The sequence below is a fragment of the Erythranthe guttata genome, chromosome 7 (genome assembly GCF_056151865.1).
Source record: "Erythranthe guttata isolate IM_541 chromosome 7, IM_541, whole genome shotgun sequence".
Classification (NCBI taxonomy): domain Eukaryota; kingdom Viridiplantae; phylum Streptophyta; class Magnoliopsida; order Lamiales; family Phrymaceae; genus Erythranthe; species Erythranthe guttata.
In genome coordinates this window covers 282289-554847 of record NC_142539.1, presented here as the reverse complement: position 1 = coordinate 554847, position 272559 = coordinate 282289, and the positions used below count along the sequence as shown (strand labels likewise).

Genomic DNA, 272559 nt, shown 5'->3' with positions numbered 1-272559 from the left:
ATGCCTTGTCGGGCCGCTTCGAGAGCAAGCTGTTTATGGGCCAGAGTGCACACATCTTTTGGGCCCAAATTAGAGTACGGCTGTCTTGGGCCGTCGAACATTCCCAAACGCATCTGGACCGTCAATAAATTGGCCAATGCTCGATCGACATCTGTCTCGCTTAATTTGCCACTCTGGATTGCTCCCTCTGTGTGGATTGCTAGGAAGGGCCCACAGTCCAAATCCAAACCTACACGTGGAAAAAGAAAAAAGAAAAGAAAAACATATTTTGATCATATAATTCAAAATTGATTTTCTTCATTTAAATAATTGTTTACCTTTTATATATAAATGATTAAAAAATAATTATTTTTTTATTTTAATTTATTAAGTGAATTTGTTTATTAGTACTAAACCTGCTTTAATTGAAGCAGCTGCTGCATCTTCCGGTGTGGCGGTATAATGCTGATTATTATAAAAAACGTCAACCGAGTCGCAATCTGAGACAATGTATCTGTTTTTCGATCCCCGTATGAGAAAAAATTAGAAAAAAATAATGTTTATCGATTTCTTTCGAAAGTGCTAATTATGATTCGATTTACTAACCCATTTAGGCGCCATTGGCCACGAATAGTGTCGCGGAGGAGACTCGGGTCAGCGCAAGTGGGTATGCCGTTGACCTGATTGTATGAGCACATTACACTCGCTACTTTCCCTTTAAATACACACGCCTTAAAAGGCACGTTGTATGTTTCCTCCAAATCCTGCTTGCTTACCTGCACGCGAAATTACAATATTACCCTTATTATTTTTTGTAATTAATCTTTTTTAGAATGTTATTCGAATGAAATTTAAGGGCAAATTACGGCCACCCTGATGTAATGTTAAATTACGAAAATACCCCTCAAATTTTAAGTAATTACAACCACCATCACCTATGTATTGTCTTACAGTGTCAAATTTACCTACTGAAAGAAGAGTTTTTTTCGTAATTTGACCTTACCTCAGAGGGTTGACCATAATTTTCGATAAATATAATTGGAGGAATTGTACCTTGGCGTTGAAATGGAAGCGGTCCATGCCATTCCAAAAATCAAGATCATAGGCAGTGTAGTGTTTGCAGCAGGCAGCAACTTTCAACCTGTTTCCGGCGGCGGCATTGCCCTGCAGCCCCGCCACGTAGCTGGCGGCGTAACTGGCGGCCAAAGTGGGGTCCTCGCCGGGAGTCTCTTGGCCCCGGCCCCACCGTGGGTCCCGGAAAATGTTCACATTTGGGCTCCAATATGTCAGCCCTGCTACCCCTCCATTGTACATTGCTCTTGCTTCATCTGATACCACCTAATTAAATTCATTTACCAAACATGCAACTTAATTAGTATATAAATATAATTTTATTTTATTTTTTAATTTCATTATCTTCACGCCATGATTTTATATAGAAGTGGTCCTAAATATGTAGTTGAATTTAATTAATATGCTACAAGAAGACCGAAAGGAAATGCTCTTGTTCCCTATGTCTATTTTAGAGTTTATTATTACATTGGACACCCCTATATTTATCATAATTACAAAAAAGCCCACCGTGTTATTTTTATTAGCAAAAAATCATCGCAATTGAAAAATCAAAGGCAAATCAACCCCTAAAGTCCCATCAATTCAAAATATATAGGGATTTATAGTAATAAAAAATGAGGATTTTTTTGTCAATTCAAAATCACATAGGCCGTTTAGTCGAGCCAAGAGAAATATCGTCCAATTAGTCGGACAAAACTCGAATATTTGAACTAAATCTAACATTTTTTTTTTCTTCTAGTATATAGTTATTTAATCTTAATAATTAATTAAAAGCATTGTCACCTCCAAAAAAGGACCATCATTCACCCACCCCACCCAATGCTATATATATATATTTGAGTATGCAGAAGTGTTCTTTAGGTATGGGCAAAAAAGATAGGCTTATGCGCAAGTTGCAAATAATTGTATCTATCTATGTATATATGTGTATATATGTATGTATATATGTATATATATATGCATCCCAATATGGATTAATTTCCTCTTATATTATGTTGCTTTTCTTCTGCACGCTTTCTTTTTTTACAAGATAATATGTCACTATGTATGTATATGTGCACTGGATAAAAATCAATCTCGTCAAATAACACACGCAATGTGTAAATCGCACTAGAAAAAAAAATCGCTTCGATTTCACTTTCTATATTATTATAGCATTAGTCACATGCAACTTCAATCTGACCAAAAGATGTCTGTCTTCATTACAAGAAAGAAACATAGTGCACCCTTTGTCATATTCTTGCACAAGCATCTTATTATAAAAAAATAAATTATTTTCTTTATGTAAGAAAATATTTATTTAATTATCATAAGACTTACCAACCTTATTTTTATTTATTATTATTATCATTATTAAATTATGTTCTGACTACTAGCTGACCAGTAGTAATTAACCAGAGCCAAAATCTTAAATCTAACACGTGAATTTCAGAATTTGTAATGTTTTTGCTCCTAATTAATTTTGTCTACACCGTCACCAACAAAAAAGAATTTATTTAATATTTTAAAAAAGAAATTAAATACTTTATATATTTTGCTATATATATTATCTGACCTGGCCAATTGATTCCCACAAGGAGGAGTTAAAGGAAGCGGCGGTGGTGATAACTTGGGGGAAGCTGGTGGCGCCGGGGAACTCGCCGCCGAATTTAACTCCGGGGCCGGTGTTGGAAACGCCGTGAAGTGCCTCCGACCACCACTCGTAACCGTTGATGCCGAGTCTGTCGACGGGAGCAGCATTGTTGACAAGTGACCGGATTTTCTCTTGTAGAGTTAACCGGCCGATCAGGTCACCGACCCGGTCTCTTATGTGCAGTGACACTCTGCAGAACGGCATGTTTTTCGAGACGCCGTTGCTCGGGTCGCATGCGAATGGGGCCCGCGATTCGCAGGTGAATGCGAGGAGGAGGAGGAGAAGGAGTGGGATGTGGATGTATGATGAGTTTTTTTTGAGTGGATTGTGATCCATGTTAGTTAATGTGGGTTACACACACTAGTGTGTGTTTTTAGTGTTTTTTTTTGTTTTGGTGTGTGTGTGTGTGTTTTTTTTTTGGGGGGAATGCGGGGTTAAGTGTAGATATATATAGAGGGAGATTGTGTGTTCAAGTAACTTCAAATGGTGGGTATATTGTTCATGATTGAATTTCCACGTCCTTCATGTAGTGTGTGTGTGTGTGTGAGAGAGAGAGAGAGAGAGAGAGAGAGAGAGAGAGAGAGAGAGAGAGAGAGAGATTATTTTGTAAGTATAGGTTGAATATGAATAATAATTCATGGTAAATGTATCATGTTCATAATGTTTTTTAATTTGCAAAAGTTAGTTGAATTATTTTTAATTTAGGATGTAGGGTCTTCCTATATGTTTGGTCAATAACCTAACAAGGAGTAGTATGGAATAGCTAGCTTTTGAAGGTTCAACAAAGCAATATCAATAATATGTGGATTATTACACAAATAATTGTTACAATCTTTTAGCTTCCTATAACATTAATTAGTGAAACTAATTGTTTTGACTACATGATCAAATATATAATTAATTGTCTCAAATTATACTTTACCCTTGAACACCTTATCCTGAAAATAAATTCTACTAAAATGAGTTGCGTTAATTGATCAAAGTTTTAATCTCATTGATACGATTAATTAGTCTAGTATAGTTTACGTCTCTATTATGATTTGAAAGCTACTGTACGTACAGAAGCGTAGATTTACTCAATTCACAAAAGAAACAAATATATAAATCACAAAACAACACAAAATCCGATGTAGTAATAAATTTTATACAGAAAAAAAAAAGGTGATGTATCAAGAGCTCTTGATAAATCTCACGTGAACTAGTAAAAACGTGAATATTGTTGTCTTATTACAAGGTACAATATTCCAAGCCCTAAAAAACATAAAATTCTTTTTTTTTTTTTTTTATATATTTTTTTATTGAAGATTACTTCTTCATAAATAAATAAATTAATTAATTAATAAAAAAAAATCATGAGTTGTTGATGATCTTGCACGAAACATTCATGAAACAGATTTAACGGAAGAGTTTTGTCTTTGAGTATATTCTGTTTCAACTGATCTTATTGGATCATCCAACTCTCTTTGAGTGTCAAATTTTCTCCAACTATTTTTTCTTTAATTCTAACAAAAATGACCAATCACAAAATAAATTCAGCCCGAATATGATTTTTATAGCTATTAAATAAATTATAAAAAAATAATATTTTAATTTGGTGACGTGGCAAATGAGCAATTGTATATCCAAACTGTCCTAAACTGGATAATTGATGATAGAAAGGCCCTACTCTTTAATGTGAAGGTGGTCAAGATGAAAATGAGAACTACTTTAGGATTTGATGAATTAGATATATAAATTCATAATTTTCTTTGTGGGTTTATTGATTGGATATAAATTAAATATTCTTATCCCTTTTTCAAGAAAATATTATCTTTATGTCGAGGTGGATAATATTGCCAACAAATGTTATCCCTTTGCATTCACTATTTCATGGGGCATAATATTTTCTTGTTTGGATTCTCCACTCATAAAATTTATATATGAATGAATGAATGGTATGGGGCAATTGGCAGTTCATTCTGTTGGGCAATCCACTATACATCTTTGATAAAAATGTGCTTTGCAATGGCGTGTGATAAACGTCGTTTCAATTTTAATAATACTGTTTTAGCTTCAAACGTGATTTTGATCCTCTTTTAGTTTGATTTTGGGAAAATTTGAAGCGCGAATATGTAGTCATTTGAGTTACTAATAATTCAACTTGAATCAGGGGGACTGAATGTCGGGTGACAAAATTATGCATGAATTAGTTACATTTTAAATTTTAGATAACTGAAAATATCAAAGTTGTGGACAGTATTCATTGATTCATACATGTCTTTTTTCGTGCAACTTCCAATCTCGATGATTCAATTTGGATTAGGAAGCCAACTCAAAGAACTACAAATTCCGTATTTTGGATTTTCCTAAATTCAAACTAAAAAATGGTGAAAATCACTTTTAAAGTTGAAACGATAATATTAAAACTCAAACGACATTTATCACGTCCGAGAAAATAAAACATATCACATCCTCAACTTGCAAAGATGGATTCAATAAAACTTAACACGAACACGGTCCCATTAACATTAAATAGAGGGTTTAACACAAGATATTACAATGGTACAATATATATTAATGCATGTTACACTCTATAAAATTCATCTACACACACCCACATGTATGCGTGCGTGTTTTTTATAGCCTACTCATCTTAACGGGCCCCAATTCCTTCGCTTTCTCCCTCAACAAATTCTTCTGTATCTTCCCGGTAGCAGTTTTAGGCAACGGACCAAAAACCACCGATTTCGGTACCCAATAAGCCGGCATTTTCGACCGACTAAACCTCATTATATCTTCGGCCACACGGGACCCACTAGACTCATCAATACCCGCCTTCAAAGTCACAAACGCGCAAGGCGATTCACCCCATTTCTCGTCCGCCCTAGCCACAACCGAAACTTCGAATATAGCAGGGTGCTGGTAGAGAATATTCTCCACCTCAACGCTACTTATATTCTCACCACCGGATATAATAATATCCTTCGATCTATCCTTGATCTCGATGTAGCCATCTTCATGCTTCACGCCAAGATCACCCGAATGAAACCATCCGTTCGCAAAAGCTTCCTTATTCGCTTTAGGGTTTTTTAAATACCCCTTCATTACGGCATTTCCTCTGAACACAATTTCTCCGACCGTTTTTCCGTCCGAAGGGACAGGTGTCATGTTTTGGGGATTTACAACTTCCAAGCCCTCGAGGGCTGTGTAGCGGACACCTTGTCGGGCATTTAAACGGGCTTGGGTTTCGGGCGGGAGTCGGTCCCACTCGGGCTTCCATGCACAAATAGTCGAGGGTCCGAAAGTTTCGGAGAGGCCGTAGGTGTGTGTGACTCGGAAGCCTTGTTTGGACATGGCGGAGAGTACTGAAGGGGGCGGAGCGGCGCCAGCTGTCATTACGTGGACTGTGCGAGGGAGGGGTAGAATGGTCTCATTTTTGGGGGCATTTACTATTGTGTTGAGGACGATTGGTGCCGCGCAGAAATGGGTTACTTCTTGATTGGCTATTGCTGAGTAAACAGCTTTAGCTGTGACCTGAAAAAATGGAATGAGTTAAAAGTACATAATGGATTAAGAAACCAACTATAATTGTGCCTGGAAATTGGACGGATTAGAGATAAGGATTAGGAGTTTCCGAATAAAAATCAATTTTTTTTTCGGGAGTGAGAAACTAATTCCAGATCCGTTCCAAAACAAATCGAGAAAATCAGGAATTCTCTAAAATTGGTGTGAAAAACTTGTTCCGCAATCGGAAATTTTTCGGATTTTCCAATTTTTACAACCTATAATATAAAATACATAATTATACTGATATTATAAGTGTAATTTCCAGAAACAAGTTGAATTTTGTTGAAAATATTTCCGGAAATTAAAATGAATCGAAAATCATAATCTAATATGTATTCCAATTTTGTTCCAAAGAGATCGAAAAAAATCGGAAATCGGAACTTTCGGGATTCGGAATGAAAAATGTTGTTCCAAAATTGAAAATGTTCAAATCGGAACCAGTGGAATTCAGAATTTCGTTCCAATTAAAAGGCAAATTCCAATTTGTTTAAAAGAAAACGTAAATCTTACCTGTCTAAGGCATATGCTGGTACCACAAAGTGCTGCAAGAGTCCAAGTGAAACACCAGCCATTACAATGGAACATAGGCAAAGTCCAAAGATAAACAGCTCCTTCTTTCATTCCCCATACTACAGCATTACTCAGAGCCATTAAATAAGCCCCCCGATGGTGCAAAACCACCCCCTTAGGGCTAGCTGTCGTACCGGAAGTATAACCCAAAGTAATGCTATGCCACTCATCTTGTGGCGGCTTCCATTCGAAATCCGGGTCACCACTTTCTAGAAACTTCTCATATTCAACGGCCCCTCTCTGCAGTGCGTATTGAAGTGATTTTGGATCGCAGATTTCATCTGCAATCACGATTAAAATCGGAGGGTTGAATTTCTCTTTGCTGTTTTCCGACATAATCTTGAGAGATTCCTCTGCCAAAGTGTAGAACTCTTGGTCAACCATAATCACTGCAGATTGTGAGTGTCCTAAAAGAAAAGCAATTGTCTGCGCGTTGAGACGAACATTGACGGCGTTTAGTACAGCACCGGACATCGGAACACCGAAATGAGCCTCGTACATGGCTGGAATGTTTGGTGCAATGACTGCCACCTGTTGTTACAGAGGTAATTGTTATAGCTTCGTGTATACATTTTACATACACGCAGAATGGATTATGTGTACAAGACTCAGTGTAAGTTCATATCGCGAGTTGCTAGTGGCACTCGAATTAGTTGTAGCTATAGTTTTTTTTACTAACATACATACACGAGTTGAACAGTAAACTCGTAGAGAAAGAAACCAAGTAACAATTTCAGTTCTTCATTTTTAAAATTGTCATTCACACTGTAAAATAAACACTCGATAAAGAACGAAGTCTCAAAGCGATTTTTGTACATATACATGTTTTGACTCGTTGAATTCAACTTCTACAAGGTGCATCGTTTTGATAGTAAAGTACAGATTTAACTCCTAAGAGTTTTCCTTTTTATCCTTTTATTTCGACAGAGAACCGATCTATTACATAATCATTACCGATTCCAAAGATTATAATCAAGATTGATTGAATAACAGCACATAGCAAGGATTTACTGATTCCTAAAATTTTCGATTAACCATCGCACAAATTACTTCAAAGGAGCTGATAATAATAATTACTAAATGTTCCCCTGCTTGGTAAAAATACTGCTAATTCGAAAACCGAAGATTCCGAGTTCAATCGAACGATATACGCCACTCAATCATCTTCCCTTTCATCTGATTCTCTAGATTATTAACCTCCATTTCCATCCAAAACAAAATTATTAATAGCTAATCGGTTTCGATACCAAAATCCACAATACACAAACGTGCATATATCAAGCAATTTCAATGGAAACACACAAACAAACAAACAATCTAAGTAAAATGAATAAGGTCACCAATTTCAAATCCAAAAAACAAGCAACAAAAATAACACCGCATTAATTCGAGAAATAAAAAAAAAAAAAAAAAAAAAAATTGAAAACGCCACTCACGGTGCTGCCAAAGGTGACGCCCCGCCTAGTGAGAGCGGAAGCAAGCTGGCGGCAACGGCGGTAAGTCTGCTGCCACGTGTAAGCGACGGAGCCATGGACCACGGATTTCCGGGTCGGGTGAATCAGCGCGGCCCGCTCCAGGAAACCGAGCGGCGTGAGCGCCGTGTAGTTCGCCGGATTCTTCGGCAGATCGTCTATATCTCTCTCTACAACACCCATGTGTGATGATGATTGATGAAGAAGAAGGTGGCTCTTCTGTGTGTGTATGATGGTGTGCTTGTGTGTGTGGATTACTTCTCCATAGTTGACAAAAACAGAACGGAATCAAAGGCGTGAATAAAATAATATTTATTTATTTGAATTCTCTCTTTCAATCTCTCTCTCTCTCTCTCTCTATATATATATATATATATATTAATAAAATAATAAAATGGATTGGAGAAATCAATCCTCCGTGGATGGACCGGAAACGATAATGATTATTGACCTGAATTTTGTTGTGATTTTTTTTTGAAAATTTGGCACAATAAATTTTAGTAAGGCAATAAATTATTTTTATTTACATGTAATGCATGGGATATTCATCGTGAAAGTAAATATTATTTGATAATAAAAAAAGTTTTCGAAATAGTGAAAATGAACATATAGTGTACGACGTACAAAATCGAAAAGTACAAAATCAAAATAAATTGGTTGGAATATTCGATTAAAAGAATTTGTTTTAAGGAAATAAATGAATGAAAGGACGAAAAATAGTCCATTCAATTTTGGGCTGATTGATAGCCCAATCATTGATTAGCTTGTCCTCTAAAAATGGACCCAAAAAAGATGAAAATTTGCCTTCAAATTTGATAGCCCAACCACTTTGCTTAATTGATAAATTAGTCAAAATAATCGCGTAAGCGATGATTTAACGGTTGAAACAAGTAATTATGAGTCACTTGATCAAGGTTCGAATCACCTCGTCAACAGTCGTTAGGTTAAACTTATCACACATAGTTAGTCTGGTATACCGTTCTAGTGTGATTTGTAAACTATGATACGAGAGTGTAGTTTTATCCCGTCAGAATATGTGGTTGACAAGGCTTTCTTCTTTAAAAAATGAAAATAAAAAGTCAAAAATAAAAATATGTCTCACTTTATTGGTCATCTCAATTAATTAAAGACTTTAATGAATTGGACCTTACTTTTGACCTGTCCGATTTTATCCTTTCATTTTTTATTAATTCAATAATGCCTATAAGAATCTTTTGTTATAAACTAACTGATTAAATTCTAATTGATGAGTGTTAGCAGATAGTGACAATGAAACTGATAAAGATAATCAAATTATAATCCTATTTTTTCTTATAATAATAAAATAAATTCGCAGCCAACCATATAGCTGTACCCGATAAACCTACACTCTCGTATAATAACTTACAAATTATACGAGAGGCGTAAACTACACTAAGCTAATCATAAGTGACAAGCTCGACCGCCGACACGAGTTTCATTATTACTGAAAAAATAGGGTAAATTCCACTTTCCCCCCTTGTATTTTGGTTGGATATCACTTTACCCCCTTGTACTCTCAATTGCATCGATTTGCCACTTTGTAATTTGGTTCGATATCACTTTACCCATTATACTCTCAATTCATCGATTTGTCCCCTTGTACTTTGGTTCGATATCACTTTACCCCATTCTACTCTCAATTCATCGATTTGCCCCCTTGTACTTTGGCTCGATATCATTTTACTTTTTTCTACTCTCAATTGCATCGATTTGCACCCATGTACTTGAAAAATTGTCTCAATGTGGCCCTCGCCGTTAGTTTTCAGACATTTGACCTTAACACCGTTTGATCTAAGTTTGAAAATTACAAAATAGTCACCACTCCCAGTTTAAATAGTTATTAATAAAATAAAATAATTAAAAAAATTGTGGCTGGCGTCGTGGACTCTGTTTTCTCGATGTCTTGATTTTTTTATTATTTTATTTTTTGTTTATATATATATATATATATCTCTTTTTTTTCCAATAAAAAAAAGACAAATGAATGTATATAAGACAATTGAAAAACACAAAAACGTAAAATTTGCAATTATACAGCTGAAAAGGTACGGACACATTTCCAATCGCTGCTCGCCATTGATCGGTCACTCTCAAAAGCAGCGAGCCCCACTGTTTTGACTCACCCTTGTTCATCTTTGTTTCTGTTCTCACTTTACGTTTTTCCGCCGGATTAATATATAAACGGCAAAAAAGAAAAAAAGAAATACGAACGGTTTACCTGATTGTTGATTAGCTGCATGAGATTGAGTACAATCGGTTTAATCAGGAATTTACAGTGTTTTTTGTGTCGAATGATCGATTGATGGAGATTAACACTCTACCGGGTCGACTCGTTGGGTCGGAGATTCATGGATTCCGCACCATGGAAGGTACTTTTTGGCTTGGAAGAATTTTTTTGTGAATTTTAGTTTTTAAATATTGCGTGAAATTTTGGTAGTTCGTTGTTTAGTTGTTGTCGGTTGGTCAACAGGTGGAATTTTAGGGTTTTTTTTGCTCTTTAGAACATGTTAATTTCCTTTTTTGGGGTTAATTATTGATGTTTGGTTTGATTGTCTGGATTAGGAATGAAGTGAATGGATAATTTGCAGTGGGAAATACTTTTCCAATTTGTGATATAACTTTTTGATTATTTAGGCTTTTTTTGTTTTTTTGTCAATATATACCGATTTTGCTTGCAGGTTTCTGTGTGTGACTTTGTATTGTTGTGCTTCTTAATAAGAAATCATCATTGCAAGCAGAGTGTGTATGTGTATGTGTTTATGTTTCTTTCTAATGTTTCGCAAAAACGTAAAACGGACCTTGTCGCATGGACAGATTTGGAAGTTGTCGCTATGTTGGAGGAAGCTAAGTCAAGATGGCTCAGACCAAACGAGATTCACGCCGTACTCTGTAACCACAAGCATTTCACTGTCCATGTCAAACCTAAGAACTTGCCAAAAAGTAATACATGTGTATGTTTACACGGTTCTTCAACATTTGTAATTTGCTGAAATTCAGATTTAAAAATGGAATTCTTCCATCTACACGTTTAAATGTGAGATGAAATGGCTTCTGGAAGAATATTGTGGTCTTACGAACTAATTTGGATTATATAATGGTGAAACAGGTGGTACAATTGTGTTGTTTGACCGTAAGATGCTCCGGAATTTCCGGAAAGATGGCCACAACTGGAAGAAGAAAAAAGATGGAAAAACTGTTAAAGAAGCTCACGAACACTTAAAAGTACGTTCACAATTTGCATTGACATGTCATAGACAGCATAAATTGGCTATCTTATTTGTGGTTTGTGCTGAAATTTGAGTGCAAGTCTTTATGCATGTATCTCCTGCGGAGCATTTCACATCATTGCCCTTTTATGTATTCCCTTTTTTATTGTCTGTGATGATTGATTCTTCTGCAACTAGAGGATTGGTGCGCGGCTTGATATTTAGAATTTGCCACTTATTTAGGTTGTGTAATGACGTGCAAGAATTCTATTGTTTGTAATATAGGTTGGCAACGAGGAAAGAATTCATGTATACTATGCACATGGGGAAGACAGCCCAACTTTTGTTCGGAGATGTTACTGGCTACTTGATAAGTACGTATTAAACCCTGTATGACTCTAGATGTCCACCTAACCCTCTTGGTTCTTATTAGTTATTTCTTTGGGCATTGAGTTGATGGTGTCTTCTATGAATATGAATTTCATTAGTTCCTACATCTATTGCAGGTCCCTGGAACATATTGTCCTTGTGCACTATCGTGAAACTCAAGAGGTTTGTTTTTTTCCTCATTCCCCTCGTCTTATTTATATACTAACATCTGTATTCTTGCGAAATATGTATGGTAGTGCATTTTGAAGGTAACATATTTCTGCAGTTGACTTTTGTTGACTTTTTCTGCAGTTGCAGGGCTCCCCAGCCACACCGGTAAATTCTAACTCCAGTCCCGCTGTCTCTGACCCGTCTGCTTCTTGGCCTTTGTCAGAAGAATCTGATTCTGCAGGACACCAAGTAAATTATGGCAGCAGCATGTCACCTTTAGGTAATTAGAAGTTTTGCTGAGTTAATTTGGTTTACAAGTTAGATAGGTTTAATTAGTCCACTTGAAGATTACATTAAATTAAAAAAATTTAGCCAAAGGATTTGATGTGAATTTCCTGGTGGCGTGGCTAATACTCAAGTCCTCTCTTCTCTATGATTTTCCAGAGCGTAATGACAGTATGACCATTAAAAATCACCAACAGACACTTCATGAAATAAATACGCTTGAATGGGATGAACTTGTGGTGCCAGATGATCTCGACAAGCTGAATTCACCAGAAGAAGGTAGAACCCTTGTGTTTATGTTCTCAAGAAATTGACCATTTTAAATCTTTCGATGCGTGCAATTTTTTGTTGCAGTACAATTTGCAGGATTTGAATTGGCAAATCAATATCAGACGAGCAATAACAGAACTAATGTAAGTTGACCTGGTTGTTAACTATCTCTTTGGAACTATGAACTTAAATTACTGCCTTGTATTCTTGTTCATCTTTTTTTCAGTTGCATGTCTCAAACGAAGGGTCTAGCCCTTTTATTTGTTTATACTTGATAAGGATAGTACTCCGTTGTACTTGCAGATTCCATTTTTAAAGAAGAAAAAAGAAAATGATTCACAGGATTCATATTATTACATGTTTGGTCTAAGTATGTGCAGATGATGACATTCATTCAGTCAATATGAGAACTGAATATGTGAACTTTGTATGTATGGATAGGCATGAATGCATGATACATAATAGCTCCCTTTGCAAAATGACGTATAACAATGTGAATGCTTTTTTGCTTTTGCACAAGCATGTCGTAATTATGTAGGGATTTTCATCATTTTCTCCAGTTTTACATGTCTTTTCTTGCTTGAATTGATCTTTAGGGGTTTTGGTTTAGTGGAGATGTCTCCTTCTCCACCCACACTTCACTAAACATAATTCAAATTTTCCCTATTAGATTGGTATTGCAGCTCAAAATGCAAATAAATTAAGACATAATGACATAGGTGTTGCTTAGCTACTCTCCTTTTTTTTGGAATGAACTGCTTGATCTCTGCTTTTGTTGATTAAGAATTACTAATAACCTTTTTGATTACAGGATGATGCTGTATCAACTAGTAAGGTAACACCGCAAAGTTCCGGGAACAGTTTCTATGAACAAGTTGCCAAGAGTAATTCGACGAACCATAAAAATTCCAACAACTTATCATACCAGACCGTGGGACATGAGATGAATGTACATTCGGAAACTATGATTTCTGGACTTGGTACATTAAGAGGAGCTAGTTCTTCATATAGTTCGGCCAAAGATGGTTTGCAAGCACAGGATAGTTTTGGAAGGTGGGCGACATATGAGATTGACAATTCTCTGGAATCATTGGTTGATCAAGAACTGGAATCATCAGTTTTAAATGGACATCAGTCTTTCTCATATCAGACAATTGATAATCATCAACCATCTCCACCCGGGCAGATATTCAACATAACAGATATCTCTCCTGCATCGGCTCTTTCAACGGAAGAAACTAAGGTTCTTTTCTTCGTATACTTGCAATAATTCATATATGAAAATTCGAACTGGTTTACATGCTAGTCTTCGATAATGAAGTGGGACAGTTCTCCAATAATTTAGATGCAGGGCAGAAAGGAAAGTAGCTGTTTTGGAGCGTGGCAATTACGGCACTAAATAAACATTGGGGAAAATGTTAAAAAATGAAAATATATTACATTAGTTATTTCCAGCATGGAAGTCTGCCAGTAATAGAAATGCCTTCTGCCTTCTTCAGATCAGATTAATGAGCTTACTCTCCTTGTTACACTAAAAGGAAACAGAAAAAAGAGTCTTGTTTAGCACTTGGCATATTTTTTTTTTGACCTTTTGAACTTATATTTCTGCTAAAAAATTAAGAAATTATGCAATATCATTAATCCACTTGGATGTGAAATTGGGATGGGTGGGTTAATAGACAATTGTTTTAGATAACAACTTATTGACTTGTGATTGGTATGCAGATCTTGGTAATTGGGTTTTTTAGTGAAGGACAGCTACCTCGGACAGACTCCAAATTGTATCTTGCATGTGGAGATTCTATTTTTCCACTAGAAATTGTCCAAGGAGGAGTATTTCGCTGTCTAATTCCGCCTCAAACTCCTGGATCAGTGAATCTCTATATGACATTTGATGGGCATAAACCAATCAGCCAAGTCCTAACTTTTGAATTCCGTGCTCCTGTGCAGCCCAATCGTATGGTTTCTTTTGAAAATAAGACTGATTGGAAAGAATTTCAACTTCAGCTGAGGCTTGCTCATTTATTGTTTTCATCAGCAAAGGGGCTGAGTATTTATAACACTAAAATATCCCAAACTGCTTTGAAGGAAGCCAAAGCTTTTGCTCAAAAAACTTCACACATCTCTAATGGTTGGGTGTTTTTGAGCAAAATGATCGAAGAACGGCAAATGTCTTTTCCCCAGGCAAAAGATCAATTGTTTGAACTAACTTTACATAATAGGCTACTGGAATGGTTGCTAGAAAAAGTGGCAGCGGGGTTTAAAATTTCTGAGCGCGATGAACAAGGTCAAGGTGTAATTCATTTGTGTGCCATCCTAGGTTATACATGGGCGGTTTACCCGTTTTCATGGTCTGGCTTATCATTGGATTATCGAGACAAACATGGATGGACAGCTCTACATTGGGCTGCGTATTATGGAAGGTACAGAATGCTGCTTATATATATTGGGGTTTATGTCAACTTGATTTTTTGGATTTGCTGATTTGCCGCGTTACATAATATAAGAACAATAAGTAGAAGTATCAACATTTCTAGCATAAACATTTTTTTATCACTAACTTGAACGAGTCAAATATTTATGCTGTTATAAAGTTCTCAATATTTCAGGGAGAAAATGGTGGCGACACTTTTATCTGCTGGGGCAAAGCCAAACTTAGTCACAGATCCAACCTCACAGAACCCTGGTGGATGCAATGCTGCCGATCTTGCTTCTACAAACGGTTACGATGGGTTGGCAGCTTATCTTGCCGAGAAGGCTTTAGTCGAACAATTCAAAGAAATGACAGTGGCTGGAAATGTTAGTGGGTCCCTCCAAACTTCCTCGAACGAGCCCATAAATCCTGAAAATTTCACTGAGGAAGAGTTGTACCTTAAAGACACTCTTATAGCTTATAGAACAGCTGCTGATGCAGCTGCACGTATAAACGCTGCATTCAGGGAGCACTCATTCAAAATACGCAAACAAGCCGTTGAGTCATCTAATCCGGAGATTGAAGCACGTAATATTGTTGCAGCGATGAAGATCCAGCATGCTTTTCGCAAATACGAGACACATAAAAAGTTGGCTGCTGCTGCTAGAATCCAATATAGATTCCGTACGTGGAAGATTCGCAAGGATTTCCTGAACATGCGTCGTCAGGCCATCAAAATTCAAGTAAGTGGATTATTTTCTATTATTATTGTTCGAATTGAAGAGTAAAAATCCATGGTTAGAGAGACAGAGTAGAGTACATTATCGATCAAATCCATGGTATATGGATTCAATGCAATACCGATAAATATCAATTAAAATTTGATTTTTCTGCAGGCTCATTTTAGAGGTTTTCAAGTGAGGAGGCATTATCGGCAAATCGTTTGGTCAGTCGGGGTACTCGAGAAAGCAGTACTTCGGTGGCGTCTGAAGAGGAAAGGCTTCCGCGGGCTTCAGGTCCAACCCGAGACAGCTGTCATTGATCCAAATCAAGAGGTTGAAGTTGTGGAAGAAGAATTCTTCAGAGCTAGCAGAAAACAAGCTGAGGATCGTGTTGAGAGATCTGTTGTGAGGGTGCAGGCTATGTTTCGTTCGAAGCAGGCGCAGGAAGAGTATAGAAGGATGAAATTAGAACACAGTAAAGCAAAGGTTTGATATTTCTTCAATTTATCTTCGTTATTTCTGTTTCTTTTGTCGGTAATTTAAAAAAATGTCCGATAGTGATTAGGTGTTGTTTCTTTGCAGCTGGAGTATGACGAACTTCTCCATCCGGACGATGAAATGGGGTAAGAAATGCAAGATCGAGCGATAACGAAACCATTAGGATAGAAGCATATGAATTGTAAATCTTGGTATCTAAGGTGGTGTTTGCAAATGATTATTTAAAAGCAGAAGTTAGTGATTGTGAGTTAAGTCAGTTTTAAGTGTTTATTTCTAAAAGTTGGGGATATTTGTAATTATTCCGGAAAATGAACTTAAATAGAAAAAGTAGGGTTAGGTGTGCTTTTAAAAAAATAGCTTAAAGCAGATTATTTTTAGAGAAGTAAAAGCAAAAGTTGATTTTACAAATACCTGAAAACAGATTATGAGCAAAAAAAATCTCATAATCACTTTTAAAAAGCTTTCGCAAACACCACCTAAATAGGTCTTTTTGTTGATAGATTGATGATGCGTTTGTGCATGGCAAACATCTTAATCTGGTTTACACTAGAATCTTGTGCACTTGATTTTATTGAATATATTTGAAGTTTGTGGAACCAAACTCAACACAATTAAAAATTAAAGTAGAGCAGTTATCACACAAAGCGCAAAATTACGAATAAACTCTTATGCCAGACTTAAAATACACATATATTCAAACTAAAAACAGTTTCGTAAATAAAATTATCCATGTCTTTTGTCGCAATTCGAGCATTTTTCAATCCATAACTGTAAGACAAGGCGCTTGCTACTTAATGTACTGAGACACCCATCTAAAGCCATCTCCATATCCCATTTTTCTAACAATGCTGCACATGAAAACCTCAATCGGACGAACATTCGTATCCGCTAGGTTAACCTTACCTTTCCCCGTGGTGACACCTGTCAGTCCCATGTGATAACGGAGCTCGTCCTCTGAAGCCGCGTAATGCAGATCAATCTTGTTACCGAGTATTAGAAACGGGGCATTTCTTAACGACTCGTCCGATAAAAGTGCGTTCAGTTCTCTCTTCGACTCCGCAAAACGCTCTTTGTCGCTAGCATCGACTAGATACAGTACAGCATCGACCTAAAACCATACAACCGAAGAAAAAAAAGAGACGTATTTATAAATTCAATCTACTAGCAAAGCAACTAAATACAGTTGAACCTCTATAAATTAATGCAGTCGGGACTAGGGAAATTCTATTAATTTAGCGAATTATTAAATTATGAGTTAATAATTTAACATAATTTATTTTAATATTAATTTATCGAGGTTCTACTGTAACGTACTAAAATATATAAAATTTATGTTGAATCGATAAAGAAAAACGAGAACCTGAGCATAATAGTCGCACCAGACTCTTCGAGCAATACGATGGCCGCCTAAATCGAAAGCTTTGAAATTGATATTCCCAATACTTAGTTCCTCTGATGTTGGATGTTGTGTTGGTTGATGTTGCACAAGCTTCTGCATCCAGTAAATAAAAATAAAATAACAATTATCAAATTTTAATTCAAATTAATACAAAGTATTAAAAAGGAAATAAAATAATGTTGCTTGAGTGTGACCTCATCTCTCAACATATGAAGCAATGTGGTTTTTCCAGCGTTATCAAGACCTAGGAACAAAATCTTTGCCTCCTTTCGGTATAGCCCCAACGACCATAATAATCCATAAAACCAATCGAAATTAAACATTTTTTTTTAATTATTATTATTATTTTTTATTTTTTATTTTTATAGAATTCAATACCAAAAAAAAGAAAATCAAGAATTTGGCTATGTATGGGTTTGTGTTGTACTAGGTTGTATTTATAGAGAAGAGCTGATTACTGGTTGTACCGGTGACCAATTGCAGCTGGGTGGTGACGTGGAGAGGTGGGAGAACCGGGGATACACGGTTCTAACGGGTGTGGTGACGTGGAGGGCTGTGATTGGACAAGGTGCATCAACCAGCGGTCATGGATCAATTACAACACTGTCCCACGGTTCCTTCGATGCTACACCCGGTGAAAAACACCGGGTGGGTCTTCTGCTGCCACGTGTTCTTTTTTTATTTTTCTAAAACCCCTAAAGGTAAACCCTAACGGGGAATCTATTATAAAATACAAAAAAAGAGACACGTGGCAGCAGAAGACCCACCCGGTGTTTTTCACCGGGTGTAGCATCGAACAAATCCTGTCCCACTTGTGGTCAAACTACAACAGTCAACGTAGTATATAGCAATTTAATTTTCTTGGATTGTTAAATAAATAAAAATAATTTTAATTAAATTGTTGTAAATTCGTACAGTCTGACACGTCCTAACAAAATTATATTAATTTAGTGAAATATTAAATTATATAATTATTAATTTTATACATTTTGATCGAATTGGGACTAATTATTTATTTATTTAGTGTTTAGGACCCAAATTGCAATTTGAAATATGGATTTCAAATTGGACAAATTTTGCAAAGAATGTATAATATTCAATATATAAAAAATAAATAAAATATATTATTTTAATACTAGATTTGTAATAACATTAATTGAAAAAAAAATTAAGTGGGTCAATAATTGGGCTTTAAAGATATATTGCAGGGCTAGATCCGATACAATAACCCAAATTCGAACTGGCCCACAATATGAGGATATTTTCGTCATTTCCAATTATCCTAGGGTTTCAGAACTTCAATAAAACAACTCAAAACCCCATCACTCTCCCTCCGCCACAGCCACCACCACCTCCTCCAGGTAAAAACTCTACGGCGAACAACCGCCGCGCCGGAATACATCAATTACCACATCTCAATCGCACTGTTTTAATCGATTTTGTTTCTCTCTCTCTCCAGGAATCAGATCTGAGAAGAAATGGCGAAGTCGAAGAATCACACGGCGCACAACCAGTCGCACAAGGCACACAGGAACGGCATCAAGAAGCCGAAGCGCAACCGCAACATCTCCACCAAAGGGGTAAACTGTTGATTCTGTTTTCGAATTAATGGTGAATTTTTCATTTTTCATTTTTGGAATTTTTATTTTTAATAATTTGCAGATGGATCCCAAGTTTTTGAGGAACCAGAGGTATGCAAGGAAGCACAACAACAAAATCGCTGATGGCGCCAGCGGCGAAGAATAGATTTCAAGTTACGTATTTATTTATTACCCAATTCCGATTATGCGAAATGAATCATACAATCAATTTTGATTTTTTTTTACTATTTTTGAGTTAGGTTTGGGATTTTTATCGTTTGATTTTGATTCGAATTATATTGGGTACTACAGCATTTGACTGATTTTTGAGCTGAAACTATGAGTACTGAAATTTAGGTGAAAATTCGGAGCTTTCTTATATTCGTATTGTGGTTGTTCATATTATCCTTGTGCAGCGTAATCGTATTTTTCGTGTATAGTTTGAGATAATGTCGGTTGATTATCGTTTGAATCCAATCTGATAAGCTTTACTGATAATTGATTGATCATTTGCAATATATTGGATTATCGATCATTTGAATGCTTTTTGAGCTGACTTTATGAATTCCGAATTGTGGGAACTTCCGTGGATTCTTCTCATGCAGCTTAGTTGTGTTCTTTTGACGTTTGGGCTCGTATATTATTTGAAATCCCTTCCGATCGGCATTGAATTGTTAGTTGAATGATATTAGAGGTGCGTAGCTCGGTTTTCGTCGTTATGGTATTGGTATTGAAGTACGTGATCACATAATCACAATTATGTGATGCAATGTTCAAGTTTAGGTTTATATGTGGGATGTTCTTGCACACTTGTCCCTTGTATTTTTGCCAGTTTAAATCAAATTTTGGAATATATATCGGAGCGGGGCACCTGTTCGACTCCCCAGCCACAGGGGATCCCTAACCGGTTCCGTGTAGGTGGAAGAAGAGGCGGCGCTGATTTCCGCCGACGTTGAATTGCCCGAGCCCCTCTTGTGGCGTGTTGGCGGCGGCTGTGCAGGACTCGTCGGAGAGAGAGATGTGAGGGGACATGTTGTCCGAGTGGGGAGAAGAAAGAGTTGTTGATGGTTAATATTATCACCCTACTCATTATACCACAACAGTAACCGTAAAATGTAGTTAATTTTTATTTTTCTCAAAGGACTAAAGAGCTATATTTTCAATTTCCTTTATAATTCAAACTAAGAAACAGTAGAAGGCATACACATATTCATATCAAAACTTCAAAAGTTCCTCTCCAATCAAAATAACCAACATGCGTGAGAGAAAAAAATATTAAAATCTAAGCAGAAAAAATCCCCAGAATTGCCTGCAAATTTCAATCCAACAAAAACGAAATCTTTTTGTGCTGACAGGAGGGGGAGAAGGGCTGAAATATGATTTTAAGAAAGCAAAAAAAAAAAAAAAGAAAAGGAGAAATTTTAGCCAACCTCGGTCGATCGAAGTCCGAAATATGGAACGAAGCGTAGCTCACTTAGAAACCCCCATGCCTATATTTTTGCCGGAAACAACAAACTCAGAATACCCAAAAAAAATATTCTTTTACCAGAAAATTGGTAGACAGAGAACGGTGCAAAGAATTGTATGCGGAGAGAAGGAGGTGGCGGATTTAGGTAGAAGGAGACGCAATTAAGAATTGTGGGCGGCGGAGACAGAGACTAGGGAGGACGAAGAAGCAGGAGAAGAGAAGGAAAATTGAGAATAAAATAAAATTGAAAATAAAACAAAGCAGGTGTATGAAGCACCTCTCGGAAGAAAGACGCCGTTCCGTCATTAAGATTGGAGGAGATGGTCACCAACTGTAGGCGCCGACGAGAAATAAAAGAAAAGGAAAAAAAGAAGCAGAGAGGTCGATCGTGCATTTTGCGAAAGAAAAAGAAAAGAAAGGAGGGTTGTGATTGGTGGATTCATAAGAAACGTCGTCGTTTCAGATTAAAACTGAACAAAAATAAATCGTGAAAAATAGGGGGGGCGGGATTTGGGGATATATATATATATATATATATATATATATATATATATGTGTGTGTGTGTGTGTGTGTGTGTGTTTATTTATTTTTATTAATTTTTTTGTGTGTACAATCTGAGGTAGAAAATAATGAAAAAGAAAATCCAAATTGCAAATGTGTACTTGCATCGTATCATACAATGAATTAAACAATATTAATTACTAAACTGTTAATCAAGAGGAAGCGCATGATACATTTCTTCGTTTTTTATTGAGTTTTAAAATGTGTTCGAGTTTCGTTTGATTAGCAATGAAGTCGACTTGGACAAGCTTTAATCGAGCCGAACACTAATCAAATTCAAATAGTTTAATTTTCTTTACATATAATTAATCATATCTAAAGTTTGCTTCGATAAGTTCAAACTGACTTTTAACTATATCATACTGAGTACTTCACTAGGTCAATTTGATTTTCAGCCATACTTAATTAGTGCTAACTCTTTTTATCGAGTTTTATGCAAACAAATTTTGGAAAAATACAATTTTCGTCCCTCAAGTTTGCACCAATTTCACTTTTGGTCCCCATGTTCATAAAAAATAGATTTGGTCCCTCGTATTCCAATAATTTGACACTTTTGGTCCTTGCCGTCAATTTTCTGTTAGTAATAACGTAATCTAGTGTGTACACATTACTGCCTTAATTGACGTACTAATGGTAACTTGACGAAAATGATCACAAGTATCAAATTATTGAAACATGAGGGACCCAATATGTTTTTTGTAAATAAGGGGGGCCAAATATGAAATCAATACAAACTTGAGGAATGAAAACTGTAAATTTTCCTTAACAAATTTTGTAATAATTTTACCAAAAAAAAAAAAGTAATTCTTGTATTTGGAAAACCAAAACCACAATAATGCCACGCTGTTGCTTGTGGCCAAAGAAAAATCGCTCTTGACGGTTATTTTCCCCGTAGCTAGCCGTTGGGCAGAGGGGCAAAATAAAAAAAAATAAAAAATTAACGGGGTTAATTTTATTTTTAACGCGTGTAAAAATATGGTAATAAGCATTTAATTAGTCGAAAGTAAATATGGAAATTGAAATCTTAGTGCTTCAGCACAAATATGGCAACACAATCTTTGATTCTTCCTTCCTTATATATATACATACACACCATTCCTCCCTCTATATATACACATAGTTCCATCTGTTATTACAGATACTTTCTTCGTTTGAGTTGCAGAAAATTTCTGAGTTTAATCACCAAACTAATAAGGTATAGTTCCTTTAACTATTTCTTTCTGTTTTCCTATTTTCTCTCTCCTTTCTCTCCATTGATTTGTAAGAGAGAGAAAAGGCAGTAAACTGATTTTTTTTTTAAAGATGGGGCGAGGAAAACTGCGTATGGAGCTGATAAAGAACGAAAAAGTACGTAACGCGGCGTTCGAGAAGAGAAAGAAGGGAATTGTGAAGTCTGCTAATGAACTCTCGACTCTCTGCGGGGTCCAAATAGGCATGATAATCAACGAGCCTGGACAAAACAACAACGAACCCACAATTTGGCCTGCGAACCGCGAAGTGATTACGAAACTGATCGATTCGTACAAGTCGAAATCTGCAGGCAACGACTGCAGATACGGGACCTATAATTTGCCGGCCTTCTTCAAGAACCAGACCGAGAAAATCGAGGACGAGGTTAATAAATTGAGGAAGAGGACGAGGGAGGTGAAGTACCCGAAGTGGGATGAAAGGTTGGACACTTGTTCGGAAGATGAGTTGAAAGATTTTGCTGGTAAATTAACGGCCAAGATTGAATCTGCTAGGGTGAGGATTAATTCGATCAAGGTCTCAAGAAGCACCGTGTTTGTGAATCCCTCGGCCGAACAATTTCAACAGCAGCAGTACTATGATGGCAGATTCAATATGGGAAATCAAAGGATGATGATTATGAATAACGGTAATTATGCGTATAATAATATGCAAGATAATCGGATGCCGGACTGGAATGTTGGTAATTATGGGTTTGGTTTTGACGAAAGTCGGGTTCCGAACGGTGGTTTTGATCCGAATTTCGGTAATTATGGGATGATGAGGGTGAATGGTGGTGCGGGCAATGGCGAGTCACGAATGTCTTTTACAGTGCCGAATGTGGGGCCCATTATGCCTTACACTAATGCGCCGACGTTTGAGCAGTTGATGCCGTTTTACACGCCGAACGAGGGACAGATGGCAAGTGTTTTTCCTCAGATGCAGGCTGCTCAAGAGGGAGATTACCTCCAGAGGCATGGTTTCTAGTCTAGAAAATCTGAATTAACCAAGGCATATATATATCTTTTGTATAGATAGGCTTATTACGGTTTTTATTTTATTTTTTTTTCGGTTAGATTTGAGGTTGTTTAAGGGGATTTTGAGGTTAAAACTTCGAATGGTCATTCTGATTTATTTTGTTTATAATAGTTCTTACCGATAAATTGTTGTTCTTCGAATATATATACGCAGATTTTCTTGAACTGTTGATATTGAGTTTGATGATCCAAGAAATCTCTCCTGTACGCACAACTGAACGATATATATAACATAACCAAATAAAAAAAAAATTGATTAGATGCATTGGCTTCGTGTTATGATTTATGAACATTCCACTAATAATAAATTATATAGAAGACGAACCTAATGAATGATGTTAAAAATTGTCCAATGACTCATGAACTAACTCTCGATTATTAGGTATAAAAAAAAATTCAATACTGTTTTACTAACCGTTTGATATCGAACCTTACTACTGGTTCAAAAGCTCACTTCTACACAGAAACTGGTTCGCTAACCGATTTAGAAACATGGGGGTTTACCTGCAACATGGAAGTCCAGAAAACGAAGAGTTTTTAGATGTGATTTATTTATTTTTCTTGAAATAATCAGATTTGTGGATGACTGCATGGGATGTTTTGAAAATTTGGCTGTGTCGTGTTATGAAGATTACCTTTGCTGATTTATATAGCTCGTCGAGAACTTCAGACAAGGTTGGATGTGCATGGACAGCAAACTTAATGTCCTGTGAGTTATTATAGTGTAAAAAACATAAGCGATACATCGAATAATGTCTGTGCAGTAAGTTAAATATTCACAAACCTGAACTCGTGTGCCTAATGCTATAGCGTTCGACGCTTCGTGTATGAGGTCTGCAGCGTGCATCCCAAGAATGTGGACCCCGAGAATTTCGCCAGTGTCAGGTCTGTATATCAACTGCAAGAAACAAGATCCAAAAAATTCAGAAATTCTTCGAATGCTAAAAAATTGAAAGAGCAAGAAGATAGATCGAACCTTTGCGAGTCCTTCCCCTTCGTTTTCAGCTAGGGCCTTGGTGTTGGCCTTAAAACTTGTTTTCGCAATACTTATCTCAAATCCCTCCTTTTCAGCTTTTTCCCTTGCTTGTGGCTGGACGACAAAGCCCCGAAAAGAGTAAAAAACAGCTTACTATACAAACAATTAGTAATATAACAGTTTTTTTTCGTGTAAGATCTCTACTGAATTCTATGTAGGTTAAGTGTACCTCAGTCAACCCAACCATACTGATTTCAGGATGAGTGAAACAAGCTGCTGGTATGCTTAAATGATTAAGCACATAATCTTTTCCGGTAAGTTGTTCAATGACTGTAAGAAGGCAAATGAAAAGGACATGTAATAAGATAAGACAGGTTCAATTAGGACAGAGAGTTCACTTACTGATTTTCGTAAGGTATTAAATCACAAACCAGAAATTCCTTGTGCGCTTGCTGTATGGGCGAGCATCAGTTTACCATTCGCGTCACCTATGCAATATACATGTGGGACCTGAAGACAAAAAACCACCATGTAAGAACATTTTGGAAGTTTGTCACAAACAATTGCAGTGGGGAGGGCATGGGCAATGTACCAGATTTCCATCTGCATCAATTACTCTCATGCGATCGTCAACAGGAACAAAACCCCGTTGAGTCTCTACATTAATCTGCAAACAAATCAAAAAGCAAATCAATTAAGTTCGAGTTTATCACAATGATTGGGAATGCAAAGAGATCCAAGGACTTCTCCTTGCTTCTTCTTGTGTTCAAGATTTTATAGGGGTTAAATTTATAATTCATCAAAAGTTTACAAAATGCTTACATTATTCAGCCCTAGGCCTTTGGTAAATGGAGCCCTTCCTGTTGCAATTAGTGCTGCATCGACCTGAGCAAAAACAAGATCCGAGATTGCTTTATGGAACAACAAATGGAAGGAAATGAATTAATCAGAATGGACCATCTCTCATGCTATTAAATTAAAACGTGTAAAGTTTTATTTATATAATGCTAATTTTTGTTGGGAAAGCACATATTATACCTCCAATGTGTCTTTCGCTTCTTTTGTATTGGCATCAATAAGCTCGATAGTCACCGGTTTTCCATCTTTTGCTGGAGTTATCTTTAAAAAATATCAGAAAAGTCATCACTGTACAAAGGAAGTATATATGCATACACAATAATAAATAATTCGATACCTTGGTTGCAAATACTCCAGTATAATAATCAATTTTCCGTGGATTTATTAGAACTCTTTGAGCTAACTTGCCTATCTCAGGATCAAACCCAGGCATTAGTTGATCCATAGCTTCAATAAAGGTAACCTACACAAAAGTAATGACTAATTAGTTGCTTCCCAAAGCATTAATTAAAAGGAAAATAAAGGAGCTTGTCAGCATCACCTCACTACCAAGAGCAGTATAAACATCGCTAAACTCGAGACCAATATAACCACTTCCTACTATGGCAATCCAATCTGGAACAAATTCCAATTTAAGAGCGTGATCACTAGTGATTACAGTCTTCCCTGCAGGTTACAGATAACAAGATACATCAGAATATGCAAGAAACCCAAAAGCAGCAAGATCAAGATTAGTTAAGACTTGATTGAAATAAGCAATATAATTTTCATAAATATAGTTTGTAATGAGGGATCTGTACACTGTGATTATGTGATTAAAAATTTGCATTCAGGTCACATCATAATAGTTGAAGAAGAACTAGACAATGAGAAACCAAGGTAGCATACGAGTTTCATAAAATATATCATTATAACACCAATACGATATTTATAGCGGCAAAATTGTCAAAACTATCTATTACAGTAGTACCTAAGGAGAGAACTCCTACCGTCAATTTCAATTCCTTTCGGGACAAAAGGAACTGAACCCGTGGCAATAATTATGTCTTTTGCAGTAACCACATTCTCAGAAAACCCAACCTTTCCATATTTGACCTTTTGAGGACCCTGAAATTATTTCAACTGACTGCGATAAGAATGAAATGCATAAATTTTATGACCAATCCGTAATACTTTTTTAAAAAGTAGTCTACATTAAGTTACGGAATTCTGTAAAAAAAAAATATGATGCGTGTTGCCGTCTGATTTAAAATATTTTCACGTGAGTTCACATTTAACATACCACTATGGTGCCAAATCCTGTTAGAATGTCTACTCCAATTGCCTTCAACGAATTAGTCAGATTACCACGAATCTTTGAAGCAAGATTATTCGCATGGTCAGCCACTGCCTGCCTGTCGTATCCAGCAGCTGCTACCTACCATTGATGTTAGGAAACAAATATCAAGTTCGATAACAATTTCAAGGAACAGAAAACACGAGAAAATAGACATTTAGTTGTAAATGGTGGATGTCGAAATGATCCAAAGAATTGCACCAGAATACGAAATTAAGCTCTATACTACGTAATGTAACAAAAGTGTCCAATTCATAAATTCCATGATCGGATTAAGGTAGAGTAGAAGTGAAAAACCTGCAAACCCAAAGCTTTCATGTGATGCTCGTCTTGAAGTTCACGCATCCTACCACTTACTGCAAGTAGGGCTTTAGAAGGAACGCATCCCCTGTTTACACAAGTTCCTCCCATCACATCGCCCTCGATAATAGCTGTTTTAAGACCCTGAAAAATGATCATGTAATTCCTGAGCTTCGGTGGATTCAAAACAAACCACTTTGACATAATTAGCTATCAATGTCAAAACCACGAAAACCTTTTATATTTCCACATAATTCGGTCCGGTTTCAGTTTGCTTCAACACTAAATCTTATGCCGAATCATCATATACTAATGATGCAAAACTAATGTCCCAAAATTCCGAACTTTGACATAATTTCAGTAATTCCTAACCTACATAACCTGGTTGAATTTTTCAGCTCATATATCACATATCCACTGATCAAAACTACCAATTCAATAAAAAGAAAAGAAATTAAAAAAATCAAAGCTCTTACTTTCTCAACAGCATGCAATGCAGCTCCATGACCGCCAACACCGGCTCCAATAATAACTAGATCATAATCAAACGACGTCGCACGGCGGCTTCCATTGTCAGCTGCAGCTGAAGCCGAAAAAACCGTCAGCTTCCCCGAGCGCGGCTTCGTCGAAACAATTCCGATCCTGCGAGACTCGCCATTCCGGAATTGCGAGATCGATTGAAACCCCAACGCCTCTCGCCGGAGACCGCAAAATTGGATATCTGAATTTGATCGGAAAATGGTGTGTGGGGGATGGGGTGTGTAGAGAGACGAAACAGAAGCCTGCATTTCAAAGTTTTCTAGTGTGTGTGTGTGTGATGCGAGAGAACGATTAGTGTGTGTGTGTGTGAGAGAGAGAGAGAGAATAATTAGTGTGTGCAGTGTGTGAGAGAGAGTGTGTGTATGGAAGTGTATCTATCTATGCCTGAGGTTTTTTGTGTTCAGCCGGGACAGTTTGAGAAGGGGATGTATGGAAGAACCGCGGATAAAACCCCCTTGAGGCTGACGTGGCGAGTTACTATTGGTCCACTTGTTTACTATACACGCCGAGTTGTATTATTGATTTATTTCACATATACACAAAAGTAGAATTTTAATTTATTAGTGTTTTAGCTCGTAAATCTACTGTTTAGTATATGAAATTAGCCAAAAATATTTTACGAACTAATACCCATAAAATTGATACAAGTTTATTTGTGAATTTTTACCTAAATGAAGGTTGAAAAATATATTAATTTAATTAAATGTACAATGAATGGACGGAAAAAAATATAAATCTAGAGTCGAATTATTTTGATATGATTTAGTATCAATTTACTTGCGTAAATTAAATAGGAACACGATAATAAATCACTACACACGAGGAGGTGATATACGTAGAATCTTTCGTTACTTGAAGAGTTGTAAAACGTCGAACTCTCGATTTTGTGAGAAAGTACACGTAAACTAAGTAGGGTTACCACATAACTTGAATATATGAGTTGTTTATAAGTAGCTTAAGGAATCCTAATTATAAATTAAATCTCTAATTAAAATTAGTTTATAATGGGCCGAAACCCTTAATTTAGAAGGTATGTGCTATTATACTAATTCATTTACAAGTATGCTTATGTTTTGGGTCTTTAAATATCGACCCAATATATAAAGTAATTGGTAGGCTTATTGGGCAGCCCAATTATGTATATCATTATCTTATTTAATAAAACAATATTTTTAAAATGCTAAAAATAACATAAAACATTTTAGAAAATCGAAGCCATGAATTGCCAAACGTTTGGCATTGCTCGTATATCCATTGGCCCGACTCTGGTTCTAGACAAATATGACGTGTTAATTACTTATTATTATTATTATTATTATTATTATAACGAATAATGCCCATTGGATACACGTCGATAACTTTCCCTTGAAGATATGACCGAATGAGTTGCATTGCTCGCATGCCCATTGGTCCGGCTCCGTTTCTAGACAAATATGACGTGTTAATTAGTAATTAGTTATTATTATCGCTATAACGAATATCACACATTGGACGTAAATCGATAACTTTCTCTTGAACATAATATAAGATGTGAATAATATACAATCTGATTACGATTTGGCGTATCGTCAATAAAGGTAAAAACTTATATGAAATGAAATTGATATTATTAAACTACGTTCTCATAATTAATTTTTTTTTTTTAATGTGCTGGAACTATCGTCACAACATGTCAAAAAATAAGTAATAGTTAAAAATATTATCACATTATATATATGTAAAAAAATGGAAAATAACCATATTTTATATAATAGCTCATCATTAACTTGAATTTTGTTATAAGATTTTAAGTGATAGCAAAAATCAATAAATGGATTTTATTTGAAGAAATATTATAGAAACCAAAATTGAAGTGAGATGACTAGTGAGAAAAAAGGCGATTGGACTTTGACCAAAAGGAAAGCGCGTCAAGCAACCACAAAAGCAGGCAGCAATCGTAAAATGGCGGGGTGGCAGGAGCCGTAATTACAGTGCCTCAACAAGGGTAGTAACGTCATTCAGCTCACTGTTCTTACTTCTTACTGCGGTTTGAAAGGTCGAGCGGAATAACTAAATAAGAAAACATAAAGAAAAGAAGAAGAAAATATAAAGAAGGGAGGAGAGAGAGAGAGAGAGAGGATAGAGAGAGAGAGACAGGGTGGAGTTACTGCTCGCCTCTGATATCAATGGCGGTTAGGGGTTTTCAACTGATTGGAATACAGTAACCCGACCCGTACAAGTTATCAGTTTCGACGTTCTCTTTGTCGATTTTTTTTCACCCATTCGTCTCTTTTCTAAACCCTAATTTTGCATTTTGAGGTTTTCGTTATTGAGTTCAGCATATTCGAAGACGTGCGGTTGGTGCGGTGAATTTATTGAACTTCGCGACGGGGCTTAGTTCTTTGGTGTATCCCATGGGTTCACAGGACAAATCACCGAATTCCAACAATTCCATGCAGGTCAGTGTAGATTTTTTTTACATCAGAATCGATTAAGGAAGTGTTGTATCCCAGAACCATGACTGAATTCGACCCCTTTAACTATTTCATTTTTGTTTTGTAGTCTTTAATTTTAATTTTAATTTTTAATTTTTTTTTTTAATTTTTTTGAGGGTCAAGCTTGTTTCAAGTGCTCATGTTTAGATTCTTTAGTGTTTAATCGTTTTATATAAATTTTAATTTTGGCTATCAACATATGGTTTCAGTTCGGTGAACAGTATTTCTCGCGTCCTCTGAAACTATTCAGTTGGCAAATTAGGGGTGCAACCATTAGTCCTAGGGGCTTGTATTGTAATTTCAACACTCTGTTGGTGGATTCTTGACAATCAAGTAAAATCGAGCGTCTAGATGTTTCTGAATCATTAATCTAAGTATGCCCGCCTTTTCATTAGTTCTTTGGAAATTACCACTAGAAGTTATATCATATAAGCGTAATATTGCATATTCATGTCCAGTATTCCACATTACACCGTCAGCCTTCCAGAACTAGGTTTCAGCTTTCTTTTCCCTCCTCCTCCAATAAATTTGAAGTGTACTCAAAGGATCTTCAGCTTTGGACTCTCTCTTTGAGTGCTTGTAATAGAAACTGAAATTTGCAGGAGATCGGATAATATTGGGATTTTCAGGTAAGTTGGTAATAACAGTATAGTTTTGAAGCTCCTAAAATCTTCTTGAATGAAAGAAGTACATGGAAGTGCTAGTTACGAAATACTTCCTCTATTTATTGGACTATGGTGAAGCTATTCAGGAGGAACGCTGCATGGAACTATGTTTATATGGTCCTACAGTCACTAAAATAACAGTAGGGCAAAGTTTAAATTGAGAGAGCAAAGAGTAAATAAGAGAATAAGTAGACTAGCATATAATGAATAGTCAGTCTTGTATCTATCAACATTTTGGTACTAGAAGTTGCAAACATTCACAAAAGTGCTTTAACTATCGAAGGAGCTATCTTTCATATGTTTTGACCTGCCACACTTACTCTCTCTCTGTCTCTTTATCTGATTTCCATACCGTTCTTTTTAAGGCAACAGGTGCCAGTTCCTTCTTTTTCTCAAGGCATTTAATCTTGGTTGATGGTTATTCTCTTGATTTAGCTTTACTTTTGCATAATTCTCAATCGCTAAACTTGTTTTAGGCATTAAAGAAATATAGTTGTATGCATGTCAATTTAGTTCAATGTTTCATTTTTTATTCCTGACTCATTCGCTTTCCCTCTATATGCTGAGATGGTTGTTCTGTAATTTATCTTGTTATCCTTGTCATAGTTCTCACACGTTTTAATCCTGATTTCAGCGTGTTAAAGTATATCGTTTGAATGAGGATGGGAAATGGGATGATCAAGGAACTGGCCATGTCACTGTTGATTATTTGGAGGTTTGACTCTGCCTTGTTTCCTTTAGTGGACAGTTAAGTATCATTTTGTATTTGTGGTATGAGATTGAACATTGTAACTTTGTGGTACAGGGATCAGAAGAACTTGGATTGTTTGTTATCGATGAGGAGGACAATGAAACATTGCTGTTGCATCGCATCAGCTCAGAAGATATCTACCGCAAGCAAGAAGGTGCCCTTTTCTAACTCATGCTTTCTCCTTCACATATTTACATAAGACTCCATTTGTTCCATTTCCCGTTGTTTATATTTAATTGTACATCTTCAGATACAATTATTTCATGGAGGGATCCTGAGTTTTCTACTGAATTGGCTCTTAGCTTCCAAGAGACAACCGGTTGCTCATACATATGGCTAGTATCAAATATTTTCTTTTGTTTATTCAAATCGAAGTTTTCATCATTCTCTACTACTATTTTAATTATACTAAGCGTGTATATATTTTTTTTCCCATTTCCGGTCCATGCAGGGATCATATATGTAGTCTGCAAAGGAATATGCACTTCAGCTCACTGGCCAGTAAGTTCTTAAAGGATTCATATGTAGCTGTACTTGTCTGCATATCTATTTTTGGATCCGTAATTCTGAACATTTTTTCCATATTATGGGGTCCTTTTGGTTATTTTCTGGAAATTCTGTAGAGAAGCATGTTTCATGTGAAAAGATTAGAAATCAGTTCACCTCTTCTGAATTTTGTGAGAATTGGGCTTGCACTTATTTCTTCATCTTCAAAATAATTAAATTGATCATGGGGTTATTTTTATGTTGCTATTAATTTTTGTATACTCCATTTATTGTCAAAATATGTATGTTTTATCATTTCCATAGATTTACTTTTTAGATACTATAATTGTTGTCATTCTTTTGCTATCTTAGATAGTGATGAATTATATGCGTAACTGTGTCAGAGTTAATATTGGTATACTATCATGAATTCCCAAACAGAATTAATGGATGATGCTGATAATTTTTCCTTTTCCTTTTCTTTATTTGGATTTTGACCCATTGGTGTTCTTATTGGGCTCCATAGCAATTTATTTAGTTATCAGTTTCTTAAGTTTACTGTTTTATTCGTGGACAACATCAACTCTAGTGTCTAGATGGTGAACGCAAATTTTTATAGGCCGGGATCTTGCATAGAGCTGCCTTATGTAGAAAAGTTTACTTTCATTTTACTCTACAGAGAATCTACACTAGCTGATGTTTCCCTATTCTAAATCCTTCAGATGAGACGTTCAACAACGTCAATAGTGAGCTGAGGGAGTTGCCTCCTGTTGAGCTCTCTACTCTCCCTTTGATACTTAAGGTACCAGCTGACTTGCACCAGCTTCCTCCCCCATATTTCCCAATTATAAAAAACCTGAAGTTGCTTTATATTTACTTTGTTGTTCTTGTGATTAATGGGAACAATGTTATGGTCCATTGTGCTATGAAGTTTTTGTCAGTTTCCTGTCTCTTTGATGGCTCCTTAGTCCTTTCTTATCATTCTTTCCTTATGTATCAAAGACAAAAAATGTGTCGTTTCTTGTTTTGCAGATTGTTGAAAGTGGCATTGCGGATCAGTTGCGAGTGACTGAACTTATAATGCATGATGTAGGTGACAGTAATGATCTATATATTTTGCATTATGCACACACCTTATTTAGGAACATGCTTCAGCATGGTGATCGTGAAAGTCCGAACGTATGTGCATGTGTATCTGTTCTGTTGCCTGTTTTAGTTGCAATACTTTTTTTGCTCATTCACAATGGTGGGCCTCTATTACTTGTATAGATCCTGTTATTTTTTCATTACCATTATTAGTGCAAGTATATTATTGCTTTTACCTTTACGAATATAATTTCTGCAAATTTTGTGTTTTTTGGGAAAGTTATTGCCATCCCATGGATAAGCCTGTAAATTATGGGAAATTTGTTACGCAAATCAGTTCCTTTAGCCTGTAATTTCTGGATAAGCTATGGATATCTCGTGCATATCCCTTATTAGCTCATTTTATTGTTCCCATTTTTCTTTCAAATTGGTTAAACTTTACTTTGTTCCTGGGCAGTGTTTAGCTTTCTGCCCCTTCTTTTAGTTATTGGTTCTCTTAGTATTTGCCGTCTCATTCTCTTGCTTCAGTTCGGTGGTATTGATTGGTGCTAACTTAAGTGAGGCTTATTGGTAATGCAGCAAGGTTTTTTCCCGAAGCTAATGGAACTGTTTAGGATATGTGAAGATTTGGATGATGTTGATGGTCTGAAGTTAATTTTCAAAATTGTTAGGGGAATCAGTAAGCCAACTTACCATTTTACTTAGCTGTGTTATTTTCTTATCTTTGGCATAATTTAAACATTCTTTATATATGCTTAATTGCAGTTTTACTAAACAGTTCTCAGATCTTTGAGAAAATATTCGGGGATGAGTTGATTATGGATATAATGGGTTGCCTAGAATGTAAGTCTCTCTCTCTTTCTCTCTCAACTATTAGCTGAAAGTAGGAAAATGAACCTCTCCCTTACTCTTGTTGACATAAAATCATTTAGTTTGTTCTCTTAAAAGTTGTGTTGTTAATTTCCAGCATTTCATTAGCCAAAATATACAAACAATACTTAGCTGTTCATGAATCAGTAGCCGCATATCGGTCAAGGTAGCGCTCATGGTAGTGCATTATTACTTGCAATGTCCACTGCATCTCTCTGATTAACTTCTGTGTTGGTGATGGAACTGTTCTAATGTGGTTTGCAGATGATCCTGAGGTATCTCGTACTGATCATCGCAACATTTTGAAAGAGCACGTGGTCTATAAGGAGGTAAAATATCCCAACGTGTTCAATATCAATTCCTTTATTCCACCCCCAAAATGGGATAGTGAAATTTCTGCTTTGGAACATGTTGCTGTTGAGGAGTTCAAGGAATTACTGGTTAGTGATCATCTTTATATTTTTATTGCTAATTATGTTTGTCTTGGTTTTGTTCCAGGCCATAACTATTAAAGACCCTGTAGTTCTTTCAAAGATTCATCAAACTTACAGAATTGGTTATCTGAAGGTATTGCTTTTTATTTCTTACTGCAGATCATGTTTTTCTTTTATCTTTATGAAGAAATGAATTTATGCTTTTATTGTTTTATGCCAGGATGTTATTTTGCCTAGAGCGCTGGATGAGGCAATAGTCGGAAACTTCAATACTATTATTCAGTCGAATAATGCTGTTGTAAGATCCATATCCAATTGGTTCAACTCTTCTTATTGTGTTTCATTTCTAAACTAATTAAATTGTTGTGTTGCAGGTCGTTTCTTTGCTAAAAGATGATAACACCTTTATCAAGGAATTATTTGCTAGGCTGAAATCTCCTACGACTTCGATAGAATCAAAGCTAACTTTGGTACTACATTGTTCTCAATTTTATAATTTTTTTTTTGCATTAGATACGTGGGTACATACTCCTATTTCCATGAACTTTTGTTCTTTGAAATTGATATTTCTTTGACCTATTGTTATGCAGCTTCCTTGAATTATTTCAGCTTGTAGTAATACTTAATAAAAGTATATATTGTTTCGACTTATGAGGTTATATTACTGCTGACTCATCTTACGCTAGTGATAATGTAATTTATAATCCTAGAAGATAGGTAGAACTGTAGACATAACAGGATATTAGTTTATGGTTAACGCCATGTGAAATATATATCCTAAGAATCCTAATGCAAAATTTTATTGTCGACAATTGAATTTTATGGGTCAGAATGCTATTGAAACATAAGATTTGAAAGTTATCTGTTAAATTAGTTTTAAATTGATATCTCCACCAAGGGTCTTAGGAGAAGTAAGCAATATATAGTTGTTATTGGAACTTTGTCTGTAAGAGCTAATGAACGTTCACTTCTCATTCTCGTATGTACTGAATAATCTTATGTAGCCTTCTCTAGATGTCTGTAGCTAACAGAACTTACTAGTTGACATGAGTTTCCTCTTAAAGACTTTGTGTTCCGTATGGTGTAAATATTAGTTATTTGATGTCCATAGAGGATTGTGGTAGACATGCTTGCCCCTTTTCTTTTAGGTATATATTCTTGCTTAATTAAGACTGTTGTGCGCACAATGTTGACTCCTGGATTTTGCCATACATAGTTTTCCATGGTCTTATGTATGTGAATGCCTGTTAAAGAAAGTTTATTTCATTGCAGACACATATATGCCTGTGGTGGTCGTTTGGTTCATTTTCTCTACTTTTGTCTCATCGTTCCATTACATGAGACATCGGGTTAATCATTTAGGGTTAGGTATAATGTAATATGATGCTTGAGGTGTCTTTTTGTTTTTTATTAATATTTGGAATTCTGAACAGGCAATAAAGTTTCTTTTCAGAAACTAACATTAATTGTGCATGTAAAATAGGTACACTTCTTGCATGAGTTTTGTACCTTAAGCAAGAGTTTGCAGATAACGCATCAGCACAAGCTCTTTAGGTATATGCCGCATTTGTATTCTTTTCTCTGCTTTACATGTTGTACTCTGTTGTTTCATCTTTCCACTTCAGAGGAATTGACATTAACTTATAATAATCCATGCTCAAACTCTCCGGCGGTTACAAATTGTTCTGTCTGACGATATTTTTTCCGCATGCAGGGATCTTGTCAATGAAGGTATTTTTGAAATCATAGAAGATGTTTTGCAAAATGAAGACACTAAGCTTGTTTTGACTGGGTAATGAAACAAATCATAAAGGACTTGCAAGACAAGCCTAACTGTGCATGAGAATCTATAGTTGTCGTTCAGTTTATGTCTGATCACTGCTTGATAATTTTGTTGTAATGACTGCAGGACAGATATCCTGATTCTTTTCCAGCATCTAGATCCAAGTATTTTGCGCTCTTACGTATCTCAGCAGGAAGGTGTTCTTTTGGGACTTGTGGTGAGTAATGCCGAATTCTGTATTTCTATTATTTTACTGCAGCCTTTTGGTGCATATAGTGTAGTGGTGAGGTCAGTTGTCTTTAGATTGTGTGTATAGAAGGTGAGACATATGTGTGGTGTTAAGAATACTCTCTTTGTGAGGTTGCTCTGAAAAGGTCATGGGCAAATGACCCAAAGTTCCAAGATTTGCTTATAATAGACTCTCCTATCTTCTAGATCTTTCTTTCCGAAGGAAAGATATCTGTCCTTGTGAGTGAAATCTCATTATGCATGTGATTTCTTGTGATTTTTTTTTCCTTTCTTGGGGATGGGAAGCAAATTGGAGTACAAGTTTTATTGAAGATAGTAATGGCTGGAGACACTCTTTAGTGTCTTCGACTTTCTTGATGAAGTAGGTCCATGGTTCAAACTCTAACCTGGCGCTAAACAGCCTTTAATTACCCTTTTCCAAGAATAGCGAAGGCTAGTTAGACCCTTCAACTAAAAGGTTTGTCTTTAATTTGTAGGTAAAAAACATGCTTAGAGATTTTGGAGATGATATGCACTGCCAATTTTTTGAAATTCTTCGCAGTCTTCTGGACTCATCAACTCCAGGATCTCAGGTACATGACTTGTGCCATGGTTATTAACTTTCTATTCTTTTGTATGCATTTATTTTTGCTACTGTTCTAATTAATTAAGGATATCTCATTTTATTTTTGTATTTCTAATGAAGTTGAGTGGATGGCAAATCATGTCGGAGCATAACCTATTTAGAACTAAGACTGAGACAATAATGCTTTTTAGACTTTAGTTGCATGTATAAGCTGTATGTACTAAACTACTAATACATTTCAGTGCACTTGAAGCCATATTTCACTCACTCTCACATTTTCAAAATTTTCTGTTCTGATTTTTTTCTGCACAAGAGGCAGTATCTCCTCGTCTCTCTTTCTCTGTCATGTGTATGGCTATCTTTTTTTTGCTATTCACTTCTTTTGCCACCATTGCTTCTAAAAATACAGGCATCTCTCAATTTTATTGCAGAAGGAAAATATAGTGGACATTTTCTATGAGAAGCACTTTGGTCAATTAATTGATGCCATAACACTCTCTTGCCCACCAAATAGTGATGGTCAAAATGACGAGAAGTCTGGGAGCTCAGATGGAGGGTCCAGGAACCAAAGTAGCGTGAAGTCTGAGATTTTAGCAAATATATGTGATCTGCTGTGCTTCTGTGTTTTGCAACACCCTTATAGGATAGAGTAATTTCTTTGTTCCTTGTGACTGCTAATTTACTTATTAAGTGAATTCACGATTCATTTTTGTCTTCATCTTTGTCCTGCAGATACAGTTTTCTTCTTAACAATGTGATTGCTAAGGTTTTGTATCTGATTAGAAGAAGAGAAAAGTATCTTGTAGTTGCAGCTATTCGATTTGTGAGGACACTTATTACTCGCAGTGTAAGTTGATTGTGTTGCTTTTTTAGACACTAGGAAGAGGTTACTGAGATGGTTTGTTTTGCATTTTAGTTGGCTTGAGAAATGTGTGTTATGTTTACTGTTTTGCTTATATGCAATTTTTTTTATTGCATCATAAGCCTACACTTGTTGCTACTTGCTTCTTTCAACTGATTGTAAACAATTTGCACTTTTTTTTTTCTAGTTCCTGTAATTTTTTTTGTGCGCACTTTGATTACTCATACGAGTCTGATACCCTGATTAATTGATTGAAGAAGCACACTTACCAAAAACAGGTTTTCTATCGTGAAGAATCTTAGTATTCATTTTAATCTGACCGTTCTTAATGTTTTGTAATTATCTGTTTGACCTCTTCCCTTGAATATTTGTTGTTTTTGTGAAACATTATTGCGAATCCGTTTGTTTATAGCCCAGCCCACCTCTATGAGGGCATGTATAACCTTAACTTCTGTTTCTTTGGTTTTTTGTCAATTATTTGTTAATGAATTTGCAGGATGAGCACCTGATGAGTCATTTAGTAAGGAACAATCTTTTCAAACCAATTATAGATGTATTTGTTGCCAATGGGGATCGTTACAATCTTCTCAATTCTACTGTTCTCGAACTCTTCGAATATATCCGAAAGGTGTTTATTCCTTTTATTTTCTTTTAGCTTGCATCTTCTACTGTTTTTCTGTTTTCTGAAACACGCCTTCCTACAGGAGAACTTGAAAGTACTACTCCGGTATCTAGTTGATACTTTCTGGGACCAGTTATCCAAATTTGAAAGTCTATCTTCTATTCATGCCCTAAAAGTTAAATATGAACAGGTATTAATTATTATGTGTTCTTTTAAGGTATTTATAATATAATTACCTCATTATTTGTTTTGCTACTCGTGACAATTACACTCTCTTTGCAGTCACTAGAAAGCGTGGGGACAACAAGCACTGGCGGTTTGTTAGACGAAAGGAAAAGGCTTGACGAGCGTGCTCTGGAGAAGGAAGAGGAGGAATACTTTAACGAGGACAGGTTTGTGCCTTTTATTCGCTGCTACGATTGCATTTAGTTAGTGTCCAAATTCAAAAGAACTAAGAAATTATTATGCAAATTGTTACTTACTGAATTTTGTTTGCTTGGTGGTTTGCTCTACTAATGTTGGATCCACCAGTGATGAAGAAGATTCAGGGTCTGCTCGTACAGTCAGCAGCACTAAGAAAGCCCAATCTCAACATCCTGTATTAGTTAATGGTCCTTCACCTAACCACACATCAGCCAGGTATTATTATACTGCCAAGACTTGCTCATAAATTTCTTGTCACTGTAGTAGTATTTGAACTCAATATTACGTGCATAATTGAAGGTCTGGTGGGCTTGTTGACTACGATGATGATGAAGATGATGAGGATTACAAACCCCCTCCTAAAAAAACGGTCGTTGGATCTGATGAAGAAGAAGGGCTCCGATTAAAAAGGAAATTAGTTTCGCAAGAAGAGCCTGAGCCAAAAAAGTTACGAAGGTCCACAAAAGACTTAACGCCTCGAGATGGTGTTTTTGCTGCCTTGTGCTCTACTGTGCTACCAAGTAAGAAAGTAGAAAGTGTAAACCAAAACTCTGTTGAACCGAATCATCAAGAAAAGGGTTCTACAGGCTCGTCAGATTGCGGCCAAAACGATGGAACCGAGAATCATTCTGACAAGGAAGAAGTTTCTTCAAGAAGCTTTACGGAAGAGTTGAACGATTCTGTTGATAATACAAAAAAGGGTGGGGATGAAAGTCCTGTTTTACCACCAAAGTCTTCTCCAGAGATGACCGTGAATGGATCTTGAGTAATTGTTGTAGAGAACTCAACCGAAAATAACGGTGATATGACAACAAAAAACGAAAAAAGCCCGTCAATACTGGGAGAGGATACTGTACAGTACTTTAGGATTTCATTGCAATTTCAGCTGACTAATTAATTGTCAGTTATCAAGACTTGCATCATCTCTATATAGTTTTTTTCTTTACGCTAATAACTACATCTTGGTTGATTTTTTGTTCTAGTTACTTTTATCTTACATTGATATTAGTCTGAGTTGTATGGTATACTGAAGGAAGGCAGCAAAAATCTGTCTTGCATGTTGTTGTTACTTTTTTTTCTCAGGCAGTTGTCGGTGTTAGTGTAAAGAAATGTACATTTTATTTCGAGGAAAACTATTTTATTTCTCGAGTCTTTTCCGATGTAGATGTAGGTTGGATAGGAGTTAGGACTGAGTTTTTAGTTTACTTGTTGCTGTTTTCTGAGAAAATATGTTAACACTTAACAGCAGGCTAACGGTAACATTTTCAAATTTCATTATCTTTTTGCATGAGTTATTACCTTCTTTAATTATGTTCTTGTTTTAGTCTTGTAGCACTGTTACAATCTCTTTTTCGGGTTTTTCTTTTGACAAATTTTGATGAACTTGAATGATAAACGACTGTCGAACAGATAAAATACACGTTTACAATTTAAATATTTATTTTATGAAAATACATATATATACATACGTACGTGATAAGAGTGTGGAACGTTTAAAAAACTTTTTCACGATCAAAATCACAATAACTGTATAATATAGTACACAGATTTTTCGGTAAAGTTGGTGGAACGTCCAAAAAACTATTTCACGATCAAAATCACCAAAAATTGTATGCTATGGTACAAATATTTTGGATAAAATTGGTGGAACGCCCAAAATTTTTTTTCACGATCAAAATCACCAAAGAAACTGTACAATACACAAATTTTAGTTAAAATTGGTGGAAAGTCCAAAAAAATATTTCACGATCAAAATCACCAAAAATGGTATACTATAAATACATAGATTAAGGGTAAAATTGGTGTAACGTCCAAAAAACTATTTCACGGTCAAAGTCACCATAAACTGTATGCTATATAGTACACAATTTTTTTATAAAACTGGTGGATCGTCCCAAAAACTTTCACGATCAAAATCACCAAAAACTGTATGCTATAGTACATAAATTTTGGGTAAAATTGGTGAAACGTCCGAAAAAAAATTTCACGATCAAAATCGTCAAAAACTATACGCTATAGTACACAGATTTTGGATAAAATTGGTGGAATGTCCAAAAAAAAATTTTACGATCAAAATCACCAAAAACTGTATACTATATATAGTACACAGGTTTTCGGTAAAATTGGTGGAAAGTCCAAAAAAATATTTCACGATCAAAATCACCTAAAACTATATACTATAGTACACGGACTTTGGGTAAAATTGTTGGAAAGTCCCAAAAAAAAAATTCACGATCAAAATAACAAAAAACTATATGCTATACTACACAAATTTTTGATAAAATTGGTGGATCGTCCAAAAATAATTTCACGATCAAAATCACCAAAAAATGTATACTAATATACAATTTTGGGTAAAATTGGTGGAACGTCCCAAAAACTTTTTCACAATCAAAATCCCAAAAAACTGTATACTATATAGTACACAAATTTTTGATAAAATTGGTGGAATATCCAAAAAACTTTATCACGATCAAAATCACCAAAAAATATGTATACTATAGTACACAAATTTTGGGTAAAATTGGTGGAAACATCCCAAAAATTATTTCACAACCAAAATCACAAAAAACAGTATGCTACTATAGTACACAAATTTTGGGAAAAAATGGTGGAACGGTCGAAAAACTTTTTCGCGATCAAAATCACCAAAAACTGTATACTATCGTACACAAATTTTGGGTAAAATTGGTGGAAACATCCAAAAAACTATTTCACGATCAAAATCACCAAAAACTATATGCTATAGTACATAAATTTTGGGTAAAATTGGTGAAACGTTTGAAAAACTTTTTCACGATCAAAATCACCAAAAACTGTTCGCTATAGTACACAAATTTTGGGTAAAATTGGTGGAAACATCCAAAAAATTATTTCACGGTCAAAATCACAAAAAACTGTATGCTATAGTACATAAATTTTGGGTAAAATTGGTGAAACGTCCGAAAAACTTTTTCACGATCAAAATCGTCAAAAACTATACGCTATAGTACACAAATTTTGGGTAAAATTGGTGGAAACATCAAAAAAACTATTTCACGATCAAAATCACAAAAACCTGTATGCTATAGTACATTAATTTTGGGTAAAATTGGTGAAACGTCCGAAAAAAAAATTTCACGATAAAAATCACAAAAAACTGTATGCATAGTACACAGATTTAAGGTAAAATTGGTGGAACGTGCAAAAAACTATTTCACGATAAAAAAACATCAAAAAATGTATTGTATAGTACAAGATTTAGAATAAAATTGGTGGTACGTCCAAAAAACTTTTTCACGATCAAAATCACCTGAAATTGTACGCTATAGTACATCGATTTTGGGTAAAATTGGTGGAACGTCCAAAACCTTTTTCACGATCAAAATCACCAAAAACTGTATACTATAGTACACATATTTTGGGTAAATTTGGTGAAACATCCAAAAAACAATTTCACGATCATAATCACCTAAAACTATACACGGACTTTGGGTAAAATTGTTGGAAAGTCCCAAAAAAAAATTCACGATCAAAATAACAAAAACCTATATGCTATACTACACAAATTTTTGATAAAATTAGTGGATCGTCCAAAAAAAATTTCACTATCAAAATAACCAAAAACTGTATACTAGTATACAATTTTGGGTAAAATTGGTGGAACGTCCCAAAAACTTTTTCACGCTCAAAATCACAAAAAACTTTATACTATAGTACACAAATTTTTGATAAAATTGGTGGAATGTCCAAAAAACTTTCTCACGATCAAAATCACCAAAAGCTGTATACTATAGTGCACAATTTTAGATAAAATTGGTGGAAACATCCAAAAAATTATTTCACAATCAAAATCACCAAAAACTGTATGCTATATAGTTCATAAATTTTGGGAAACAATGGTGGAACGTCCGAAAAAAAAATTCACGATCAAAATCACCAAAAACTGTATACTATAGTACACAAATTTAGGGTAAAATTGGTGGAAACATGCAAAAAACTATTTCACGATCAAAATCAACAAAAACTGTATGCTATAGTACATAAATTTTGGGTAAAATTGGTGAAACATGCGAAAAACCTTTTCACGATCAAAATCACAAAAAACTGTACACTATAGTACACAAATTTTGGGTAATATTGGTGGAAACATCCAGAAAACTATTTAACGTTCAAAATCACCAAAAACTGTATGCTATATAGAACATAAAATATGGGTAAAATTGGTGAAACGTCCGAAAAACTTTTCACGATCAAAATCACAAAAAACTGTACGCTATAGTACACAAAATTTGGGTAAAATTGGTGGAAACATCCAAAAAACTATTTCACGATCAAAATCACCAAAAACTGTATGTTATAGTACATAAATTTTGGGTAAAATTGGTGAAACGTTCGAAAAACTTTTTTACGATCAAAATCACCAAAAACTGTGCTATTGTACACAAATTTAAGGTAAAATTTGTGGAACGTCCAATAATCTATTTCACAATAAAAAACACCAAAAAATGTATGATTTAGTACACAAATTTTGGATAAAATTGGTGGTACGTCCAAAAAACTTTTTCACGATCAAAATCACCTAAAATTGTACATTATAGTACATCGATTTTGGGTAAAATTGGTGGAACGTCCAAAGAACTTTTTCACGATCAAAATCACCAAAAATTGTATACTATAGTACACAGATTTTGGGTAAAATTGGTGGAAGGTCCAAAAAACTATTTCACGTTCAAAGTCACCAAAAACTGTATACTATAAAACACAGGTTTTGGGTAAAATTGGTGGAACGTCCAAAAAACTATTTCACGATCAAAATCACCAAAAACTATATATTATAGCATACGAACTTTGGGGTAAAATTGTTGGAAAGTACCAAAAAAAAAAAATTCACGATCAAAATAACAAAAAACTGTATGCTATACTACACAACTTTTTGATAAAATTGGTGGATCGTCCAAAAACAATTTCACGATCAAAATCACCAAAAACTGTATACGCTAGTACACAAATTTTTGATAAAATTGGTGGAATATCCAAAAACATTATTTCACAACCAAAATCACCAAAAAATGTATGCTATAGTACATAAACTTTGGGTAAAATTGGTGAAATGTGCGAAAAACTTTTTTACGATCAAAATCACAAAAAACTGTACGTTATAGTACACAAATTTTGAGTTAAATTGGTGGAAACATCCAAAAAACTATTTCACGATAAAAATCACCAAAAACTGTATGCTTATAGTACATAAATTTTGGGTAAAATTGGTGAAACGTGCGAAAAACTTTTTCACGATCAAAATCACCAAAAATTGTACGCTATAGTACACAAATTTTGGGTAAAATTGGTGGAAATATCCAAAAAACTATTTCACGATCAAAATCACCAAAAACTGATGCTATAGTACATAAATTTTGGGTAAAATTGGTGAAACGTCCGAAAAACTTTTTCACGATCAAAATCACCAAAAACAATACGCTTTTAGTACACAAATTTTGGGTAAAATTGGTGGAAACATCCAAAAAACTATTTCACGATCAAAATCACCAAAAACTGTATGCTATTATAGTACATAAATTTTGGGTAAAATTGGTGAGACGTCCAAAAACCTATTTCACGATCAAAATCCCAAAAAACTGTACGTTATAGTGCACAGATTTAAGGTAAAACTGGTGGAACGTCCAAAAAACTATTTCACGATAAAAAAACACAAAAAAATGTTTGCTATATAGTACACAGATATTGGATAAAATTGGTGGTACGTCCAAAAAACTTTTTCACGATCAAAATGACCAGCTAAAATTGTACGCTATAGTACATCGATTTTGGGTAAAATTGGTGGAACGTCCAAAAAAAATTTCACGATCAAAATTCGTATACTATAGTATATAAATTGTATACTATAGTATATAAATTTTGGGTAAAATTCGTGGAACGTCCAAAAAACTATTTCATTATTAAAGTCACCAAAAACTGTAGACTATAGTACATAGGTTTTAGGTAAAATTGGTGGCACGTCCAAAAAACTATTTCATGATCAAAATCACTTAAAATTCTATACTATAATAGTACACGGACTTTGGGTGAAATTGTTGGAAAGTCTCAAAAAAACATTCACGATCAAAATAACGAAAAATTGTATGCTATACTTCACAAATTTTTGATAAAATTGGTGGATCGTGCAAAAACAATTTCACGATCAAAATCACGAAAAACTGCATACCAGTATACAATTTTGGGTAAAATTGGTGGAACGTCCCAAAAAAATTTTCACGATCGAAATCACAAAAAACTTTATACTATAGTACACAATCTTTTGATAAAATTGGTGGAATGTCCAAAAAACTTTCTCACGACCAAAATCACCTAAAACTATATACTATATAGTACACAAATCTTGGGTAAAATTGGTGGAAGCATCCAAAAAATTATTTCACAATTAAAAGTCACCAAAAATTGTATGCTATAGTACACAAATTTTGGGAAAAAATGGTGGAACGTCCGAAAAAAAATTTCACGATAAAAATCACCAAAAACTGTGTACTATAGTACACAAAATTTGGGTAAAATTGGTGGAAACATCGAAAAAACTATTACACGATCAAAATCACCAAAAACTATATGCTATAATACATAAATTTTGGGTAAAATTGGTGAAACGTGCGAAAAACTTTTTCACGATCAAAATCACCAAAAACTGTACGCTATATAGTACACAAACTTTGGGTAAAATTGGTGGAAACATCTAAAAAACTATTTCACGGTCAAAATCTCCAAAAAATGTATGCTATAGTACATAAATTTTGGGTAAAATTGGTGAAACGTCCAAAAAACTTCTTCACGATCAAAATCACCAAAAGCAGTACGCTAGTACACAAATTTTGGGTAAAATTGGTAGAAACATCCAAAAAACTATTTCACGATCGAAATCACCAAAAAACTGTATGCTATATAGTACATAAATTTTGGGTAAAATTGGTGAACCGTCCGAAAAACTTTTTCACCATCAAAATCACCAAAAACTGTGCGTTATAGTACACAGATTTAAGGTAAAATTGGTGGAACGTCCAAAAAACTATTTCACGAGAAAAAACTCCAAAAAATATATGCTATAGTACACAAATTTTGGATAAAATTGGTGGTACGTCCAAAAATTTTTTTCACGATCAAAATCACCTAAAATTGTATGCTATAGTACATCGATTTCGTGTAAAATTGGTGGAACGTCCAAAAAACTTTTTCACGATTAAAATCACCAAAAACTGTATACTATAGTACACAAAATTTGGGTAAAATTGGTGGAACGTCCAAAAAACTATTTCACGATCAAAGTCACAAAAAACTGTATACTATAGAACACAGGTATTGGGTAAAATTGGTGGAACGCCCAAAAAACTATTTTACGATCAAAATTACCTAAAACTATATAATATAGTACACGGACTTTGGGTAAAATTTTTGGAAAGTCCCAAAAAAAATTCACGATCAAAATAACGAAAAACTGTATGTTATACTACGCAAATATTTGATAAAATTGGTGGATCGTGCAAAAACAATTTCACGATCAAAATCACCAAAAACTGCATACTAGTATACAATTATGGGTAAAATTGGTGGAACGTCCCAAAAACTTTTTCACGATCAAAATCACAAAAAACTTTATACTATAGTACACAAAATTTTGATAAAATTGGTGGAATGTCCAAAAAACTTTCTCACGATCAAAATCACCCAAAACTGTATACTATAGTACACAAATTTTGGGTAAAATTGGTGGAAACATCCAAAAAATTATTTCACAATCGAAATCACCAAAAAATGTATACTATAGTACATAATGTTTGGGAAAAAAATGGTGGAACGTCCGAAAAACTTTTTCACGATCAAAATCACAAAAAACTGTATACTATAGTACACAAAGTTTGGGTAAAATTGGTGGAAACATCGAAAAAACTATTTCACGATCAAAATCACCAAAACCTGAGCGTTATAGTACACATATTTAAGGTAAAATTTGTGGAACGTCCAAAAAATTATTTCACGATAAAAAACTCCAAAAAATATATGCTATAGTACCATATTTTGGATAAAATTGGTGGTACGTCAGAAAAAAAATTTCCCGATCAAAATCACTTAAAATTGTACGCTATAATACATCAATTTCGGGTAAAATTGGTGGAACGTCCAAAAAAAAATTTCACGATTAAAATCATCAAAATTTGTATACTATATAGTACACAAAATTTGGGTAAAATTGGTGGAACGTCCAAAAAAAGTATTTCACGATCAAAGTCACCAAAAACTGTATATATAGTACACAGGTTTTGGGTAAAATTGGTGGAACGTCCAAAAAACTATTTCACGATCAAAATCACCTAAAACTATATACTATATAGTACACGGACTTTGGGTAAAATTTTTGGAAAGTCCCAAAAAAAAATTCACGATCAATATAACGAAAAACTGTATGCTATACTACACAACTTTTTGATAAAATTGGTGGATCGTCCAAAAACAATTTTCGATCAAAATCACCAAAAACTGTATACTAGTATACAATTTTGTGTAAAAATGGTGGAACGTCCCAAAAACTTTTTCACGATCAAAATCACAAAAAACTGTATACTATAGTACACAAATTTTTGATAAAATTGGTGGAATGTCCAAAAAAATTTCTCATGATCAACATCACCAAAAACTGTATACTATAGTACACAAATTTTGGGTAAAATTGGTGGAAACATCCAAAAAAATATTTCACAATCAAAATCACCAAAAAATGTATGCTATATAGTACATAAATTTTGGGTAAAATTGGTGAAACGTGCGAATTTTTTTTTTACGATCAAAATCACAAAAAACTGTACGATATAGTACACAAATTTTGGGTTAAATTGGTGGAAACATCCAAAAAACTATTTCACGATTTAAATCACAAAAAACTGTATATTATAATACATATATTTTGGGTAAAATTGGTGAAACGTCCGAACTATAAAAATCACCAAAAACTGTACGCTATAGTACACAGATTTAAGGTAAAATTGCTGGAAGGTCCGAAAAACTATTTCACGATAAAAAACACCAAAAAATCTATACATAGATTTTGGATAAATTTGGTGGTATGTCCAAAAACCTTTTTCACGATCAAAATCACCTAAAATTGTACGCTATAGTACATCAATTTTGGGTAAAATTAGTGGAATGTCCAAAAACAAAATTCACGATCAAAATCACCAAAATACACAGATTTTGGGTAAAATTGGTGGAACGTCCAAAAAACTATTTCACGATCAAAGTCACCAGAAACTGTATATTATAAGTACACTGGTTTTGGGTAAAATTGGCGGAACGTCCAAAAACCTATTTCACGACCCAAATCACCTAAAACTATATACTATATAGTACACGGACTTTGGGTAAAATTGTTGGAAAGTCCCAAAAAAAAAATTCACGATCAAAATAACGAATAACTGTATGCTATACTACACAAATTTAGATAAAATTGGTGGATCGTCAAAAAACAATTTCACGATCAAAATCACCAAAAAATGTATACTAGTATACAATTTTGGGTAAAATTGGTGGAAGGTCCCAAAAACTTTTTCACGATCAAAATCACAAAAAACTGTATACTATAGTACGCAATTTTTTGATAAAATTGGTGGAATGCCCAAAAAACTTTCTCACGATCAAAATCACCAAAAACTGTATACTATATAGTACACAAATTTTGGGTAAAATGGGTGGAAACATCCAAAAAATTATTTTACAATCAAAATCATCAAAAACTGTACGCTATAGTACATAAAATTTGGGTAAAATTGGTGAAACGTCCGAAAAACTTTTTCACCATCAAAATCACCAAAAACTGTGCGTTATAGTACACAGATTTAAGGTAAAATTGGTGGAACGTCCAAAAAACTATTTCACGAGAAAAAACTCCAAAAAATATATGCTATAGTACAAAGATTTTGGATAAAATTGGTGGTACGTCCAAAAAACATTTTCACGATCAAAATCATCTAAAATTGTATGCTATAGTACACAGATTTAAGGCAAAATTTGTGGAATGTCCAAACAACTTTTTCACGATCAAAATCACCAAAAAATGTATTCTATAGTATACATATTCTATAGTATACATATGTTAGATAAAATTGGTGGTACGTCCAAAAAACTTTTTCACGGTCAAATTCACCTAAAATTGTACGCTATAGTACATCGATTTTGGGTAAAATTGGTGGAACGTCCAAAAAAAATTTTCACGATCAAAATCTCCAAAAATTGTACGCTGTTACACCGGTTTTGGGTAAAATTGGTGGAACGTCCAAAAAACTATTTCACGATCAAAATCACAAAAAACTATGTACTAGTATACAAATTTTGAGTAAAATTGGTGAAACGTCCAAAAAACTATTTCACGATCAAAATCACCAAAAACTTTACATTATAATAGTACACAGATTTTGGGTAAAATTGGTGGAACGTCCAAAAAACTATTTCACGATCAAAATCACCAAAAAACAGTATGCTATATAGTACACAGTTTTCTAATAAAATTGGTGGAATGTATAAAAAAATTCACGATCAAAACCACCTAAATATGTACGCTATAGTACACAAATTTTGGATTATAGTGCAAAATTAGTCGTTGTTTTTCATAAAATGTAACTATTTTACCCAATAGTAGCTAATAAATACACTTTAGGATAAATGACAACTACCTCCCAAAAGTAAAGTGTAGTTATAAAAAAGACTTTTTTTTTATAGAAATTACATTCAGCCCCTGCAATTCATAATTTTCTTACATCCGCCCTCTACAAAATGGTGGTTGTAATTTACACTAAACTTAATACACGACGAAAATCAAAGATCAAAGTAATTGTTGAATGAAAAGAAAATTCGGACACGTTGCCATTAGTTGAGTTCTATTAGACCGCCACGAAGTTTGCATCCAACTGACACGTGTCATCCTCCCACTTCCTTTCGGCGTCCTCTTGAAACAAATTTACAGTATATCATATATCACTCAGCTGAAAAGATGAAATTATCTTATCTGGGAAAAAAAGGAAAAGGAAAAGGATTAATTAAAGAGAAAATGAGTGGGAGTAATCTGGAAACTCGATCATTGCTGGATGAATTGAAGAATTTCGAAAAGGGTTTGTTCTTTGATCTTGGCCACCCTTTGCTCAACCGCGTTGCTGAAACCTTTGTTAGAGCTGCTGGGGTAACATCAATTCATTCTTCTTTGCAAATTTATTATACATGTTGTAAGGCCTCGTTTGGTTGGTTGGGAGATTAGCCATTATTAGATTATTTAATCTTATCTTGACAACCAAACGAAGCCTAATTGTAAACGTATGACAAGATTTAATTTTTCTTTTGATGGTTTGTTTATTTGCAGATTGGTGCCGTTCATGCTGTATCAAGGGAAGCTTATTTAACTGCTGGGGAAAGTGAGTGACATTAAATTTCTGTTTCACTTATGTTGCATTTATTTAGTTTTTCTTTTTTTTTTTTAATTTTTTTATTTCAAATTGTTTTTGGTGATGTATAACTTGTTTTATTATAATTAGGTGTGAGTGGAGATGCAACAGGTGGACTTCCACGGGAGATTGGCGCCCCGAAGAAACGCCACGTGTTTCCCGACCTCAGAGGTACTACTACTACTACTACTACTACTAATACTACAAGTTTTTATGAAGCTAATTGAATTCTTATAACATATTACATTTAATTTCTTGGTGAGGAATGAGATTCTGTATTAGTGGATTCCAATGATTTTTAAGACAGTATTTTTTATGTCAAATCTATCGAATTTATGATTGTGGATTAATGTAACGATTTGCGTATTTTTCTAGGCTTATATACTATTTATTGAATTTGGGATTGTGAATGTCATGACATTGCTTTTAAACATGGTTTCTTCAATCGATAATCGTCTCGTTTTTTCACGCGACTATGTGCAGGGGAAAACAATCGGAAGTCGGTTGAGGCCTTAGTAAGTCGAAATATATGGTGTAATAAAACTTTTAGATAATTCGCATTAATTCATTTTGTCGTGACTATTATGATTCTAATGCCTTTGTTTGTATTAATGGTCTAGGTGAAGAGCACTGGGAAAGAATCTCTCCAATGGGGTAAAGAATATTATAATCTTTCGAAACAGTTGAGGGTATTTTCGTCCTTCCATCCCGTTTGGTAGTAATAATCTGGTAATGCAGGTGTGGCGGCTGGGATGTATTCGGGTCTTACTTACGGGTTGAAAGAAGCTAGGGGTGTCCATGATTGGGTACATATATACACAATACATATATAAAAATATTCTTTTAGTTGGTTTTTATTACTATTTTCTGATTTCTTTTAAAAAAAATTTAATTTGTTCTGCCGGAGCAGAAAAGTAGTGCATTGGCCGGAGCGGTGACGGGAGCAGCAATGGCGCTGACACTAGACAACCACTCGCACGAGCAGGTGGTGCAATGTGCTATTACGGGAGCTGCTGTATCCACCGCCGCAAATCTTCTTACCGGAATATTCTAGTTAGTTATATAATGCTTCGTTTTTAAATCGAAATCTTGCTCCCTCGTGTTTGCTTTAATTTCTTTACACAGTGATTTAATATTTCTTTTGTTGTTTTTTATTAATCTTGTTTATTATGCATTGATGACCATGTTCATAATTCAGCTTAAAGCAAAGATTTTTTGCTTTGAATACATGTGCAGTGTGAACTGACAAAACTTTCAAAGGTCAAACCATAGCATGCAATGAACTCTAGATGTAAGATCTCTTTATATTATTAAATATGTAGGTCTCCGGGCAGGACCATATTTAGGTGGTGGTTGTAAAAAAATATTTATAATAGCTTGTTATATAAGAGACACAAAATCACACCATAATTATGTGTAATAAGCTCGATCTAGTGACTGTTGGCACAAAGATTCAAACTTGAGTTAATTGATATAAGCTCACTTGCTCCAACCACTAACGTCACTTGCAAGATTCCACCTTGGATCAATCGACATAAGTTCGGTAGGTTTCCTACCACTGAACTGTCACTTGCAAGATTCAAACTTGGGTCAATCGACATAAGTTCACTTGCTCGCTCCAACCACTGAACCGTTACTTACAGATTCGAACTTGGATCAATCTGACATAAGTCATTTGTTCTTGCTCCAACCACTAAACCATCACTTACAAGATTCAAACTTGCGTCAATCGACATAAGCTCACTTGCAAAATTCAAACTTAGATCAATCGACATAAGTTCACTTGCTCTTGCTCCAACCACTAAACCGTCGCTTGCAAGATTTAAACTTGGGTTAATCACATAAGTTCACTAGCTCCAACTACTGAACCATCAATTGCAAGATTCAAATTTGGATCAATGACGTAAGCTCACATGCGCCATCCCCTAAACCATCGTTGCAAGATTCAAATTTGGGTCAATTGACATAAATTCACTTGCTTCAACCAACAAACCATCGCTCGCAAGACAAAGAAGGAAATACTTTCTTCTTTATTAGCTGCAATCATGCAACTAGATGGATATGACTTTTGTGGGCAAAATAAGTTGATTATCAACCCATTGACTAAAGGCAAAAAAAAAAAAAAAAAAACATGTCTTAAATTTATTGCTTTGTTGAATATGAAGTGGGGGGCTCATACAACATTATAATGCAGGTGTGTTGGATTTATTGCTTTATATGACTTTTTCCAAGTTTGTTTTTCTAGAACATACACTTATTTCAACTCAGTGCTATTATATATGTATATGTGTCTCTCTTTTTTTTAGTTTTATTTTATTTTTATTTAAATTAGAATGTCTTTTGATTAGTTGTGGATAGGCCCACCCCACCATCACCCATGCACCCACCCACCCACCAAAATAGTTAATGGTGGCTCAATATTCACTTTTCCATTGAATACTTTTGAGTTTTGAGTGTCATTTACGAGTATAGACAAATAACATGATTGCAAGTGTAATGTAATAACAATCTTATATTTATTTATTTAATTATGTAGATAAAACAAATTTGCAGGTGTCACCAGTTGCATCACAAGTAAATCTCTCTGATACACAATCTTATATTTGTATTATTTAATATTATTTATCGCATCATACGCAGATTTTGCTTTGAACTAACACCAACTCCAATTAATAAAATAATAATAATACATGTGAACTAAGTGACAAAATTTTCAAAGGTCAAACTTAGCATACACTATACACTTGTATAGTTGACTTGTGAAAAAAATATATATATATACACTTGTACAGTTGTCTATACAAGTAGGATTTATTTTTTATAGCGTAAATTACGGCCAGGACCAAAATTCCAAAAAACTCCTTGGCTATTTACAATTATACTTCTAAACTATATGTGTTTTTACACGTCCAGCCTATGGTGATAAAATTTAATGTAATCTTTTAGATTTCATAATATTCTCTAGTTTGTACTCGTTTTGTAAAAAAATGCAGTTTTTGATGCATTATAATCTGATATTTACAAGCCAAGAGACATGATGATCTTGTTTCCAAATATGGAGCTCAAATGAGATAAATAAGTACAAACTGGAGAATATTTCATATAATAAAATTCTATTAAATCTGACAATGCAATGATGTACGTGTAAAAAGATTCAATAAGATTTTTCGTAATTTGATTTATCTCATGTGACCGTAATTTACCGCTTTTTTATATAAATTAAAAATGTCAAAAGTATCTTCCACATAGACAAAAATTTCCACGCCTAACTAAATTATACAGTTGCAAAAGTACTGAAAAAATAAATAAATAGAATAAATATATAAAAAGAAAAATCAGTACTAAAGTCAGACAAAGACAAGTCAAACTTACTCTTTTAGCATCTCACTATAAAATGCTCAAAAAACACTTCACACTTTCTCACACTAAAAAGAAATGGAATCTCCACCATTCATCACCACCCTCCTCCTCTTCCTCCTCCCAATCCTCGCCGTACTCCGCCACTCCGCCGCCGCCGCAACACCCTACCCGAAAGAAGCCCTCCCCACGAAATCCGGCTACTTGAAAGTCAACTCCACCTCAAGCTCAGCCATTTTCTACACATACTACGAATCTCAAACCTCTCACAAAAACTCAGAAACCCCAATTCTGATATGGTTACAAGGCGGGCCGGGCTGTTCATCAATGCTGGCCAATTTATTCGAGCTCGGCCCGTATCTAGTGAACCAAGACCTCTCTCTCAAACCAAATCCAAATTCATGGAACAAAATTTTCGGCCTGCTTTTCCTCGACAATCCAATCGGCACCGGCTTCAGCATCGCCGCCTCGCCGGAGGAAATACCTAGAAACCAAAACGACGCCGCGAAGCACCTCTACGCAGCGATCAACAAATTCATCTCCCTCGATAAGTCGTTCAAAACCCGGCCGATCTACCTCACCGGAGAAAGCTACGCCGGAAAATACCTCCCGGCGCTGGGCTACTACATTCTGAAGAGGAACGCACTTTTGCCGGTCAATAGCCGGATGAATTTCGCCGGAGTTGCCATCGGAAACGGATTGACCGATCCGGAGATCCAAGTCTCCACCCATGCATCGAACGCCTACAATTTGGGGCTGATCAACGAGGAGCAAATGGTCCAATTGGAGAAGATCCAATCCGAGACCGTTGGATTCGTGACACGTGGCAAATGGAACGAGGCCACGAATTCGAGAAACAGAGTGTTGGCTACACTAACTAACATGACTGGATTAGCCACTCTGTATGATTTCAGGAGACTAACTCCCTACCCAAACAAGGTGGTTGTCAAGTTCCTGAACAATGTGGAAGTGAAAAGAGCCCTAGGGGTAAAAGAGTCAAAAGTTTTCGAGCTGTGCAGTAGTGCCGTTGGCGAGGCGTTGCACGACGACGTCATGAAGAGCGTGCGGTACTTGGTCGATTTCTTGGTTAAGAAGACTCGGGTTTTGCTCTATCAAGGGCAGTGCGATTTGAGGGACGGTGTTTTTTCGACGCTTTCGTGGGTGAAGAAGCTGAATTGGGAAGGTACCGACGATTTTTTGAAGGCGGAGAGGAAGATTTGGAGAGTCGACGGAAATTTGGCGGGATACGTGCAGAAATGGGAGGGTTTCAGCCATGCTGTAGTGTTGAATGCAGGGCATCTTGTGCCTACTGATCAGGGTTTGAATTCTCAAGTTATGATCCAAGATTGGGTTTTGGAGAGAGGGTTGTTTTCTGATGAGAAAACCCATTAATTTAATATCTTATCTTGGCAACCAAACGAGGGCCTTATTTGTTGCAATAATATGATAAATTTGTATTCGTTTAGAATCAAAGTATCTAATGTTTCTACTCTTCATGCTCAGTTTATTCGTAAGTAGTTAAGAAATAGTTCGTCTGAAAGTTGTTTCAATACTCTTTGGATCGTCGAGCAAAATCTCAAAAAACTGTATACTATATATACTATATATATAGCACACGCGTTTTTGTTAAAAATCGATGAAATAATCAAATCTTTTTTCGAGAATTTTTAACATTCAAATATATAATATAGAATATGTGTATCCATAAATAGTCAGGAAACAGTTCATCTAGAAATTATTTCATTGATTTTTGAATCGTCAAGAAAATCGGAAAAAAAAAAAGGTATACTATAGCACACGTTTTCTATTAAAATCGCTAAAATGCCAAAAAAATAATAATTATTTTTGAACATTCAAATTTGTAGTATAGAATATGTGTATCCATAAGTGGTCAAGAAATAGTTCATAAAAAAAAAAATACTGATTTTTGAATCGTAAACAAAAATCTCAAAAAATTGTATACTATAGCATACATTTTTTGGTGATTTTGATCGTGAAATAGTTTTTCGGACGTTTCACTAATTTTACCCAAAATCTGTGTATTATAGTGTACAATTTTTGGTGATTTTGATCGTGAATAGTTTTTTGGACGTCCCACAAATTTTAACTAAAATCTTTGTACTACAGTATATAGTTTTTGGTGATTTTGATCGTGAAATTTTTTTTGGACGTCGCACCAATTTTAACTAAAATTTGTGTACTATACTATACTATTTTTGGTGATTTTGATCGTGAAAAAGTTATTACACACACTACACCGAAAACACACACTAAAAAGAATACACACACTACACCGAAAACACACACAAAAAACAATTACACACACTACACCGAAAACACACACTAAAAAAATACACTCACTACACCGAAAACACACACTAAAAAAACAACACACACACTACACCGAAAACACAAAGTAAAAAAAACACACACGACACCGTAAAAACACTAGAAAAAAGTAAACACGCTACACGGAAAACACACACTAAAAAAATATGCACACAATACACCGAAAACACACACTAAAAAAATACACATACTACACCGAAGACACACACTAAAAAAAATTACACACACTACACCGAAAACACACACTAAAAAATATACACACTGATTTGTACAAATATGTTGATGGGTCCTTCACACCAGAATATGCTGAGAGGGCTCTCCTGGATTCTATAAAAACACAGGATATAAAGAAAACCGGGCGGAGGCCGGGGTTAGCACTCCGACGGTCAAATCAGTATATTGTTGGTTTTTGAAGATATTGAAGAACAAAACTGTATATTTCTCTTTTTGTTGTATATATCAGGGATGATGCTCAAATGAATTAATCTCTTACTATTTATAGAAAAAACTTCTCAGAGCGGATTCCAAATACGGATTTCACTTCTATTTTAGTTGTCATCTCCAACATTACCTGTCTTCTCAATGAACAGTACTATGAACAGTGTTGTGGGCTGCTTATTCCCTAGGCTGCATATTCTCTGACATCTTTGACATTAGAGAGAGGCATTAAATACAGGTTGATTGGCCCTCGCCTTCCCGCGACTGGAGCGACCTACCTCTCGCTCCTGTGCTCTCCTCTCAGTTAGGTACCCTAGATCATTGATTTACCAGATCACCTAGCCTGTATATTCTCTGCTATTCCTGACATTTGAGATGACGTGTAATAAATGTGAGTCGGCGTCATTGATCTTCTTCATAAACCATATCTACTCTCTCGATGATTTCCCTCTCGCCAGGGAGCTCCTCCTTTCCTCTCGACAGCAAAAAAGGGTTCCCGCGAGATCTCGATCATTGGGCCCTTACTGGGCTTTCCTTTAATGGGCCAGAATTTCTACCGGATCAACTAGCCCCCTGCTCGCGGAGACAGATCGATAGTCTCTCGCGAGTATATTTATTCGTTACCGCTGTTATCATTTATTTATTTAATATATATATATATATATATATATATATATATATATATATATATATTTTTTTTTTTATTATTATTATTATTATTATTATTATTTTTTTTTTTTTTGTGTGCCAGTTACACTTCCCGAAATTGCGGCCCTTCACCCGAGGAGACACCCGTCTCTTCGACTTAAACGTGACGGCTGCACTGCCCTGGGTAACCGTGCAGCCGTCGTTTCACATTATTACTTCTTCTGCTATAAATACCCCCTTCTTCCTCATTTCTTCCCTCTTATTTCCTTTGCCATTTCTTCTATTTTTCCGGCGTCTGTTTTTTCCCCTTTTTTTTCTTTTTTCGGCGTTTGTTTCCTCCTCCTCCGGCGACTATTCCAGTTCTCCTTTTCTCCAGGTACATCTACTCCTCTTTTTCTTTTTGTTTTCCTTTTATTCACCTTTCCCTTCAAATTCCTATGGCCTCCTCTTCTTCTTCGTCTGGGGAGGCTCCTCCTCCTCCTTCCACGGTTGGCTCCTCACGCGCCGCCGTGCCCAAAAAGAAAAAGAAAACAGTAATCTCCAAAATGCGAGGTAAGCCCTCCTCTCGCAAAGCCGGCGAGGTTGGTGGTCCGGCTCCTCCTCCACCCCAAGGTCGCGGAATCGTCCGCGAGCCTAAAACGAGAGAACCTACTTTATATATCCCCTCTGTCCCAGTTAAATCCATACTCACGGCCGACGACATAGCCGACCTCCTCATCCGCCAGGGTTTGGATGTGTCTTACGACATAGCCCTCCCGGACCCTTCCCAGGATTCCTTACATCCTCCTCTCGGCTTCAGTACCTGGTACTTGGATCAATTTCTTGCGGGTTTATCCCTGCCTATTCATCCTTATTTTTTTGCTGTAGCGAACAAATATAGAGTCCCCCTTAACCAATTTCTTCCTAACTCTATAAAATTTATGTCCGCCTTTTTTATGATTTGTCTCGAAGCGGGCATTAACCCAACCGGCGAACTCTTCCATTCAGCGTTTGTCATAAATCACTCTCCCTCAGGCTTTTTCCATCTAACCTCTCGCCCTAGATTGGGCCTTTTCAGCGGGTTGTCCAACAAAGTTCAAAATTGGCCTCAAAGGTTCTTCTTTGTTCGCCCCCATTTTCCCGAAGTTTTTCCGACCTCCTTTCTGTTAGATTCCCCGACCCCTGTGGCCGCGACAGAGGGGTGTAAGCCGTTTCTTGCTCATTTGGCCTCTCGCGCCCCTGCTGAGCGATGGGACGTTGAGAAATTGATTGCCACCCCCTTCTTTTTGCCCGCTCCGGCCTTTGGGCCATGTCTTGCCCCGACTCTCGCTCTCTTGGTACTTTTATTTCCCTTTTATTTACTTAAATGACAATTCCGTTCGTCTATCTGATTGTTTTCTTTACGCAGGCGAAATGATGCGAGAGGCTATGAAGGCGGCCTTGGCCAAATAGCGTGCACAGTCTTCCTCTCGCCAGATCTCGGAATCCACGAGTCATGCTCCCTCCACCCGCCAGCCTTCTCCGGACAGGGCCGTGACGAGTGCGGCTCTCGGCGCTTCCTCAGTCCCTCCGTGGGTTGCGACATGGGAGCCCATCATCGAACTTGGCAGCGAGAACACTGCCCAGGGAGTACCTGACCTATCGATTTATGCCGAGAGGACTCCGTCGGGCGTGGGGGGTCCGAAATGTCTGTGCATCCTGGAGAATGAAGGAACTTCGCTCGCCTCCAAGCGCTCTCGAATCCGGGAGGGTGGTTTCCTGTCTTCTTATCACCCTGACATTCCCATGGAAGACCTGTTCCTACATTTCGATCAGTTGAGGTGTGCGGAGGATGCCCAAGCTCTTGAACGGCTGTCTCCTGAGCAAAAGCAAGCTCGCCTATTATTTCATGCTTCTCAGGTAGAACCACAGCTTTCTTTATAGTTTTATCGAGACGACTTGCCACCTTGGAATATTATTCTCGCATGTTTTTACCCCTAAAGACATGTTTTTAACTTCTTAGATGAACGTGCTTTTGGCCCATGGCTTTGGTGCGGACGAGACCTCTCGCCAAGCTGAAATCGCCCGTCTTAAGAAAGAGATCAGCGAAAAATCCTTGGAAGTGATCCAATTGCGAGATTATGTTTGCCAGCTGAAACAAGCCAAGGAGATCTCAGACGAGAAGGTTCAGACGGAGGTCCATAAATATAGAGAGATGAAGGCCTCCCTAGAGAGCAAAATCAGGAGGCTAGAGGCAGAGAAAGAACAGACGATGGTCGTGGCTCGCGAGACCACGAAAAATATGGAGATAGAATGCATCCGCGCAGTGGCGCACGAGAGGGCCAAAGGGTTGTACGATACTCTCTGCTCGCCGAGCGGGCAACATTTTCTGTCCAAGTATCGTGAGGCCTTGATCAATAATTATCCCCTGTCGATGCATTTTGCCTCGAAAGCGGCCTCCATCGGAGTTGGTTATTTCGAACGCGGGATTCGCCTGTACGCAGAGAGGAACGGTTATCCTGATCCTACTGAAGTCATAGGCTACTTGCTCGATCAGCTCGGTGATGAGATTCCCGGATGGGAGGGCAACCCCGAAGAACCGCTCGACCATGATTGGTGGTCGAGGATCCTTGAAGAGATGCTCGCTTCCCTTAACCGTTATGCTTCTCACGCTCCTTCGACAGTGGCTCAAATGGACTCAGGTCACCCGTTCGTCTCCGATCCTCCTTCTGGCTCAGCCCACGTTCTCGCGGCCGAAGCATCAACAATGATTGCCGAGCCCCCGACTGTCGCCGATACACACGCTCCCGCTCCTTGAAGTCCCTTGGAAAAATATTTCTATTGCTTTTTTTTTTTTTTTTTTTTTTTTTTTTTTTAATCAGAACACTTGCAGTATTTTATTTTATTTTGCTTAAAAGTGTTCTTTCTATATTCAGTCTTTAAATTCTTTCGAGGATCCTTTTCGAAACTGGATCATTATTATGTTCATGTTTCTCGAATTCTATCGAGGATCTCATGAAGCTTATGCTCTCGTAATTTCTATCTTCCTCGAATTCTATCGAGGAATTCTCTGAGCTCGTGCTCTTTTTATTTTCATGGCTCTCGACTTCCGTCGAGGGCTATTTCTATGGACTTAGGTCCTGATGTATGTTTCAAATTATGCAAGTATATCAAAAAGAGGCCTTTTCATATTGTGTTGTTACGAGGAAAACTGTTCGTCCATCCGGGACAAACTACAATACGAGCCCTATATCTACAAAATACAAGTTCCAAAATACGAGATGTTCTACCATGTTTCCCGTTTTACACGTAATATTTTTTTAAGTGGCAAACATTCCAAGCACGCGCCACCTGTTTTCCTGTCATATCCTTTAGCATATACGCTCCTCCTGTAAGAACTTTTTCCACTTTATATGGCCCCTCCCATTTCTCTATCAGCTTACCCACCTGTTTTAATGCATCAGCTTGCCTAAGGACCAAGTCTCCGACCTGGAACGATCTCATTTTTACCTTTCTGTCGTACACAGCTTTGATCCTCGCTTTATTTATCTCCATTCTGAGCTTCGCGTCCTCTCGCTTTTCCAATATTAAGTCTAAGTTTTCTCGCAAGCGCTGATTATTAGCCGTTTGTTGAAAGTTCATGATCCTACTTGATGGCATTCCTATCTCGACCGGGACCACTGCCTCTGACCCATATACTAGCGAGAACGGGTTGTCCCCCGTTGACTCCTTTCGTGATATTCGGTACGCCCATAGGACAGCGTGTAATTCCTCCACCCAATTTCCTTTGGCGCCTTCTAACCGCTTTTTAATTCCTTCGAGTATTATTCGGTTTATCACCTCTACTTGGCCATTCGCCTGCGGGTGTGCTACAGCAGCAAACCGCTGGGTTATCCCTAAACCTTCGCACCATTCGCGTATCTTTTTTGAGTTGAACTGTGTGCCGTTGTCCGAGATGATATTTTTTGGTAGCCCATAACGACAACAGATATTCTGCCATAAGAATTTCATAATTTATGTATCTGTGATTTTCGCCACTGCCGCGGCCTCAACCCGTTTGCTGAAATAGTCTACTGCGACTACCAAGAACTTTATTTGACCACTAGCGAGCGGTAGTGGTCCGACAATATCGATCCCCCACTGTGCGAATGGGTGTGGTGCGGTAATGACCGTCATATCCTCTCCCGGAACGTGTATTAATGGCCCATGTTTTTGGCATTTATCGCATCTTTGGACAAACTGCATCGCGTCCTTCCTCAGGGCCGGCTCAACCACTAGGCCAATTAGGCAATTGCCTAGGGCCCCACATTAAGTGGGGGCCCACCTGTACAATTTTTTTTTTTTTTTTTTTTTTTTTTTTTTTACTAATACTTATTATGTATTATATAAAAAATTTGTATACATTAGACATTAATTTTTTATATTATAAACTTTATATTTATTGTAGACCCCTCAATTAATTAATATAATAGACAATTAATAATAAATATTTATTTAATTATGTGGGTCCTCGGTTACTTTAACCTAAATATTATCACTCAATCATTATCACCATTTCTTTCCACCTGATTTCAATAGGTGAAAATGTGTTGTGTTATAACTTTTTCCTTATTTTTTGCCTTTCATTGATTTTTATACTATTTTTTTTGGTAGACACATTTGATTTTTATTTTATTTTTCACTTTTCTTTTATAATTTATAAAAAAAATTATACAAAATAAAACATATGTATATAATATTAGGGCCCAAGTTTTGCTTCGGCCAACCCCCAATATCCTAAGATCGACCTTAATGTGATGAAAAAAATCAAACTACTAAAACTAAACATTTTTTTGTTAGTTAATTACTTAATTATACTATAAACACCCTAAAATTTTTACTTGTTACTAAAATTTCACTCGTTTTTCTAATATTGAATTAAAATTTATCAATTTCAATTTTTTTATTTGTTCTATTATTTAAAAAAAATATTGTTGATGAATTTGAATTTGTTTATGTAAATATTTTTACAAAAACAGCAACCTTGTGAATTTACTTGTGCGCTAATACATAATTTTCTGGTCCTACAATAAAGAATATTTTCATTTACTATTTTAGTTTGGTAAAAAAATTTTTGTTTTATATTATTCTTTTTGCATTAATTAATGCATTGCATCAATAAAAAAATAAAAAAACTATATTTTAATTATAGGGGCCCAATATTTTCGCTTCGCCTAGGGCCCCCAGCATGCTAGAGCCGGCCCTGTCCTTCCTCATGGTTGGCCAGAAATACCCGCTTCTCAAAACCCGTGTGATCAAAGCCCTTCCCCCAGCATGGTCGCCACAACAGCCTTCGTGGATTTCTCGCAGTACGTACTGGCCTTCTTGTAAGCTGAGACATCGTAGATGCGGCCTTGTGTATCCTCTTTTATACAGAATGTCTCCATCGAGACAAAAATGCTTTGCTCGTTGACTCACTCTGGCTATCTTTCGCGAACTCCCTTGCTTCTTATCCAAAAGATAATTCTTTATTTCTGTGCGCCAATCCTGTACCTCCATCACTCCCCATATTTCGCGACCGACATTCAAAGATGGCTCCCCTATTATTATCTGCACCGTTCGCGACTCGCAGCCTACATCCATACTTCCTACTTTGGCCAAGAAATCGGCTCTCGCGTTCTCCTCTCTCGGAATCCGTCTCAGGTCTACCCCTTCAAATTCCTCCATAAGGGCTCGCGCTTTCTCGCAATAACTATTCATCCTGTTGTCTTTGGCCTCGAATTCTCCTTTTATCTGCTGGACTATTAACTGAGAATCTGAAAACAAGGTCATTCTTCTCGCACCTACTATCGCGGCCAATTTTAGACCGTGTATCACTGCCTCATATTCTGCTTCATTATTGGAAGCTCGGAAAGGCAGCTTGATCGCGTATTCTGCTTCCTGTTCCTCGCCTACTTTATGCAAAATGACTCCTGCTCCACTTCCCATTGAATTAGAAGCACCATCCACAAAAATCCTCCATTCCGCCATCTCATTGGTCCTTGTAGTTTCTTGTAAAAAATCCGCCAGAGCCTGGCCTTTGATTGCTACGCGGGACTCATATTCTATGTCGAACTGCCCGAGCTCAACCGGCCATTTTACCATCCTTCCCGAGATATCAATCCTTCCTAGCACCGTTCGCATCGGATGGTTGGTTCGGACGACTATTGTATGTGACAGGAAATAAGGTCGGAGCTTTCTAGCTGTGGTTACTAATGCTAGACCATTTTTTTCAATTTCGGTGTACCGCTCTTCCGGCCCCCGCAGAAGCCTACTCGCATAATATACTGGACTTTGTTTTCCTTCTTCCTCTCGAATCAGCACCGAGCTCACTGAATATTCGCCTACGGACAGATATACGTATAATTTTTCTCCCGCCTTTGGTTTGGTTAATAATGGCAACTGTGCGAGCATTGCTTTTAATTGTGCAAAGGCGACCTCCGATTCCTCTGTCCACCTAAACTCGGAACCTTTTCTTAATATTTTGAAGAAAGGGTAACTCGCCTCACCGGATCTAGATATAAATCTACTCAAAGCTGTGATCCTTCCCGCTAGCGTCTGGACCTCCTTAATGTTCCTTGGCGCCCTCATGTTGATGACTTCTTGCACCTTTTCTGGGTTCACCTCTACTCCCCTTTCGGTGACCATATAACCGAGGAACTTGCCTGTTCGAACACCGAAAGCACATTTATCTGGATTGAGCTTCATTCCGTACTGTCGCAAAGTATGGAAAGTTTCTTCAATGTCCTCCAAATGCGTTTTTGCTTCTTTGCTTTTCACGAGCATGCCATCCACATATAATTCCATGTTTCTTCCCAACTGTGTTCCGAACATCCGATCCATCAATCGCTGATAAGTTGCTCCCGCATTTTTTAGGCCAAAGGGCATCACTGTGTAACAGTAGGTGCCCGTTGATGTGATAAAACTTACCTTGGCCTGATCCTCCCGATCCAGGGGTATCTGATGATACCCCTGAGATGCGTCCATCATACTCAGCATCTCGCACCCGGCCGTTGAGTCTACCAACTGGTCGATCCGAGGGAGCGGATAATAATCTTTTGGGCACGCCTTGTTGAGATCGCGGAAGTCAATACACATTCTCCATTTGCCAGTTCCTTTCTTTACTAGGACGGCATTGGACAACCAGGTGGGAAATCTTATTTCCCGGATTTGGCCTGCCGCTAGCAACTTTTGTACTTCCTCTTGAATTATTTTGTCTTTTTCTGCTCCAAAATGTCTTCTCTTCTGTTTGACCGGCCTGACCCCTGTTTTGACATTCAACTTATGAACAGCCAATCGACTGTCGATTCACACCAAATCCTTTGCTGAGAATGCGAACACGTCTTGGTTATTACGCATAAATTCCGTTAATCGTTCCGTCATCGCGGCATCCATATCTCTCCCGATTCTGGTTGTGCGAGTGGCATCTTCAGCACATAGTTGCACAGTCATTAATTCCTCCATAGGTCGTACATGGCTGTCCTCCTTGTCGGGGTCGATTCTAGGACGAGGCTCGTCTTCTTTCATCATGTCAGCTCGCCCACTGTGAATGGCGTCTATCCTCCCAGTTCGCCGTAATGCATCGTAATAACATCTTCTCGCAGTCTCCTGGTCTCCTCGCACCTCCCCGATCTGATCTCCCACGGGGAACTTTAATTTCATGTGGTAAGTAGACACCACAGCTCGGAATAGATTCATGGACGGTCGGCCGAGTATCATGTTGTAGGTGGAAGGAACATCCAGTACCAGAAAGTTTATTGACCGGGTGGCTCGCACGGGATCCATACCTAGCGAGATGGGAAGGCAGACTTCTCCCAGGGCCTGAACCGTCTCGCCTGAGAATCCCATCAAACTGGTCTCCACATATTTTAACTCGAAATTCATATTCATCTGTTTGAAACAGCTATAAAAGATGACATCCGCAGAGCTTCCCGTGTCTACTAATATTCGTGCGATATCAAAGTTGGCCACCATAGCTGTGATCACCAGGGCATCTGTATGAGGTTGCCGTATCCCCTCCTCATCCACCCTTCCAAACATGATGGGAGGAACTTGCGATACTCTCTGCACCTCGGCGAGCTGTGATTCCATCTCGTAAAGCATTTGTAAATTTGCACGACTTGCCAGATCGGCCGCTTCCACTTCCCCAAAGAGCTCTTCCGTTTCCCTCAATTGCCTTAGATGGGCCCTCCGGGCCCTGTTTGAATCACCCCCCGACGGTCCTCCGTGTATCATATGGATGAATCCTCCTGTCGTGGGATGTTCCTTTCTCTCGCCAGCCTTCTCTCGCGTATTTTCGGGTCGGTTAACACCGGGCCTATCATGCGGGACCACCATGTTCGCCGAGGGTTGTCCGGTTTTGACAAACTCGGGTAGGTTTTTTGCTCGGATCAACCTTTCTATTTCGTCCCTAAGATGTTGGCATTCGTTCGTGGTATGCCCGTAATCATTATGAAATCGACAGAAACTCCCCGCGACGGGATTTTTCTTAGGAACTTCAGAGTAAGTGCGAGGCCACTTCAATTTGGGATGATTCTCGATGGCCATCAAAATTTCGGCCGGAGGTGCGACCAGCGAGACGTAATTTTCAAATCGAGGGCCCACTCTTCTTTCCGCTAATCCCTCCTTTTTGGCTAAGATAGGTCTTTGCATCTTCTCTTCCTTCCTTTCTTTCCTTTTGTCCACCCCTTTATCGACAGCCTTGCCCTGCTCGGCCTCCTCCGCGTTCATATATCGCTCCGCCTTTCTTAATAAGTCGTTAAATGACAGAGGGGGCTTTTTGGATATGGAGGTAAAGAAATCTCCCAGTCTTAGTCCCTGGGCTAGGGCGTTGATTAAGACCTCCTCCGAAGTTATTGGCACTTCTAACGTCGCTGTTATGAAACGCTTGACGAAGCTTCGTAGGTGTTCTCCCTCCCGCTGTTTGACCGCGAAGAGGGTCAAAGTACTTATCTTCTGCTTTTTGGAGCTCGCAAAATGATCAAGGAAAACAGAGGCAAGTTGATCAAAACTGTCTATTGTCGAGGGTCGCAGCTGGCTAAACCACGCTTGAGCCGGTCCCGCCAGAGTGGTAGTGAACACTCTGCATTTTACCCCTTCCGAAAAACGATGCAGGTCCGAAGTGTTGTTAAACCTACACAGGTGCTCATTTGGGTCCGTGGTTCCCAGATACTCGTACATGACTGGTCGAAAAGATCCCGGGAGTTCGTCATCTAGTATTCGTGTTGTGAACGGACTCCTCTTAGTATGCCCCTGCTCTCTCTGCTCCATTACCATGGTGGTTGGGTTGAGCAACTCTCGCTCCATAGGCGGCTCCTCTTCTGCTCTGTCCGTGTACCTCAAGCGTCTTTTCGTAGGTGGCAATCCCTCCTGCTCTCTTCTTTCACTCGGCGACCCACCTTGAACCGCGGCCGCAAGGAGGGCCTGGAGTGATTCCATGGTTAGGGTTACCGTGGGGCCAGCCGTCGCTGAGTCCGGAGTATGTATGACTTCTACTTGCTGGACGGGAGTACCTCCTATGTAAGCTTTTTGAACATCCGGACCAAGTACTGGGCTGACTTCTGCTTCTGCTGGATCAGACTGACTAGCCCTCTCGACTGGAGTATCCATCTTCTTTCTTGTTTTTGTTTATATTTTTATTTTGAAATAGGGAAGGAAACGATGATTTTGGAAAGGCTTTTGGCTGATTTTGTTTAAACGCTTCCCACAGACGGCGCCATTTGATTTGTACAAATATGTTGATGGGTCCTTCACACCAGAATATCCTGAGGGCTCTCCTGGATTCTATAAAAACACATGATAAAAAGAAAACCGGGCGGAGGCCGGGGTTAGCACTCCGACTGTCAAATCAGTATATTGTTGGTTTTTGAAGATATTGAAGAACAAAACTGTATATTTCTCTTTTTGTTGTATATATCAGGGATGATGCTCAAATGAATTAATCTCTTACTATTTATAGAAAAAACTTCTCCGAGCGGATTCCAAATACGGATTTCACTTCTATTTTAGTTGTCATCTCCAACATTACCTGTCTTCTCAATGAACAGTACTATGAACAGTGTTGTGGGCTGCTTATTCCCTAGGCTGCATATTCTCTGACATCTTTGACATTAGAGAGAGGCATTAAATACAGGTTGATTGGCCCTCGCCTTCCCGCGACTGGAGCGACCTACCTCTCGCTCCTGTGCTCTCCTCTCAGTTAGGTACCCTAGATCATTGATTTACCAGATCACCTAGCCTGTATATTCTCTGCTATTCCTGACATTTGAGATGACGTGTAATAAATGTGAGTCGGCGTCATTGATCTTCTTCATAAACCATATCTACTCTCTCGATGATTTCCCTCTCGCCAGGGAGCTCCTCCTTTCCTCTCGACAGCAAAAAAGGGTTCCCGCGAGATCTCGATCATTGGGCCCTTACTGGGCTTTCCTTTAATGGGCCAGAATTTCTACCGGATCACACACAATACACCGAAAGCTAGCACACACTACACTCAAAACACAGATTTTGTGTAAAATTGGTGGAACGTCCAAAAAACTATTTCACGATCAAAATCACTAAAAATTGTATACTATATAGTACACAGATTTTTGGTAAAACTGGAGGAAAGTCTAAAAAACTATTTCACGATCAAAATCCCCAAAAACAGTATGCTATAGTACACAAATTTTGGGTAAAATAAGTGGAACGTCCAAACAACTTTTTCACGATCAAAATCACCAAAAACATTATACTATATTGTAAACAGTTTTTGAGTAAAATTGGTGAAACGTCCAAAATATTTAACGATCAAAATCACCAAAATATGTATAGTATATAAGTTTTAGTTAAAATTGGTGCAACGTCCAAATAACTATTTCTCGATCAAAATCACCAAAAACTATAAACTATAATACACAGATTTTGGATAAAATTTGTGGAATGTCCAAAAAACTATTTCACAATCAAAATAGCAAAAAACTGTATACTAGTACACAGATTTGAAGTGAAATTGGTGGAACGTCCACAAAACTTTTTCACGATCAAAATCACCAAAAATTGTATGCTACAGTACACATATTTTAGTTAAAGTTGGTGCAACGTCCAAAAAATATTTCACGATCAAAATAATCAAAAAATGTATACTATATAGTACACAAATTTTAGTTAAAATTGGTGGAACGTCCAAAAAACTATTTTACGATCAAAATCACCAAAAAACGTACACAGATTATGGGTAAAATAGGTGTAACGTCCAAAAAACTCTTTCACGATTAAAATTACCAAAAACTATATGCTATAGTACATAGATTTTGGATAAAATTGGTGGATAATCCAAAAAAAAAAATCACGATAAAAATCACTAAAAACATAATACTATAGTACACAGATTTTGGGTAAAATTAATGGAACGTCCGAAAAAACTCTTTCACGATGAAAATTACAAAAAACTGTATGCTATATAGTACACAGATTTTGGATAAAATTGATGGAACGTCAAAAAAAAAATCACGATCAAAATCACCAGAAACTGTATACTATAGTACACAAATTTTGGGTAAAATTGGTAAACAGTTCAAAAAACTCTTTCACGATCAAAATTACCAAAAACTGTATGCTATAGTACACAGATTTTGGATAAAATTGGTGGAACATCCAAAAAAATTTTTTACGATCAAAATCACCAAAAACTGTATACTATATAGTACATAGATTTTGAGTAAAATTGGTGGAACGTCCAAAAAACTCTTTCACGATAAAAATTATCAAAAAACTGTATACTATAGTACACAGATTTTGGATAAAATTGGTGGAACAGCCAAAAAACTTTTTCACGATAAAAATCACAAAAAACTGTAACTAGTACACATTTTTTTGGTAAAATTGGTGGAACGTCAAAAAAACTCTTTCACAATCAAAATTACCTAAAACTATATGCTATAGTACACAGATTTTGGGTAAAATTGGTGGAACGTCCAAAAAACTCACAATCAAAATTACCAGAAACTGTATGCTATATGGTACACAGATTTCGGAAAAAAAATGATGGAACATCCAAAAAACTTTTGCACGATAAAAATCACCAAAAACTGTATACTATAGTACTTAGATTTTGGGTAAAATTGGTGGAACGTCCAAAAAACTCTTTCACGATCAAAATTACCAAAAACTGTATTCTATAATACAAAGATTTTGGATAACATTGATAGAACGTCCAAAAAACTTTTTCAACATCAAAATAACCAAAAATTGTATACTATAGTACACATATTTTGGGTAAAATTGGTGGAACGTCCAAAAAATATTTTACGATAAAAATTACCAATAACTGTATGCTATAATACAAAGATTTTGGATAAAATTGGTGGAACATCCAAAAAAAAAAATCACGATCAAAATCACCAAAATCTGTATTCAATAAAGTACACTGATTTTGGGTAAAATTGGTTGAACGTCGAAATAACTCTTTCACGGTCAAAATTACCAAAAACAGTATGCTATATAGTACACAAATTTTGGATAAGATTGATGGAACGTCCAAAAAACTTTTTCACGATCAAAATCACCAAAAAATGTATGTTATAGTTCACAAATTTCTGGTAAAATTGGGGGAACGTCCAAAAAACTCTTTCACGATAAAAATTACCAAAAACTTTATTCGTTTAGTACACCTATTTTGGAGAAAATTGGTGGAACATCCAAAAAAAAATTTCACGATAAAAATCACTAAAAACTGTTTACTATAATACAAAGATTTTGGGTAAAATTGGTGGACCGTCCAAAAAACTCTTTCACGATCAAAATTACCAAAAACAGTGTGCTAGTACACAGATTTTTGATAAAATTGGTGGAACATCCCAAAAACTATTTCACAATAAAAATCACCAAAAACTGTATACTATATAGTACACAGAGTTTGGGTAAAATTGGTGGAACGTCCAAAAAACTCTTTCACGATCAAAATTACCAAAAAGTGTATGCTATACTTAGATTTTGGATAAAATTGGTGTAACGTCCAAAAAACTCTTTCACGATCAAACTTACCAAAACCTGTATGCTATATAATTCACAGATTTTGGACAAAATTGATAGAATGTCCAAAAAACTTATTCACGATCAAAATCACCAAAAAATGTATATTATATTTTGGGTAAAATTGGTGGAGCGTCCAAAAAACTCTTTCACGATCAAAATTACCAAAAGTTGTATGCTATAGTACACAGATTTTGGATAAAATTGGTGGAACATCGAAAAAACTTTTTCACGATCAAAATCACCAAAAGTTGTATACTAGTACACAGATTTTGGGTAAAATTGGCGGAACGTCCAAAAAAATCTTTCACGATCAAAATTACCAAAAACTGTATGCTATATAGTACACAGATTTTGGAAAAAGTTGATGGAACGTCCAAAAAACTTTTTCATTCTAAAAATCACCAAAAACTGTATACTATAGTACACAGATCTTGGGTAAAATTGGTGGAACTTCCAAAAAACTCTTTCACGATCAAAATTACCAAAAACTGTATGCTATAGTACACATATTTTGGATAAAATTGATGGAACGTGGAAACACCTTTTACACGATCTAAATCACCATAAACTGTATACTATAGTACACAGATTTTGGGTAAAATTGGTGGAACGTCCAAAAAAATCTTTCACGATCAAAATTACAAAAAACTGTATGCGATATAGACAGATTTTGGATAAAATTGGTGGAACAGCCAAAAAACTTTTTCACGATCAAAATCACCAAAAACTGTATACTAGTACATAGATTTTGGGTAAAATTGGTGTAACGTCCAAATAACTCTTTCACGATCAAAATTACTAAAAACAGTATGTTATATAGTACACAAATTTTGGATAAAATTGATGGAATGTCCTAAAAACTGTATGTTAATGTCCGAAAACATTTTTCACGATCAAAATCACCAAAAACCTGAATATTATAGTACAAAGATTTTGGCTAAAATTGGTGGAACGTCCAAAACACTCTTTCACGATCAAAATTACGAAAACATGTATGTTATAGTACACAAATTTTGAATAAAATTGGTGCAACATCCAAAAAATCTTTTCACGATAAAAATCACCAAAAATTGTATACTATTATAGTACATAGATTATGTGTAAAATTGGTGTAACATCCAAAAAACACTTTCACGATCAAAATTACCAAAAACTGTATGCTATAGTACATAGATTATGGATAAAATTGGTGGATAATCAAAAACAAAAATTCACGATCAGAATCACCAAAAACAGTATACTATAGTACACAGATTTTGGAAAAAAATGATGGAATGTCCAAAAAACTTTTTCACGGTCAAAATCACCAAAAACTGAATATTATAGTACAAAGATTTTGGGTAAAATTGGTGGAACGTCCAAAAAACTCTTTCACGATCAAAATTACCAAAAACTATATGCTATAGTACACATATTTTGGACAAAATTGGTGTAACATCCAAAAAACCTTTTTCACGATCAAAATCACCAAAAATTGTATACTATTATAGTACACAGATTATGTGTAAAATTGGTGTAACATCCAAAAAACACTTTCACGACCAAAATTACCAAAAATTATATGCTATATAGTACATAGATTTTGGATAAAATTGGTGGATAATCCAAAAAAAAAAATCACGATCAGAATCACCAAAAACTATGTCCTATAGTACACAGATTTTGGCTAAAATTGATGGAACTTCCAACAAAACCCTTTCACGATCAAAATTACCAAAAACTGTATGCTATATAGTTCATAGATTTTGGACAACATTGATAGAACGTCAAAAAAACTTTTTCACGATCAAAATCACCAAAAATGGTATACCATAATACACAAATTCTGGATAAAATTGGTGGAACGTCCAAAAAACTCTTTCACGATCTAAATTACCAAAAGTTGTATACCATAGTACACAGATTTTGGATAAAATTGGTGGAACATCCAAAAAACTTTTTCACGATAAAAATCAACAAAAATTATATACTATAGTACACAAATTTTGGGTAAAATTGGTAGAACGTCCAAAAAACTCTTTCACAAAATTACAAAAAACAGTATGCTATGAAGTACACAAGTTTTGGGTAAAATTGGTGGAACGTCCAAATAACACTTTCACGATCAAAATAAATAAAAAGTGTATATTATATAGTACACAGATTTTGGAAAAAAAAATGATGGAATGTCCAAAAAACAGAATATTATAGTACAAATATTTTGGGTAAAATTGGTGGAACGTCCAAAAAACTCTTTCACGATCAAAATTACCAAAATGTTTATGCTATAGTACATATATTTTGGATAAAATTGGTGGAATATCGAAAAAACCTTTTCACGATAAAAATCACCAAAAATTGTATACTATTATAGTACACAGATTATGTGTTAAATTGGTGTAACATCCAAAAAACACTTTCACGATCAAAATTACCAAAAATTGTATGCTAGAGTACATAGATTTTGGATAAAATTGGTGGATAACCAAAAAAAAAAAAATTCACGATCAGAATCACCAAAAACTGTGTCCAATAGTACACGGATTTTGGGTAAAATTGGTGGAATGCCAACAAAACCATTTCACGATCAAAATTACAAAAAACTGTATGCTATATAGTTTATAGATTTTGGAAAAAAATCATAGAACGTCCAAAAAAAAATTTCACGATCAAAATCACCAAAAATGGTATACTATAATACACAGATTTTGGATAAAATTTGTGGAACGTCCAAAAAACTCTTTCACGATCAAAATTACCAAAAGTTGTATGCCATAGTACACAGATTTTGGATAAAATTGGTGGAACATCCAAAAAACTTTTTCACGATAAAAATCAACAAAAACTGTATACTATAATACACAAATTTTGGGTTACATTGGTGGAACGTCCAAGTAACTCTTTCACGATCAAAATTACAAAAAACAGTATGCTATGAAGTACACAAATTTTGGATAAAATTGATGGAACGTCCAAAAAACCTTTTCACGATCAAAATCACCTAAAACTGTATATACTATATTACAAAGATTTTGGGTAAATTGGTTGAACGTCCAAAAAACTCTTTCACGATCAAAATTACCAAAAACTGTATGCTATAGTACATAGATTTTGGATAAAATTTGTGGAAAATAAAAAAATTATTTTCACGATCCAAATCACCAAAAACTGTATACTAGTACACATATTTTGGGTAAAATTGGTGGAACATCCAAACAACTCTTTCACGATCAAAATTACCAAAAACTGTATGCTATATAGTACACAGATATTGGATAAAATTTATGGAACGTCCAAAAACAAATTTCACGGTCAAAATCACCAAAAACTGTATACTATTACACAGATTTTGGGTAAAATTGGTGGAACGTACAAAAATCACTTTCACAATCAAAATAACCAAAATATATTTGCTATATAGAACACAGATTTTGGAAAAAGATGATGGAACACCAAAAAACATTTTCACGATAAAAATCACCAAAAACTGTATACTATAGTGCACAAATTTTGGGTAAAATTGGTGGAACATCCAAAAAACTCTTTCACGATCAAAATTACCAAATATTGTATGCTATAGTACACAAATTTTGGATAAAAATGGTAGAACATCCAAAACAAAATTTCACAATCAAAATCACAAAAAACTGTATACTATATAGTACACAGATTTTGGGTAAAATTGGTGGAACGTCCAACAAACTCTTTTACGATCAAAATTACCAAAAACTGAATATTATAGTACAAAGATTTAGGGTAAAATTGGTGGGACGTACAAAAAACTCTTTCACGGTCAAAATTACGAAAACCTGTATTCTATAGTACACATATTTTGGATAAAATTGATGGAACGTCGAACCACCTTTTTCACAATCTAAATCACCATAAAGTGTATACTATAGTAAACATATTTTGGATAAAATTGGTGGAACATCCAAAAAACTTTTTCACGATAAAATTCACCAAAAACTATATACTATAGTACACATATTTTGGGTAAAATTGGTGGAACAGCCAAAAAACTTTTTCACGATCAAAAGACCAAAAACTGTATACTATAGTACACAGATTTTGGGTAAAATTGGTGGGACGTCCAAATAACACTTTCACGATCAAAATTACTAAAATGAGTATATTGTAAAGTACACAGATTTTGGAAAAAAATGATGGAATGTCCAAAAAACTTTTTCACGATCAAAATCACCGAAAACTGAATATTATAGTACAAAGATTTTGGGTAAAATTGGTGAAACGTCCAAAAAACTCTTTCACGATCAAAATAACCAAAAACTGTATACTATAGTACACATATTTTGGACAAAATTGGTGGAACATCCAAAAAACCTTTTTACGATCAAAATCATCAAAAATTGGTGGAACGTCCAAAAAACTCTTTCACGATCTAAATCACCATAAAGTGTATACTATAGTACACATATTTTGGGTAAAATTGGAGGAACGTCCAAAAAACTCTTTCACGATCAAAATTACCAAAAACTGTATGCTATAGTACACAGATTTTGGATAAAATTAGTGGAACAGCCATAAAACCTTTTCACAATCAAAAGACCAAAAACTGTATACTATAGTACATAGATTTTGGGTAAAATTTGTGGAACGTCCAAATAACACTTTCACGATCAAAATTACTAAAAAGTGTATATTATATAGTACACATATTTTGGGAAAAAATGATGGAATGTCCAAAAAAAAATTTCACGATCAAAATCACCAAAAACTGAATATTGTAGTACAAAGATTTTGGGTAAAATTTGTGGAACGTCCAAAAAACTCTTTCACGATCAAAATTACGAAAACCTGTATGCTATAGTACACATATTTTGGATAAAATTGATGGAACGTCTAAACACCTTTTTTCACGATCTAAATCACCATAAAGTGTATACTATAGTACATAGATTTTGGATAAAATTGGTGGAACGTCCAATTAACACTTTCACGATCAAAATTACTAAAAAGTGTATATTATATAGTACACAGATTTTGGAAAAAATGATGGAATGTCCAAAAAACCTTTTCACGATCAAAATCACCAAAAACTGAATATTATAGTTCAAAGATTTTGGGTAAAATTTGTGGAACGTCCAAAAAATTGTTTCACGATCAAAATTACCAAAAACTGTATGCTATAGTACACATATTTTGGATAAAATTGGTGGAACATCCAAAAAACATTTTCACGATAAAAATCACCAAAAATTGTATAGTATTATATAGTACAGAGATTATGTGTAAAATTGGTGTAACTTCCAAAAAACACTTTCACGATCAAAATTACCAAAAATTGTATGCTATAGTACATAGATTTTTGATAAAATTTGTGGATAATTCAAAAAAAAAAAAAGTCACGATCAGAATCACCAAAAACTGTCCTATAGTACAAAGATTTTGGGTAAAATTGGTGGAACGTCCAACAAAACCCTTTCACGATATAAATTACCAAAAACTGTATGCTATATAGTTCATAGATTTTGGACAAAATTGAAAGAACGTCCAAAAAACTTTTTCACTATCAAAATCACCAAAAATGGTATACTATAATACAGAGATTTTGGATAAAATTGGTGGAACGTCCAAAAAAGTCTTTCACGATCAAAATTACTAAAAGTTGTATGCCATAGTACAAAGATTTTGGATAAAATTGGTGGAACATCCAAAAAACTTTTTCACGACAAAAATCACCAAAAACTGTATGCTATATAGTACACACATTTTGGATAAAATTTATGAACGTCCAAAAAACTTTTTCACGATCAAAATCACTAAAAACTGTATACTATATATAGTACACAGATTTTGGGTAAAATTGGTTGAACGTCCAAAAATCACTTTCACGATCAAAATAACCAAAATCTATATGCTATATGGAACACAGATTTTGGAAAAAAATGATGGAACATCCAAAAAACTTTTTCACGAAAAAAATCACCAAAACTGTATACTATATAGTACACAGATTGGGTAAAATTGGTGGAACATCCAAAAAACTCGTTCACGGTAAAAAATACCAAATATTGTATGCTATATATTGTACACAGATTTTGGATAAAAATGACAGAACGTCCAAAAAAGTTTTTCACGATCAAAATCACCACAATTTGTGTACTATAGTACACAGATTTTGGGTAAAATTGGTGGAACGTCCAAAAAACTGTTTTACGATCAAAATTACCAAAAACTGTATGCTATAATACAAAGATTTTGGATAAAATTTGTGGAACAGCCAAAAAAAATTTCACAATCAAAATCACCAAAGCTGTATTCTATATAGTACACTGATTTCGGCTAAAATTGGTGGAACGTCCAAATAACTCTTTCACGATCAAAATTACCAAAACTTGTTTGCTATATAGTACACAGATTTTGAATAAAATTGATGGAACGTCCAAAAAACTTTTTCACGATCAAAATCACCAAAAACTGTATATTATAGAACACAGATTTTGGATAAAATTGGTTGAACGTCCAAAAAACTCTTTCACGATAAAAAATTAACAAAATTTTTATGTTTTAGTACACATATTTTGGATAAAATTGGTGGAACATCCAAAAAAAAATTTTACGATAAAACTCACAATAAATTGTATACTATAGTACACAGAGTTTGGGTAAAATTGGTGGATCGTCCAAAAAACTCTTTCATGATCAAAATTACCAAAAACTATATGCTATAATACACAGATTTTGGATAAAATTGGTCGAACATCCAAAAAAAAAATTCACGATAAAAATCACCAAAAACTGTATACTATAGTAAAAACATTTGGGTAAAATTTGTGGAACGTCCAAAAAACTCTTTCACGATCAAAATTATCAACAATAGTATGCTATATAGTACACAGATTTTGAATAAAATTGATGGAACGTCCAAAAAAAATTTCACGATCTAAATCACCAAAAACTGTATATTATAGTACACGGATTTTGGGTAAAATTGGTGGAACGTCCAAAAAACTCTTTCCCGATCAAAATTACCAAATACAGTATGTTTTAGTACACATATTTTGGATAAAACTGGTGGGACATCCAACAAACTCTTTCACAATCAAGGTCACCAAAAAGTGTATGCTATAAGTACACAGATTTTGGATAAAATTGGTGGAACATCCAAAAAACTTTTTCACGATCAAAATCACCAAAAACTGTATACTACACAGATTTTGGATAAAATTGGTGGAACGTCCAAAAAACTCTTTCACGATCAAAATTACCAAAAACTGTATGTTATGGTACACATATTTTGGATAAAATTGGTGGAACATCCAAAAAAACCTTTCAGAATAAAAATCTCCAAAAATTGTATACTATTATAGTACACGAATTATGTGTAAAATTGGTGTAACATCCAAAAAACACTTTCACAATCAAAATTACCAAAAACTGTATGTTATAGTATATAAATTTTGGATAAAATTGGTGGATAATCAAAAAAAAATCACGGTCAGAATCACCAAAAACTGTGTCCTATAGTACACAGATTTTGGGTAAAATTGGTGGAACGTCCAACAAAACCCTTTCACGATAAAAATCACCAAAACCTGTATACTATAGTACACAGATTTTGAGCAAAATTGGTGGAACGTTCAAAAAACTCTTCCACGATCAAAATTACCAAAAACTGCATGCTATAGTACATAGATTTCGGATAAAATTAGTGAAACATCGAAAAAATCTTTTCACGATAAAAATCACCTAGAAGTGTATACTAGAGTACACAGATTTTGGGTAACATTGGTGTAACGTCCAAAAATCTCTTTCACAATCAAAATTACCAAAAACATTATGCTATATATATAGTTCACAGATTTTGGACAAAATTGATAGAATGTCCAAAAAACTTTTTCACGGTCAAAATCACAAAAAATTAATATTATAATACACAGATGTTGGGTAAAATTGGTGGAACATTCAAAAAACTCTTTCACGATCAAAATTACCAAAAGTTGTATGCTATATATATAGTACACAAATTTTGGATAAAATTGATGGAACGTCCAAAAAACATTTTCACGATCAAAATCACCGAAAGCTGTATATTATAGTACACACATTTTGGGCAAAATTGGTGGAACGTCCTAAACATTCTTTCTCGATCAAAATTACCAAAAACTATATGCTATATAGTACACAGATTCTGGAAAAAAATGATGGAATATCCAAAAAACTTATTCACGATCAAAATCACCAAAACATGTATACTATAGTACACGGATTTTGGGTAAAATCAGTGGAACGTCCAAAAAACTCTTTCACCATCAAAATTACCCAAAATTGTATGCTATAGTACACAGATTTTGGATAAAATTGGTAGAACGTCCAAAAATATTTTTCACGATCAAAATCACAAAAAAATGTATACTATATAGTACATAGATTTTAGATAAAAACATTTATGGAACGTCCAAAAAACTCTTTTACGATCAAAATTACCAAAAATTGTATGCTATTATACAAAGATTTTGGATAAAATTTGTGGAACAGCCAAAAAACTTTTTCACGATCAAAATCACCAAAACTTGTATACTATATAGTACACAAATTTAGGGTAAAATTTTTTGAACGTCCAAAAAACTCTTTTAAGATCAAAATTACCAAAAACTGTATGCTATAATACTCAGATTTTGGATAAAATTGGTGGAACAGCCAAAAAACTTTTTCACGATCAAAATCACCAAATACTGTATAAATAGTACACTGATTTTGGGTAAAATTTGAGGAACGTCCAAATAACTCTTTCACGATCAAAATTACCAAAAACAATATGCCATAAAGTACTCAGATTTTGGATAAAATTGATGGAACGTCAAATAAACTTTTTCACGATCAAAATCACCAAAAACTGTATGCTATATAGTACACAGATTTTTGATAAAATTTGTGGAACATCCAAAAAAAAATTTCACGATCAAAATCACCAAAAACTGTATACTATAGTACATAGATTTTGGGTAAAACTGGTGGAATGTCCAAAAAACTCTTTCACGATCAAAATTACCACAAATTGTATGATATATAGTACACATATTTTGGATAAAATTGATGGAACGTCCAAAAAAAAATTCATGATCAAAATCACCAAAATCTGTATACTATATAGTACACAGATTTTTGGTAAAATTGGTGGAACGTCCAATAAACTCTTTCACGATCAAAATTCCTAAAACCTATATGCTATAGTACACGGATTTTGGATAAAATTGGTGGAACATCTAAAAAACTTTTTCACGATCAAAATCACCAAAAACTGTATACTATAGTACACAGATTTTGGGTAAAATTGGTGAACGTCCAAAAAACTCTTTCACGATCAAAATTACCAAAAATTGTAAGCTATAGTGCACATATTTTGGATAAAATTGGTGGAACATCCAAAAAAAAATTCACGAACAAAATTAACAAAACCTGTATGCTATAGTACACAGATTTTGGATGTTCCACCTATTCTTTCCAAACTCTATGTATAGCATACAGTTTTTGGCAATTTTGATCGTGAAAGAGTTTTTTTGTGGAACAGCCAAAAAACTTTTTCATGATAAAAATCACCAAAAACTGTATACTGTAATACACTGATTTTGGGTAAAATTGGTGGATCGTGCAAAAAACTCTTTCATGATCAAAATTACCAAAAACTGTATACTATATAGTACACAGATTTTGGATAAAATTGATGGAACGTCCAAAAATCCTTTTCACGGTGAAAATCACCAAAAAATGTATAGTATAATACACAAATTTTGGGTAAAATATGTGGAACGTCCAAAAAACTCTTTCACGGTCAGAATTACCTGAATATGTATGCTATAGTACATAGATTTTGGATAAAATTGGTGGAACATCCAAAAAACTTTTTCACGATCAAAATCACCAAAATCTATATACTATAAAACACAGATTTTGGGTAAAATTTGTGGAACGTCCAAAAAACTCTTTCACGATCAAAATTACCAAAAACTGTATACATTATAATAAACAGATTTTGGATAAAATTGAAGGAACGTCCAAAAAAGTTTTTCAGGATCAAAATCACCAAAAACTGTATACTATAGAATACAGATTTTGGGTAAAATTGGAGGAACTTCTAAAAAAATCTTTCACGATCAAAATTACCAAAAACTATATGCATTAGTACACAGATTTTGGATAAAATTTGTGGAACATCCAAAAAACTTTTTCACAATAAAAATACCAAAAATTGTATACTCTAGTACACAAATTTTGGGTAAAATTTGTGGAAAGTCCAAAAAACTCTTTCACGATCTAAATTAGCAAAAACTGTATGCTATATAATAAACATATTTTGGATAAAATTGAAAGAACGTCCAAAAAACTTTTTCAGGATCAAAACTACCAAAAACTGTATAATATAGAATACTGATTTTGGGTAAACTTGGTAGAACGTCCAAAAAACTCTTTTACGATAAAAATTACCGAAACTTGTATGCTATAGTACACAGATTTTGGATAAAATTGGTGAAACATCCAAAAAACTTTTTCAAGATAAAAATCACCAAAAACTGTATACTATATAGTACACATATTTTGGGTAAAATTGGTGGAACGTCAAAAAAACTGTTTCACGATCAAAATTACCTAAAACTATATGCGGTACACTGATTTTGATAAAATTGGTGGAACATCCAAAAAACTTTTTCACGATCAAAATCACAAAAAACTGTATACTATATAGTACACAGATTTTTGGTAAAATTGGTGGAACGTCCAAAAAACTCTTTCACGGTCAAAATTACCAAAAGCAGTATGCTATATACTACACAGATTTTGGATAAAACTGGTGGAACGTCCAAAAAACTTTTTCACGATCAAAATCACCAAAAATTGTATACTATAGTACACAGATTTTAGGTCTAATTTGTGGAACGTCCAAAAAACTCTTTCACGATAAAAATTACTCAAAACTATATGATATAGTACACAGATTTTAGATAAAAAGTGTGGAACATCCAAAAAAAAAATCACGATAAAAATCACAAAAAACTATATACTGTGGTGCACAGATTTTGGTTAAAATTGGTGGAACGTCCATAAAACTCTTTCACGATCAAAATTACCAAAAACTGTATGCTATATAGTACACAAATTTTGGATAAAATTGAAGCAACATCCAAAAAACTTTTTCACGATAAAAACCACCAAAACCTGTATACTATAGTACACAGATTTTAGATAAAATTAGTGGAACGTGCAAAGAACTCTTACACGATCAAAATTACCAAAAACTGTATGCTATATAGTACATAGATTTTGGATAAAATTGATGGAACGTCCAAAAAACTTTTTCACGATCAAAATCACCAAAAATTGTATATAGTACACAGATTTTGGGTAAAATTGGTGGAACGTCCAAAAAACTCCTTCACGATCAAAATTACCTAAATATGTATGCTATATTACACAGATTTTAGATAAAACTGGTGGAACGTCCAAAAAAAAATCACGATCAAAATCACCAAAACCTATATACTATAGTACAGATATTTGGGTAAAATTGGTGAAACGTCCAAAAAACTCTCTCACGTTCAAAATTACCAAAAATTGTATGATATATAGTACACAGATTTCGGATAAAATTGATGGAACGTCCAAAAAACTTTTTCATGATCAAAATCACCAAAAACTATATACTATAGAATATAGATTTTGGGTAAAATTGGAGGAACGTCCAATAAAATCTTTCACAATCAAAATTACCAAAAACTCTATGATATGTAGTACACAGATTTTGGATAAAATTGATGAAACGTCCAAAAAACTTTTTCACGGTCAAAATCACCAAAAATTTTATACTATAGAATACAGATTTTGGTTAAAATTGGAGGAACTTCCAAAAAAATCTTTCACGATCAAAATTCCCAAAAACTGTATGTTGTAGTATATTAGATTTTGGATAAAATTTGTGGAACATCTAAAAAACTTTTTCACGATAAAAATCACCAAAAACTGTATACTATATAGTACACAGATTTTGGGTAAAATTAATGTAACGTCCAAAAAACTGTTTCACGATCAAAATTACCTAAAACTGTATGCGGTACACTGATTTAGGATAAAATTGGTGGAACATCCAAAAAACTTTTTCACGATCAAAATCACCAAAAAATGTATGCTATAGTACACAGATTTTGGGTAAAATTGGTAGAAAGTCCAAAAAATTCTTTCACGATCAAAATTACCAAAAATTGTACCTATATAGTACACAAGTTCTGGATACAATTGATGGAACGTCCAAAAAACCTTATCACGATAAAAATCACCAACATTGTATACTATAGTACACAGATTTTGGGTAAAATTGGTGGACCGTCCAAAAAATTCTTTCACGATCAAAATTACAAAAAACTGTATGCTATAGTACACAGATTTTGGATAAAATTGGTGGAGCATCCAAAAAACTTTTTCACGATAAAAATTACCAAAAATTGTATACTATAGTACACAGATTTTGGGTAAAATTGGTGGAACGTCCAAAAAACTCTTTCACGGTCAAAATTAACAAAAACATTATGCTATATATATAGTTCATAGATTTTGGACAAAATTGATAGAATGTCCAAAAAACTTTTTCACGGTCAAAATCACCAAAAATTAATATTATAATACACAGATGTTGGGTAAAATTGGTGGAACATTCAAAAAACTCTTTCACGATCAAAATTACCAAAAGTTGTATGCTATATATATAGTACACAAATTTTGGATAAAATTGATGGAACGTCCAAAAAACATTTTCACGATCAAAATCACCGAAAGCTGTATATTATAGTACACACATTTTGGGCAAAATTGGTGGAACGTCCTAAACACTCTTTCTCGATCAAAATTACCAAAAACTATATGCTATATAGTACACAGATTCTGGAAAAAAATGATGGAATATCCAAAAAACTTATGCACGATCAAAATCACCAAAACCTATATACTATAGTACACGAATTTTGGGTAAAATCAGTGTAACGTCCAAAAAACTATTTCACCATCAAAATTACCCAAAATTGTATGCTATAGTACACAGATTTTGGATAAAATTGGTAGAACGTCCAAAAATATTTTTCACGATCAAAATCACAAAAAATTGTATACTATATAGTACATAGATTTTAGATAAAAAATTTATGGAACGTCCAAAAAACACTTTTACGATCAAAATTACCAAAAATTGTATGCTATTATACAAAGATTTTGGATAAAATTTGTGGAACAGCCAAAAAACTTTTTCACGATCAAAATCACCACAACTTGTATACGTACACAGATTTAGGGTAAAATTTGTTGAACGTCCAAAAAACTCTTATACGATCAAAATTACCAAAAACTGTATGCTATAATACTCAGATTTTGGATAAAATTGGTGGAACAGCCAAAAAACTTTTTCACGATCAAAATCACCAAAAACTGTATAAATAGTACACTGATTTTGGGTAAAATTTGTGGAACGTCCAAATAACTCTTTCACGATCAAAATTACCAAAAACAATATGCCATAAAGTACTCAGATTTTGGATAAAATTGATGGAACGTCCAAAAAAAAATTCATGATCAAAATCACCAAAATTTGTATACTGTACACAAATTTTTGGTAAAATTGGTAGAACGTCAAAAAAACTCTTTCACGATCAAAATTCCTAATACTTATATGCTATATAGTACACGGATTTTGGATAAAATTGGTGGAACATCTAAAAAACTTTTTCACGATCAAAATCACCAAAAACTGTATACTATAGTACACAGATTTTGGGTAAAATTGGTGAACGTCCAAAAAACTCTTTCACGATCAAAATTACCAAAAATTGTATGCTATAGTGCACATATTTTGGATAAAGTTGGTGGAACATCCAAAAAAAAATTCACGATCAAAATTAACAAAACCTATATGCTATATTACACAGATTTTGGATGTTCCACCTATTCTTTCCAAACTCTATGTATAGCATACAGTTTTTGGCAATTTTGATCGTGAAAGAGTTTTTTTGTGGAACAGCCAAAAAACTTTTTCATGATAAAAATCACAAAAAACTGTATACTCTAATACACTGATTTTGGGTAAAATTGGTGGAACGTGCAAAAAACTCTTTCATGATCAAAATTACCAAAAATTGTATGCTATATAGTACACAGATTTTGGATAAAATTGATGGAACGTCCAAAAAACCTTTTCACGGTAAAAATAACCAAAAAATGTATACTGTAGTACACAAATTTTGGGTAAAATATGTGGAACGTCCAAAAAACTCTTTCACGGTCAGAATTACCTGAATATGTATGCTATAGTACATAGATTTTGGATAAAATTGGTGGAACATCCAAAAAACTTTTTCACGATCAAAATCACCAAAATCTATATACTATAAACACACAAATTTTGGTTAAAATTTGTGGAACGTCCAAAAAACTCTTTCACGATCAAAATTACCAAAAATTGTATACATTATAATAAACAGATTTTGGATAAAATTGAAGGAACGTCCAAAAAAGTTTTTCTGGATCAAAATCACCAAAAACTGTATACTATAGAATACAGATTTTGGGTAAAATTGGAGGAACTTCTAAAAAAATCTTTCACGATCAAAATTACCAAAAACTATATGCATTAGTACACAGATTTTGGATAAAATTTGTAGAACATCCAAAAAACTTTTTCACAATAAAAATACCAAAAATTGTATACTCTAGTACATAGATTTTGGGTAAAATTTGTGGAAAGTCCAAGAAACTCTTTCACGATCTAAATTAGCAAAAACCGTATGCTATATAATAAACAGATTTTGGATAAAATTGAAGGAACGTCCAAAAAATTTTTTCAGGATCAAAACCACCAAAAACTGTATAATATAGAATACAGATTTTGGGTAAACTTGGTAGAACGTCCAAAAAACTATTTTACGATAAAAATTACCGAACACACACACACACACACTAATGTTTGTTTACTTGTAAGTTTAGAGGAGCTTTTGCTTAGAGACATACGAGAAGATCCTGCTTGACCTTGCTTTGTTGGTCGTCTCGGAACTTTAGCTGGCACATTCTCTCTGCAATCAAAATAGCAAGACGAGACACAAGTTCACGTAAATAATTCACGTAAAGTATATATATATATATATATATATATATCACTAAGAGTGTACTCCAGTTATCTCTAAGAATGCAAAATCTTACTTTTCAGTTATCTCTGCAGATGGCTTCACTTTCTCCGGGAAAAGAGTGTACTCCACAATACTTTCTCCGGGAAAAGAGCACAAAACCTTATCAAGCAATCAAACGGAGTAGACCAGTGTTTAAATTCAAAAGACGGGGGGGGATGACAAGTGAAAATTCAAAAAATTGTAACCTGTTCCATAAGTTCTCTAACACCCCCACAATCCTTATTGTGGGGGGTGGATGACAAGTGATAATTGTTTGATTAATATAAATTTCTTTAAATTGTGAACTTTCAGTGTCCTGTCCCACCATTTGGACTTTCTGAGCACTTGTCCAATTTATTATGGATCCACAAACAGAAGTTCGTAATGGTAATGTTTCTGGACGAATACAAGTTTTTATTAACCTTGCTGAAGGTAAAAGCTATATATTAAAATATCCGTACATTTTTCCAAAATTAGTTAGATCACACGATATATATTATATCCTGTGAACTAACTAATTTTGGAAAAATGTACGGAAATTTAATAGATTGCTTTTGCTGAAGGTAAAAGCTATCTATTAAAATTTCCGTACATTTTTCCAAAATTAGTTAGTTCACAGCAAAAACAATCTATTAAATTTCCGTACATTTTTCCAAAATTAGTTAGTTCACAGGATATAATATATATCCTGTGAACTAACTAATTTTGGAAAAATGTACGGAAATTTTAATAGATAGCTTTTACCTTCAGCAAAAGCAATCTACTAAATTTCCGTACATTTTTTCAAAATTAGTTAGTTCACAGGATATAAGCAATCTATTAAATTTCCGTACATTTTTCCAAAATTAGTTAGTTCACAGGATATAATATATCCTGTGAACTAACTAATTTTGGAAAAATGTACGGAAATTTAATAGATTGCTTTTGCTGAAGGTAAAACCTATCTATTAAAATTTCCGTACATTTTTCCAAAATTAGTTAGTTCACAGGATATAATATATATCCTGTGAACTAACTAATTTTCGAAAAATGTACGGAAATTTTAATAGATAGCTTTTACCTTCAGCAAGACCATTAAAAGCTTGTATTCGTCCAGAAACATTACCATTACGAACTTCTTCGAACTTCTGTTTCTGGATCCATAATAAATTGGGCAAGTGCTTAGAAAGTCCAAATGGTGGGACAGGGCACTGAAAGTTCATAATTAAAGAAAATTTAAATTAATTAAACAATTATCACAGATTCATACTGCACAAAGTGAAAGTGAAAGTTCAGAAGCAAAAAAATCATCAACTGAGCACTTGAATATGAAATTTGTTTGATTAATATAAATTTCTTTGAATTGTGAACTTTCAGTGCCCTGTCCCACCATTTGGACTTTCTGAGCGCTTGCCCAATTTATTATGGATCCACAAACAGAAGTTCGTAATGGTAATGTTTCTGGACGAATATAAGTTTTTATTGGCCTTGCTGAAGGTAAAAGCTATCTATTAAAATATCCGTACATTTTTCCAAAATTAGTTAGTTCACAGGATATATATTATATCGTGTGAACTAACTAATTTTGGAAAAATGTACGGAAATTTAATAGATAGCTTTTGCAGAAGGTAAACGCTATCTATTAAAATTTCCGTAAATATTTCCAAAATTAGTTAGTTCACAGTATATCACACAAGTTCTGGATAAAATTGATGGAACGTCCAAAAAACTTTTTCACGATAAAAATCACCAACATTGTATACTATAGTACACAAATTTTGGGTAAAATTGGTGGACCGTCCAAAAAATTCTTTCACGATCAAAATTACAAAAAACTGTATGCTATAGTACACAGATTTTGGATAAAATTGGTGGAGCATCCAAAAAACTTTTTCACGATAAAAATTACCAAAAATTGTATACTATAGTACACAGATTTTGGGTAAAATTGGTGGAACGTCCAAAAAACTCTTTCACGGTCAAAATTAACAAAAACATTATGCTATATATATAGTTCATAGATTTTGGACAAAATTGATAGAATGTCCAAAAAACTTTTTCACGGTCAAAATCACCAAAAATTAATATTATAATACACAGATGTTGGGTAAAATTGGTGGAGCATTCAAAAAACTTTTTCACGATCAAAATCACCAAAATCTATATACTATAAAACACAGATTTTGGGTAAAATTTGTGGAACGTCCAAAAAACTCTTTCACGATCAAAATTACCAAAAACTGTATACATTATAATAAACAGATTTTGGATAAAATTGAAGGAACGTCTAAAAAAGTTTTTCTGGATCAAAATCACCAAAAACTGTATACTATAGAATACAGATTTTGGGTAAAATTGGAGGAACTTCTAAAAAAATCTTTCACGATCAAAATTACCAAAAACTATATGCATTAGTACACAGATTTTGGATAAAATTAGTGGAACATCCAAAAAACTTTTTCACAATAAAAATACCAAAAATTGTATACTCTAGTACACAGATTTTGGGTAAAATTTTTGGAAAGTCCAAGAAACTCTTTCACGATCTAAATTAGCAATAACTGTATGCTATATAATAAACAGATTTTGGATAAAATTGAAGGAACGTCCAAAAAACTTTTTCAGGATCAAAACCACCAAAAACTGTATAATATAGAATACAGATTTTGGGTAAACTTGGTAGAACGTCCAAAAAACTATTTTACGATAAAAATTACCGAACACACACACACACACACTAATGTTTGTTTACTTGTAAGTTTAGAGGAGCTTTTGCTTAGAGACATACGAGAAGATCCTGCTTGACCTTGCTTTGTTGGTCGTCTCGGAACTTTAGCTGGCACATTCTCTCTGCAATCAAAATAGCAAGACGAGACACAAGTTCACGTAAATAATTCACGTAAAGTATATATATATATATATATATATATATATATATATATATATATATATATATATCACTAAGAGTGTACTCCAGTTATCTCTAAGAATGCAAAATCTTACTTTTCAGTTATGTCTGCAGATGGCTTCACTTTCTCCGGGAAAAGAGTGTACTCCACAATACTTTCTCCGGGAAAAGAGCACAAAACCTTATCAAGCAATCAAACGGAGTAGACCAGTGTTTAAATTCAAAAGACGGGGGGGGATGACAAGTGAAAATTCAAAAAATTGTAACCTGTTCCATAAGTTCTCTAACACCCCCACAATCCTTATTGTGGGGGGTGGATGACAAGTGATAATTGTTTGATTAATATAAATTTCTTTAAATTGTGAACTTTCAGTGTCCTGTCCCACCATTTGGACTTTCTGAGCACTTGTCCAATTTATTATGGATCCACAAACAGAAGTTCGTAATGGTAATGTTTCTGGACGAATACAAGTTTTTATTAACCTTGCTGAAGGTAAAAGCTATATATTAAAATATCCGTACATTTTTCCAAAATTAGTTAGATCACACGATATATATTATATCCTGTGAACTAACTAATTTTGGAAAAATGTACGGAAATTTAATAGATTGCTTTTGCTGAAGGTAAAAGCTATCTATTAAAATTTCCGTACATTTTTCCAAAATTAGTTAGTTCACAGCAAAAACAATCTATTAAATTTCCGTACATTTTTCCAAAATTAGTTAGTTCACAGGATATAATATATATCCTGTGAACTAACTAATTTTGGAAAAATGTACGGAAATTTTAATAGATAGCTTTTACCTTCAGCAAAAGCAATCTACTAAATTTCCGTACATTTTTTCAAAATTAGTTAGTTCACAGGATATAAGCAATCTATTAAATTTCCGTACATTTTTCCAAAATTAGTTAGTTCACAGGATATAATATATCCTGTGAACTAACTAATTTTGGAAAAATGTACGGAAATTTAATAGATTGCTTTTGCTGAAGGTAAAACCTATCTATTAAAATTTCCGTACATTTTTCCAAAATTAGTTAGTTCACAGGATATAATATATATCCTGTGAACTAACTAATTTTCGAAAAATGTACGGAAATTTTAATAGATAGCTTTTACCTTCAGCAAGACCATTAAAAGCTTGTATTCGTCCAGAAACATTACCATTACGAACTTCTTCGAACTTCTGTTTCTGGATCCATAATAAATTGGGCAAGTGCTTAGAAAGTCCAAATGGTGGGACAGGGCACTGAAAGTTCATAATTAAAGAAAATTTAAATTAATTAAACAATTATCACAGATTCATACTGCACAAAGTGAAAGTGAAAGTTCAGAAGCAAAAAAATCATCAACTGAGCACTTGAATATGAAATTTGTTTGATTAATATAAATTTCTTTGAATTGTGAACTTTCAGTGCCCTGTCCCACCATTTGGACTTTCTGAGCGCTTGCCCAATTTATTATGGATCCACAAACAGAAGTTCGTAATGGTAATGTTTCTGGACGAATATAAGTTTTTATTGGCCTTGCTGAAGGTAAAAGCTATCTATTAAAATATCCGTACATTTTTCCAAAATTAGTTAGTTCACAGGATATATATTATATCGTGTGAACTAACTAATTTTGGAAAAATGTACGGAAATTTAATAGATAGCTTTTGCAGAAGGTAAACGCTATCTATTAAAATTTCCGTAAATATTTCCAAAATTAGTTAGTTCACAGTATATCACACAAGTTCTGGATAAAATTGATGGAACGTCCAAAAAACTTTTTCACGATAAAAATCACCAACATTGTATACTATAGTACACAAATTTTGGGTAAAATTGGTGGACCGTCCAAAAAATTCTTTCACGATCAAAATTACAAAAAACTGTATGCTATAGTACACAGATTTTGGATAAAATTGGTGGAGCATCCAAAAAACTTTTTCACGATAAAAATTACCAAAAATTGTATACTATAGTACACAGATTTTGGGTAAAATTGGTGGAACGTCCAAAAAACTCTTTCACGGTCAAAATTAACAAAAACATTATGCTATATATATAGTTCATAGATTTTGGACAAAATTGATAGAATGTCCAAAAAACTTTTTCACGGTCAAAATCACCAAAAATTAATATTATAATACACAGATGTTGGGTAAAATTGGTGGAGCATTCAAAAAACTTTTTCACGATCAAAATCACCAAAATCTATATACTATAAAACACAGATTTTGGGTAAAATTTGTGGAACGTCCAAAAAACTCTTTCACGATCAAAATTACCAAAAACTGTATACATTATAATAAACAGATTTTGGATAAAATTGAAGGAACGTCTAAAAAAGTTTTTCTGGATCAAAATCACCAAAAACTGTATACTATAGAATACAGATTTTGGGTAAAATTGGAGGAACTTCTAAAAAAATCTTTCACGATCAAAATTACCAAAAACTATATGCATTAGTACACAGATTTTGGATAAAATTAGTGGAACATCCAAAAAACTTTTTCACAATAAAAATACCAAAAATTGTATACTCTAGTACACAGATTTTGGGTAAAATTTTTGGAAAGTCCAAGAAACTCTTTCACGATCTAAATTAGCAATAACTGTATGCTATATAATAAACAGATTTTGGATAAAATTGAAGGAACGTCCAAAAAACTTTTTCAGGATCAAAACCACCAAAAACTGTATAATATAGAATACAGATTTTGGGTAAACTTGGTAGAACGTCCAAAAAACTATTTTACGATAAAAATTACCGAACACACACACACACACACTAATGTTTGTTTACTTGTAAGTTTAGAGGAGCTTTTGCTTAGAGACATACGAGAAGATCCTGCTTGACCTTGCTTTGTTGGTCGTCTCGGAACTTTAGCTGGCACATTCTCTCTGCAATCAAAATAGCAAGACGAGACACAAGTTCACGTAAATAATTCACGTAAAGTATATATATATATATATATATATATATATATATATATATATATATATATATAAGAGTGTACTCCAGTTATCTCTAAGAATGCAAAATCTTACTTTTCAGTTATCTCTGCAGATGGCTTCACTTTCTCCGGGAAAAGAGTGTACTCCACAATACTTTCTCCGGGAAAAGAGCACAAAACCTTATCAAGCAATCAAACGGAGTAGACCAGTGTTTAAATTCAAAAGACGGGGGTGGATGACAAGTGAAAATTCAAAAAATTGTAACCTGTTCCATAAGTTCTCTAACACCCCCACAATCCTTATTGTGTGGGGGGTGGTTGACAAGTGATAATTGTTTGATAAATATAAATTTCTTTAAATTGTGAACTTTCAGTGCCCTGTCCCACCATTTGGACTTTCTGAGCACTTGTCCAATTTATTATGGATCCACAAACAGAAGTTTGTAATGGTAATGTTTCTGGACGAATACAAGTTTTTATTGGCCTTGCTGAAGGTAAAAGCTATCTATTAAAATATCCGTACATTTTTCCAAAATTAGTTAGTTCACACGATATATATTATATCCTGTGAACTAACTAATTTTGGAAAAATTAGCGGAAATTTAATAGATTGCTTTTGCAGAAGGTAAAAGCTATCTATTAAAATTTCCGTACATTTTTCCAAAATTAGTTAGTTCACAGCAAAAACAATCTATTAAATTTCCGTACATTTTTCCAAAATTAGTTAGTTCACAGGATATAATATATATCCTGTGAACTAACTAATTTTGGAAAAATGTACGGAAATTTTAATAGATAGCTTTTACCTTCAGCAAAAGCAATCTATTAAATTTCCGTACATTTTTCCAAAATTAGTTAGTTCACAGGATATAAGCAATCTATTAAATTTCCGTACATTTTTCCAAAATTAGTTAGTTCACAAGATATAATATATCCTGTGAACTAACTAATTTTGGAAAAATGTACGGAAATTTAATAGATTGCTTTTGCTGAAGGTAAAAGCTATCTATTAAAATTTCCGTACATTTTTCCAAAATTAGTTAGTTCACAGGATATATATTATATCCTATGAACTAACTAATTTTGGAAAAATGTACGGAAATTTTAATAGATAGCTTTTACCTTCAGCAAGACCATTAAAAGCTTGTATTCGTCCAGAAACATTACCATTACGAACTTCTTCGAACTTCTGTTTGTGGATCCATAATAAATTGGACAAGTGCTCAGAAAGTCCAAATGGTGGGACAGGGCACTGAAAGTTCACAATTTAAAGAAATTTATATTAATCAAACAATTATCACAGATTCATACTACACAAAGTGAAAGTGAAAGTTCAGAAACAAAAAAAAAATCATCAACAGAGCACTTGAATATGCAATTTGTTTGATTAATATAAATTTCTTTGTATTGTTAACTTTCAGTGCCCTGTCCCACCATTTGGACTTTCTGAGCACTTGCCCAATTTATTATGGATCTACAAACAGAAGTTCGTAATGGTAATGTTTCTGGACGAATACAAGCTTTTAATGGTAATATATATATATATATATATATATATATATATATATATATATATATATATATATATATATATATATATATATATATATATATATATATATATTTATAATATCACTAACATGTGGGACCGGCTACTTCTTTCATTTAAAGCAGTAGCGCCTACGGCTCGATTCATTAAGCCAACATTCATGAGCTCTAATTATTCATCACTGGTTGAGTTCACCGGATGCAATCTAGCATCAGGCACAACCAACCCATTCGGTTGTCAAGTGCTACATATCCCAAGTGTGTGCAAGTCAAAGGAAACAATGATTTTTAATTTTGACCAAGAAAACGGAAGTAAATAATTAAATCGCGTCTAGATAAAATAACTTTTCTAAACAAGTGTTCGTTAAAAACGAGTTCAGAAATAAACTTCGAAAGGATATCTCTTCTGATAATTGTCGTTGTAGAGTAAGTCGCGCACTTGTTCGTTGTATGTTTCTATCATTTGTACGCTAACTTCATATGCAAATGAGTTGTTTCTTTTCTGATAGATACTGAAGAGATAGTTCAGAGCTCTATAGTTGACCCCCCAATCTACAACTGATGATGAATTTGGTCCATTCTGGATAAAAATATTTTAATAACATGAGAATAATGAACATAAATGGCGAACAAAACTTTTTTAACTAATTTGAAAACATGATCTTAACATTGTGTAAGTTTTTCCTGAACCGGTTTGACCAAAAGCAAATATGCAAACATTGTAACCGTCAAGGACATACCTAATTAACGGTTGTGTGTCCCGAAACACATCCTCTGCAACAGACAACAAGGAGTCAAGAAACAACGGATTGAATAATGCATATAAATATGAGTAGATATAAAGATGAATTTTAATATATATATATATATATATATATATATATATATATATATATATATATATATATATATATATATATATATATATATATATATATATATATATATATATATATATATATATATCCTGTGAACTAACTAATTTTGGAAAAATGTACGGAAATTTTAATAGATAGCTTTTACCTTCAGCAAGACCATTAAAAGCTTGTATTCGTCCAGAAACATTACCATTACGAACTTCTTCGAACTTCTGTTTGTGGATCCATAATAAATTGGGCAAGTGCTTAGAAAGTCCAAATGGTGGGACAGGGCACTGAAAGTTCACAATTAAAGAAAATTTAAATTAATTAAACAATTATCACAGATTCATACTGCACAAAGTGAAAGTGAAAGTTCAGAAGCAAAAAAATCATCAACTGAGCACTTGAATATGCAATTTGTTTGATTAATATAAATTTCTTTGAATTGTGAACTTTCACTGCCCTGTCCCACCATTTGGACTTTCTGAGCGCTTGCCCAATTTATTATGGATCCACAAACAGAAGTTCGTAATGGTAATGTTTCTGGACGAATACAAGTTTTTATTGGCCTTGCTGAAGGTAAAAGCTATCTATTAAAATATCCGTACATTTTTCCAAAATTAGTTAGTTCACAGGATATATATTATATCGTGTGAACTAACTAATTTTGGAAAAATGTACGGAAATTTAATAGATAGCTTTTGCAGAAGGTAAACGCTATCTATTAAAATTTCCGTAAATTTTTCCAAAATTATTTAGTTCACAGTATATCACACAAGTTCTGGATAAAATTGATGGAACGTCCAAAAAACTTTTTCATGATAAAAATCACCAACATTATATACTATAGTACACAGATTTTGGGTAAAATCGGTGGACCGTCCAAAAAATTCTTTCACGATCAAAATTACAAAAAACTGTATGCTAATAGTACACAGATTTTGGATAAAATTGGTGGAGCATCCAAAAAACTTTTTCACGATAAAAATTACCAAAAATTGTATACTATAGTACACAGATTTTGGGTAAAATTGGTGGAACGTCCAAAAAACTCTTTCACGGTCAAAATTAACAAAAACATTATGCTATATATATAGTTCATAGATTTTGGACAAAATTGATAGAATGTCCAAAAAACTTTTTCACGGTCAAAATCACCAAAAATTAATATTATAATACACAGATGTTGGGTAAAATTGGTGGAACATTCAAAAAACTTTTTCACGATCAAAATCACCAAAATCTATATACTATAAAACACAGATTTTGGGTAAAATTTGTGGAACGTCCAAAAAACTCTTTCACGATCAAAATTACCAAAAACTGTATACATTATAATAAACAGATTTTGGATAAAATTGAAGGAACGTCCAAAAAAGTTTTTCTGGATCAAAATCACCAAAAACTGTATACTATAGAATACAGATTTTGGGTAAAATTGGAGGAACTTACAAAAAAATCTTTCACGATCAAAATTACCAAAAACTATATGCGTTAGTACACAGATTTTGGATAAAATTTGTGGAACATCCAAAAAACTTTTTCACAATAAAAATACCAAAAATTGTATACTCTAGTACACAGATTTTGGGTAAAATTTTTGGAAAGTCCAAGAAACTCTTTCACGATCTAAATTAGCAAAAACCGTATGCTATATAATAAACAGATTTTGGATAAAATTGAAGGAACGTCCAAAAAACTTTTTCAGGATCAAAACCACCAAAAACTGTATAATATAGAATACAGATTTTGGGTAAACTTGGTAGAACGTCCAAAAAACTCTTTTACGATAAAAATTACCGAACACACACACACACACACTAATGTTTGTTTACTTGTAAGTTTAGAGGAGCTTTTGCTTAGAGACATACGAGAAGATCCTGCTTGACCTTGCTTTGTTGGTCGTCTCAGAACTTTAGTTGGCACATTCTCTCTGCAATCAAAATAGCAAGACGAGACACAAGTTCACGTAAATAATTCACGTAAAGTATATATATATATATATATATATATATATATATATATATATATATATATATATATATATATATATATATATATATCACTAAGAGTGTACTCCAGTTATCTCTAAGAATGCAAAATCTTACTTTTCAGTTATCTCTGCAGATGGCTTCACTTTTTCCGGGAAAAGAGTGTACTCCACAATACTTTCTCCGGGAAAAGAGCACAAAACCTTATCAAGCAATCAAACGGAGTAGACCAGTGTTTAAATTCAAAAGACGGGGGGATGACAAGTGAAAATTCAAAAAATTGTAACCTGTTCCAATAAGTTCTCTAACACCCCCACAATCTTTATTGTGGGGGGTGGATGACAAGTGATAATTGTTTGATTAATATAAATTTCTTTAAATTGTGAACTTTCAGTGCCCTGTCCCACCATTTGGACTTTCTGAGCACTTGTCCAATTTATTATGGATCCACAAACAGAAGTTCGTAATGGTAATGTTTCTGGACGAATACAAGTTTTTATTGGCCTTGCTGAAGGTAAAAGCTATCTATTAAAATATCCGTACATTTTTCCAAAATTAGTTAGTTCACACGATATATATTATATCCTGTGAACTAACTAATTTTGGAAAAATGTACGGAAATTTAATAGATTGCTTTTGCTGAAGGTAAAAGCTATCTATTAAAATTTCCGTACATTTTTCCAAAATTAGTTAGTTCACATCAAAAACAATCTATTAAATTTCCGTACATTTTTCCAAAATTAGTTAGTTCACAGGATATAATATATATTCTGTGAACTAACTAATTTTGGAAAAATGTACGGAAATTTTAATAGATTTTGGATAAATTTTGTGAAATATCCAAAAAACTTTTTCACGATCAAATTTTGGGTAAAATTGGTGGAACGTCCAAAAAACTCTTTCACGATCAAAATTACCAAAAATTGTATGCTATATAGTACATAGATTTTGGATAAATTTTGTGAAATATCCAAAAAACTTTTTCACGATCAAATTTTGGGTAAAATTGGTGGAACGTCCAAAAAACTCTTTCACGATCAAAATTACCAAAAACTGTATGTTATAGTACACATATTTTGGATAAAATTGGTGGAACATCCAAAAAAACCTCTCAGAATAAAAATCTCCAAAAATTGTATACTATTATAGTACACGGATTATGTGTAAAATTGGTGTAACATCCAAAAAACACTTTCACGATCAAAATTACCAAAAACTGTATGTTATAGTATATAAATTTTGGATAAAATTGGTGGATAATCAAAAAAAAAATCACGGTCATAATCACCAAAAACTGTGTCCTATAGTACACAAATTTTGGGTAAAATTGGTGGAACGTCCAACAAAACCCTTTCACGATAAAAATCACCAAAACCTGTATACTATATAGTACACATATTTTGAGTAAAATTGGTGGAACGTTCAAAAAACTCTTCCACGATCAAAATTACCAAAAACTGCATGCATAGTACATAGATTTCGGATAAAATTGGTGAAACATCGAAAAAACCTTTTCACGATAAAAATCACCTAGAAAAAACTTTCAAAAAACTATTTTCACAATCAAAACTACCACCAAAAGGCAAAAACTGTATAATATAGTACACAGTTTTTGGGTAAAATTAGTGAAACGTACAAAAACTTTTTTAATATCAAAATCACCAAAATTTGTATATGTTATAACACACGTTTTCCAATAAAATCGCTGAAAGTTAAAAAAATTATTATTATTTATTAACATTCAGATTTATAGTATAGAATATGTGTATCCATATGTTGTCAAAAAATAGTTCATCAAAAAAATATTTTACTAATTTTTTAATCATCAATAAAAGTCTCAAAAAATCGTATACTATATAACATACATTTTCTATTAAAAATCGTTGAAATGTCAAAAAAATAAAAATAAAAAGACTATACACAAAGAAAATCTCTGCCGGCGATTTGCTGCAGTACTCTGGTTAGTTATTTGTAATCCTGTACCTCCATTCTGTAAAAAGATTCCTTTAAAGGTTTCCTGAATTTAGCAGCTACTCTCTATGGTTAAAAATATAAATTAATACTTTGAAAGAGAAAAGAAAATTATATACAATATAACAGGAGAGCTCCAAGGCTAATTTCTACAAAACTGTGTTTCGGTAAAAACTACAAGGACGAAAACGTCTTTCTGAACCATTCTGACAAGCGTTTAATTTTTACGGAAAGCTCTGCGTTTTTTCCAAAGAATGATTCGGCATTTGATAGCATCACTCTAACATCATGCTTCATTGACTCTAACCTTCTGTAGTAGTTCTTCTCTAACCTGGACTGTATTACTTCGAGCGACAATGGAACAGGGAATCTGTAAAAACGATAGTAGTTAAAAACTTGTTCACATGGATCAATGAAAAGAACATTACAAATAAGATATATATATATATATATATATATATATATATATATATATATATATCAGTCCTAAGTATATACATACATGATATACTCCTGTTTCAGATCAATTGTCTCTCATTTTTACCATTGTTACTCTTTAGTCTTTACTAGTCGAGAGAAATTAGTGGAAAGAGAATTAATGGGAACGGTATTTTAGCCGTATTCTATATATTTCCTAGAATCGACGCATATTTTACTAGATTCCTTTAGGAAATTGATAACTCTCAAGACGACGTGGAGGTAAGATACGTACCTGTTAATAAAATTTGTCTTCTGCGAAACTTGTCTCAATTTGTTAACCCCATAATAATCCTGCAACGAAAAACCATGATTACACCTAATATCCAACTCAATTCGTAACGGCCAAGAAAAAAAAAGAAGGAAAAAGAGCAGTCTGTTTACCTGGACTTTCTCTCCAGATAGCTCCAACTTGGCAAATTCACGAGTGAGCTTCTCTCTTATATCACCATCAATACGAGGCTGCTCCCACTGAGTACCACGAGTACCAGTGTCATAAAGTTCCCACGGACTGTGATAATGAGTTTCAGTCGGATCACTTTTGTACTTCACAACATATCTTTCCCATGGACTATCCGGAAATTCAACAGATTTAGGCTTCACATTTAAAATCCGACCCTCCCACCAATCACCATCCTCGTCACCATCATCCCACCAAACTTTGCACTTATCTCGACAAGTCCAATTTCTCGCCAAAGACGCATCGTACCTACTTTTCTCCACAAGAAAATCCGGAAAATCGCTCACCTTCGGCAGATTCAACTTGAATGATTTACCCACTGCATCAGAAGTTGGATCTACAAATTTAAGTGTCATTTTACAGCAGCTCTCACCAGAGCCTGGATGTGTTGAATACTCTAGTTCTTCAACCCTACAGAACTCAACAGCTCTGATGTTTCGCTTAACAGTTTCCCACGGAACTTGATTCCTCGAGGTAGTGCAATTTGTTATGTACTCTCCGTGACCCTGAAGAGTATATAAACCCAATAAGACGATGATTAAACCACGAAGGAACAATACTTGGAAAAAGAATAAACGAGCTACAAAGAACATATGCATTATATACCTGTCTCAAATACACAACTTCATCACCTAGTTGGGGTATATACCGGGATGAAACTTCCTCGTGCGCTGACAACATTAACCAGGATTTTTTCCCAGTTTGGTTTGATTTTGATTTGGTTGGGGGGGGACTAGTATTATCGCGAGTATAATTACTACCTTTCTTGCTTCTTGTGGATCTTAATCGAATAGAGTTCTTCAATACTGATCCTCGTTCTCCATCTATGCTCGGAGAAGCCTCGTCAGCATCAATTGAAGTATCTTCCGAATGAATATGGGGTTCATTAAATTTGAAGTTGCTTTCTAACTTGAGATCACGGGTACTTGACCTGAATCTAATAGACCTGGCCCTACGAATCCCTTCTGGTGGAATCTCAATTTCCCCATCTGGATTATTCTTCTCAACGTTGGAAGTGCTAGTGCTTGCTTCCATGGTACTACATTCACCTTCTTGATTACTTCTACCTCTTGAAGGCTTCGACCTTCTATAAACAGCAGTAAACATCCTTTTATTTGAATCTAGTTTCAACGAGTCTTCCAACACAGACCTGGATGAAGCTCCATTCACAAGACCCTCTGTTTCCGGCACTCGATGAAGATCTTTGGTTTCCGAGCATGAGGTTCCAATGCCATCGTCATGCACAGGAACTTGAAAATCTAAATTATTTTCTGCCTGGGGGTTTTCACATATTGTTTCACATTTTACTCTATCCAATGCTGGATGAGCAAAAGCTGCTTTTTTGGGGCTATCATAGTCCTTCAAAATAGAAGCAGATTTTATTCGCAACTTTGTCGGGATTCGGACACCATTTTCTTTCCCTTTAAATTGGTTTTCTGTCCCATTAGCGCTAACAGAAGGCATGGTTGTACCATTGCATACCTCATTATACTTATTCGAGGATTCATCTTCATCCTTGCCCACATCCAATCCCAATTCTCTCTCAACATTTTTTACTCCAGAGCTTTCAGGCATATTGATCGTAGATGGATTTTCTCTCTCATCAACGATTTCTTCCAAATTGTGTTCCTGATTTTGGATTCTGGAACTTGGGGGCTCTGTTTCGTGCTCCTCTGCTGCAGTCGAATGGCCATTGGCAATATTTTCTGCTTTAGGATGCTGGTCAAGAACTGAACCAGATCCCGCAAGTAAACCTGCTGACAAGGATTCTTCCATCTTCAACCTTTTATAGGTGCGAGTTTTGACCCCTCCCCATGAATTTTTGCATCCTTTTAGAAGATCTACATGATGTTCAACCGTATTTTGCTGCCCCGTATTGCTTCTACCATTGACATCACCATCATCAGAACCAACACAGCTTTGCTCCTCATCTAAATAAATCTTACTTGATTCATTTACTTTCTGAGGAGTTCTAGATGATGTGCCTGCTACAGCAGATTGTCTTTCATTGATGTTTGACGTAGAGTTTTGTTGAGACGCAAACTTACTTGAATCAGGATTTGGCAATTTTAGAATTAATCTCCCTTTTGTCACAGCATTTGAATGAGATTCAGGATGTGGATGCGCTTGATTTACGCCCACATGGTGATCCAATGATATTTCTTTTCCCTTGGAACTTTCAGACCATTCCTTTTGCAGAGATACATCTGATTCTTCACTTGCGAAACTCGAGTCTTGCAGTGTCGACCCACTTTCTAGTGAATCACCATCAGAGCCATTTATATCTCCATCTGTAGATGTTCCTGTGATTCGAGAGAACAGATGAAGTGCATTTCTAGCCGCAGCTCTTTGAGGCCTCGACTTCGACGAGGACTTCTTTTTTGAGGCTTTTCTGCCATTTCCTGATTTTCTAGAACGGTTGTTCCTAATTAAAGTGCCATCACACTCATCCAAATTCTTCCTCTTCACACGCCTGCCCGAAGATGTCATTATCTCCACCTACAAAATTGGGGGAAAAAATACAAATTTAAATAAATGTAAAAAAAAAGATCACCTCTACCTTTGGCATAACATTCAGCATATACAGAGAAGACTAACAGAAAAAATACCTCTACCTTCTGCTTCTTTCTCCTTGATCTACGTAAGCGATCTCTGTGTGAGTCCTCAATCTCACTGTTCCCAGAACTCGACTCTGCCTCGTCAGAATCAGAACTTAAACTGGCTTGCTCACCTCCAGATGAGTAATCCTCTGCTATGTGATACTCTGAATCATTATCATCACTATGTATCTCAACTTCTGGTTCCCAATCCATTGCATCAACAAACTCAGGTAGTGGATCAATTAATGTATCCAAATCAACTATGGGAAGCATATGATAATCTGGGTCCAGACTGAAATCTACACCAACAGCAAATCTCAGAGATGAAGGGCGCCACTCAAGACCAAGAGCTCCTAGCCGCCTTTGCTGGTACATACTTTGATAAGGCTCAGGATATGGAAGCATCCCTACCAATAGCCAAACAAAAAAGACCCATATTGGAAAAAAAAATCATATTAGTAAATAGTAACAGAAAGATAAATAAATTGAGAAAGAAGAAAATCAAAATGTACCAGAATCACAGAGGAGATCTTGCATATTCCTACGATAAGGAGCAAGTTGTGTTTCCTGTATTAATAATACAAGCATCACTCCCCATGGTCAGATTATAGAAGCCCTCCAAAATGTATTGGACTTAAAAAAATGATGTTCATAACCAATAGATTACATCAAGTAAGTAAATTTTACGATTGCTTGTATCATTAGCAAGATCGAAACACACAGAAAGAAGACATGTTGCCTGTTAAAGGAAAGAGAAGCCAACCTGGTCAAGGACATTTCCATGTGTATCTTGAATGAGAGGGCGGTAGTCCCCTAAAAAGAACTGTTAAAAAAGAGAATAAAATCAGCATTTATTAAACAGAGTATCAAATAAACTAAAAATTGTTAGTATAATAAAGTACCTGATCATATTTAGCATCTCTCTGGGATTCACCTTGCCCAGTGCTCAATATATATAATTGACCAACATCATCAGAAAGAATAATAGATGTTCCATCTCTGCATGATCAAGAACACATTTGAATCAACATTTGGAAAATAAACTGCATCATTGTCATTTCCATTGAAACTATTTGAGTTGTCAAACGACAGAATCACATTCTTCATGTCACAGAAATTAATTACGCTTCACAAGATATCTACATATTTGAGCGAAATTTATATAGGAGTCACACTTCACAACTTCACCTATAATGGACTTTATGAAGAATGAGCAAATAAGTGATAATCTTTTCATTATTTTGATAATGAAGTTTTCATAGAATAATTGTCAGAGATCTAACATAAACTTGGAAGGAAAAAGGTTTTGGAGTTCAGAAGTACTTGTATATGAACAAAGGAGAGAAACAAAGAAAAAAGAAATTTTCTTATAAGCAGATCAACTCACGGTGAGAACTTCCCATCAACCAGCTTAAATGGACCAATTGGGTATGTCCGGATTATTGTACCTTCCCATATCTGGAAAAAACGGAAAAGAATCAAAGAAAGTGAATGTGTGAGGGGTAATGAAATAAAAGAAGCTCTTTTAGAAGATTATACGAAAGATTAGAAACTCACATCCCACACTATTGTTTTCCCATCATATCCAGCACTCATTGCTATGCGAGGATTAAAAGGATGCACATCCAGTACATAAGTCTACAAGGCATAAGATTTTGGCAAGATAAGGTATAGGCACAAAATAAGGTATAGACAGATAATGTACTCTACCAAAAAAAATAGTATAGCGTTAAATGCACATATGTCTCTCAGAGGAAATATCAAATTATCATTTGTTGAAAACACAGTACAACTTGTTGTCTTAGTAAATACTACAACTAATTACGCAATTTCAATTTATCATGCCATAGCAAAAAACTTACAGAATCAGTATGACCAGTCAGACAATGAACTAAGCTACCATCAACAGCATTCCACACACATATTCTGCAATCTGCAAATGGATGAAAACATAGTATGAATATGGTATAACACATTTACATAGAAGTATCAATCTAGTTTTGCACATGAAAGCAGCTCGCTAAAGGAAACTTCCCTTACGATACATCCTAATCCGCAAGAACTACCCAACACAAAAAAAAAAAAATCGTTCTCTTCTGAATCAATCATTAAATATTCCACAAAGTGATAAGCTCTAACCAACTCCGTGAACAAGAGCAAATATTTAGAGGGATTGGAAAAATAGTAGTTAACAAATATATACAAATCCATTACATTGAGAATCTTAGCAATTTAAGTCTCATAATAGTGAAAAGTTAAATCCATTTGAAGGTTCTTGCAGAAAAGAGTTTGAATATGCCCAATCTAAAATTAAAATTGCCTGAAGGGTTATTTGATTTCACCACATCAATTACATACACACATCACATGAGCAACATACCCATGATAGCTGCAAGAACATAACGATTGTCTAAACTCCATGCAATCATATTAACACCACGAGGGGTAGGTAGAATTCTTTGGCGTGGACCTCCTCGAGGGGGTTGAGGTGGCATCGGAGGTGGTGGAACTTTCAGGTGATACGCTCGAATCCACCGCCCAGTTTTTCCCTAGGAAAAAACAAGGTTCCAAGAACAACATTTAAACCAAATCAGCTAGACATACAGATAAGCACAATGAAACAAATGTTTTGTTATAGTTCATTACTATGCATAAAGTTTGAAAAGAGGATACAAACTCACATGTGATCTACGTGATCTTGGTATCCAAATGATTGCGCTACCATCACGAGAGCATGTAACAATATTATCGTGATTGAACCTGATCATCAACAAACATAACGAAATTATTTATTTTGGACAAGAATTCATATGAAAACAAGAAAACATGCAATAAATATCCAACACAAAGCAATACAAGATTTTATGACAACAGGCACACCATGTATTCTTGAATCTTGGTAACGCATCTTCTTTTGAGGCATCAGAAGGGAAAAATCTGGAAGCTGCCGCACAGCCACTGCATTACGGCACAGGAAACTATATGACTACATCAAACTTTATAAATTCAGACAAAGACATATCAACTTATACAAACCTGAACTGCACATAATTTACATCATTCTCATGACCAGCTAAAACATCTATCTCGTGATTAGGTTGCTCTGAATCATCTACACTGGATTTACAAGCATTCCAAACCTGTAATGATCAGCAGCCCACGAGATTGAAGATATCAAACTATGAAAAGAGTAGCAGAAATATGAAGTCTTCTTCTCTTATCATATATGTATATCAATTTACAAACTATCGTTGAATTTGATTAAATTGATAAAGCTGCAAGACAGATAATATTTTATTTTTCTTTGAGAAAACACGAGAATGGCAAGTCCACAACATAATTTAATTTTATACCCTCGCAAAAGTGTCAGAGCTGCCTGTGACAAAAACAGTTCCGCTAGCATTGAACGCACAACAGAAAATCTGGCATGTCTGCTGAGCAGTGCTGGATGAGGGAACACTATTTCTCCCTACAGAACTCAAATTAGTTGAATAACTTGGCAAAGAAAAAAACGAACTTAATAGAAAGCAGCAACCAACCAGCTGTAGGATCAGGTGGTCTTGGTACATATATGCGTGGAGTGAACTGGGAATATCTAGCATCCCAAATTCGACAAGTTCCATCATCAGAGGACCTAGGAGTGAAAATCCAAAAACCATTAGTTTTTTTAAACCAAATGCAAAAATGAACATGCTTACGCAATTTCACAGTTCATTGTGAATAAATGAAATAAGTGAATCTAGAAATATACAAAACCAAAATATTTTTTTTCAAAACAACTATAAAACATAAACATACTAAACAGATTGTTTAAATAGATAACTCCCTACCCAATAGAGGCACACAAAGTGAAATTAACTGTGACAGAAGACTATGTTGCATAGACACGGGGACGCAGACACAGTGAAATATGGAAAGGGATACGGGGAAACAGCAAAAGTAGGACACAGGAACAGGGGGAAACAGCAAAAGTAGGACACAGGAACAGGGGGAAACATGTAAATATTTAAAATACAGGGGTATATTTCAAAATTATAATGTGGGTGTGTCCATTTTTATTTATCTACAAATTATATTTTTAATGTATTTTCATACAAATATGTTCAAATAAATATTTACACATGCAAATAAGACGTGTCAAAATCAACAATCATGTCAGAATTCAAGTAGAAGGTCAACTGAGCAACATGGTGACTAAAGAATAAAACTCACGATAAAAGCTGATATAAAGCGCCTGGTCTAGGACTGAACGCAATAGCAGTAACTGCTCCTGTGTGACCCCGCAGTACAGAGATCGGTAACCCATCAGGCAGGCGCCACTGTCATTAGTAAAACTAAGTTAATATAGCCAAACATGCAGCTAAAAAGAAAAGCTAAAGCGAGAACTTACAACTCGGATTACACAGTCATTTGAAGCAGAAGCGACAAGAGTATTGTTGAAGTTCACCGCCAGGTCAGTGATGTCACCCTTGAAGCAAAAGATTGACAAATGAGGCCAAATAAAACCAAAGGAGGAGTGAGGTGTGTGTGTTGGGGGGGTGGGTGCAGGTGTTGCATCAAAACGATTTTATAATACTTATACTTACTTCATGTCCTCGGGAGCTGGCTAAGCAATATGCAGTTTCCATTGACCATACTTTAACAAGACGGTCATCAGAACCAGTAATAACATACCTCCCAGACCGGTCAGATATGGCTGCAGGCAAGCAAATATTTTAGATGGATATCTGACATCATTGCATATATATTACGCTTTGACGTATGAACCAACAATCCAGAACTATCCAATCAAGACCAGAATAGCATGTGAATATGTTTCTGAGAACATGATACTAAAACGCCATGAAGAACCATCTACTAATGAAAATTGATTTTCACTTTCAATCCTAGAGAAGAACATAACTGTAAAAGCTTACCACAATAAACAGCATTACGATGTCCCCTAACCCTTTTTTGGTTCTCCATCTTTTGCACCATTGTGGATGGTTTTGCGATGGCATAGCAAGCAGCACGAGTAGATGGCGCACGGTGATGCCTAGAAAAACCACCATTAATTTCCCTCAAACATAACCCACGCACTTGATCTGCCAGTCTGTGGGGCCAGCGCATGTAGCTTGGGGGACGTCTATCTTTGTTGTCCCGTTCATTGTGATCACCTTAAAGCAAGAGAGAGCAAATGAAAAACTTCCAAAGAACTAAATAGAACAAGGCTAAAACAAGTGCTGATGGTCCCCATTCAATCTGTTCTTAAGTTGCATAATCTATACTGATTTTTTGTTAACAAAGGCATCTTTTGTGAAAGTGATCAATCTAATCAACTAAAATTTATGTTAAAAAAAATGAAATGCAGGTAATACACACGTTATAATAAACACGTAAATAATGTTCCATCCAAATATTGTACATACTGGCCAGAAGTGAGAAAGATCCAGTTCCCAGGATAGTAGGTACTGTAGCTGCATTCACTATATTTCCACCAATCAAGTCTCGTGAAGGAGCAACTGCACCTACAATTAATTGCTTCAGAAGCTTTACCAAGTGATCTTTTTCGACATGTGGATGCCTAAGAACACAAGTTAAATTGTATTAATGAGTATAGTCCAAATCAAAGAAGAAAATGAAAAGACAAGAGATAAGAACTCCTTTCTGCACTCTCTCCATAAAGAAACGGTAAAGTGTCGTAAGGACCGACCCAGAACAAAATTTCCTTCGGTTAAGACAAGGTGGAATGGATAGAAATAAGCAATTACAGCATTTACCTTTCTACCAAATTAGCGTAACTCAGGGGAAAAGATATGCCATCATCATTTTCATCTCCACTCTGCATGCCACCACGTGAGTAAAATGCATGATATCTTCTAGGGAGAAGTTGGTGCTCCAAGAGTTCATTCCAAAACTGCCCATAAGTCCTGTGGCATGGTCCAGTGGAGAGGAAATGCATGATCAGAAAATATATCTCTCTAAGATCAATATCCACATCAGCTTCAGTAGGTCGCCTCTGCAAATCTGTCTCCTTGGCTTTCCCATTGTCCTTATTCGAGAAAGTCAAAGATTTAATATTGACAGGAGTCGAATTACCAGCGGGAACATATTTCCGGAGAGCCATATAGCCTGAAAAATTATAAACCGTCTCAGCCTTTCAGGCACACAAAACAGTTGACGAAAATAGCATATACTCTTTCTTCACTTTATGTGGTTTAGCCTTTCCGCAGACCTCTTAGCTAACACAACATTTTCTAGCACAATCATTGCCAATATCTCTAAGCATGGATCACAATTCTTGACCTCTCCAACAATGCAATGAAAATGTAAAGAAAAATAAAAACCAAAAAACCTTACTAATAATTTCCCATCAGTGGCTCACTGACCACATGCATGATTAAATTTTATAAAGGCTCTCGAACAAACGAAAGAAATTTGCAATAATCCATCCATGTGCAGCAAACATATATACACTTACAATCAAGGTAAATGTAACTGCTAAACCATTTGATCCGGCATTTCGAACCAAATTTTCAAATGAATAACTCACATTATTCAAAAGAATTATAGATATATCATAATAAAACATTATAAACCTAAACTTTATTATTTAAACATAACCCAAACATAGAAATCGATAACAATAATCGGTACCTTGCGAATTCTCTCGACAGGCTAACCCAGAACTTCAAATTCCAAAACCCTGACCAAACATCTCCCATGCGCATCACACTGTGGCATTGAAAAACAAAACCCTAGAATTTTAGTCCTCCACACTTCAAACTGCCGCATAGCAATAAAATAAACAATTGAACAACAATAAAACCCCGCCAATTTAGATCTGTATATACAGTATGCAAAAACGCCCCACAAAAAAATTGTACACCAGGAACGTAAAATACTGGAGTTCCCCCCTTTTTTCTTAGGGTTCTAAACACAATTGTAATTACCTGTGACGCAGTGCTACCAGAGAAGGAACAATGGAGTTCGCAAGTGAGGATAATAACAAAATGGGGATCGAATGTAACAATTTTTTGAGAAAAAAAATTATAATTTAGATATCTTGTTTCGAAGGAGAATTAAAAGGGATAAATAATTGAAAAATTATGGAGAATTGAGGTTGAATTTATTTTTCTTGTTAATTATTTTGTATATTGGAGGGAGCTCTGTGTTTCTTGCATACACCACTGTAGTTTGGTTCTTGTAAGAGGAGAGAGAGAGAGAGAATTGGGAGAGAAAAAATGTAGAGAGAGAGAGACGAAACGATTTTTCGTTTATATATCTTTACGCCCACTCTTGTTGAGTAGATGACCGAGTTTGGAAATATATGAAGGTATGGGTTTTGCAATTTAGTCCTTATTTGTTTGAAAATTATAATTCTAGACCCTCGTATTTTTTGGCATACATCAAACGACTTCTTTTTTCTTTCTTTTTTGGGAACAAAGTGACACTAAATTAGTATTTGATCCTCTTCCATTTTCTGTAAAGTTGACTTTCCCCAATAATTTTCACTTCTTGAAAATAGTTAGGGGTGAGAAAAAATTTGAGAAACCGAAAAACCGAACCAAAAACCGAAAAAACCGAGCCGATGTATACCGTCCCGACTTAAAACCGCAAATACGGTAAAAAAAATTTGAAAAACCGAAAACATCGGTTTGTGTATGGAGAATAAAAAAATTACCGAACCGAACCGATTTATACAAAATTATGTTTTTTTTATATATAGTATAGATACGTACCCAAGCGTGCTTCTATCTTTCGAGGGCCTCCATATGACATGTTTTTCTATTAATTAATTTTGGTTGTGACGTGTTTATTATTAGTTAATTTTCGGTTGTTATTTGTTAATTTTCCAAATAAATATAATGAAAGTCCAAATATATCGATTTTATGCCGAACCGATTCGAACAAATAGACGAAATCTAAACCGAAAATAAACCGAATTGATACCGAACCGTTAACCAAAAAACCGATTAACACCGAACCGAAAAAAACCGACATATTCGATTTAAAAAATATGAAAAACCGATATTATCGGAACGTGTTTGGTTTATTGGAAAAGCCGAGCCGTACTGACCCGTGCACATCCCTAAAAATAGTGTTGTCCTAGCAAGTTTTTCACCACATTGGTTGGCTTTTTTATTTTGTATGTTCCAAATTTTCAATATTTTGTTCCATCTTGTTCGTTGTTTTTTGGTCGTTATATGAATGTTAAATTATAGTCACTCTTTAAAATAAGATTAAATTACGGAAAACTCATCTTGTTTGAATAATTACAATCAATCCCTTCAACTATGTATTGTCTTACACGTTCACTTTTACACTGTCAAATTTACCTACTGAATGACAGGTTTTTTCGTAAGACAATACATAGTTAGAGGGGTAATTGTAATTACCCAAATAAAAAAGGGTTTTCTCATAATTTGACTTTCCGCAAGAGATGGTTGTAATCTGTTCTTATATTAAAGTCAAATTTATTTGTAATTTTATTTAACATCAACCTTTACGTATACATTAAAAAGAAATCATTTTAGATGGAAAATTCAATGAGTCCTACCAAAACAAAAAAGCATTAATTTTCGTATTTTTTATATTAAAAAAATCGTATGTTATTTAATTTTGAGGAAATGGGCCTTTTATTCTCTCTCTAAAACTAAAATGGGCTTTTACATCATAACGATACTTTGGAAACTAATAAAATTATGGTGTAAGCCTACAATTAGTCCAGAAACATTTTCTAACCCGAACCTAATTTTATATCCGACCCGGAAAAGTACTCCAATATAAGAGCAGGCGATACGGCGTCGTATCTTATTCTGTCACAGTTTATTCAATCTCCCAAATTATAATTCTGAAATCGACGAAACCCAGAAAAATCAGACAGCTCGATTACTTCAATGGGATCGAATGTGATAACGCCAGATGACGTACTGGAGACTCTCATGAACGATGGCACAATCGATGCAATCCGGTTGAAAATTATTAATCAGCTCAAAGCGAACGTGAGATTTTTGTATTCACCTTTTTTTTTTTTTGTGTGTGTGTGTGTGTGTGTGAATAGTTTGCAAGTATGCTGTTTTATTTGAGGAATTATGCTTTGAACGTGAATTTTTATATGAATATTCATCGCGTAATATACTCCATGGCTGCATTTTTGGCTGTCAGATTTTTTTTTTATGGAATTATTTATTCTTCTATGATTTTTGTGATTATTGAGTGTTTGGAATTGGTTGAGCACATTGGCAAAAATAATTTTGAGAGTATGTTTGTTCGGTGTTGAACGAAGATTCGTGTTTTCGAAGTTCGGGGAGTTGAGATGGAGTTTGAATAGTATGTAAAATTGTGTGGCTTCTTTATATAACTGCGAATTTAATTCAGACGTGGTTTTGGAATTAGAGTTTCGATTGCAATTTTTCCAGCTCGAATTGATGGGTAATGTCCAGTTGGAATTGGTCTTTATAGATTTATGATTACAATGTGCTGATAGTTCATTGACGGAATACGGATGCTTGACAAACACATCAAATATGTCAATCATCGACATGCATCGTACTTCGCTGCATTGTTCAGTTTTTGTGTTACTTTATTTTTTTCGTAGTCAAATTGGAAATTTAGAGTTTTGTGTGTTTTGTTATTTCTTCTGTAGAAGCTGTCATATCTTCCGTTTCATTCTTTGCCTTGGTTCTTTTTCTCCAAATGGAATTAAATCTTTGGAAATATGACATTTTTTTCTTAATGTTCGTATCATGCAAATTGTTTTTGATTTGAGCAAGAGAAGGGATGGCATTTCATCGGTTTGGTATATACTGTGAAATACTAGGGTTGTAATGAAGGAGTTAATAAGCGAATGAGAAAGAAGACAGATAAAGCATTGTTTGGCCACTAGGGGGTAAAGTTCAGGGGTGGTATGTGGTTGTTACATCCCTGAACAAACATGCCCTAAGGGCTAGAGCATCTAAGTCTCCCTTAATTTTGCATTATTACTAATATACCAGTGATGATTTGACAGTTATAACTAATTATAGGATAGTGACGAAAGCAAATTCGACATTAATTCCACATAATCGTCCAAAATCTCGTAATTAAGTCATCCTAGTTTGTTTGTCCTAGGTTCTAAACATCTATACTCAGTGAACTCGTTTCGGAACTGTTTCATTCACCTATTTTAATGCTAGTAGTTGTCAAGAAAGTGGGCGTTCGTTCCTTTGTTTCATGAACATAGAAAAAACAATTGTTTTTTTTTTGTTAAATGTTGTTCTATAAAGTAAGTTTCAGTAGAAGAGGAAACGACAAAGGCTTTGTGTGTGTTGCAGGAGGATCTGAAGAGCAACACGATAAAAATGGTGGAACAGAGTAAGGTCCTCAATACCCCCGGTGCTGAGAAACAGACTAAACGAGAGTTATTTGATGCACTTCGACAAGAGCTTGAGTAAGTGTTACGTTAAATTTTGTTAGTCCACTCGTTTTTTGCTATTTTCTTGATCTGATATAAGATCGTAATGGTTCTTTTATGATACCGGTCAACCCATTGACCAATGAATCTTTATCTGCAAATCCATTTTGTTGTCATATTACAAATTCGAGTTTAGCTTTTTTACGTCGTTTGTTGGCGATTGAATGCAGAACCCCAGTACTCGAGAAGGCGTCTAGATCGGTGTGGGACTTAATTTTGGACCAGAATGGTTTGGGGAAAGAGATTAGTGATACCGTTGAGAGAGTTTTTTGTCAACTAAGTGGCCACGAGCCACCGTTATTTCCTACGGTAATCAGTGAAGCAGCACAGCCAGAGAAAGGAAAGGACATTATTACCCCTTCAACTTCATCCAAGAAACGGAGTTTTAGTCACATAAGTAAAGAAGAAGCAGATGCAGCTGCACAAGATTCGGCCAAGGGATCAGATGAAGCTGCAGCATTATCGCCCAATTCAAGAAAATAGAATGTGTGTTTACGATTCTGCCCCTTGCATGACCTGGCACGAACCGGAGCATAATTCTTAAAGTAAGGAATATCGCGATCTGATTCTTCTCGAGAAAAAGCGATAACTCGATAACTCCTTTCACTAGTTACTCTCTTGTAGTAGTAACAAGTAAGTTCACATGTGTTGAATTTTGTCTCTTGTCTGTATATCTTTGTTTGCTGTAGTTCTTGGATTAGTAGTTTAGTACAGTTTTATAAAATGGTACCAATTTATTTATTTCGACTTGGTGGGTCCTACTTGTCTGCCATCAAATTTGGTTAACTTAATGAAAAGTAATTAGGATTTAATTAAATTAAACAGCATTTAAAAAACTCAGATCACCTTTAGTAGGTTTTTCACGTGGCTACTCGGCCATCTCTTTTGAACACTTTGACTTTTCAACATCCAATAACATGATAGAGATAAAATTTGGCTATCCTAACTTTTTTTTTTTCTTTTCTAATTTATTTAAAAACCTTATCCATATTCGAAAGTCCGTATTCCAATTGATTACTTTAAAATAAGCTTATACATTAATATAATCACAATCTGTCAAATTCTATTAATTTAGTAAAATAATAAAAAAAAAAAATTAGCATGTTGTCTTCTGGTTTAGATTGAAAAAATATATTATTTAAACGAAATTATTAATTTTTATATATACTGTGCGCTATCATTATCCACATGTATCCATTAATTCTTAGCAAATGTAAGCTATTTGAAGAATCCTTCTACTTTTAGAACTCCCAAAAAATTTCATTATATATACTCAAATGGATAACCCTCAAAAACCTTCACATTTTCTTCCCAATTGCATTTCAATTAATCCCATTTAATTAATTTAATCCCATTTTCTTTACCCCTCTTCATACATTCATCATTAATCTGTAATATCCAAAAACAAAGAGAAATATCCGAAAATTCGATCGTATCGGAGTTTGTTTTTATCTATTTCTTTTCAAGAAAATGTCGTCAAGAAAGATCAACAACATAACAAGTTCATCAGAAGACGACGGAAACAGGTCTACGGCAATCACAGACGAGAAGAAGATGAAGAGGATGAAATCGAACCGCGAATCCGCGAGGCGTTCGAGGATGAAAAGGGAGCAGCACATTAAGGATTTGAACAATCAAGTCACGTATTTCAAAACTAGAAGCAGCGAAATCGCGCGAAAGATTAGCGAAATCGAGGCGCGTTTTACGGCCGTTGGATCGGAGAATAGAATCTTGAGGATGAAAGGCGAGGATTTGAAGAAGAGGCTCGAATTGCTCGAAGAAATGCTGGCTTCTGATCATCAAGTTAATGATGATTGTTTGTTAATGGATATTTTGCAAGATCCTTTGATTAAACCATGGATGCAGCATACTTTTGATTCTCAAACTATTGATGGGATTTACCAGTTTTAATTAATCATATATGTAAAAACACACACACATACACACGTGTTCATGGGCAGAATTGCATGTAGTAACATTTTTACTATATCTAATGCTAGTTTATTGTAAATAGTGTAGAATCAAGAATGTGCTGTAAATTGATTGAATTTTTTTTTTTTTAATTTTTTAATTTTTTTTTTTTTTTTGTGAATCGAAAATAAGTTTAACCAATAAGAAAAGTTTTATGAGATAGCTAAAGCACTTAATACTAGTTATAACTTATAAGCATATTGAAATGAATGAGGTGATGATCATTAGGGCAAATTATGGCCACTCCCTGAGGTATGGCTAAATTACGAAAAACCCCTATTGTTTGGGTGATTACAGTCAGCCCCCTTTAAATACTTTTATATAAAATTTATATAATTCGGTTATTTATCGAACCAAATCGTATATTTAGTTTGGTAAAACGGTATGAAATATTGGAGTACCGAAATTTCGGTTCGGTTTTACCGAATTAACAACCCTAAATTTACCTCTAGAGGGGTCTTTTCGTAAGATAATACATAGTTAAGGGGGTGTCGTAACTACCCAAATAGGAGGGGTGTTTTCGTAATTTGACAATAACTCAAGGAGTGGCCGTAATTTGCCCCGATCATTAATACTAACATTGGGAAAGAAAAATACTAAATGAAATATCACTAAGTAGTACATTTCAACTTCCATGCAGAAAGCGAACTAATCGGCGTCCCCTTCCACCCGATAATCAAGCTTTTACCGTCGAAATTGAACGTAAACGAATCTCCAAACGCAAAATTCTTGAGGACGAGATTTGCTTGATAAATCGAAGAATCGCTCAATTCGATTTCCTCGAAACCGAACCTCTCAAAAAATGCCCTCCAAACACTAACACTCACATGCCTTATCTTCCTCTCTCCCCCCTCGGTCGCAATAATATTCCTTATCGAAGAACCAAAACACGTCCCTTCTGCAATAAACCTATGCTTCTCATCGTTCTTCATACAATCCCCCATTAACTCGAAAGAAGCCCCGTAGAAAAATAAAGCCTCCACAAATCTATCCACAAAAATCGGAGAATTACAATTCGCCTCGACTTCGGTTACCACCATCACGCATGGATTAAGGGCTTTGATTAATTTCATCAAATGCTCGAGCCTATCCGACTGTCCGATCATATTCGTTAAAGCGAACTCCGCGTACACAATTATAGCTTCGTTTTCTTCTATCTTGAATTGACTTTTATCAAGATCCGATATATCGTCCACAATAACAACATTGAAAGAAAAGCGAAACCCTAATGAGTTCGAAAAGCTCGTTAGTTGTGTACCTGTCTTTTCCATACTAGCTCTAGATGTTTTCGTCCCGACAGAAGTGATTTTGAGATGCTCTACACAGTTTTCACTAAGTGCTTGCATTAAAATTGTGCATTGTATACCTTTACGAATTTCAAATATGATGAAGTGGATTTTTTTCGCGTCGCCTATATTATCGACTACCGATTGAATGCCCGCAAATTTAGTGATTTGTGAGAGAGGTACCTCTTTGTGAAAAGCAATCATTGTTTCTTCACTGCTTTTCAATGCCTCTAACGGGTCCTCGGTTTTTTTCGACAACCCTTTTCGTGTTATATTTCCCGTTTCTCCATCGATTTTTTCGTATAGAGCTTCGGTGAAATAAAACACCAATCTTTGAATAGGAGTCCCTTTTGGAGAACTCATCCTATCGCACTCGAGCAAGATTTTTTTCGCTCGTTCGTATTGTTTTGCGTTGACTTTTTCGGCGCATAAGAGTAGATTTTGGACAAGTTCAACTGCTTGGGAATCTTCTTTGGAGTGGCACAAAATTGAACTTGGATATGGGTGGCTTAATATAGACACTTCATTGCTTATTTGGGAAGTGGAATACTCGATGAAATTTTCGGAAGCTACTCGAATGATTTGCTCGATCGAAAGGCGAAAAGTACTCGGTTCATTTGCTTCGGTTCCATATTTTTGGAGATTTTTATTTTCGCCGTTGAATCTTCTGCATCTGCTTCCGTACTTGTTGAGAATCTCGAAGGACGACGAAGACGAATGGAAACGATCGAACCCCGTTTTTCCGGGCTCGATTATTTTCTTGAATTCATCACCACACGATGAAGTATGCGGTGTACTCTGCGCAAATAAACTTGTACCACAAGTAAAGAAATCCATGTCAATTGATTCCGAGCCTCCCCATTCTTGATCACCTTCATAGAAGCCACTTTCTTTAGCTAATTTCTCTAAGCTGTATTCATCTGAAGCAACAGAGGTGGAGAATTGCTCTGTTTGGGAGATATTGTTCAACATTTTAGTAATAATGTAATAATTAACAAAATAATTATTTTAGTATTTGATCACCTCAAAGGTTGTTATATATGTAATAAATTCAATAATTATATGTGTTGATAAATATTAAATAATAATTCTTGTTGTTGATGGAATATATTTTGTCTATATTATGGAAAGGCATTAGTTTGAATATAAATATTTTATTTGGCCGGAGATATAACAAGGACATAGAAAGAGACAACATATATTTCATAAGAAAAAACTACAATGAATGATCGACAGTGTAGCACGGACACGGAAACGGCGATACGGGGAAATGGGAAAAAAATAGGGAAATGTGTAAATATTAAAAGTATAGGAGTATATTTATAAGGGTAAATTACAACCACCTCCCTGAGGTAAAGTGTAATTACAGAAAAAACCCTGATTTTTTAGAAATTACATCAGCCCTGCATTTTGTAAACTTCTTACATTTAACCCCCTACAAAAGGTGTTAATGTATGAAATCTATAAATTGCAGGGATGTGGATGTAATTATGAAAAAATGATGGGTTTTTTTAGTAAATAAATCTTACCGCAGGGGTGTGGTTGTAATTTACCCTAATATATAAGTTTTTATTTATATATAATTATTTTTATATATATTATATACAAACATATTCAAAATAATTTTTTTTAGCAACAATCAATTTGCAATCGATCATTAAATTATGTAGATAATTTGGGAAAGGACAAAAATATTTAAAAATTTGTTATTCAAACATGTTTTTAGCTTTTCAGGTGTTCGGTAGGTGTCTTCGAATTTCCAACACAAAACTTATCCGAAATGCAGAAACGTGAAGAAGTTAACTTGTTAACTTGTTAAGTTAACTTGTTAAGTCTAGGCGTACCGTAGACCGCATTGCACGGTCTACTATCCTCCTCCCTGCAGTGCCGTTGACTTGTTAAGTCAAGGAAAAGATCGAATACAAACGCGTCTTTAGCTCAAACCGTAAATTGCCCGGAATAAATAAACCGCAGAAGAACGAAGCAAACAGCCAATAAACATGCACCACGTCAGCAGATATTTCATCGAAATGACGTGTCACATATATTAAATATTTCCTACCTCTTCTTCAACCAACACGCGCACACACACACACTCTCTCTCTCTCTCTCTCTCTCTATCCTGGTAAATTTACATTTTGCGAGTTCTTATCGTCTTCGTTTGGCGCGGTCCGATCTACCTCGAGAGGCAAAAATGGCGGAAGACAAGTACAATCGGAAGAACCCAGCCGTGAAGAGGATTCTGCAGGAGGTGAAAGAGATGCAATCGAATCCTTCTGACGATTTCATGAGCCTACCGCTCGAGGTATCTTTTTTTAATTTTTGGTACAATTATTTTGTAATTTGATGTTAATTCGTGATTTTCCCCAATTTTTGCTGTTTTTTTATATACTGGAAATGGTTGTTATTTTTATATAATTTTAGGAAAGTAATTTGAGATTAATGACCGTCTGCTTTAGCACGATAGCTCCAGATTTTACGATTTGTTACGTGATTTTGTTCCTTGGGTTTTTCTTCCAGCTAATTAATTGTCTGGAAAAATGAGGTTTCCCAAAATTAAGAGAAATGATCAGATCAGTGTGACCTTTTTCAGAAATTGTTCTAATGAATCCCTTAGCGTTGCCGAATTTACCTTTTGTTTTGTTGCTTTCAAGGATGGATCTGGATTGAGGTGTTCATTTGAAGATAATTGTTGCTTGATATGCTGTAATTACTTTTGGAATATGTGGTTTTGCTACCATTAATGATTTTACCTTTTTAAATTGATGATTTAGAGTTTTTACCAAGGCTTGTTCATTGGGCAACTCGAACTTTGTAACTGAATTAATTTGATTTTTATATGATTAAGTATAATGGACTTGGGAAATCAGAAGTATCCGGCTTAATTTATTGCTCCCGTGGTTTTTGTTTGTCCCCATTCTGATTCTGCGACGCACAGGTTTTAGTTTACCTATTGAAAACACTGATTTCATGAGATTTGACCTGTTATCAACTAATAAGGATAAATGAACTCTTTCTTTTTGTGATCATGCATCCACGTTTTCCCCCCTTCTTTTATAACATTTGTTTTGTGTATTACGGCTTGATTTAAAGTTCGAGATCCTCTTTTTTTTTTTCTTCTTTTTTTTTTTTTCATTTTTTACCTTTTCTGTCCATTTTGATTTCATACAAGATGCTGCATACGAGAAAAAAACATAATGATCTTTCTTTCTCTCAATTCTTGTACATCAAACCAGTTTCATTGTCTCTGTAATGGAACATCTTTTTTCTCCCAGGAGAATATATTCGAATGGCAGTTTGCAATTAGGGGGCCAAGAGACTCTGAATTTGAGGGAGGAATATATCATGGAAGAATTCAGTTGCCTGCTGAATATCCTTTTAAGCCGCCTTCATTTATGTTGTTGACGGTATTGCATCATTTTTCTTAAGCAGCTCACCAGTATTCGTTGAATAATTTAAACACGAGGTTCACAAACTTTATGTTGGATTTCTCTGATTTTGTTTATTATCTTTTACAGCCCAACGGTCGGTTTGAAACCCAAACAAAGATATGCTTGAGCATTTCAAATCACCACCCTGAGCACTGGCAACCATCCTGGAGTGGTATGTTCTTGTTTGAGACATTTTTTGTTTTTCTAAGTACATTGAACTTTAACCCCACCCAACTATTCCGTTAGCTTAAGCAAGTATGTAGTCATGCATGATTACATGATGGAGGATGTTTTGGATGTGCTGTAGAAACTAGTTGATATTAATACATATGGTTTATGTAACGTTTATCCATAGGTGCATTGATCAATTTCTTTTATCAATTTACATGTTTCTGTTTTGGGATATCTCAACATGTGATTGGTGGCAATCTTACTTTAGTCAGCAGATATTTAATCAGTGTTCTTTTGTATACATATTTTATTGGTTTTATATGTGTATGAGAATCACATTTGGGGGTCGTTTTGCAGTGCGCACTGCTTTGGTAGCATTAATCGCATTCATGCCTACCAGCCCAAACGGTGCACTGGGATCCTTAGATTATCCAAAAGATGAGAGGCGAGCTCTTGCAACTAAATCTCGCAATACAGCTCCCACATTTGGATCTTCCGAACGCCAAAAGCTGATTGACGAGGTTTGTTTTGCCCTAATCTATAAAAATATTTAAAAATTAAAATCATAGTTTCCATCATCTTAAGCTAATACCCGGCACTCTTATTGTTAGATCCATGAATATATGCTCACCAAAGCGCTTCCAACTTCTCAAGGCGAGCAATCCTCTGAGGCAAACACTGGTAGTGAAGAAAGCCCACAGGGTCCTCAAACTGACATAGAGACAACTACTGAAGCTATTCTCACTCCAGCTGAAGATGACGGAATAGTCGAAGAAGAAGAAGAAGAAGAAGAAGCACTTCCCAATCTAACTGAAAACGGTGGGATTATTGAAGAACCAAACGAAACACACACAGTGCTCACAAATCCACAGCAAGCTATGCGTAGGCCAGAATCAAGAGTTGCCAAACCTACCGATGACCGCCTCTTCACATGGGCAATTTACGGACTTACCTTTGCTATAATTCTTCTTCTGTTGAAGAAGTTCTTGAAAGCTAATGGCTACGGTGCTGTCTTTATGAATGAGTCCTAAGTATTTTGGTAAATATTTCTTACTAGTATTATGTAGTCGATGACCGAAGTAAAAGATTCTATCGCGCTGCGGATGAAGATTATGGTGCTGTGTCTTTATGCACGCATCTTATATGTAAATCTTTTTTTGTTTTTCAATTTAGCGGACTGTTGTATAGGTTATATTATGATATGATTATGCATAAAACTTATGAACTTTGTAAAGAGCTGAACTAGTTTACCGGAAGGTAATTGCTCTCTTGAGTTGGATCTTATAATATTACTTGCGTTTACGAGCATGATTCGGGGTGAATTCTGTTTTGTTTCATTGGTTATTTCAGTAGAATCTCGATAATTTCTTTTGGTCTCGACTCGGTTAATTAATTACATCACTTGAATAATAATTTCTTTTGGTCTTGACTCTGTAAAAAACGTTGTAAATTATTAGTTCGATAATTTAATATTTTGCTAAATTAATAGAATTTTGTTAGTTAATTTATAGTGGTTTGACTTTATAACTATGAAATATAAAAGTAAATTCACTAAAATATATCACCTCTCTTCATTTTGATAAAACAGGGGTGCTGCTAAATGCAATTTGATAAAACAGGGGTGCTAAATGCAATTTAACAAAACTAAGGGTGCTAAATGCAATAAAGTCGATTGGGTTTTTCATAGTAAAGAAAAGTTGTTAAAGCCTTAAAGGTGAAGCCTATCCATTTGCACGGCCATGTTGTCTCCTTCATCGTTGAGCTTCGCGGCGGTATTACCGGCAGTCAACGATGGCGGCGATAGTTTAGGGTTTTAGGGTTTAACCAAACTCCGATCAGCTCATCAGATACTGAAACCACTATGATTCCCAAACTACCAGACGAATTGATTATTGAAATTCTCGCAAGGCTCCCGGTAAGATCCCTCTTGAGATTCAAATGCGTTTCAAAATCATGGCTTTCCCTAATTTCCAGCCAACAATTCGTCGAAACCCACCTCTTTAACTCAAAGAAAAACCCTAATTTCACACACCACAGTGTTATTCTAACCTGCGAGGGGAAGCTTGAGCGATCTTCAATTCCCTCCCTGTTGTCAAACGACGCCGTTTTTTATGTACTACACTCGGAATTCGCGTATGGTTCCGGAGAAAATCTAGCTTTCGTTGTCGGTTCTTGTGACGGATTGATTCTCCTTTCCTGTAACGACAAAGATTTGTTCTCCTTCAACCCATCCACAAGAATCCACAAAAAGCTGCCCCGTTTCGGCGAGAAGATAAAGCGCGGCCGTCGTTGCAGCCACGGGCTTGGTTTCGATAAATCGACCGGCGATTACAAGGTTGTGGGGTTGTATTATACTGATAAGGACTTGTCTGAGGTGAAGGTCAAAGTCTACAGCTCGAAGAACAATCGGTGGAAGAGCGACCGATGGAAGACGAAGACTACGGTCAACCGTTCGAACATGCGTCGGGTGAGGGGTGAGCTAGGTGCATTTGCTCACGGGAAGCTGCACTGGATTTGTCATTCTTCGCCGGGGTCGGGGCGTGAATCGGAATGGAGCGTTGTTTATCTTGATTTAGAGACGGAAGAGTATGGAGAATTGCAGATGCCGAATTACGAAGTGAACGAATTAAAATGTGGAGGCCCGGTGTTGGGAGCATCCGAAGGAAACCTTTTCGTGCTCGTCGTTTATCCGAGTAGTGCGGATATGTGGATTATGGTTGGCGGTTACGAAGGATCGGGAAACGAGTCTTGGACTAAGGTGGTTACTCTTCCTTATGATGGTGGCTTGGTTTATCCTCCTTATGTTGATGGCTTGGTTGAACTTCCTTATGCTGATGATTTTTCCGAGAATGCTAATAGATCGCCTCTGTATATGCTGTTGCTTTGGTGTTCGTCGATTGTGGTTTTCGATGGAAAGGGTTTCACTGCCAGGAGTCGTCAGATTCGAACCGATAGCCGATATTATCAAGCCGACACTTATTTGGAAAGTTTAGTCTCCCCATTAGGGTGATAATCTTCTGTGTTATTTTAATATCTGGGAATTATAATGTTTAAGCACATGTACCAGTCTTTTTATCGTCCTTTTTTTTTTTTTTTTTTCTTTTTTCGAACTGGCGATTAGCCTTTGATGTATTAGATGCAGAATTTCCAATCGATCTGTCGAATAATATAGGTTGCGTGGTTGGATCTTGTGACGGATTGATTTGTTTAGCCGTCGGTGTAAAAGATTTGATCTTGTGGAACCCGTGCACAAGAACTCGCAAAACCCTGCCCGATTTCGGTGTGGAAATAATCCGCGGCAGTTATTTCATTTACGGATTTGGTTTCGATAAATCGAGTAATGATTACAACGTTGTGGGGTTTTTCAATAGCGACAACGACTTGTTTTTCAGTAGTCACGTGGTGGTCAAAGTTTATAGCTTGAAGAACGATTGATGGAGAACGATCGAGGGTTTCAAGGGTCGTTGGTCGATCGACGATGCACTGGACTGCGTATTGCGAATCGGAGAAGGAATCTGAATGGAATATTATTTATCTCGATTTAGAGACTGAAGAGTACGGAGTGTTAGAGGTGCCGAATTGTGTGAATGAAAAAGGTTGTTCTTGTTCGATGCTGGACGAATCCGAAGGATGTCTTTATGCTCTGTGCGATTATCGAGATAGTGCGGATGTGTGGATTGTCGGTGATTGTGATGGATTGGGAAACGCTACTTGGACTAAGGTGGTCAGCGTTTCGTACGTCGATCGTTTCTTGAAGTCGACCTGTAAAACGGCGTTTCGTGTGTTGAAGAAATACGGCAAAGTGCTGTTGCTTTGTGGTTCGACGGTTGTGGTTTTCGATGTAGAGGATTGCACTATCAGGTATCCCGAGATTAGAAACCATAATCAATTTAGTACAGCCATCACTTATTTTGAAACGTTGGTTTCACCGTTAGATTTAACATACGTGGATTCAAATGTTTAAGCATATGTACGAGTCCTTTTGTTATCGATTTTTTTCGTTTTCGTGAACTGGCTATTGGCTTTTGATTATCTGAGTTTTTGCGGAGAAGAAATTTTCGGCTATTTTTACGATTAACTTCTCGCTTCTATGAACCATATAAGCCTTTGAAATCCAATTTGTAGGCTGATATCAGAACATATAGTTGATGGTGAACAACGATGAGTAAAAACGAGAGCGATAAATAAATTACGAAATTCGTTTGTTCGGTTTCGAGTAGTTATTCTCGTTAGTTGCTTTGATGCAGTCTATGTTGTTCTTTACCATGATGCAATAACTAAAACATAGTAACAAAATATGTTCTGAAATATTCATGTAATAAATCATAGCATTAGCATCTATATAGATAGGTATGCTGTAAATAACTGAAATTTACATATTATATATAACATCAAAAACAAAATATTATCATTCTGAATATAAAAACAAATGGGTTTAAGGGGGGTGTTTTCACATGAGAAATTAAGATCAACCCAAGAGGGATATAATAGCAAGACAATTGCTAGTCACATTAGTCAAGTTTTCGGCCAAGCCCGAGAAAACGGACGTCTCCCCGATGCTCGAGAACCCGTCCTCGCAATCTCCGACATTGGTGATAACAGCACTCAGCATGCTGTTCATCGTACCTATATCCTTTTCGTGCAAAGCGTCGACGGCGTTTTGGTAATTGTACGCGGCGGTGTCGTAGCTATCCTTGCAGTCCTTGATTACGGAGAGCACCTGGGGCGGCATTCCGGGCTTTTCGGACATGGTCTTCGCGAGCGAGAGGGCATAGTCGGACAATTTCGACCCCACCCCTATGGAAACTTCTAGAACCGAGGGGACGTCGTCTTTGCCCTTGAGGAGCGGAGCGATGGTTGTTAGGCATAGGGAGGAGTGGTCGGTGGAGTCGCAGATTTTCTTGACTTTCGGATCGACGTCGTCGGTCGGTGCTGACGTGTCGAGGATTGAGCTGAGGTCGAATGATGGTGCGGCGAGGGAATCGAGTTTTGCGGGGCCCGCACCGTCGTTCGACGACGTGGAGAATGAGTCGAGTTTCGCGGCGCCCGGACCATCGTCGTCGTTCGATGACGTGGAGAATGAGTCGAGTTTCGCGGCGCCCGGACCATCGTCGTCGTTCGATGACGTGGAGAATGAGTTGAGTTTGGCAGGTGCCCCACCGTCGTCGTCGTCGTTCGATGACTCGTCGGGTGATTCGGGTTTGGCTGGAGCCTCGTCGTCATCGTCGTCTTCTGAGTCATCTGAGTCCGATGACTCGTCGGGGGATTCGGGTTTGGCTGGAGCCTCGTATTCCCCGTCGGGTGATTCGGGTTTGGCGGGGGCCTCGTCGTCGTTGTCGAATGATGTGGAGGTGATCAATGTCGCGGCGGCGGCCGGGGGGTCAGCGGCGCTGGGGGAGATGGATGTTGATGGGGGGTCGGAGATTGTCGATGGAGGGAAAGAGCCGTAGCTCGGCGAAGGAGACGGTGAGGTACCGTCGTCCGTGGGGCCCGCTGACGAGGCACGCGGCGATTGTGCGGTGGGGGAAGCGGCGGGAGAGAGCTCGGGTTGTGCGGAATGGGAGGCGATGAGGAGAGAGAAGGAGAGAATGAGGAGAGAGAGAGTGTTGTGGATTGCCATTTTCTTGATTTTTTTTTTTTTTTGGAATGATGGAAGGCAATGAAGTTGGAATGAATAGGAAATGGTGGGGATATAGGATGGTGTTTTGAGGTGGGGAAGTTGGTTTGATTACCGGTAAATAGAATGGGCAGTTGTGAGTGAAAATAGGAACATCAAATAGTTTGCTTATTTTTAGCAGTGGTCTTAATTTTGTTGTCAAGGATAGTCCTACATTTGGATATAAGAATATGGTGTCATTGTTCAACAACTTTATGAGCCATTGATTTATAATTTCGACAAGTTATTGTACGAGAGTTGATGTTTATCCATTACATTTAGGGTAAATTACGGTCATCTTTAAGGTAAGGTAAAATTACGAAAACTCCCTACTGTTTGGGACTTTGGGTAGTTACAGCTATCCCTTAACTATGAATCTTCTTACATATGCATTCTTGCGGTGCCAAATTTAGTGGAATCTTCTAGATTATGTGCAATATTCTCCAGTTTGTACCCATTTTACCCCATTCGAGCTCCAAATTTTGAAACAAGGTGATCATAAGACGTATTTTTTGGCTTGTATATATCAGATTGTGGTGCATCAGAAACTGCATTTTTGCATAAAACGAGTACAAACTAGAGAACATTACACATAGTCTAGAACAATACGTTGGAGATTGACGCTACTAAAACTCTGAATAGGGGTCGTTTTCTCCGCAGCCCGTCGGGATCAAAATCTTGGGTCTCGTTTACTTAGGAACGACTACCCAACTTTAAGCGATGCCCACTTCGATATGAAGACGGCTAGCAATTAGAAAGAAATTTATCTTATTTTTCTTGATTTAATTTATTGGGAGATTGTGTATTGAACTAGCCACAACTTAACCATAAGCATATGTAAAACAAATGAATATATTTTCCAATTGTCATTTTATTGAATTGCCCAATGTTGCAAATGGCTAAAATTCAGCTTACAACAGGATGCACACAAACACAACTAAAAAGAACTTCCAACATTCAATTACAGGCAACATAAATTATTACCAATTAGAGCACTAAAAAAAACAGAGTTTCGAAAACAACACAAATAATAAACTCCACAAGAAAATCACTCGACCGCATTTTAGTCGTGGCTCTTCACAACGGTAACCGGACATGTAGCATTGTTCACCACAAAGTTGCTAACACTCCCCATAATAGCCCTGCAATAATATCGTACACAAATAAATCAATCTATCTTCGTTTAATTTTCCGAATCATCGAATAAAGTCAACCGTGACATCATTTTTATTCGTCTAAAGCTACATCTGCGAAAAATTCAACATATCAATTTTTAGTCAAACCTTTTGATTTTGCCGAGGCCTCTGTTTCCGATGACAAGGGAGTCGAGTGGAACGTTGTCGATGGATTCACATAGCTTCTCTCGAGCATCGCCCCAGTAGATTTTCATAAGCACAGTGATCTGCATTTCAATTTTCGTAAGCCATCAAAAGATAAATAGATCAATTATTATAATTGATAAATCTTTTTTATAAAAAAGTTAACAAATTATTTTTTACCTCTTTCTGACTTGCTGCGGTGGAGACCATATCCAATGTTTCGGGATCGGGGGTCAGCCCGTATTTCTTCATGATGTGTGCGTTCGTCAAATCGCTCAGAGGAATCAACGCTAACAAAATTACAATAATCAATTTGTGAGAAAACAAAAAAAAATGTCTAGAACAGGTAAAACCTAAGACAATCCAAATAAAAAATAAAAAATTATACATATATATATAATTATGTATATACATAGTTCATGTGACTTCAACAAGATCACACATTTAATAGCCGGAGCTAAGATTTCATACATTCAATATTTGGATATAAATTTAAATTAATTATCAGATTAACTATAAAATAAAACTCTTAAAACACCATTTATTGATCCACATAACATGAATTAATTATGAACAAAAATCAAAATAAATAGCAAGATCAATTATTTAATCTCCACACTTTCTACCAGCACATGATAAAAATCACCAATTATTTACTAAAATGCCCTTCAATAAACCAAAAAAGTCAAATCCTTATGGTCAACAATCGGATCAAACACTGATCTACACAATACACACAAAATTAACAGGAAAAAAAAAATCTTACTTTTACCAGATCAAAAAACATTAAGTCACATGCAGTTCTAACAAACAAAAAAATTAGAGAGAGAAAAAGATAGGGTGAGATGCGGTGCATACGAGAACCGGTGGCCTCCCAGAGCTGCATCTCGCCGGACTCATAGTAGCCTTCGGGGCGCACGGTGACGAGAATCAGGTGATCGCCGCTCCGGGTGAGGTTATCAACAGCCCACTTCAGAGCTTTTCTGCTGCACGGTGAGAAATCCACTGCCACGCCTACTCTCCTGCAATCTCCCATATTTCTTCTTTTTTTTTCTCTCTCTCTAGAATTTATGTGCTTTCTCTCTCTAAGATTTGTGATGCAGAGAAATGTCTGTCTGCCTGCTTTTTTTTTAGTCCGACACGACGCAATACGAATGAATACAAGGTGCTGAGATCACCATTAAATATTAATTTCTTCTGTGTGTGTTTTTTGTGTGTGAGAGAGAGAGGAGCAAAAAAGTCGTGTTCAGAATTATTGAGCGTCTTTTGTTTTCCACCGTTAGATTTGTGGAGAAGATAATCATAATAAATTAAAAGTTGTTAATAATTTATTATTTGAAATATTTATTGAGTATGTTTTAGAAAAGTCTAGCTAATAATTTTTTTCCTAATTTTGCCCATTCGTGAGTTGTCATACAACTTACAATGGGTAATCAAAAATTGTATTCGAAAGTTTTGAGGAAATTGAATGATAATATGGTCCTTAATTAAATAAAAGTATAAAAATTAGTGTATTACTTTAGGATAATAATGCCCTACCACATGGCAACTTGCGAAATAGAAATAATGGGTAAATTAGCGTCTGCCCCTAAGACAAAGTTAGATTACGAAAAAACCCTCTTCTAGATTATGTCACATTTTGAAAAAAACTAATTATAAGATATTTCTTTTGACTTGTAAAAATATCAGATTGTTGTGCATCAGAACTGTATTTTTAAACAAAACAAGTACAAACTAGAGAATATTCCAGTGAATCTAGAAAATTCGGTTGAAATTTAACACCATAAGGGTGGACGTGTAAAAATTCATAATTAATGGGTAGTTATAATTACTTAAATAAGAAGATTTTTTTATAATTTGACCTCATATCAAAGGTGATTTTTTTTTTTTATAATTTAACCTTATATCAGAGGTGTATGGATTTTTTATAATTTGACGTTATATCAAGGATGGCCGTAATTTATCCAAGAAATAATTATCTTATAACACAAAAAGACAAAAGACCACATTTTGAAAAAAAAAATAGTCGATGTGCAATATTGGATCAATGAATTGTGATGACAAAATAAATAAATAAAAAATATTAATGCGTTGACAACTAAGTTCCATCACAATTTTTTTATATAAAAAATATCAATTTGTAATTTTTTTTATATTATTTTATTTGTAAATAATATCAATTTGGAGTATTATACTTGGTCTTCTCAAAATAAGCGGTGTTCTGCACGCGCGTGTAAATTTGCTTCTTTTTAGCAGTATTTGGGAAAATTATATTTTAGTCCCTCAAGTTTAATTTAATTCTACAACCGGTCCTTCTTATTCACAAAAAATAGATTTAGCCCATAATGTTTCAACAATCTAGCAGTTTTGGTCATTTCCGTCAATTTTCTGTTATTGCCAGCAGAATCAAACGTGTTTCCATCAATGTATTAACTGACGAGTTAACGTTAAATTGACGAAACTGACAAACAATATTAAACTGGTGAACCCTGATGAACTAAATCTATTCTTTTGTGAACAAGGGGACCAAATATGGAATTAGTGCAAACTTGAGGGCAAAAAGTATATTTATCCCACCTTTATTTAATTTTATTTCTACTTTAAAAGTATGAATATTTATATTTCTTATACTTTTTGGTAATAGATATTAGGCATCTATGCATCAAAGGTTGTTTAATAATGTAACATAAATATCAGAAAATTAGAAAGCACACAAAAAAATTCTTCAACCACACAACATAACTGGAAAAAATGCCAACTAAAATAATTAAAATAGCTATAAAAAAAAGTTATTCATTTAATCTCCTACTGAAAACGGTGAAGGAGAAAATAAACTGTTGAGAAGAATACTCCAGTAAACAGAAAAACCAGAATCAACATAGCCAAACTTAATCCTGCAACCCCCAAACGAGTCCTGTGATAAACATGCCTTATAATCCCACACAATCCTATCCTCCTTGATTGATAACCATTTATCTCTTCACAAAGTCCATTATAGTAAAACTCCTTCACATTTAAATCCACATGCAGCTTCTGAAAAAGAAACACAATCTCACCTTCTCTCTCGTGACCATCGATAATAATCTCCTTATTACGAAAAAACCTCACATCCCGATTGGATTGTATTAGCCTTTCCATTAGGGTTACGTAGGAAATCACGTGTTTCGAACATGCGGGGTAGTGATTTTCCATTGCGATTAGATTTCTGAACAAGATTTCGGTGTAGCTGTGGATTTCGAGAGACGGGATTTTTAATTCTCCGTCGTAAAAACTCACGTTTAACGGACTTTCCGAAATTGCCCTTTTGACTCGTATCCCGAGGGAATCAAGATTTGTTGCATGAGGAATATTCCTTTGAGTATTACTACTTGAAAGAATTTTTGGAGATGTAGGAAGAAAATGTTGTCGAATTAGGTCTAATAAATGTAGTGTTTGAGGCGGGCTAAAGATTTTCCGAGGAAAATGTGCATGATTTTCGGGGATTAATTTCCGGAAGAAACACAATGAAAGCTCGACGAGTGACATGGTACACTCTTTAGGAATCGGGACTAAGTGGAAGAGTTTTTCAAGAACGAAAAACGGGACTTGGTTTTCGAATAATATTAAATCACATCTCAACTTGAAAATCACATCGTTCGTGCCGAAGCAAACATCGTCCCTACGCCTTAAACTCTTGAAGGCAAACTCGAGAAAGAGCTCGATTATGAAACAACCATCGATTAACATCATTTCTACGAAATTATCGCTCACCATTTCGATTTTTTCGCCGTAGAAGTTTCTAGATTTTTGCTCCATTCGTTTAAGTGCCCTTATGCATGTGTCTAGAGCTGCGTCTGAGTACGGCTTTCGATTTAGTAACGTGTTTAAATATCGCCATTTTTTATCTTGCATGAGTTTGTGAGTTTCGTTGCCGTTGTGTAAGGGGCCGATTGAGACTAAGGAGGGGAAATAATTACTTTCGTTACCTCTGAAAAGTTGTTCGTGAACTTTGTAGATGCAATGTGACAGAGAAATGGACTCCATTTTTTCTTTGATTGAGGACTGAAGCGTAATATTGTCGTTCGCGATTTCGATCGAGACATGGTCTCGTTCCGTAGCTTCTATTTCGAGCGATTTGCTTCTTGCTCTCGTCTTTTCCCTGAAATCCATATTTTCTCTGTCCTGCAAAATCTTGAAAAAAAAAAACTATGGAGTAAAATAATAAGCTGTTAAAATTAATTATTGATGACAAACAAGTAGAAAAACTTGCCTAAAAATCGTATGTCGACCGAGAAATTAAACGAAGAACTTTAGCTTATATTTTCATAGTGAATTATGAGGAATGTACTGCATGGATTTTGTGAATGTTTTAAAGACACAAAAAATGCTGGCTGGAATCAAAGGTTGCTTGAAGCAGAGGATGATTATTACAAAAGTTAAAGCATAAAAGAATCAAGGAATTAATTAATGACTAAAACTGAACTGGAAAGAATTTTATATATATTAACTTGCATGATCATAAAGAATTGTGTGGCTTTGCACCAAAGTTATTCCATAATTACATCCTAGTCCTACTTACTTTATATGGTGTATTGGTGTTGGATGGTTGAGATTGCTCTCCATTCATGCCCATCTAATCCGTGTCATTATATATATTTTTATTAATTATATATTGTGATTATATTTGATACGGGCTCAATTGTCCAAAAGCCTGTATTAAAAGAAAAGCTCTACTCGAAGTCCAAAGATGACCCATGCCTAAAACCGTCTGATCTACTACAAGTTGTTAAAACAATCAAATAGTCGTGAACATGGCATGTGTAAGCAGCAGATGTGACCACATTTAGCCCAACATTAGAGACGTAGGTGGAAAACCTGCACCAGAACGTGGATTAAAAAGAGGTCCACCAACCAACAATGAGCTCGCTTGAGACAATTAAGAGCAACCACAAAACTACACATGTCACAACATGAGGAAACACTCTGCATTCAGTAGGTAAAAATAGCTTGCAACAAGTAAAAGTGGGGTGTGGTTGGGGGGGGGGGGGGGGGGGGGTATTATATTCAGTATAGAATTCTTTGAAAGATATACCGTTTTATACTTTACTCGATTGACTTAACCGTCAAAGTACTGATGTCGGAAAAATCTTCTTAACACTCCTTCAGTGCAAGCCCCCTAAGGCTGTTGGGCTCCTCTTTGGATGGGTTCTCTCTCACATTGGGCTTCTCTTCATTCTCAAGGCCCATTCTATATTTATTATTATTATTATTATTATTATTATTATTATTATTATTATTATTATTATTATTATTATTATTATTATTATTACGGCCAGCCTAGGCCGCCTCATTAATTATTTATCAAGTATTTTCCGCCTAAAATAAATGAAAATAAATAAGTGCAATAGAGACTTCAAATATATGTATCTATATATCACAGTACAGCGCACAGTCAGCACTAAGCACTAGACTGAAGGAGCTGCATTTTTAATTTTTTTTTTCATTTTTTCTTCAGCTCGTGAGTTGCGCTTTCGATTCGATTGAAATTCGTCGATTGAGTCCGCCTGTAACCTCTTTCTAGGGTTTAATCAGAACGTTCTCGAATCTGATCCAATCTGGTGTAAACGATGGCGTTTTGGTGGCCGCTGGTGGTTATCGGCTTCGCCGTCGGGATCTGCAAACTCCTCTTCATGCTCATTCCCTACAATGTACCGTCGATCGATGTTGACGCCTCCGATAGTACGTATTTCACGCTCACCTTTATTTTTTGAACCTATGCAGACATTCGCCTGTATTTATGTATGTATGTATTTCTGTGTTTGTATGTATCTGTATCATGCTTACATATTATATATGCGGCGATTCTCTTGGATCAGTTCTCGTTCGTTATTTTTTGTATCTTCGCTCAGTGAGCTGAGGCGCTGCTTTGTGCTTAGCTCAGTTTAAGCTCAGTTAGGTGTGTATTCATGGATAATCGAACCAAAATAATTTCAAGTTAGGCAAAATTCGATTAGGTTTAAGTCTCTGGTCACAGATACAATAAGGTGTAAATAGTTTTGGTTGATTTTGCTTTGGATTTTGTATTTATTTCGATTCGACTCGCCAAATGCACAGGCTGGTGGAGTGCTTCTCTTTTGTACTCTGTTTTGCTAGAAAATAGTTATGATGTTTCTGTTGTATTTCTAGCTAGATTCAATTTGATGAAATTTTATGATGGCAGTATTGGATGATGGGAACCAGGCGAAGGAGAACAGCTTCATTTATGTAAGATTTACGTATATTGCTCTCTGTCTTCGGTAATTTTTTTTGTTCGTATTTATTCAACTGTATATTTCCTTGTTTGCTTTTTTTTTTTCTGAAGTAATTTTACTTTCCTTTTGGCTTTCTCACTGTCATGGAAATTCATACTTCCGGAATATTTGGGAAACAAAAAATAAGTCGACAGATAATAAAAGTTAATGTAGAAGTTTGTGACAGTAGAATTGGCTAAAATGTCTGCACAACCGACAGATTATAGCCTCAAAACTGTAAGCAAGGCTCCGAAATTCCACTTCTACAGCCTACAGTTCTTCTCAAGCATTACCTAAAACGTCCCTCAGAAATATATCCTTCGATGTTATACTGGTGAAAAATAAAAGACAGAGATGTATTTATTGCTGCTAATGAATTTATTTCACTTCAAATCCTAGCATGTTGTGATTTCAATTTGAATCAGGGTGTGTTGCCAGACCTTTATGGTGTCGAACTTTTATACTTCTATTTTAAGTATGCTATACTGTTTTGTTTGTGCGCATTCTGTTAATTAAGTTTGAGTGCTTCTGCAATGTGATGTTATATACATTCATACATTATGTTTCTCATATTGGAGTTGGGAATTTCTTGAAGATACCTTCGAGAAGGCAGACAGATAAAGTCCAATGCTATGAGCCTGCAACAATGAAATATCTGGGGTACTTCCCTGCATTGAAACCTGATGAGGTTAGTACTTTTGCTGGATAGTGTTGATCATATAGATTTTAACGTGCGATTCAGTCACCTCCCGGTTACATGTTTCTATTACATTCGAAGTGTTGGGTATATTATGTATTCTATCAAAAAGTGTTAAATGAAACTGCTGGACGAAATTGGTTCTGTTATTAGTATCCTACTTTGGCTGATGTTAAGAAGTAAACTAACCAACTGTTTTTAGTTTTTAGTAAAATAAATTACCAATTAAACTTGTAGTGTTTTACCTGAAATACTCATAATATGAACTTTACCATTGCCTGTTATCCTAATTGTACCAAAGGGCAAAGAAATTCAGCTTGACGAGTGAAATACTGGATTCCATTCGTCTTCATTACATGCATAAAACCTTTGCAAATACATTGTTAGCATAATGCTTTTTTCACTGGAAATGACAATGTCAAGAATTATGCTAGGTTAAGGAGCGTGTAGTACAGGCGAGGAAGGCTCAAAAGGTATGGGCAAAAACTAGCTTCAAACAAAGACGCCAATTTCTAAGGATACTATTGAAGTACATCGTTGAACATCAGAAGCTTATATGCGAGTAAGGATTCATTCCTGTCATTATCTACAGAGAATGATAGAAAATGACTGAAAAAAAATGTTTGCTGAAAAGTAAGTTGACTTTACTTTACTGTAAAACAAATTATCATGTATTAATGTTTCTCATTAAGAGGCCAAAAAAATATTTTGTTATATTTGAAAATATAGTGATTAGTCAAATGTCGGCGGGGCCTGTTTCCTAAGTAAAGCACTACCTCCATTGAATGTAAAGGTAATTTATTTTACGAAGAATTTCCTGTAACTCGTTCAAGGTGACCACATCCTAAAAATGACTAAGAAGTTCTGAAGTTGGAAGTCTAAGGCCTTAGTATGTCAAGTTTTTCATAGTGTATGTGTGTCAGTGCATTACTGAGATTAGTATGGGGGTGTTGAGGTAAATTATTCCAGTCATATTGTAGACATCGAAATTTTGAAAATTTCGATGTCTACACATATATATAAGTTGCATTTTAGTATTGTGATTCATGAAGGACGTGATGCTGTGACCTTGTTTGGCCCAGAGCACGATACTTTTATTGTTCTATTTTCACCTGTTCTCTCATGCAACTCAGAATTTCGATAGTGTAATATAAAATTTTCCTTATTTTCTGTTTCTATGTCAAATTGGATATAGTTTATCTCTTACTCATGTGCCACTTTAACTAGAGTTTCTTCACGTGATACTGGAAAGACCATGGTTGATGCTTCTTTGGGAGAAATTATGACAACATGTGAGAAAATCCATTGGCTTCTTTCGGAGGGTGAGAAGTGGCTAAAACCTGAATACAGGTATATATTTTTTTGTAACATGTCTTACTTTATTGGTCATAATATGTTAGCCAAACTCTTCTTTAACCACTGAATAGTTCGTATATGAGTAAAGCATCTAACTGCTTTATGGTGATCTTGTTTTCTTGCTTGACGATGTAACATTTCTACAATTCATGATACTTGCGGTACATTGGAAAATTTATTATTATGCATCCACTACATAATAACATTCTATGAGTCCGGATTCAGATCTTACATGAGCATAATTTGAGGTCCTAGACACTTAAGCTGCAGTCATGAATTAAAATCTCCTTTGCACAGGCTTGTAACGTAAGCTGCATGCTTATAACTCAGTTCCACCTTTTTTAAGACATCAAACTCTCATATAATTGCCACATTTACCAAATTGCAGTTAAGCAACCACTCTTATGAATGATTTGACATCTTGTTTGCATGTGTACTAAACGTTTGCCTAGAAACTACTTCTGGTTGAATGTTCACCAAACGTTTGCCTAGAAACTATCAATTATATTGATCATTGTTACCTTATATGCAGGTCATGTGGAAGATCAATGATTCACAAGACAGCCAAAGTGGAATTTCACCCCCTTGGTGTTGTTGGGGCCATTGTTTCATGGAACTATCCATTTCACAACATATTCAATCCAATGTTGGCAGCAGTATTCTCAGGGAACAGCATTGTGATTAAGGTATGTAGCTTTCTGGAAGATGAAATATTACCATATCGCAAATTTTCAATATCTCGGGTATTTATTCATCTTCTGACTGGTATTTGCAATTTGGCATGCATATATTAAGATTCACACTTTTTTCTGTTAGAGCTTATTACCTTGATACCACCCAGGAAACTACTACATTTGTTAACTAGGTCACATGGTAACATTTCTTGTATATAATTGGCTTCAATTTTCCAAATGGATGGATTTTTCACTTTCCTGGGTTTTGGGGTAACAGAGTTTAATTTAAATGGGGTTGACTGCTATAATCATATTTGTGCTCAGTCCATTGAAGTTCAAATTCAGAAACGCCTTCTACAGTTAATGGGTTTTCTCTATAATATGTATTCTTATACTTCATTGAGTTGTTTAAATTCATAATGTGTTCACCCTGTAATAGCTGCTGATTTTCTTGATGCCAAACCTTTAATCTAATGCTTTCCTAATTAGCTGCACAAAAGTTTAATTTATGCAATATGAAATATCCTTATCTAAGGCTTTGTCGCACAGAGCTACTTGCAAGATTGATGATATGAAATATCCTTATCTGAGGCTTTGTCACAAGGATCAGTGTTCTTTCTGCTGCAGGTTTCAGAAAACGCAAGTTGGTCAGGATGTTTCTATTTGCGTATAATTCAAGCTGCTCTTTCAGCTGTAGGAGCTCCAGAAAATCTGGTTGAAGTTATAACAGGGTATGCTTTGATGCCTTAGTTTCTACCACAAGCTTGTCTTGGTTAATTTTATATGGATTTCAATTTCCTGTCAGGTTTGCGGAGACAGGAGAGGCCTTAGTGTCTTCAGTTGACAAAATGATATTTGTCGGATCACCTGGTGTTGGCAAAATGGTCAGGTTTTTCACTTGAGCTATATTTTTTTTTTAATGAAGAAAATGAACTCTATTCATCTAGACAGATAATCCTGCAGAAAACTACTGGATGTAACTTTCTTTGGCACCACTGTCATTTGATATTGCAGATAATGAGGAAGGCTGCGGACACATTGATACCAGTTACGCTTGAGCTTGGCGGAAAAGATGCTTTTATTGTCTGTGAAGATATTGATGTGTCACATGTAAGGAAAAAAAAGTTAGGATTGGCCTAGATCAAAATGTTTAATGTTCACATTAATTTAAATTCCTTAAACATCTGTTGTAGTTTGCAGGTGTCTAATGAGTTAATCTTTCGTAGGTTGCTCAAATTGCTGCAAGGGGTGCTCTCCAGTCAAGTGGGCAGAATTGTGCTGGGGCAGAGAGGTTTTATGTTCACAAAGACATTTACTCCTCATTTGTTGCTGAAGTTGTCAGAATTGTGAAATCTGTTACTGCCGTAAGTTCTACATATTTTAAACAGAAACCTATGATGTCTTGGTCGTTGTCGTTAAACTAGTTTTGAAACCAAATAGTGCATATTTCTTGGGGAGGTGGGGGTGTATATGCAACTGAAGTGGCAATATGCAAATATGCAATAAGATATACTGACATAGTCGGAGTTTCTTGACCTTGCATTTTGGCTTCCACCATTAAGGTGGAGTATCAATATATGGCTTTTAATTTCACTACTTAAAGTAATTAGACGTGTATTCCTAATGGACTAACATCTGCAGGGTCCTCCGCTTGTTGGCAAATACGACATGGGAGCAATATGCATGCAAGAGCATTCTGAAAGGCTTCAGAGTCTGGTCAACGACGCACTTGACAAAGGAGCTGAAATTGTTGGTCGAGGTAGTGTCGGGAATATAGGTGAAGGAGCCGTCGATCAGTACTTCCCTCCTACTATAATTGTAAATGTCAACCACACTATGAAACTGATGCAAGAGGAGGTATTTTACTATTTTACTGTATTTTCATACTAGTTTAGTGCTTAAACTTTATTGAATAGATGTCTGTTGTTGCATTTTATAATCTTAATTCACATACAGGCTTTTGGACCAATCATGCCAATAATGAAGTTTAGTACTGATGAAGAGGCGATCACACTCGCAAATGACTCTAACTATGGGCTAGGATGTGCTGTGTTTTCTGGCAGCCAGCGACGGGCCAGAGAAATAGCTTCTCAGCTACACTGTGGAGTTGCTGCAATTAATGACTTTGCATCAAACTACATGTGTCAGGTAATAATCCAACACTGTATATGTGATTACTTTTGAAGTTATAAATTAGGATCAGCAAACATAATCCCCATCGGTACTTTTCCTCTTTTTTTCTTGCATTAGTAAGTGACATCAATTACATTTTACTTTATTAAGCATAATTAATGTATATTTTAACTTAGTAATGGGGTATAAATAATAGGTATTACAAAAAAGTTATAGAACATAAAACATTAATGCTTTTAATGTGTTACAGTCTCTTCCGTTTGGTGGGGTAAAGGATAGTGGGTTTGGAAGATTTGGTGGTGTGGAAGGATTACGAGCTTGCTGTCTTGTTAAATCTGTAGTGGAGGACAGATTTTGGCCACTCATCAAAACTAAGATACCAAAGCCTATTCAGGTTAGTTTCACATCCCCTGCTTATTGAAATTTTTATGTATGTATGTATGTATGTATGTATGTATGTATGTGTGTGTGTGTGTGTGTGTGTGTGTGTGTGTATATATATATATATATATATATATATATATATATATATATATATATAAAATCTCATGTTGATGACATCATTGTCTGCCAATATACACAGTATCCCATTTCGGAGAGTGGATTCGAGTTTCAGGAGTCACTTGTGGAAGCACTGTATGGATTAAATGTGTTGGACCGTTTACGGGCATTGGTGGATGTTCTGAAAACCCTTTCAGAACCAAACACTTCCAAGAACAGTAAAAGAACGGACTAATAATTTGACATTCGGCTGCGCGTAAGAATGAAGAGGTGGTATCCGGTAAGCTTCATGGTTCTCGGAAAGCTATTTTATCCAGTGCATTTCTTGTAATGTCATTCGCTCTTAATGTGAAACCGTTTTTGTTCACTTGGTTTCTAGTCCACACGTAAATTCAGGCACAAATTAAAAATGCTTTCTGAAGTCCGTGTACTAGTTCATTTACTAATGCAGAACTCTAATGAAATGGTTAATAGAGCAGTAGATGAGAATCTTGAAGTGATTTTTCTTTCAACAATTCCCGTGGGAGATAACAGTTCAATTCTTGATCTAGATGTTTTAAATATCGTCGTTGTGAGGTAATTTTCCATTAACTAATAATAACAATTATAATAATCACAATCATAATAATAATTAATAATAATAATATAAGGCCCCGTTTGGTTGCCAAGATAAGCCATGATTAACTAAATAGTTGGACTTAATTTGATGTTTGGTATCCTCAATAAATTGCCGGGTCGACCCGCCAAAATTAAATAATCATGGCTTATCTTGCCTTATCTTGCCTTCGAATGAGTTTTTTTTGTTGGACGTTTCAAAATCCAATAAAATAATTGGGTCTCATTAGATTATTTAATCTTATCTTGGCTAATCTTATCTTGCCAACCAAACGGGGCCTAAGTATACAAATCGAGAAATGAGGATATTAGGAAAAAAAATACATTTATTCACACTTGATTGCGCGTGTGACTTCCCACTGAGCCCTGTCACGATCTTGCTCAAGAAAACTTCCGCTGTCATCCCTCGAGTTAACGATTGATACAGTAAACTTTTCTCGCTCAAGTGAAGATGGATACATTATTTGTTCATCCTGAATATTTCAGACGAACCAATAATTAGAAATATAACGAGTCAACACATGAAATAAGCAAATAATAACTCCATCTTTGCAATGAGATTTCTCATAAATTAGTTCCAAGGATATTTTTAATTTGTTTGTATCTTGAAGTACTTCGAATTTCACTTGTATTTAATCTAAACTGAAAAAAAAAATCAGACATAGCTAACGAATTTATGTTTCTTTTAATTTTTTTCAATATTACATGACCACTTTCACCGTCTCCACTTTTTAATTATACATATACTTTGCTTCCCATTATAACTTGTTTTAGTATATTTATTGAGTTAATTGTCAAAAAAACCATATGTTCAATTGCTAAAAAACTCTTCGAGTTATTAATATTAGCAAAAAATTCCATAAGATGCAGTTTTTTTTTTAACTCCCTGAATGGTGTGTTTTTAGGGGTTAGTTTGCATAAAAAAACATGAACGGGGGGTTTGGCTAATAAAAATAGTATGGGGAGTTTTAATAATTAGAGTGGAAAAAGAAGTGCCATAAATATTGTAAATATTTCATAGAGGTTGACTTGTGCTTACCTCGGATAGCCCACAGAATTCATCCGGAGAGATCTGCAGTAACTCGGCAGCAGTCTGACCAATACACCAAGCAAAGATCTTTGATGTATCATCTGCAAGAGTAATTTTTAAATGAAAGGTAAGCTCTACTTCAGCATTGCAAACACTTTGGCAGAATTTGCACTCGAGATCTCCATTCGGTCCTTGGTCAACACAATGCCCACAAAGGGTGTGCATATATCTTGTATTTACATGACAATGTTCAACCTGATCCAGCCACACTCGACATACCTGAAATATTATCGGGTAAATTGATGTGTAAAGAGCATATTTAGAATATACAAGACAATATAGAAGTAGGGGTAGGGGGTAAGTGACGACCATCGATGCAAGGATACAAACTCGATGTTGAAGCTACATTGTGGCCAAATTCATGCATTATTACTCGAGTTTCAACCATTGAAAATTAGGCTCTGCCTATATTAAGTAGCAGTAAAGAAATGAATTTAATTTCTTGATTTAGAGATTTAATGAGAAAGGTATAAAGCTCAATGTTGAAGTCAGGATAAAAACAATCATAGGAATTTTCAACATTTTTCGAGTTTTCGACATGCAAACGTGTGTATCTCACAACCTCCTTCCAAACACCTCCACCTTCCTTCGAAATTAAGGAGGGAGCAGAAAAGAAGGAAAGGAAGATTGTGCAAAAGGTTAAACAAGGTTACTTGGAATAGAGTATTGTGAAAAGCAAATGAAGGAAACGTACTTGTGCACCGCTAGTATGGATGGATAGATCAGTAAGGCACAACAATCTGTGAAGACAAGATGTATTGGGGAAAGCTGGCAAGCAACTCAAATTGAAGAATGATGATCCAGTTGCATTCTCATACCATGATAGTTGAAGGCTGCAATAAATGTAACAGAACGAAAGAATATAAAAGATGAAACTAAAAATAAGAAAGTTACTAAAAAAAATTAATAATAATATGAGACTAAAAAAAAATGTCTCATATAAATGCTTAGTACACCTGAGAACTAGTTTGAATGATTCAGATGAAGTTTATATGTGGTTACCTTTCTTTGGGTGTCAACGAAGAACTTAAACCAGATATGTAGACAGTATGCGCCATTGCTAATCTTCCCAGTGACCTAAAATAAAATTGAAGTGTAAATTAGGTCAGAACACCTCTCTTGTAGTTTTTAGGCTCATATTCCTCTCCATGTATACAGACGAATTTTTGCAAGCAAATGGATATTAGAAGTCTTATCTACGGGTTGAAAATAAAAATTGCTACGTTTTTTTTTTAATGGAGAAATAGAGAAAGAAAAGCTTAACACAATTTCCGTCCCTTGTATAATAAAATTAATTTGCATTCAAGTCCAGAGGAAAAGATAGAAAAGATTGCACTCATATTTTCTTATAATATATATGCACTCATCTTGGGTAGTGAATTGCCATATGTTTACCATGATTTAATGAAATGTAACTTTGCCCATATTGCTCCAGTTGTATCTTCGATCTTCAAAGAAAATATGCCCTCTGATACTCTTATGTCTGTAACTACACCGTAGAGACTAATGCCAGTCATCTTGTCACGTAGATCAACAACATACGACTACAAGACTTAAAACATGGAAAAGGTTAATAATTTTTTTTTTTTTACAATAAGCATGAGTGGAAACATGATGTGCTAGTCTATGTTGAAAAATCTCGATTCATTAACAATAAGGAACAGGTAAAATGAACTAAATTTATTTAGGAAGTAAATACTTTATTCTGCATGAATGAAGAATTTTGTTAATCGTGATCGGATGATTGCAAACTGGTTATGTAGCTTTTGTCAGATGGAGAAAAATCTTACTCGAAATGGATAATTTCTGAAGTCAATAGACCCTTGAGAATCACAAGGTAATGTCACTTGAGAAACGATTGGTCCCTCACTCGGATTCGAGGCAGTCAACAGCCTTGAACCTTGATAATGGTTCTGTGTCAGTGCTACGCTTACCTAATAAACATGTGATGCATATTATACACACACTCTTAAGAAATAATCTTAGTATAACGTCGTAAACAAATTTTTAATCTTACTTGCTCTTCATGAAGAATAAGAGGCACCAAATACAACTGGGTTGCACTACCGTATTCCAGGCAAACTTCATCGCATATTTCAAGAGAATTATCTACAACACTTGCAATAAATGGCCGATCAAGGGCAAGCATGCTTCCAACACTGTATGACGTGAAAGAAAACATGCACATATGGCAATGAGGAAACGGAAAAAGAAAAGGTATAAAGTAACAAGGACCAACTTGCCAGCGATCGTACCTGAATAGATTGGCAATTAGTGCTTGCTCTCCCCAGAGGAAAAAAGTTAATCTTATACCATCGTTATCAACTAGAGTAATTTGTTTCCTCTCCAAACTGCCAGATTTACCATGAACTTCCAGTGGTCCTATATTTTCAATTCTGTCCACAATTAACAAGAGGCTTTCATGTACAGTGAACATAACATCATAAAGCACAAGTGTCAAGTTAATTGGTGATTAGGAATATGGTCATTATCATTCATTCATCATCCTTTAAAGTTAAGAACCGTTATTGACATACTAAAACATTTGAAGGAAAGCCTTTTAAAATGAGAAAAATAATACTAAATTATAGTTCAGAAGACTTTTTTCACTACACATATCTGGGTTCACAGATTATCTAATAACAGAGGAAAAAACATATGGGATTGGTTCAGATTTAATCCTATAGAAACACGTGAATTGAATCAAATTATACCTTGCATACAATGAATACGACGTCCCTTCCTTTACTGAATCAAGAGAAACTGAAGAAAATGAATCAGAACAAAACTGTGCTCCAATAAGCATGGCGTCGTCATCTTCATCCTGTATTGATATATAGATACAGAATCTGGTGAGCTATTCGCATTACGGAATTGTTAATTGTAATGCTAACAGTGACATGCATGAGATTTACAATTACTTAGTCATTAGAACTTCAGAGATATGCAATGGGAAATATCATTTTGCTAAACCGGCACTCCAGAACTCAGTGGGGGTTAGCCAAGTTTAACATTGATAAGAAAGGAAGAATGTAGAGCAAAAAACTACCTCATCCAACAGTACAACAAAATATTCAGTTGGTAAAAGACGTGCGCACACTGAACTCCCAGTGGCAACCCGAAGATAGCACCCAGTTAAGAGAACTTGACGGCCTTTCTTTAGAATCCCGTTATCAGGATCAGCAATGCTGTAAAACCTGCCTTAAAAGGCAAGTGAGTTCATTCACATAGATGTCAGTTCAGGCGAATACTAGTAACATCAAATATCTGGAACAAATACATTGGGTTGTAATGCTTCTACATCTATTTTATTTATTTTTCTTCTCTTCCATCCTGGCCTTTTGCAATGCGACGACGAAATCCCATAGTTTTCTCACTATTGAAAGATAGGATTAGCTAGATGCATTTTCTCTTTACCTCCTGTGAAGATAAAGATCCAATGTATTGGAGCTCCAAATATCCCCCAAAGTGAGCATGTAGATGTTCGTTCCTGTAAAATTTATCATATAAATGATGTTAATCAAACTGAAGTAACAAAGATTTCTCGACATAATTAAGATGGAAAAATAGTCAAAAACCAGAGGCAACTTAAGCATATGATGGTCAACTAAGCTAGTGAATGCAATGTAGTACATATATTCATAAAATAAAGTTGTATTACTTTCTCTTTTGTGTATAATAGAAACAAACAAGTTGTTCCGGTCAAATTATATTAACTCTAAATAGAAGAGAACGTGTTATACCTGGAAGAATAAATGCATCGATTATAACTGCTTCAATCACACTGCTCAATGATAAAAACTTTTTCTCGAATACTGAATCAATTGTAACCGTGTTTGGGAGCTTTGCTCTCTTATGCTTCTTCTTTAACTTCATGATAACATCTGATTGCTTTTTTGGAGCTCCACTCCTAATGTGCTCGTTCCAAGCCTGGTTGACATGTATCCGCACATAAGTATTGTATCTCCACACAAAAAAGATGGATTATGTCTGTGTTTAGTTGGGTAATTGGCACATGATGTTACAGACAGCAGTCTCAAAATTATCTCCATATTCAATGAAGGCTAGTACACGAGATCAACCAATGAATGTGTAATTGATTCAGCTAAGAGAACTCCCTCAGCTTAAAAAGTAAACTCTTCAAAGTGGCATCAGAAAACCGAAAAACTAAAAAATCACGACAAGGACAGTTCAGCAGAAATACGTCAATCTTCAATTATGTTTTCAACAAAATTATGAACAGACAAACAGAAACATTACTAACTAAGAAACTAAAATACTAAGGCAGATTCGTATACAGCTCCAGTGTAACCGAGTTTCTGACATGAAGAAATGTACATGGGTTAAGTAGTTACTTCCTAACATGAAAAATACATAAAAATCCATAGAAATCAAATTATCTTAGTCGAAGTTTAAGGGGAAAAACTACATGATATGTTTTTAGGTAGCACTATAGCAGAAATGCGTCAATCTTCAAGTACATTCTCAACTCAAATAAGGATAGATCTGCAGTTGTGATAAGCAAAATCACCAAAACCTAATAAATTAGATTATAACTTTTTAGGTAGCACTACAGTAGAAATACATCAATCTTCGAGCAAATCATCACTAAAATTTGGAGAGATATGCAGTTGTGATAAGCAAAATCACCAAAATCAGATTCAGATACAGCTCTAGCGTTAAAATACCTAATTAACAAGGAGATTCTAATATACAGAAAATGTAGATCGAATAATTAGTTACTTCCTAAATAAAACTCCATACAAATCAAATTATCTTGCATCAAAATTAAAAAATCTTCAGACGAACTGTAAAACGCGAATACCTGAGAAAGCTCGGAAAGGAGAATAGCAGGGGTCACGCCGCTCGGGTAAGAGACGCAGGTTTTGAGAATCCGATTCGCGATCCAGCTCCAGCCAGGCGAACGCGCCGAATCTTCTTCGAGCTCACCTTCATTCTGGTGCAGAATCGATTTTGCGTAGTCGATGAATTTGAGAAATGGATCGTTTTCCTCCTCGTCTTCAGCAGCAATATTCGACTGATCGATCTCCATCAACGTTGTCTCGTTGTCTGCCATGAAGTCGCCGAGCACCTTGTCATTCGGTGAGTCCATTTTTTCTCAGAAGCTAGAGAGAGAAAGGAGTTCCGAAACCCTAGTTGTAAACACGCGGGAAACTTGTATTTTTTTTTGCTGCTTCAACAAATGAATTTGGAGAAAAATGAAAGATTTCGGCTGAGCTGAATTCGGGCCTAAATTAATAAAATGGGCTGTGCGGTTTGGGCCTTATTAGGTCCGTTCAGAAATAAATCTCTTTACTTCTTATAAATAAATGGGAAAAATACAATATTCATCCCTTGAGTTTTCTCTAATTTCACATTTGGTCTCCCATGTTCACAAAAAGCACATTTGGTCACTCATATATCAAAAATTCAACATTTTTAGTTATTTCCGTTAAAATTAACGGAATCAGAATCAAACGTGTTTCCATCACTGCCATAACTGACGAACTAGCAATAAATTGACGGAAATGACTAAAAGTGTCAAATTATTGAAACATGAGGGCCAAATGTGTTTTGGGTGAACATAGAGAACCAAATATGAAATTATTGCTAACTTGAGGAGTAAAAACTGTAACTTTTCCATAAATAAATAAAACGAATTGTCTAATAAGGGGAAATTATTAATTACTATAAATTTTATTGAGAATTTGATGCCTTTTGAATTGTTTACAGAAGACAATTAAGTATATGACAAAATATACAACTTTTGTTTTTCACTTCTCAAATTTGACTATGAACAAAAAGCTATGATGAAGCAGTCACATTTGGTGCTGACGTGGCATTCCTGTTCTCCGGTGATCTCCATATATTTGAAGCAGGCCTATTAATACTACTCTTCGAAGATGCCATTCGAGACGGTTCCAATTGAACTTCGAGTTTCGAAGGGTCCAACGCAAGTTTTTCTCGTATAAACTTATCTAAGTTGAAATCACTAGAAAATTTTCCCAGCTGCTCGTCTTCACCGGAATCTTTATTTTCCGAAGAAACGTTAACTTTCTCAAAGTTTAGAAGCCTCTTTATGCTGTCTATTGCAGGATCGATAATGTCCAAGAATCCCATTATCCACGATGCATCGTCCACTATTTCAGTACGCTATCGAAAATAAATAAATAAATTAGTTTTTTTTCGTTAATTTCATTGGTAATGCATGAATTAATTACCTGTTGGAAATAGAGTTCTCGGATTTCTTCGGCCCGTACGGAATTTCCTTGATCTTCTTCCAAAGAAGCCCAAGTCATCCATGTTACGTAGCTTTGAGAATTTATATTAAGCGACGATCGGAATAATCGTCTAGCTGCTGATAGATTCCCAACTCGTTGTTCTAAAACACCCCAAGCCTAAAAAAAGAGAGCAATATAGTTAATAATTTATCAGTGTTCGTTCCAACCAAAAAAATTAAATAAATAACTAAATTGTGGAGATAATTATATTATTTATGAACTAATACCTGAAGACAACGAGCAGCGCTTTCGGTGGATGAATCTATCGAGAGCGCCTTTTGGTATAAATCTCGAGCTGTGGCTAAATTTCCTTCTTTCCATTCCATCCATCCCCAAGCCTATAAATACCCGGAGAATAAATAGTAAATTAATTGCTCGTTAAAACCTCGTATAGGTTATCATGAACCGTAGTTAAAAACGACAAGTAAAAGCTTACGATCCAAACTGGTTGATGCCTTGGATCGAGTTCAGATGCTCTTCGAAAGATCAATCGAGCTAAATTAGCCGTAGAGTATCTGTATTCCAATAATGCAAGTGACTGAAGAAGAACCGGGTCCCTCGGATTCACCGCGTGGCCCACCTTCAGAAGCTTCCGCGCTAAATCGACGTTTCCTAAATTAGCTTCAAACACTCCCCAAACATGCCATGCAAATCTATTCTTAGGACTTGCCTGAACAGCTTTCTGCTTCAACACAAGAACCGTGTTATAACATTAATCACAAATGTAACATTAATATCGGAAATGCTATTTGCGGTCACAAATTGCTATTCGCGGTTTCTAATAAAACCCCCCAAAACTTTTAAAAATATCAAAAAAACCCCCAAAACTGCAAATAGCAAAAAAAAAGAAAAAAAAATTTCAAAAAATCGAAATCAAGCTTGAAGAAGGGTTGGGATTCGATTTTTTGATGTAATTTCGACTCTTTTATGTGTAATATGCATTGGGTAGGTCGATTACGGAACCAATTTCATGTTAAAAAGCCCTACAAATCGATTTGTAGGGCTTTTTTTTTTTCGCAAAAAAATGGTCGAACGCCCAAGATGGGCGCCCAAGGCGTGTACGAACGCCCTTATCGGACTAATTACATATCCAATCAATCATGAATAATCCTACAAACCAAACGAGGCCTAATTAATGTTTAACTTACGCAATGCAATAAAAAAATTGAAGTCAATAAAGGAAAGGAACAGACCTCGAAAAGACCTCTAGCGACGCGGTTATTCGCTTGCTGCACCTCAAGTTGAGCCCACGCCTTCAAAAAAAATACGAAAACATTTTAATTTCAACTTATCCCTATTTTTATTTTATTTTTGATGAAATAAATTCATCACTAATACATGGAAAAAAGAATCGAAACTTACGAGCCAACTAGCACAACTTTTCGGATTGCATTTCGTCGCTTGCTTGAACAAATACCGAGCTTGCTCGTACCGCTTCGCTCTAACTTCGAGTAGTGCGAGCGTTTGGTATATATACTCATTCCCACCGCAAAATTTGATACCCTTACCGAGAAGATTCCTTGCTTTGAGAATATTCCCCTGTTTCATTTCCAAAACTGCCCATCCATGCCAAGCTGCAATGTGCCTTTTATCAGCAACCGTTGCCGCATCGAATAACTCCCGAGCTCTCCTCGTATTTCCCATCTTATTTTCCAGCACTGCCCAACACTATGTCACAAAACGAAACAATTCAACATCAATTATAAAATTTGATTTATGTAGAAATTATTATTATTATTATTACCTGCCAAATGTACGAGTTTTCGCCTTGTGTAGCTTGGCATCCCTTTTCGTATACAGATCTCGCTTCGTTGTTTCTCGATTGTTTACTCAAAGCCTTCCCTAAGGCAACATAGGGTCTCCCATCTTCTGGCCAATAGCTTATACACTTCGTAAACATCACAAAATAAAACCATCATTAACACAAATTGCTAAAAATAAAAAATTGAAAAACAATATATACATACATATATATATGTATGTATGTATCTACCTTGATAAGTATCTCCTCTGCTTCTTGGTACCGATAATTACGCGCCAAAATCTTCGCTTTATACAGAGCCAAATCCAAATTAACCAAAAGGGGTTTCTCCCCGGAGCTCGATTCGACTATCTTAGGTTCGAAAATCGGCATTTTCTTTGCGAATCTCGATAGGCCTTCGTCTATACCCGAAGAAGCATTTCTATTATTATATGCAGCTGTGTTTTTAACCTCTTCGTCGGGAAACTCCATAGTAGGCCTGCGAACAACTAGAAGCTCTTCTAATGATTTTTTGGCGTTCGTTATCTCTTCGTCGAAACCGTATTCGTCTTCCATTTCGGTAGCTTCGGATTTTGTTGGAGCAGAGTTTTGAGGGGTTTCCTGGAGAATCGGCGGTGATGACGTGTCATGGGAGTGTGCAGGAAGTAATTTACTACTGTGTGAATGGTTTTTCAGAGGTACGATGAAGTGAAATTTTGTAATGGAATTTTGAGGAGGTGGAGAGAAGAGAGCGAATTTTGAGTTTGATGGAGAAGAAGAGAAGATCTTCATTTTTTGCTGCTGCTTCTTCTTCTTTCTTTCTTTCTCTCTCTACTCTGTTTTGAACAGATAAAACTGGGGGTATTTGCACTCGGCTCCCCTGTGAAATGTCTAATTGTCAAAAAACCCCCTCTGATAAAAAAATTAGCAAATACCCCCCTATGAAAGGAAGTCAATGACAATAAGGACCCTACGAGCGAATCGTGGGATACACTCGCGGTTCATGCAGCTGGGCGTGCGTTTTAGGACATTTTAGGACAGGAAAAGACATAAAAACCCTTTGTAAGAGGAAAAAAATCCAGATTGATTCAATTATAAATAATCTAAAGTTATAGCACTAAATTGTAATTATCAAAATTGTGGGCTGAAATCACTATTTTGGAAAAAATATCGTCTTCCCCAAAATCCAAATTTCTTCTTCGCCATTGAAATCACCACCACCAAATTCCCACCACCACCACCACCACCACCGGCAATCACCTCGTTATGCCGCCGCCTCCAAAATGAGAGAAGAGCATGTCTTCCCCAAATTTCTTCTTATTCCCCATTGAAATCGCCACCACCACCAAACCCCCATCACCACCTCTTCCCGCCGGACCCACCCCTTTCCTTCTACAACATGTCTCCTCCGCTCTTCTCGCCCCAGACACCCAAATCTCCAATCTACCCAAATCGGCAGTCTATTGTCGGTGTTATGGCACCATCTTCGCCCCACCCAATGCTACACCTCTTCCGCTCGTACAAGGCGGCGGCTGCTGCTCCAGCGGCGGCGGCAACCCGGATTCTTGAAACCCGAAGCCCTGATGCGATTCTTGCCGAGACCTTTACAGTGGGGTTTTGATGGTTAGGGTTTTGCTGAGCTGGTTCCCCAATATTCCTTGGGACGGCGGCGGTGCGGAGGGCTGGGGCTTGGGGAAAATGGTGGATGAAGTTGTGGTGGTGGGTGTGGGGTGTGGTGGAAGACGGGATGAAGAAGAACAGAACACTATTTTCTTTTTTCTTTTCCTTTTTTAATTGTTATTATATTTAACACATATTTTATTTATATTTGTTTGTTTAAAATTGAAAATTTATTAAAAATTGTTAGACATTATTTTTTCTTTTTCGCTTTATTTTTTATTAAGGGTAATTCTGTCATTTCACTTAAGTCAACGAGCCAGTGCACACAAAGGGGCGGTGGGCTGACTAAAACACAACAGAGGGGGTTATAAGCTAATTTTTTTTTCCGGGGGGGTTTTTTGCTTCCGAGAAATAACACAGGGGGGTCTATGCAATTAACTCGATAAAACTGTAACAAGCTTTTTTTACATGGGGGAGGGTGTTGTGGTGAAATGACTAAAATATCCTTGAATGTTTCAATGTAGTGATGTAGTTTGCTTTATGAGTAAAGGGTGATAAAGGTAATTTTACTGAGAGAAGCTGCTGGTCAGAAATCCTCCAAGTCGTCCAGCATTGGATGGCTGATGCTTCTATCAGAAAAGTAGATTTTTTCCTGCCACGTGTGAGGAATTTATTGGATGCTGTAGATATTATGTAGTGATCCCATGCTGTTGTTTCAGCTTTTTTTAATTATTTATTATAAATATTTACGGTGTGTCAATAGCAAAGTCACACGTTATGGCGGCGTTAAATACCAAATAACAGAAATTCAAACTTTAATCCAAATAAGATTACTGTTAACTGTATTTAAACTAATTTTACATTGAAAAGGAAATCATGCAAAATATTAATACACACATCATACTAATTTTAGCATCGTAGATTTTGTGACCGTAAAATCATGCAATACAGCTAAACATTAAATTAATACAGTCGGGACTATCAAAATTCTATTAATTTAGCGAAATATTAAATTATCGAACTAATAATTTAATCTGTTTTCAACTGAGTCGGGACCGGAAGAAAATTATTATTTAAGCGAGGTTATTAATTTATTGAGATTCTAATGTATGTTTTTCATGCTCTCCTATCATACATACACAGATCATACGAGTATGTCTAAATGAAGAGTAAATCTTGAACCAGTATATTTTCCACTAGGTGTATTACATATGAACTCACCTAAACAAATCAAACATGCAGCAGAAGCCCTGTCCGGAAACGACTCCTGCACCAGTACTCGTAATCGAGGAAGTTTTGCCTCTGTAATAACTCTTGCAGGATAGAGAAGCAAAATCAAATAAACGACAATTAAACCGAACTGAATTACCACTTCATTCAAACAAATTACAGATAATCTGTCCCAAAAAAAACATATTAAAATAGCAATCTAAAGAAGGCACATTAGAGTTCAATTTACACCTGGGTTATTACATATGTCGATTTAAGAAAATGGTAATAATATCTATATCTTCCACTCCAGTAAAGATATATATCCTACATTGCCTTCACGTTTATACGTTCAGTTATAACTTATAAGTTCCCGATGCAAAAAATACAACAGCAGCAAAAGAACTTATCTATATATTCAAAACCACCTCCTTTTTCTTGCTGGTCTTTCTAGCTTACCCTCAAAAGCCGTTTCAGAAGCCAAATTCGAGCTCTTCGCAGAATCCCTGCTCAAAGTAATTTGTTCCTTAAAGCGCTCTCTTCGTCTTTCCATCTTTGCCATAATCTCCTGAATTTTCTCATCGCCAAGACTCTCAACCACGGCAGCAGTACCATTCGAAGCAGATTTTACTGTGTGGCCGTTACTTTCTTCACCAATTATCTGGCCTTCCTCAACATCCAAACATTCATTCTTCGGGTTTTCGGAGAACTTGTCCTGCCAATTTTTGTCACTAAGGTTAGTAGTTTTTACCTTTCTTTCATCGGTTGAAATAGAAGCAGCCTTCTCTAGCTTAAAGTCACCCAAGTCTTCAAGATTTCCGGGATTCTGATTGGCGTTCGATTCAGTGAGATCATTTTTATGACAATTAAAATCATCTCCATCTTCAGAGGCTCTTCTAGATGACTGCGGGGTGGTACGCTGTCACAAGTGGACATTAAAATCAAATGTTCTACACACTATATGAAGAATGATTACAAAATAAGATAGGCAGACAGAACAAGATGTCAGTGCATAGATTACAAACTGCAGTAGATACATCGAAGGAGCTGTGGAGATTTTTAAAACCAAATTACTCGCAGTATCTCGTCTACAATAGGAGAAAAAACCAGGATGGTTTCCATGCTTTTTAATTGATATGTAAAGAAATGCGTAGAAGTATCTTAACTTCAACAAAGACGATGAGGGCCATCTCAGAATAAATTCAAATAAAATAAATTGTTAGTTGATGAGTGCAACGAAGATCTGGAACACAATAACTACAAAATCATTAGAGGGCTTTATTACTGGCATAATATTGTTTTTTACGCACATCACCATGGGCCTTCGTTGTAGGTTCAAGGGTGCTATCACCAAAATAAAACTTGCAAATGATGAAGCACAGATTTTTTTCAAAATGAATAGGAAGATGAGACCAAACACATGCAGAGATTAAGGAAATAAACTGCGCGAGTTGACATCATTGTATTAAAAATAAGGCCGCCCAGCATAGGGAACTTGCATATATTTAATAAAATAATACAGGGTATTGACCTCAATATTATCAATTTTACCTTTTTGTCCACAACAACCAAACGAGAGTCAACTGAATATTGATACTTTCGGTGCATCTGGACACATTTATCAGCTTCGATAAATTTAAGACATCCATCAAACTGATTCCTACTATCTCCTTCTCTTATATTATTAAATCTCTGTCTGCTACCAACTTCTCTTTCACCAATAACCTCTGCCACACGACCAAATGCATGTCTATCACCAAGTCTGTCATTCTTTGATTTTTTTGGATAATGATATGATGGTCTCTCCGAGTGGAAGATAGTATTATCCTGCTGCCAGGACTTATACACCTCTTCCCTTGAATGCAGTGCCTCGGTTTGGTGCCTTCTTCTAACAAAGTGGTCTTTGATACTTTCATTAGTGATGTACGTGTCGGTAGATTGCAGGTAGTGTTTGTTTCTGACATGTTGATTCTCCGCAAGATGAGAATAAAAAGGAAGATGCCGTTGTTTAACGCATCTCCTGCCATTATCTTCACCCTCCTTATACCATAAGTTATCCGAACTAATATGAGGGTTGTCTCTTCTTCGGTTGCCACTTACAGAGCGCTCCGTTTCTCTTCTTTGACGGTCTATGTTTTGACCATATCTATGATCAGGGTAATCTCTAATAAATCTTCTAGATTTTTCTTTTGCGTCGTTGTTATAATCACGTAGTGGTGACAAATAGTGTCGTTTTGTTCTCCTGAAATGCACTTCATCCCCCTTGTTCCTGAATTGAGTATCGCTCATATTAACTGCAGAGGAGTGGTAGTTTGGTAAAAACTTCCTCGACACTTCCATATTGCTATGGACAACATGCCTCCTTTGCTTGTGATACCAATTATTATCTTCTGTAGCTTCATAATCCATCTTACTACTTCTTTTCTCAATATAATCTTGTTTATCCCTCATGTAGTGACCATCATGCTTGTATCTGTAGCTTGGACGAATGTTCCAATTTTGGTTTTCCAAGTACGGCGGCCCCGAGTGATAATCAGGGAGAGTTCCACCAAATTGGGTAGAAAAACTTTCTGATCGGTTGTAGTAAGGCATATCCTTCCGTTTAGAGTTGAAACTCAGCACCTCCCTCCTTCTCCCATGGCTAATATGTCTGTTACGCTCGACATAATTGGCATAAGAACAATCCTCGTCAGTCAGATGGCTCTTCAAATCAGGCATATCACTATATTCCTTGCGGTTATTCAATTCTTTTCTGACAGGACTCCTTTGTCGCTGACGATATCTACCATCTTCAATACATGATTTAAGAGTATGGCTTCTATAGTTGTTCGAGGGGTGGTAGTCACGAGTGTTTTTTGAATGCTTATGGTCCTTTTCATTATCATCGTTGCTAAGTGCAGCACTAACACTGGAAGGAGAAGAGGAACCTGGGCTATGGTGACTCCATCCACTTTGAGATGATTCCAATTCCGCTAACAATGGTGCTTCGTCGGAGCTGCTACTAGCATTTCTTCTATTTGCGATATCAGCTTTTTCAAGCATTCCATCTGAATCACAATCAGACACTTCATGGTGGTTATCTCCCTCCGAGTCAGATACCTGCAAACTTCCATGCTTATCTGAATCCGAAGGCATGGAATCCCATGCATGTGTATGCTTCGAACCCCTGATAATAGCCAATCGGGGAATGGAAGTTTAATTAACAAATGAAATGGTGTACAAGATAAATGTATCAAAGCAAGAATACCAAACATAGCTCCTTCACCTCTCGCACCGAACTATAAAGCATAACCCTATTCACTCCTTTTAATATTTCAATCTTGAAACCATTCTTTTTTTCATTTTTCCCCGTTTCTACAGTTTCACCACACTTGGACTACGGTGATGTGGTACTAAGAAAACCAGATAAAGACAACTGAAATACGGATGTGATATTGTCTTGATTGAAGAGGTGGCATAGGTTAATACAAAAATTGCCTAGTAGCATCTTTATCCAAAAAGTCAAAAACACAAATGGTATGAAATGCAAGGTAATTAGTAAAAGAAATATTAAGTGATCTAAGAGAAACACCTTGCAGAAGCAACTTTGTCTCCACCATTGTTTCTTCCAAAGTCAGATATGTAATCTTCACTAGCTCTGCTGAAACGGATATCTCTGCCATCGTCCACATCAGCATCGGCACTCTTCCCTGGTTTGTGCACTTGGTGAGCCACGTCATCAACTTTCCTCTTCTTACAGATCAAGGAATCATATTTCAGATTCTAGGATGCAATTCATGCAATTGAACCAAAAAAGGATGACTAATAAACAAATAATATCAATCAAAACCATAGAAGAAGATAAAAATAAAATCAAACAAATAACAGAACTATATGGACAACACCTTTCTCAGAGAAATGCAGTCACTATCATCAGACTTTTGCTTATTTCCATCCAAGGGTAATTCTGTCAAACCACCACACACCTCACCGACAGTGGCACGGTCGTAAATTACGCCATTTCCCCCAGTTATTTCAGCTCCGCTGAAGCTGTAGCCCTTCCCATTCTCTCCTCCGGTGGCATCGTCGAAAATAGTTACATCCGGCGGGGGCATTTTCGTCAGACCATTGAAAGCTCTGATTGCGGAGCTCGCCTGAACCTCGACGTCAGCATACAGGTCGCTGAAGTCATCGTCGTCGAATGCTTCCATTTCCATAATGAAAATGGAGGAGAGAGAGTGAACTACCAAGTATGTGAAAGGGGTTTAGATAAACCCTAACAATTAAAAAAAGGTTAAAAAATCCTAAAACCCTAGCTCAGTTGTTTTTAGCTGACGCATTTTGCTGATTAGAGAGATAAGGTGAAACGCAGCTTTATCGCTACGTTTTATATACCTGTGGCTGTGGGCTTATATACTCTTTGTAAAAATAATAAATAAATGGGTAAATTACAAACACCCCCTGAGGTATGGTCAATTACAAAACCCCCTCTTGTTTGGATAATTACATCTATTCAACTATGATTTTTTCTTACACCTCCACCCTTATGGTGCCAAACTCAACATAATCATCTAGATTCCGTGAAATTTGCTCTAGTTTGTACTCGTTTTGTGTAAAAATACAGTTTCCGATGCACCAAAAACTGATATCTACAAGCTAAAAATCACATATTATGATCATCTTGCTTCATAATGTAGAGTTTGAATGAGATAAAATGGGTACAAAAGTGATAATATTCCATATAATCTCAAAGATTTCACTAAATTTGAGGAGTTGATGGGTGTTTGTAATTTACCCTGAATAAATAAATCCTATAAAAATGTGATGCCTAACAGTAAATTGGCCCAATATAACGGGTTTGTAACCAAGCCCACTATATAACCCCATTTGCCTATTTCGCGCAAAATTCAGTAGAAAAATTGGGCACTGAACGGAAAATCCGAGGCTCCGATCGTTTAGCTAAGCAAAATTGGCGGCAGAATGGCAGAGTACGAGCGGCGGAGAGAGGAAAACATAAAGCGGAACGCCGAAAAGCTGGCGGCGCTCAACATTCACTCGAAGCTCAGCGAGCTTTCCACCGTCGCCGCCTCCAAGTTCCCCATGTAATCTTCTTCCACCATACTTCAATTTTGCTGAATTGTTACGTTTCAATTTTTTATATTTTTTTCCTCTTTTTCCATTTTCTATTAGAAGCAAAGCCTAGGGTTCGATGTCACCTTTTTTGGTGAAAATTGGGGGTTGTTGCTGTATGATTGAGTTGGAAAATAGAAATGCATATGACCTATTTGAGGAATTGTCCGACAAACACATTTATGTGTTTCGGAACATATTGCTTTGTTGAGAATTTGCCTATTCGTATATGCTGTTAAGAATGATTTGAGTGAATATTAATGATGTTTTCGATTACTGTAATTTGGCAGGGCTGGGAGTAAATCTTCCAAAGGGGGTCCAGTAAAGAAGCCTAGCACCGAACCAGTTGTTCTACGTCAGTCGCTCAGGAGTCGTAAATTGCCACCGGATGATGTCGAACCTGTGCAAAGGAAACCCCCTACTGTGGGGATGGGACCCCTCGAAATGAGAGATGCATACGTCTCTGATAATGGGTCGGACGAGAAATTCAGACAAACTATTCTGCAATGTTGTAAAGAGTTCTTGTCGGGCGAGACCGATAGGGCTCCTTGTGCTTCAGGTTCAGTTGATGCGGGGAAATTGGAATTGAAATCCAAGAACATAGCGCGGTTAGGAAAATTCAAAATTACGAGCATGGTGTTTTTCCCTACTGCGGATATGCAAATGGTGGTCGCTGGTAATAAATCTGGAGAGGTCTGCTTTTGGAAGTTTAATGGCGACGAAGAAGAAGGTGGCGAGTTTTATATGTACCAGCCACATTTAATGCAGATCCGTGCGATTGCGATAGCCCCATTTTCCATATCACAGGTATTTTTTATCTGGAGAATTGGAATTGGTTATTCATTGTGTGTGTTATCTTTAATGAATAATATACGAGCATGGCTGGTTATGTAGTCTATGAACAAAAGGTGTGCTATATAGCTGGGCTGGTTATGATGGGGTGAGTTGTATGGAATTAGTTCTTTGAATGATAAAGCTACAAGCATATGCAAACTTAATGCTTCGAGTTCGTTACAGCTCTAGATGTAATTCAAAACAGTTCAAGATTGCATATGTTTTAGCATATTCCGGGGTTCACGTGACTGAGAGTCATGCATGAGAAATTAGGTAAATCTTCATGATGCCTATTGTCTAATATTATTAGGCATTTTCTCTGTTTTTAACTTGCAAGAAGTGAAACAAATTGAGGTATTTATTTTCTGCATGGAATATCAATTTGCTTCATGCTGGATACTCTTATCCTTTTTCGGTATTCTTGGATATTGCCTATGTATATCAATTTTCTATTATAATTTACATTGTTCGTACTATTTGTTTGCAGATGTACAGTTGCGACGAGGGATATATCAGGTTGATGGATGTCGAGAAGGAGGTATTTGATATGGTGTACTCCAGCGACTTCGATATACACTCCATGTCTTTGAGTCCACATGGCATAAAATCCCTATATTTCAGCGAGGGTTTCGGTCCAGTAGGAGGAGTCAAAATGTGGGATGTGAGAACACGAAGATCTATTTTATCATGGGAGTTACATGTAGACAAAGTCAACACCATTGACTTCAACTCGGAAGATGAGAATATCATGGCTACAAGTTCCTCTGATGGCACTGCTTGTATATGGGATCTGAGGCACATGACTGGAGGCAAACCAACACCACCGTTGAAGACTGTTCGTCATATAGGCTCTGTCGAGTCTGCTTACTTTTCACCCACTGGAAAACTTCTCGCAACAACAAGGTTTGTTTTTTCGGCTTCAAACAATAGTACTCGCCAAAACTGTTTTTTTTCTTGAAAATCTCATTACGTAGCAAGATTTTAGTTTCTTTGCCCGGATGATCGATCTTATCAGTCTTGCCATTACTCTTTACAACTAGAAAACTTAGCCAGCACAATCTTGATATTTATTAATTATTACTCCCTTTTTTTTTAAATTTATTCTGCAGTCTTGACAACAACATTGGTTTGTTAAGTGGAGCTAACTATGAGAATGCATCTATGGTAAACCATTACAACCCAACTAACAGAATGAATTGCACATTCAGGTATATTGCATTTTTACAACAATGGATCTTTACTTTTCATATGGAGTCCTTTACCATTTCTGATTATACGACATGTAGCCGAGATAGCTTTTGATATAAAAATTATTCTGTAAGTTGGATTTGCAGATTATAAAACGAAATGCAGATTATTAAAAAACCAAAGGGTTTTTTTTTTGGTTTTTTTGAACAGAGGCATATGGGGTTGGGATGATTCATCGATCTACATTGGAAATGCAAAGAAGGGAATTGATATTATATCTGTTGCTAAGGAGAAGACTGTTGCTCACTTAACAAGTTGGGACTTGTCTGGTGTTCTTACTCGGTTAGATGTGCATCCATACAATGTTGGTACAATTGCAGGCTGCACAAGTGGCGGTCGCGTTTATATTTGGACTCCGTCTTGAGAAACATCTTTAATTTTTTTTTAGCTTTTTTTCTTTAACATGAATCATGAAATAGAAACTAGTTTGCAGCAAATACTATCGACGAGCCTTCTTGAAATACACGAACGAGGAGTCGCAAAACGTACAACGTTGTTTCTGTAAGCAACTTTTTTTGAATGAACAACACAATTGATGCCCTTGGAGTAGTTCAATGAAGCAAATGGGCTCTAATGAGATGCCACGTGTATATATTATTTCAAATTCAGATTTTTTCATTACTAAAGTAAAATTAAATGTTTACTTTAACCACTGAAGTGAAAAACCAGTGAATTTTTTTTACCTATCTGACTGAAGCAAATATAACATTGGGCATTGCACAATTGTTTGAGCCAATAGGCAGTCCCAAGTAGCTGGTTTTTGGACATGGGTCAAAGGTTATGTAGGCTATGGCATAAAAGGAAAGGTAATAAACCAAAGCATGGCTTCTCTATTACTTTATGTTGCAATTTATGGTATGCTTTATTTATTTATTTATTATTATTATTATTTTTTATTTCTGTCCAGCTAATATAAAACCCAAATTACAAAGGGTCCCTACTGTAATTGCTTCTCTGCAAAATCTTTTGTTTCTTGAATAGTTCTGAGGAAAAGTCTTTCCTATAGATATGCTTGTAAGGAATTATATTAGATTATTATGTAATAAAAGCTGTATGAGTCATTTTCTAATTAAGATTAATTATATTAATGCAGATATTGCTTTGGTCAAATACTTTGACTTTGCAAGAATGTAAGTTACTTTCTCTACAAGAATTAGAACAACAGCTGTTAATACTTGATTAGTCAATGATTTGTAGGCTTTGTAGCAGCAAAAGAGGCTGCACTATGGTCTTAACCTTTTGTTTTCATCTTCCAATGTAGTAACTTTATTGTTGAAAATTAGCTGCATTATGTCTTAACCTTTTCTCATTCAATTCCTTCTTCCTAGGCAAACCTTGAACCAAGAGACTGTAGAAAATTTTCACACAGACACACATTAAAAGAGACCTTTTGCCATTGCCCATTAGTGCATTAATATTGGTTGTCTCTTTTTTTCTTTTTTGCTTAAATTACACATACACCCCTGAACTATGCTAAAATAGTTTTAAGGTCCGTGTAGTATCGGTAATTACAACTACCCCTGAAACATAGTTAGAAACTCTAACAAGTTAATGCATTGGGATAAGTTATTCCAGTTCTAACGAACTATTACATGATATTGGTTTCAGGGGTGATTGTAATTACCAATACTATAGGGACCTTAAAGTTATTTTAGCATACATCAGGGGTATATGTGTAATTTACCCTTCTTTTTATTTCCCTTTTTTTTTGGTTAAGTATAAGTATAAAAACAGTGGCATTAGAAACTGAACTAATGGCGGTGGTCCTTTTTGTCTCCCCTCCAGCCTTTTGTTCTATAAATGATATCTTGAATTTTCAAATCAACCCCCTTCAGAAACTTATTCATTTCAACTTTTTTCTTCAAAAAAGCACTTTTCTCCCATAAGTTAGTTTGTAGCTGATCAAGAACCATCATGAACTCTACTACATACTTCTTCTTCTACTTCTTGATTGTCATCATTCTACTTTGCAACATTGGTTTTTACTCAGGTAATTTAAACAAAAAATATTATATTATATTAATTTTATTTTATTTTTATTTATTTTATTTTTTTGTCAGGAAAAAATCTTATGCATTACTCCAATGAAGAAGACAAAGAAAACACAACTGTATCTTCTTTACAACCATACTTCAGACACAGGAAACTCATGACAAAAGGTAATTTTAATTAATTAAATAAATTTTATTTTTATTTTTATTTTTTTCCATTTTTTGTCATTCGAAATAATTAAAAAATATATAATTAATTTTCGGACAGGGGTTTGTTCAAAATGGGATATAAGCATTTCACAGAGCACATATCCAAGTTCAGGGATTCCACAATACATAGTACAGATAGTGAACACGTGTGTAAATTCCGGGTGTGCGCCGTCTAATATTCATTTGAGCTGCGGTTGGTTTGCTTCTGCAAGAGTAGTGAATCCGAGAACGTTTAAACGAGTGTCGTTTGACGACTGTTTGGTTAACGGTGGAAAACCGTTAAAGAGTAGCCAGAGTATAAGGTTCACTTATGCAAATTCGTTCATGTATCCACTTCGGTTCAAGTACGCTCGTTTCTGTTGAGAGACGGAACAGATAAACAAACGAACCACACAATGTATAATGATTTTTATATATTTCTGAATTCTAATGTTGTTAATTTTGATTTAAAAGATTATTTTTTTTGGGATTCTTTTATTTTATTATATCGTCGTCAATGATTTTTTGGACTCGAAAGCTACATTCGGGTCGGAATTAACACTTTTTGGAAAGAAATCGACATTTTCTTTGTGAAGTGGAAAATTAATTCCAATTATGCTAAAAAGTAGAAAAAACCGAGTTTCGGTACTTGAAATGAATAAAACTTGTTCTAAAATAAGAAATTCTCAAATTGGTTTTTTTCCCGAATCGAATTTCGGTACATATTATAATTGTAATATTTGGAAGAAAAAAAATGAAGTTTTCGAAAATTAAAATCGAACATGAAATTGGTTGGAATCTAATACGTACTCCAATTCAGTTCCAAAAAAGTATCGGAAAAATCGGAACTTTTGGATTCGAAAAAAAAAATGGTACAAATTCTTCGAATTTTTATTGGATTGGAATCGACCGAATTTGGATTTTTCGTTCCAATTTTCACCCCTATATTCCGACGAACCGTGCTTTTTGAGTTCTTTCCATCGGAATAGTTCAACATATGATCGAAAAACCGATAGATAAGGGTGTTTTGCACCTAATCCACTATATAAAAGCCCAAAATATAAACTTTATTACATTAATTTAAAAGATTTCAATAAAGAAAATGAGAATGTGAACATAAAGAAACTCAAGAAGAAAAAAATTGGGAGGGCTCATTTAATTTAGAATATGTAGACTGTCAAATCATCGAGTAGAGGGCGTTGATGTTAACAACTCAATTGGCTGTGTATTAATTATAATTAAATATTATTAATTAAAAGATTGGGGGACCTATATTTAATTAATAATAAATTAATACCCCACAGTTCCAAACAGAGTATTTCAGTTGTTCAATCAAATTGTTGCAGCTGCTAGAGACTGTCAAATATTCTTGAATTAATTGATTGTATTTTTTTTTTATTTTCTTTTTTTCTTAAGGTTGTCAATATTGGAGTATCAGAGGATTCAGTTTGTTATTGAAATGTGCACATCATTCTTCTTTTATATGCATAATAATAAATTATAACGATTCAGCAAAATATTTGCTGGTTTTGCTTAAAACCAGCAGTACTTATATTAAATGTTTGGGGAAATTTACTGTCACCCCCAAGAGAAGGTTAAATTACTAAAACACCCTTATGTTTTGGTAATTAAATCACCTATCAATTATGTATTATCTTATAAAATAATCATTCTTTCAAAAGGTAAATTCGACACTGTAAGGAAATATATATTTGAGGTAGTTATAATTACCAAAAAATTGATGGGGTTTTTGTAATTTGACTTAGCAATGGCCATAATTTGCCCTAAATGTTTTGCTTGATGTAGCAATAAAAGTTTAAAGTTTCGGCATATGTATTGAATGAAACAATAATAAATAATTAAATATGCATAGCTTTTGAGAGATAAAAAAAGAAGTATGACTAAGTATCATAGCATTATAATTTCTATGTATTAGTAATTATTTATTTTGTTGGTGATAATCAATGTTTGAAATAATTTACGAGTAAAGAGGATAAAATTGAGAAAAGAAATAGTAATTACTGTCTTATTGAAATTTTAAATTGATTATTGATAGGGATTTTTTTTTTTTTTTTTTTTTGATGAATGGAGTATTTAGTTAAATATTCATATTAACTAATTTAACTGTTTCCAATATACCACGTGCTTCTTTGTTGTTCTACAAACGTTAGAGAGGGCAAATATGTGTAATGACGAAAATACCCTCCCTGGAAACGCTATCCTTTCGTCTAGCTTCCCGGCGAATTTGCTTTAGTTTTGAGCTCAAACTCCATCCATGAATATGTCTCTCGGCTTCTCCTGCTCTGCCTCTCTTTCCCCTCAACTTCCAAGTTAGCTTCTCTCTCTACTCTCTCTCTCTCTCTCTCTCTCTCTCTCTCTCTCTCTCTCTCCTCTCTCTCTCTCTCTCTCTCTCTCTCTCTCTCTCTCTCTCTCTCTCTCTCTCTCTCTCTCTCTCTCTCTCTCTCTCTCTCTCTATATATATATATATATATATATATATATATATATATATACATATATATATTTCTCTAATTTGTTTGTTTGTGCGAAGGTCAGCTACTTGCGAGAAACAGCAACAATGGAGGCCTCGAAAAGGTAAAAAACCTAATTACAAAAACTGGAATTCCTTCTCACATCACCTCTCCACTTGAATCCCTCCAAAAGGGCAATTGGGTAAAACTCATCTGCGGCGCCAGCTTTGAGGTACCTATTTTCAATTTCATCTCATTAAAAATTAAATCATACAAATTGAATTAGGTATATATACTTCTCCTTGTAATTTATATTTTATTTATTTATTTAATTTTTGTTTGGTGTAGGATGTAGTTGACATCAGGAATCTCTCTCTGGTTTACACTCTTGCTGGAGGTAACTCAATTTAATTTAATTAAATTTAGGGCTTAACCATATGAAAATATGTCAATTGCAGAAATTCACCTTAGTTATTCATGTGATTAATTTATGTTTAATGTTTATTGTAGTTGATTGTATTGATTGTGCTGCTGAGTCATCGGTTATTAATGCTGTACATGACGGAATCGAAGCGGCTAGATCTATAATTCCCGTTCGAAGGCCTTGGGTGATGATCAGTATCAACGATAGTGAGGATCTTCATTTTCGTAAAGCTGGTAATTTCTTGCACCTTACGTATTCGATGTACCGTGATTAAAAAACGTAAAATGAATTACAAGTTTTACGGATTTCTTCGTAAGTTGTGGGAAAATAACCGAGTAATCCTGAATGTAATTGGACTAGCCATGATTAGATAAAATAGTTGGACTTTATTTGATGTTTGGCTAGTGAGTTAATTTGTCGAGTTGGATGCTATCGTGTACTCTAATCCAATTACAAAATTGGGTTATGTAATTTAATCTTGGCTAATCATATTTTGGCAACCCTTTGTGCACCAAAAATTATGACCATTAACAAATATAGTAATATACCATTTTGTTTTGTCAGAATTCGACCCGGATGATTGTCCGACCGATTGCTCGAGGCCATGTGAAAATGTTTGTCCAGCTGATGCAATCTCATATTTAGGCAAAGATGGTTTATCCAAGGTTTTATTAAAGCTTTTTCCTTAATTTATTTTATTTTATTTATCATCTATAATATAATGACATCCATAAGCAGGGTGGTGTCTTAGCTGAACGGTGCTACGGTTGTGGACGCTGCTTACCGATTTGCCCATATGATAAAATAAGTGAGTGCCGTTTTTTTACCAATTTTCACCGAATTACCGATTTGGTGTGATATAACTTATTTACGATCCTTATATTTTGAGCCTATTAGTGTAGGAGCAATTACATATATACGGGATGTCGCTGCTACAGCTAAACTTCTTAAAGAAGATGGCGTCGACGCCATAGAAATTCACACTAGCGGAAGGTGCAATTTTGATATTGAGTTTATATACTGATATGTATAAATCGCTGTATTATAACCTTCTGTGTTGGTCTGAATTATAAGAGTGGATTTTTAATACGACCTTTTTTGAAATTCGTACTGATGTATATTCAGTTAGTTAATGTAGTGAATCATTCATAGGGAGGCGGAGTCTTTTCGAGAGCTCTGGAATGGTCTGGAAGGTTCCATTGATAAGCTAAGACTTGTAGCAGTGAGTGCACAATTTTTATTTTTATTTTGTTTTCATATCGACATTTTATTTTATCAAAAACGAATATTAAGTTAATTGGGTTGTGGAATTTTAGCTGCTCTTCTTTTTTTTTCTTATGCAGATTAGTTTGCCTGATTTAGGGGAGTTGACTATACCTGCAATGAATTCTATGTATGCAACAATGAAAGTCAACCTTCACTGCCTCAACTTGTGGCAGGTGCATTTCTCGTAAATCTTTATAGCAGTTATATATATATATATATATATGTCGTATGTATATATGTAACTGCTCGTTTTATGTGTAGTTGGATGGGCGCCCAATGAGTGGAGATATTGGACGAGGCGCGACGAGGGAGACAATCAAATTTGCCCGAGATTTAGTCTCCATCAAAGACAAGCCTAGAGGTTTGTTTGTGGATAAAATTTAGAAGATGTGAATGTTTTAATTTTATCTTTTTTTTCGAAAATAGTGACGAATAATCACCTAAGTTCATCGATTACTACATAACAGGTTTTCTTCAATTAGCGGGTGGCACAAATGCTCACACGGTAGAGGGTCTCAAAAGGGAGAGATTATTCCAAACCGCCGCCACCTCATCTGGTAAACACAATATATATAGCCCTATAACTTCAGTTATTTCGAGATGGTCTGTTATAAAATAAACTTCGGATACTAATTTGTAATAGCATGCAGAGAAATCACTGGATTCGTCACATGCTATGATCAGTGGAGTAGCTTACGGTGGTTATGCACGAAAAGTAATTTTTTTTTTTTTTTACCATTTTCATTTTTTTCAAGATTGTTAAATCGAGCTAAAATAATCTAGAATTATTGCTAAAAGTATTTTTGCAAATTAATTATTATTTTGCAGATAGTCGGTAGGGTGTTGAGATCTTTGCAATCCGAGCAAGGTTATGCCCATCTCGAAGATTACCCGGATCATCTTCTCAAGGCACTTATAGAATCGATTGCTTTAGTTGGCACAGTTAAATCCTATAATAATAATGGGAGTTAGTTTGTGAAATACGAGGTAAACTACGAAGAACCCAGCTTACTACATGTTGGATTGTATATGGGAAACTGCAATTGTAAACTGAAATGCAAGAAGAAAATGAGGTATAATTTGTATATAGCTGAGCATAATTGAGAATGTTAACGGTTATGATTGTTGAATTTCCTTAATACCACTGTCTACAAATGTATAACGACCTCCGAAAATCTTGAAAACAACGAACATGTAAATTTTTTTTTTAGTAGTACGCAAACAATAATCGAGATCAAAGTATAAAATCAAATTTGGGAGAGTAGATGCAGGTATGAGATCCTACGGCCTGATAGAAAACCGATCCCATATAAAAGTTCACAAGTCGAGTCATCAATATAAATACTTTTACATTGGATTGACCGTTCACACGAGATTTTTCTTAGTTGGCAGACATTTATTTAAAAGTATAACTATGAAATGTCGATCGGGTAATGATTGACGCAGTAGAAAATACCAGAAGCCAAAACTTTCCTAAAAACTGCCGTGTGTTTTGCAATAAGAAAACTGAGTAGAAACAGAGAAGACAAAAACCTTCCTAACTCTGTCTTTTGTGTGAGCTAAATCGTCGCTCGAATTACTTTGTTCTGTTGATGACTCGGTGAGTTAATTCCACAAGAGCCCTTCTCGACCTTTGCACATCCTCGTCATCGTTTTCCGGAAATGAATCAACTGCAGCTGAGGCAAGGCTAGCATGCTTTGCTGCCAGCTCCCTAGTTCTCTCTATACCCTTACTCCTTCCAAGATACTCGAGGGCCTGTAATTTAATTTTAACATGTTAAAAACGAGACTATTTTAATTAAGTTTAAGCTAGATGAGACGGGAGATTTTTGTTGGTTGTTATCTTCTTTTCTTTAGTGATAAATGACATAAATTAATTGACGTTTAAGCAAATGACGTAACCAAGTTTACTGAATTTATTTATAAAAAAAAACCAAGTTGACGAAAAACTTACAAGGTCCACATTTGCGGAATTGTCGAATCCTTCATCGACAACATCTCGAAGCTCGGGGAACTCCTCCATAGCGAACAATATAGGAGCTGTAACTATGCCCTGCAAGAAAAATTTAAATATCAGATACAAACATATTCAGAATGGTGTAATGAAATGTGGGCACGAGCTATTTATAAATATAGTAACAAGATAAAGCGAAAATAGGTCCGAAGAGTACATGTCGAATGTCGGACAACGAGCCCTTCCCCAGTGAAGTTGAAGTGCCAGTGAAATCAAGAACGTCGTCAATTAACTGAAAAGCCAACCCCTGCAAACATATACATGCAAATGAGATCTTAAGCTACGGATATCGCTTCTTATAGTGAAGGGGAAAAAGGACGCGACAACACCCCCCCCCCCCCACCACACACGCACATGTTTCTCATCAGAAGAATTGGACAAAAAGCAAGAGAGGTACGTACAGCACAAGAAATTACCTACCAAATTTTTCCCGTAGTCGTAAGCCAAAACCGAAACTTCGGATGTTTGTCCAGCAAGAAGGGCAATAGACTTGCAACTATTTGAAATCAATGAGGCGGTTTTGTAGTATGTCTTCTGCATATAGTAATCCATGCTGCCAAAAGGAATTGTAGCAAGGTTTTAAAAAGAACCAAAAATACGAGGTCAAAGTATCACGCTTGAAACATAATCAAAAAAACCGGGGGGGGGGGGGGGGGGGGGGGGGGGGGGGGGGGAGGAGTAATTTTATAATGCAATTCATGCAGAGATAAGTCGGAATCTAACCTGCAACGCTGGTCAGATGAAGTTGTCATTTGCATTGTCTCACCGGTAACTAGATGCTCCACAACTTTAGCCAAGAGGGATACAACCTGAGAATACGAAGTGGCGGTGTGAATCTTAAAGAAGAAAAGATAAATTTAAAAGGTCGTATTATGGACCGTTTGCCTCATGACCCTCGTCATATTCCCTTCAATCTTAGAAGGAACACTAATTGATAAAAAAACGTACCTCGGTGTTCTTTAAAGAGGCAAGTGCCACACAAGCTCGTGATAGTAGGAAATCTCCAGCCAATACAGCTAACTGCAATTTAATAAGGAAGGCACGTGTGAGGTGACAAAAAAATAATTCAACACAGAATGAAATGTCCCCTTGACCCTTCAGTTTACGAGAAAAGTATGAGAACGTAAAGAAAAAATATTAACATTATAATAATGCAGAAATGTCTAAAAATCATTAGTCGAAGGGAAAGATAAATATGTGGCGGAGACCAGGTTATTTATCTCCTCTATTAATAACTATGAAAGTCGGGATGGTCATGTTTGTGTTGAAAGAAAAATATAAAGTACCTTATTTCCCATCACATAATTTAACGAACCAATCCCGCGCCTCGTATCAGCATCATCCAACACATCATCATGGAGGAGGCTAGCAACCTATTACAATGTAGGAGATTACTAACCAACGAGGCAAGATACACAATAACCGATGCACTTGAAAAGCCACAAATTAAGTAGCATTAAAAAAAACAAAAAATCCCGAATAAGAATATGCATATGACCAAAATTTGTTTGGCATTTAAGAATGCAACACGAATGTGAGAAAAACGACCGAACTGGATTTAAGGGAGATGTAGCGAAAGTCACTAACATGGATCATCTCAGTGATTTCAGCAATACACTGTTGTCTTACACGCAACTCCGTGGCCAAGTTATCAACTGCAGCGTCGTGCGGTTGTTGCCTTGGCATAGGTAAATTTAAAGCCGTTGCCATCAACAATAGAACCTGCATAATCGATGTAATTTTCATGCACACTTGAGAAGAAGGTACCGATATATGATGATAAAACTAAGATTTTTTCTGCTGCATTTTCGTGTAGAAGCCTGTGCTAATAATGATTTTAAATTATTGAAACTCATATTTACAGCCTAGAATTCAGAAATGAACGGTAAAAATGGAGTTTTTTCATACTTATCTACATATATAAGCAAAATAGCAAGCAATTTCGAGCTTCACGTTCAAGATGTTAGACATTGCGGCATGTCAGCATGACTTAATTTTAAAATGAACAAGAAAATCACGGTGGGTTCTACTTATTTCCAGTCAGTGGCATCTTTCACTTATTTACAGCATATAATATCTGTTACACTCGATACCCCGATAAAAGATCTTTCTCATCATCACAACCAAAAAATATTAGTGATGGAAAAATTGAGGCCGCCGTAAAAATCGAAGGAACATGAAGATCTCTTACAGTGGGCCGGAATCTTTTTCCTTCAACTCCCATTTTGAAAAAATACTCTGCAGCAGATGCAAGCTTAGGAACCTACACAAGACGAACGACGTCAACTTTTTCATCATTAAATATCAACCTGTTGACAAACAGGAAAAAAACAGGATAAGTTAAGTACCTCAGCGACTACCATGGACCTTAAGCGATTTGCAAGAAGTGACAATTCATCGGCAACAAGAGAAAATGGATCTATTTGCTCCTGTCAAAGTAGAAAGAAGATTTAGGTTATTAAGCTTCATATGTTCATTAACAATAAAGCATTCCTAACTGCAATTAGGTATCATAAGAAAAGGCGTGCAGGTATTTTGATTATATTCAATCGCTACATTTTAAGATAAAAGTCGGAAAATCCAGACAATTTGGATCCAAAACAAGTAAGCACTAACCTCTCTGCTTTGATATTGAGCCTGTTGTCCAACACTACTTAGGGCGCTCGAAACCCAAGAATAAATAACTCTGCAACCCAAAACCTACTAATCACCATAAACAAAGCAAATATATTACGGTAGATAAAATGATTAAAAAAAATTGCCGACGAAAACCACCGTTTCACCAACTCACACGTATAGAGAAGATACAACATACATTATAGGTGTACGTGTACGACATTATAACAGTTAAAAAAAAAAAGACAGACGCTAAAACCTACGTTAATCCTATTTTTCAGGAGACGAAAATTTGAACATGTACCTCCGTCTAACACCAGAGCATCTCGTCACACGCCACATAACGAAGTCCAGTTTACGAAACTTGTCTATTGTAAACCCATTATACGCAACTAGATGCAGAAATCGAACAATCTCATTCTTCAAAGCAAGCACCACTTCATCGTTGATTAATCATTACATCGTGTGTGTGTGTGTGTGTGTGTCTAATAGCCTAGCTTTTTCGCGTGAAGATTTTATCGGTTACTTCCTATGTTTCTCCAATCGATTATGGTTAATTTCGAGTACACGGTTCGTCAAGCTCAAATGTTATGCCCTAAACATATTTTAGCTACCAAATCAAGAAAACAACTCCTAACAAATAAATTAAAACAAAATGGAAATTAGTTCAGTGTAACTGTTATCCACTTCAAATTAAATTAGTTACAGTCATGATAAACAGATCAAGCTGAAACCCCACTTCACAAGTTACAAATCAATCCTACTCCAAAAAAAAAACAGAAACAGAAACAGAAACAAATACTGAAGCGCGGGTCGGGTTACCTCATGAGAAGATTGAATGTGTGAGCGGAAATGGGTCGGATGCTGGAGCAAGGGCACGCTGCTATTACTCCCCAACGAAGAGTAGACCCATCGGCAACGGGCGTAACCCGACTTCGATAACCGGGTCAACCCTCTTACAGAAAACATCTCCTATATACGCCTCCCCCCGCAGTTACGTACTTGGTGAATACAAATCAAAATTCGTTTGTTAGAAACAGCTGTTTTTTTTTTCTGGAATTAGGGGCTAAAATTACAAATGGCAAAAGCGGCGCTGGGTTCGAGGAAGGAAGGAAGAAATTCCTAGTTATCGATGGGGAAGAAGGAATTATTAGCCGACATTGATGTATTCTGCAAGAAACACGATTCGACTCGCTCCGAACTCGTGACCCGTCTGTGGTAAAACAGCTCCAGACGTGGCTTTTGGCCGTTTGATGTAATTAATAAATAAAGTAGGGTCCTGATTGTAATATAAGTATAGATGAAGGATGAAAGTGATATTAACTTTTTATGGCCCAATAAGGGTTTCGGATTTGGTCCGGTGGGTTGGTTAATGTAAACCCGGTCCAATTCTTTTATGTATGTTGGACTTTGCAAATCATTTTGTAAAAGGGATAGAAAGCCCAATGTGAATGTTGGACTTGACAAATATTATTTATTACAATCTTACGTAAATTAATACTAGATAAATTAATAATTTCGCTTAAATAATAATTTCTTTCAGAGAGAATGTGTTAAATTATTAGCTCGATAATCTAATACTATGATGCACGGAAACTTCAACTCACACGCTTTTCCACATTTCCGAAACGTATCGGAAATCGAAACTCCATGACACCTGGCATAAACTTTTCGGGGCAATTTCTATAAATATATAAAAGTTTCGAGGACGTTTTCTGATAATAATGAAAAATTGGAAATGTGTTTCCACACAAAATAAATTAAAATTTCATTTTAAATAAAAACTCCGAATTACATACGCTTAAAAAAATCTTAAATATTATGTTTCCCTTTTAATTGTAGTGGTGTTTTAATATTTTTGTAGATGTTAATTCCATACTAAAATAAATTTATATGCCACGAATGTAATTTGTGGAATGATATTAAACATTATAATGTTTTTTTAGAAAGTATGATTGTACCCTTATATTTTTATTACTTATGTGTTTCCCCACGTTCTCGTATCCAACTTTTTGGAAAATGGAGTTTCCTCGTGTCCGTTTTCCTATTTTCCCGTGTCGGCGTTCCCGTGTTCGTGCTACATAAATTTAATGTTTTACTAAATAAAAAAAAAAATCTCTAGTCCCAACTATATTATTTTATTAAGATTTGTTGAGTGTACATTGATCTCTCAATTATACCAATCAAGACCGTTTTAAAAGTAATAAAATGAAGATATAATAAATTGAGGCATCTATTTATAATGCACAATTTTTAATTTTGCTCTATTTTTTGTGTGTTTTTAGTGTATACACATAAATTCCCCAACAAATTTTAATGAATTTTAGTGACATGTTAGAAGCTTGAACTTTTTGACTATGTAGGAGTGGTAGTTGTCACACGAGTACTTGAATTGAATATAAGTATTAATATTCTTGAGAAAAAAAAATGGGATTTATTTATTTATTTATATCTGCAATTGCATAACAATTATTGGCCATACTTGGTAGGTGTTACTAGTTTACATTTTTTTTTTAAAGAAATTAGTTGGAAATTGAGTAGCTTGGAATGTATTGACACACGCTTTCGTATTTTGGTATCGATAACAACTATTTGACGCTCGAGTCATCTCTATACGATAGGAGAATTCAAAGAATTCGAGATGCTTATTGGAAGTTCAAAATTACATCTCCTAGAGGTGTTCGAGTATTTATTAAAAAAAATATTTTTTATGGGGCTAAACCTAACAACTTGGTCAAATTGAGCCCAATTATTTAATTCATGGCCTCTTAGTAATTTGTGTCAATTTGGACCTAGGTCAATTTAAGTATGTAATTCGAGCCCATTAGACACTATTTTATTAGTAATACTTCAGTATATATTTACATCTAATAATTACATATAGTATTATTATTATTAAAACTAATTAATTATTAACATTTTAAGTTGACCCGTCTAATGAAAACACTATAATTAACACAACATATGTAGTGGTCAATTTGGGAAGTGGGAAACCCTCTAACATAGGACATAATAATTCAAAGTATAAGAATTAAGCCCGTCAAAGTTGAATTATTTTTCATAAGAGTTGATTGACTAAATAGTAAATAAACATTCATATGTTAAATTAAAAAAAGAAATAGTTGATTTCTTTTTTTCTTATTATGTGTTTGAAAACTATACCTCAATTGTTTGACAAAACTCAACTATGTTGTCTATAAATGTTTGAGGTCAATTAAAACCACCTTCTTTATTTTATTATTTAAGATCTTTTTTATTTATTTTTTCCACATCTTTTAGGACCTGTTTGTCTAAATTTATTTTAAATAATGATAAGTTTTTTACGTCTGATAAACTATTTTTAAAATAAACTGTAACATTTTATTTTTATTTTTAATTTATAACGTATTTTAATAAATAAAAAATAAGTTATTTTTTCTCATTATAAGATTTCATGAATTTCTAATTATAAGATTTAATTTCTAATTTGATTTTTTCATTTACCATCAAAGTCAAGCCCACCATCCAATCCACCTAACTCGCCAAACAGCCCCTGTGCATACCCATTTATACTTTATCATATAAATAAATAATTATATATATATAAAATAATTAAATTAAATAAATATGTATTTTAATTTATATGTACAGATCATATATGCACTCACAGTCACTGCGTGTATTTAAAAAAACCGGACCCACCCAAAAAAAAAACACCCAATTGCTCCTCCAGCTAACTGACAAATGCCACGTGACACTTCCGATATGAATTTTTGATCTACCAAAAAAAAATTAAAATATTATTTAAAGTCTTCAAATTTCTTCTGTTCATAGCACACCTTCTCTTAACAACCCACACTCTCTCTTCCTATATATATACATACACATTACATACACTATACATATATATATACATACATACACACTCACCCGTCACCCTACTCTTCTCCTACCTTCATCATAACAAGATTACCTTCCCGATTCTTCGTTCATAGGGATAATTGTCTGAAAGGTAGCTGCATTTTGGCGATAATTTACGGATTTATCGTAAGCGGTTTCATTTTTTTTAGCTTCGATTACGCCATTGATCTAGTGTGGGTAGGGACCGGGATGCAATTTTAGTTGATCTAGATCTGTTAATTTGTCGTTTTCGAGTTGATCCATGATTCCTATCAGTGTCTGTTATGGGATAATGAGTTTTGAACCGTTGGATCTTGTGGTTTGATTTAAATATTGTGTTGTTGATGTTTACGAGGAAGCATGATTCAATTTCAATAGTCGGTATTTTTTTTTTTTTTACTGTGAGGGCTTTAATTTTCAGTTAAAAAGGCAGATCTCTCTGCTTTAATAGTACGTGCATTTTGTGGGATTTTAGTTTTTACATTAAGATCTGTTGGTGGTGGTGGGTATATGATTTTTGGCTTGGGTGTGCAGTGGATCATATTCATATGAATCTATTTGTTTGATTTTGAATATTTTATGTTGTTGAAATTAGGGAACTGTTTGTGAATTTGAGTGATGATGATTTATGTTTATTTTGATTTTTTTATTTTTTTGGCTAGGATGAAAAACCAGGTGGTTTATGTTTTTGTCATTTTGAAACAGTGGTTTGTGTAGAAATCTTAACCTAGAGGCTATTGCAGATAATTCTAGTAGAAATGATCTGCTTGAAATCTGCGTGGTTCTATGTAATAGAAGTGATCGTTGTGGAAAACTGGTTTTAATCTTGGATTTTTGGTTTTGGATCTTACTTGTTAAAGATTAGTTGAGTTAATATGGACGAACATACGTGCATAGAAATTATTGCTTGAAATAATATAAATATCTACTTCTGGTTAGTATTAATCATACGTAAAGCACTTTGATGCTGAAAAAGTGGTACGTTGAACCGAAATAGGATATGATTGTAAATCTGGTCTGGTCATTTGATATCCGTACTTGGTATTTTTTTTCGAGGATTAGTTAGAAGTGTATAAAGAAACTCGATGAATGGCACCTTTTGTTTGTTTAATTCGTGTATGCTAATGTTGTGTTTACATGCAGGAGGTGTTTCAGGCCAACACCATGGCGACTGGACAACTTTTCTCGAAAACCACTCAAGCACTATTTTACAATTACAAGCAGCTGCCGATCCAGCGGATGCTTGATTTTGATTTCCTTTGCGGTAAGCATGTCTTGACGGCAGGATTATGTTCATATGACCTCTTACAAGCAATCAATTTGTTGAACGAATTGTTCGTTTTGGTTTCTTATTTCTTAAACCTTTTTTTATGTTTTGCTAATGCAGGCCGAGAAACTCCTTCTGTTGCCGGAATTATAAATCCTGGTTCTGAGGGATTTCAGAAACTATTTTTTGGTCAGGAGGAAATTGCCATTCCGGTCCATTCTGAGTGCGTTTTATGTTCTCTTGCTATGTTTTTCCCCTTATTGACCTTGACAATAATGTTTTTGTGGCCGTATATTTTTCATTGCATTTCATTTATGGTATTTTAAGTTTTATTGAACCGCCTCGTAAGAGGTGTAAGAATTATGTCCTCATCTTTCGCGAGTGTAGCTTCCACATTGCGCTTGATAAGAAATTGACTCTAATTTATTGACGATACGTTGTCCAAACATCAAATATATATATGAATACATATGTATGTCTTGTGTACTTTTTAATCGGATAATGCATTCTGTAGGAGATTTTGTTTTTTACCTACTTCCACATTTACTTGAAAATGATTTATTTAGACACGTCCTTGAAACGCTGGCCAGTTTATCAACACATATAAACTGTTGGTATGTGTTTCAATGATCAGGGTAAAAAAATTCAATTACCTTAATTTAGTCATCAAAGGGAAGAAATTCCAGTCATCTGAACAATATGAAGGATTTTTATGATGTCTATAATCTATATATATACTGCTTAAAGTTTAATTCCTATTTATTACCAAACTCTGTGGTGGTAACTTAAATTTTATCATTCTTTGCAGTGTTGCAGCAGCTTGTGCAGCGCACCCTACAGCTGATGTTTTCATTAACTTTGCATCGTATAGAAGGTTGGTTTCTATTTAGAAATATCGCATACACAGTTTTTTTTCCCCCGGTTCTTGTCTGATAAATGTACTTTAATTTGTCAGTGCTGCAGCTTCATCTATGTCTGCTCTCAAGCAGCCAACTATTAAAGTTGTTGCCATTATAGCTGAAGGTGTCCCTGAGTTGGACACCAAACAGTTGATTGCTTATGCAAAAGCAAACAACAAGGTAATTAGTGCTGGCTTTTCTTGAGTTATGATTTCAACTGTCTTTCTTTTAAGGCCAAAATATTTATTACGAAAGTGAACATGTTTAGGTTGTCATTGGTCCGGCTACTGTTGGAGGTATTCAAGCTGGAGCATTTAAGATTGGTGATACTGCTGGAACAATTGATAATATAATTCAATGTAAATTGTACCGGCCTGGATCTGTTGGCTTTGTCTCGAAATCTGTACGTAATTTCTATTTTTATTTATTTTTAATTATGAAGTTTATGATACTGATTAGAGTAGACCAGTTTAATGCTTAAGTCAATGGATGTGGATCAACCTTTTTAACCTGCAATATTATGTCTAAATTACAGGGTGGTATGTCTAACGAATTATACAACTCGATTGCCCGTGTCACTGATGGAATTTATGAAGGTAAGGATATTTATCTTCTGTACCTTTTCTACCCCTGTTTATGTTGCCCTCTTGTGAGGTCAAGTGGTTAATTATCGTTCTTATATTTGATATGATTTGTATAGGCATTGCTATTGGAGGAGATGTCTTTCCCGGGTCAACTCTTTCTGACCATGTCCTGCGGTTTAACAATATCCCTCAGGTATATCTATTTATATTCTGCTGCTTATATTTTCTCTTTGTTATGTTTGTACTGTTACTCTTACATTCCTTTCCTCATTTGTCTGCATGGTCTGGTGGTGTATGAATTCTTAATTCTTCAAATTGTTTTTTTAATGAAACCCCACTTTCTAAAATCTTAAAGTTAATCTTTTAGCACTACTGCTAACTTCTGCTTCTAGAAGAATGTAGTATGGGTGTTCTACAGTTTGGTTTACTTCTTAATTTTTTTTAATGACAAGGTCAAAATGATTGTTGTTCTTGGAGAACTCGGTGGGCGTGATGAATATTCCCTAGTTGAGGCCCTTAAGCAGGGGAAAATCAGCAAACCTGTGGTTGCCTGGGTCAGTGGAACTTGTGCTACACTCTTCAAATCAGAAGTTCAATTCGGTCATGCGGTGAGCTAATATATTAATTTATTTATTATTTTATTTTATTTTTTCTCGTATCATACTCTGCTTTATAGCTTTCTACGATGTGTCTGATTTTCTGTTATTTGTTATCAGGGGGCTAAGAGTGGTGGAGAAATGGAATCTGCACAGGCCAAGAACGAAGCACTCAGAGAAGCTGGAGCTATTGTTCCCACTTCTTATGAAGCATTTGAAGGTGCAATCAAAGAAGCATTTGCAAAATTGGTAGGTTGTTAGCTAGTTTCAGAAATATACATGCTCTGCTTAAATATATATATATATTTTTTCCTCCGAAAATTATAGCTAAAGTTTCTTGGTTCCTTTCTATTAGGTTGAGGCAGGTAAAACTACTCCAGTGAAGGAGATAACACCCCCTCAAATACCCGAGGATCTTAGCTCAGCTATTAAGAGTGGAAAAGTTCGCGCTCCAACACATATTATTTCCACAATCTCTGATGATCGGGGTACGTGATTGTATATTCTGTATTCGATTCTATGTGTGGTATTTTAAATAGATTATTAAATGCTTAAACATGACTCTTATGCACTGACAGGTGAAGAGCCAACCTACGCTGGAGTTCCAATGTCCTCCATTGTTGAACAGGGATTGGGTGTCGGTGATGTTATTTCTTTATTGTGGTTCAAACGAAGTCTTCCTCGTTACTGCACACGTTTTATTGAGGTGATTTGTCCTAATTTGTTTTGTTTTTTCTATAATTGTCTGAATATCATCAAATTGACCCTGAGAAGGTTCTTTTGCATTTTATTTGCTGTTTGACTTAACATATTTTGTTTCTAAATACTGCTATTGGTTTTTCAGATTTGCATCATGCTATGTGCTGACCATGGTCCTTGTGTGTCTGGTGCTCACAACACCATTGTAACCGCTAGAGCTGGAAAAGACCTTGTCTCGAGTCTTGTTTCAGGTATGTTGCAGATCTAAATGTTCGTCTGCTCTGATAAATAAATAAGAAAAAAAAGAATTACTTATTAGCAATGTCCAAAATCAATTGCTAAACATGAACTTTTGACTTTTGTGATTGATTAAGTAATGTGACTCCATTTCTTGCCAAAAATAGGTTTGTTGACAATTGGTCCGCGATTTGGTGGGGCTATTGATGATGCTGCTCGATACTTCAAGGATGCTTACGATAAGGTGAGTCTCGGTATTACACACACATACATATATATATATATATATATATATATATATATATATATATATATATATATATATATATATATATATATATATATATATATATATATATATGCAAGAGTGTGCAAGAGGTATATCAAGTACATACACGTGAACATGTGGATATCATCCAAGGAACTTCAACCGGTGTAGCATAGAATAAACGACGAACTTCCATGACTTCTGATCATTAACTGAGCAAATGTGGAGCCTTCGGAATTGGAATTGAGATTCTTATCGTTTTTCTTCTCTTGGAATTTTAAGAGAGAGTATATATATGGTTCTTAAGTTGCTTTACTGATGTTTGTCTTGTCAGGGTCTTACACCTTATGAATTTGTCGAAAGCATGAAGAAGAAGGGCATTCGTGTTCCTGGAATCGGGCACAGGTAATAACTAATTACAATCTCCTCTATATATTCCCTTTTTTTTTTGTTTTTTTTTTGAGTTTGTCATAAGCTGTTACATATAAATTATAATAATGACATATTTTTCATGTGAAAAAAATAGAATCAAGAGGGGCGATAACAGAGATAAGAGAGTGGAATTACTACAGGAGTTTTCGCGCTCCAATTTCCCTTCAGTAAAGTACATGGAATACGCAGTTGAAGTCGAAACCTATACACTCTCAAAAGCAAACAACCTCGTACTAAATGTTGATGGTGCCATTGGTTCCCTATTCTTGGATCTTCTTGCAGGCAGTGGAATGTTCACTAAGCAAGAAATCGACGAGATTGTCGGAATTGGATACCTTAACGGTCTTTTCGTGCTCGCTCGTTCCATCGGTCTCATCGGGTGAGTTTCATGGCAATTTTTTTTTAGTATATTTGTTAAATCTTTTTACATAATAACCTAATCCAATAAGATGTTTCTTGCGGTAACTATGATATTTTATTGAAATTTCAGGCATACATTTGACCAAAAGAGACTGAAGCAGCCACTGTACCGCCACCCGTGGGAAGATGTTCTGTACACCAAGTGAAAACTTCTACAAATAAAAACAACGGTTCCATAATAAGTTGTGCCTGCCTTGCAATGGCCAGTCTTCCAAGTTTTAGTTTCTCAATTTTTTTTTAATGATGTGAATTTGTTGTGTCAATGTTGGGTTAAATTCGGTATTTAATTTGTACCTGCTAAAAAGCAGATTTATGAGTGTGCTTCTGTTAAGATTTAACTCTTTCACAAAGTGCCAATCAAGAATTTTACTTTACTTCACGAATGATTCTAATTCTGATGATTCTAGAATCCTAGATTATGATGGTGACCGTGTAAGAATTTATTTGTGGAGAACGAACTGATTGTAGTAACACACATACTACACATAATACACACACTAAAAAAAATACATACACTACACTGAAAAGGCGAAAACACACACTAAAAAAAAAAATATATAATACACACACTTACCCGAAAACATACACTACACCAAAAAATACTACTAAAAAAATTACACACACTACACAAAAAACACACACTAAATAAACTACACACACTACATTGAAAATACACAATAAAAAAATTTACACACACTATACCAAAAACACACACTAAAAAAAACGCACTAACTGCACCTTAAATACACACTGAAAAAAATACACACACTACACCATAAACACTTCTTTTAATAGTTTTGTTAAAAATCGTTGAAATTTGAAACTCTTCTTTTAATATTTTTCTAAAACTCAAAATAAAAAAGAACAATATATATATTATTTATAAATATACCCCTATATTTTTAATATTTATACGTATCCACCCCGTTTTCCGTATTCTAGTTTTTCGGAAATGCCATATCGCTGTGTCATTTTGCCAAAAGGAATAGTCTGCCCAGGTGAAAGTCTTCTTGATGAGCTGTGTTGGGCTAAATACCTAACACGCAAGTGCACGTATCGCAAACAAGTAGTAAAAGTGGACTCATGAGAGTCGGATGTCGATCCCACAGGGAATACTCAAATTATCTAATTGTAAGTACCAAATTCTCATAACTATAATTCTTATCCAGCCTACGCAAGTTTGTCAAATAAAATCAAGAATTGCTCACCCAAAACCCTTCAATTATGAAATATATGATTCATGATTATTAACCCGAGACACTAATTTACTCATAACCCGCTGTCGCGTGTATTATGAGTCTATTATTCATAAACGGTTCACTATATGTCTATGCAAACAAATTATGAATAAAACATTAACTAACAAGTCTCGTAAATGGCTACCTAAGGTGATATATGTATGTCTACGACACCACATGCAATTGACACACTCATCCCGTGAAAACTACTCGAAGGCTCTTATACTTACCGTCTAATTATCAAAATAGCTCTGTCGAGTCAATCCCAATAATCACAAATAAAGCACATAAATTGATCAAGTTCATGCACTAACAATCATAACAAGTATAAGAAATAATCATAAAATCATAATTGCATAATCTCAAGAAAACGGGTTCACCATCCCCACATAGGGTTCCAACAAAATCTTAGATTAAAAACTTAGCTACTCATGTTCTCTACGAAAAACATAATAAAAATATAAAAAGACATAGATTAAGAAAAGATAGATAAAAGAAGAATTGTGATGAAGATTTTGAGCATATTTTTGTTTTCTTCCGTTTTTGCCCCTTCTTGACCTTTTTTGGCTCGTTTCGTCCTTGAAACTCCCAAATCGTCAAGTTGTACCTAAAATACAATAAACCACTCATTAAGCATCATTAAATCAATAAAAGTATAAAAAATCATCGTAAAAAAATATACATTGAGTGTAAAATACACACTCAACAAGCTGGTCAAAGACATGTTCGTGTATATATATATATATATATATATATATATATATATATATATATATATATATATATATATATATATATATATATATATATATATATATATATATATATATATATATATATATATGTATATATTGTAGGTCAAATTTGAGTTGTAGTACACGAAAAGAAGATCTTCATTCATCAATACACGCCAATGGGTGTACGTGTTATTGTGGGTAAATAAGTAGTTATATATATATATATAGTTAGCTTAAAGAGGGAGGGCGTTTGTCACTTTGTTGTAAGAATTCCCAAAATTTATGATCGACGTGAGATAAATATAACAAATCGCGATTATTAGACGACGACAATATTACGATCAAATAGAGCATATATAGATAAAGAGTGATTTTGAATTTTGAAACATAGTAGGGAAGCAAGTTCAAAAATGAAATATATATTGCAGGTGTGCCCACACCCCATCACACCTGCTGCTTCATTTTTTTACCCCAAACACACATCATCGATCACATGAAATTCATAATGCAATTGTATATTTGTATATGCCCAAAAGAAAAAAAGAAAAAAAAAAACATTTGACTTGGGTAGATGAAGAGCTGGCAATTATTTATCATTTTATTTTGCATGATTGCTAGTTTTGAAAAAAAATAACTTGGATAAAGATGTGTTTGGACCTACAATATTGGGAAAGGTCAAATCTCAGATTATCTACTAATTAATGGCATCAATAAACAATAATCTGAGTACACATTTGTTCATATTTGAAAGTAAAGATAATTAATAATAATATTTTGATTTTGCAATATAAAATAATGTTAATCTGAAGATAAGCATTAATGCATGCTTTCAAGCAAATTACTGTTGGTGATTATTATTATTATTATTATTATTAAAGAATGTTTGAATATGAGAGATGACCCAAGGCTGCGGGGTAGGTGCGGGCCGGGCCGGGCCGGCCCGGCGACCCTCCTCTTTTTAGGATTTCCTAAAATGAAAATTGCTAAAAGAAAGAAATCACAATAATTCAAACACTAATATGGCTGCTACTCCACAAATCTTGGGGAGAAAAAAAAGGTGAAATCCACTGATTATTATTTATTTTTTAATTGAAAAAGGAAATAAAATGAACTCTTCTATGAATGGATGTTTTTTGCACAACAATCACTTTGCTCAAAAGTAAACTACAACTTTAGTGATTGATCAAGATAGTGAAATTTAAGCCACATGAATGCCATTTTCCTACTTCTACGTGCTAATGTGTATATCCTATGGAATAGAGAAAGTTACATTTCGTCCCTCGGGTTTACTTTAATTTCATATGTGGTCCCTTTTGTTCTAACAAAAAACAGATTTAATTCCTCATGTTTCAACAATTTAATATTTTTGTCATTTTCGATAATTTTTCATTAGTACTACGAAATCAAGCATGTTTTCGTCACTCTCTTAACTGGCATATTAATGAAAAAATGACAGAAATGACAAAAAATGTTAAATTATTAAAACATGAGGGACCAAATGTATATTTTATTATTTTTATGAACATTAGGGACCAATTTGAAATCAGTGCAAACTTTTGGGGCAAAAACTACAATTTTCCCAATATTCATTATCTAAAACTTTCAAGGTTATTGAATTCTTTCTCCATTCCAAGTGTATATACCTCGTAATTATATCCTAATTTATCAAATCAAGAGAATTAAGGGAAGATCGAATTTATACTATGCTACATCGAGTGAAATATGTTGTCTAAAGTTTTACAATTCATAAGCACATTGATATGCTTAATTGGGCCAACTAAGTGGACCTACAATTTCTTAACTTACTAGGCCACGAGCCCAAACTTGAAGCCCACTACAACGAAGGCCCAATCACTTTCAGATAAAGTTTGGGTCCGACAATTTTAATTAACCAACTCCAGCCCTATCATAAGTAAAGTTTCTAATTCATTTGTTAAGGTACGATCAATACTCGAACTATACAACTGCTCGCATCCTATCTACGACTTTTGCTATCCACACACCTGACTTGAGCGTCGGAGGGGTTTCCGTCGGATCAACCCCAGCTTAGTTTACGTGTTCTATGATCGCAGGTACCTCAAGGTCATCAAACTCGTGAGTCAGTAATCCACTTTGCTCTTCGAGCCCATCCTACCTCAACTATTTAAGCTGATCTAATTCTAGCATCATCACACATAAACACACACACCCACATTGGTGTGTGTAAATCAAACAGTAAAAAATCTAGTCAGTATAACCTTCACCGGGTATAATATAGAAATAATTGAGACGATCATTCGCCCCAAAACTAATTAGGCTAAACTTGAGATAAAAATAGAAAGAAAATGCAAGAACACATACAAAATAAGGAAAAGAGAGAAGTATTTATATCCGTCCAATTAGATCCATTTCATTTAATACACGCAGCTGTAAAGAGGTGGACAAAATATTAATTTATTAGGCTTATTAAATATTAATTAATTTGGTGGCCTGGTGGGCTGTAACTCATTCAAATTGGTCTTTGAAAATTCTTATAATATTTTTAATTTCAATATTTCTAATTTAGTTTGCATAATTTTTTGAATCGTGCACCAATAATTTTTTTTTTTTTTAATCATAAATTTACAGATACATGCAGATATGTCTATTTATGATCCATTTTCTGTTATGATTTAATTCAGGTGTAAGTAACCAACATTAAGAATGATACTACTAAGTATAACTACTAACTAATTAAATTTTCTTTAAAAAAAAAATTAAAGTGACAGTAAAACACACAAAAAAATGACTGAATTTAGGAGCCAATAAGATGGTGCCAGCACGCATTAAAACTGATGGTGGCTTCACGCATTGTTGGAGCGCGTGGGTGCAAGCGCCAGCTATGAGAGTGTTGTTTTTATGTTTGGCGGGTCCGTTCTGCAACAGTACAACCAACAACTACTCCTCTACTACAATCGAGAACCAGAGGGCAGAGCACACAAGGAATGCAGTCATTTTAGAGAGAGAAAGTGGGATGTTCTAGAGAGAGAGAGAGACGGAAAAAAAAAACAGAGCCAGAAGTTTTTTTAGAGAGAGAAAAGAAAACAAAAAAAAAAGGTGGGTGAGGAGGAAAAGGCCAAAGGTGATGCTTAGAACTCCCAAAGGTCACACATTTTAATTCTGTTTTTTGATTACACATTGAACCCATAATTCTGTACAAATTAATAATTGCAAAACCCCTTTGTAAAAGGGGGGAAGATACTAGTGATCTTCGTCACAGATCCATTATTCAGGAGAGAGAGAGAGAGAGAGAGAGAGAATGGCCAAATAATAATTCTTCGTTGAAGAATATAATATTCCGATTTTCAGGAGTGAATATGTAAAGAGGACTCTATAGTGTTCGGATTTTTCTGTTTTGATTTCGGAAGATATTTCCCATGAAGAACGGCTCGCCGGAGTCAGCGCCGCCACCGGCGGCCTCGCCGCCGCCGACGGAGGAGCTGCTGAAGAAGATCCAAGAGCTAGAATTGGGCCACGCCCACCTGAAGCAAGAGATGTCCAGGCTCATGACACCACCATCGACGGCCGAGATTATGGCCGCCGCCGCGGATCGTCACCACAAGCAGAGGTCCCACTCCATTTCCCCTCAAAGGGTTCCTCGCCGGAGATCCGACAGCGGCGATGCCAGCTTAGTGGCTGCGTGGAAGAAGGGCTCTGTATCTTTCCGGCATTCCTCTCCGCTACAGAGGGAAAGTCGCGGCGGCGCCGCCACCGTCGCCGCCGCCGGAGGCTGCGGTCCTTCGGCAGTTAAGTTCACAGATAAGCAGTATTTGAACATATTGCAGTCAATGGGACAATCTGTGCATATATTTGATCTCAATTGTCGCATAATTTACTGGTAATTACTCAGTTGAACTATACTATATATATATTTCCCATCTTTTGACCTAATTGTTTATTAATATGAAATGAATAACTGTTAATTTTGTGAAGGAATAGAACAGCAGAAAATCTGTACGGATATTCAGCGGCAGAGGCACTGGGGCGTGACGTAATCGAGCTATTATCAGACCCTCGAGACTCTGCTGTGGCTAGTAGTATTGCTGGTCGTGTGGCAATGGGGGAAAATTGGACCGGTCAATTTCCGGTCAAGAATAAACGAGGCGAAGGATTTGTAGCTGTGATAACTAATACACCACTCTACGATGATGATGGTTCTTTAGTTGGAATTATATCCGTCTCGTGTGATTCGAGGCCTTTTCAAGAAGCTAAATCTGTACTGTCGGAAAATAATTCGAGTTTGAGCAGGAATATAAGCATTGCTTCCTCCAAAATATCGAATTTGGTGGGTATGAATATCGTCTTTCGTTTTAGTGGTTTTTGCGTGAATTAAGTACAAATTTTCCTAGCATATTTGCTAATAATAATTTTCAATAAAATAGGCTTCTAAAGTAAGCAACAAAGTTAAATCGAAAATGAGGCCTGCAGAAACGTACTCCTCGGACCACGAAGGTGGCAGTGGGGACAGCCATTACTCCGATCGAGGTTTTTACGATAATGCCATGTCCGATACTCGAGAAGATGCTGTTTCAAGTGGGGCCAGTACTCCAAGAGGAGATACACCAAACCCTTCTCCATTTGGAATATTCTCTAATCCCAACAAGGAATATTCCTCTGGCAACGAGAGCGAAACGAAACCTGGGATTTCGAGAATTCTTACGTCGAAAGCAGAGGCTTGGATCGGTAAGAAGAATTTGTCGGCCCGTTTTGCATGGCCGTGGTTGCATAACAATGACCAAGAAAACGAAAAGGGTGGTGCTAATGATAATAATTATAATAATAATCATGTTAGTGAAAATAATCGGACGGCTAATAATAATGAAGCCCCGTGTTCTTGGTCGTCTTCGGTCAATGTGAACAGTACAAGCAGTGCTAGCAGCTATGGAAGTACGAGTAGCGGTGCGGTTAATAAATTCGATGTTGATACTGATTCTTTGGATTACGAGATTTTATGGGAGGATTTGACCATCGGTGAACAAATTGGTCAAGGTTAGCTATTTTTTTTTAAATCGGGAAAGATTTTACGATATTTCTTACAAATTGTTTCGATATATTTTGTGCAGGTTCTTGTGGAACTGTTTATCATGCTCTGTGGTATGGATCAGTATGTTCTTTACCTCTATTTTCAAAAACTTCTTTTTACTTAATAAAGTAATTATATATATATATATTATCTGCAGATTATGTAATAAGGGCAAAATTTATAATCTCTCATTGTAACAGAATTAACCGTTATGCTGTGTAGGATGTGGCGGTTAAGGTATTCTCGAGGCAAGAATATTCCGATGATGTCATATTTTCATTCAGACAAGAGGTCAGTATTGTTTATTCTTGAAGAGAAAAATGTGATTTTTCGATTTTCTGTTTTTATGCCGTCTGATAAACAATAAGTTGGTCTCGTTGGAATATATTTTTTTTTCGAATTTGGTTTAATAAGTCGATATGAATGTTGAAGGTATCACTTATGAAAAGACTTCGACACCCAAATATTCTGCTGTTCATGGGGGCAGTCACCTCCCCCGAACGTCTTTGCATTGTAACCGAGTTTCTTCCACGGTATTTATATAATCTACTTTGCCCATAATACCCCCGCTCTATTTTCTTATTTACTATTTAGTATCCTTAAATTCACAATTCTTCGTCTGATGAATGCAGTGGAAGTCTGTTCCGGTTATTGCAGAGGAACACAGCAAAATTAGAATGGAGAAGACGTATTCACATGGCTTTGGATATTGTAAGTTTCTCTCTAATCCATTTTTTGGTTAATTTCCGAATGCAAAAAAAAAATTATTTATATTAATTATTTTGACGTTGTATATACGCACGCAGGCACGAGGTATGAATTACCTTCATCATAACAATCCACCTATAGTTCACCGCGATTTGAAGTCTTCAAATCTTCTTGTCGACAAAAACTGGACCGTCAAAGTCGGTGACTTTGGTCTATCACGTCTTAAACACGAAACTTATCTGACAACAAAAACGGGCAAAGGAACGGTACGCATTTAATCAGCGTCCAAAAAAATAAATCATTTCTTATTATATTATGTTCGTTTAATGAGCCTAAAATTTGTATATAATGACTGGAACACAGCCTCAGTGGATGGCTCCGGAAGTTCTTCGAAACGAGCCTTCGGATGAGAAGTACGTGTTAATTGTCTATTGATAAGAGAGAAAATGTGAACCATTGGATTTTAATTTGGAAATGTGAATTCAGGGCTGATATATATAGCTATGGAGTGATATTATGGGAACTTGTAACACAGAAGATCCCTTGGGAAAGTCTCAACTCAATGCAGGTATTTATTGTTAATGTTTCTAAAACCTTTTTCTCAATGAACAAATCAATGGATGACACGTGGCTGTAGTAAAACTTGTCATTTAAAAAATAAAAAATAAAATAAATTGCAGGTAATTGGAGCAGTGGGATTCATGAACCAACGTTTAGATATGCCAAAGGATGTTGATCCACAGTGGGCTTCTATTATAGAGAGCTGCTGGCATAGGTTTGTATTTTCTTGAATTCTTTTTTTAACATATTTTGTATTAGGTAAGAAGAGCTATGTAATAACTTCGGACGATACGTGTTTTGTGGCGAACAGCGAACCACAAAGTCGTCCTTCGTTCCAAGAATTAATGGAGAAGCTAAAAGAACTTCAGAGACAATACGCAGTTCAATATCAAGCTGGTCGTGCTGCTGCTCCCACCCTAAAGGAACTGTAATCTGTAATAGCTTTACGGAACAGAAGATTTGAACCGAATTACCGAATTCCCTTGTTCTATATCAACATGTTACTCCCTTCGTTACCTTTTAATCATCGGTTTTTTGCTTTGCACATAGATTAAGGATTTTATTAAATGTGTCTTAATTTTAGAAAAAATGTATTATTTTAGACTAAAATGACCTTATCTTATAATTAATAAGAGAGGGAAATGAGTTAAATAAAAGAGCGTTGGAAAGAGTTGATAAGGGTATAAACTGGAAATTAAGTAATTAATGCAGTGTTGGAAAATTAAATTTAAAGTGACAGATAATATTGTGGAACAAAGGGAGTACGATTTATTTGAAACATGGCACTATTAATATTATTTAGATGTTTGTTCTTTTCCTTTGTGTCCAAGCGTAGCTTTCTTTCGTCCAAATCTTATACATACACAAGATGTATGGTGTAACATTTTCAACAAGTAATAAATGAGAAGGTAACTCAAGATAAAGGACGAATCAATACGTATTTAGGATTTAACAGTTAGTAAAAAAAAAACCGAGAATTTGCAGAAGCAGAGCTTACAGCATTAAATACGTATTTAGTAGAGCAAGGATCTAATGGCAGCAACAGCATCACCTTTGTGTTCGCGCAATGTTCTTTCAGCCACCTTCTTGTCCAGCTATTTTCAAAATTATAGTAATACGTAAATACCAGATATATATATATATATATATATATATATATATATATATATATATATATATATATATATATATATATATATATATATATATATATATATATATATATATGAAATCGAATTATTGAACAAAATGAAGAGTTGGGCAATAATTAGGAGTACCTCTAGTTCACTAGCAATGATATCAATGTCGGCTGCATTAATCTTAACAGCTGCCAATTCTTTCTCCCTGTGATGAAATCGAACACCGTTTGTATGATCAGTAAATTGAAATAAAATACGGATGAATTACACAGATATATTCTCTAGGTTTGGCCTAATTACAATAAAAGTTGCAACAAAATGTTGAAATTACAAACATCCATTAAGGTACTAAAATGTGGCCTTGCGATTTCTATTTAGTTTACAATCAGGCTCCTCCTCAATAAACTCAATTTGAAAACTGTAAGCAAATGCCACGAGAACATTTGCTATTTAAAAACTTAACTAAGATTTTTTTTTCAATAAGTCACCCTCAAGAGTTTAATGACTTTCGGTTGGAACAGTAAAAATTGCAATGACACAAAATAATCTTTACATCACGTAACAAGATTCCTGAGGAACCAATAATACAATATGAAATTTGTAGATGTAAGTCTTCAATGTTATATATATTTCTTCTGCACACGGGTGTTAATTTCCTTTGGCTAATTTAACTAATTTACCAAATAAATTTTATTCGTCCAACGTAAAAAATTCTACATAACAAATTATGTCAGCAACAAACATCGAGCATTCACCGAAAGTACGTCTCTAACTCGACTAGATTACTAGGGCGATCATTTTGAATTAACAATGCTGAACAATATCACAATGGCAAATTTCAAAATCACTAAAAACTATCTCCGTTTCGTATAGAAATTTATATAGAATCGCAAAGTATAATAACTATTAAAACTTCAAAATTGCATGCAAAGTTTGCACACAGATTCACATTCTCAGCCACCCTGAATTTCAATCATGATTTATTCATAAATAACTCCGAAATGACAATCTAGTTTTCGAAAAGTTCCATACCATTTCGAACTCAGGTTTCAAACCTCATTACATTAGTAGTTCCCCAAATAACTCTAATATATAAATGCCAAGTGCAACCACTTCTAATACCTCAATGTACCAACAATTTTTCGATAATCACGATTCCAGTCTGGTTTAAACATAATGCAAAAACTAAATATAATTTCGCCAAACCTTTTTTTAAAAATTCACAATGCCATACACTACATAAAATAATTGCCAATTCACATTCTACACAATCATATTAATTTTGTCCACAAAAATAAATTTCGATCCGTCTCAATTTTGAAAATAAATAAATAAATGAAAAACATATACCTCAATCTGGCAGCTTGAATATCAGCTTCTTTTGACGCAGAAATCGAAGCCATAGCCTGAAACATAAAAATCCATAAACAAAAAACGCCAATCTGAAATTGTAAAAGCTAAACTACACTCGGAAAATCAAACGGAACTCACCTCCTGAACTCGGGTTGAGTCGAGCTGACGATCCTCGACTCGGTCAGTGAGTTTGTCGAGAGCTTTGCTCTGCTGTTGCAGATCTTTCGAGTCCTCCAATCTCTCAACTCCATCGTCTCCTCCCTCCATTTTTTTTCTTGCTTACTGGAATCTCAACAAAGGATTCGTTCTCTGGTAGAAGCTCGTGAAATTTGATATTTGAATAATGAATTAGCCCTAATCGGATTTTGTGTTTTGGGGATTTTGTGTTAATGGGCTTTTCAAATGCTCCGAGCTGTTAATGGACCTTTTCGGGTCGTTGGAGCAAGGTTTTTATATAATAATATATTTTAATTTTTAAATTAGTTTCTGGAATTTAATTGCATAAATTATTATAAAGTATAGGTTTTCTTTTACCAATTTAATTTTTTTTTATTCTTTTAATTCATTGTTTTCTTGTGATTTTTTTTATTCTTTTAATTTCATATAAATTTATATTAAAATCTTATTTGCTAAAATTTGCTAAATTACAAATAATTCTTCATAAAAAGAAAATAGCAAGTAATACTAAGTAGCAACTAGCAAGTAATACTAAGTAGAGATTATGTACTTATCAAAAAAAAAGTAGAGATTATGTCTTATACTAGAAAAATGATTTTTTTTTTTATAATTAAGAAATAAATAAATAAAAATTCGTCGTTCTAATCCACGACGACGACACAAACTAAATTACTAAAATTGTCACTCTCTTAAGTCTTATGTACAAAATAAATGAATGAACTGAGTTTACAAGTGTTTTTACTGAGTTCATCAGTCACAATAGCAACTAATTTCCCCTAATTTCACTAATATATATACTACGCAAAAAATCGATCGTAGTACCGGCCCGTTGCACGTATATAGTCGCGGGCTCGTTTACAAAAAAAATAAAAATAATAAATAAATATATACTAGTTCCATTTTAAGTCCCATGCAGAATATGAACTCAAAAAGTTGCAGCTGAGAACCATGCAGGCAGCCATTCTTTCCCTTTAATAAAATCAATGGATAAAAACGGGGCAGCATCTTCATCGGTCAACTGTTTTGACCAATGGACCCGATTATTCGGGCCGGATCCCGGCCCGTGGCACTTGTACTCTGCTTTGTATAAATTGCTGTTTCATAATTCACAAGCATAAAATTTCAATTAACAAAAAAAATTAAAAGACTAATTAGCTAGTGATTAATTAGTATAATTAATAAAGTGGGATAAAGTTATCTTACTCTGTGTTGCCTTGATAAGTGTAATTAGTCCAGCCTTGAGGGATAATACTCCTTGATAAATAAGTGTTTGCAAAAACTACCCTTGAGTGTGTTCCTTTGGCACTTCCTAAATAAACATTTCCAATTCCATAAACTTTTCCATTTATAAAGATAAATCCACTGCTTTCTTTATGGTTTTGCCTGTAATTAGCTGTAATAGATCCTCCGATTTCGTGTCTCAAGTCATTCGTTGCTAATATCTCACAATCCTGCATTTTAATCAATCAAGAAAAATAATCACGGGCTTAGAACACGGGGGTATTAAATGTATTAAAAAAAATTGATATAAGGGCTAGCTCACGTGAAAAATGGCTTGGCCTTGACCGAAAATGAAATCGACGGAGCCTTGAATGTAGCATTTGTCGTAATAGTGTGTGCCCTTATAGTCGTAAAGAGTGTTGTGGTTGCTAAAGAATGCGCATTCGTAGAAGGCCGCCTTGTCTCCTCCCACGAGTGCCGCCACCGCCTTGTGGCTTGTAGTGTGAGTTAGAGCTGTATTCTGTTTATCAAATTTTAATTATAATATTAGCAACATGGTTATATTTTTATTTTCTTGTATTCAAAACAATGTGAAACACATGTAAAATGTATACGAAATGATGGGCTCCGATTCAAGCGGGCCCAATACGACCAGTCGTAAACGAGTTAATGTGCTTAGGCCCATGAAAATCGCATCTTCGTATAATAAAATATAAATACCAAAAACTTTCGAAATTAAATCTTACATTATTAATTAAGGGATATATATTTTTAAAAAAGGAAAAATTGGAGAACCTTGAAGCTGATACCAAAGGCAATAAAATGTTGAGCTTCGAGTTTGAATGTGGACGAATCGTAACTCTTTTCCGATATTTTGGACCATACGATCGATGTTTTCCCTTTTCCATCACCTCTCATGAATATATACGGTTTGTTCCGTGGTATCGTAACTTTTTCTCTGCAAATAATTATTTATTAAAAAAAATAAAAAAAATCGGATAGTAAGTAAATTTGCATAAATTCAATTTTATGTATGTGAATTTATATATATTGAACAATCATATATGACCTATAGACACCCTTTCTGATGTGAATGACAATCCATTTAGAATTTCGATTTGGAACGTAATTGATGGCAGCTTGGACCGATTTGAAGTCCCCTTGACCGTTTGCATCAACGACTATCGTTCGATTGCTTCCGATTTTTTGGATCAAAAGAGGAGAATCAATCACATTATTCTCGGCAACAACATGTACAGAATCAAGAAAGATGACTAGTGTGACTAGAATAAATACAGAGGTTATTTTTATTGCTCTGCAAAATGTTGCAGAATTCAGGTATGGTAAATTCATTGTTTTGTTTTTTTTTCTGGGAATGGGGCTGTGTAGCTGATTTTTTTTATCTTATAACTTCAAAAAATTTAATGAAGCAAAAAAAATCATTAATTGGAGGTTTTCCATTAATTTCTCAGTGTTTGTTATGCAATTTTTTTTTTTAATAATTGTTTAGTAAGAGAAGACAATAATATGTGAATGTTAAACTAGTGGTGGTTGTTTCGTATAATTCCTGTCAAGCATACGGGAGAGGGAACCACATTATGCTAACCATGTTCGACGAGCTCGACTTAACGACCGTTGACAAAAGAATTCAAACTTGGATCAATTGACACAGACGACACATTTGCATTATTTTTTATTTTTTTATTTCCTTCATTTGTGGTTGCCCATGCATTCCTCGAGAAGCATGCGTTTGTACTATTTATTAAAATTATTTATCAAATGCAATAATTATAGAGCTCAAGCTTTTAAGTTCATCGGTGTCCACTTGCAACTACCTAAATTGTGAAATTTTAATTCGGAAAAAAAAAAAAAAAGGAAATTGTGCTATTTCTAATCTTGAAAATTTAATGAAAAGGTTGTTTAGAAAGATGATGAATTTTGTTTTTAGGTTAATTTTCTAAAGTCCTTCAATTATTTTATGTAAAAAAAGGTAAATTACTGTCAATCCCCTAAGGTAACACCAAATTACGAAAATACCCCTCATGTTTGGATAATTACAATCATCCCTCAACTATGTACTGTCTTATATGTCTACCCTTACGGTGTCCAATTTAGATACTAAATGATGAGTTTTTCGCAAAAAAATACACAGTTGAGGGGATTGGCGGTAATTTGGTGTTAACTTATAAATAAATATAAATATAGAAATTAAATTAGGAGGGCCATCACCTTGTTGCTAATGTCACTATAAATTGAGGACAGCAAAGACAATGCAGAGTCACCCTTATTAATGTAGTTTGGTCCTTTTGTCACTTTCAAAGTGTCAAGCTTTCCATATTTCCATTTATTTTGTGCATGTTAGCATAAAAATACAGTTATTTGATGGAGATTTAACGACACTTATTTCAATCTTATTTATAACTACAATTGCAATATTTATTTATTTACTCGGTAAATGGTTTGCGATTATGATTATCAAATTCAGGAAGTCCGTACATAATTCAGGAATTTATTCACATACAATCCGGGTGTTAGACGTTACCCCTGATTATTTATACTGGATTATTTTAAACCGTAGATCTGATTAAACAGTTGAAGTCGAAAATTTATTGTTAACAATTATAAACATTTGGTCTATATAATTGTTAATGAATTAGTTGCAATTTTATATCGCGTGTCACGTTGTATTTCATCATTAATCATTGAACAAAAGTCCAATTTAATTCACATCGATCTCTTGTGTGATTTGCGGACGATTATCGGATAAATAATATCGGGTATTGTTTCGAAAATGTTAGGTACATGTACAATGCCATTGAGTTATTGTGTAAAGTCTTATTATGGATTAAGACTGGTCATAATTATTGAGACACATGATTGGTCTATATATACGTATAAAAAATATATGTAATTAGTGTTGTGAGGTGTGAGGTTGCTCACATGATTATATATATATATATATATATATATATATATATATATATATATATATATATATATATATATATATATATATATATATATATATATATATATACATATAAAAGTTCACTCGTACATGCATATATATATATATATATACATGAAAAATTAAACTGGAATAATAATATTGTACGTACAACAATATATATGATGAGGGTTGGAGTAATAGTGGGAGTTGTATTTGTGGTGGTGGTGGTTTTGGGTTGTTTGAAGAATGGGGAAGCAGTAGGGGTAGGATTGTCCGATAATTTTTACGAGGAATCATGTCCGGAAGTCGAGAGTATTGTCCGAGCAGGAGTTCAATCTGCCTCACTCACTGATCCTACCACCCCTGCTGCTCTCCTCCGCCTCATGTTTCATGACTGCCAAGTTCAGGTTCTCTCTCTCTCTCTCTCTCTCTCTCTCTCTCTCTCTCTCTCTCTCTCTCTCTCTCTCTCTCTCTCTCTCTCTCACACACACACATATGACACGTGTCTCTGTGTGTCTTTGTGTGGGGGAGTGTTGCATGTTGTGGTAGAATGTAGAAATGTGGATATTCTTACTATTTAGTGTCATAGTGTGTGTAATTTAAGAATGTAAAATGTGGATGTCACATGCACACAAACACATTTTAGTGCGTGTAATTTTCTTGATTTCGTGCAGGAAGTGTATATATAGATATGTTATTGTGCATCTGATTTTCATTAATTGACAGGGCTGTGATGCTTCAATCCTAGTTAACCCAGACGGTGTGATAACGAAATCATCCGAGATGGGATCGACAAAGAATTTCGGTATTCGAAAGAGGGAATTGATAAGCCTTGTGAAATCAGCAGTCGAAGCAGTTTGCCCCAGACGGGTTTCGTGTGCAGACATTCTTGTAATGGCCGCTCATGAAGCAGTTGCCTTTTCCGGTGGTCCAAGAATTATTCGTCTCCCTTTAGGCCGAAGGGATTCTATCAATCCTCCAAACGCTGGATTAGCCGATGCTTCGCTCCCTCATGCGGATATCGGTCTTGATAGCACGCTTCAACTCTTTGCGAAAAAGGGCATGACTATCGAAGAATCCGTCGCCATTTTAGGTAATGAAATAAAAAAATTAAAAAATCATAGTTCTAATTAGCCGACAATTAATCGCCGATTTTGTTTTCTTTTTAAATGTCATTTCAGGTGCACATACACTTGGAGTCACACATTGCATCAATCTCCAGAGCCGTCTGTACAGTACCCAAAAAAGCAACGCAACAAATCAAAATCCAGCATTCGAATTATCACTAAAAACGAGGTGCCCTCAACTAGCGGGCCCCACAGCTTCAAAAATCAGTTTCATGCAGAACGACCTCACCTCAGTAATCTTCGACAACGAGTACTTTGTGAACTTGATGAGAGGCCGTGGATTGCTGAACATTGATTCCGACATGGCTGTCGATTCAAGAACAAGACAGTTTGTGGAGAAATTTGCCGAAGATCAGGGTGCGTTTTTTCGTGCTTTTTCTTCGGCTTTTGTGAAGCTCTCTTCTTACGGTGTTCTTACAGGGAATCGGGGTGTTGTAAGGAGGAGTTGTGGTGCTTTGGATTGAGTGGCTTGTACCTCAAAAGATATGTTACAAGTTCAAAATTGTTACATTTGTCTTCAAAAGACTATACTAGACAACATAACAAACAATCCTACTAGTGCTTTCAAAGTCGATATTCGGCAAAATAACAAATATATGTTGGAACTTGATACTTGATTCTCCTTTCTATCTTGGATCATACTGCATTACAGCACCATCCATATACCCTGACAAAAGCAGCAAAAATGATTCGTTTTCAATAAAAAAAAAAACCGACTCAAACAATCAAAATCTTGAATTGCAAATCAAAACATACGAGAAAAAATGGTACCTGATTATTTGCCAGTTCTTTGAGAGGAATGAATGTATGCAGGCCCTTAACAACCTCAACAAAGGTCACTTGACATGCCTTTGATGCTCGTTCGAATAATGAGATTTCATGGACCATACGAATCTTTTGATTGGAATCAAATGACTTGGGATATGATATTTCTATCTTCTTCAAAACTCGAGCATTCTTCAAAACATATCTTACAACTTCAAAAATGTTCCTTTCGTCTACAATGTTAAGAAGCTTTATAGCCTTAAGATGCGATAATAGGCATGTGGGCACCTGTATGGGTTCTATCCAGTCTCTTTTTTCTTCACTTGACTGAAGAATAACAACAACAGAAACAGTAAATAAAATAAGAGATAAAATAGATAAAATAGTAAAGAAGAGATAAAATAGAAAAAAGGTTAAGGTTTTTTTTTTCTCATAAATAAACCTCGGAGAAAATAAGAACTCGAAGATTATCAGCATTTTCTAGGAATTTCGAGAGAAAACGGCAATCAACATTCAGTTCGAGTTCGGTTGAGTTAGGAAAACTCATAGTCCAGGAATCTAATTCTGAGTCCATGATCTGCAAATATTTGTCCAAGTTACCATCACAAGATAATAAAAACAACACACAAAGAGCTGATGAAATATTTCAGCAGTGTACCTCTGTACGATACGACAACCGTATTCGTCGGCACTCGAAGGTAAGGAGCCCGAGCCAAGTAATAAACTCCAGCACAGATTTTTGATAAACAAAATCGAACTGTTTCTTTTCATCCTTGTTAAGATAGATATTTGCTTCACACGAGGAGGTTAGCAGCAGCTTAGATCCCCTATCCTCGTGGAAAGAAGCAATTATCTGGAGATATTCAAGCGCGGGTGCATTTAACTTGAGCCTCAAATCAGACATCAATAATGCACTGAAAATACAGAACTCTAAATGGACAGTGAGCCTCTTTACTGTGAGTAGATTACAAGATTCGGGGACCCAAGAAAATGGACCTATACAGATTACCAACTCGTCTAGCACTGGACAGCCAGAGATCAAGTGCTGGAGGGTGTCATCATCCTCAAAATGAAGTTTGATTAGATGAAGAGTTTTCAGGCGAGGCAAACACACCCCGTTGCCTATGGGAATTAAGGCTGCACAATTTTGGAGCCTCAAATCAACTAGGGTTTTGCATGTGAATACGCATCGAGGCACAACAACAGAAAACAGATAGGGAAGCTCGAGATTCTGCAAGTTGTGGGCAGTGGCAGAGGTCATCCATGCCTCCATTTGGTGATCGGTGCAATCAACATCCTGAGTCAGGCGAAAAGTGTGTATGTTCTCAACTTTACGTAGCATGAAAACCTTGTCTATGATGTCTTCTTTCTCCCCACATTCGAAGCTTAAACTAGGGACGTACGCCCACAGAAATTTCCATCTTCTGGAAAAAATGCTTGTGCTCACAGAGATCTTAGTTGGGAGAAACGAGAGAATGTGACAAAGGACTTCGTCCGGTAAACCGCTAATTCTATCGGAATTCAATGAAATCATCTTGCAGATCCCTGATTTGCAAAACTATATCACACACACAAAAAAAAAAAAAACAGGTCACTCTAAATGGAAATTATAACTTACTTTCATATAACAAAAGACCATAACCATGCCACTATATTCACACGACTGATATAATTAATACATGGGCAAAATTTCATGATATTAGAAAAGGAATCTTGCGTTTCTTTCAGTGAACTGGAAAGCAGCTATATATTTCAACAAATTTGCAGTTAATGATGAGATAATTAGTCAAAAAATCAGCTTATTTCATGTCCTGGAATCGAAAGGAAAAAAAATATCCAAAAGAGTTTACGATCACTGCAGCTTCATAGCATTCCAGACTATTAGATACACGAGTAGCATTTGTCACAAACTTGCTTAATTTACAATGCTACGGATTTAATATTATAGGCGAAGACTCACAAACTATGTACCAAATCCACAAACTACTTAAGGAAAGAGCTGGATAGCCTAAGGGCCACGTGTCGCAGCACGTCGCATGACGTGGAGAATATATCGGATTTTGACCCAGTCGAATTGGAAAGCTTTTCATTATTAATTTCCGATAAATGCCCGATAGCTAATTTATCGAACACGTGGAGAGCGGGGAGGTTTGCTACAGTCTGACTAACCACAAGAATTGAATGAAAATTACTATTAACTAAGCTACAAAAGAACTGAGTAAAACATTTGTCACTCTCAACTCTCAACTAAGTAACATATCTCAAGCAATTGTTGATGCAGTTCTACACAAATTTCAATCAATTAGATGAAACCATTCCATGAATAGACGAGGTCGACAGCAATACTTATCATTCACAAATTACACTACAAATAAATTCCTGATTATACGATATAAATATTAAATCATCATCACGATAAATCAATTAAAATTTCATTTAAAATCATGCAATTATATTTTAACAAAACTCAAATTCATTTTTCCATCTTAATTATACGGCCAGCGGTTGATACGCGCATATGCGAGGCGGGGGCAAAAAGTGCAAAAAGGCGCATGCATTTTGTTAATAAACCCTAATTGAGTTTTAGAGAGCTCAAAAAATCATCACGTACCGCATTGAAGCCCTCACCGGAGACGACGACGGCGGTTCCACCGACCAGCTGTATCAGTGCACGTCGCTTTCTCTCTCCTCTTTCTCTTTCTACCAACTTTCTCCTCTTTCCTATTCAACTTGCCAATTCTGATTTGGGCCGGACCTCTTTATATAGGCTTCTGTTATATCTGTTTTATAGGCTTCTGTTTTATCTGTTTAATAATAATTAGAAACTCAAATGGGCAGGGCCAACTAATTATTATCAGATTTTCAGTTGTTGAATTTGGGTAAATTACAAACACCCCCCTGAGGTATGGTCAATTTACGAAAAAACCTCTCTTGGTTGGATAATTACATCTACCCCTAAACTATGATTTTTCCTGAAACCTCCACCTTTATGGTGTCAAATTCAACATAATCATCTAGATTCTGTGAAATGTGCTCTAGTTTGTACTCGTTTTGTGTAAAAATACAGTTTCTGATGCACCACAATCTGATATATACAAGCTGAAAAACATTTATTATGATCATCTTGCTTCAAAACGTAGAGTTCGAATAAGATAAAAACGGGTACAAAAGTGATAATATTCTATATAATCTCAAAAATTCCACTAAATTTGATGAGTTAAGGGGGTAATTGTAATTATCCAAACAAAATGGGGGTTTTCGTAATTTGACCATACCTCAGGGGTGGTTGTAACTTTTATAGTTTAAATAAGTTTGTTAATAGTTTGTTACTTTTATGTCAAACGTGTTGGAAATCATAAAATAAATACATGAATCAATGGGATAATTATAATAAAATAAATTAAACGGGACCAAAAAAAAAAAAGAAATATATTTATATAATTTAAATAAGTATTGCCCCATACCCTATCACAATTGAATCAATTATCATAAATTGAAAATACTGGCAAGCAACATAAATTATGAATACAGAGGGAGGGCTGCTGCAATCTCAATAAATGATATTGTTACCCTTTGTAGTGATTGCATTCATTTTTAACATATAATTTCATCATTTTTTATCTGAATTCTTAGAGTTGTTAGGTTTATTAATTGGCAGTTGAAAACATTATCCCCTTTTTATATTAAATATTAAATACCAATATTATTTTTCTTGAAACTAGAACACCTCATTGGACCGTTGTTCCACATTATTCAGTGAATTTCAACCATATTTTTTATTTGTTAATCACTTAGTTTGGCTAGGGAGATTAATTATAATTAACTAAATAATTGAATATTGTTTTATGTTTTATGTTTTGTGTTGAATCCGCAAATATTATATTAATCATAACAGTGAAGAATATTTCCATATCTTTTTGAGCATTCGAAACACTAAATCGAGTCTGAACCGAAATCACACAATTTAAGTTTACTTAAATTTTTATTTAAAATCTATAGTCGTGCTTGGTTTTATTTTCAGATGAGTCGAGCTTGAACGAGTTTTAATCTCGTGTAGCTTAATACTTTTATGCATAACATATCATTTTTTTCTTTCTCTAATAAAATTTAGGTTAAAGCTTCATATTTTATCCATACAAGATACATGTTGCACTTTTTTAATTTGTTTTTTTGAGACAACATACAAGATACATGTTAACTAACCATATTTTTAACGAGTTATTTTTTAATCGAATATCGAGTAATTTTTTATAATATTTAAAATAATCGACTCCGAAAATACGTATATATGATAGATATATTCTCACGGGTAGGAACTGATTCTGATAAGCATTCAATGAATTTTCTCCCTCTTATATATAGCTCATGCAACCTAACTATAAAAAGGCTCATCACTTATACCAAACTCATATTCCATCTTTTTCTCTTCGTTTTTTTCGAATTTATTTTTACATTTAATTTTGTTAAGAAAAAAGAAGTAAACTATAACATATATTTATTACTCATTTCAAGGTTAATTTCTGCAATGGGAAAAAATGTAGTGCACAAGCCATTCTTCTACATTTTATTCCAATTCTTGATTATTATTATTATTATACTAGTAGTAAGTGAGTCAAGGTTCTGTTTGGCTGAACCAAAAGATACAGTACCAGCAAACTTTGTTTTTGGAGATTCATTAGTTGATGCAGGGAACAACAACTACATTGTATCTCTTTCGAAAGCTGATTTCGCGCCAAACGGGATTGACTTTGGTCAACCAACTGGGAGATACACTAATGGAAGAACCATTGTTGACATTATAGGCAAGTTTTTTTTTTTTACCTTTTATTTTTTTTCCTCAAATATTTGTCAAATTAACCACATTGATTATTTCATGTATGAATGTCAATTTTTTTATTATTTATTATTTTTGCAGGGCAAGAAATAGGTTTAAGTGGATTCACTCCACCATTTTTGGCGCCAACCACTAGTGGATTAACTGTTCTCCAAGGTGTTAACTTTGCTTCTGGTGGAGGTGGCATTCTAAATCACACTGGCAAAATTTTTGTAAGTTCCTCCATTTTCTTTTCCTTTTTTACCCCTCTCTCTCTGTATATATACAGTGGCGAATCCAATCGATCAATTTTTATATATATACGACACAAAAATGATAAATTTTCATAGAGCTATAATGTTTTAATTAATTTACTCGTAACGTACTATTTTTATCAATACCATATATTTGAAATCGAGGGCACCACCCTCAAACCCCGTAAACTTTTGATTTGCTCATTATGTATATATAATATATAATGAAATTAATGATAATAAATTAATTAACAGGGAGGGAGGATAAACCTGGATGCACAAATGGACAACTTTGCAAATACAAGGCAAGAAATAATATCAAGAATAGGTGATGCTGCATCAAATAATCTACTCAAAAATGCTCTTTTCTCAATCACAATTGGCTCTAATGATTTCATCAACAATTACCTAACTCCATGTCTTTCCAAACTCGAGCAAAAACTCGTCTCTCCGGAACTTTTCGTCGCCGCCATGATTTCAAGATTCCGACTTCAACTCACGGTAACAAAAAAAAAAATTAAAATAAGATCATATTTTTTTCTTTAATTTTTTATTTGAATTAATTTTGAATATTTATTTTTGGGATATATATTAATTTCAGAGGCTTTATAGTATGGGTGCAAGAAAAATAGTGGTGGCGAATGTGGGGCCCATTGGGTGCATACCATTTCAAAGGGAAATAAATCCAAGTGCAGGGGATGGATGTGCAGTTTTCCCCAATCTTGTTGCAGAATTATTTAATACACAATTGAGGACTCTTGTTACTCAGCTTTCTGCTAATCTTCATGCCTCTAAATTCATTTATGCAGATGTTTACCACATTGTTGATGATATTGTCAGCAATTATTCATTTTATGGTATGTTCATATATATATATATATATATCAAAACTTATATGTATAAATATATATTATATAGTAATTTTCTTCTATAATTTATAAATTTATTAAGGAAAAATTACAGTCTTCATCCCTCAAGTTTGCATTGATTACATATTTGGTCCTTCATGTTTAAAAAAAACACATTTGGTCCCTCATGTTTTAATAGTTTAACACCTTCGGTCCTTTTCGTGATCAGTTTACCGTTAGCCCGTCCAAGACACTGATGGGCACACGCTTGATTGCGTTAGTAGTAACGGAGTATTGACGAAAATGACTAAAAATGTTGAATTTCTGAAACATAAGGGACCAAATTTAAAACTTGATGCAAACTTGAGGGACGGGAACTCTATTTTTTTCCAATTTATTAATTTCTTAAAAAAATTGCCCCTCCAAAATTGCGGATAAATAATATTTTCTTCTCTTAAAAAATGTATTATTTATTTCAATATAATTCTTTTTCTATTTTTTTGTTTGCCATTAAATGTTTGATTGTGAATATAGGTTTTGAGAATCCAAATTCAGCCTGTTGTCAAGTTGCTGGTAGATTTGGGGGCCTAATTCCATGTGGGCCCACATCAAAAGTATGCGAAGACCGGTCAAAGTACGTTTTTTGGGATGCTTATCACCCAACCGATGCCGCTAACTCTATAATCGCAATGCGACTTATAAATGGCGATTTGGCTGATATTTGGCCCATCAATATTAAGCAGCTAATGGCCCAATCACATATGGGCTAAAAAATAAGTATCTTCCCTTTGGAACACAAATTAAAAAAATAGTTAATAGCACTTTAAATTGGTGTTATTATTATTTTTTTTTTAATTTATGTTATATTTTTTTATTGGTTTTTTCAATTATATTTTATTATTCATGAATTGGAGGATTATTGATTTTTTTTCCATTGACTTCTTTGTGCTTTTTTATGCTCCATTATTATATATGTTAACATTGTTTGATTGAACAAACAATACAAAATTGTTTGATAATTTTATTGGAGTTTCAATGGATTTTTATTTTTAACAAATTATTAGCAAAATTTGTTTATAATTTAATTTTATTAGCAAATTATTATGCCATAAAAACTAATCATTTAGGAAGATTATGTATTAAAAGAATACATTATAGATGTTTTTTAGTTCTAATATTTACAACACGATTTTCTTTTACCAATTCGATATAACTTGCGTTGTTGAATCAATAAAATCACATATATAGGAGTTTGACTAACAGAAAATTGACGGAAATGAATAATAATGTTGATTTTCTGAAACATGAGGGATCAAAATATATTTTTTGTGAACATAAGGGGCCAAATTTATAATTATGCAAACTTGTGGGGGTAAAAACTGTAGTTTTCCCTGTCATTTGATGAGGTTTACTATTGTTTGGCACGCGTTTCAAGAACTAAAGGTCCACGTAATCAATATAATAAAACAGTAAAACATCAACTCGCCGTGTTCTTCCCAATTAGAGAGAAATGGAAATCCCAGTCCCTCCGCCGGAAAACCTAATTTTCGTTCACCGGGAGCCAAACGGCGTCGCATTCGTCATAATTAACCGGCCCAAATCCCTAAACTCATTGACCCGGTCCATGATGGTGGACTTGGCCAAGGCGATCAAGAGCCTGGCATCGGATGATTCGGTTCGGGTCATCATACTATCCGGTTCGGGCCGGGCGTTCTGCTCCGGCGTCGATTTGACCGCGGCGGAGGACGTGTTTAAAGGAGATGTCAAGGATGTGGAAACCGATCCGGTTGCTCAAATGGAGCGGTGCCGGAAGCCTGTAATCGGAGCTATAAACGGGTTTGCGGTGACGGCCGGATTCGAGATTGCTTTGGCTTGTGATATTTTGGTGGCCTCGAAAGAAGCTAGGTTTATGGACACTCATGCCAGGTTGATTTTGTCTTCCCTAATTGCGATTTTTTCTTTCTATTTGGGGAAATTTAGCTTCAAATTTGCTCTGTTTAAACTTTAAAGTACTGAATAATTTATGAGTTTGATTATGAATTTATCACTATTATTCGTTTAAGTTGATTTGAATTTTCTAGCTTCTGACTTATGGCTTCTAGCTTCTAGCTTTATCGATCAGTAGAGTGATTGAATTGGATACAATTACATTTTCCATGATATGATTGTCTTATATTTGGGACTTATGATTATTTGATTATGCAATTCTTGCATTCTGTCATATCACTCATATGATTGATTAAATTTCGGGCCCGTCTTTAATCACGGGCTTTGGATCCAGATTACATAGTCTATCAAATGCTATCCTTGTTCGCAAACGAGGCCTTCGGGATAACTTAATTAATCACACTATTTGATAGAACTTGCATTTTTTATTAGCATTTTAATGTGGAATATTGCATTTTTTAGCTTCCCTTTGTGTTCGACGGATTGTTTTTAGGTTCTTTAGATTATTTTTTAAATGAAATGGATTCAGCTAATTAGAATTCGCTATGTGAGTTTCTTGATATTGTATATCATAATCATCTAAACACGGCTTATTCTGGAACTTGGTATTTTTCAGGTTTGGAATATTCCCTTCATGGGGCTTGTCTCAGAAGCTTTCACGCATTATAGGGCCGGGCCGGGCCCGCGAAGCATCGTTGACCGCAATCCCAATTAACGCCGACCAAGCCGAAAAGTGGGGTTTGGTTAATCACGTTGTCGAAGGCAGCGAACTTTTGAAGAAAGCAAGACAAATTGCCGAAGCCATGATCAAGAATAATCAAGACTTGGTTTTGAGGTACAAGTCCGTCGTAAATGACGGACTTAAACTAGATCTTGGTCATGCACTCACTCTCGAGAAGGTAATTAATGTTCCTTTTTTCTTTTCTTTTTTCCTTTGCTCGTACAGTTTTTGATGTCTAATTAGAGCAGAGGGGCAATAAATAATATCCCGGCTAGAATAATTAATAGTTTGATCAATACCATTTTTGTACCGATATAAATGAGCTTTTGTTGTTGCTTGTCCTTGTTCGTTCTTAAATGTGTTTTCTACATATGGCACTTAACTACTTACCCGATATTAATGCTTAGGAAGAACATTGTCTCTTGCCTTATAATTCGACCTTAGAAATCTGTACGTAAAACGAACAATGTATAAAAACTAGCAAGGAAATAGTATTACGATTGGCCACTCTGTTTCTTGTTCTTCGAGAGAATACCATGGTTGTTTTGAAACATACAGTGGATCATATAGTTCGTAATATTAATTATAATTTTTATGTTTATCGCTCGCAGGAAAGAGCTCACGAGTATTATAATGGGATGACCAAGGAGCAGTTCAAGAAAATGCAGGAATTTATAGCAGGCCGCAGCTCAAATAAAACGCCATCGAAATTGTAATTTTTTTTTTTCGTTTCGTCGTGAAATAAATTTAGTGGTTCATCTCATGTGGAGAGAATTTACCAAATATGTTTATTGGTCAAACTTTTGTAATTTCAATATCAAGTTAAATAGTTAAGAGGTTGATCATTACACTCTTGTTGTGCTACATCTTAAATCCACTTATACATCTGACAAAGTGTTTTAAGAGTTGATAATCGGGGTGTAAATGAGCTAGGCCGGCTCGACAAAAGTTTTAATTATCCTTTTTAAATATAATTAATATAAAATTGAATAATAAATTCATATAAATGTTAAAAAAAAAATTATAGGTCATATTGTTTATTTCTAATTTTTTTGTTATAATTTATAATAATGAAATTCTAATAATATCAATAAAAAAAAAATAAAAAAAAAAATTACACAAAATGGGCTCAGGCTCGGGTTCGGGCTCGAGTTCGAAAAGCTCGGCCCGCTTGAGCTCGAGCCAAAAAAGGCCCAGCCCAAACCCGACAAACGACCCGAATAACGAGGGGCATTTCTGGAAATCAGCTTCAGTACTCTGAGTCAATCGACTCCTCAAAGTGAGAACTCAGCGAAATATGCTGAAGGGAAACGGAGAAGACGATTCAATTCAATAATTAAGATTAAATTAAGCAATAGAAAAGTGTTGCAACGAAGAGAAATTGCTGAATTTTGTTGCATTTCTTTTTCAATTTTTTTTTTTTAATTTTCCGTGAAGTATGAAGCGGATTAAAATTCCGTACTGTTTGTTGGGAGTTTTATTGAGCTTGATATGTGTAGAATCTGCGCCGCAGGCGTACCGTAGAGACCCAGGGCATCCTACGTGGCACCATGGGGCGTTTCACGATGTCAAGAATTCCGTTCGATCTGATCTTCGTCAAATGCTCCACAGTCGCGCTGAGGTACAAATCGCACAATACACACACCCGCACGTGTTTGTGTGTGTGTGTTATTAGATACGATAATAGTGTTGTTTTGGACTGTGATTGTTTTTCATTTTGATGAGGAATTGGTAACTGAAGTTTTGAAATGCTTGTTCTGCTGCAGTAAATTTTGGTTCCTGTGGCTTTCATTTTATTGGTTTATATGAATTCAGACTGTAAATGCCTTTTTATCTTATTCTCTTCTTCATTTATCAATAATGAGTTTGTTTCAAGTGTTGAAATTGCATCAACCTTGTAAATTTAAGAGTTCTGGTAAACGGTGTTTACAGAAATTGATTGCGTTTATGGTTGTGTTTATGAGTTATCTTAATAAATACTTCAAGGACCTCATCATTTTCACTTTTTAAGCGAATGCACGAGAAAAGAATATTTATAGCTGTGTTAGTTTTGTGGATTTCTTTTCTTCTAACTTGGAATAATAAAAAAAAGAACTCCGTAGTCTGACATATGAAAGAATTAAAAGTTTAAAATATATTGTTGGAACATGTTCTTCGTTGATTTGTTCTTACATCATTAGCTCTCTTCCAGGTTCCGTTTCAAGTCCCTCTTGAAGTAAATGTTGTTCTTGTTGGTTTCAATGGTGATGGAGGCTATAGGTATAGTGTAGATTCTCAAAAATTGGATGAGTTTCTGAGAGTTGGCTTTCCCACTCACAGACCTTCATGCTTAGAGACTGGCCAGCACCTTGACATTGAACATCATGTAGTATTTAATGCATTCCCGGTAAGCCTATCAGTTTCTCCTTATATATATGTGTGTGTGTGTGTATGTGTGTGTCGATTTCGTTATCAATTTTGGCAATTTAATCCATGGTCCATTTTCCATTTTCCCTGCAGATTGGACAGGCAGAGCTTATAGCATTGGAGAAAGCAGTGAAAGCAGCTATGGCTCCAGCTGGCAGCGCTAGAGAGGTAACTGCATATGCATATTTTGGCTCTCCAAAGAGGGTTGTTATTTTCTGGTGTTTATATGGAAGTTTGATTAACTTTATAGCTTACAGGCAGATTTTGGAAGGGAAGTTCCTTTGTTTGAGGTGGAAGCGACAGCTGTTGAACCAGAATTTGAGAAGCTTTACTCTTACCTTTTCGATGTCGAAAATGCGGGGTTCCCTGCTGAAGAAATGGACCGGCCTAGGCCAACTGCTATTTTTGTCGTTAATTTTGATAAGGTCAGTTATGCCAACCTTAGCTCCCCACACTGTCGAAGATCAGTAGTCATTCAAATGTTGATTCTTATGTTATCTGCGAAGTTAATTTGATAGTGATGAACTGCTTGTAGTAATTAATCTTCATAGAATCTTGGGTTTACCGAAAGCCGATATTCGTTGTGCTTATTTGCAGACGCGAATAGATCCTAGAAACAAGGAGCTTGATCTTGATAGTTTAATGTACGAAAAGATCCCACCACTAAGTGAAGAGGATATGAAGAAACAAGAGGGGGATTACATATATCGGTATCGGTATAATGGAGGAGGTGCATCTCAGATTTGGCTCGGATCTGGCAGGTAAGATGAATTTAGGATTATAAGGCAGATGGAACTCAGCTTCAAGTTAATCTGACCCGTAAATGATGTTTTTGCCAGAATAACAAAATGTACTTGTCTTTTAGTTACTTCTGCTTTTGTGTTTCCAAATTTTCTGATGTTGTTTGATCACAATACCCAGATTTGTTGTGCTTGACCTCTCTGCTGGACCTTGTACGTATGGGAAGATTGAAACTGAAGAAGGAAGTGTTAATCCTAAAACATTACCACGATTGCAAAATGTGGTGTTTCCTAGACCAGGGGAAAGTAATGAACAATCTACCCGTGACACTTTTGTCGGAAAACTTGCTGCAGTGGTTGCAACTACAGTAGAGCATGTTATAGCCCCAGATGTTAGGTATGGTTGTCTTATCGTACTGTAGGAAAACCCGATATGTTAGACATTATTTTCTTAGCCTACTACTGTATGAGAAGTTAGAACCCAATATGTTAGGTATGCTCTTGTAATTATCACCTTGCCAACATATCATTTCTCCCGATGAAGTTAATTGATAATTACTGAGCAGCAATTGCTGTTATTATAATTCAATCTATGTCAAATAAATACATCCTTGCACTATTTAATGTATTCATATTGCCTGGAAAGTCCTCTTGCCTCCTTTATGCGTTATTTTCATCTTTTCATTGTCTCGTTTATATTCAGTCTCTGCAACTCTCTCCCATCTTTCTACATTGCTAGTTATATCTTGTTTTCCTCATTAATAGTGAATCTTGATGCTTCTGTCTGTGTGGTTCTCGTCGGTGTTCGTGCCTTTTTTTATTCAAGTGATGAAGTTCTTGCTCTTTGGAACAGGTATGAAACTGTTGACATGACTACTAGGTTACTTGTACCTATTATTGTCCTCCAGAATCATAATCGGTACAATATCATGGATAAAGGCCACAATTACAGTATAGACGTCGAAGCAATCGAAGCTGAGGTTAAATCTCCTTGATATCGATTCTTGCCTTTTGGTTTCTTTATTTAGGTTATCATTTTTATAGGTCAACAGAAACTCAAGAAAATTGGTTTATTGGATTATTCATTGTTCTGTAAGTTGGACATATTGCCATAGTAGGAGTATACTTATTTTGCATTGCTTGTTTTTCTTCAGGTTAAGAAGATGGTCCACCAAGGGCAGGAAGTTGTAATTGTCGGAGGTTCACATGCACTGCATCGCCACGAAAAGTTGTCCATTGCTGTCTCAAAAGCAATGAGGAGTCATTCTCTTCAAGAAACCAAGAAGGATGGACGCTTTCATGTTCATACAAAGACATATCTGGATGGTGCTATTCTTAAGGAGGTACTTCCGTTTTCATCTACTGTTCTAGCTGATCTGCCAAGTTGATAAATACTACCTGATGGTTTCATCTAACAGTAATATTTAAGGGTTTACCGCTGATGTGAAGTCCATTATGATTTCTTTCAACTGAAAAGTAGCAACTTCTTATTGCTTCTAAGTCAAACTTTTAGTTTAGATTACTAAACTAAATGTTATTTGATTTAATCACTAAAACATCTTTAATGCAGGAGATGGAACGATCTGCCGATGTGCTTGCAGCAGGTTTACTTGAGGTGTCTGACCCAGATCTTTCGAGTAAATTTTTCCTTCGTCAGGTTGGTTGAACTATTTATGGAACATTCATGCGTTATGGTTGGCAGACCATTTGTAAGAATGTACCCACTAGCTATCTCTTTCCTTGCTTGCATGCACTTGTTGGTGGTAGTCTTTTTTTCCGCATTCCTCCTACTACTTTGACCTTAATGTTTAGTTTATTTCCAGGACTGGATGGAGGATTCTGATGGGACTGATGATTCCATACTAAAGCATAAACCTCTTTGGGCATCTTATGGTTCGAGGAATCAGAAGGATAGGAAGAAAAGTTCGGAAAAAAAGAAACAGGGAAACGTGTACCGAACTTATGGAACTAGGGTTGTGCCAGTGTGAGCAACTTCAACCTCTCTAATTTCATGATTAATTTACTTGATAAGTCCTCAATTAATATTGTGATGCAGTAGAAAGTTTGATGATGCTAAAAGCATAATTTATTTCTTGCATTAGTATTTCTATTATTACAAAGTGACGAACTATACATATTGCAGCTTTGTTCTATCACTGGCTGATGTTGATCAACACCTTATGATGGAAGATGACAGTCTTGTATGGACGAGTAACGATGTAGTTATTGTGCTTCAACATAAAAGTGAGAAGATACCTCTAAGGTAAGTGCGGCGATAACCATGTCCTAGCTTTACACGTTTGTTCGGGTTCTTTGGTAGTGTAATTGATTACAATGACCCCATTGAACCTACATCCGACATTCTCAAAATTCCTTATCTCCTTTCTCTATTGAACAGTTACGTATCCGAGTTAGAGAGAAGACATGCTGTACCGTCACAAGCGCAGCGCCATATATTGGCCGGACTAGCATCTGTTGTGGGTGGGTTGAGTGCTCCATACGAAAAGGCTTCTCATGTTCACGAACGGCATATGGTCAACTGGCTCTTGGCCGCTGGTTGTCATCCATTTGGCCCGTTTTCAAACACTTCTCAAATCAGTCAATTGCTTCGTGATGTTGCCCTGGTAAACTTTTCGTCTCTCTATTCCCTTATCTCTTAGTTGTGTGTGTGTGTGTGTGTGTGTGTCAGCAAATGGCTAAATGTAATTGGTTTGATTGTACAGAGGAATATAGTATATGCTCGTGTTCATTCAGCCCTCCATCGAATCCGAGTTACATCAGAGGTGATTCAATATCATTCAGCTTATTTATTTATTTTTTTCGTAAAAGTTTATTTAAGTACTTGATAATTAATATCTTGTTTACCAGGCTGTTCAAGCCTTTGCTGCAGAACATCTGAAAACTCCTCTGGGAGAACCAGTGAAGGGTAAGAAGAACAAATCGAGCACCGAGCTTTGGGTGGAGAAGTTCTACAAGAAGAAAACCAACTTGCCAGAACCATTCCCACACGAGTTAGTTGAACGATTGGAAAAATACTTGGATGTAAGTCTTTTCCTTCTAGTATATAAATACAACAATTATTATGTGTTATATATAATTACATACTTGTTATCTTGATTATTTTATCTATACCCCTTTATTAACACAGAGCCTCGAGGAACAGCTTGTTGACCTATCCTCCATGTTATATGATCATCGATTGCAAGATGCACATTTAAACAGTTCAGAGATTTTTCAAAGCTCGATTTTCACTCAGCAGTAAGTTTCCAGGCTATTTTGCTACTATAATTTGAATATTATTATCGTATATATGTGTCATGTATTTTTTACAATGCAGGTATGTGCAGCACGTTTTGACGAGTGAAAGGGAGAAGATGAAATGCTGTAGTATTCAATACAAATTCCCGACGCACTCTTCGCAAAATTACATATACGCAGGAATTCTTTTAGCCGGGTTTTTTGTGTATTTCGCAGTTATCTTTTTTGCATCTCCGGCACGCTGATTTCGTTAACTTCTCCTTTTTCTCAATAGGATAATTTGAACTGTAAAATTCTTATAAATTTTTTTTATTTTTTTTAGTAAAGATTCTTATAAATTTTACACAGAAAAAGTTCAATTCTCTATTAAGTCTGTTGTATTTACTTTGTCGATTATAAAATGCGTAGGGGGGGTAGTTTTGGATTATGTCCATTTTGATCCATAATTTGGAGAAGAAAAAAAAGAATTTGCACATAATTTTGATTTTGATTTTGATTTTTCTCAATTATAACTTTCAACTTCTTCCAAAAGTAATAATTCTCAGGATTTTATTTTTACTTAGTTACAAGTACAATTAAAAGGCTGTTTGCCTAAGTTTATTTTTAAAATTGATTTTAAAATTGTTTGAATACTTATTTGAATTATTAAAATTTCAATCCGAAATTTAGCCAATTATAAAATGTATTAAACATCTTATAATCCATTTTTAATAACTTCTAAATTTAGCCAAACAACACCCGAGAGTGATTTCGTAATCTTTTCCAATCAATTCCAACTTTCCCCTCAATAATAAATCTCATATCTTTAGATATTCTCATATTTCGCTAAACATTAATTACATATTTATTAAATATTAACAATTTAAGAAAAATTCTTATTATTTTTGTTTATTATTATTCATCCAATTTCTTTAACATTATGTTGCTAATATCCGAAATAAATAAATATAAAAATCCGAAAATGATAGTAGAAAAGGGTATTTAATCCTCAGAGAAATTTGCTTATAATTTGTCATCAAATTAGACAATCAGGTCTCAAAGATTTAATCATCACTGGAATATAAAAACACCCCCAAACTCAAATTTTGTTTTGTTCAGGATTAATAAAAAAATAATGGAAAAGAAATAAAATAAAATAAATTAAAGTGGATTTAGCAGTGAGATTATTCACTGCGCCTGGAAAAACACTGAGGCGAAGCGACTCAACTTACTGCAAATATTTATTCGCCACATCAGCAATATATACATACAGAAATAACTGTACGCATATATCACCTCGAAATCCCTAATTACGATATCAAATAGGAATTTCTTTCAGAGGCAGAGCCCTTTATTAATCATGACTTTTTTTAACAAATAAATTCGCCAATTTTGGTTGCGTGTGTGTGCTGTGAGACAGAGAAGAACAGAAACAACAAATTATACCTATCATCTGAAAATTCTAAAATAAATTTCGACAGTTTTGATAGTGTTTCTAGAGTGAGATAAGCAAAGAACGGATTTTTATAAGCTGCCTTGGTTTGATTTAAATAGTTTCTGAAGCTAGAGCTAGGGTTTGGTTTTAACTGGGCCAATGGGCTATAATAGTTGCCCCATGATTGGGCTTTTAATTTAGCCCAAGTTGAGATTTTGTTTTCTATCGATTTTATAACATGCAGTTGTAAATCTTGTAATTACTCAATTACGAGGTGGTGTTTCGTAATTTGACATTTTCTCAGGGATGGTCGTAATTTAAGCATATTATCATGTACATTATGAACAAAATATCTAACTTTCGAATTCTGTCAATTTCGATTTTTATTTGTATTTTTGATTTGAAATAAGTCTTTTTATTCCAATTAAAAAAAATATATATCGAATGTGGAATTGGTTTTTTTTTTTTTTTTTTTTTCTGAAAATGTTGCTTTGGATTCGATTCGGCCGATTTCCACCACTAAACAGTATACGAGTATCGGGAAAAGATTCCCAGGTTTGAAAAAGTCAAAATTTCAAAACCATTAGAAATGGAGGTACAATATCTCTCACAAAGGAACAAAAACAAGTGGTCCTTATAGCTTTTAGTAACAATCGTTCTTTAAAAGAAAGAATGATAGAGGTTTTGGTAACATTAAGAAAGTGAAATATACCCTCACTCAATTATTATTAAGCCTATTTTGGTCTTTGCTAATTAAAGATCAACAATAATTATTTCCAGCTAAGTCACCATTTATCCAATTCAGTTATTTGTATACTACACCCGATAAAAATTATACAACGTGGAATAGTTTTCGACGTGATTTATCCGATTCGATTATTTCTATGCTATGCGCATTCAGTGAAGGTTACATCAGGTGGATTTAATTGGAATGGTTGTCAACGCGATTTATCCAATTCGAGTATTTCTATATTACGCACACTCGATGAAGGTTACATCAGATGTATTTAATTTGAATGGTTGTCGACGCAATTCATCCGATTCAATTATTTCTATGCTACGCACATTCAGTGAGATTACATCAGATGAATTTAATTGGAATGGATGTCGACTACGCGTTGAATTGTTTCTTAAGAAGAAATACCCGACTTTCCAAACTAAATAAAAAATAAATAAAATTGAGGAACAAAAATACAAAAATGAAAAAGTAAAGGCCCAAAATGTAGTACTTTGAGTCAAATGGTTGTAAAATCAAATGTGGGCCCCCATTTATTGAGAGACCAGTAGTCCCAATTCTGGGACGACGTCATCACATACGCCTTTCACACATATGTTTTGCAACATGTGAACAAATCAAACAATTATTTAAATTTAAAAATAAAAAGTTAAAAATAAAAACTTGGTTGACAAACATTTGACCCCAAAACCCCCCTCTATAAATACTTGAACCCCTCCATCCCTTCTCTTTGTGGCAGCCAATTTTGCATTTCCTTCTCTCTCATCTCTCTCTCTCTCTACATTCTCTGTTTCTCTCTCTAAAAAAAGGAAAAAAAAAAGAAATAATGTGTCCAACTGGAAGCAGCATATTGGAAAACGGCAACAAAAGAGCCGCTCCGAAATCAAATCTACGGTCGGCGTTCGACGTGCTCGACGTCGACGGCGACGGGAGGATCAGCCGCGACGATCTCCGGACGTTCTACGGCGGGTTGTCGGGTCATGGATCCTCCGACGAGGATGCAATCGGGTCGATGATATGGGCGGCGGATTCCAACAAGGACGGGTTCGTGGAGTACGATGAATTCGAGAGGGTGTTGTTGTTGAATGGTGGCAAGGGTAAAAATGGGAGATTTGATTTGATGGAGGATGCTTTTAGGGCTATGGATAAAGATGGAGATGGCAAAGTTGGGCATGAAGATTTGAAGAGCTATTTGAATCGGGCCGGGCTTGAGGCCCGCGATGATGACGTCACTGCCATGATTAAATTGGCTGGTGGTGACGAAAATGGTGGCGTCACTTTCGAGGGTTTGCTCAAGATTTTGGCTGTTTGATGATCATGAAAATATATATATATATATATATATATATATATATATATATATATATATATATATATATATATATATATATATTAAAAAAAATAACTTTGTTTTGGGGTGGATGATTTTTTGTTTCTTGTTTAATTTTTAATTAAATATTGGATGATTCTAGATAATAATTTTGTAATGAATTAGCACAGGCCATGCTGCAAAGGCCATGCTAAGTCTTGTCTGTATTATAATCTAGGTTCATACAATTGGAATTGGTAGAATCTTGAAATATTTGAAGAAAGTCAATGAAAAGTTGCAATTTTATTGGCTTTTGGTATGTTTGAGGGGTTAGCAAGCATCAAATTTTCCGAAAACGTTCACATACACGAATATGAATGTGTAAACGGTGATCATGTATCGAATGTATTTCACACGTAAATAAACTGAGGAAAACAAGTTGACTACCTTAGTCTTCTTGATGATCAAGAAAACAGAGGATAATTTAGGCAATCAAGCAAGAAAGAAGAGGAAATCTGATTAACACGGCCCGATTGATCCAACATAACATAGTTTGTTTCGATAATTTTCTTGATCTTACAAGATTTCGATTTTTTTTTTGGGGGTCAAACTTACAAGATATTGCCCTTGTTACGGGAGTCAAACGAGGTCAATTTGGCCACTCTCGACAAGTGGCTTTATAGACTTGTATGGTAAAGCATATAAATCATCAGCTTCAATGTTAACAGGCTCTTCTCCCCTGTAATATTTGTCGAATCATCGAAATATTAGCAATAATGTTATTTATCAAAACAACTAATGACTTTGAAAGATTCGATGGTATATGTAAATTACCCGTCATCAAGTTGGAAGGCTCCTAAATATTTCTTGCTCCTGCAGACAACGTATCCATCCAGCTGCGGCTCTGGAACTATATACAAATATATATTTGGGAAATTAATTTAACATTTTCAAATACACTTATTTTCGTGTCGAGAAAGAAATATGATGCGGTAGAGATCGCAAATCATGTCTTATCTTCAACCACAACATACATATTAAAAATACGAGAGTTGTATATAAAAATCGCATTCTCACCCATATCATCGTCTTCGCTTGCTCCAGATTGCCTCAAATGAGATTGATATTGATCCGGCAGTTTCGAGAGTACGGATTGCTCCAGGTGATGTTTTAAGTCTTCACCACACCTGTGCAAACATGTTAAATCAAATGTTTTGAAAACGAACAATTTACAAGGAAACGGAAAAAGGGAACTAACTACCTATTAGCAAACTTCTGTTCTTGTTTAGAAAGTCGAGCCCATATTTCCGGAGTTTTCAGTACGTGGAATACGTACTTCTCAATCTGCCCACAAGGTTTATCAAGTGAACAACAATATCAGTTGACAAGTATCTCATTGCCCGGGAAATGTATGTCACAGCGAAAACAGTTATATTCAAGACAAGATAGCCAAAATACGAGGTACCGCAAATTACAGCCGAATGAACGATACCTTTTGGAGACGAATACGAAGATAGGATCTCAAAAGAAACATGGTCCTATCCAAGTCCATTTGGTAAAGAGACACCGTGAGTGGGTCAACGCCGTTTTGACTAGACTCGTCCACCATTTCTTCCTAAAATAAAATACAAGTAAACGACAAGTTCATCGATTCAAACTACAAAGCCATGGATTAAGAAAATAATATTAACAAATTAAAAAAATATTTCGACGTGCAATTACACATCAGTAATCAGATTATTGCATAACTAACAGAAAGAAAAACATGAATTTATTTGTTAGCAAAATCAGTCACGATTAAGAACAAATTCAGAAATATTTATAAAAATAAAAAATTATCTCACCATCAATTGGATCTGCTGGCGTGACCTATGAACTAAATCCTCATTGAATTTGAGAATCTCCAGCGCAGCTTTCTCGTTCCGCCACGCGCTTTTCAACAGCTCTGCATCGGTTGTTGACATCAACGACTCGTAATCATCTGCAGCGGAGCTTTCTCCCGCACCTGAATCCATCTCTCTACTTCGATTTTCGCTCCGATTCTGTAAATTTTGAAAAGGAAGAAGCTATTTCAAAATGGAATTAATTAAAAATAAAAGCTATATTACAAATCCGCCGCACCGAATTACAGGACTCCGGATCCGCCTGACCCGGCCCGCAACCCGACGGATCCAAACTGCGCAACAGCAATTAACCCGATTCTAATCCTACTTAAAATGCTAGGTAATATTAATTAGCAAATAAGAAGCCCATAATTCAACTAAAAAACACATAAAATTGGGAATTTCTCCAAACAAATTCGAAACTCGTAATTCAAAAAGGCTTACCCGAAGTTTTATGAGATACTTCTTAAATCAATATTTATTTCACCGGAGGTAGAGATAGTAGAAGAGCTCCGACTTATTCCGGCGACGGTTTCCGGCCAGCAAAATGACTGAGTTAAACGCAGGTCAAGGTATTATTATAATTTGAAAATTAAATATTATATATAATGGATGGGCTTGGATCCGGCCCATATACCCTCAACCCTGTCCAAACCTCTCTTATCATTAGCGCGTGACCCATTTAATAGAGTCCGGGTTTGAATTGGATAATGAAATGGCGCCAATTTTTTTCATAGTATAATAAAATGGGCGCCAAAACTTTCATAATATAGTGAATGGCGCCAATTGAATTAAGTCATAAAATGGTTTGGCTGAGGCACACAATATTGGTACGATTTTTCAAAAAAACTTTAGATCTCGGTTGATAAAATTAGACTAATTATTTATATATAATTAAACAATTAAACTTTATTGCATTTTTGGTCAGTGTAAGATTTTTTCGTGCCACCTTTAGTTGTGGAAAAATGGCTCTAATTTTGACTAATTGGAAGATTATTTATTTAACATCACGCGTTCCAACAATGTAATATGTTTTCACAGGATTATTTAATTTTATTATGGTTAATCTTATTTTAAAAACCACGAGGCCTAAAGAATTATAATTGTGTTCTTTGTTTTCCTAAATATTTGATATATCATAAGTTAAATTATTATTATTTTTATTGATTTTTTTTTTATATATATATATATATATATAAATTATTTTTTTAAAAAAATTGGTGACAAAAATTCGGCCAACAATGTTATATAATAATTTATTTTATATTATTTTTTAAATAACAAAAAAGGTGTATATATTATTGTCTCTTGTAAACTTCTCAATCATGATTGCTTTTTAGGTTTCGATCGAACACTTTTATTCCTCCACTCTCCTTTTTTAAAAATTACACTTCTCAAAAGAAATAATATTAATAATTAAAAAGGAACCAATTAGCATTAGTTAATCCTCCAAATAGTTTGGTGGAGGAAGATAATGCCTTTAAAACATTTATTAATTATAATTATCACCATAAAGAAGGGTTAGCATTACATTTAGGTGTAGTTAATATTATTTTGTGCGAAACAACAAGGAAGATGCTTTATTCCAAATATTATTTAATTACTTCTTAGTCCATACGTTTATATTTGTTAATGACTAATGATTTCAATTTAATCTCTTTATATATATTTATATATTATTTTAATAATCTTTTTCTTATGCCACTGCACTTCAATCACCACTATATATACTCCCCACTTAGGGAACCATTCTATTGCAATAAATTACTTACAAGAGAGACAAGAAATTGGAAAATTTGGTAATAGTTCATATGCATGGTTCATTATTCATTTTGAAATAATTATATATTGTACTATGTATCTTTTATTTTATTTTAACATTTTAATTATTATTTCAGGTAATTATATATTCAATATATAATACGTACAATGAAGACATGGGTTGTTTTATTCGTTGCCTCTCTTTTGATTGTTGGATCAATCGGTCGAACGGATCCTAAATTCGCTAACACGGAGAAACGAATGCTGCGTAACAATGAAGTGAACCGGAATGTTCCGGGAGGTCCGAATATATGTTATCATTGCTTGGGTGATAGTAAAGTTCCGGCTAGGGTTCCTCCCAGTGCTACAAACGAAGTTCACTCATGATCATATATTTTAGTTAATAGTTTCTTTTGAATAAAGTTACTCGAGATCATGATTTGAAATCGGAGTCTCTAGTAAAGTAATTTCTTTTACAAAGTCGTTGCGTTTTTTCTAGGTTGTATGCTTGTTTGTGATTGCGTGTGATCTTGCATGTAAAATAACGGTCGGTCGAGAGTTAATTAGCGTATGATTTATGTTTTTTCCTTTCTTTTTGGTTGAATGTATAATGTGAAAATAACACAGAGCGATGCTACGGCATGTGATTTGTGGTTCGTGATGGGTGTAATTTCTCGATTTTTGTATAATGTATAATTAATTTTCAAATATAGATGAGCTATTTGTTATAACTTGACTTTATACCTTAAAAAATGATTGTCCAATTTAATTTTCCATATTTTAATCTTGATTAAAAACAAGTACAACCCATCTATATTTTTTCTTGTATTTAAGTGATGTAAAATTTGTTTAATAATATATATAAAATACCATATAAAATACGATATAAAATTCAATATATACATTTATTAAAACTAAACTTTATAATTTATATATTAATATAATTATTTATATTATGAGGCATAAGAAATTAGATAAGAAAAGTCCAAGAGGCCTAATCATTCCGAAATTTGGTTCCCTTAGCCCAACTTAAACAAATTAATACAACTGGCCCAATATTTTTAAGCAAATTGATGCACCTGATATATTATTTTTTTTACTATTAAAAGATTTTTAAATAAATTTTATATATTTTGTGTAAAATATAAATAATGAACCACTCTTAAGTCTTAATACTAATTGATTTTTATTTGTAGAGTTGCACGTGAAAAATCTAGTTTATGCTCATAAATTATATATAGTAATTAATCATCATCAAGAACAATTTTAGGACAAACTTTATTTTAATTTAATTTCCACACTTATAAACATTTCATAAAAGCCATAATACATAGCAAAAGTAAATCACACACTAGCACACCATGCAAACAGAATTTAAATTAATACTTGAAAACATATATATAGATTGTTTCTTTGGCTTCTTATTACACACCATCTTAATCGTTGTCCCGTTGGTTATCGGAAATCATGTTAATTAATTAGGGCATGCGACGAGTACGCGGAGGGTTAACGAATTTAGGTTTCCCTTCTTCTGGAAACAAACGGTGCGAATCTGCTTCTGAACTATCCTCGTTCTCGTTCGAATCATCGTCATTATTGTCAACGATTTTTTCAGATCGATTTCCTTCAACATTTATTTTATTATTATTATTATTACCTTGAACAACCTCGTACACAGCTCTAGCAGCCTCCTTTCGACCAAGCTTCAACTTCTTGACGACAAGCATTTCTTCTTCATTAGCCTCGACGAATTTCCCAAATACCAACAAACACCCCACGACGAAAATGGCCAAGATCTTCATTATGTATCATCAATTACCTGTAATTACAAATTAAATAAAATATTAGATAATTAATCACATTCTTGAATTCATTACAGTTTAAATTATGATATCACATTCTAAGTAATTAGTACTTTACCAGTGTTTTTTTTTTCTCTCTGTATTTATAGATTTTTATTGATCTTATTGGCTTTCAGAACTTGACCATATATAGTAAATAAATTAGCTTGGCTGGTTAAATAGTAGTAATTTACCACTTGGTTAGTGGGGGTAATTTAATGCTTATTAGCACTAATGATAATACAAGTGGAGCACTTAATATTTGCCTTATAGTTATCTTTTTTCCACCAAAGTGGTAATAATTATGAATCAGATCCATATAAAATTTGGGTAAATTAAAAATTTCACGCTCATAATCATGTCAATATATATATATAGTCGTGACTAGCAAAATTCTATTAATTTAGCGAAATATTAAATTATCGAACTAATAATTTAGTTGGTTTTTACCGAGTCGGGATCAGAAAAAACTATTTATTTAAATGAGATTATTAATTTACTGTGTATATGTATATAATATAAGATTATTTTAGATATATAATTATAAAATGGAAATGGAAGATCTAATTAAGTAATTAACTAATTAACATATAATTGATTAAAGGAGAAAATAATTTGAAAGAGTATATATGATGATGATGATGATGATATAAGTGGAGGGAGCACTAATAATGTAGGTAGCTAGCTATAGCTCCACCTGAGAATTAATTAATGATGAGTTGAATTGACCATTAATTATTAATTAAGATAATTGTGTGCTGATAATCATACGATTAACGATATATTTTCTAGTATGTTCCCTCTTGGGAAACAAAATGGATCACACTTGGAATACAATCAACCAATAATATCTGAATAAACTTTCATATATCCTATTATTAACTGTATATATACTACTATTACATACACTTAAAACATATTCTTCACTTGCATTATAGTTAATTTATTTTTAGACTGAAATTTAAACAAGTCACTGCACGCATCATCATAAACCATATACGGAGATATTTATACTGTTTGTAATCACATTGAATCCATCATGAGAGAGAGAGAGAGAGAGAGAGAGAGAGAGAGAGAGAGAGAGAGAGAGAGAGAGAGAATCATAATATTCTCTTTATTCATTAGCGAATAGAGTGAGGGAAAAAGTTGCTCGACATAGATCGCCATTGTTGATTATAGTGAGAGCTCCGAGAGTTGCGTTCTCGAGAGTAAAAGATACGTTTGTAATCTCACTTCTTGGATCATCAAATAAAATCAAAGTGGATGCATGTAGATCATTTCTTCGATCGAACCACTATTAATAAATACGTGTTTATTTTCTTGCATTCGTAAATTAGGGTTTGTTCGATCTAGCTAGGGTTCTTCATCATATATTGATTCTGTTTGCGTGATTTCGCCTGCCATTATTTCAACACTTGGAATAACACTTAATTAATTACACATTGGTTTCACATTATTACACATTATTTTTATTCAAATCCACACATTGCGATTTATTACAGATCATTAAACACCAACATTAATTCATAGTGCCATTTTTTTGGCAACTCGAATTTAACCTTGCTTACACATACCTATCATACACAAGCGCGCGCGCACACACACACACATATATATATATATATATATATATATATATATATATATATATATATATATATATATATATATATCATACAACAACCCCATATCGCAATAATCATGATATAGATACATAAAACGACACACATGTATGTCGTTTCTAGAGAGAACGGATTGGCGGATGCTTGTACTCGTTGCTATCTGCGAAGAAATGATGAGTGTTCTGGTCGGTTCCGGAACCTTCATCATCAACTCCATTGTTGTTGTTAGCTTCGGAACCTTTGTTTGGCGATCGATTAGTTTCCCGTAAAAGGTGTCGATTTTTCGCACCGGGCATTATTTCTTCCGCATGGCCGCCTTCAAAACTTGCAAGGATTATAGCACAAAGAACAAACAAAGTGATGATGATCCCACACCTCATGGTATATATGCTTGTACGTAAAAATCTGTTAATTTATTCAAAATAAGATTATAATAAAAAGTAATTAAGTTGAACAAAAATATGAGATTAAGTTAATTTCTTTACTAGCTACCTTCTTTCTTTCTCTTGTGTAGATCTTATTGTTCCAGCTGTCTATAATTTGATTTATATAGCGAAATTAATTAGTTACTGTTTTATTTTTTTTAGAAGTGGTAGGCCAATATTTAGGCACTAATGTAACAAGAAATTATTAGTGGAGCACTAATTAAATTAAATTCTTCAAACGTGTGTGTATAATTATTGAATTGGTTACATAATTCAATCTCTGAATTAAACCAATTAGTAATTTCCAATTGTCCATGATCACATATGTGAATCTTCAATTTTTATTTTATTTTTTATTTATTATTTTTTTTGTTTGTAAAATCAAATTTGGGCTTGGATATCTTTCGAGTTACAAAGGGCCTTTACATTTGGGCTTCAGTTTCGTAGGTTCGGATTTGGGCTTAGGTATATATACAATATCATATACATATATTTACAGATTTATTGTCTAGAATTTCGCGGGTGAATCGGAACGCACGACGACGACGAATTCGAATTTTGCTTCGCTTTGTGAATTTTCTGTATTTTCGTGCAATATACTTGCTTGTATTCATATTTACCTTATTCTGATTCGTTCATGCTTATCAAATTAGTGTACTGATTTGATAATCATTGGATTATTTACTGTAATTTGGATGATAATCTCGAGCTTAATCAGCATATGGTGATGGCAGTTGTTAGTCAACCTAGGCTTTAATTAATGGCGTTTCACTTTATGCTGTTTGCATTACTCGTTGTTTATACCCTCGATTGAATCTGCAACTCCACGATTTGAATTGAATTCTTCGATAAAATCCGAAATCAAAATCAGGAAAAAATCAACGTCGTCACTCGTCATCAAATCCGGTAGATTCCGATCGATTGAGTGGCGTGCTGGACAAGATCCGTTGTCAACAATGAATCCTTCAAGGAATTTGAACGAAGGAGCAGATTTAATGAGGTAATTTTTCCAATTTTGTTTCGTTACAAGCGACGCTAGTATTTTGTTTGGCTGTAGTTTACTAAATTCTTTTGTGGTTTGCAATTGGATGAAAAAGTTTGGAGAATGATGGTGGATATATCATCATGTTGTCCGGGAAGAAAAAGAAAGGAAGGAAAGGGATGGGCAAAAATCAGGTGTGAACACTGAAATGGTTACGGGTGATTTGCGTCGATTATTGATTTTGATCGGCCTTTGAGTTTTTATGTTTGTTTACTTAAGGTATTTGAAAAGCTCGATACATTGAACAAGCCTGAATTAAGCAAATCCCGGAAAAGAAAGTTGAAGAAGCTCGAGGTACGTTGCATAAAAGCTGAACTCTGGAGAATTTTAGTATAGATTTGAGTACTTGATATGTATTTATAGTTGTATTGAAGTGTTAGGTGTTGGTTGATCTGAGTTTTTAGTGTATATGAAGAGAAGGAAAAGGAAATGCTGCTATCGGAAAGCATGGAGAAGTTGGATTAAGAATATTGCCTTTCGGCCTTCTTTTGTGATTGAATGTTCTTTAAAATTCATTTAAGATTTTAATCTGATCAAGGGAATTTGGATTTTGATGCTTCGTTTGTTTGACCGTTAATTTTTCAGGAAGTACAAGATTGGGGAGGATGTGTCACTTATGAGGTCTTCGAAGAACGTCGGTCAGGTTTGTGTTCATCGTATGATATTATTCTATTGGATGTAGAAAAAAATGCCGTAAATCATGAGTTGGCCCAATCGACTACAGGTTGAAACTGTTCGTGGAAAGAGGAGAAGAGAAGTTGAGTTTGCTAATGCGGGTTTACAATTGCCTGATAGTGATCAGCCTTTTGCGAAGAGGAGAACCGAAAATGCATATCACGGCGCTGAAGTACTTGAGGACAAAACCCAATCACCAGCTAGTTATTTACAACCATGTTTAGCAGAACGGGTGATCCTTAACGACACGTCCATCTCTGTTCGATCTTCTGAAAATGAAGTATGTGATAGTCCACCTGTTATTTCTGATGGGTGTGGTGTGCTTTCTGTATCAAGGAAGTTGCTAATGAGTCTATTGGAAAATCTTTGTTAGAACTCCCACAAAAGTCTCTTCATTCATCAGACGACGAAGAAGAAATGATTACACCTAAGGTATCTAATAATTTGTCAGAGCAGAGAGAGGTAGAGGACCTCTGTCAGAAACTGCGTCGAGCTTCTCGAGAGATAGTCGCTAAAGTAGTCAAAGGAAGTAACAAGGCTTCTTCCATCTCCGAAGAGAAACCTCCAAGAGAAAACGACATGGATTAGATTAGCGAGGAATTTGAATTTCAAAAGAACTCTGTCCATGAAATTACTGAACGTTTTGATCGTGAAGATTTCTCGGAAAATGAATCTAAAAATGCAGAGGAGGAAGGTAAGAGCTCTTCACCTGGCCCGCTTCGTGTTCTGCCGCTGCATGCCATGCTTTCTGCAAAGTAACAGCTTCGTGTATTTGAAGAGGGCAGTGAAGAAGCCTTGTCGTTGTAGCAACTAATGTGGCCGACCTCTTTGACTATTCCAGGAATAAAGTATGTTGTCGACACGGGAAAAGAAAAGGTCAAGAAATATAACTCTTCGAACAGTATGGAAACATATGATATACAATGGATAAGTAAAGCTTCTGCGGCTCAGCGTGCGGGAAGAGCCGGAAGAACTGGGCCCGGACACTGTTATCGTCTTTATTCCTCAGCAGCTTTCGGTAATTCATTTCCCGATTTCACACAAGCTGAAATATCCAAAGTGCCAGTTTATGGGGTTGTCCTGCTAATGAAATCCATGGATATTGGCAAGGCAAGTTATATATAATTTCTATTTTTATTCAATTTTAGTTATTTCTTGTACTTTTACCATATATTATTATTTGTATTTGCAGGTTGCAAATTTTCCTTTTCCAACCCCACCAGAGTGCATTGATCGATGCAGAGCGTTGTCTGAAGGTTCTAGAAGCACTGAGCGAAAAGGGAAGGTTGACCCCTCTAGGGAAGGCCATGGCTCGCTATCCAATGAGCCCTCGTCATTCCAGAATACTTTAACCGTTATTCAGATCATGCAAAAGGCGAAACATTGCTCGAGTGCAAATCGAGTTTGGCACACGCTGTCGCAGCAGCTGCAGCTTTAAGCTTGTCGAATCCCTTTCAAATGCGCATTGAAGATGGTACAAGAGAGGATTCGAACGAAAAAGTTGTCGACATAGAAGAAAAACCGAGGAAAATGAACTTCTCTAACTCAACTAGCGATGCTTTGACCATAGCTTCCGCACTTCAGTGTTTCGAAGTTTCTGAAAACCCAGAAATTTTTTGCAATGACAATTCTTTACACCAAAAGACCATGAAAGAAATGTCCAAGCTGAGAAAGCAGCTTCTTCAGCTAGTTTTCAAGTCAAATATTAGCGATTCAGAAAACGAGTTCTCGTGGAATCATGGTACCGCCGAGCATGTAGAATGTGCATGGGCAATATGAAAACCCTCTTCAGCTGAATGAAGAGGAAAAAGTCAAAATCAAGGAGATTCTGAGGAAGGCTATCTTTGCTGGTTGGGCAGATAGAGTTGCTAAACGAATGAAAGGAGCTTCAATCTTGTCACAAGGAGAGGAAAAAGTCAAAGTCAAGAGAATACGATACCAAAAAGCTTGCATGGTCAAAAAAACGGTTCCTCCATCGACGGTCATTTACTTCCAAATGTCCACCGGAGTGCTTGGTCTACAACGAATTATTACAAGGTAAGAGACCTTATATAAGTGTGAAAGCAAATTGGCTTCCTCAATACGCTCGATCTTTGTGTACTTTCTACGCCCCACTTTTGGGGTTGAAACCCTACTATGACCCTGTATCTGACCAAGTCTTCTCGTGGTCAACTCCGACTTTCGGCCCGCATCTATGGGAGCTTCCGCCTCATAATTTGCCGATCGAAGATCGGTTTACTAGAGTTACTGTATTTGCTTAGCATTCACTGCTTCAAGGGCAAGTTCTGCCGTGCCTAAAAGATGATCGGAAATTTATGGCAACTAAGGCTGAAATCATTTTGCAGCCCGAGTTGCCGGGGGTTAAACGGGTAGGTAGTTTATTAAATAAGTTAAATACCGAGGGGCGAGTTACTGACGGCTTTGCGAAACTACGAGAGTTATGGAGTGAAAATCGGGAAGCATTGTTTTCGGAAATCGAGGATTGGTTTCAAGACGGGTTTCGAAGTGTTCGGTTTAAGGAACTGTGGGCGGAGATGATTCCGGATTCCGAAGAAAGGTTTCGGTAAAAAGAAGAGGTATAAACTTGCAAGCATTTCTAGAGGTTTATTGCTTATAGGTGTATTAAAAAAAAAAAAGAAATTACTTTTGGAAATTCCATTTATTTATATATATACTTCTAATTTCAAAAAAAGAAAAAAAAAAATCAAAAATCGAGTTTTGAAAATTGGAAAGAAAAATATTGTTCAAAAATTAGAATTTTTCGGAACGAAACCGGCGGAAATTAGAATTTTTGTTCCGACTTTTTACTCTTAGTTGTCAAACATTCTTTAGTTGGAAATGCTAAAAGTGCTACTCGAATAAAATTGTTTTTAACAACATATGAAAGTGCTGAAGTAAGAAATAAAGGAAAAGGCAAAATAACAGAAAGAAACAGAATAAATTGCGTCAGCTCATAATTCATATTTCATAATCCTCTGTTCCCGCAATTCTGAAAAGAGAGAATTAGGGTTTTTCTCCTCTTAATTGGGCGTCGGATTAGGAAGTTTCGCTGGTTTCAGAAATTCGCTCGTAATTGATCGGAACCCACTCCGACGAATTGCTTCCTAATCTTCATCACAGGTGATCGTTAAGTTTTCTTTCTTTTCCTATTTGCAACACTTTATAGTGCAATATAGCTATTTGTGTTAAGATTTGTACCCAGTTTAATTACTTCGCAATTGTGAAATTCTGCTTTAACTTTCATTATTTGTTTTTTTTTTCTAATTTACTCAGTGTTCATACACCCTTGATTGAATCTGCAATTTCAGAATTTGAAATCGATTCTTCGGTACAATCCAAAATCAAAGAACGAGGAAGAAGGATGACGTCATCAACGTCGTCATCAATTCCAGAGGCAGAAAATTCCGATAGAATTAGCGGCATGCCAGACGATGTCCTCGTTCACATTCTCTCATTTCTCCCAACTACGATCTCTGCAAAAACAAGCATTCTTTCAAGAAGATGGAGGTTTCTATGGGCCTACGCCCCCAATTTAATTTTCAAAACGGACGACGATGTAGACTCTGACATCGTCTACAGGGTTATGCTGCTACGCAGATCGGAAAACATCAATACTCTCCGCATGACGGGGTGCTTCCCATGCACCGAGTTACAATTCGACACGTGGATCGCCTATGCTGTTATGCGAGACGTGCGGAATCTTGATCTTTGGGTTTCAGGTTGTCGTATTCTTCCTCAGTGCCTTCTCAATTGCAAGACCCTAGTCGATTTGAGGCTCACAAATTGCAGTGTAATCCCCGAGGCGGGGCCCATTTGTTTGCCTTGTCTGAAGAATCTTCATCTAATTCATGCTAGATATGAAAGTGACGAGTCACTCCCTCACCTTCTCTCTGGTTGTACAATGCTTGAGGAGTTTGTACTCATGTTAGACGAAGACTCGCTTTCTTGTTATAATATATCGTCACCCACAATCAAAAGGCTCACGGTCCATTTTCACTTTAGTGATTCCACATCTTACGAGTGCAGGTTGGTTATTGATACGCCTGCACTTGGATATCTCGAAATATGCGACCATTTCGGCAAATTCGCACCGTTAATTGATGCGGAGATCCATCTTGAAGAGGGTAAGATCAAGAAGTACGATTTTCTTTATTGTCGATCCATACTGAATTTTATCGATTGGCTCGGAATCCTGAATCCCAAGAGCATGCGGTTAAATGTATCAGCGTATCTATCTGAGGTATAAACGTTGGATATTTGTTTTATCAGCTCGTTGTGCATTTTCTTTAGTGATGGTAAATTGGGACGTGTGATCTTACTATAGTGTAATGTGTGCTTACTTCAGCAGACTGCAGACTCGGAATTCTTTGCGGGGAATATAAGTTTTCCTACCTTAACCAAACTTGAAGTGGTTGCTGATTGTTTCCTCGTCTCGCAGTTCCTCAAAAAGGCTGATAATCTTGAAATCCTTATTTTCCATGAGGTTGGTTTGTTTGTTGATGATGCAAGAAAAACGATTTTTTTAGCTTCTCCGTTTTATTTCTTTCTTACTGACTTGGCTTTTTTTTTTTTGGCTTTTTTCTTGTTGTTATCAGGTAAGTGAAGAAGTACAGAGCTATGTTTGGGTTGAACCACCACAAGTGCCTAAATGCCTATTATCACATCTTAGGGTTGTAAAGTTCGCTTTCAAGGTAAACGAAATGAATAATTTCGCATTGGTAGGATTTCTTTTGAAGAATGCTCGAGTTTTGGAGGAAATGGAAGTACAATATTCCGGGACGTCTGATACCGATGAAAAGATCAATGAAATGGGATTATTTGAACGAGCATCAAAGAAGTGTTCAGTTACCTTTGTTAAGGTTGTTTACAGATAATTGTAAGCAATGAAGTGCTTTATTTGGCCTTATAAACTTTCAATTTTTTGTTACTGTTGTTTTTGCGAATAAATATATTGTTTTCCTTCATTATTCAAGCAATTTTAAGTGGATAGAAATTCAGAAACTTCCTAGATTACTTGAACTGGAAAATGATCTTGATTGTAATACGGAAGTAACCAAATACTTTGATCCAATTTCCAATTTTTTCGGAAGTATTAAACTATTTTCAATTTCAATTCCAAAATTTTCGAAATCTAATAATTCGTTCGGGTTCCAAATATTTTGGAATTTCTAAAATTTTCAAACAGTTTTCACAGATTTTCGGGAAATGAGACAAAGCAACGGACGACGAAAAGGAAATGAAGGTTTACTTTCCTGTTTTAACAGGTTTGGAAATTGGAAAATCCATTTATTTTCTATATATCTTCAAATACATATAAAAAAACGAAAGGATCGGGAATCTGGATTTGAAAAATTGAAACTTTTTCGATCGAAACCGGCGAAAAAAAAAGAACCAACTTTTACCCTAAGTTCTTTAGTTGGAAGTTGGAAATGCTAAAATAAGAAATAAAAGAAAGGGTAAATTACAACCAACCCCTGAGGAACGGTAAGTTGCAAAAGATCCCCTTCTATTTGGGTAATTACAACAACCCATCAACTATAAATGTTCTTATATGTCCACCCGTGCGGTTTCAAATTTAGTGGAATATTCTTTATTATATGGAATATTATCACTTTTGCACCCATTTTATCCCATTCGAGCTCCACATTTTGAAGCAAAATGATCATAAAATGTGTTTTTTGGCTTGTATATATGAGATTGTGGTGCATCAGAAACTGTATTTTTACACAAAACGACTACAAACTAGAGTAGATTCCACGGAATCTAGATGATTATGTTGAATTTGACACCATAAGGGTGGAGGTGTAAGAAGATTCATAGTAAGGGTGATAGATGTAATTATCCAAACAATAGGGGGGTTTCGTAATTTGATCATACCTCAGGGGTGTAGTTGTAATTTATTCTAAAAGAAAATGCAAAATAACAGAAAGAAACAGAATAAATTGCGTCAGCTCATAATTCATATTTCATAATCCTCTGTTCCCGCAATTCTGAAAAGAGGGAATTAGGGTTTTTCTTCTCTGAATTGGGCGTCGGATTAAGAAGTTTCGCTGGTTTCCGAAATTTGCTCGTAATTGATCGGAACCCACTCCGACGAATTGCTTCGTAATCTTCATCACAGGTGATCGTTAATTTTTCTTTCTTTTCCTATTTGCAACACTTTATAGTGCAATATAGCTATTTGTGTTAAGATTTGTACCCAGTTTAATTACTTCGCAATTGTGAAATCCTGCTTTAACTTCGATTATTTGGTTCATTTTTTTTATATTTACTCAGTGTTCATACCCTTGATTGAATCTGCAATTTCAGAATTTGAAATCGATTCTTCGGTACAATCCAAAATCAAAGAACGAGGGAGAAGGATGACGTCATCAACGTCGTCATCGAATTCAGTGGCGGCAGTAAATTCCGATAGAATTAGCGGCATGCAAGACGATGTCCTCCTTCACATTCTCTCATTTCTCCCAACTACGATCTCTGCAAAAACAAGCATTCTTTCAAGAAGATGGAGGTTTCTATGGGCCTACGCCCCCGATTTAATTTTCGAAACGGACGACGATGTAGACATCGTCTACAGGGTTATGCTGCTACACAGAACGAAAAGCATCAATACTCTCCGCATGACCAGGTGCTTCCCATGCACCGATTTACAATTCGACACGTGGATCGCCTATGCCGTTATGCGAAAAGTGCGAAATCTTGATCTTTGGGTTGAAGGTACTCGTATTCTTCCTCAGTGCCTTCTCAATTGCGAGACCCTGGTCGATTTGAGGCTCAGTTATTGCTGTGTAATCCCCGATGCGGGGACCGTTTATTTGCCTCGTCTGAAGAATCTTCATCTGATTGAAGTTGAATATGAAAGTGACGAGTCACTCCCTCGCCTTCTCTCTGGTTGTACACAGCTTGAGGAGTTTGTACTCAAGTCAGACGAAGAGTTGCTTTCTTGTTATAAAATATCGTCACCCACAATAGAAAGGCTCACGGTCCATTTTTACTTGAGTGATGCCACATCTTATGAGTGCAGGTTGGTCATCAATACCCCTGCACTTGGATATCTTCAAATATGCGACGGTGTCGACAATTCCACACCGTTAATTGAAGCTGAGATCTATCTTGAAAAGGGTAGCAACAAGAAGTACGATTTTCTTTATTCTCGATCCATACAGAAATTTATCGATTGGCTCGGAATCCTGAATCCCAAGAGCATACGGTTAAATTTGTCATCGTATCTAACTCAGGTATAAACATTGGATATTTGTTTTATCAGCTCATTGTGCATTTTCTTTAGTGATGGTAAACTGGGACATGTGATCTTACTATAGTATAATGTGTGCTTACTTCAGCAGACTGGAGAATCGAAATTCTTTGCGGGGACTGTAAGTTTTCCTACCTTAACCAAACTTGAATTGGATGCTGATTGTTTCCTTGTCTCACAGTTCCTCAAAAATGCTGATAATCTTGAAATCCTTATTTTCAACGAGGTAGGTTTGTTTGTTGATGATGCAAGAAAAACGATTTTTTTTTAGCTTCTCCGTTTTATTTCCTTCTTACTGACTTGGCCTTTTCTTTCCTTGTTGTTATCAGGTAAGTGAAGAAAAAAAGAGCTATGTTTGGGTTGAACCATTACAAGTGCCTAAATGCCTATTATCACATCTTAAGGTTATAAAGTTCGTTAACACGGTAGACAAAATGAATAATTTCGAAATGGTAAAATTTCTTTTGAAGAATGCTCGAGTTTTGGAGGAGATGGATATAATATATTCCAAGACGTCTGATACCGAGGAAAAGGTCCGTGAAATAGTATTATTATGTAAACGATGTCGAGTTACTCGTGTTGAGGTTGTTAAACTATAATTGCAAGTAGTGAAGTGCTTTATGCAGCCTTGTAAACTTTCAATTTTTTGTTACTGTTATTTTTACGATGAAATATAATGTCTTCCTTCATTATTCAAGCAATTTTAAGTGGATAGAAATTCAGAAACTTCCTAGGTTACTTAAACCGGAAAACGAACTTGTCTTGGGATAGTTAGAACATTTCCGGAGATCGTAAAACCCGTTCTGGTTCCAAATATTTTGGAATTTCTAAAATCTTCAAACAGTTTCGCAAATTTTCGGGAATGAGATTAAGAAAAAGAAACGAAGGTTTACTTTCGAGTTTTAACAGGTTCGGAAATTGGAATATCCATTTATTTTCTATATATCTTCAAACATAAAAAAAAAAAAAAAAAAAAAAAACCGAAAAGATCGGAAATCTGGATTTGAAAATTTGGAACGGAAACGATTGTTCCAAAATTGAAACTTTTCCGAACGAAACCGGCGAAAATAAAAAGAAAATGAACCAACTTTTTGCCTAAAACAAAAAATTAAAAGAAAAGGCAAAATAACAGAAAGAAACAGAATAATTGCGTCAGCACATAATTCATATTTCATAATCCTCTGTTCCCGCAATTCTGAAAAGAGAGAATTAGGGTTCTTGCCATATTAGGGCTTCTCTCCTCTGTATTAGGAAGTTTCGCTGGTTTCAGAATTCGCGCGTAATTGATCGAAACGCACTCCGACGAATTGCTTCGTAATCTTCATCACAGGTGATCGTGAATTTTCCTCTTCATTTTTATTTTTTTAATAATATACTCTGTGTTTATACCCTCGATTGAATCTGCAATTGCAGAATTTGAAATCGATTCTTCGGTACAATCCCAAAATCAAAGAATCACGGAAAGGATGACGTCATCAATGTCAGTGGCGGCAGTAAATTCCGATAGAATTAGCGGTTTGAAAGACGAGATCCTCGTTCGCATTCTCTCGTTCCTCCCAACTCAAACCTGTGTGAGTACAAGCATCCTTTCAAGAAGATGGAGGTTTCTCTGGGCTTCTGTCCCTAGTATAATTTTCGAATATACCGACTGCGAAGACAGCATCTATAGGGCTATGCTGCTCCAAAGAGTGGAAAGCATTAATACACTTTGCATCTCTGGGTGGAAATCTTTCAAATGGTTTCAATTCGACACGTGGATTACCGTTGCTATTACTCGAAACGTCCAAAATATTGATCTTAATATCGAACACGACGGTGATTTTATCCCTCGGTGCCTTTTCAATTGCAAAACCCTCGTTGATTTGAGGCTCGTTTGGTGCGGTGTCATCCCCACCGTAGCTACCGCGTGTCTGCCTCGTCTGAAGAATCTTCGTCTAATTGCTGTTACGTATGAAGATGACGATACCCTCAACCACCTTCTCTCTGGCTGTCCATTGCTCGAGGAGTTGGAACTCCAGTTAATCAGGGAGTCGAGAAACAATCTCTATTGTAATATATCATCACCCACGATTGAGAGGCTCACAGTCACTTTTCGGTTTATTGATTCAGAACCTTGCGAGTGCAGGTTGAGGATTAATGCTCCCTCGCTTCGATATCTCCAAATAAGTGACCGAATCGGTGATGAATCCCGTTTATACCCCTTATTTGAAGCGAGTATCTACCTTCATATGGATAATTCGAAACAATTAGATTTGTTTTACCCTCGGTCCGTGTTGAAATTTATCGATTGGCTAGGGCTCCTCGATGCCAGGAGCCTACAGTTAGATTTATCATCATATTGTAGTGGGCTATGTAAGATTGAGGAATTCACTCGATCTTTCATCAATTCACTTAATGAGGTATTCACTCGATCTTTCATCAGCTCACTCATTGTGCATTTTTTCTTTATTGTGCAAATGATGGTAAATTCGGACATGTGATCTTATTTGTACTGTTGTGGTGTAATTGTTTGCAGATTATAGACTCGAAATTCTTTGCGGGGACTCTAAGTTTTCCTACCTTAACCGAACTGCAATTGACTGCTGCTTGTTGTTTTCTCACAAAGTTTCTTGGAAATGCTAATAATCTTGAAATTCTTACTTTCTCCGAGGTTTGTTTTTTGATGCAAGAAAAACGGGTTTTTCCTAATCTTTTAGCTTCTCCGTATTATTATTTATGACTTTCGTACTGACTTGGTCTTTTTGTTTCGTTTGGTGTTGTCGGTATCAGGTAAGTGAAGAAGGAAAAAGCTGGATTTGGATCGAACCACTACACGTGCCTAAATGCCTATTATCACATCTTAGGGTTGTAAAGATTCTAAAAATGGCGGACGAAACGAAGATGTTTGAATTTGTTAAGTATCTTTTGAGGCATGCTCAAGTCTTGGAGAGGATCGAATTAGCATATTCCGTGCCCGTGAAATCTGAGGAAAAGATTCTTATGCAGGAAATCTCGTCGTTTGAACGAGCATCCAAGGCATGTGAAATTGCATTTGTTGCGGCGGCGGCTAAGGAGGCTGATTCGGACGATGAATAATCGTAAGTTGTGTAGAGTCTATAGATACATATTGAACATACATTGTTGCTTCATTCTGAACCTTCTTTTCTTTTTTGTGTAATATAATACAGTAGCCATTAACAAACCATATATAATATAATCTCTTGTTACAAAACATATTACTCTATCATATTGTTCTTCCTTTGGATATTAATTTTGAGTTATGCATTGTTCCACTTCTAATCATAGTAGTTTCAGTAGAGTTAGCCATGCTTAAAAGATATTTAATATATATCTAGTTCGATTTTAGAAAGATAATACATATAAATATATTATAAAGACTCAAATATATTTGAGACAGTTATCTAATGAAATAAATTGTTCATTATAGGTATGAGCAGTTGTGGAGATTTTTGCAATCTACAACATTATGAATCTGAATTTGGTATAACTCAAAACACAGAATTTGAATCTAAAGAAATACTGCACTACCAATAAAAAATAAATTAAATAATGACGTGTAAATTCTTTTCTGAAAATATCCAAAATAAGATATTTTCCCAATTATGATTATTTACTCATCTATTAGCGACTTAACTCTGATATAAAATAAGGAAACAAAATTCTGATCTTTTAATAGATAATATACCATATGTAAAAATTAGATTCCGTAATTTTTTTTTTCCATAATTCAAATATACTATATATAGTACTTTTACCAAGTGATTGTAATTGCCAGCTCACTCAATATCTGCCACGTCATTATTTTACTTCCAATGTCTGAAATTTCCTTATTAAAAAAATCCCAAGTTATGGAAAATTTTATTTCTAAAACATAACTCAGAACTCTATAAATACAACACTAGCAAAACGTTATCCCCTACTCGTATACATTGAAAGACAATTTGCAATAAGAATTAATTCAAAGTTTTTGCATGATGGAATCATCAAGATCACAAGCATATCAGATGGAGCACCAACCTTTCGGAAAATTGATCCGAGTTTTGGCGATTGATGGTGGTGGAGTTAGAGGGATAATCCCCGGAGTTATCCTCGAATTTCTCGAGTCACAACTTCAGGTATGTGTATGTATTAATTAGCTCTTACTTTTCGATTCGTGTACTGATTTTTTCTTTTCTTTATCAATATTTGATGCATGAATGTATAATTATTTCAGAAATTGGATGGTGAAGATGCTCGACTTGCAGATTACTTTGACGTAATCGCAGGCACAAGCACAGGAGGTCTCATCAGTGTAATGCTTACCGCTCCAAACGAAAAGAATCGACCATTGTTTGCTGCGAAAGATATTAAAAATTTCTACCTTGAGAACTGTCCGGAAATATTTCCCCAAGAGAGGTACTACTTCTTTCTCTCTTTCTTTCTTTCTTTCTTTCTTTATTTATTTATTTAAATTTTGAATATTAGCTCCGAAATTTAACGTACTTGGAATTGGTTGTAGGGATAATCTTGTTAGTCACACTGCAACGACGCTCAAGTGTTTTTTATCTGGTCCGAAATATGACGGAAAATATCTTCGAGCCCTACTCAAGAAGAAACTTGGAAACACAAAATTGCATGAAACATTGACAAATATTGTTATTCCAACTTTTGATATTAAAAAGATGAGCCACACTATCTTCTCCAGCTATCAGGTATGTTTGTGTGCTTTTCATACTGATTTATTATTTATAATATATTATCCTATATATTTCATTTATTAAGGTCACGTCTTTTATATCGATCTTATTGTTAACTATTTAGGTAAAAAACGACCCAAGCTTAGATGCTTCGCTCTCGGATATTTGCTTAGGAACTTCAGCCGCTCCGACTTATCTCCCAGCACACTACTTCAAAACAAGAGATTCAAAGGGCAAGAAAACAAAATTCAACCTTATTGATGGCGGGATTGCTGCTAACGATCCGGTAAATATCTTACACTAATTAATATTTTTTTATAGAAATTTCTATGGCAATATAAGCCGAAATTCAAGAATAGATTATTAATATTTCTTTTATGGATTTGCTTTGCATGCAGTGTTTCATAGCAATAGCTGAAATAATAAGGATGAAGATGGATGAAGAAAATGATAGTATTTTTCATCGAAGTCCAAAAGAAGAAGGTCGATTTCTAGTATTGTCTCTAGGAACTGGTTCAGAACAAGTTCATAAGTATGACGCCAAAAAAGCATCAAAGTGGAGTACTTTGAGATGGTTGATCAAAAATCGTAAATCGAAGCCCTTGTGGGATGTCATTTCTCAAGCTATACAAAACATCACTAATTACTACGGTTCCACTTTTATTGGAGCCCTTCACTCTAGTGGAAATTTTCTAAGAATCCAGGTAATTTAATTTTTCTTCCGATGAAGTTTAAATTTAATTTATTTCACATGTAATATCATTCTAAGCAATTATAAATAAATATATATGTTTTTTTCAGGACGAGACTTTAGTCGGTGTAACGTCGTCTGTGGACGTTGCAACAAAGAAGAATTTGAAAAATCTCGTCAAAGTTGGAGAGGACTTGCTGAAAAAGCCAACTTCAAGACTGGATTTGCGTACCGGAAAATACGTTCCATCTGCTGATCAAGGAACAAACGAGGAGGCGCTTATTCGGTTAGCAGCAATACTTTCCAAAGAGAAACGGCTACGTCAGGATATTGTTAGGAAAAGAGAATCATCCGATTGGAACGATTTTCTCGAACGTTGGGGGATTGATTCATCAACTGATTATTTTTTTAAGCAAAGTTGATATGTCATCCTCTAGTCTCTACTTGCATTAATTTAATTTTGTTTTTTTTTTTTTTCATTTTTTTAATTGAAATTTCTCTAGTTCTGGTTGTATGCACAGATATTCATGATTCAATACAAGTTATTTTTATAGTTCTTTGAGGCATGAGTGTTTTTATAGTTCTTTGAAGAACAATTTGGGAAGAAAAAATGCCACATCATTCAAAGTCAAAGTTATATCTTTAAATTCATTAATGAGGGGTAAGTGTTACATTTGTAACTTTAAGGGGGTAAGTGTTACCACCCTTATAGTTTAAGGGTGCAAACTGTATTTAGCCCAAATTTGAACAAGCAAATGTGCTTTCTTTCAAGAGGTTAAAATAAATAAATAAATAAATAAGTGAGAAAAGCAAAAGGGATAACAATTTAAAAAAGAATGAAGTCATAATAAGTGAGTGAGAGATTGCACATGAAAATGGGGCCGGGCCAACTATGCGGGCCCATATTCACCACATGGCCCAAAGGCCCCAACCGCCCAATTTCATGTTGTCGCATTCAAAATATATTAGTTTAAGAACATAGTGTCCAAAATATGCCACGTCAGAAAAAATTGCATAACATAGTAATTTAATTTTCATACCTAAAAACCCAAATTTACTTTAAAAAAATTACTGTTCGTATTAATTACGAGTAATAAATCTGAATTAGAAATCAATTATAAATCCCAATAAACACCGCACACAACCGATTAAAATTATAAATATTAGTGTTTGGTTCGGGTCCGGATCGTGGGTCCGGGTTCGGATCCTCCGCATGTGCCCCGGTGATTTCCTTTAAAACCTCCTTATTCCCACCCTTCCACCATTTCTACTCCATCACCCCCCTTCCTTCAACAACCCGAAAAACCAATCCATCAAAAACTCCATTTCCATTTTGCTTATATATATATATATATATATATATATATATATATATATATATATATATATATATATATATATATATATATATATACATACATATATAGGTTAATATATACCCCTGAATTTCGCCGGTGAATCATTGGTGTAAGCGCACCAGAGGAATTTCTTCTTCAGAAGGTGATCCGTTTGACGAATTTTTTTTTTCCCTTTATTTCCGATGTTTTTCTTTGTATTCAGATTTATCTCGTTCATGCTTATTTGCTGCGATTTTGATGATTATCTCGAGTTTAATCAGTATTTATTGCAGTTTGATGGTAATTAGTAGTGTATTTAGGCTTTAATTTTGTATTACTTTATTTGGTATCGTCTTTGAATCTACTCCGTATTTCTTCTGATTCTAATCCGTTACGATACGCTCGATTGAATCTGCAGCTCTATAATTCGAAATCGAAACCAGGAAGCGATGATTTCATCACTGTTATCGTCAAATCCGGCGCTAGTAGATTCCGATAGATCATCCACGAGAAGAAGAAAGAGGAAGAAAATCCAGCACCAAACACAAAATCAGTCAGAAATTACAGAAATCAATCCGACGATCCAGTGGAAATCCGACGCTCAGCAGCAAATCTACTCATCAAAACTCCTCCACGCGCTGCAGCAAGTCCGGCTCAGCGGCGGAGCTCAGACTTCGGCTCCGAGACGCGTGCACGACGCCGCGTACAGAGCATTAGCCGCGACGGCGAAGGGACGGTCGAGGTGGAGCCGAGCTATACTCACGAGCCGGCTCAAACTGAAGTTCATGAAGAAAAACAACACGGCGAAACGACACCGTAGGGTGATGACGTCAATCACCGCCGGCAGCTGCCGCGCGCAGAAGAAATCGAAGGTGAGCGTTCTCAGGTTGAAATCCAAGTGTTTGCCGGCGTTCCAGCGCAAAGCGCGCGTTCTCGGTAGGTTGGTTCCCGGTTGCCGGAAACAGCCGTTGCCGGTGGTTTTGGAGGAGGCCACCGATTATATCGCCGCCCTCAAAATGCTGGTATATATTTATGTCCTTTTCACATCAATTTACTTTGTAATTATTTTATAATAATAATAATAATAATAATAATAATAATAATAATAATAATAATAATAATAATAAGCTGTTTGTCTCAGGTACGAACCATGAGTGCGTTAGCCGAGCCGCGTTCTGTTTCCGGCTCATCTTCAACTGGCTCCACAATGGCTCTTGGTGGGCTTAATCAGCTATAGCTCAAGCTAAATTCTCCCTATCAAATATGGGTTTTTTCTTTTTCTTTTTCTTTTTCTTTTGGAGATTCAGATATTCTCCCATCTTATGAATATCCTATTGTGAATTATATTTTATTTTTAATTTTTCAAAAAAAAAAAAAGAGAGTTTCTGGTGATGTAACTTGTAAGATTAATATATATTATTTCATAAGTTGGATAATTAGGATTTATGATGAAATAATGTGGGATTAATTAATTAGGTGCAATGAATCCAGGTCACAATCTTCTTTATTCACGTGGTGCTAACTTTTTTTAATTGTATTTAATTTTGCAATAGGGTGTTGCTTTAAGAATAATTGAGTTTCGAATCTTTGCCCTTTATTTTAATTTAATTTTACTGTACAGAAATGGTGTTTCACATAACTCCAATTGGACTAAAACAGTACCTATTATTGTCTATTAAATATAGGTTGTGATATAAAGGAAGCTAAATGCTTGCATGTGGTTTGTTACTTTTGGAATTACTATTGAATAATGCATCCATTTCATTATTATTAATTGTTTCTCTCTCTCTCTCTCTCTCTCTCTGTCTCTCTCTACTCTCTCTCTAGGCGTTCTATTATGAAATTAAATTATTATTTTGAAAAAAAGAAAAAGAAAAAGGAGGATCTGAGTTAGGGTTCTTGGGATTGGTATAATAATGACAAGGTTTGTGAAGATGGGGAGTCAGTTAAGAATCAGTTTTTACTGCCCATACCTTATCATAAGCCCACTAAAGTACAAAGAGTAACCATGTGTTGATCTATGAAAACGACGTCGTTCTGCATGTTATTATTATTGGAAAATGAATATATATGGACCCTCTTAAATTCCTAATTCTACAATTATAATTATTTTCTTCTTCTTACAACTTTAAATATTTTTTGTATTGCATTGATATTTTGTGGTTACATAATTTATTACATGCATCTTCCGATCACTTTTTTCCATGTACAAGTTGACTTTTCTCGTTTCATGTTCTTCTCCCACTGTCATTTTTTTTACTTTAATTAATTGCTTCGAAAATTTTATTTAATTTGATTTGATAAGTTATAATTTCATATGTAGTGTGTACAGACAGACTACAGTACTTGAATTACATGCTGACACATCTGTGATGTATGTATGTATGTATATGTATGTGTCTTTGTACGACAAATGCTCCCCATTACCTGTGGCGATTTTAATTCGAATTGATGTGGATTTCTTTCATTGCCATATTGGATTTTATGGGTCTGCTAAAAAAAAATTAAATTAAATTTTAATTAAAAGGAAATATAAATAAGTTGAATTATATGATTAAATAAAAAGGAGCAGAAGAAAAGAAAAAGGAATAATAATGGTTAAAGTGAGAGAAAAAAACAGAGCAGAGCACACATTTGGTTACACAGTTACACAGAGACACAGTGCCATTGAATTGTGTCTCAATACTTTCATGTGCACCAACACCAGAAAACACATGCTCCACTCCCCTCTGCCTCACTATTTCCCTACCCCCCCTTTTTTTTTTTAATAATTAATTATTTTTCTCTCTCAATTAAAAATTAAAATAAAAATTCATTAAAAAATTTGTATATATTTGCAGTCTACATTTTAATATAATTATCGTGTCTAGGGGTGTAAATTAAATAGCTCTAATTGAGACGAACGCGCATTCAATTAAAATTTAAACGAGTTTTAATCGAGTTGAACACAAAAATTCTAGGATAAAAAGTTCTCATGTGCATATTAATATTTTATTATTATTTTTTAGCTTTTATTACACTACAACATGGCTACAGGACCTAGTTTTAATTAAAAAAAGCTAAACAAGTTCTTAATCCACCATTAATTAGTCCATGAGATAACTTAAACGGTGAGCAAAACAGATCCAACAGAAATCATGTTGTCCCAAATAACTGCAACATGTGTTTGTTCTGAAATCATTGTCTCTCACTTTTTTAAAAACTCGTTCGAATCTGACTCGATTGCTTGTCGAACAAGCTCGATACCTATTCAAATTTTAGTAGGAAAATAAATATTTGCATTTCCCAAATTTTCGAACAGTAACTATTAATATATGATACTGATGGAGGCTAATTTAGCAAGCTTGGGTCAACGAGGCGAAAATGGGTCCGTTGGGCCAGAGTTCAAAAAATGGACTCTAGCCCATTAAGGGAGAAACTCAAGATACACAAGTCTGCTGATAGAAGAGCTCGCATGAAGCGGACGCTCGAAGCTGAAGTAGGAGCTCGCGCTTACTGACTCACGGAAAAAACGAAAGCAAAGCCTTTGCGAGCTGGCCATGAAAAAAAGCATATTTGAAGATAAAAACCGAAAAATAGATACGATCGAAGCGCCGATCAAGGGCGGATGTTAATAAATCATAGTAAATGTTGTATAAATATAGACTCATCAAGGGGGGATCTTTCTCATTCTTTTTAGGTGAAGTTGGCCCATTACTATTTTATTTTCTTGATTTTATTCTTAAAATATGTAATGGGCTATATAATTTTTATGAGCCCATTACATTTAATTAAAATAGTCCACTATTTTTCTAGCCCCATTACTAAGCTTGTTTTGTAATTGATTTTCGTCATTTTTAACCCATTCAATTATTCTAGGCATCCATGTATTTGTGTCTCAACAAAAAAAATCTAATTTAAAATAATATTTTACGAAAAAAAAAATTATATATATATATATAATAATTAACGTTTCCTACCCCCTTTTGTTTAGAATTGTAGGAGTGAAATAGTGCTAAATGAAATTGAGGGGACCAAAAATTATAGAGTTAAAAAAGGGGAGCCCCTGAAAAGAATAAATATATTTTAGAGAGGATCGCACGCAAAACGAGGCTGATTTTTTTGTCCCAGACCTGCCTTTTGTCTTCATTTGTCTTTGACGCGTTAAAACCTTTTCTAAAAATCAAATATTTTTTATTTAATTTTATGATAAAACAATTAGTATTAATAAATAATAAAAACAGCTGTTGACTTTGACCTTCGATCATGTGCTGACACAGTCCACTGATCAGATCATAGTATAATATATTTATTTATTTATTTTAATATTAAAAAAAAAAAATCAGATTTTTGTTGTATAATGGCCGTAATCATCGGGTGAGCATTCAAACTTCAGATATATTTACTGTGCAAATTTAGACTAGATGATCTATTTTAATAGGAAAATCGGATTGACATAGGATGATTGACACGTGGATAGTTTAAATAAAAATATAATTATGATTCTAATAATTGAAAAAAAAAACACCAGCAGAACCTATAACCCCACTAATCCTAATTATAATCAGCGTGATTCATTAAGAGTTAAGACTTAAGAGTGCCACGTGTCAAAATATTTATTAGGATTTAATCTCTAATATTTATCGTGTTATATTTGATGTAATAATATTGCAATATATATAAATAAAAAAATGATTTAATTAGTTTTAATAATATATAAATACATCTAAAACGCGTTTTTACTTGTTATATATATGTATGTATATATCTCGAATTTGCAAATCATGCAGCATTATTATGTGCACGTAGAGCTTGTTGTCAACTATAGTAGTGTGCACAAATTTAAATGGTCCTAATAATTGTTGTTTATTGAAATTGATGATGCATATAAAAACATAGTGTATATAGAATATATTCATTTGCTTTTTTAGTGTTCAAAAGTCAAACAATTTTTGTGTCAGTCTTTCGCATATTATTTCGATCGTCGAGATAAATAAAATGTTTGTCCTCTGCAATATTCTTTACCATGCATTAAGAGAAATTTTATTATTAATTACTTATTACCAGCTTTAAACCTAGTGGAACTCAATATTCAAGACAAATGACCTTTCACTTTCCTTAATTACAACCACACCTCTGAAATATGATTAAATTACAAAAAAACTTTTGTTTGAGTAATTACAACCGTCACCTTCAAGTATGAATTTTCTTACACGTTGAACCTTACGGTGTCAAATTCAACAAAATCTTCTAGATTTCGTGAAATGTTCTTTACTTTGTACTCGTTTTGTGCAAAAGTGCAGTTTCGATGCACCACAATCTGATATTTACAAGCCAAGAGACACATTCTATGATCATCTTTTTTTCAAAATGTGGGGCTTGAATGACGTAAAACAGGTACAAACTGAAGAATATTCCACGTAATCTAGAAGATTCCACTGAATTTGCCACCATAATGATTAACGTGTAAGAAGATTAATAGTTAAGGGATTGTTGTAATTACACAAGATTGAATTTTTTTTTTTTTTTTTTTTTTGTAATTTATTCTTATTTAAAAGAGTAAAAAAAACTAGTCCACTAATTGAATAGCAAATTGTCATTGATTATTCTTCCTTTAAATATATCTGCCGAACTGAGTTAGGATATATATATAGCCAACATGCACTTTCTTAATATAGGAGCCACACTCTAATATCATTTATTTCAAAAGTACTATTGCATCTAATAATATTGTTCAATTACTCAGTGACGACTCAGTCATCTAAAAGAAACAGAAATAAATAATTAAAATAAAATAAATGTGTGAAGAAATTAAATAAACTAATTGAGAAATTTAAGTAAGAAATAATATAATGAAATTAATAAGAAGTTGGTACACATATATGTATGTATATATATCGTACAAGGATCTAAGATAGATTGGGGCATGTGAATAATAGTATCATCATCGTGCATGCATGCATGTGTGTTGTCTTTTTTCTTACACAAATATTAACCATACAAACCAGAACATAAAGGACCATACTACTTCATTCATTTATATATGCCTTTATTGCAATTAGTACCCCTCTCTTTGTATCTAATTGCTAAAAGAGACTAATTATATATATGTTATTTAGTTGGCAAAATCACCCCTATGACTCAATTTTTTTGTAGCACACAACCCCCAAAACATAGGTACTAATTGCAATAAACTCCTTAATTTACAGTCTTCCAAACCTAAAAATATATCCTTCCTTTGTCATAGTATTTGCAGTGAAACTAGCAGTGTGTGAAGATTTAATTACGTACAAGAAATAAAAATATTAGAGCAATGTAATTAAATAAATAAATAATTTAATATGGTTGGTTAAAATGAAGAGCAATAAATAAATAAATTATTATGACAACTAGCATACATTGACATTCTAGAATAGATATATGCATGTCAACCCCAAAATTAATGACCAAAAATTGTGACACAATATCTACCAACAGACCTCCTGACTTTTCTTTCATTAAAGATTAGCCAAATTTTAATTTTATATTTTATATAGATAAATACAAACTTGAAAAGTGTGGATTAAAAAAACATGTAATAAACTTGTAATGGAAGAAAGCTTAATTAATAAGTAATTAAGACCTGAAACCGCGTTAATATTGCATGTGACCATTGTCACACTGATTACGCTAAATAAAAAAAACGTGAATTGTTTATACACATGCAGCATGCATTAATGCTTGTACCTTGACGCTTCCAGTGATGTACCTTCATCCGACATAAATTGCTGGTGCTGCCTATGGAGACACTGGGCCATATTTCACGCCTGTTTATAAGCCTTTTTTTTTTTTCATTTCAATTTAATGTTAATTAAAAGTAAAATAGCAAAAAATAAGATAATTTTTTTGATATTAAATACTTTTAGTGTATATTAATGAAAATGTACGTATCATATTTGGTATTATGACTTTTCAACACATTATATTGTATGCAATTAAATGAACAATTTGCTAGCTAGTAATAGTAGTAATAGTAATAGTAAATTAGTGATATTAACTAATCGAGCGATCGAATAATTAATTAAATCAAAATCAAGAACTCAATATATTATATATAATTAGTTGAAGGGGATCACATCTGTAATCATTTGATATATATGGTTACAACTAACAAAAATTGGGGACCCTTTTTAGTGAATAAAATGTAGCCACACATAACTATACATCAACTTAATTAGTTACAAAACTATTATCACAATTATAATTAAGTCCTTTTAATTAATCATGTTGTAGACCATGCAACTTTTATAACTTTAATATGATTATTCTCATATCAATCAATATAATCAACGTAATTATCAAGTATTTCGTTTGCGATAAATTCGCAATAAAATATATTAAGAAAAAAAATGCACTTATCTTGCTTATATCCGTCGTCTTAGATTCTAATTGCCGATCGAAATCTTGAAATTTATTGAAGAAAATAAAATCCTATAAATTTTGGTTGTTTTCGATTCGAATTAGCTTCAAATAAATTAATTAACTAAGAACAAATTAAAAATGAAGCCTCAACCAAAGAGAATGACTTTATAGGCATTGAATGAAGTGTAATAGCTAATTGAATAAAAAATAATTATTAAACAATAAAAGGTTGGCATAATTAATTTGTAGGAGAATTTGAAAATAGAAAAAACAAAAAAAAAAAGGAAAAAAACAAATTAGTGGTTAGAAAAAGGTAAAAGAGAGAAAGAAGCCAAGTCTCCGTTTGATTTTTGTCATGTGGAACCCGAACCCCGTTCCCACTCAAAACCCGTTGCCGGTCAACCACAGAGGTATGAAAACGTTGACTATTTAACCGGACTAGTTTTGGCGTCGGTCATTTAATGCCAACAGGCAACAGTCCCCCCCATCTATTGCCTCCGTCCGTACCAACTGTCCACCGGCCTTTCCCGGTCAACTCTTTTACCCCCCCCCCCCCAAATAGTTTATTTAAAAACTGTTATCCCAATTAAAAATCAAATATATATATATATATACTAGTATCAAATAAATAGATATATTTCGACCTCAATTGACCCCAATTAAAAATCAGCATCGATCAGTAAAATATATATATCAAGATCAATCGAACGTATAAAACAAAATTTGGAGGTATTTTTCCCCAGAACAAGTATATGAATGCTAACTTAAGCTTGAATTGGCATATATATAGTGTTGAATTTTCTTCCAAAGTCCACAATAAATTACATATTAATGACCAATAGGCAATAATTAAAGACAAAGGAGAAAATAAATAAAAGATCGGAGTGATATGGATCCACAAATAATGCATTCGGTAAAATACAACGGATAATTTTTTATTTTTCATTTTTATTTAATTAGATACACATATATGATATAATAATCAGATAAAATTAATCGAGTGTAACACATAATAAATCGGTTGGATTCGAAATATAGTATGAAAACAAAAACAAAAACAAAAAGACTAAGCGGGGTCCAATCTTGTAGTCCAAACCCACCCCCAGAAAAGGAATAGAAAAGAAAAGACTTCATTCACACTTCAAAACCCCCAAAAATCAAACACACACACACACACACAATTCTCTCTCTCTTGTTTCTCTCTCTAGGTTTTGAAGAATAATACATGCCATGGCGGAGGAGAGAAAAGACGACGATTCGCTCCAAAACAACGCACCATTTTCCAATCAGAAAGCGACGGTGGTGATGATTAATCCAGAAAGCAGCAGCTTTTCCAATTTGCCAAACAGCGCCTTATTCAACAACATCGAAGAAGACGATCGTCGCAAAATTATTAGCCCTAATAATTACATGGACTTCTTCATTAACAATGAACAAAGTGCCCTAGATTTCAACCTGCCTTCTTCCGCATTCGACGATTTGCTTCAGAACATATCGGACTACTTAAATCCTCCCCCAGAATCGCAGACGCTGCCTTCTCCGCCGTCCGCCGCCGTGCCGGAATATTCCGAGGTGGTCAACACGCCGGCGACCCCGAATTCTTCGTCTATATCTTCTTCTTCGACGGAACCAGCTGCAAATGAAGACAAGAAAAAGAATGGAACTGATCTTGAAGAAAGTGAATTGGGAGATCAAAATTCAGACAAGGCTAAGAAAGAGTAAAGCCTTTTTTCCTTTTTCCTTTTTTTTTTTTAGTTTCTTTAATTATTTATTTTAATAGTATATATCAAAATACTGTATGAGAAAATCTAATTATCTCCATGATAGATACATATATATAATATATATATATATATATATATATATATATATATATATATACAGATCTTGTGGTTAATTAATATATATGCATGATCTGGTTACTGTAAGAAAATCTTACGGATGTGATGCATCATAATATATATATATATATATATATATATATATATATATATATATATATATATATATATATATATATATATATATATATATATATATATATATATATATATATATATATATATATATATATATGAGAAATAACAAATTTAATTAAAAGTGCATTATTTTTAATAAATTTTAATTAAATTTAATATGATGTTTGATTTAGGTTATTGAAAGCAAAAAAGAAGAAGCAGAAAAGGGAAAGAGATCCGAGGTTTGCATTCATGACAAAGAGTGAGGTTGATCACTTAGACGATGGTTACAGATGGAGAAAGTACGGTCAGAAAGCTGTCAAAAACAGCCCTTTTCCCAGGTATACATATATATATATATGTATGTACATATATATAAATTCGATTTTATATTTAATTATTTATATTTTGAATACATGTATTAATAATAGGAGCTACTATCGTTGCACAAGTACAGCATGTGGTGTGAAAAAGAGAGTAGAAAGATCTTCTGAAGATCCATCCATTGTTGTCACTACCTACGAAGGTACACACACACATCCCTCTCCCATCACTCCACGTGGCACTTCTTTTGGTGGAGTCTTGCCTGAAACCGCCAGTCTTATCGGCGGCGGTGGTGGTGGTGGTGGTGGTGGTTCATCCCTTTTTGTGATGCCTCAAATAATGAACAGCTATAGGCAGCAAACACAACAACAACAACCCTATAATATTTTTCAGAATTACTTGGCACCACCATTAATAGTGAGTAGTTTTGGCACAAGCTCTAATACATTTCAAGAAAGACGATTTCGCCCCTATGCGTCGTCTTCTTCTTCTTCTTCGGCGAGAGACCATGGTCTTCTTCAAGATATGCTTCCATCTGAGATGTTAAAGGAGCTAAATGAGGAGTAATTACTAATATATTTTGAGGGTTTAATTCTAATCATATAATATATAAATCGATCAATATAATTAATTTGCTAGCATTATATTAATTATTGTTGTAGTGTAATGTTTTATATATCATCTTCATGAAGTTTGGGGTTTTCTTTATTTACATATGAACCCACTTCATATATCATGTAAAATTAATTAATTCACTAGTTTAATTAGATGATCTAGACAGACTATATAGTTCTTTAATCTCTATCTATAATTTTTGTTTACTAGCTAATTATTATAGTGATAATAGTTTAATTATATTAGTTGCTGGTTAATTATCTTTCTCCTCTTCTTCTTTTACCCTTTAGTTTATTGCTTAACTTTAATTTTATCATTCTTGGTTTAGTTTTCTCGTGCCATTATATTCATTGAGTACATGCAGTCTGTTTATGAATGTTCGATCTTTCGAAGATTTTTTAGGGTTAGGGTTTCTTAACTGAAGATATTGTGGCCGGGTTGGTGGCTTTAATTTGTACTTATTTTTAACGGCGGGGCCAAAATAGGATAACGGGGCCATGGCCCCCCACCGTTTCTCAAAATCTAGTATTTTATGAAGAGATTATTATTTTTCGAGTATATTTGTCGGGACCCACAAAGACGAAATTTCGACTATGCTAGTGCAGTTACTTCCTTCAACCTTGGTGCATGGTGGATTGAGTTGTGTAGATGGATCTTGAGAATAATTAAGCATTGGGAATTGATATTTTGCAGGGGTTTATTAAGTAGTTCTTGGAAATGAAATTAAACTCTGAAATAAATAATTATGCAATTTTTGGAATGTGAAATCATCATGTGAAGTCTTTGCTATCTGGTTGGAATTTTTGTGCAAGAAAGACTCATTAATTAATGGTACAATATATACTTTCATTTTTGTTTAAATTAAGAAACAAAAAGGTTCATTGAATTTCTAAACTGTCTTTTTTTGTTTACCATTCATATACCATGGTCAACTCTATTTATTTATTCCCTTATTTTTATTTTTATTTTCCTAAAATATTTTTATTTCACTATTTTTTTGAACAGTCAAACGAAATCACAAATAAATGTATACTGTTCACATGTTCTTTGCTAATAATCGTTGAAATATATTTTATAACACTCAAATATATAGCGTAGAAGATGATTATTCATGATTAGTTATAAATATTCCATCTGAAACTTATTTCACTAATTTTTGAATAGTTGAAGAAAATCACAAAAAAATGTATACTATTATAGCACCCGTTGGAGAGTAATTTGTGTGTAATTTTGTGTTCTCGGAGGGGTATTTATGTCTTTTACACAATATTTCCTTCACCAGCCACACAAGCCACGAGTGCGCAACACGAACACGAGCTAGGGGGGAAAATGCCCTTTAACTAAAATTATAGGGGGGTTTCAGTGGTATTTTAAATTACAGGGACTGGTTCTGAAATTAGACATTCTACAGGGGTGCTTTTGCAAATTTATATAGTGGAAAAACAAACACACACTATACAAAAAACACACACTAAAAAAATTATACACACTACATCAAAAACACACACTAAAAAAAAATTACACACACTACACCATAAACACACTAAAAAAATTACACACACTACACCGAAAACACACACTAAGAAAAAATTACACACACTACATCGAAAACATACACTAAAAAAAATTACACACACTACACAAAAAACACACACTAAAAAAAATTATACACCCTACACTGAAAACAAATACTAAAAAAAATACACACACTACACCGAAAACAAACACAAAAAAAAAAAGTTACACACACTACATCGAAAACACACACTAAAAAAATTACACACACTACTCTGAAAACACACTAAAAAGATTACACACACTACACCGAAAACACACACTACAAAAAAATTACACACACTACACAAAAAACACACACTAAAAAAATTTACACACACTACACCGAAAACACACAATAAAAAAAATTACACACACAACACCGAACACACACACTAAAAAAATTACACAAACTACACCGAAAACACACACTAAAAAAATTACACACACTACACCGAAAACACACACTAAAAAAACTACACACACTACACAAAAAACACACACTAATTTTTTTTACACGCAAACTACACCGAAAACACACACTAAAAAAAATTACACACACTACACTGAAAACACACACTAAAAGAAATACCATACGAAAAAATACACACACTACACCGAAAACACACAATAAAAAAAATTACACACACTACACCGAATTACATATTAAAATTGGTGGAACGTCCCAAAAACTTTTTCACGATCAAAATCACCAAAAACTGTATACTATAAGTACACAGATTTTTGGTAAAATTCGTGGAATGTCCAAACAACTTTTTTCACGATCAAAATCACCAAAACTGTAGACCAAAGTACATAGATTTCGGGTAAAATTGGTGGAACGTCAAAAAAACTATTTCACGATCAAAATCACCAAAATCTGTATGCAATAGTACACAGATTTTGTGTAAAACTGGTGGAACGACCAAAAAACCATTTCTCGATCAAAATCACCAAAAACTGTATACTATAGTACACAGATTTGTGGTTAAATTGGTGGAATGTCCAAAAAACTTTTTCACGATCAAGATCACCAAAAACAGTATACGATAGTACACATATTTTGGGTAAAATTGGTGCAATGTCCGAAAAACTTTTTCACGATCAAAATCACGAATAACTGTATACTATAGTACACATATTTCGGGTAAAATTGGCGGAACGTCCAAAAAACTATTTCACGACCAAATTCACCAAAAACTGTATACTATAGTACACATATTTTAGTTAAAATAGATGCAACGTCCAAAAAATGATTTCACGATCAAAATCATCAAAACTGTATACTATGTACACTAATTTTGGGTGAAATTGTTGGAACGTCCAGAAACATTTATCACGATCGAAAAAACCAAATACTGTATGCTATATAGTACACAAATTTTGGGTAAAATTGGTGGAACGTCCCAAAAACTTTTTCACTATCAAAATCACCAAAAACTTTATACAATAGTACACAGATTTTTGGTAAAATTAGTGGAATGTCCACACAACTTTTTTCACGATCAAAATCACAAAAAACTGTATACCAAAGTACATAGATTTCGGGTAAAATTGGTGGAACGTCAAAAAAACTATTTCACGATCAAAATCACCAAAATATGTATGCTATAGTATACAAATTTTGTGTAAAATTGGTGGAACGACCAAAAAAACGTTTTCCCGATCAAAATCAGCAAAAACTGTATACTACAGTACATAGGATTTTGGTAAAATTAGTGGAATGTCAAAAAAATTTTTTCACGATCAAAATCACCAAAAACTGTATACTATAGTACACAGATTTTTGGTAAAATTGGTGCAATGTCCAAAAAATATTTTCACGATCAAAATCACCTAAAACTGTATACTAGTACACAGATTTTGGGTAAAATTGGTGGAAAGTCCAATAAACTATTTCACGATCAAAATCACCAAAATCTGTATGATATAGCACACAAATTTTGTGTAAAACTGGTGGAACGACCAAAAAACTATTTCACGACCAAATTCACCAAAAACTGTATACTATAGTACACAAATTTTAGTTAAAATAGATGCAACGTCCAAAAAACTATTTCACGATGAAAATCACCAAAACTGAATACTATGTACACAGATTTTGGGTGAAATTGTTGGAACGTCCAAAAACCTTTATCACAATCGAAAACACCAAAATATGTATGCTATATAATAAACAAAGTTTGGGTAAAATTGGTGAGACGTCCCAAAAACTTTTTCACATCAAAATCACCAAAATCTGTATGCTATAGTACACAGATTTTTGGTAAAATTGGTGGAATGTCCAAACAGCTTTTTTCACGATCAAAATCACCAAAAACTGTATACTATAGTACACAAATTGTAGTTAAAATAGATGCAACGTCCAAAAAACTATTTCACGATGAAAATCACCAAAACTGTATACTATGTACACAGATTTTGGGTGAAATTGTTGGAATGTCCAAAAACCTTTATCACGATCAAAAACACCAAAAAATGTATGCTATATAGTACACAAATTTTGGATAAAATTGGTGGAACGTCCCAAAAACCTTTTCACGATCAAAATCACAAAAAACTATATACTATAGTACACAAATTTTTGGTAAAATTGGTCGAATGTCCAAACAACTTTTTTTACGATCAAAATCACCAAAAACTGTATACCAAAGTACATAGATTTCGGGTAAAATTGGTGGAACATCAAGAAAACTATTTCACGATAAAAATCACCGAAATTTGTATGCTATATTGCACACATATTTTGTGTAAAACTGGTGGAACAACGAAAAAACTTTTTCTCGATCAAAATCACCAAAAACTGTATACTATAGTACACTGATTTTTGGTAAAATTGGTGGAATGTCCAAAGACCTTTATTCACGATCAAAATCACCAAAAACTGTATACTATACTTTACAGATTTCGGGTAAAATTTGTGGAACGTCTCAAAAATTATTTCATGATCAAAATCACCAAAATCTGTATCCTATAATACACAGATTTTGTGCAAAGCTAGTGGAACGACCAAAAACCTTTTTCACGATCAAAATCACTAAAAACTATATACTATAGTACGCAGATTCTGGGTAAAATTGGTGCAACGTCCAAAAAACTTTTTCAAGATCAAAATCACCAAAACTATAGTATAGTACACAATTTTTTGGTAAAATGGTGGAATGTCCAAACAACTTTTTTCACGATCAAAATCACCAAAAACTGTATACCAAAGTACACAGATTTCGTGTAAAAATTGTGGAACGTCAAAAAAACTATTTCACGATCAAAATTACCAAAATTTGAATGCTATAATACACAGATTTTGTGTAAAATTGGTGGAACGCAAAATTTTTTTTTTCTCAATCAAAATCACCAGAAACTGTATACTTATAATACACAGATTTTTGGTAAAACTGGTGGAACAACCAAAAAACTTTTTCACGCGCAAATTCACCAAAAACTGTATACTATAGTACACTGATTTTAGTTAAAATTGGTGCAACGTCCAAAAAACAATTTCACGATCAAAATCGCCAAAAATGTATACTATATAGTACATAGATTTTGGGTTAAAGTGGTGGAACATCCAAAACACTATCTCACGATCAAAAACACCAAAAACTGTATGGTATAGTACATAGAGTTTTGGTAAAATTTGTGGAATGTCCAAAAAAACTTTTTCACGGTCAAAATCACCAAAAACTATATATACTACACATATTTTGGGTAAAATTGGTGCAACGTCCAAAAAACTTTTTCACGATAAAAATCACAAAAAACTATATGCTATAGAACGCAGATTTTGTGTAAAACTGGTGGAACGACCAAAAAACTTTTTCACGATCAAAATCACCAAAATCCGTATGCTATAGTACACGGACTTTTGGTAAAATTGGTGAAATGTCCAAAAAATATATAGCGTAGAAGATGATTATTCATGATTAGTTATAATAATTTCATCTAAAACTTATTTCATTAATTTTTGAGTAGTCGAAGAAAATCAGAAAAAAATCGTATACTATTATAGCATAGATTGGAGAGTAATTTGTGCATAATTTTGTATTCCCGGAGGGGTATCTATGTCTTTGACGATACATTTCCTTCACCAGCCACACAACCGCGAGTGCGCAACACGAACTCGAGCTAAGGGGCAAATTCCCCTTTGACTATAGTTAGAGGGGGGTTTCAGTGGTATTTTAAATTACAGGGACTGGTTCTGAAATTAGACATTTTACAGGGGTACTTAAGCAAATTTATATGATGGAAAAACAAATACACTCTACACCGAAAATACACACTAAAGAAAACATACACACACTACACAAAAAACACACACTAAAAAAATATGCACACTACACCAAAAACACACACTAAAAAAAATTACACACAATACACCAAAAACACATACTAAAAAAAAATTACACACACTACACCGAAAACACACACTAAAAAAATTGCACACACTACACCGAAAACACACACTAAAAAAAATTACACACACTACACTAAAAAAATACACTAAAAGAAATTACACACACTACACCGAAAACACACACTAAAAACAATTACACACACTACACCGAAAACACACACTTAAAAAAAATACACACACTACACCGAAAACACACATTAAACAAAATTACACACACTACACCGAAAACACACACTAAAAAAATACACACTATACACCGAAAACACATACTACAAAAAATTACACACACTACACCAAAAACACACACTAAAAAAATTACACACACTACACCGAAAACACACACTAAAAAAGATTACACACACTACACCGAAAAAACACAATAAAAAAAATTACACACAATACACCGAAAAAATACACTAAAAAAATTACACACACTACACCGAAAACACATAATAAAAAAAATACACACACTACTCCGAAAACACACACTAAAAAAATTACACACACTCCACCGAAAACACACATTACAATAAATACACACACTACACCCGAAAACACACACTACAAAAAAATTACACACACTACACCGAAAACACACAAAAAAAAAATTACACACACTACACCGAAAACACACACTAAAAAAATTACACACACTACAACGAAAACACACACTAAAAAGAATACACACACTACACCTAAAACACACACTAAAAAGAATACACACACTACACCTAAAACACACACTAAACAAAATTTACACACACTACACCGAAAACACACAATAAAAAAAATTACACACAGGAAAACACATATTAAAATTGGTGGAACGTCCCAAAAACTGTATACTATAAGTACACAGATTTTTGGTAAAATTGGTGGAATGTCCAAACAATTTTTTTTACGATCAAAATCACCAAAAACTGTATACCACAGTACACAGATTTCGTGTAAAAATTGTGGAACGTCAACTAAATTATTTCACGATCAAAATCACCAAAATCTGTATGCTATGTACACATATTTTGTGTAAAATTGGTGACACGCCAAAAAAACTTTTTCTCGATCAAAATCACCAGAAACTGTATACTATATAATACACAGATTTTTGGTAAAATTGATGGAATGTCCAAATAACTTTTTCACGATCAAAATTACCAAAAACTGTATACTGTAGTACACAGATTTTTGGTAAAATTGGTGGAATGTCCAAAAAACTTTTTCACGATCAAAATCACCAAAAACTGTATACTATAATTGTACACAAATTTTGGGTAAATTTGGTGCAACGTCTAAAACACTTTTTCACGATCAAAATCACCAAAAACTATATACTATAGTACACTGATTTCGGGTCAAATTGGTAGAATGTCGAAAAAACTATTTCATGATCAAAATCACCAAAATCTGTATAGCACAAAGATTTTGTGTAAAACTGGTGGAACGACCGAAAAACTATTACACGACCACATTCACCAAAAACTGTATACTATAGTACACAGATTTTTGTTAAAATAGATGCAACGTCAAAAAAACTATTTCACGATCAAAATCACCATAACTGTATACTATGTACACAGATTTTGGGTGAAATTGTTGGAACGTCCAAAAACCTTTATCACGATAAAAAACAACAAAAACTGTATGCTATATAGTACACAACTTTTGGGTAAAATTGGTGGAACGTCCCAAAAACTTTTTCAAGATCAAAATCACCAAAAACTGTATAGTGTAGTACATACAGATTTTTAGTAAAATTGGCTGAATGTCCAAACAACTTTTTTCAGGATCAAAATCACAAAAAACTGTAAAGCTAAGTACACAGATTTCGGGTAAAATTGGTGGAACGTCAAAAAAAACTATTTCACGATAAAAATCACACAAATATGTATACTATAGTACACAGATTTTGGGTAAATTTGGTGCAATGTCCAAAATACTTTTTCATGATCAAAATCACAAAAAAATGTATACTATAGTACACAGATTTCAGGTAATATTGGTGGAACGTCCAAAAAACTATTTCACGATCAAAATCACCAAAATATGTATGGTATAGCACATAGATTTTGTGTAAACGGGTGGAACGACCAAAAAATTATTTCACGACCAAATTCACCAAAAACTGTATACTAGAGTACACAGATTTAAGTTAAAATAGATGCAACGTCCAAAAAACTATTTCACGATGAAAATCACCAAAACTGTATACTATATACGCAGATTTTGGGTTAAATTGTTGGAATGTCCAAAAACCTTTATCACGATCAAAAATACCAAAAACTATATGCTATGTAATACACAATATTGGGTAAAATTGGTGGAACGTCCCAAAAACTTTTTCACAATCAAAATCACCAAAAACTGCATACTATAATACACAGATTTTTGGTAAAATTGGTGGAATGTCCAATCAAATTTTTTGACGATCAAAATCACCAAAAACTGTATAGCAAAGTACACAAATTTCAGGTAAAATTGGTGGAACGACAAAAAAACTATTTCACGATTAAAATCACCAAAATCTGTATGCTATAGTACAAAGATTTTGTGTAAAACTAGTGGAACGACCAAAAAACTTTTTCTCGATCAATCACCAAAAACTGTATACTATAGTACACTACACAGATTTATTGTAAAATTGGTGGAATGTCGAAAAACCTTTTTCACGATCAACATCACCAAAAACTGTATACTATAGTACACAGATTTCGGGTAAAATTGTTGCAACGTCTAAAAAACTTTTTCACGATCAAAATCACCAAAAACTTTATACTATAGTAAACAGATTTTTGGTAAAATTGGTAGAATGTCCAAACAACTTTTTTCACGATCAAAATCACTAAAACCTTTATACCAAAGTACACAGATTTTGAGGAAAATTGGTGGAACGTCAAAAAAACTATTTCACGATCAAAATCACCAAAAATTGTATGCTATAGTACAAAGATTTTGGGTAAAATTGGTGCAACGTCCAAAAAAAAATTTCACGATCAAAATCACCAAAAACTGTATACAGATTTTGTGTAAAACTGGTGGAACGACCAAAAAACTTTTTCTAGATCAAAATAACCAAAAACTGTATACTATAGTACAAAGATTTGGGTAAAATTGGTGCAACGTCCAAAAAACTTTTTCACGATCAAAATCACCAAAAATTGTATATTATAGTACACAGATTTTTGGTAAAATTGGTAGAATGTCCAAACAATTTTTTTCACGATCAAAATCACAAAAAACTGTATACCAAAGTATACATAATTCGAGTAAAATTGGTGGAACGTCAAAAAAAACTATTTCACGATCAAAGTCACCAAAATCTGTATGCTGTAGTACACTGATTTTGTGTAAAACTGGTGGAACGACCAAAAAACTTTTTCTCGATCAAAATCACAAAAAACTGTATACTATAGTATACAGATTTTAGTTAAAATAGATGCAACGTCCAAAAAACTATTTCACAATCAAAATCACCAAAACTGTATACTATGTACACATATTTTGGGTGAAATTGTTTGAAAGTCCAAAAACTTTTATCACGATCAAAAACACCAAAAACTGTATGCTATATAGTACACAAATTTTGGGTAAAATTGGTGGACCGTCCCAAAAACTTTGTCACGATCAAAATCACAAAAAAATGTATACTATAGTACACAGATTTTTGGTAAAATTGGTTGAATGTCCAAACAACTTTTTTCACGATCAAAATCACCAAAAATTGTATACCAAAGTACATAGATTTCGGGTAAAATTGGTGGAACGTCAAAAAAACTATTTCACGGCCAAAATCACCAAAATCTGTATGCTAATAGTACAGAGATTTTGTGTAAAACTAGTGGAACGACCAAAAAACCTTTTCTCGATCAAAATCACAAAAAACTGTATACTATAGTCCACAATTTTTTGGTAAAATTGGTGGAATCTCCAAAAAACTTTTTCACGGTCAAAATCACCAAAAACTGTATATTATAGTACATTGATTTTTGGTAAAATTGGAGGGATGTCCAAAAAACTTTTTCACAATCAAAATCACCAAAATCTGTACGCTATAGCATACAAATTTTGTGTAAAACTGGTGGAACGACCAAAAAACTATTGCATGACCAAATTCACCAAAAATTGTATACTATAGCACACATATTTTAGTTAAAATAGATACAACGTCCAAAAAACTATTTCACGAGGAAAATCACCAAAACTGTAAAACCTTTATCACGATAAAAAACACATAAACTGTATGCTATATAGTAATTTTATGTAAAATTGGTGGAACGTCCTTCAAATGTTTTCACGTTCAAAATCACCAAAAACTATATACTATATAGTACATAGATTTTTGGTAAAATTGGTGGAATGTCCAAAAAACTATTTTCACGATCAAAATCACCAAAAATTGTATACTATAGTACACAGATTTCGGGTAAAATTTGTGGAATGTCTCAAAAACTATTTCATGATCAAAATCACCAAAATCTGTATGCTATAGTACACAGATTTTGTGTAAAACTTGTGGAACGACAAAAAAAAAATTCACGATCAAAATCATCAAAAACTATATACTAATAGTACACAGATTTTGGGTAAAATTGGTGCAACGTCCAAAAAACTTTTTCAAGATCAAAATCACCGAAACTTGATACTATAGTACACAAATTTTGTGTAAAACTGGTGGAACGACCAATAAACTTTTTCACGATCAGATTCACCAAAAAATATATACTATAATAGTACACAGATTTTAGTTATAATTGGTGCAACGTCCAAAAAAAAAAATTCACGATCAAAATCGCCAAAAATATATACTATATAGTACATAGATTTTGGGTAAAATTGGTAGAACATCCAAAACACTATCTCACGATCAAAAACACCAAAAACTGTATGTTATACAGTACACAAATTTTGGGTAAAATTGTTGGAACGTCCCAAAAACGTTTTTCACGATCAAAATCACCAAAAACTGTATACTATAGTACACAGATTTTTGGTAAAATTGGTGGAATGTCCAAAAAACTTTTTCACGGCCAAAATCACCAAAAACTCTATACTATGTACACGGATTTTGGGTAAAATTGGTGCAACGTCCAAAAAACGTTTTCACGATCAAAATCACCAAAATATATATGTTATATAGTACGCATATTTTGTGTAAAACAGGTGGAACGACCAAAAAACTATTTGATGATCAAAATCACCAAAAAACTTATACTATAGAACACGGATTTTGGGTAAAATTGGTGGAACGTCCCGAATACTTTTTCACAATAAAAATCACCAAAAACTATATAATATAGTACACAATTTTTTGGTAAAATTGGTGGAATGTCCAAACAACTTTATTCACGATCAAAATCACCAAAACATGTATGCAATTAGTACACAGATTTTGGGTAAAACTGGTGGAACAACCAAAAAACTATTTCACGATCAAAATCACCAAAATCTGTATGCTATAGCACACATATTTTTTGTAAAACTGGTGGAACGACCAAAAAACTATTTCACGACCAAATTCACCAAAACCAGTATACCATGTACACAATTTTTTGGTGAAATTGTTGGAACGTCCAAAAAACCTTTATCACGATAAAAAAAACACCAAAAACTGCACGCTATATAGTACACAATTTTTGGGTAAAATTTAAGGAACATCCCAAAAACTTTTTCACGATCAAAATCACAAAAAACTGTATACTATAGTCCACAGATTTTGGGTAAAATTGGTGGGACGTCAAAAAAACTATTTCACGATCAAAATCACCAAAATCTGTATAACAAAGTACATAGATTTCGGGTAAAAATGGTGGAACATCAAAAAAACTATTTCACGATCAAAATCACCAAAATTTGTATACATAGTACACAGATTTTGGGTAAAATTGGTGCACCGTCAAAAAAAACTATTTCACGATCAAAATCTCATAAATTTGTATGCTATAGTACACATACTTAGTGTAAAACTGGTGGAACGACCAAAAAACTATTTCACGATCAAAATCACCAAAAACTGTATAATACACAGATTTTTGGTAAAATTGGTGGAATGTCCAAAAAACTTTTTCACCATCAAAATCACCAAAAACTGTATACTATAGTACACATATTTTGGGTAAAATTTGTGCAACGTCCAAAAAACTTTTTCACGATCAAAATCACCAAAAACTGTATACTATAATAGTACATAGATTTCGGGTAAAATTGGTAGAACGTCCAAAAAACTTATGCTATATAGTACACAGACTTTTGGCAAAATTGGTGGAATGTCCAAAAAACTTTTTCACTGTCAAAATCACCAAAAACCGTATACTATAGTACACATATTTTTGGTAAAATTGGTGGAATGTCCAAATAACATTTTCACGGTCAAAATCTACAAAAACATGATGCTTATAGTACATAGATTTTGGGTAAAATTGGTGCAACGTCCAAAAAACTTTTTCACGATCAAAATATAACATTACCATCACGAACTTCTGTTTGTGGATCCATAATAAATTGGGCAAGTGCTCAGAAAGTCCAAATGGTGGGACAGGGCACTGAAAGTTCACAATTCAAAGAAATTTATATTAATGAAACAATTATCACAGATTCATACTGCACAAAGTGAAAGTAAAAGTTCAGAAACAAAAAATCATCAAGTTGATTGCATATTTGCATTAGCATACAATTAAACTACAATTTCATATATGTGCTTTGAATTCAATTATTGAAACATTAATTCGTTATTGTAATAGCCATAAACATTGTAACCAACATATCTAAAATGTCCATCAGAGAAGCAATTAAAAATAAAATCTTAAAACCCCCATAAAACCTGAGGGTATCTCCAAAATGCAGATGGAATCTACTTCTAAAAATTTCGGGCAGGACCTTGATTTGCTACTTGATCCATTCCGGTGGATGGTTACTAATATTACTACGTGCAATTAAAAGACATCTATCTATATGAGCTATAAAACTCAGTAAGAAATCCGATTAAATATTGAACCCTGAAAATATGTTATATAATACATATAATATTATATAATGATCTTTACTCATTTGCCAACCATCATAAAACAATCAAATAATCATAATTTCTCGAAAACACCCGGAAAAATATAATTTGGGGTTTTCAATTTTGTGGAAAACTGAATATTGTCTGATATTTTCCAAATGGTGGGACAGGGCACTGAAAGTTCACAATCCACGGAAATTTATATTAATCAAAACCCGGTTGTTTAATTGTATGCTAATGCAAATATGCAATCAACTTGATGATTTTTTGTTCCTGAACTTTTACTTTCACTTTGTGCAGTATGAATCGGTGATAATTGTTTGATTAATATAAATTTCTTTGAATTGTGAACTTTCAGTGCCCTGTCCCACCATTTGGACTTTCTGAGCACTTGCCCAATTTATCATGGATCCACAAACAGAAGTTCGTAATGGTAATGTTACTGGACGAATACAAGCTTTTAATGGTCTTGCTGAAGGTAAAAACCGTCTATTAAAATTTCCGTACATTTTTTCAAAATTAGTTAGTTCACAGGATATATATATACATATACATATATATATATATATATATATATATATATATATATATATATATATATATATATATATATATATATATATATATATATATATATATATGTATATATATATCCTGTGAACTAACTAATTTTGAAAAAATGTACGGAAATTTTAATAGACGGTTTTTACCTTCAGCAAGACCATTAAAAGCTTGTATTCGTCCAGTAACATTACCATTACGAACTTCTGTTTGTGGATCCATGATAAATTGGGCAAGTGCTCAGAAAGTTCAAATGGTAACACAGGGCACTGAAAGTTCACAATTTAAAGAAATTTATATTAATTAAAAAATTATCACAGATTCATACTGCACAAAGTGAAAGTAAAAGTTCAGGAACAAAAAATCATCAAGTTGATTGCATATTTGCATTAGCATACAATTAAACTACAATTTCATATATGTGCTTTGAATTCAATTATTGAAACATTAATTCGTTATTGTAATAGCCATAAACATTGTAACCAACATATCCAAAATGTCCATCAGAGCAGCAATTAAAAATAAAATCTTAAAACCCCCATAAAACCTGAGGGTATCTCCAAAATACAGATGGAATCTACTTCCAAAAATTTCGGGCAGGACCTTGATTTGCTACTTGATCCATTCCGGTGGAGGGTTACTAATATTACTACGTGCAATTAAAAGACATCTATCTATATGAGCTATAAAACTCAGTAAGAAATCCGATTTAATATTGAACCTTGAAAATACGTTATATAATACATATAATATTATATAATGATCTTTACTCATTTGCCAACCATCATAAAACAATCAAATAATCATAATTTCTCGAAAACACCCGGGAAAATATAATTTGGGGTTTTCTATTTTGTGGAAAACGGAATATTGTCTGATATTTTCCAAATGGTGGGACAGGGCACTGAAAGTTCACAATTCAAAGAAATTTATATTAATCAAAACCCGGTTGTTTAATTGTATGCTAATGCAAATATGCAATCAACTTGATGATTTTTTGTTCCTGAACTTTTACTTTCACTTTGTGCAGTATGAATCTGTGATAATTGTTTAATTAATATAAATTTCTTTAAATTGTGAACTTTCAGTGCCCTGTGTTACCATTTGGACTTTCTGAGCACTTGCCCAATTTATCATGGATCCACAAACAGAAGTTCGTAATGGTAATGTTTCTGGACGAATACAAGCTTTTAATGGTGTTGCTGAATGTAAAAACCGTCTATTAAAATTTCCGTACATTTTTTCAAAATTAGTTAGTTCACAGGATATATATATATATATATATATATATATATATATATATATATATATATATATATATATATATATATATATATATATATATATATATATGCTGTTGTGTGAGAGTTTATTATTTGCTTGTGCAATTCATTTGTATGCTTTCGCAATCCGTAATTTAAAGCTCATTTCACCATGATGTAGACTTATGTAGTAGGTATATTCCTTTCATGAAATTTGAAATCTCGTTTTTGGATTCTACATCCTCATCTATTTATTATCTAACTAATATAGAGAATCATATCCATGCTTCTATGATTTCAGAGTCGATGAATTAGGGTAATCTAGAGGTAACTAACTATCTGCAATCACCCACTAAACAATTAAGGAACAAAACAATTTTCGTTATTTATATTTTTCAGACACTATACATTTTCTTATGTTTTAATATGCAGAGTGCCTCTACACTCTCACTTTTCGGTGTCGTCAACATGATTCTGGATGATTGCATTGAGGACATTCCTCTAATATGTAATACATACCATAAATACCAAGAGAGCATTATAGATAGATATATCTTTTCATGTTAGATGAGTCATTTTGGAAAATACATTTTGATTGTTCGTTGCTGCCACTTTAGCTTATCGCATCCAAGCTGAAATTAGTTGTGCACGTAATATGTAACTTTTGACATTTAAATATCGGGGGTTCATTATTAATGCTTTATTTTTCAAATTGATCAGGATATGAGGTTGGCCATTGAATCTATAAAACAAGAGGTCGCTAAGATGAAAAATACTTATGCAACATAATCTTATAATTTTGGTAGGATTAGTCGAATTTTCTTTGCGTTTAAACTTTAGAAATCATCATTAAATTGCGTGTTTAACTTTTTTTTTTTTTTTACATCAATCAGGTTTACATCTCAAAGGCTTGATAGACCATGCCCAAAGTTATCACAGTCTGCTTGAAGAGAACATGAAACTGTACAACGAGGTTCAAGATTTGAAAGGTAAGGACATTGCATATGAAAAATCTTTTGGTACAAATAAATTTACTCATTTATTCATGGTTCGTTTTGCTAGGAAATATACGAGTTTATTGCCGTATAAGACCATTCCTATCGGGACAAAATGGAAGGCGAACAACCATAGATTATATATTTCTTCTATTTTCCGCTCTTATCAATGTTGTGTGCGAGACTGATTTTGATAATACATCGTACGAGGTAGTATCCTTACTGTTCATGCTCGTGGACTGGATTTGGAGACAAATGCCGTTTTACGTGGCTGCATTCACTTGGTTGACTTGGCGGGAAGTGAAAGAGTTGACCGGTCCAAAGTGACAGGTGATAGATTGCGCGAAGCACAGTACATAAATAAATCTCTGTCGGCTTTGGGAGACGTTATCTTTGCCCTGGCACAAAAAAGTGCTCATGTGCCATACATAAATATCAAGTTAACTCAAGTTCTTCAAAGCTCTTTAGGTAATTTGACCATCCTTGATTTGATAAGGCACTAGTTATACTCTTCTGTGTTTGTTAACACCTTTTTTGCTCCTCTGACTTTTCATGTAGGTGGTCAAGCAAAGACACTTATAATTGTACACTTGAATAGACACGGCCATGGCCGGTTTTGGGCCCGAAACCGGCCCGTTGACGACCTGGCCCAACCCGTTGACCGGTGAGCCGGCCCGGAACTCGTGAACCGGTCCGTTGACCACGGGACAGGCCCGGTTCTATGAAATGGTGAAACGTGAACCGCCGGGCCGGCCCGGCGGTTCACCCGGATTTAAAAAAAAATTCAAAAAGAAAAGCAAATAACGGCGCCGGAATCGGCCCGGTGAACCGGCCGTTATTTGTTTTTTTCTGAATCCCCCCCCCCCCCCCAATTTTTCTTATAAATACCCCCAGACCCCAATTTTTCCTATAATTTATTTATTCATCAAATATTTCAAAAACAAATTTAAAAAAAATAATAAAAAAAAATTCAAAATTTCCGGGCCGACCCGGAACCGGATTAAACCGGCGGGCGGACCCGGCCTGCCGAACCGTGCATATTTCGGGCTGGTTCCGATTCCGGAAAAAGTGAACCGTGAACCGGTATGAACCGGCCCGAACCGGCCCATGGCCGTGTCTACACTTGAATCCCGATGTAGAGTCATACTCGGAGACTATAAGTACATTGAAGTTTGCTGAGAGGGTTTCCGTTGTTGAATTGGGTGCCACGCGAAGTAATATGGAGTGCCCCCCCCCCCCCCCCCCCCCCCCCCCCCCGAATTTAGACACTGGTCTACTCCGTTTGATTGCTTGATAAGGTTTTGTGCTGTTTGTGTTGAACTAAATCTAGCTTGTTTTGGAAGTTAAAAGTTTGAGTAATATGATTTAGTTTCTGGATCTCTATAGCTTGTTTTGAAATTCAAATTACTCTTATGTTATTTTTTGTTCCCTCTACCTATTTTCGTGTCAAAAAACTATAGTTTCCCCCTCACTGGATGTGTGACATATCTTGTTTTTCTACAGATTTCATGTGAAATCATAAAATTCTGTTATGATCAAGATTTATGGGCTTGATTTATTTAAATCTTTAATAATTTTACTCTCCCTCGATTATTTCGTCTCCTGATGCAATCTGCTAAATCTTTTCACTGAAATCTAATAAAGAGCTAAATCTAATAAAAGCTTTATATTAATCAAACAAGTAGCTTCATCCTCAAAGGACGTTTTAGGGTTTGGCGACCCCGATTCGGTTAGTGATATTTCGGATGGAGGAACATAAACTGATTGCTCGATTAATAGTATTATGGAGTACACTCTTTTCTCGGAGAAAGTGAAGCCATCTATAACTGGAGTACACGCTTAGAGATATATACATACATATATATATATATATATATATATATATATATATATATATATATATATATATATATATATATATATATATATATATATATATATATATATATATATATATATATATATATATATATATATATATATATATATATATATATATATATATATATATATATACTTTACGTGAACTTGTGTCTCGTCTACAAATATGCAATTGTAGTTTATGGCTATTACAATTGTATGCTAATGCAAATATACGATCAACTTGATGATTTTTTGTTTCTGAACTGTTACTTTCACTTTGTGCAGTATGAATCTATGATAATTGTTTGAACTATAAATTTCTTTGAATTGTGAACTTTTAGTGCCCTATCCCACCATTTTGACTTTCTGAGCACTTGCCCAATTTATTATGGATCCAAGCTTTTAATAGTCTTGCTGAAGGTAAAAGTTGTATACTAAAATTTCCATACATTTTTCCAAAATTAGTTAGTTCACAGGGTACTAACTAACTCATAGTTTGGACATTCTACCAATTTTACCAAAAATATGTGTACTATAATATACAGTTTTTGGTGATTTTGATCTTGTTAAAGTTTTTTGGACGTTGCACCAATTTTACCCAAAATCTATGTACTATAGTATACAGTTTTTGGTGATTTTGATCGAGAAAAAGTTTATTGGTCTTTCCACCAGTTTTACACAAAATCTGTGTACTATATATCATACAAATTTTGATGATTTTGATCGTGAAATAGTTTTTTTGACGTTCCACCAATTTTACCCGAAATCTGTGTACTTTGGTATACAGGTTTTGGTGATTTTGATCGTGAAAAAGTTGTTTGGACATTCTACCAATTTTACCAAAAATCTGTGTATTATAGTATACAAGTTTTGGTGATTTTGATCGTGAAAAAGTTTTTTGGACGTTGCACTAATTTTACCCAAAATCTGTGTACTATATAGTATACAGTTTTTGGTGATTTTGATCGTGAAAAAGTTTTTTAGACGTTAAATATACAGTTTTTGGTGATTTTGATCGTGACAAAGTTTTTTGGTCGTTCCACCAATACCCAAAATCTGTGTACTATAGCATATAGTTTTGGTGATTTTGATTGTGAAATAGTTTTTTGGACGTTGCACAAATTTTAACTAAAATATGTGGACTATAGTATACAGTTTTTGGTGCTTTTGATCGTGAAAAAGTTTTTTGGGCATTCAACCAATTTTACAAAAAATATGTGTACTATATAGTATACATTTTCTTGCAATTTTGATCGTTAAAAGGGTTTTTTGGTCGTTTCACCAATTTTACCCAAAATATGTGTTTTATATAGCATACAGATTTTGATGATTTTGATCGTGAAATAGTTATTTGGACGTTCCACCAATTTCACCCAAAATCTGTGTACTATATATAGTATACAGTTTTGATGATTTTGATCGTGAAATAGTTGTTTGGACGTTGCACCGATTTTAACTAAAATCTGTGGACTATAGTATACAAGTTTTGGTGATTTTGATCGTGAAAAACTTTTTGGACATTCCACCAATTTTACCAAAAATCTGTATACTATAAGTATACAGTTTTTGGTGATTTTGATAGTGAAAAAGTTTTTTGCTCGTTCCATCCGTTTTACCCAAAATCTGTGTACTAGCATACAGATTTTGGTGATTTTGATCGTGAAATAGTTTTTTGGACGTTCCACCAATTTTACCCAAAATATGTGTGCTATGGTATACAGTTTTGGTGATTTTGATCGTGAAATAGTTTTTTGGACGTTGCATCAATTTTAATTAAAATATGTGGACTATATAGTATACAGTTTTTGGTGATTTTGATCGTGAATTTTTTTTGGACATTCCAGCAATTTTACCAAAAATACATGTAGTATAGTACATAGTTTTTTGTGATTTTGATCGTTAAAAGGGTTTTTTTGTCGTTCCACTAGTTTTACCCAAAATCTATGTACTATAACATACAAATTTTGGTGATTTTTGATCGTGAAATAGTTTTTTGGACGTTCTACCAATTTCACCCAAAATTTGTGTACTATATTATACAGTTTTGATGATTTTGATCGTGAATAGGTTTTTAGACGTTGCACCAGTTTTAACTAAAATCTGTGGACTATAGTATACAAGTTTCGGTGATTTTGATCATGAAAAAGTTTTTTGGACATTCCACCAATTTTACCAAAAAATTGTGTACTATATAGTATATAGTTTTTTGTGATTTTGATCATGAAAAAGGTTTTTGGTCGTTCCACCAGCTTTACCCAAAATTTGTGTACAATACCATACAAATTTTGGTGATTTTGATCGTGAAATAGATTTTTGGACGTTCCCCCAATTTCATGCAAAATCTGTGTACTATGGTACAATTCTGGTGATTTTGACCGTGAAATAGTATTTTTGGACGTTGCACCAATTTTAACTAAAATCTGTGGACTATAGTATACAACTTTTTGTGATTTTGATCATGAAATAGTTTTTTGGACGTTGCACCAATTTTAACTAAAATATGTGTACTATAGAATAATTTTTTTGGTGATTTTAACCATGAAAAAGTTTTTGGGACGTTCCACCAATTTGTGCATTATATAGCATAAAGTTATTGGTTTTTTTATTGTGAATTTTTTTTGTGGACGTTCCACCAATTTTACCTAAACTATGTGTACTATGCATACGATTTTTGTTGATTTTGATCGTGAAATAATATTTTGGATGTTCCACCAATTTTATCCAAAATCTGTGTACTATAGTATACAGTTTTTGGGTATTTTGATCGTGAAATAGTTTTTTGGATAATCCACCAATTTTACCCAAAATTTGTGTACTGTAGTGTACAATTTTTGGTGATTTTGATCGTGAAATATTTTTTTGGACGTTCCACCAATTTTACCCAAAATCTGTGTATTATAGAGTATAGTTTATGGTGATTTTGATCGTGAAATAGTTTTTTGGACGTTGCACCAATTTTAACTAAAATCTACGTACATAGTATACAATGTTTGTTGATTTTGATCGTGAAAAAGTTTTTGGGACGTTCCACCAATTTTATTCAAAATATGTGTGCTATATAGCATACAGATTTTGGCGATTTTGATCAAGAAATAGTTTTTTGGACGTTCCACAAATTTTACCTAATATTTGTAATATGTATACAGTTTATGGTGATTTTGATCGTGAATTTTTTTTTTGGACGTTCCACCAATTTTACACTAAATTTGTGTACTAAGTGTACATGTTTTTGGTGATTTTGATAGTGAAATAATTTTTTGGACGTTCCACCAATTTTACCCAAAATTTGTATACTATAGTATACAGGTATTGGTGATTTTGATCGTGAATTTTTTTTTGGACGTTCCACTAATTTTACCCAATATATGTGTACAATATATCCTTTTTGGTTATTTTGATCGTGAAATAGTTTTTTGGACGTTGTACCAATTTTAACTAAAATATGTGTACTATAGTATAAAGTTTGTAGTGATTTTGATTTTGAAAATTTTTTTTGGACATTCCATCAATTTTACTTAATATCTGTGTACTATGGTATACAGTTTTTATTGATTTTGATCGTGATTTTTTTTTTTTTTTTAAATTCCATCAATTTTAACCAAAATCTGTGTACTGTATACGATTATTTGTGATTTTCATCAACTAATCAAATATTAGTGGAATAAGTTTTAGCTTAACTATTTGGTGTAGTGCATCTTTTTAGAGTGTTTTCAATGTAGTGTTTTTTTTAGTGTGTGTTTACAGTGTAGTGTATGAATTTTTTTCAAATGTGTGTTTAAGGTGTAGTTTGTGTTTTTTTCAGTGCATGTTTACGGTGTAGTGTGTTTATTTTTTTTTCAGTGCGTGACTACGGTGTAGTGTGTGTTTACGATGTAGTGTGTGTATTTTTTTTTTTATCGTGTGTCTTCGGTGTAGTGTGTGTCTTTTTTTAGTGAGTGTTTTGTGTTAATTTCTTTTAGTGTGAATTTTTTGTGTTGTGTGTGTAATTTTTTTAGTGTGTATTTTCGGTATAGTGTGTGTAATTGTTTTAGTGTGTGTTTTAGGTGTAGTGTGTGTAATTTTTTTTAGTGTGTGTTTTCGGTGTAGTGTGTGTAATTTTTTTATTGTGTGTTTTCGGTGTAGTGTGTGTAATTTTTTTAGTGTGTGTTTCCGGTGTAGTGTGTGTAATTTTTTTGTAGTGTGTGTTTTCGGTGTAGTGTATGTATTTTTTTTAGTGTGTGTTTTCGGTGTACTGTGTGTAATTTTTTTAGTGTGTGTTTTTGATGTAGTGTGTGTATTTTTTTTAGTATGTGTTTTCGGTGTAGTGTGTGTAATTTTTTTAGTGTATGTTTTCGGAGTAGCGGGTGTAATTTTTTTAGTGTGTTTTTTCGGTGTAGTGTGTTTTTTGGGTACAGATTTGGGTAAAATTGGTGCAACGTAAAAAAAACTTTTTCACGATCAAAATTACCAAAATTTGTATGCTATACGACCAAAAAACTATTTCATGACCAAATTCACCAAAAACTGTATACTATATAGTACACAGATTTTAGTTAAAATAGAAACAACGTTCAAATAACTATTTCACGATGAAAATCACCAAAACTGTATACTATGTACCCAGATTTTGGGTAAAATTGTTGGAACGTCCAAAAAACTTTATCACGATCAAAAACACCAAAAACTGTATGCTATATAGTACACAAATTTTAGGTAAAATTGGTGGAACGTCCTTAAAACGTTTTCACGATCAAAATCACAAACAACTTTACACTATATAGTACATAGATTTTTGGTAAAATTGGTGGAATGTCCAAAAAACAATTTTCATGATCAAAATCACCAAAAACTGTATACTATAGTACACAGATTTCGGGTAAAATTTGTGGAATGTCTCAAAAACTATTTCATGATCAAAAGCACCAAAATCTGTATGTATAGTACACATATTTTGTGTAAAACTAGTGGAACGACCAAAAAAATATTTCACGATCAAAATCATCAAAAACTGAATAATAGTACACAGATTTGGTAAAAATGGTGCAACGTCCAAAAAAAATTTCAAGATCAAAATCACCAAAACTTGATACTATAGTACACAAATTTTGTGTAAAACTGGTGGAACGTCCAATAAATTTTTCACGATCCGATTCACCAAAAACTGTATACTATAGTACACAGATTTTAGTTAAAATTTGTGCAACGTCCAAAAAACAATTTCACGATCAAAATCGCAAAAAATACATATACTATATAGTACATAGATTTCGAGTAAAATTGGTGGAACATCCAAAACACTATCTCACGATAAAAAACACCAAAAATTGTATGTTATATAGTACTCAAATTTTGGGTAAAATTGTTGGAACGTCCCAAAAACTTTTTTCACGATCAAAATCACCAAAAATTGTATACTAGTCTATGGTACACACATTTTTTGTAAAATTGGTGGAATGTCCAAAAAACTTTTTCACGGTCAAAATCACCAAAAATTGTATACTATAGTACACAGATTTTGGGTAAAATTGGTGCAACGTCCAATAAACTTTTTCATGATCAAAATTCACGAAAACCTATATGCTCTAGTACGCAGATTTTGTGGAACCACCAAAAAACTATTTGATGATCAAAATCACCAAAAACTGTATACCATAGTACACAGATTTTTGGTAAAATTGGTGGAACGTCCCAAAAACTTTTTCACTATAAAAATCACCAAAAACTGTATACTATAGTACACAATTTTTTGGTAAAATTGGTGGAATGTCCAAAAAACTTTTTTCACGATCAAAATCACCAAAACATGTATGCAATTAGTACACAAATTTTGGGTAAAACTGGTGGAACGACCAAAAAACTATTTCACGATCAAAATCAACAAAATCTGTATAACACACAGATTTTGTGTAAAACTGGTAGAATGTCCAAAAAACTTTTTTCACGATCAAAATCACCAAAAACTGTATACCAAAGTACACAGATTTTGGGTAAAATTGGTGCACCATCAAAAAAACAATTTCACGATCAAAATCTCCAAAATTTGTATGCTATAGTACACAAACTTAGTGTAAAACTGGTGGAACGACCAAAAAACTATTTCACGATCAAAATCACCAAAAACTGTATACTATTGTACACATATTTTGGGTAAAATTTGTGCAACGTCCAAAAAACTTTTTCACCATAAAAATCACCAAAAACTGTATAATATAATAGTACATAGATTTCGGGTAAAATTGGTGGAACGTCCAAAAAACTATTTCACGATCAAAATCACCAAAATCTATATGCTATTGCACACAAATTTTGTGTAAAACTGGTGGAACGACCGAAAAACTATTTCACGACCAAATTCACCAAAAACTTAAGCTATATAGTACACAGACTTTTGGCAAAATTGGTGGAATGTCCAAAAAGCTTTTTCACAGTCAAAATCACCAAAAACTATATACTATATTACACAAATTTTTTGGTAAAATTGGTGGAATGTCCAAAAACCATTTTCACTGTCAAAATCTTAAAAACAGGATACTTATAGTATATAGATTTTGGGTAAAATTGGTGCAACGTCCAAAAAACTTTTTCACGATCAAAATCACCAAAAACTGTACGCTATAGTACGCAGATTTTGTGTTAAACTGGTGGAACGACCAAAAAACTATTTCACGATCGAAATCACTAAAATATGTATGCCATAGTACACAAATTTTGTGTAAAACTGGTGGAACGACCAAAAAACTTTTTCACGATCAAAATCACCAAAAACTGTATGCTATAGTACACAGACTTTTGGTAAAATTGGTGGAATATCCAAAAAAAATGTAGCGTAGAAGATGATTATTCATGATTAGTTATAAATATTTCATCTAAAACTTATTTCACTAATTTTTGAATAGTCGAATAAAATCACAAAAAATCGTATACTATCATAGCATAGATTGGACAGTAATTTGTGCGTAATTTTGTGTTCTCGGAGGGGTATTTATGTCTTTGACACAACATTTCCTTCACCAGCCACACAGCCGCGAGTGCGCAACACGAACTCGAGCTAGGGTGCAAATTGCCCTTTGACTATAGTTATAGGGGGATTTCAGTGGTATTTTCAATTACAGGGACTAGTTCTGAAATTAGACATTTTACAGGGGTACTTATGCAAATTTATATAGTGGAAAAACAAATACACACTACACCGAAACACACACTACACGAAAAACACAAACTCAAAAAATATACACACTTCAACGAAAACACACACTAAAAAAAATTACACACACTAACCGAAAACACACACTAAAAAAAATTACACACACTACACCGAAAACACACACTAAAAAAATTACACACACTACACCGAAAACACTCACTAAAAAAATTACACACACTACACCGAAAAACACACTAAAAGAAATTACACACACTACACCAAAAACACACACTAAGAACAAGACACCGAAAACAAACACTACAAAAAATACACACACTGCACCGAAAACACACACTAAAAAAAATTACACACACTACACCGAAAACACACACCTAAAAAAATACACACACTACACTGAAAACACACACTACAAAAAAATTACACACACTACACCAAAAACACACACTTAAAAAAATTACACACACTACACCGAAAACACACACTAAAAAAAATTACACACACTACACCGAAAAAACACACCAAAAAAATTACACCGGCTACCCCGAAAACACACACTAAAAAAATTACACACACTACACCAAAACACATACTAAAAAAATGCACAAACTACACCAAAAACACACACTAAAAAAATTACAAACAGTACACCGAAAACACACACTAAAAAAATACACACACTACACCGAAAACACACACTACAAAAAAAATTACACATACTACACCGTAAACATGCACTGAAAAAAACACAAACTACACCTTAAACACACATTAGAAAAAAATCATACACTACACCGTAAACACACACTAAAAAAAACACTACACAAAAAACACACTAAAAAGATGCACTACACGAAATAGTTAAGCTAAAACTTATTCCACTAATATATGATTAGTCGATGAAAATCACAAATAATCGTATACAGTACACATATTTTAGGTAAAATTGATGGAATATCCAAAAAAAAAAATTCACTATCAAAATCACTAAAAACTGTATACTATAGTACACAAATTTTGGGTAAAATTGATGGAATGTCCAAAAAAAAAAATCACAATCAAAATCACTAAAAACTGTATACTACAGTACACAAATTTTAGTTAAAATTGGTGCAACGTCCAAAAAACTATTTCACGGTCAAAATAACCAAAAAGGGTATATTGTACACATATATTGGGTAAAATTAGTGGAACGTCCAAAAAAAATTCACGATCAAAATTACCAAAAACTTTATACTATATTATACAAATTTTGGGTAAAATCGGCGGAACGTCGAAAAAAAGTATTTCACTATCAAAATCACCAAAAAACTGTACACTTAGTACACAAATTTAGGGTAAAATTGGTGGAACGTCCAAAAAAGTATTTCACGATCAAAATCATCAAAACTGTAGATTATATATAGTACACAGATTTTGGGTGAAATTGGTGGAACGTCCAAATAACTATTTCACGATCAGAATCACCAAAATTTGTATGCTATATAATACATAGATTTTGGGTAAAATTGGTGAAACGACCAAAAAACCCTTTTAACGATCAAAATTACAAAAAACTGTACACATATTTTTTGTAAATTTGGTTGAATGTCCAAAAAACTTTTTAACGATCAAAATCACCAAAAAATGTATACTATAGTCCACATATTTTAGTTAAAATTGATGCAACGTCCAAAAAACTATTTCACAATCAAAATCACCAAAACTACAGATTTTGGGTAAAATTGGTGGAACGACCAAAAAAAAAATTCACGATTAAAATCACCAAAAACTGTATACTTAACATCTAAAAAAAAATTCACAATCAAAATCACCAAAAACTGTATACTATATAGTCCACATATTTTAGTTAAAATTGGTTCAACGTCCAAAAAACTATCTTACGATCAAAATCACCAAAATTGTGTACCAGTACACAGATTTTAAGTGAAATTGGTAGAACGTCCAAAAAACTATTTCACGATCAAAATCACCAAAATCTGTATGCTATAGTACGTAAATTTTGGGTAAAACT

At 34.6% G+C, this 272559-nt stretch overlaps 44 protein-coding genes, 2 long non-coding RNA genes, 2 other non-coding genes and 1 pseudogene across 70 annotated transcripts in view; 30 read left to right on the top strand and 19 right to left on the bottom strand.

Annotated features, from left to right (window-relative positions):
• Window positions 1–3302, bottom strand: part of BXL1 (beta-xylosidase 1) — a 4728-nt gene extending 1426 nt beyond the window's left edge. The window contains exons 1-5 of the mRNA XM_088820486.1: window positions 2609–3302; window positions 1033–1317; window positions 586–755; window positions 396–493; window positions 1–229 (exon numbers count right to left, since the gene is read on the bottom strand). The exon at window positions 1–229 is cut by the window's left edge and continues 116 nt beyond it. Of these exons, the coding sequence (XP_088676612.1) occupies window positions 1–229; window positions 396–493; window positions 586–755; window positions 1033–1317; window positions 2609–3022 (1196 nt within the window). The 5' untranslated portion in view covers window positions 3023–3302. The remainder of the gene's footprint in view (window positions 230–395; window positions 494–585; window positions 756–1032; window positions 1318–2608) is intronic.
• Window positions 3303–5167: 1865 nt separating this feature from the next.
• On the bottom strand, window positions 5168–8643 carry LOC105949018 (acetate--CoA ligase CCL3). Its single transcript, XM_012972287.2, has 3 exons — window positions 8239–8643; window positions 6743–7333; window positions 5168–6199 (listed from the first exon to the last, which is right to left on the bottom strand). The coding sequence occupies exons 1-3, from the start codon at window positions 8455–8457 to the stop codon at window positions 5303–5305; spliced, it is 1707 nt and encodes a 568-aa protein (XP_012827741.2). The 5' UTR covers window positions 8458–8643; the 3' UTR covers window positions 5168–5302.
• A 1620-nt stretch (window positions 8644–10263) lies between these two features.
• On the top strand, window positions 10264–16556 carry LOC105949034 (calmodulin-binding transcription activator 5). 2 transcript variants are annotated; one of them, XM_012972306.2, is made up of 13 exons: window positions 10264–10664; window positions 11110–11235; window positions 11402–11517; window positions 11787–11875; window positions 12008–12053; window positions 12183–12321; window positions 12486–12605; window positions 12681–12739; window positions 13408–13839; window positions 14322–15019; window positions 15206–15752; window positions 15906–16217; window positions 16314–16556. In XM_012972306.2, exons 1-13 carry the CDS (start codon window positions 10598–10600, stop codon window positions 16356–16358), a joined length of 2796 nt encoding a protein of 931 aa, XP_012827760.2. In that variant the 5' UTR covers window positions 10264–10597; the 3' UTR covers window positions 16359–16556. The 2 variants fall into 2 exon arrangements, with proteins under 2 accessions (XP_012827760.2, XP_088676611.1); XM_088820485.1 differs by having other exon boundaries at window positions 10268–10664; window positions 11110–11246.
• Window positions 16557–16840: 284 nt separating this feature from the next.
• On the bottom strand, window positions 16841–18032 carry LOC105949777 (small COPII coat GTPase SAR1A). The gene is made up of 3 exons (XM_012973095.2): window positions 17823–18032; window positions 17590–17721; window positions 16841–17337 (listed from the first exon to the last, which is right to left on the bottom strand). The coding sequence occupies exons 1-3, from the start codon at window positions 17949–17951 to the stop codon at window positions 17017–17019; spliced, it is 582 nt and encodes a 193-aa protein (XP_012828549.2). The 5' UTR covers window positions 17952–18032; the 3' UTR covers window positions 16841–17016.
• Window positions 18033–18867: 835 nt separating this feature from the next.
• Window positions 18868–19591, top strand: LOC105969781 (large ribosomal subunit protein eL29z). Of its 2 annotated transcripts, none has more exons than XM_012994560.2 (3): window positions 18868–18989; window positions 19088–19208; window positions 19291–19591. In XM_012994560.2, exons 2-3 carry the CDS (start codon window positions 19107–19109, stop codon window positions 19372–19374), a joined length of 186 nt encoding a protein of 61 aa, XP_012850014.1. In that variant the 5' UTR covers window positions 18868–18989; window positions 19088–19106; the 3' UTR covers window positions 19375–19591. The 2 variants fall into 2 exon arrangements, with proteins under 2 accessions (XP_012850014.1, XP_012850013.1); XM_012994559.2 differs by having other exon boundaries at window positions 18917–18989; window positions 19095–19208.
• Window positions 19592–22423: 2832 nt separating this feature from the next.
• Window positions 22424–23583, top strand: LOC105949073 (agamous-like MADS-box protein AGL29). The gene has a single exon (XM_088820484.1). The coding sequence runs from the start codon at window positions 22541–22543 to the stop codon at window positions 23450–23452; it is 912 nt and encodes a 303-aa protein (XP_088676610.1). The 5' UTR covers window positions 22424–22540; the 3' UTR covers window positions 23453–23583.
• A 160-nt stretch (window positions 23584–23743) lies between these two features.
• On the bottom strand, window positions 23744–28001 carry LOC105949063 (dihydrolipoyl dehydrogenase 2, chloroplastic). Its single transcript, XM_012972333.2, has 15 exons — window positions 27449–28001; window positions 26970–27116; window positions 26619–26753; window positions 26326–26443; window positions 25878–26002; window positions 25674–25799; window positions 25517–25597; window positions 25301–25363; window positions 25071–25145; window positions 24910–24988; window positions 24708–24808; window positions 24479–24592; window positions 24287–24400; window positions 24138–24209; window positions 23744–24006 (listed from the first exon to the last, which is right to left on the bottom strand). The coding sequence occupies exons 1-15, from the start codon at window positions 27758–27760 to the stop codon at window positions 23959–23961; spliced, it is 1710 nt and encodes a 569-aa protein (XP_012827787.2). The 5' UTR covers window positions 27761–28001; the 3' UTR covers window positions 23744–23958.
• A 1360-nt stretch (window positions 28002–29361) lies between these two features.
• LOC105949052 (uncharacterized) lies at window positions 29362–40070 on the top strand. The gene is made up of 24 exons (XM_012972322.2): window positions 29362–29950; window positions 31286–31366; window positions 31457–31556; window positions 31653–31737; window positions 31854–31903; window positions 32611–32690; window positions 32921–32977; window positions 33554–33653; window positions 33740–33817; window positions 34109–34173; window positions 34343–34411; window positions 34499–34576; window positions 34653–34748; window positions 35762–35832; window positions 35993–36070; window positions 36188–36278; window positions 36787–36882; window positions 37307–37524; window positions 37608–37722; window positions 38234–38365; window positions 38442–38549; window positions 38642–38751; window positions 38891–38998; window positions 39083–40070. The coding sequence occupies exons 1-24, from the start codon at window positions 29906–29908 to the stop codon at window positions 39546–39548; spliced, it is 2577 nt and encodes an 858-aa protein (XP_012827776.2). The 5' UTR covers window positions 29362–29905; the 3' UTR covers window positions 39549–40070.
• A 9548-nt stretch (window positions 40071–49618) lies between these two features.
• Window positions 49619–51478, top strand: LOC105949789 (outer envelope pore protein 16-2, chloroplastic). Its single transcript, XM_012973106.2, has 7 exons — window positions 49619–49994; window positions 50172–50223; window positions 50344–50424; window positions 50737–50768; window positions 50874–50907; window positions 50992–51059; window positions 51164–51478. Exons 1-7 carry the CDS (start codon window positions 49809–49811, stop codon window positions 51305–51307), a joined length of 597 nt encoding a protein of 198 aa, XP_012828560.2. The 5' UTR covers window positions 49619–49808; the 3' UTR covers window positions 51308–51478.
• A 2181-nt stretch (window positions 51479–53659) lies between these two features.
• Window positions 53660–55150, top strand: LOC105949082 (serine carboxypeptidase-like 50). Its single transcript, XM_012972356.2, has one exon. The coding sequence runs from the start codon at window positions 53689–53691 to the stop codon at window positions 55000–55002; it is 1314 nt and encodes a 437-aa protein (XP_012827810.1). The 5' UTR covers window positions 53660–53688; the 3' UTR covers window positions 55003–55150.
• A 42044-nt stretch (window positions 55151–97194) lies between these two features.
• Window positions 97195–108195, bottom strand: LOC105966586 (WD40/YVTN repeat and Bromo-WDR9-I-like domain-containing protein). 2 transcript variants are annotated; one of them, XM_012991155.2, is made up of 25 exons: window positions 107845–108195; window positions 107549–107626; window positions 106672–107023; window positions 106321–106475; window positions 105829–106068; window positions 105499–105608; window positions 105303–105380; window positions 105125–105231; window positions 104452–104546; window positions 104266–104381; window positions 103949–104052; window positions 103793–103870; window positions 103594–103672; window positions 103293–103461; window positions 102775–102845; window positions 102470–102550; window positions 102300–102370; window positions 101815–101911; window positions 101676–101735; window positions 101425–101479; window positions 100922–101319; window positions 98919–100811; window positions 98237–98818; window positions 98088–98146; window positions 97195–97745 (listed from the first exon to the last, which is right to left on the bottom strand). In XM_012991155.2, exons 3-25 carry the CDS (start codon window positions 107016–107018, stop codon window positions 97550–97552), a joined length of 5241 nt encoding a protein of 1746 aa, XP_012846609.1. In that variant the 5' UTR covers window positions 107019–107023; window positions 107549–107626; window positions 107845–108195; the 3' UTR covers window positions 97195–97549. The 2 variants fall into 2 exon arrangements, with proteins under 2 accessions (XP_012846609.1, XP_012846612.1); XM_012991158.2 differs by having other exon boundaries at window positions 100928–101319.
• Window positions 108196–109691: 1496 nt separating this feature from the next.
• On the top strand, window positions 109692–112088 carry LOC105966587 (antigenic heat-stable protein). Its single transcript, XM_012991159.2, has 3 exons — window positions 109692–109896; window positions 111208–111323; window positions 111518–112088. Exons 1-3 carry the CDS (start codon window positions 109792–109794, stop codon window positions 111828–111830), a joined length of 534 nt encoding a protein of 177 aa, XP_012846613.2. The 5' UTR covers window positions 109692–109791; the 3' UTR covers window positions 111831–112088.
• A 470-nt stretch (window positions 112089–112558) lies between these two features.
• On the top strand, window positions 112559–113341 carry LOC105966572 (bZIP transcription factor 53). Its single transcript, XM_012991140.2, has one exon. The coding sequence runs from the start codon at window positions 112818–112820 to the stop codon at window positions 113256–113258; it is 441 nt and encodes a 146-aa protein (XP_012846594.2). The 5' UTR covers window positions 112559–112817; the 3' UTR covers window positions 113259–113341.
• Window positions 113342–113770: 429 nt separating this feature from the next.
• On the bottom strand, window positions 113771–115580 carry LOC105966573 (scarecrow-like protein 23). Its single transcript, XM_012991141.2, has one exon. The coding sequence runs from the start codon at window positions 115574–115576 to the stop codon at window positions 113930–113932; it is 1647 nt and encodes a 548-aa protein (XP_012846595.2). The 5' UTR covers window positions 115577–115580; the 3' UTR covers window positions 113771–113929.
• Window positions 115581–116569: 989 nt separating this feature from the next.
• On the top strand, window positions 116570–119514 carry UBC32 (ubiquitin-conjugating enzyme 32). 2 transcript variants are annotated; one of them, XM_012991163.2, is made up of 5 exons: window positions 116570–116909; window positions 117880–118011; window positions 118123–118207; window positions 118564–118727; window positions 118818–119514. In XM_012991163.2, exons 1-5 carry the CDS (start codon window positions 116799–116801, stop codon window positions 119235–119237), a joined length of 912 nt encoding a protein of 303 aa, XP_012846617.2. In that variant the 5' UTR covers window positions 116570–116798; the 3' UTR covers window positions 119238–119514. The 2 variants fall into 2 exon arrangements, with proteins under 2 accessions (XP_012846617.2, XP_088676608.1); XM_088820482.1 differs by having other exon boundaries at window positions 116684–116909; window positions 118123–118233; window positions 118350–118727.
• A 384-nt stretch (window positions 119515–119898) lies between these two features.
• LOC105966591 (F-box/kelch-repeat protein At3g23880) lies at window positions 119899–121265 on the top strand. Its single transcript, XM_012991162.2, has one exon. The coding sequence runs from the start codon at window positions 120068–120070 to the stop codon at window positions 121214–121216; it is 1149 nt and encodes a 382-aa protein (XP_012846616.2). The 5' UTR covers window positions 119899–120067; the 3' UTR covers window positions 121217–121265.
• On the top strand, window positions 121261–122284 carry LOC105966574 (F-box/kelch-repeat protein At3g23880; the record flags this gene model as incomplete). The annotated part of the gene is made up of 1 exon (XR_016032204.1): window positions 121261–122284. It is a non-coding gene; the product is annotated as an F-box/kelch-repeat protein At3g23880 (transcript).
• Window positions 122285–122557: 273 nt separating this feature from the next.
• LOC105966581 (uncharacterized) lies at window positions 122558–123912 on the bottom strand. The gene has a single exon (XM_012991148.2). The coding sequence runs from the start codon at window positions 123824–123826 to the stop codon at window positions 122675–122677; it is 1152 nt and encodes a 383-aa protein (XP_012846602.2). The 5' UTR covers window positions 123827–123912; the 3' UTR covers window positions 122558–122674.
• An 803-nt stretch (window positions 123913–124715) lies between these two features.
• Window positions 124716–126485, bottom strand: LOC105966598 (Adenine nucleotide alpha hydrolases-like superfamily protein). The gene is made up of 4 exons (XM_012991174.2): window positions 126040–126485; window positions 125362–125471; window positions 125146–125264; window positions 124716–125004 (listed from the first exon to the last, which is right to left on the bottom strand). Exons 1-4 carry the CDS (start codon window positions 126215–126217, stop codon window positions 124926–124928), a joined length of 486 nt encoding a protein of 161 aa, XP_012846628.2. The 5' UTR covers window positions 126218–126485; the 3' UTR covers window positions 124716–124925.
• Window positions 126486–127924: 1439 nt separating this feature from the next.
• On the bottom strand, window positions 127925–129571 carry LOC105966579 (UPF0481 protein At3g47200). Of its 2 annotated transcripts, none has more exons than XM_012991146.2 (2): window positions 129431–129571; window positions 127925–129342 (listed from the first exon to the last, which is right to left on the bottom strand). In XM_012991146.2, exon 2 carries the CDS (start codon window positions 129328–129330, stop codon window positions 127987–127989), a length of 1344 nt encoding a protein of 447 aa, XP_012846600.2. In that variant the 5' UTR covers window positions 129331–129342; window positions 129431–129571; the 3' UTR covers window positions 127925–127986. The 2 variants fall into 2 exon arrangements, with proteins under 2 accessions (XP_012846600.2, XP_088676607.1); XM_088820481.1 differs by having other exon boundaries at window positions 127925–129351; window positions 129431–129529.
• Window positions 129572–130516: 945 nt separating this feature from the next.
• ALDH22A1 (aldehyde dehydrogenase 22A1) lies at window positions 130517–137372 on the top strand. The gene is made up of 15 exons (XM_088820480.1): window positions 130517–130899; window positions 131381–131424; window positions 132046–132138; window positions 132582–132709; window positions 133375–133497; window positions 134036–134189; window positions 134805–134908; window positions 134983–135061; window positions 135192–135287; window positions 135404–135541; window positions 135819–136034; window positions 136134–136325; window positions 136561–136704; window positions 136894–137289; window positions 137346–137372. Exons 1-14 carry the CDS (start codon window positions 130788–130790, stop codon window positions 137044–137046), a joined length of 1776 nt encoding a protein of 591 aa, XP_088676606.1. The 5' UTR covers window positions 130517–130787; the 3' UTR covers window positions 137047–137289; window positions 137346–137372.
• A 334-nt stretch (window positions 137373–137706) lies between these two features.
• Window positions 137707–143688, bottom strand: LOC105966584 (Nucleic acid-binding proteins superfamily). Its single transcript, XM_012991152.2, has 13 exons — window positions 143342–143688; window positions 142260–142446; window positions 141934–142006; window positions 141566–141713; window positions 141231–141340; window positions 140772–140912; window positions 140534–140675; window positions 140307–140450; window positions 139912–140060; window positions 139519–139593; window positions 139211–139349; window positions 138466–138735; window positions 137707–137899 (listed from the first exon to the last, which is right to left on the bottom strand). Exons 1-13 carry the CDS (start codon window positions 143627–143629, stop codon window positions 137753–137755), a joined length of 2013 nt encoding a protein of 670 aa, XP_012846606.2. The 5' UTR covers window positions 143630–143688; the 3' UTR covers window positions 137707–137752.
• Window positions 143689–144181: 493 nt separating this feature from the next.
• HCF107 (high chlorophyll fluorescent 107) lies at window positions 144182–149511 on the bottom strand. Its single transcript, XM_088820479.1, has 10 exons — window positions 149380–149511; window positions 148608–148810; window positions 146791–147393; window positions 146542–146685; window positions 146160–146465; window positions 145991–146050; window positions 145234–145479; window positions 145025–145135; window positions 144738–144914; window positions 144182–144669 (listed from the first exon to the last, which is right to left on the bottom strand). The coding sequence occupies exons 3-10, from the start codon at window positions 147328–147330 to the stop codon at window positions 144322–144324; spliced, it is 1932 nt and encodes a 643-aa protein (XP_088676605.1). The 5' UTR covers window positions 147331–147393; window positions 148608–148810; window positions 149380–149511; the 3' UTR covers window positions 144182–144321.
• LOC105966582 (fip1 motif-containing protein) lies at window positions 149509–153751 on the bottom strand. 3 transcript variants are annotated; one of them, XM_012991149.2, is made up of 4 exons: window positions 153252–153751; window positions 152939–153129; window positions 150919–152533; window positions 149509–150286 (listed from the first exon to the last, which is right to left on the bottom strand). In XM_012991149.2, the coding sequence occupies exons 1-4, from the start codon at window positions 153561–153563 to the stop codon at window positions 149786–149788; spliced, it is 2619 nt and encodes an 872-aa protein (XP_012846603.1). In that variant the 5' UTR covers window positions 153564–153751; the 3' UTR covers window positions 149509–149785. The 3 variants fall into 3 exon arrangements, with proteins under 3 accessions (XP_012846603.1, XP_088676604.1, XP_012846604.1); XM_088820478.1 differs by having other exon boundaries at window positions 152939–153099; window positions 153252–153739; XM_012991150.2 differs by having other exon boundaries at window positions 152939–153096; window positions 153252–153739.
• A 397-nt stretch (window positions 153752–154148) lies between these two features.
• On the top strand, window positions 154149–157113 carry LOC105966605 (uncharacterized). The gene is made up of 5 exons (XM_012991188.2): window positions 154149–154448; window positions 154767–155283; window positions 155798–156213; window positions 156420–156518; window positions 156709–157113. Exons 1-5 carry the CDS (start codon window positions 154327–154329, stop codon window positions 156920–156922), a joined length of 1368 nt encoding a protein of 455 aa, XP_012846642.1. The 5' UTR covers window positions 154149–154326; the 3' UTR covers window positions 156923–157113.
• Window positions 157114–157265: 152 nt separating this feature from the next.
• Window positions 157266–159216, top strand: LOC148768944 (TPD1 protein homolog 1-like). Of its 3 annotated transcripts, XM_088820476.1 has the most exons (4): window positions 157266–157364; window positions 157652–157688; window positions 158619–158717; window positions 158818–159216. In XM_088820476.1, the coding sequence occupies exons 3-4, from the start codon at window positions 158630–158632 to the stop codon at window positions 159120–159122; spliced, it is 393 nt and encodes a 130-aa protein (XP_088676602.1). In that variant the 5' UTR covers window positions 157266–157364; window positions 157652–157688; window positions 158619–158629; the 3' UTR covers window positions 159123–159216. The 3 variants fall into 3 exon arrangements, with proteins under 3 accessions (XP_088676602.1, XP_088676601.1, XP_088676600.1); XM_088820475.1 differs by lacking the exon at window positions 157266–157364 and having other exon boundaries at window positions 157554–157688; XM_088820474.1 differs by lacking the exons at window positions 157266–157364; window positions 157652–157688 and adding an exon at window positions 158330–158548.
• A 1701-nt stretch (window positions 159217–160917) lies between these two features.
• Window positions 160918–164038, top strand: LOC105966594 (hypothetical protein). Its single transcript, XM_012991167.2, has 13 exons — window positions 160918–161068; window positions 161290–161441; window positions 161558–161606; window positions 161720–161866; window positions 162198–162298; window positions 162372–162441; window positions 162536–162626; window positions 162786–162855; window positions 162977–163072; window positions 163161–163260; window positions 163367–163456; window positions 163550–163614; window positions 163728–164038. The coding sequence occupies exons 1-13, from the start codon at window positions 161014–161016 to the stop codon at window positions 163869–163871; spliced, it is 1230 nt and encodes a 409-aa protein (XP_012846621.2). The 5' UTR covers window positions 160918–161013; the 3' UTR covers window positions 163872–164038.
• Window positions 164039–164188: 150 nt separating this feature from the next.
• GPS1 (geranyl diphosphate synthase 1) lies at window positions 164189–168766 on the bottom strand. Its single transcript, XM_012991164.2, has 12 exons — window positions 168352–168766; window positions 167530–167613; window positions 167262–167342; window positions 167105–167176; window positions 166501–166635; window positions 166200–166286; window positions 165862–165933; window positions 165637–165722; window positions 165334–165466; window positions 165071–165160; window positions 164854–164952; window positions 164189–164655 (listed from the first exon to the last, which is right to left on the bottom strand). Exons 1-12 carry the CDS (start codon window positions 168496–168498, stop codon window positions 164476–164478), a joined length of 1266 nt encoding a protein of 421 aa, XP_012846618.2. The 5' UTR covers window positions 168499–168766; the 3' UTR covers window positions 164189–164475.
• Window positions 168767–171257: 2491 nt separating this feature from the next.
• On the top strand, window positions 171258–177189 carry ACLB-1 (ATP-citrate lyase B-1). Of its 3 annotated transcripts, none has more exons than XM_012991168.2 (17): window positions 171258–171555; window positions 172552–172672; window positions 172796–172898; window positions 173484–173549; window positions 173631–173754; window positions 173843–173977; window positions 174110–174170; window positions 174275–174351; window positions 174611–174766; window positions 174875–175003; window positions 175110–175242; window positions 175333–175460; window positions 175599–175704; window positions 175858–175934; window positions 176293–176363; window positions 176485–176769; window positions 176881–177189. In XM_012991168.2, the coding sequence occupies exons 2-17, from the start codon at window positions 172573–172575 to the stop codon at window positions 176954–176956; spliced, it is 1827 nt and encodes a 608-aa protein (XP_012846622.1). In that variant the 5' UTR covers window positions 171258–171555; window positions 172552–172572; the 3' UTR covers window positions 176957–177189. The 3 variants fall into 3 exon arrangements, with proteins under 3 accessions (XP_012846622.1, XP_012846623.1, XP_012846625.1); XM_012991169.2 differs by having other exon boundaries at window positions 171292–171520; XM_012991171.2 differs by lacking the exon at window positions 171258–171555 and adding an exon at window positions 171616–171858.
• Window positions 177190–181734: 4545 nt separating this feature from the next.
• On the top strand, window positions 181735–185618 carry LOC105966589 (uncharacterized). The gene is made up of 13 exons (XM_088820473.1): window positions 181735–181907; window positions 181994–182641; window positions 182737–183088; window positions 183186–183792; window positions 183867–183907; window positions 184049–184117; window positions 184259–184359; window positions 184459–184537; window positions 184633–184800; window positions 184898–184947; window positions 185021–185102; window positions 185215–185309; window positions 185406–185618. Exons 2-13 carry the CDS (start codon window positions 182181–182183, stop codon window positions 185524–185526), a joined length of 2226 nt encoding a protein of 741 aa, XP_088676599.1. The 5' UTR covers window positions 181735–181907; window positions 181994–182180; the 3' UTR covers window positions 185527–185618.
• A 374-nt stretch (window positions 185619–185992) lies between these two features.
• On the bottom strand, window positions 185993–188008 carry LOC105966588 (DNA-binding enhancer protein-like protein). The gene is made up of 4 exons (XM_012991160.2): window positions 187726–188008; window positions 187585–187640; window positions 186373–186439; window positions 185993–186189 (listed from the first exon to the last, which is right to left on the bottom strand). Exons 1-4 carry the CDS (start codon window positions 187852–187854, stop codon window positions 186109–186111), a joined length of 333 nt encoding a protein of 110 aa, XP_012846614.1. The 5' UTR covers window positions 187855–188008; the 3' UTR covers window positions 185993–186108.
• Window positions 188009–188429: 421 nt separating this feature from the next.
• LOC148768943 (Pectin lyase-like superfamily protein) lies at window positions 188430–190554 on the bottom strand. The gene is made up of 5 exons (XM_088820471.1): window positions 190055–190554; window positions 189781–189943; window positions 189308–189505; window positions 188968–189215; window positions 188430–188858 (listed from the first exon to the last, which is right to left on the bottom strand). Exons 1-5 carry the CDS (start codon window positions 190336–190338, stop codon window positions 188690–188692), a joined length of 1062 nt encoding a protein of 353 aa, XP_088676597.1. The 5' UTR covers window positions 190339–190554; the 3' UTR covers window positions 188430–188689.
• Window positions 190555–192025: 1471 nt separating this feature from the next.
• On the top strand, window positions 192026–193674 carry LOC105966600 (Peroxidase family protein). The gene is made up of 3 exons (XM_012991177.2): window positions 192026–192342; window positions 192662–193028; window positions 193117–193674. Exons 1-3 carry the CDS (start codon window positions 192115–192117, stop codon window positions 193524–193526), a joined length of 1005 nt encoding a protein of 334 aa, XP_012846631.2. The 5' UTR covers window positions 192026–192114; the 3' UTR covers window positions 193527–193674.
• LOC105966599 (FBD-associated F-box protein At5g60610-like) lies at window positions 193523–196585 on the bottom strand. 2 transcript variants are annotated; one of them, XM_012991176.2, is made up of 5 exons: window positions 196439–196585; window positions 194486–195385; window positions 194270–194404; window positions 193834–194154; window positions 193523–193729 (listed from the first exon to the last, which is right to left on the bottom strand). In XM_012991176.2, the coding sequence occupies exons 2-5, from the start codon at window positions 195359–195361 to the stop codon at window positions 193709–193711; spliced, it is 1353 nt and encodes a 450-aa protein (XP_012846630.1). In that variant the 5' UTR covers window positions 195362–195385; window positions 196439–196585; the 3' UTR covers window positions 193523–193708. The 2 variants fall into 2 exon arrangements, with proteins under 2 accessions (XP_012846630.1, XP_088676596.1); XM_088820470.1 differs by having other exon boundaries at window positions 194486–195372; window positions 196439–196562.
• A 1542-nt stretch (window positions 196586–198127) lies between these two features.
• On the top strand, window positions 198128–200676 carry LOC105966575 (GDSL esterase/lipase At4g16230). The gene is made up of 5 exons (XM_088820379.1): window positions 198128–198629; window positions 198743–198873; window positions 199150–199395; window positions 199496–199751; window positions 200277–200676. Exons 1-5 carry the CDS (start codon window positions 198164–198166, stop codon window positions 200510–200512), a joined length of 1335 nt encoding a protein of 444 aa, XP_088676505.1. The 5' UTR covers window positions 198128–198163; the 3' UTR covers window positions 200513–200676.
• Window positions 200677–201145: 469 nt separating this feature from the next.
• Window positions 201146–203258, top strand: ECHIA (enoyl-CoA hydratase/isomerase A). The gene is made up of 3 exons (XM_012991196.2): window positions 201146–201668; window positions 202306–202588; window positions 203022–203258. Exons 1-3 carry the CDS (start codon window positions 201253–201255, stop codon window positions 203124–203126), a joined length of 804 nt encoding a protein of 267 aa, XP_012846650.2. The 5' UTR covers window positions 201146–201252; the 3' UTR covers window positions 203127–203258.
• A 354-nt stretch (window positions 203259–203612) lies between these two features.
• Window positions 203613–209184, top strand: LOC105966596 (uncharacterized). The gene is made up of 16 exons (XM_012991173.2): window positions 203613–204031; window positions 204602–204796; window positions 204910–204984; window positions 205074–205241; window positions 205414–205577; window positions 205738–205953; window positions 206410–206536; window positions 206711–206899; window positions 207127–207213; window positions 207380–207540; window positions 207700–207819; window positions 207955–208180; window positions 208280–208339; window positions 208425–208598; window positions 208705–208814; window positions 208894–209184. The coding sequence occupies exons 1-16, from the start codon at window positions 203849–203851 to the stop codon at window positions 209057–209059; spliced, it is 2421 nt and encodes an 806-aa protein (XP_012846627.2). The 5' UTR covers window positions 203613–203848; the 3' UTR covers window positions 209060–209184.
• Window positions 209185–209798: 614 nt separating this feature from the next.
• Window positions 209799–209872, bottom strand: LOC148768942 (small nucleolar RNA R66). Its single transcript, XR_016032357.1, has one exon. It is a non-coding gene; the product is annotated as a small nucleolar RNA R66 (small nucleolar RNA).
• A 1870-nt stretch (window positions 209873–211742) lies between these two features.
• On the top strand, window positions 211743–212296 carry LOC105966607 (Ca2+-binding protein 1). The gene has a single exon (XM_012991195.2). It carries the CDS (start codon window positions 211791–211793, stop codon window positions 212274–212276), a length of 486 nt encoding a protein of 161 aa, XP_012846649.1. The 5' UTR covers window positions 211743–211790; the 3' UTR covers window positions 212277–212296.
• Window positions 212297–212774: 478 nt separating this feature from the next.
• SLD5 (DNA replication protein-like protein) lies at window positions 212775–214814 on the bottom strand. Of its 4 annotated transcripts, none has more exons than XM_012991194.2 (8): window positions 214601–214730; window positions 214395–214449; window positions 214118–214315; window positions 213766–213888; window positions 213535–213617; window positions 213351–213460; window positions 213108–213183; window positions 212775–213012 (listed from the first exon to the last, which is right to left on the bottom strand). In XM_012991194.2, exons 3-8 carry the CDS (start codon window positions 214286–214288, stop codon window positions 212913–212915), a joined length of 663 nt encoding a protein of 220 aa, XP_012846648.1. In that variant the 5' UTR covers window positions 214289–214315; window positions 214395–214449; window positions 214601–214730; the 3' UTR covers window positions 212775–212912. The 4 variants fall into 4 exon arrangements, with proteins under 4 accessions (XP_012846648.1, XP_012846643.1, XP_012846644.1 ...); XM_012991189.2 differs by having other exon boundaries at window positions 214395–214483; window positions 214601–214728; XM_012991190.2 differs by having other exon boundaries at window positions 214395–214480; window positions 214601–214726.
• A 1066-nt stretch (window positions 214815–215880) lies between these two features.
• LOC148768941 (uncharacterized) lies at window positions 215881–216645 on the top strand. The gene is made up of 2 exons (XR_016031987.1): window positions 215881–215955; window positions 216055–216645. It is a non-coding gene; the product is annotated as an uncharacterized LOC148768941 (long non-coding RNA).
• A 536-nt stretch (window positions 216646–217181) lies between these two features.
• On the bottom strand, window positions 217182–217990 carry LOC148768940 (uncharacterized). The gene is made up of 2 exons (XR_016031986.1): window positions 217838–217990; window positions 217182–217736 (listed from the first exon to the last, which is right to left on the bottom strand). It is a non-coding gene; the product is annotated as an uncharacterized LOC148768940 (long non-coding RNA).
• Window positions 217991–221463: 3473 nt separating this feature from the next.
• Window positions 221464–224162, top strand: LOC105966609 (ATP-dependent RNA helicase DEAH13-like; annotated as a pseudogene). The gene is made up of 5 exons (XR_016032203.1): window positions 221464–221490; window positions 221572–221802; window positions 221859–221954; window positions 222111–222632; window positions 222715–224162. The product of XR_016032203.1 is annotated as an ATP-dependent RNA helicase DEAH13-like (transcript).
• Window positions 223372–226486, top strand: LOC105966610 (F-box/LRR-repeat protein At3g26922). Of its 4 annotated transcripts, none has more exons than XM_088820467.1 (4): window positions 223372–224642; window positions 224796–225762; window positions 225868–226005; window positions 226118–226486. In XM_088820467.1, exons 2-4 carry the CDS (start codon window positions 224884–224886, stop codon window positions 226394–226396), a joined length of 1296 nt encoding a protein of 431 aa, XP_088676593.1. In that variant the 5' UTR covers window positions 223372–224642; window positions 224796–224883; the 3' UTR covers window positions 226397–226486. The 4 variants fall into 4 exon arrangements, with proteins under 4 accessions (XP_088676593.1, XP_012846651.2, XP_088676594.1 ...); XM_088820468.1 differs by having other exon boundaries at window positions 224456–224642; window positions 224831–225762; window positions 225871–226005; XM_088820469.1 differs by having other exon boundaries at window positions 224493–224642; window positions 225871–226005.
• A 982-nt stretch (window positions 226487–227468) lies between these two features.
• LOC105966603 (F-box/LRR-repeat protein At3g26922) lies at window positions 227469–229469 on the top strand. Of its 2 annotated transcripts, none has more exons than XM_012991186.2 (4): window positions 227469–227643; window positions 227832–228760; window positions 228866–229003; window positions 229107–229469. In XM_012991186.2, exons 2-4 carry the CDS (start codon window positions 227885–227887, stop codon window positions 229374–229376), a joined length of 1284 nt encoding a protein of 427 aa, XP_012846640.2. In that variant the 5' UTR covers window positions 227469–227643; window positions 227832–227884; the 3' UTR covers window positions 229377–229469. The 2 variants fall into 2 exon arrangements, with proteins under 2 accessions (XP_012846640.2, XP_088676592.1); XM_088820466.1 differs by having other exon boundaries at window positions 227493–227643; window positions 228869–229003.
• A 491-nt stretch (window positions 229470–229960) lies between these two features.
• Window positions 229961–232892, top strand: LOC148768939 (FBD-associated F-box protein At5g60610-like). 2 transcript variants are annotated; one of them, XM_088820462.1, is made up of 5 exons: window positions 229961–230107; window positions 230191–231176; window positions 231293–231427; window positions 231547–231854; window positions 232766–232892. In XM_088820462.1, the coding sequence occupies exons 2-4, from the start codon at window positions 230244–230246 to the stop codon at window positions 231850–231852; spliced, it is 1374 nt and encodes a 457-aa protein (XP_088676588.1). In that variant the 5' UTR covers window positions 229961–230107; window positions 230191–230243; the 3' UTR covers window positions 231853–231854; window positions 232766–232892. The 2 variants fall into 2 exon arrangements, with proteins under 2 accessions (XP_088676588.1, XP_088676589.1); XM_088820463.1 differs by lacking the exon at window positions 232766–232892 and having other exon boundaries at window positions 231547–231988.
• On the top strand, window positions 232241–234703 carry LOC148768938 (patatin-like protein 2). Of its 2 annotated transcripts, XM_088820465.1 has the most exons (7): window positions 232241–232258; window positions 232782–232892; window positions 232991–233172; window positions 233276–233468; window positions 233578–233739; window positions 233852–234157; window positions 234255–234703. In XM_088820465.1, the coding sequence occupies exons 1-7, from the start codon at window positions 232244–232246 to the stop codon at window positions 234564–234566; spliced, it is 1281 nt and encodes a 426-aa protein (XP_088676591.1). In that variant the 5' UTR covers window positions 232241–232243; the 3' UTR covers window positions 234567–234703. The 2 variants fall into 2 exon arrangements, with proteins under 2 accessions (XP_088676591.1, XP_088676590.1); XM_088820464.1 differs by lacking the exon at window positions 232241–232258 and having other exon boundaries at window positions 232627–232892.
• Window positions 234704–235558: 855 nt separating this feature from the next.
• Window positions 235559–236990, top strand: LOC105956940 (transcription factor bHLH148). The gene is made up of 3 exons (XM_012980854.2): window positions 235559–235644; window positions 235900–236503; window positions 236623–236990. The coding sequence occupies exons 2-3, from the start codon at window positions 235931–235933 to the stop codon at window positions 236716–236718; spliced, it is 669 nt and encodes a 222-aa protein (XP_012836308.2). The 5' UTR covers window positions 235559–235644; window positions 235900–235930; the 3' UTR covers window positions 236719–236990.
• Window positions 236991–243995: 7005 nt separating this feature from the next.
• On the top strand, window positions 243996–245972 carry WRKY48 (WRKY DNA-binding protein 48). The gene is made up of 3 exons (XM_088820461.1): window positions 243996–244579; window positions 245014–245160; window positions 245251–245972. Exons 1-3 carry the CDS (start codon window positions 244092–244094, stop codon window positions 245708–245710), a joined length of 1095 nt encoding a protein of 364 aa, XP_088676587.1. The 5' UTR covers window positions 243996–244091; the 3' UTR covers window positions 245711–245972.
• The last annotated feature ends 26587 nt before the right edge of the window (window positions 245973–272559 follow it).

What these genes read in the sequence shown, in the direction of transcription:
- LOC105966589 (XM_088820473.1), top strand. Translation starts at nt 182,181, where the DNA reads ATGAAGAACGGCTCGCCGGAGTCAGCGCCGCCACCGGCGGCCTCGCCG. An exon ending in TTCACATGGCTTTGGATATT is followed by an intron (nt 184,538 to 184,632) that starts GTAAGTTTCTCT and finishes ATACGCACGCAG; the next exon opens with GCACGAGGTATGAATTACCT. An exon ending in CAAAAACGGGCAAAGGAACG is followed by an intron (nt 184,801 to 184,897) that starts GTACGCATTTAA and finishes ACTGGAACACAG; the next exon opens with CCTCAGTGGATGGCTCCGGA.
- LOC148768943 (XM_088820471.1), bottom strand. Translation starts at nt 190,338, where the DNA reads ATGAATTTACCATACCTGAATTCTGCAACATTTTGCAGAGCAATAAAA. An exon ending in ATCAGAAAGGGTGTCTATAG is followed by an intron (nt 189,944 to 190,054) that starts GTCATATATGAT and finishes AATTATTTGCAG; the next exon opens with AGAAAAAGTTACGATACCAC. An exon ending in AAGGCCAAGCCATTTTTCAC is followed by an intron (nt 189,216 to 189,307) that starts GTGAGCTAGCCC and finishes ATTAAAATGCAG; the next exon opens with GATTGTGAGATATTAGCAAC.
- LOC105966573 (XM_012991141.2), bottom strand. Translation starts at nt 115,576, where the DNA reads ATGTTGAACAATATCTCCCAAACAGAGCAATTCTCCACCTCTGTTGCT.
- LOC148768938 (XM_088820464.1), top strand. Translation starts at nt 232,749, where the DNA reads ATGATGGAATCATCAAGATCACAAGCATATCAGATGGAGCACCAACCT. An exon ending in TTCTCGAGTCACAACTTCAG is followed by an intron (nt 232,893 to 232,990) that starts GTATGTGTATGT and finishes TAATTATTTCAG; the next exon opens with AAATTGGATGGTGAAGATGC. An exon ending in GAAATTTTCTAAGAATCCAG is followed by an intron (nt 234,158 to 234,254) that starts GTAATTTAATTT and finishes TGTTTTTTTCAG; the next exon opens with GACGAGACTTTAGTCGGTGT.
- LOC105966594 (XM_012991167.2), top strand. Translation starts at nt 161,014, where the DNA reads ATGAATATGTCTCTCGGCTTCTCCTGCTCTGCCTCTCTTTCCCCTCAA. An exon ending in TCTTTCCCCTCAACTTCCAA is followed by an intron (nt 161,069 to 161,289) that starts GTTAGCTTCTCT and finishes GTTTGTGCGAAG; the next exon opens with GTCAGCTACTTGCGAGAAAC. An exon ending in TCTTCATTTTCGTAAAGCTG is followed by an intron (nt 161,867 to 162,197) that starts GTAATTTCTTGC and finishes TTGTTTTGTCAG; the next exon opens with AATTCGACCCGGATGATTGT.
- LOC148768939 (XM_088820462.1), top strand. Translation starts at nt 230,244, where the DNA reads ATGACGTCATCAATGTCAGTGGCGGCAGTAAATTCCGATAGAATTAGC. An exon ending in TCATCAATTCACTTAATGAG is followed by an intron (nt 231,177 to 231,292) that starts GTATTCACTCGA and finishes AATTGTTTGCAG; the next exon opens with ATTATAGACTCGAAATTCTT. An exon ending in AAATTCTTACTTTCTCCGAG is followed by an intron (nt 231,428 to 231,546) that starts GTTTGTTTTTTG and finishes TGTCGGTATCAG; the next exon opens with GTAAGTGAAGAAGGAAAAAG.
- LOC105966596 (XM_012991173.2), top strand. Translation starts at nt 203,849, where the DNA reads ATGAAGCGGATTAAAATTCCGTACTGTTTGTTGGGAGTTTTATTGAGC. An exon ending in ATTTGGCTCGGATCTGGCAG is followed by an intron (nt 205,578 to 205,737) that starts GTAAGATGAATT and finishes CACAATACCCAG; the next exon opens with ATTTGTTGTGCTTGACCTCT. An exon ending in AGTGAGAAGATACCTCTAAG is followed by an intron (nt 207,820 to 207,954) that starts GTAAGTGCGGCG and finishes TCTATTGAACAG; the next exon opens with TTACGTATCCGAGTTAGAGA.
- LOC105966591 (XM_012991162.2), top strand. Translation starts at nt 120,068, where the DNA reads ATGATTCCCAAACTACCAGACGAATTGATTATTGAAATTCTCGCAAGG.
- LOC105966588 (XM_012991160.2), bottom strand. Translation starts at nt 187,854, where the DNA reads ATGGAGGGAGGAGACGATGGAGTTGAGAGATTGGAGGACTCGAAAGAT. An exon ending in ATTCAAGCTGCCAGATTGAG is followed by an intron (nt 186,440 to 187,584) that starts GTATATGTTTTT and finishes ATTTCATCACAG; the next exon opens with GGAGAAAGAATTGGCAGCTG. An exon ending in TCATTGCTAGTGAACTAGAG is followed by an intron (nt 186,190 to 186,372) that starts GTACTCCTAATT and finishes TTTTGAAAATAG; the next exon opens with CTGGACAAGAAGGTGGCTGA.
- LOC105949777 (XM_012973095.2), bottom strand. Translation starts at nt 17,951, where the DNA reads ATGTTTAATTTCGATTGGTTTTATGGATTATTATGGTCGTTGGGGCTA. An exon ending in TTCATATGTTGAGAGATGAG is followed by an intron (nt 17,722 to 17,822) that starts GTCACACTCAAG and finishes TACTGGATGCAG; the next exon opens with AAGCTTGTGCAACATCAACC. An exon ending in GGTGCGACTATTATGCTCAG is followed by an intron (nt 17,338 to 17,589) that starts GTTCTCGTTTTT and finishes GTATGGTTTTAG; the next exon opens with GTCGATGCTGTACTGTATCT.
- LOC105956940 (XM_012980854.2), top strand. Translation starts at nt 235,931, where the DNA reads ATGATTTCATCACTGTTATCGTCAAATCCGGCGCTAGTAGATTCCGAT. An exon ending in TCGCCGCCCTCAAAATGCTG is followed by an intron (nt 236,504 to 236,622) that starts GTATATATTTAT and finishes TGTTTGTCTCAG; the next exon opens with GTACGAACCATGAGTGCGTT.
- SLD5 (XM_012991193.2), bottom strand. Translation starts at nt 214,288, where the DNA reads ATGGATTCAGGTGCGGGAGAAAGCTCCGCTGCAGATGATTACGAGTCG. An exon ending in GCCAGCAGATCCAATTGATG is followed by an intron (nt 213,889 to 214,117) that starts GTGAGATAATTT and finishes ATTTTATTTTAG; the next exon opens with GAAGAAATGGTGGACGAGTC. An exon ending in GCCTTCCAACTTGATGACGG is followed by an intron (nt 213,013 to 213,107) that starts GTAATTTACATA and finishes CAAATATTACAG; the next exon opens with GGGAGAAGAGCCTGTTAACA.
- LOC105949052 (XM_012972322.2), top strand. Translation starts at nt 29,906, where the DNA reads ATGGGTTCACAGGACAAATCACCGAATTCCAACAATTCCATGCAG. An exon ending in CTGAACTTATAATGCATGAT is followed by an intron (nt 32,978 to 33,553) that starts GTAGGTGACAGT and finishes TTGGTAATGCAG; the next exon opens with CAAGGTTTTTTCCCGAAGCT. An exon ending in CCTAACCACACATCAGCCAG is followed by an intron (nt 38,999 to 39,082) that starts GTATTATTATAC and finishes GCATAATTGAAG; the next exon opens with GTCTGGTGGGCTTGTTGACT.
- LOC105966579 (XM_012991146.2), bottom strand. Translation starts at nt 129,330, where the DNA reads ATGGATTTCAGGGAAAAGACGAGAGCAAGAAGCAAATCGCTCGAAATA.
- GPS1 (XM_012991164.2), bottom strand. Translation starts at nt 168,498, where the DNA reads ATGTTTTCTGTAAGAGGGTTGACCCGGTTATCGAAGTCGGGTTACGCC. An exon ending in CCTCTTTAAAGAACACCGAG is followed by an intron (nt 165,723 to 165,861) that starts GTACGTTTTTTT and finishes TCGTATTCTCAG; the next exon opens with GTTGTATCCCTCTTGGCTAA. An exon ending in TCATCTGACCAGCGTTGCAG is followed by an intron (nt 165,467 to 165,636) that starts GTTAGATTCCGA and finishes TCCTTTTGGCAG; the next exon opens with CATGGATTACTATATGCAGA.
- LOC105969781 (XM_012994560.2), top strand. Translation starts at nt 19,107, where the DNA reads ATGGCGAAGTCGAAGAATCACACGGCGCACAACCAGTCGCACAAGGCA. An exon ending in GCAACATCTCCACCAAAGGG is followed by an intron (nt 19,209 to 19,290) that starts GTAAACTGTTGA and finishes AATAATTTGCAG; the next exon opens with ATGGATCCCAAGTTTTTGAG.
- LOC105966584 (XM_012991152.2), bottom strand. Translation starts at nt 143,629, where the DNA reads ATGGACTCACCGAATGACAAGGTGCTCGGCGACTTCATGGCAGACAAC. An exon ending in TCCTTTCCGAGCTTTCTCAG is followed by an intron (nt 142,447 to 143,341) that starts GTATTCGCGTTT and finishes CATGTCAACCAG; the next exon opens with GCTTGGAACGAGCACATTAG. An exon ending in GATCTTTATCTTCACAGGAG is followed by an intron (nt 141,714 to 141,933) that starts GTAAAGAGAAAA and finishes CTTTTAAGGCAG; the next exon opens with GTTTTACAGCATTGCTGATC.
- HCF107 (XM_088820479.1), bottom strand. Translation starts at nt 147,330, where the DNA reads ATGAAGATCTTCTCTTCTTCTCCATCAAACTCAAAATTCGCTCTCTTC. An exon ending in GCGCTGCTCGTTGTCTTCAG is followed by an intron (nt 144,915 to 145,024) that starts GTATTAGTTCAT and finishes CTCTTTTTTTAG; the next exon opens with GCTTGGGGTGTTTTAGAACA. An exon ending in GAGAACTCTATTTCCAACAG is followed by an intron (nt 144,670 to 144,737) that starts GTAATTAATTCA and finishes TATTTTCGATAG; the next exon opens with CGTACTGAAATAGTGGACGA.
- LOC105966603 (XM_012991186.2), top strand. Translation starts at nt 227,885, where the DNA reads ATGACGTCATCAACGTCGTCATCGAATTCAGTGGCGGCAGTAAATTCC. An exon ending in TGTCATCGTATCTAACTCAG is followed by an intron (nt 228,761 to 228,865) that starts GTATAAACATTG and finishes TGCTTACTTCAG; the next exon opens with CAGACTGGAGAATCGAAATT. An exon ending in AAATCCTTATTTTCAACGAG is followed by an intron (nt 229,004 to 229,106) that starts GTAGGTTTGTTT and finishes TGTTGTTATCAG; the next exon opens with GTAAGTGAAGAAAAAAAGAG.
- LOC105949073 (XM_088820484.1), top strand. Translation starts at nt 22,541, where the DNA reads ATGGGGCGAGGAAAACTGCGTATGGAGCTGATAAAGAACGAAAAAGTA.
- LOC105966575 (XM_088820379.1), top strand. Translation starts at nt 198,164, where the DNA reads ATGAATTTTCTCCCTCTTATATATAGCTCATGCAACCTAACTATAAAA. An exon ending in GATTCCGACTTCAACTCACG is followed by an intron (nt 199,396 to 199,495) that starts GTAACAAAAAAA and finishes TATTAATTTCAG; the next exon opens with AGGCTTTATAGTATGGGTGC. An exon ending in CAGCAATTATTCATTTTATG is followed by an intron (nt 199,752 to 200,276) that starts GTATGTTCATAT and finishes TTGTGAATATAG; the next exon opens with GTTTTGAGAATCCAAATTCA.
- LOC105949063 (XM_012972333.2), bottom strand. Translation starts at nt 27,760, where the DNA reads ATGCAGGCTTCTGTTTCGTCTCTCTACACACCCCATCCCCCACACACC. An exon ending in CAGGATTTGGCACCATAGTG is followed by an intron (nt 26,444 to 26,618) that starts GTATGTTAAATG and finishes AAATAATTTCAG; the next exon opens with GGTCCTCAAAAGGTCAAATA. An exon ending in ATACTGCTCTTGGTAGTGAG is followed by an intron (nt 25,800 to 25,877) that starts GTGATGCTGACA and finishes ACTTTTGTGTAG; the next exon opens with GTTACCTTTATTGAAGCTAT.
- LOC105966600 (XM_012991177.2), top strand. Translation starts at nt 192,115, where the DNA reads ATGATGAGGGTTGGAGTAATAGTGGGAGTTGTATTTGTGGTGGTGGTG. An exon ending in TTCATGACTGCCAAGTTCAG is followed by an intron (nt 192,343 to 192,661) that starts GTTCTCTCTCTC and finishes ATTAATTGACAG; the next exon opens with GGCTGTGATGCTTCAATCCT. An exon ending in AGAATCCGTCGCCATTTTAG is followed by an intron (nt 193,029 to 193,116) that starts GTAATGAAATAA and finishes ATGTCATTTCAG; the next exon opens with GTGCACATACACTTGGAGTC.
- LOC105966586 (XM_012991155.2), bottom strand. Translation starts at nt 107,018, where the DNA reads ATGGCTCTCCGGAAATATGTTCCCGCTGGTAATTCGACTCCTGTCAAT. An exon ending in CCAAGATTCAAGAATACATG is followed by an intron (nt 103,673 to 103,792) that starts GTGTGCCTGTTG and finishes GTTGATGATCAG; the next exon opens with GTTCAATCACGATAATATTG. An exon ending in CAAGATCACGTAGATCACAT is followed by an intron (nt 103,462 to 103,593) that starts GTGAGTTTGTAT and finishes GTTTTTTCCTAG; the next exon opens with GGAAAAACTGGGCGGTGGAT.
- LOC105966598 (XM_012991174.2), bottom strand. Translation starts at nt 126,217, where the DNA reads ATGGGAGATTGCAGGAGAGTAGGCGTGGCAGTGGATTTCTCACCGTGC. An exon ending in CCGCAGCAAGTCAGAAAGAG is followed by an intron (nt 125,265 to 125,361) that starts GTAAAAAATAAT and finishes ATTGAAATGCAG; the next exon opens with ATCACTGTGCTTATGAAAAT. An exon ending in GGCCTCGGCAAAATCAAAAG is followed by an intron (nt 125,005 to 125,145) that starts GTTTGACTAAAA and finishes ATATTATTGCAG; the next exon opens with GGCTATTATGGGGAGTGTTA.
- LOC105966581 (XM_012991148.2), bottom strand. Translation starts at nt 123,826, where the DNA reads ATGGCAATCCACAACACTCTCTCTCTCCTCATTCTCTCCTTCTCTCTC.
- LOC105966610 (XM_088820467.1), top strand. Translation starts at nt 224,884, where the DNA reads ATGACGTCATCAACGTCGTCATCAATTCCAGAGGCAGAAAATTCCGAT. An exon ending in TATCAGCGTATCTATCTGAG is followed by an intron (nt 225,763 to 225,867) that starts GTATAAACGTTG and finishes TGCTTACTTCAG; the next exon opens with CAGACTGCAGACTCGGAATT. An exon ending in AAATCCTTATTTTCCATGAG is followed by an intron (nt 226,006 to 226,117) that starts GTTGGTTTGTTT and finishes TGTTGTTATCAG; the next exon opens with GTAAGTGAAGAAGTACAGAG.
- LOC105966605 (XM_012991188.2), top strand. Translation starts at nt 154,327, where the DNA reads ATGGCAGAGTACGAGCGGCGGAGAGAGGAAAACATAAAGCGGAACGCC. An exon ending in GCCGCCTCCAAGTTCCCCAT is followed by an intron (nt 154,449 to 154,766) that starts GTAATCTTCTTC and finishes GTAATTTGGCAG; the next exon opens with GGCTGGGAGTAAATCTTCCA. An exon ending in CCCCATTTTCCATATCACAG is followed by an intron (nt 155,284 to 155,797) that starts GTATTTTTTATC and finishes ATTTGTTTGCAG; the next exon opens with ATGTACAGTTGCGACGAGGG.
- ACLB-1 (XM_012991168.2), top strand. Translation starts at nt 172,573, where the DNA reads ATGGCGACTGGACAACTTTTCTCGAAAACCACTCAAGCACTATTTTAC. An exon ending in AACTTTGCATCGTATAGAAG is followed by an intron (nt 173,550 to 173,630) that starts GTTGGTTTCTAT and finishes TTAATTTGTCAG; the next exon opens with TGCTGCAGCTTCATCTATGT. An exon ending in CACAATCTCTGATGATCGGG is followed by an intron (nt 175,243 to 175,332) that starts GTACGTGATTGT and finishes ATGCACTGACAG; the next exon opens with GTGAAGAGCCAACCTACGCT.
- LOC148768944 (XM_088820474.1), top strand. Translation starts at nt 158,473, where the DNA reads ATGAACTCTACTACATACTTCTTCTTCTACTTCTTGATTGTCATCATT. An exon ending in CAACATTGGTTTTTACTCAG is followed by an intron (nt 158,549 to 158,618) that starts GTAATTTAAACA and finishes TTTTTTTGTCAG; the next exon opens with GAAAAAATCTTATGCATTAC. An exon ending in CAGGAAACTCATGACAAAAG is followed by an intron (nt 158,718 to 158,817) that starts GTAATTTTAATT and finishes ATTTTCGGACAG; the next exon opens with GGGTTTGTTCAAAATGGGAT.
- LOC105966587 (XM_012991159.2), top strand. Translation starts at nt 109,792, where the DNA reads ATGGGATCGAATGTGATAACGCCAGATGACGTACTGGAGACTCTCATG. An exon ending in TTAATCAGCTCAAAGCGAAC is followed by an intron (nt 109,897 to 111,207) that starts GTGAGATTTTTG and finishes TGTGTGTTGCAG; the next exon opens with GAGGATCTGAAGAGCAACAC. An exon ending in GCACTTCGACAAGAGCTTGA is followed by an intron (nt 111,324 to 111,517) that starts GTAAGTGTTACG and finishes GATTGAATGCAG; the next exon opens with AACCCCAGTACTCGAGAAGG.
- LOC105949034 (XM_012972306.2), top strand. Translation starts at nt 10,598, where the DNA reads ATGGAGATTAACACTCTACCGGGTCGACTCGTTGGGTCGGAGATTCAT. An exon ending in AAGCTCACGAACACTTAAAA is followed by an intron (nt 11,518 to 11,786) that starts GTACGTTCACAA and finishes TTTGTAATATAG; the next exon opens with GTTGGCAACGAGGAAAGAAT. An exon ending in TGGGCTGCGTATTATGGAAG is followed by an intron (nt 15,020 to 15,205) that starts GTACAGAATGCT and finishes TCAATATTTCAG; the next exon opens with GGAGAAAATGGTGGCGACAC.
- LOC105966607 (XM_012991195.2), top strand. Translation starts at nt 211,791, where the DNA reads ATGTGTCCAACTGGAAGCAGCATATTGGAAAACGGCAACAAAAGAGCC.
- ALDH22A1 (XM_088820480.1), top strand. Translation starts at nt 130,788, where the DNA reads ATGGCGTTTTGGTGGCCGCTGGTGGTTATCGGCTTCGCCGTCGGGATC. An exon ending in CACCTGGTGTTGGCAAAATG is followed by an intron (nt 135,062 to 135,191) that starts GTCAGGTTTTTC and finishes TTGATATTGCAG; the next exon opens with ATAATGAGGAAGGCTGCGGA. An exon ending in TGAAACTGATGCAAGAGGAG is followed by an intron (nt 136,035 to 136,133) that starts GTATTTTACTAT and finishes ATTCACATACAG; the next exon opens with GCTTTTGGACCAATCATGCC.
- LOC105949789 (XM_012973106.2), top strand. Translation starts at nt 49,809, where the DNA reads ATGAAATTATCTTATCTGGGAAAAAAAGGAAAAGGAAAAGGATTAATT. An exon ending in CCTTTGTTAGAGCTGCTGGG is followed by an intron (nt 49,995 to 50,171) that starts GTAACATCAATT and finishes GTTTATTTGCAG; the next exon opens with ATTGGTGCCGTTCATGCTGT. An exon ending in TTATTTAACTGCTGGGGAAA is followed by an intron (nt 50,224 to 50,343) that starts GTGAGTGACATT and finishes TATTATAATTAG; the next exon opens with GTGTGAGTGGAGATGCAACA.
- LOC105966599 (XM_012991176.2), bottom strand. Translation starts at nt 195,361, where the DNA reads ATGATTTCATTGAATTCCGATAGAATTAGCGGTTTACCGGACGAAGTC. An exon ending in GAGTTCTTATTTTCTCCGAG is followed by an intron (nt 194,155 to 194,269) that starts GTTTATTTATGA and finishes GTTATTCTTCAG; the next exon opens with TCAAGTGAAGAAAAAAGAGA. An exon ending in AAGAACTGGCAAATAATCAG is followed by an intron (nt 193,730 to 193,833) that starts GTACCATTTTTT and finishes TGCTTTTGTCAG; the next exon opens with GGTATATGGATGGTGCTGTA.
- LOC105966582 (XM_012991149.2), bottom strand. Translation starts at nt 153,563, where the DNA reads ATGGAAATGGAAGCATTCGACGACGATGACTTCAGCGACCTGTATGCT. An exon ending in ACTGCATTTCTCTGAGAAAG is followed by an intron (nt 153,130 to 153,251) that starts GTGTTGTCCATA and finishes ATTGCATCCTAG; the next exon opens with AATCTGAAATATGATTCCTT. An exon ending in GACAAAGTTGCTTCTGCAAG is followed by an intron (nt 152,534 to 152,938) that starts GTGTTTCTCTTA and finishes GGCTATTATCAG; the next exon opens with GGGTTCGAAGCATACACATG.
- WRKY48 (XM_088820461.1), top strand. Translation starts at nt 244,092, where the DNA reads ATGGCGGAGGAGAGAAAAGACGACGATTCGCTCCAAAACAACGCACCA. An exon ending in TCAGACAAGGCTAAGAAAGA is followed by an intron (nt 244,580 to 245,013) that starts GTAAAGCCTTTT and finishes TGTTTGATTTAG; the next exon opens with GTTATTGAAAGCAAAAAAGA. An exon ending in AAAAACAGCCCTTTTCCCAG is followed by an intron (nt 245,161 to 245,250) that starts GTATACATATAT and finishes TATTAATAATAG; the next exon opens with GAGCTACTATCGTTGCACAA.
- LOC105966572 (XM_012991140.2), top strand. Translation starts at nt 112,818, where the DNA reads ATGTCGTCAAGAAAGATCAACAACATAACAAGTTCATCAGAAGACGAC.
- ECHIA (XM_012991196.2), top strand. Translation starts at nt 201,253, where the DNA reads ATGGAAATCCCAGTCCCTCCGCCGGAAAACCTAATTTTCGTTCACCGG. An exon ending in TTTATGGACACTCATGCCAG is followed by an intron (nt 201,669 to 202,305) that starts GTTGATTTTGTC and finishes GGTATTTTTCAG; the next exon opens with GTTTGGAATATTCCCTTCAT. An exon ending in ATGCACTCACTCTCGAGAAG is followed by an intron (nt 202,589 to 203,021) that starts GTAATTAATGTT and finishes TATCGCTCGCAG; the next exon opens with GAAAGAGCTCACGAGTATTA.
- LOC105949018 (XM_012972287.2), bottom strand. Translation starts at nt 8,457, where the DNA reads ATGGGTGTTGTAGAGAGAGATATAGACGATCTGCCGAAGAATCCGGCG. An exon ending in GCGTCACCTTTGGCAGCACC is followed by an intron (nt 7,334 to 8,238) that starts GTGAGTGGCGTT and finishes CTGTAACAACAG; the next exon opens with GTGGCAGTCATTGCACCAAA. An exon ending in CCAGCATATGCCTTAGACAG is followed by an intron (nt 6,200 to 6,742) that starts GTAAGATTTACG and finishes CCATTTTTTCAG; the next exon opens with GTCACAGCTAAAGCTGTTTA.
- LOC105949082 (XM_012972356.2), top strand. Translation starts at nt 53,689, where the DNA reads ATGGAATCTCCACCATTCATCACCACCCTCCTCCTCTTCCTCCTCCCA.
- UBC32 (XM_088820482.1), top strand. Translation starts at nt 116,799, where the DNA reads ATGGCGGAAGACAAGTACAATCGGAAGAACCCAGCCGTGAAGAGGATT. An exon ending in TCTTGTTTGAGACATTTTTT is followed by an intron (nt 118,234 to 118,349) that starts GTTTTTCTAAGT and finishes TGTAGAAACTAG; the next exon opens with TTGATATTAATACATATGGT. An exon ending in GCCAAAAGCTGATTGACGAG is followed by an intron (nt 118,728 to 118,817) that starts GTTTGTTTTGCC and finishes TCTTATTGTTAG; the next exon opens with ATCCATGAATATATGCTCAC.